General features: G+C 48.4%; 6 protein-coding genes, 1 long non-coding RNA gene, 1 other non-coding gene and 2 pseudogenes across 16 annotated transcripts; 6 read left to right on the top strand and 4 right to left on the bottom strand.

Annotated features, from left to right (window-relative positions):
• Positions 1-28,606: 28,606 nt before the first annotated feature.
• CORO1C (coronin 1C) lies at positions 28,607-103,681 on the top strand. Of its 2 annotated transcripts, none has more exons than XM_025267452.3 (11): positions 28,607-28,756; positions 55,841-56,040; positions 75,926-76,048; positions 90,730-90,859; positions 94,497-94,678; positions 96,368-96,487; positions 97,399-97,503; positions 98,869-99,014; positions 101,253-101,310; positions 101,412-101,657; positions 102,725-103,681. In XM_025267452.3, exons 2-11 carry the CDS (start codon positions 55,846-55,848, stop codon positions 102,842-102,844), a joined length of 1,425 nt encoding a protein of 474 aa, XP_025123237.1. In that variant the 5' UTR covers positions 28,607-28,756; positions 55,841-55,845; the 3' UTR covers positions 102,845-103,681. The 2 variants fall into 2 exon arrangements, with proteins under 2 accessions (XP_025123237.1, XP_044785966.1); XM_044930031.2 differs by having other exon boundaries at positions 28,674-28,774.
• On the top strand, positions 37,470-44,381 carry LOC112579911 (annotated as a pseudogene).
• LOC102392126 lies at positions 80,999-81,492 on the bottom strand (annotated as a pseudogene).
• Positions 103,682-118,210: 14,529 nt separating the features above from the next.
• Positions 118,211-136,431, top strand: SELPLG (selectin P ligand). Of its 6 annotated transcripts, XM_006045031.3 has the most exons (4): positions 118,319-118,472; positions 119,999-120,076; positions 132,409-132,520; positions 132,700-136,431. In XM_006045031.3, exon 4 carries the CDS (start codon positions 132,705-132,707, stop codon positions 134,031-134,033), a length of 1,329 nt encoding a protein of 442 aa, XP_006045093.2. In that variant the 5' UTR covers positions 118,319-118,472; positions 119,999-120,076; positions 132,409-132,520; positions 132,700-132,704; the 3' UTR covers positions 134,034-136,431. The 6 variants fall into 6 exon arrangements, 5 of the variants coding, with proteins under 5 accessions (XP_006045091.2, XP_006045093.2, XP_006045092.2 ...); XR_003104196.2 differs by lacking the exons at positions 132,409-132,520; positions 132,700-136,431 and adding an exon at positions 120,339-122,401 and having other exon boundaries at positions 118,211-118,472; XM_006045030.3 differs by lacking the exon at positions 132,409-132,520.
• Positions 136,432-148,332: 11,901 nt separating this feature from the next.
• TMEM119 (transmembrane protein 119) lies at positions 148,333-154,790 on the top strand. The gene is made up of 2 exons (XM_006045033.3): positions 148,333-148,441; positions 152,674-154,790. Exon 2 carries the CDS (start codon positions 152,686-152,688, stop codon positions 153,547-153,549), a length of 864 nt encoding a protein of 287 aa, XP_006045095.2. The 5' UTR covers positions 148,333-148,441; positions 152,674-152,685; the 3' UTR covers positions 153,550-154,790.
• A 19,933-nt stretch (positions 154,791-174,723) lies between these two features.
• Positions 174,724-177,441, bottom strand: LOC123329907. The gene is made up of 2 exons (XR_006545489.1): positions 176,159-177,441; positions 174,724-175,038 (listed from the first exon to the last, which is right to left on the bottom strand). It is a non-coding gene; the product is annotated as an uncharacterized LOC123329907 (long non-coding RNA).
• A 711-nt stretch (positions 177,442-178,152) lies between these two features.
• Positions 178,153-184,301, bottom strand: ISCU (iron-sulfur cluster assembly enzyme). The gene is made up of 5 exons (XM_006045034.3): positions 184,140-184,301; positions 182,566-182,679; positions 181,653-181,763; positions 180,142-180,220; positions 178,153-178,707 (listed from the first exon to the last, which is right to left on the bottom strand). The coding sequence occupies exons 1-5, from the start codon at positions 184,251-184,253 to the stop codon at positions 178,622-178,624; spliced, it is 504 nt and encodes a 167-aa protein (XP_006045096.2). The 5' UTR covers positions 184,254-184,301; the 3' UTR covers positions 178,153-178,621.
• Positions 184,302-184,459: 158 nt separating this feature from the next.
• SART3 (spliceosome associated factor 3, U4/U6 recycling protein) lies at positions 184,460-226,323 on the top strand. 2 transcript variants are annotated; one of them, XM_025267449.2, is made up of 19 exons: positions 184,460-185,957; positions 196,563-196,689; positions 197,881-197,985; positions 200,142-200,326; positions 201,557-201,662; positions 202,884-203,008; positions 209,785-209,940; positions 210,623-210,761; positions 211,241-211,348; positions 212,046-212,123; positions 212,471-212,529; positions 213,439-213,548; positions 219,309-219,421; positions 220,342-220,418; positions 221,025-221,193; positions 222,723-223,177; positions 223,680-223,832; positions 224,561-224,751; positions 225,368-226,323. In XM_025267449.2, the coding sequence occupies exons 1-19, from the start codon at positions 185,646-185,648 to the stop codon at positions 225,543-225,545; spliced, it is 2,946 nt and encodes a 981-aa protein (XP_025123234.2). In that variant the 5' UTR covers positions 184,460-185,645; the 3' UTR covers positions 225,546-226,323. The 2 variants fall into 2 exon arrangements, with proteins under 2 accessions (XP_025123234.2, XP_006045099.3); XM_006045037.3 differs by having other exon boundaries at positions 184,463-185,957; positions 201,611-201,662.
• A 1,315-nt stretch (positions 226,324-227,638) lies between these two features.
• On the bottom strand, positions 227,639-232,899 carry FICD (FIC domain protein adenylyltransferase). Of its 2 annotated transcripts, none has more exons than XM_006045035.3 (3): positions 232,751-232,899; positions 231,027-231,385; positions 227,639-230,213 (listed from the first exon to the last, which is right to left on the bottom strand). In XM_006045035.3, exons 2-3 carry the CDS (start codon positions 231,325-231,327, stop codon positions 229,138-229,140), a joined length of 1,377 nt encoding a protein of 458 aa, XP_006045097.2. In that variant the 5' UTR covers positions 231,328-231,385; positions 232,751-232,899; the 3' UTR covers positions 227,639-229,137. The 2 variants fall into 2 exon arrangements, with proteins under 2 accessions (XP_006045097.2, XP_044785965.1); XM_044930030.1 differs by having other exon boundaries at positions 227,639-230,210.
• Positions 232,900-250,903: 18,004 nt separating this feature from the next.
• TRNAW-CCA lies at positions 250,904-250,975 on the top strand. Its single transcript has one exon. It is a non-coding gene; the product is annotated as a tRNA-Trp (tRNA).
• The last annotated feature ends 2,774 nt before the right edge of the window (positions 250,976-253,749 follow it).

The raw sequence follows: 253,749 nt of genomic DNA, 5'->3' as shown, positions 1-253,749 counted from the left end.
TGTGTCGCCATTTTCTCCTCCAGGGGATCTTCCTGACCCAGGGATTGTACTCACCTCTCCTGCATTGGCAGGCAGATTCTTTACCACTGAGCCACCTAGGATGTCCAAATCATGGTTAGGAAATGCTTATTCAGTAGAAAATTAAAGCAGAAGGTGAGTGGGGTGACTGCTGACTGGTCCCATCAAGCTGTAATGTAGCCCCTCTGTATATATGAGGTTTTTGGAACTGAACCACAAGGGTCATGATTCAGGACACTCCTAGGCAAGGTGGAGACCCCTAACACATTCTATGCAGGCTCCCAAGGTGAATCTGAGCCGGAGCAAGGGGTCCAGCACTCCTTGCGATTCCCGTGGATTCCCTGGGAATTGTGATGGCCACGTATAGAAAACCATTGCAATAGGAATGCGGTGCAGTTGAGTAGGTTTTCCCTCCACCAGTTACAATCACATTCCACACATGTTTTCTGCAGACAACACCCACCCTTCCACATGGCCCTTCCAGAATGTGGGTGTTCTCAGATTACCAGATACTCTCTTCACTCAGGTCCCTGGAGAACCTTCTTGTGACTGACAACCTCATCTTGTCCTCAGAGTAGCAAGCCTGAGGTTGCGTGGGGCCCCAGATCTCGCCTCCAGGGGCTGTGGGCAGGCAGGGGAGCAGCCGCATGCTCGTGGAAGCCCTTCCTGGCTAGACCTCAAGAAGCTCCAGGAGGCAGAGCGTGGAGGAGTTCCCGGCATTTCAGAAGGATTCACTGCATCGAAGGGAAGCCCTGTCCAAAGGTGTCTGGCAGCGGTGCATCAGGTCAGCCCTGCCCAGGACAGGCCATCCACCCACCCCAATGCCCTCACATGAGGAAGCAGAACTATATTCCTGAGACTTCCGCGCACCCAGCACTTTAATGAACCCCGTGGAACTCTCCAAAGGCCCTTTGATGTTACCCTCAGTTTTCAGTCGAAGAATCAGGCCTTCAGGGTGTAAGTCATTTGGCCACAGTGACCTCTAAAAGGGGGTGAAGCCAGGAGGTACTACTGTTCCTTCTCCACCCAAAACCAGAGCTGTTGCCCCCACCGCAGAAGTAGAAAGCAGCAAGCTTGAAGCAGCATCTGATCTCCCTGTAGGTACCAGCAGGAAAACATCGAGTCAGAAATGAAGCCTCCAGCCCCGGAGAAATCTGACCCACTTCAAAGACTACCTTGGCTGGTGGTACAAGGTGTGTTTCCCGCCCCCAGATCAAATTCTCTGTATTTGACCTTTAAAGGGAAGCTGCTCACACACCCTGAAGTATTCTGGCAAAGGGTCCGGTGTCGGCCCCAAATTCCTCTTTGCTGCTGTTAACTGTTTCTGCAAGTCAAGTGTCAGCAGAAGCCCTAGCACAGGAAAGGATGCTTGGGAATTGGATGCTAAGAGACAGATTCTCCCACAGGCAGCTGGAGGCGCAGAGCTCCCTCTGGTTTTGAAATTGGATCTCACAACAGGTGAAGGACAGTGCTACCGACCTCGTGGGGCCAATAATTTGAGAATTAGCTGAGAATGTATGCAAACCTCTCCTCTGCTGGCACACCACTTGCTGAGTCAGTGGCTGCTACTGCTGGCACTGGCGGGAGGGGAGAAGGAAGTCAAGTGCACCCAGCACCTGCGTGCAGATGTTTCATGTCTGTTACTGAGACGATCCTCAGGGTAGCGGTGACTGTTTTGCAAATGAAGAGGTGGAAGCTCCAGAGAGGTTAGGTCACCCGGATTAAGGCCACACATCCAGGAAGGGACAGAAGCTCAGGGTACCTGACTCCAAATTCATACACTTTCTACCTCCGCATCTTCTCTCCAAAAGAGCCAGCCCCTCGTGGGCTTTGTACATAGTACGTGCGTGCTCAGTTGCTTCAGTTGTGTCCGACTCTTTGCAACCCCATGGGCAGACTCTTTGCAACTGCCCGGCTCCTCTGTCCATGGGGATTCTCCAGGCAAGAATACTGGAGCGGGTTGCCATGCCCTCCTCCAGGGGATCTTCCCAACCCAGGGACCGAAATCTGCATCGCCTGCATTGTTGGCGGGTTCTTTAACGGTGAGCCACCGGGGAAGCCCAGTGCATAACAAGCACTCAGTCGGTATCAAATGAGCATAAATGAATGAAATATGCTGTGAAAATGAGTGCCAAGTGTCATTCACCATGGCTGGGAAAGCTTGGGGGCACCCACGACTGCCTAAACCAACACACACACACACCCCACAGCTGGGAAAGCTTGGGGGCACTCACAACTGCCTAAACCACATCCTTGCAGGACTGGGCCCAGAATCGACCACCTCAGGGCCCCAGCACACTGGGCTTGGCTCACTGGACTCGGCCCCTCCACCCCACCCCACACTGCCCACCCCCCTCCTCCCCTCAACGAATCCGGAGTTTAGTTAGAGTCCAGAAGAATCTGAAAGGTCATCCAGACCAGACTCCTTTGTAACATCCATCCATTCATCATTCTCCCCCATTCATATGCTCCTGCCTGAGGCAGAGAGGAGCCTCTGTTTCACCCCCGGGGGTCCTGAGAGAAAGCCTGCCTGTGAAAGTCAGGAAGAAAATACACAACCTGCCAATGGCAGTGTGGCTAGGTGGTTAGGAGTCCAGGTCGATGTTTTCCCCTCCCTTTATCAATCCCAGAATCTCTCCAATAGGATTGTTGTTACTCTCATACTTTAAAAGGAAAATGTAAAGATTTCATAAAACAATGGGCTTCCCTGGTAGCTCAGCCTGGTCAAGAATCCACCTGCAATGCAGGAGACCCTGGTTCAATTCCTGGATCGGGAAGATTCCCTGGAGAAGGAATAGGCTACCCTCTCCAGTATTCATGGGCTTCCTTGGTGGCTCAGACAGTAAAGAATCTGCCTACAGTGTGGGAGACCTGGGTTTGATCTCTGGGTTGGGAAGATCCCCTGGAGGAGGGCATGGCAACCTACTCCACTATTCTTGCCTGGAGAATCCCCAAGGACAGAGGAACTTTAGCACTGAGCTAAGATTTGGCCTCCAATCTCCCAGGCTTCTGGTTCTAGGGAATTCAGCACAGCATTTGGGCGGGGTGGGTGGTCCTTTCTCCCCTCTGATGGGGAAACATGGGCTGCCTGGAGCAGAGATCACACTCAGATCACTGCAGCTCGGAGGGGCCAGGCTGGGGCTCACTATCCTGGTCTGATGCTTCTCCAAGCCACTTGTGCCCACCCTCCGAGCCCTTGGGGCCTGGCTTCCTGGGCAGCTGCATAGAACCCTGCACTTACAAGGGCCCCGCGACTGGTCTGGTCTGATGCTCTCGCCGTCTTTAACTCTTTAATGAGGGCCAGGCCTTTTCATTTCCCACTGGGCCCCGCAGAGGATGTGGCCGGTCCCGGCAGCGTCACCACACTTAAGGGCTTGGGAGCAAGACAGCCCGAGGTCTTGCCCCCTAATTCACCCACTCTGTGACCCAGAGCGCTGGCTTTCCCCTCTCCGTGCCCCCTTTTCCTCATTTGAAGAACAGGGATGACCTCACAGGGCTGTCACAAAGATGTACGCTGCGTCATCGGCGCACAGCAGAGACCCGTGAACCTAGATATTTGCTAGACGAAGTACTGAGCACATGTCCTGGCACAAAGCCCTCCCTCCGTGAGGAGCCACTGTAATCGTGGGAAAGACAGCGATCAGCCGCCCGCAGACCAGCCCTGTTGACGGCAGCTCCTCTTCCCACGCTGTTTCCTTAGCATCCTCTGTCGGGCAGAGGGAAGCCGCTGCGAGCTCCCAGAGGAGGGCCTCGGCTGGGCTGTGCACACGTGTGTCTTCCTCCTCCTCCCCTCTCCCCTCCCCACCGCTGACCCCATGGAGGATGCCATCTCTGCCTCCCTCCGGACACAAGTACCATTTGTCCCCAACCTGGACCCAAGCGGTTCTTCTCCGCAGCAGGCCTTTGGGGAGGGGAACGGTGTGGGCGGCCTGTGAGCTTGGGCTTGTCCCTGCTGCAATCCAGAGGTACATCCTGTTCCGGCGTTGCCATGGCACAGCCAAACATCTGCCACAACAGACGGTGGGGCTGGCGGCTGGCAGCGAGGCCGCGGAGGGTGAGGGCCGGGACGTCCCCCCCCAACCCCCACCCCGACACACACGCACGCACAGACTCACATCCATGTGCAGACGCACACACCAACACACATGCACGCACAGACTCACATCCATGTGCAGACGCATGCACGCACGCACGCACGCAAGTTGGCTTTCCAGGACAGGCCGATTTCCCTTAGAGAAGGGTTCCCAGTTCTCTTCCTGGAGAGCAGCCCTGGCAGGGACCGGGCTGTCCTGAATTCTCGTCCTGGTCCAGCCCACAGCCAGCCTCCCAGGTCCCGGTCTGCTCCCGAAATGGAATTCACTTTCCTGGCTGTTAACTGCTTTTCCTGATTCGAAAATAAAATCCGGTCGTTGTAACACCATCACATGATGTAGCCGCTGCCCTCGTGGTGTAGGAGCACGTACCTCTCATTAAAAATACACAGGCAGGGACTTTTCCCTGGTGGTCCAGTGGCTAAGACTTTGCACTCCCGATGCAGGGGCCCGGGGTTTGATCCCTTCTCGGGGAACTAGATCCCACATGCCTCAACCAAGAGTTTTCCTGCCGAAACAAGAAGATCCTGCAGGTAGCAACGCAGATCCTGTATGCCACAACTAAGACCCGGCACAGCCAAAGAAATAAAACAGGTATACTTAAAAATACCCGGGCAGAAGGTCCATGGAGCGGCACCTGACCCACAGCACACACTATACACGTGTCTGTTAAATAAAACAATTTGTTAGCATGATCTGATTCCATCTTGCCATGCAGGTGTCAGGAACACATTTTCTAGAGGAGGAAACTGAGGCCTAGAGGTGCCCAGTGGAATCTGAACCCAAGTTATGCCAGCCCTAGTGCTCCAAGCCCAGATTCCTCCACCCTCTCAAACCCCCACCCTTTGCTGCTTCCTGAACACCTCGCAGGCTCCCTTCCACCCCTCTGATCACAGGCCCCAGCCCTGACCTCATTCCTGCTGGAGGCCCCAGGGGTCCAGCCAAGGCCACAGACCTGGCCCTAGGCTCTCTGCAGCCACCCCAGGTCTGAGGCCTTTGGGGATTTGTTTCACAGGTTTGTGGCCACGTTCTCAGGATGCTGGCGCTCTCTGCCTCTCCCCAAGGCCTAGACACTGGTGGCTCACACCCCTTTCCTCTGCCCACTTGCTGTGCCCTGCCGTGGGGGCTTGGTTGAGACTATAATATTAGTAATAACAGTGACATTTCTTGAGCCATACTGGACAAGGTGGACTTTGTTATCACCATTTTTCAGATGAGACTCAGAAGGTAAATGACTCTGGGGCCAGGTGGCCCAGCCAGAAGGTAGACAATTCCAGAGTCAACTCCAGGAAGCCGTCCCCAGCAGCACCTCCTCCCACCCCAATTCTAGAAGAAATGGCTGTTCTGTCCCAGCACCCCATGGGCACGCTCAAGACCAGGATCCTGGAACTTCCCCGGCTGTCCAGTGGCTAAGACTCCATGCTCCCAATGCAGGGGGCCTGGTTCGATCCCTGGTCATGGAACTGGAGGAGGAAATGGCCACGTACTCCAGTATTCTTGCCAGGATAATCCCATGGACAGAGGAACCTGGCGAACTACAGTCCATGGGGTTGCAGAGTTGGACACAACTGAGTGACTGAGCATGCTCTCAGGGAACTGATCCCACATGCCACCACTAAAGATCCTGCATGCCACAGCCAAGACCTGGTGCAGCCAAAGTAAAATAAATATTAAAAAAGACCATGAACCCCCTGAGGACAGAGGCTGGCTCAAGTTTTTGTGGTCCACCCTGTCCCTGTACCTGACAGAGGAGGTGCTCAATAAACATTTGTTGAATGAATAAACAATTAAATGAGTGAATGGTGCAGCTGTTCTCTTTTCCCCACTTGGGCCAGGAGAAATTTGGGAGAATCAGGCCCTAGTTTGATTCATTCCTCTGCCACTTCCTGGCCGTGTGACCTTGACCAGTTACCTAACCTCTCTGAGCTTGTTTCCTTCTAGGGGGAGAGTCGGAGATGGCGTACCATGACTACACATATTAATAGTAGATGCTCAGTAAACAGCCCCATAGAGAGACAATTCAGGCCCAATGTCAAGCTCCAACACAGACTAGCTGTGTGACCCTGGACAAATCACTGTCCTTCTCTGGGCTTCATTTTCCAGACACGCTCCTTGGGGGTGATGACAGCAGCCGTAGCTTCGAGGTGGTGAGAGTGACGGGACACGGTGAGCGGCCTGTGTAAGTGATGCTTCGGGGGGCTCGTGTGATGGAGCGTGAGCTCTCTGGCGGCGGGGACGGCTCCTAACTCTCCCACCCACCCTCTGGCCCCGCTCAGTGCCAGGCACACAGTAGGTCCTCACACGCTCAAAGGAATGGAATCTTGTTTCAGCTGTTTGCGCTGCAGCCCCAGAGAGCCAGCGCCGGCTTCTGAGCACCCTCCCCTCCCAGGCCAACTCTCCTGTGTTTTTCCATCTCATTTCCGATGAGCTGGAGTCGGAGCACCAGCTCTGCCCCTGCTTTGTGCTGAGCCTGGTGGAGGCAGGGTGGTGGCTGCTCCTCCAGGGTGCAGCTCCCAGTGGGTGCTGGGAAGGAGGGCAAGACGAAGCCCCTCCAGAGTTAGCCCTGCTTTCCCAGGGGCCCAAGCTCCTCACAGAGGAAAGTGTGGGGCTTCAAGCCCAGCACCCCTACTCCGGGCTGTGGGATTGTGGACACATCACCCCACCTCTCTGAGCCTCTCTTCCTGTACAATGCGGCTGCTGCTGCTGCTGGCAAGCCCCCTAGGGTTGCTGGGATGCAGGTGAAGTGTGGAGCACACGGTTGGCACGTCACAGATGCACCGGGCACAGCTGTCTCTCACTTTTTAAGTACAGCTCTTGTCTTCCATAGATGGAGAAGCTGAGACCCAGAGAGGGCCAGTGTCTTGTTCAAGGTCACAGAGACTATATCTTGCTGGTTTCAGCTGTGGCTTTAGCCATTCTCCCTGCACAACCCCAAACAAACAACAGGGCTGGGCCTCTGAGTGGACAGACAGGGGGTCTCCTGGGCTGAGTTGATGGGGAGAGGGTGGAATGGAGCACAGTGTCAACAGGAATAGCCTCCCTCATTGCAGGCCTTACTCGTTTTCTCAATAAATCCTGAAAAAGCTATGATTTTACAGATGAGGAGACTGAGGCTCAGCGAGGTGAAGTTAATTACTTGCTCCAGTCACACAGTGGTGGGAAGAAGGGTCTTGATCGCAGCCCCATATCTGTTTGTTGAATAAAGAAGGAGACATTGGACAATGGAGGAACCCTGAGTTATGTGGGTTGGGCCGGTTGCCTCCCCAACCCTGGGATGAGAGGTGGGGGTGGTGGACACCATATCAGCAGCATCTAGGGTAGAGGTATTGTTAGTAGCTCCCAACGTACGGGAAGGGGGAAACTGTCATCCTTATCGACCACCCCTGAGTCAAGAAGCCTCTCTGCTGCTGCGGCTAAGTCGCTTCAGTCATGTCCGACTCTGTGCGACCCCATAGACAGCAGCCCACCAGGCTCCCCAGTCCCTGGGATTCTCAAGGCAAGAACACTGGAGTGGGTTGCCATTTCCTTCTCCAATGCATGAGAGTGAAAAATGAAAATGAAGTCACTCAGTCGTGTATGACTCTTAGCGACCCCGTGGACTGTAGCCCACCAGGCTCCTCCATCCATGGGATTTTCCAGGCAAGAGTACTGGAGTGGGGTGCCATTGCCTTCTCTCTCAGGGGTGGCAAATGAGCCTCCAGCTGTCTTCTGCAGCCTCAGGGGGTGGGGCGGGGCGGGGCGGGGAAGGGCGTTACCTCCTGCAGCCCCGCCCATAGGGTGCGGCCAGAGCAGCACCGCCCAGGCCCAAGCAGACGCTCACTCGGCCGCCTCCCTGGGACTACCCCGCCCCGGACACACTGGGTCAGTCGTGTGCAATCTGGAGGAGAGAGCACTTTCAGTGCGCCTCCCGAACTCCTGGCATCCAGGTACACCGTCTCCAGGGAGCCCACCAGGGTACAGCGGGAGCCGTCTCGGTCTCCCCACGCGAGGACCCACTAGTTTCGAGGTCCGAAAGGTAGAAGGCAGAACCCTCCACTCGAAAAGGTGAGCCCTTTGGGGAGTGTCCCTTCCCTCCATTGGACCTACAGGCCGCTTGGGCAGTTAATCCTATGGGGTATCTGGGCACCTGCGTTCTCAGTACCAATGCCCATTTGTCCGTGACTTCAGGTCCTCTCTGACCCTCAGTTTCCTTTTCTCTGCTACCATGGCTTGGAGCTAGGCCTTCCACCTTAAAACTCAAAGAGGTGACTTCATTTTGTGAAAGGCTCTACCTGTAGGATTATATCAGTGCCTGATCCATTCGAACCTCCTTTCCCTTATTGAATTCTCACAGTAACCCTCCTGAGAGGTGCTGTTACCCATTTTACTGATACGGAAATGAGATCATGGGACTTCCCTGCTGGTCTAATGCTTAAGTCTCTGCACTTCTACTGGAGGGGCCATGGGTTTGATCCCTGGTGGAGGAACTAGATCCCACATGCCATTTGGCATGCCTCCCCCCACCAAAAGAGGGTCGTGAGTGGATGGATGTTGTTGTTCAGTCGCTCAGTCCTGTCCGACTCTTTGCAACCACATGGACTGCAGCACACCAGGCTTCCCTGTCTTTCACCATCTCCTGGAGCTTGCTCAAACTCGTGTCCATTGAATCAGTGATGCCATCTAACCATCTTGTCCTCTGTCATCCCCTTCTCCTCCTGCCTTCAATCTTTCACAGCATCAGGGTCTTTTCCAATGAGTCAGTTCTTTGCATTATGTGACCAAACTATTGGAGCTTCAGCATCAGTCCTTCCAATGAATATTCAGGGTTTATTTCCTTTAGGATTGAGTGGGTGGATGAGCGGTGCAGAAATGGGGCCCAGAAACCCCCACCCTCGAGGCCTGACTTCAAAGCCCCATGCTCATCCCACTGAAACACTTCCTCCTCAGATCATCTGCTTGAACCCCACAAGGGCTGGCTTCCCAGAGGAAAGATCAAGGGGTCCTTGCTCCTGTTTCCGGTCAGCACCCTCAGGTCCCTGAGACCACCTTCCTGCCTTATGCCTGGGGAACATCCTTGGGAGGAGGGACCACGGATGTGAACATTGTGTCACTGGCCCAGCCTGTCCCTGCTGCTCACAGCTTCCACACACAAAGGAGGAGGGCCCCTCACAGATGTCTAAGGGGGATCCCTGACTCGGGAATCAGAGTGAGGTGAAGAAGTGGGTTGTGTGGGGAGTGGGAGGTGAAACATGTTCTGGGCGGAGGAGGTTTCTGGTGTAGAGGCCCAGCGATGGGGGCCAGCGCTCTCTCTGGCTTCTACAGACTCTCAGCAGTCAAGACAGCAAGTAGAGGCTAGAGCAGCGCTCCCCAACCTTTTTGGCACCAGGGACCAAGTTTCGTGGAAGACAGTGTTTCTGCAGACAGGGATGGGGGGGATGATTTGGGGATGATTCAGGCGCATTGCAATTATTGTGTACTGTATTTCTATTATTAGTACATCACTTCCGCCTCAGAGCATTAGGCATTAGATCCCCGAGGTTGGGGACCCCTGGGCTAGAATGATGATCCAGGTGCAGACTCTGCAGGGCCTTGTAGGCCATTGTCCGGGGTCTGGCCTTGATCCTGAGGGCGCTGAGGAGCTGAGAAGGATGCGGACTCTGGAAGGACATGATTGACTTTCCCTCCTGAGCCCCATTGTTCAGTGTGGTTGCCCCCAGCCCCACTATCATGGACTCCCCCAAAGTCATGTTGAAGCCAGGTCCATGTATGGGACCTGTGAGGGTGATAAAGAGTAAATCTGGTCATAAGGGTATGAGGTGCCAGGGTCCAGCCCCGGCTGATCCAGGGTATTCGAAGGAGAGACGGCGTAGGCGAGGATCAGGAAACAACTGCTTAATTAAACGTTAATTAAGGATATAAAGAGTAATAGAATGAGGATAGCTCAGTGAGGAAATTCAGTGGAGAAAAGAGGCTGAGTAGCTTGGTTTATGCGGGAGACCAATAAAACTTCAAGACAAGAAGTTTGCACCACTTACGTAGGCCGCAGGTTCCTTCCGTTCTCCCAAAGGAGAGGAGACACTGAGGCCTCCCCGGTTGGATCTTAGAAGCCCAGGCATAATTAGTAAGCATGGCAGGTTCCGCGCTCCAGATGGAGACTCAGCCAGAATTTGAGAGAGAGCGACATGGGGAGACCAAGTTTCTGTGAATAAGGCCCGCACTTTATTTTCCAAAGTAGTTTTTATACCTTAAGTTATGCACAGAGGATAATGGGGGAAGGGGTAGAGTCATGCAGTAAGCCAGGCTTTCTTCCTGCAAACTTATCATATGCAAAAGTTTAGGTGATTTGCATCATCTTCTGGCCTGGAGGCCTGTTAACATTTTAAAAAACTTATTTTTCTCTAAAGGTGATTATTCTAAAGTCAGGCGCCAGCCTCCAAAAAGCACTGGGTAAAGTTGCATTCCTATAGGGCAAAGGTGAGGTGGGCTCAATCAAGAAAAGAATTAACTCAAGGGTCCAAGGTTACAAACATTGAGGCTACTACTTACATTTCTATACACCCATTATATCAATCAATACACTGCCAAGGACACAGTAGGTAAAGGATATAGAGACTTAGCAGCAAACATTGGCCCAACAAGTGAAAAACCCTTCACCAATACAATTTCTAATCAATCTTTTAACTACTCAAAAGAATCTGTGTTTAGACAGTTTAGAACATCTCCTGCCTCTCACAGTTGGGAGGCTCTGAACAATCACATGTGGCTGGAAAAACCTATTCAGGCAGGCTAGAGGATTTCCAAAGGAGTTTGTAGGTTGAAACACTGTCACACCCAGGAATTATTAACTGGAGCTGTAAGCTAACTCTTTTTTCAGAGAGAGGTAGTGGGGGGCAGCCCCCTGTAAAGTCAGAGGTGTAGGTGAAAGCACAAAGCAGAAAGTAGGCAGACTCTGGTTTTGGGGGTAGATGCTCGAGAATTTCCAGGGGGACTCCTGAGGCTCGAGCCCGCCTTTGCGTATGCCGAGCCCCCTTCCTCATGACCTTTGCCACGGGCGGAGTTCCTCACGCTAGCTCCCGGCAGTGATAGAATTCTAGTTGAGCTATTCCAGATCCTGAAAGATGATGCTGTGGAAAGTGCTGCACTCAATATGCAATATGCAATATGCACTCAATATGCAATATGCCGGCTCCCGGCAATGAGGCCCTGGAACTTCCCTGGTGGCTCAGTGGTAAAGAATCCAGGAGACCTGGGTTCAATCCCAGGATTGGGAAGATCCCCTGGAGAAGGAGATGGCAACCCGCTCAAGTATTCTTGCCTGGGAAACCCCACGAACAGGTGAGCCTGGCGGGCTACAGCCCATGGGGTTGCAAAAGAGTCGGCCATGACTTAGCAACTAAACAACAACACGTGTGAACCCCTAACTGTATAGGGCTGGTGCCCTTATAAGAACTGGAAGAGACTCAGAGCTTTCTATCATGTGAGAATATTGTTTATAAGCCAGGAAAACAGGTCAAACCAGGAACTGAATTGGCACCTTAAATTTGGACTCCCCAGCTTTTGGAACTCTAAGACAAAAAGTTTCTTTCCTTTTTTTTTGGCTCTACCGTGCAGCATGATACCTTCCCCAGCCAGGGATTGAACCTGCGCCCCCTGTATTGAAAATGTGGAGTCTTAACCACTGAGCCATCAGGGAAGTTCCAATAAACTTCTTTTGTTTAAGTCTCCCAGTGTGATATTTTTTTATGACTGTATTATTCATAAGTCAGCCCAAGATGACTAATACACACATGGTTCACTAAAGTAAAAATTCAGTTCCTTGGGACTTCGCTGGTGGTCCAGCGGCTAAGACTCTGAGCTCCCAATACAAGGGACCCGGGTTCCATCCCTGGTCAGGGAATTAGATCCCACATGCTGCAGCTAAGAGTTTGATTGCCACAACTGAACTGTCTCAGCTAAAACCTGGAGCAGCCAAATAATGAGTATTTGTTTTAGTGATTCAGTCCCTCACTGCACTAGACACATTTCAGGCGCTCAGTGCCTACATTGGTCACCATATTGGACAGTACAGATACAGAATATTTTCATCGCTGCAGGAAGTTCTGTGGACAGCGCTGTGCTGGAGAGGTCACTCAGGGTTCTGGGAGGAAAATGTTATCGGAGGAGGAGACCAGTGAAGATGGGGTACCAGGAATCCAGTGAGGGGTGCCGGTGACAGGCGCCTCCCATGCTGCTGGAAGCACAGCAGACGCTCAGTAAATGATCACTGAATGGACAAATGGGCTGGATTTGAGTGAGGTCACGGGGATGAAGATGAGACGATGACCTCGGGAGGCCTTCAGGAGGCTGAACTGATAGAGTGAGGTGACTGGTTCAAGAGCCAAGGATGGCACCTTGGTTCTGGCTCAGGCAGCTGAGTGGACGGTGGGGCTGTTGCCTAAGGTGGGGACCTGGGAGGGAGGCAGGTGGGTGGCGGGGGACAAGGATGAGCTCATGTCTGGGTGCTGGTGCCGTGGCCACGTGGAGATGTCCGAGAGCCCATTGGATTTTGGTGCCCAGAGGCTGGCAGTGAGGTGTGGGCCAGGTAGAGGTTTGAGAAGAGACGCCCTGCCCCCATCCCAGGAGAGGACGCAGATAAAGAAGAAGGGGCTTGGGGGTGGGGGTGCCCGGGAGATGATATAGCCAGAGCAGCAGCAGCAGCAAAGCCAGGGGCAAGCAGTGCTTGAAGGGCCAGGATCACTAGGCACCTGTCAACTGGGACCAGCCAGCCCTGGGTGCAGCCAGGTTTCTGGTGACTTTGTAAAGAGATGATTCGGGGTCGGGGAGGGAGAGAGAGAGAGAAGAGGACAGTGACAGCTGGCCTGGCCAACTGGAATTGAAGAAATGGCTGCAAGTCTCGAGAAGCTTATTGGTGAAAGAGTTAAGGCTGTTACTGAAGGCGATGCTGGGTGGAGGAAGGGAATTTTTTTCTTGGAGATGGGAAAAACCCAAGCTTGGTCACAGGTCACGGGAAACGGGGTGGGGTGTGTTAAAGACTAGGGGGAGGAACAGGTGCAGTTAATTCAGTGAGGTCTGGTAAGTGGGGTTTGAACCCTGCTTGACCATCTATAAGCGATCTAGTGGCTGACCTCGACATCCCAGCCAAGTGGCTGTGTCTTATTTATCCCCACTGCAGAAATGAAGAAACTGAGGTCAGGGGCATTCAACAATCTGCCCCCGTCACTCTGGTCACCTTCTCCTGATTCTGCAGAGGCTCCGTCTAGGCCAGCAGGGCCTGGTCTTGAATACGGCCCCTCCGGCCCTGACTCCAGGATGCGTCCCAGACTCTTCCTCCTTTGGGGCTCAACAAACCATAAAGTGATAAAGGAGCACCACGATTCCCAAGTGGGAATCATTTACCCAGAGAGAAAGAACAAGAGATGCATTCATTTGGTGCTGGTATTTCCAGACTTACAACACATGTATGCTGTCGGCACCGTTCCCGAGTCTGGTGTCCCGTGGGTCTGAAGTGAAAGTCGCTCAGTCATGCCTGACTCTTTGCGACCCCATGGACTGTATAGTCCATGGAATTCTCCAGGCCAGAATACTGGAGTGGGTAGCCGTTCCCTTCTCTAGGGGATCTTCCCAACCCAGGGATCAAACCCAGGTCTCCCGCATTGCAGGTGGATTCTGTACCAGCTGAGCCACAAGGGAAGCCCTTCTTTCCTGGGACTGCCCCATTTTAATCCCGAGGACCATTCACCATGCTCACGTTTTGTGCCATACACTTTGCTGAGCCTTTAAATGAGATCTCGTTACACCTCACAGCACCGTGAGAGGTAGACTCTCTTCAGCACGTGTGCATGTGTGCTCAGTCGTGTCAGAATCTCTGAGACTCCACAGACTGCAGCCCACCAGGCTCCTCTGTCCATGGGGATTCCCCAGGCAAGAATACTGAAGTGGGTTGCCATGCCCTCCTCCAGGGGATCTTCCCAACCCAGGGATCAAACCCACGTCTCCTGCATTGGCAGGCGGATTCTTTACCGCTGAACCACCAGGGAAGCCCATGTAGACCCTCTTACTCTGCCCTTTTTAAAGAGAGGCAAGGGAGGCACAGAGAGACAAAGCAACCTGCCCAAGGCCACTCAGCATGTCTTTGGCAGAGACGGAAATCAAAATGAGGTCCGTTTGCTGCCCAAACCTGTGCTCATGTGCCAACCCGCTTCATCTCTGTTCAGATTATAGCAGGAAGGCTTCTTCTTTTTCTCTCTCACCTCTGGTTTGCTGACTGAGGCAAAGAGTTGGCATCCAGCTCTCTCAGGCTCTCATTCTCTTCTCCCTTAGGGGTGGAATTCTCCCAGGCTTTGGGGGTAGGACTCAGTTTTATCTGCAGGGAGACTGCAGCAGTCTGGTTGCACAAACCCGTGTTTGCATCCACTGAAAGCTTTTTGAGATCTGGAAGCCGTAGGGAAATAGGGACAGATGGAGCCATAGATTTCTTCCAGAAATGGTCTCATTTTCTTTGCAACCTCTGATAATTACTGTGTTGGAGGCAGGGGTAGGGAGGGAGGTCAGAAAAATGGCTGGTCATTTTCCACTGGACTGGTGGAGGGAGAGGGAGTAAGGGATAAGTGTCTGTTGGTAATTAACAGGAGAAGGCATCTCCCGTGGCCCTTCCAGCCCTGGATACCGGAGAGAACCCTTGGTGTCTTAGTCAGCATAGGTGACAGAGAAGATTGGAGAAGTGGATGAGAGCCGACCCCTGACATTGAGCTGGGCAGTCTGCTTCTTGGGATCAAACCCTATAGCAGGCTGCTAAGCCCCTGGAAAGATAGACTGGTTAAGGGGGTGTTTCAGCCATACAGGTGCTCAGAAGCTGAAGTGCTCGGTTTCAGTTTCCTGGGGGTATTATGGAGAAAGAACCTAGCAGGATGGATTTGTCAATGAAGAGCTGTCCTCCTTCCTACTTCATTCAGTCCCACATCGGGGCACTCTGAACCTCAGTTTCTTACCTATGTGACTCAGTCCCACGCCCACTTGCAGAAATAGCCATTGCTCAAAATGAGATAATGTCCTCCCAGTTCCTCTCTGGGTATCTGTGCTGAAGCCAACTCAGCCTGCCTTAATGTAGAAGAACATGTAGATTGTTTACAATCGCTTACTATTGTAAACAATGCTGTGATAAACAACTCTGTGCCTAAAATCCTTTGTAGCACTTGCCATCTTTCCTTAGACCTGGTTCTCAGAAATGGCAACCTACCTCCAAGGGGGCCCCCCCAGCCATCTACACCTCCTAATAGTCCCAGCCTTTATGTCGTCTTCCATACTGAATTATGCTGACCTGAGTGGACAGCGTGACTTTCTTTTTCACATTGTTATTTAATCTATTTGGCTGCACCAGGTCTTAGCTGGAGCACGTGGGATCTTAGTTTTGGCTTGTGAGATCTAGTTCCCTGACCAGGAATCAAACCCAGGCCCTCTGCTTTGGGAGGGAGGAGTCTTAGTCACTGGACCACCAGGGAAGTCCCAACAGCGTGTGACTTTCAAGGCTAAGTTACAAAACGCATTGTAGCCTCTGCCTTGGTTTCTTGAATCGCTCAATGTGGGGAAGCCAACCACCATGTCCCGAGGGCACTCAATCAGACCTGAGGAGGAACTGAGGCCTCACACCAACAGCCTCCCTGTTTGTCAACCATGCATGTGGACCAATTTGGAAATGGAAGTGGGGTCTCAGGCAAGCCTTCCACTGACTGCAGCCCTGGCTTTCACCCGACTTCAAACTCATGAGAAGCCCTGAGCCAGAACCACGCAGTGAAGGCTTCTTTCAGATCTCCAGTCCACCAGACATGATAAATGATATTTCTGTTTTAAGCCAACCTGTTTTGGGTGATTTGTTTCACAGCCATAGGTAAATAATATGCTGAACCGAAGACCAGAGCATTCTTTAGACGCATGATGGAGAGTGCCAGTTTTTTCCTTCCCTTTTTATATTGCCAGATTGTCAGCACTGACTTTGAAATGTAATTGACCTAATGATTGAAAGTGGCCTCTTGATAGGAGTTCCCATTAGCTCTGGAAATGCGGAGTGAGTGAGTGAAGTTGCTCAGTCATGTCCGACTCTTTGCAATCCCATGGACTGTAGCCTACCAGGCTCCTCTGTCCATGGAATTTTCCAGGCAAGCATACTGGAGTGGGTTGCCATTTCCTTCTCCAGTGGATCTTCCCAACCCAGGGATTGAACCCAGGTCTCCTGCATTGCATGCAGACGCTTTACCATCTGAGCCACCTGGAAATGCGGAGTGTATTGGAAAGCCCCATATGTGACCAAAGCTTCCCAGGTGGCGCTAGTGGTAAAGAATCCACCTGCCAATGCAGGAGAATCAAGAGATGCTGGTTTGATCCCTGGGTCAGGAATATTCCTTGGAGGAGGAAGTGGCAACCCACTCCAGTATTCTTGCCTGGAGAATCCTCATGGACAAAGGATCCTGGTGGGCTACAGTCCGTGGGGTCACAAAGAGTCAGACATGACTGAAATGACTGAACATGCATACACGCATGTATGTGACCAACAGCCCTTTCCAGGCTGTTCCCATATGCAGATTGGTTTTTGATTTGTGGCCTTGAGCCCTTCCAAGGAAAGATGTTCACAATTTGCTTCTGTGCCCGGCTAAAACTTCTAAACACCTGAGTTGGACGGCAGAGAAAGCCCAGTCTGTTGTCAGTTAATTGCTCCTTGCTTTCTCTGGATTCTCAAAACCTTTTGAAAGCGTCAAAGATAAAAACATCTGGCTCACGAGGACTATTTCACCAGAGGACATACAACTCGAATAAGGGTTATCATGAGCAAAGCGGCTTCCATGTCTCTGATTCATGTGCTCTGAAGATTCCCCACGTGATGTACAGACCTGGGGAACCTGCCTGAGCACTTGGAGAAATACCAAGGGCTCCATTCATTCGATCATTAATATGCTCAGTAAATATTTATTCAGCATCTCAGACACTGTTGAGATGATTCAGAGGCGTGTAAGTCATGGTTTTTGCGCTTCAAGTCATTCACAGAGGCAGCAAATGGTGTAAAAAGTCCATAGTTGTAACAGTATGTACTGGGTTCAAATCCCAGCTAGCCTATCTAACAAACGGTGTGACCCTGGACTGCTTTCTGCCCTTTTTTGAGCTTCGGTTGCCTCTTCCAAAAGGAAAAGATGACAGTAGTATCTGTTGCAATGGTTTGAGGTTTACATGAGCTATGCCTATGAAACGAGTGGTTCCGGACCTAGAACCTGGCATGAATTAACAAGTACTGAGTTTCTTACGGTTGGTAGTAAAAGGTCCCACAGGGCCTCGAATGAGCTCACATCAGGAAACACGACAGATTCATATATGTATATTTTTAATTTTATTGAAGTATAGTTGATTTACAATGTTGTGTTAATTTCTGCAGTATAGTAAAGCGATTTGGTTATATATCTCTATATAATATATATTCTTTTTCATATTCTTTTCCATTATGGCTTATCACAGGGTATTGAATATAGTTCCCTGTGCTATACAGTACAGTACAGTATAGAACCTTGTTGTTCATTCATACTATATATAATAGTTTGCATCTCCTAATCCCAAACTCTTTATTCATCCCTCCCCCTACCCCGTGGCAATCACAAATCTGTTCCCTGGGTCTGTGAGTCTGTTTCTAACGAGTACTGACTTTGTTACTATTGGTAATATAGCAATACAATGCCTCGAATGAGTCCGCATCACAAAACAAGACAGATTCCTATTTGAATCCTGACTGTGTGACTGCACACGCAAGCCTGCAGCAGTCAGAGCCTCTATTCTTGATCTGTAGACTAGGTCTAATCAATGCACCTTCCCAGCTTATTGTGCAGATCAAATAAGACAGTGTCTGCCTATGGACACTCAGCACACAAACCTGTAATGGTCAGTAGCTATTTCTGTGAGGGAAGATGATCAGAAAAGCAAATTATTGCAATGCAGTTTTATAATTGCTATAACCAGGTCTTTCCCATGGGTTTTGAGACTGGGCATGGATTTCTGAGGAATCATTCTGTAATCCTTTTGTGTAGCTAGGAACTGACAGAGCAAGTCCTCACTTGACTCTGGGGCTGGAACTCTGGCTGCAGAGGCAGGACTCTGGGTGGTGGGCAGATGGTCCTGGAACTTCCAGGAATGATGGAGCTGTTACAAGAGTTTGTCAGACCAGGGTCCACGATTCTGCTCACCATCAACTAGCTAAGTGGAATTAATCAATGCAGTCACGACTTTGAGCCTCAGTGTCTTCATCGGTGAAGTCGTGTTAATGACGACAGTTGGCATGCACTGAGGGCCAGCTACGCGCCGGACCTTGTTTTCAGTGTTTATATTCCTTCACTCACTTAATCTTCATAAGAGCTCTATGAAGCTGCTGCTAATATCACATTCCCATTTTGCAGATGAAGAAGGCGTGGCCCAGGGAGGTTAGCTCTTTCACTGGTAAATGGCCTGGCCAGGATATAAACCCAGGCAGTCTGAGTCCTCAGCCAGCATTCTTTTAACTCTGTGTGTGCGCGTGTGCTCAGTTGCTCAGTTGTGTCCAGCTCTCTGTGACCCCATTGACTGTAGCCCACCAGGCTCCTCCGTCCATGGGACTTCCCAGGCAAGAATATTGGAGTGGGTTGCCATTCCCTTCTCTAGGGAATCTTCCCTACCCAGGGATTGAACCTGCATCTCTTGCGTCTCCTGCACTGGCAGGCACATTCTTTACCACTGTGCTACCTGGGAAGCCCTTTTAACTCTGCAGCTTTATTTTTTTTTAATAGTATTTAATATAACGTCCATATTCCAGCTACTTCTCACACTACTGGGCTTCCCTGTTAGCTCAGCTGGTAAAGAATCCACCTGCAATGCAGGAGACCCTGGTTTGATTCCTGCGTCGGGAAGATCCACTGGAGAAGGGATAGGCTGCCCACTCCAGTATTCTTGGGCTTCCCTGGTGGCTCAAATGGTAAAGAATCTGCCTGCAATGCAGGAGACCTGGGTTGGGAAGATCCCCTGGAGAAGGGAAAGGCTACCCACTCCAGTATTCTGGCCTGGAGAATCCATGGGGTCTCAAAGAGTCAGACACGACTGAGTGACTTTCATTTCATGGGGTTTAGGGAAGGATTAAATGAGGCAAAGCATGAAGAGAGCTGTACCTAAAGTCTGTGGCATGGCGTGTGCCCTGTAAAGGAAGTTGCTGTGTACTTTTTTTTTTTTGCTGTTTTATTCCACCTTCTACAAGGAAAGTATTTTTTCATTGATCCATATTTCAGAAAGGTCCTACATTCCTCCATTGCTGGCCATGAGATACACAGAGCAGGTGACTAGGACACAGAGGGGACTGGTCAATATTTGAGGGTCCCCCAGTGAAATGGTACCATGCCTGGGTTGGGAAGATCTACTGGAGAAGGGAATAGCTACCCACTCTAGTATTATTGCCTGAAGAATTCCATAGGCAGAGAAGCCTGGCAGGCTACCGTCCATGGGGTCACAAAGAGTCGGACACAACTGAACAACGAACACAGTACTATTGCCAGGCACTGTTCTAGGCACCGGGAATACATCAGCTGGAAGAATTTCTGCATCCTGCAGACACGGAGGGAGAACTCCCTAGACCCCCACATCACATGGTTCCTTCCTGCTACTAGCAGTTTGGGAGGCAAAAGCGTCTGTGTCTCAGAGCATTTGTTCTCCCATCTCAGCCTCCCTTTGGGAAAAGCCATTTTTCTCGCCTCTCAGAAATGGAGGTACACTTCCTTGGGGAAGAGAGATGATCCTCCATCCAGCTCTTCTGCTGGGAAAGGTAGCCACTGATGGGGACTAACATCAAAACCTGTAAAGAAAAAGGGAACAAATCCAAACCACTCGACAGGGGCTCCCGTGGCCCCGAGAACCACAGGCTGATATGGTGTCCCTCTGCGTGTTCAGGGAGTTCTGATTCTGCACGAGAGCACAGCACCCATTAAGTTCCAAATGCAGCCTGAGACAACAGTGTCTCAGCAGTTTGGGTATAGGGTGTGGGGAGAGAAGAGTGCAGGTGCTGAGTTAGGAAATTTTTTTTTTTTTAGCTGCCACAGCCACGCTGTGTGGCACGTGGGATCTTAGTTCCCCGACCAGGGAGCGAACCTCATCCTTGCCAGTGAAAGCACTGGACCCAACCAGGTCCCATCCAGGACCCATGGTCCCTGGTCCCAATCATTGGACTGCCCACGAATTCCTGCAACATGATTCTTGTTTTGTTTTTGACTGCACCTCGCAGCATGTGGGATCTTAGTTCCCCGGCCAGGGATCAAACCTGCATATCCTGCATTGGAAGTGTGGAATCTTAACCACTGGACCACCCAGGGAAGTCCCCTTCCTTCAACACAATTCCTGATTCTGCAAGATGGAGTCATAATCTCAGGTTTCCTGCCGAGCAGATGCCTCAGTTTCTTCTTCTGTAAAATGGGCAAATAATGGGCCCTATCTCCTAGGTAGGATTGCTATGAGGATTAAATGGGATCTTTCCTGTAAATCCCCTGGCCCAGCCAGACTTAATAAGGTTCTGTGTTGGCTTCCCTGGTGACTCAGATGGTAGAGAATCCACTGCAATATGGGAGATCTGGGTTTGATCCCTAGGTTGGGAAGATCCCCTGGAGGAGGGCATGGCAACCCTTTCCAGTATTCTTGCCTGGAGAATCCCCATGGACAGAGGATCCTGGTGGGCTACAGTCCATGGGGTCGCCAAGAGTCGGACAACGACTGAGCGACTAAGCACAGCACAGTACATGTTTGACCCAGGGTTTCTCAATCTCACCACCACTGACTCCTGGGACCTAAGCCTTTTTTGTTGTGGGCTGGGATGGGGCCTGTTCTATGCACTGCAGGATATCAAGCGCATCTCTCATCTATACACATTAGATGCCAGCAGCGCCCTCCTAGCTGTGACAACCAAAAATGTCTCCAGACAATGCCAAATGTCCCCGGGCAGGAAGTGGGGAGCAAAACTGCCCCCCGCCTGGTTGAGAACCTCTGGTCTAAGCCTTTCTTGTTGCTATTATGAACAAGAGTTCCCTTCTCACGTGAGGCTGAGGCACCTGGTTTGCAAGGGGAGGCCAGGTTGAGCTTTGGAAGCTGCAGCTCTTACTGCTGCAGACTGCCTGGGCAGTTTGCAAGGTTTGTAATAAACCTCAATTTCAGTAATGAGATTGACGTGGTTGAGTGATTTCTTTCTTTCTTTTTTTTTTTTTTTGCCAAAATTCATGTTTAAATTTTGGAAACTCTTTACAGGAGCATTGTGTGGAGAAATTGTTCCAGCTGGAGTTCTGCTGAGGTTGTCAGAGGGTGACACTGGGCTTGGAGTCTGGAGAGAACACCTTGAATTTATAGAATTTCTCCTTTCCCTTTAAAAAGATAATGTTTTTCAAAATTTATATCATTGAATGAACTTTGCAAAAGAAGTAGAAAACACAAAACAGGAAGTGTAAAATGGAAACTCACCCATAACTGGGATCTTGTCACTCAGAGATCATTTCTATTATAGTATGTGTAAAGAAAATTACTGGCCAGTATCACTGATGAGCATAGATGCAAAAATACTATTACAAAATGTGTGTCTTATAGAAATAGGACATACTGTTTTCTGATCTGCCTTTTTCATCTAACAGCGTCTGGAATATTTTTATGTATCATTAAACAACAAATATTCTTCCATAAAATTTTTTTATTTTTACTGCTTAAAAACCTCCTGTGCTCCTGGCAGCCTGGAAATAGTCAGGATTCACAGAGGGAAAAGGATGAAGCCATACTCCTTGACTCATGTTGTCCAGGTGTTACCTGGACACATGGAGGCAGAGACCATGGACCCCATGAAAGGAGAGGGCAGTGGTTGGGTTCTGGGAAGTCATTTTTGCCTCCAGGGTGAGGTGCAGACATTTCTGGCTGCTCTGTATTGTCTCCAGTGCCTAGCCCTATCTGTCTTTCTGATTGTGTCCCTCATTTATAGCCTTCTGTCCAGTTCCTACCCTGGAGTGTATTGATATTAATCCATCTCGTCTCACTGTTTCCCTTGAGGGCTGTTTCCCTAGCAGATAGTGGTGTGATAAGCATTCTTCCACATATAAACAGTTAATCCTCATTATTTGTGGACTCTATATTTTCAAATTCAGCTACTCGTTAAAATTTGTGACCTCCCACAAAACCAAACTCACTGTCCTTTATTAGTCATTCGTGGGCATGTGCGCATTCAGAGTGGAGAAAAATTTGAGTTACTCAATGCACAGGTTGCCAGCTGAGGTTGAAGGAGGTAAAGCTCTGTCTTCTTGTTTCAGTTTGTACTGTAAACAAGTATCCTTTCCCTATAAATCGAGTACCACATTTTTAGCATTTGTGTGTTTTGGCATGATTTTGCTATTTATATGGCACCCAAGTATAGTGATAAAGTGTTGTTTAGAGTAACTGAGGACAAGAAGGCTGTATGGTGCCTTGTGGAGAAAATACATGTGTTAGTTTCATTCGGGCATGAGCTGTGCTGTTACTGGCTGTCAGTTCAGCGTTGGTGAATCAACTCCGTGCGTGTGTGTGCTCAGTTGCTCAGTCGTGTCCAACTCTTTGAGACCCCATGGACTGTAGCCCGCCAGGGACCTTTGTCCATGGAATTTCCCAGGCAAGAAGTGGGTTGTCATTTCCTTCTCCAGGGATGATTCTTTCCAACCCAGGGATCAAACCCGCATCTCCTGCATTGGCAGGCAGATTCTTTACCACCACCTGGGAAGTTGAATCAACTACACACACACACACACACACACACACACACACACTCACATATATATATCTCAACAATGTACATTTTAAATAAGATGTCTTCAAACAGAAGCACACATAAAACCATGTTATATATTGATTGGCTGGCAAACTTGTGACCAGAAGCCTGTAGGAACCTAATTTTATATTTCTCCCAGAATTAATGATTCAATATTCACTCATTTAGTGTGTGTGGTGACTTTATAGAATATATCTCTTGAGTAATGAGAGTTGATTGTGTTTTTGCACGTCACCATGATTATTGCCTTAGGTTAAATTTCTGAGAATGGAATTACTGAGCCCACATAGAATGCCTCTACTGAGGTCTTTTCAGTTTGTATCAGTTAGTTCTTACTGCGTAACAAACCTGTTTCCACCTCTGTAAAACACTGATTTTTTTTTCTTTTTTTTAAATTTTATTTTATTTTTAAACTTTACATAATTGTATTAGTTTTGCCAAATATCAAAATGAATCCGCCACAGGTATACATGTGTTCCCCATCCTGAACCCTCCTCCCTCCTCCCTCCCCATTCCATCCCTCTGGGTCGTCCCAGTGCACCAGCCCCAAGCATCCAGTATCGTGCATCGAACCTGGACTGGCAACTCGTTTCATACATGATATTTTACATGTTTCAATGCCATTCTCCCAAATCTTCCCACCCTCTCCCTCTCTCACAGAGTCCATAAGACTGTTCTATACATCAGAAAACACTGATTTTTAAAAAGCCATATTATTTCCCGTCAACTTACGAGGAGTCAAAAAGTTAGTGTCTGGCAAGTTGGTTAACTCTAGGCCTGGTGAGCAGTATGTGGTTAATAAGTACAAGCTCCATCATAGCATTTACTTGTATTGAAGATCTGTAGCAGGTATGCTCACAAACATAATCATAGGTTAATGTTATTTCTCCCCATTGAAGAGATAAGGAAGCAGAAGCCCAGGGAGGTAACACTACTTGTCTAAGATGTCAGAGCCAGGAAATGGCAGTACCAGTCATTACATCAGAGTTTCTACCGTCAGCTCAGTCCAATAGGGCTGTTGTGCATGGACTCATTATGATGGTCTAAGACTGAACCCACAGTATCTCTGAGGTCTGCCTGTACCATATGACCCAGCAACTAAACTCCTGGACATTTTTCCAGGAGAAATGAGGACCTGTGTTCACACAAAAACCTGTACATGAATGTGTATAGTGTTCATAGCAGCTTTATTCATAACAAATGATCCCAAACAGGAAACAGCCCAGATGTTCTTCAATGGATAAAGGGTTAAACAAATTCTGCTCTCTATGGAATATTACTTAGTCATAATAAGGGACAAAAGAAAAATGAAAAACTAACAACAAAAAGAAATAAGGAACAAACATGTAACAATCTAGGTGCCATCTCCAGAGAGTTATACTGAGTGAGAAAAAGCCAGCCCTCTGCTGCTGCTGCTGCTGCTGTTAAATCACTTTAGTCGTGTCTGACTCTGTGCAACCCCATAGATGGCAACCCACTAGGCTCCTCTGTCCCTGGGATACTCCAGGCAAGAAAACTGGAGTGGGTTGCCATTTCCTTCCCCAGTGCATGAAAGTGAAAAGTGAAAGTTAAGTTGCTCAGTCGTGCCCGACTCTTAGTGACCCCATGGACTGCAGCCTACCAGGCTCCTCCGTCCATGGGATTTTCCAGGCAAGAGTACTGGAGTGTTCATACAATATATGAATTCATTTGTCATTCTTTTTTTTTTTTAAACATTTATGTACTTTTTAAGGGCTTCCCTGGTAGCTCAGAGGATAAAGCATCTGCCTATAATGCAGGAGACCCGGGTTCTATCCCTGGGTTGGGAAGATCCCCTGGAGAAGGAAATGGCAACCCATTTCAGTATTCTTGCCTGAAGAATCCCATGGATAGAGCAGCCTGGCGGGCTACAGTCCACAGGGTCGCAAAGAGTCGGACACGACTGAGCTACTTCACACACACACACACGTACTTTTTGGCTGCACTGGGTCTTTCATTGCTGTGAGTGGGTGTTCTCTAGCTGTAGCAAGCGGGGCTACCCTTCATTGTGGTGCACAGGTTTTCCATTGCAATGACTTCTCTTGTTGCAGAGCATGGGCTCTAGGGCCCAGAGGCTCAGTAGCTGTGGGACTTGGGCCTAGTTGCCCCTCAGCATATGGGATCTTCTTGGACCAAGGATCAAAGCTGGGTCCCCCACATTGACAGGTGGATTCTTAATCAGGGGAATACCAGGGAAGTCCCATTTGTCATTCTTAAAATCACAAAGATTATAGAAATTGAGAACAGATGAGCTGTTGCCCGAGGTTAGGAGGGAATGGGGGCAGGAGGGAAGTGGGGGTGGCTGTAAAAGGGCAATGTCAGGGATCTTCCTGGTGGTGGAAATATTCTGTCTTGTATCAAGATATAAATATCCAGAGTGTGAGATTATACTCCAGTTTTGCAAGATGTTACCACTGGGGGAGAGCTTCCCAGGTTGTGCTAGTGATTAAAGAACCTACCTGCCAATGCAGGAGATGTAAGAGACACTGGTTCAATCCCTGGGTCAGAAAGATCCTCTGGAGGAGGAAATAGTAACCCACTCCAGTAGTCTTGCCTGTAGAATCCCATGGACTCAGGACCCTGGCAGGCTAGAGTCCATGGTTTGCAAAGAATTGGACACAACTGAAGCGACTTAGCAAAGCACACACCATTGGGGTAAAAAGCACATGATCTCTTTGTATTATTTCTTATATTTACATGTGTACCTACGATTATCTCAAAATCAAACATTTAAATTAAGAAAGGCATTCCAGACTATTATATATAGAATGGATAAACAATAAGATCTATTGTATAGCACAGGGAACTATATTCAATGCCCTATGATAAGCTGTAATGGAAAAGAATATGAAAAAGAATGTATATGCATGTGTAACTGAATCACTATACAGTAGAAATTAACACATTATAAATCAACTATACTTCAGTAAAATAAATTTTTGAAAAAGACATCCTATCCATTGCCAATCAATGATTTCTAGCTCTATTTTGCAGAGAGAAGCACTCCAAGCAGTGAGAATCAAAATTGATCAATGGAGGGTGAATTTTAATATTCCCCAAGTTTTGTCCCCTTCTGTCACTCAAGCAGGGGTCTTGCCTACTGAGATTATTCCAGTAATCTGAGATTACTTCCAGTCTTTCATTTAATTGTTTTATCATTTGTTAATGCTTCCATAGGGCTAATCCAGCTGAGCTTCCATGTTGCCCTGGCAACCTAAGACTAAGGTCCCCATTTGCTACTAAGAGAAACTAGAAAAAAAGATTTTCTTAGGAGCTTCCAAATGCAGGTTTCACAGTTCTTTCTTCTTCATACATGAGCTGGCATGTGTATCATGTAGGATATGGGACCATTCTTCTTTTTCCTGATCACTAAATTCACCTTCATTTAGCGTCTATCTTTTAAGGCTACTTCAGAAATCAGCAGCTTTTGAGAGCAGAAGACTTACAAATCACGCATCTTACCTGCACCTAAATCTCCCCATTTGGGGCCAACTTGGACAGACCCAAGGTTTCCTTTTGGACCCATGAAGAGGTTGCTATGGATTCAAGAACAATGGGATGATATTTTGTTTTTTTCCTCAGAGAGTTATGCAATTTTCCAGCTGCTTCTGGAAGTAGCAGCTCTCCACTGAGCACATTTGGGTCAGGTGTGGGGTGAGCTGGGGACGTGGCATTGCTTCTGGCTTTGGATCCTTTCTGTGCAAGAATCATCTTCCTCACCCTAAGGATAAAACTGGAAGACAGATGCCTTGGGATCCTTCTCAGTATATTTCATGGTTGTGGTATGGTGGTGTCATCTGTGGGGAATTGATGTCCTGGGAAATTTTGCTTTAATTTTATCATTTATAGAACTGGAAGATGGGAATCAACACATTTTAAATAGCTTCTGAATGCCAGGCACTATGCTGGATGCTTTGCCATGCCTTAATTCATTGACTCTAAACTCCTGAATCTTCAAAACCATTCCCTGAGGTAAGCACTTGGATGAATCCCAGTATATAAAGGCTGAGAGCTGGGTGCAGAGAGGGGAAGTGACTTGCCCGAGGTCACACAACTGGTAAGAAGTAGAGCCTGGATTTAGAGCCAAGTCTGTCAGAATCTAAAGTCCATGTTTTTTCTATTCTGTCATATTGCCAGAGAGGCGTTTTAATGTTTAGCGTAATGACTAACTGAGGGCTTATGCCAAGTCAGGCTGCTTGATAAGTGTATTACTAACTGGGACCTCATGGAATCCTTCCTAAGGTGCGTCTATTATCTATCTCTATTTTACTGAGGCTTAGGTGGGCCAGTGATTAGGGCTGTGGGTCCAATGTAGGGGGTGCTGGTTTGATCCCTGGGGAACTAAGATTCCATATACTGTACAGTGCACACTGCCCACCCCCCAAAACCCTGAGGCTTAGAGAGGAAACATAATTTGCTTTGATAGCTGTTTTGGTTCAGGTGGACCCTGCTTTACATAACACACACTTCTGTGGCTGATGCTGAAAATGAAAAATTCCTCACTGTTAACTGCAAAGGTGTTTTGCTTTGGGAAGTAAATAGCCTACCCCATCAGAAGATCTGCTTTGTCAGTTCAGTTTACCAGGCCTGAAGATTAGCTTCCCCAAATCTTGACATTTCAGAGCTTGGTATTTGAGAAAGGGACTCTGGCTATCAAGAGGACAGCTTCACGCTACAGATCAGGAAATTCAGGTCCAGAGAGATGAAGGCAACTGCCCCAGGACACACAGTCTGACGGCAGCAGAGATGGACTCGAAGCCCCGCGGGTCGCCCAGTTATTAAGTGAGGGACTTCGGCCAGGAAAAGAAAGGGAGAGACCCTGTAATCCTTCATTTCCCCACCTGCGAAATTGGGTCAAGATAGGCCCTCCTGTGTAGTGGTGGGGGATACGCGGGTGTGGGAGTCCAGGGGCCGCCACCTTGTGCCAGCAAAGTGACAAGGTGTAGTGGAATCAAGATCAGCCTCAGGAGTTCCAGAGCGGTGGGAGGGTGTGCTGGCTGCAGAGGCGGAGCTTCGGGAGCCAGAGGCGGGGATTCGAGGGTTCTGGGCGGAGCTTGATATTTAAAACAGTTAGATGGGCCCTGGGCGGGAATTCAGTCCTGTCCGACTCTTTGCGACCCCATGGGCCTCAGCACGCCAGGCCTCCCTGTCCATCACCAACTCTCGGGCGGGAATTGCGATGCCACAAATAAGGGTTGTTCGCCCGTGGGCGGGGCTTCTAGAAGTTGGGACTGGGTTTGTGACGCAGAAGGGACAGTTCTGAAGGAATGGGAGGGGAGATGGGCTTAAGAACCCAAGAAGCCGGCGAAGGGTTCGGATGGGGCAGTGGGCGGAGCTTAGAAGAGCTGATGTTCCGGTTTTAAGGGACTCTGGGGGAATTTTTGAGGAGCCAGGGAATGTGGCTCGGCCGAACCAAGCAGGTCAGTGGGCGGGCTCTAAGGTCGCCGCTCCCTGTTCTGAGGGAGCAGTGGGCGTGGCTCTCCGGTCACTCCGAGGGCTAGTGGGCGGTGCTTGCGCTTGGGCACCGCCTTCTTCCAAGGCCCACCTGCATCCCTCGGCGCGACCAGAGGAGGCGCTAGGGAGAGAGGCGTGGAACGCGGGGTGGGAAGCGGGCTTCCCCTCCCGGAAGTGGGCGTGGCGTGCCGCAGCGCGGCGGCCCTGGTTGGGCGCGGCACGGCGCGGGGGCGGGGCCTGCGTGCGGCGGCGGGGGCGGTGGCGGCTGTCCGCGCCCCTCCCCCGCGCTGCGCTCAGTGCCAGGCGGGAGGCGGTAGCGGTTGGAGGCTTTGCCGGGCTTTGCAGTGGGGACTTCGGCAGCGGCGCCTCAGGCACCTCGGCCCTGGTGAGCTGCGCGCGCCCGGTAGGGCCGCTTGGGAGCAAGCGGGGCGGGTGGACGGATCTGTCCTCTCAGCATGTGCGGGCGCCGGCTGACAGGAGCCGGCGGGGCGTAGGGCAGGGCCCGGTGGAACGGACAGGGCTGGGTGGGCGCGCGCAGCGCGGGTCCCTGGGTCGGGGGCCCGCCCTGGCTGGTGTGCAGGAGGCAGGGGTCGGGGCTGCTTCGGGAGACTTGGGGTCCGGCTGGGTGGGGAGTTGAGGACCGAACCGCTCGGCCTGAGGAGAGTGAACCCAGGTCGCCTGTGGGGAGGAGGCTGCTCAGGGGAGACTTTTAGGGGTCCAGAACCCTCCTGGACGGGTGAGGAGCCGCGTGGGAATGGGGCTACCCCGGGAAGGATTGTAGGGGTCAGGGCTCCGCCGGGTTGGGTGGGGTCTTGGGTGGGGTGGGGCTGCGAGAGGCCAAGGCGCTGAGCCCGGGGGCGCCAGGCCTGGGGGCGGGGCTTGAGCCGCCCTGGGAAGCGAGTTGGGGGGGTTCCAGGGGCCGGGCTCGCGTGGGGTCTGGGGGAGCTGGGTTCTGCTTGGGAGAGGTGAGGGCGGTGGTCTGGCTTCGGGGTGCCTGCTTTGGGGTGAGAGGCCGGCTCTGGACCCTGAAGAGCTCTGGGTAGGGGGTCGGGAAGGGCGGGGCAGGGCTGGGGCTGGACTGATGTGGGTGGGGGCTGTTTGAGAGGAGGCTGAGCCGGGCGGTGGGAGCCGAGATCTGGGACTGGCGGGGGAGGGGCGAGGGGGCAGGTTGGGAGAGGAAGAATGGGGCAGGAAGGCGGCAGGGTCGGGGGCCTGGAGCGTCCGCGTGCGCTGGGTCATTCAGAGTTAGGCTCGGGTGAGAGCGGAGCAGCTGGCGAGGGACGCAGTTAAGACGGAGCGCGGTGCAGGTGGGGCTCCGCTGCGCCTAAATGACTGAGGATGAGCTCAGATGTAGAGGCTGGAAATACGGGAACCGAGCCCTCCCGCCTGTCCACATAGGCGCGCACACGCTGCCCTCCGTCTCTCGAATGATATGAATGTGTTGGGGGCAAGTGGCCGGCTGCGGGGAGAGCCGAGAAGAAAGGGGCTTCCTCTTGCAGGAGAGGCGCTGGCCCTCCCGTCCTTTTTTGGGAGTGTTCAAAGGGTTTTGATGGCTGGAAAAGGAAACGTAGGCTTTTCTTCATCGCGGTTTAGAATCACATCCTATATTTGGCTTTAATGTAGGCTGTCCTTGTTTTGTGGTGTCTGAAGTCCTTGCTCTACATGTTGCAAACGTGGGATTCAGGGTACGAAGCAAATTGCAAGTCGCTCATCTTCCCCAGGGGAGCAAGATACAGAGGCCTTTCTTTCCTATAAGACATTTAAGCAGAATTGAATATAGTGCGCGTTTGTAAACTGGTTCTGGGTAACGAATGTATTTACTTTTGGAAATGGTTACAACAAAATAGTAGGCCCTCTCACTTCAGCCTTCCTGCCCCGGGTTCCATCCTCAAACAGCACTTGTAGGGCTGGTAGTCACTCTATAATAATACATTTCATTGTCCTTATCTGGCAGAACTCTCTCCTGACACCAGCCTGCTAGAATAGACAGAAACATGATTAAGTATAAGCAGTTGCTTTGTACCGTCTGCTGTTCAATTGTGAAGGCAAATAGATATCTGTTTATAGGACTGCACTTTCTGCACTGCCTGTAAAACTGAAGACATGGGAAGACTCTATTTTGCACTTGATTCTATGTATCTCAGAAAATTAATTTAAAGGAAACTTTTTTTTTTTTTTTTTCTTTTGCCTTGGAGGTACATTTCAGAGTCACAGCACCATGTTTGGATATGAAGCCTAACAGTAACTCTTGAATCTGGGAGTTTGCATAAATAAATAGGGGGAGAAAGTGAAATAAAACTGGGAATTGTGTTGTATATTAGGCCTCCAGGTGCCATGTTCTGTGGTAGATGTTTGTCGCGTGTGATGGGGATTGAACAAAGATTAGTATAAAGGTTGGGTGCACACCTTTTTGACCAGTCAGGAATGTGCCCTGTCTGTGTTTGTTTTCAGTTATTTGTGGAAGGTGCATTAAAGCCTGATGGATTCTGACAGACACACACTAATGAGAGATCACTGCACAAAGTATTACATTTTTCATGATCATTTGTTTCTTTGCATGCAGATTGTGCTAATCAAAAGTTATGTCTATTACTTTATATATAGTTTGGGATCAGATTCAGGGTTGACAGACAAGACTTTTGATGTGTATGCTGCTTCATTATTTTTTTTTAAAAATTAAGGTGTAATTGACATGTAACATTGTTAGTTTCATGTGTACAGCATAATGATTTGATATTTGTATACACTGAAATGATCACCACAATAAACCTAGTTACCATTCGTCACCATACAAAGTTACATTTCTGTTTTCTTTGTGATGAGAACTTTTAAGATTTAGTCTCTTGACAACTTTCAAATATGCGCTAGGTTATTGACTGTAGTCACTGTTGTCTGTAAAATCCCATGACTTACGCATGTTGTTACTAGAAATTTGTACTTCTTGACTCCGTTCACCCCTGACATATAGCCCTTTTTAAATACTTGGATTTTTTTATTTAAGTTTTATGCTTACCACAGCTGTCGCTGTTGAGATTCACTCCACCCATGAAGAGAGTCACCCAGATACCTACGAAATGGAATGTACAAAAGGAGAAGCTATCAGTTCTTATGTTATGTCACTGGGGGTGTGGAAATTCATTTCTGTAAGATGGCAGATTATTTCTTAATACTGTGTTTTGTCGCAAACAGTATTTTAGAAATATTATATTTTGGAACCAAGTTGTTTTACCTTTGATTTCTTTTTCAGAGGTGGAACAATAATAAATTTTGGGTGGTATTTTCAGATGCAGGGTACAAATCCAGGTTTGTTTTCCTTTGGATGCATCCTGTTCCTGAGTTATAAGAACTCTTTTCTGACACGTGTATATCTTTTTAAACATAAGATGCCTTTTCTCTATTAAAACATGGAAATACTCATGAATATTTTAGTATGACCTAGTACCCAGAATGTTAAGTAATAGAATCTCTCTGGGTTTTCATTGCCCTAGTTCAGATCCTTTAAAATGAGTGAATAAGATTCTACGCTCCTTTTGAGAGCTTATTTTGTATTTCAGTGGCACAAAATGCAATCCTTTTTGTTTTATAACTACTGTATGGAGCTATAATCCACATATCATACAATTCACCCATTTAAAGTGTAGAATCCAGTGATTTTTATCTATCCATAGAGTTGTACAGTCATCATAACAATTTTAGAATATTTTCATCAACCCAAAAGAAACCCTGTACCCATTAACAGTCATTCTTACCCCATCCCTCAATTCTTCTCCCCACCCCCCTCCCCGCTCCAGACAACTACATATCTACTTTTTGTCTCTATGGATTTCCCTTGTTTTGGACATTTTCTATAAATAGAATCATATAATATGTGGTCTTTTGTGTCTTTTATTAAGCATAGTGTATGGAAGGTTTATCTCTGCTGCAGAATGTGTAAGTACTTCATTCTTTTTCTAATAGTTGAAAAATACTCAGTTCCATTGTTTATCCATTCATCAGTTGATGGACATTTGGGTGTTTCTCCTTTTTGACTATTATGAATAATGCTCTGTGAACATTTGTGTACAAGTTTCTGTATGGACATATGTTTTCCTTTCTCTTGGGAATTACTGGGTCATATTGGTTACTCTGTGTTTAACTGTTAGAAGAACTGCCAGATTTTTCCAAAGCGCTTGCACCATTTTACAATCCCACCCGCAGCGTATAAAGGTTTTGGTTTCTCTGCATCTTTGCCAACACTTGTTATCCTCTGACTGTTTGATACTAGGCGTCCTAGTGGGTGTGAAGTGGTATCTCATTGTGGTTTTGATTTGCATTTCCCTCTTGTCTTTTGGGATCCTCCGTGAAACCTTCCTTAGTCCTCGCAGGCAGACATTGTCCCTGTCCTCATGCCTCAGACATTCATCACTCCCATCTGCTACAAGGAACTGTATCTGAACTTGAGCTCACTGTCTGAAAGGCGCCTTCCTATAGAAGGCAGAATGTGAGAGAGAAATGGACACAGAAGGCAGATCGGGATTCGCTTGCTCACAGCGTGGTCTCTAGTGCTGAATGATTATTTTTATTGAAGTTAGCTGGAAAGATCCTGAGGTCAGTGGTTTGTTTCTTTGGTTATTATTTACACCTTTGTTGCCTATGTTAAAATAACATGAAGTACAGAGGTAATTCCCCTCTGCCTTTCTGGCACCCGAGTCCAGCTCTTACCAAAAAATTGCTCAGATGTAAACTGAGTGTCTGAAACATTTTCCTGAGGGCAGAATATTCTCATGCAGGCTCTTTCCCCCTAATAAACAGTGATGACTGGCTCACAGCCTTCTCAGCAGGGCAGATGGCCAGGGAACACATTTGGTTGGTATGATTTAGCCCCACCAAGTGCAAGCAGGCGTACCCTGATGGTGTTGAGTCAGTCAGTCAGTGCTGGAACTGCTCGTGTGCACCCCTGATGGTGGGTGTAGATTGAGTTTTAAAGGTGCATACTGCCTTCCTTTTCACTTGCTCTTGCTTCTCTCAGAGCATCCGATTAACACTTTAATTAAAAATACTCCATTTAGCATCTTCCTAAGAATTAGAAAAAAACCAGTTGGCCATTTGAGGTTATGTTTTCTTTTTTGTGTGGTCACTGAAGTGATTGGAGTGGGGTGAGGTAAATTTCTAGGACTGCCTTGGTGGTCCAGTGGTTAAGAATCTGCCTTGCAGTGCAGGGGTCATGGGTTTGATCCCTGGTTGGGAAACTATTAATAAGATCCCACACGCCAAGGGGCACCTAAGCCGGGGTGCCTCGACTACTGAGCCTGTGCTCCACAACTAGAGAGTCTGGAGTGGATCCCTCATGCCGCAACAAAGATCCTGTGTGCTGCAGCTAAGACCTGATGCAGCCAAATAAATAAATAAATGCTTTAAAAACTAATAATAATAAATTTCACATTTGTTCTTTGTCTCATCAGGCTCAGTGAGCTATCTGTTCTTACATTGTTTCTTGCTCTGAGAGTTTTGTCTTTAGAGAAATTGAAGCAACGAAGAATGCAGACCTTCAGAGCCAGACTGAGGGGGTTTCACTGTCTACTCCTGTTTTTAATAGCTGTGATTTTGTCAATTACCTGACCTCCCTGAGCCTTAGTTTCCTCTTCTGTGATACAGAGATGCTAACGGTACCTTGCTAGGTTTTGAGTAGACTCCAAATAAATTTGTGTTCCTTCTGTCTTCACTCTTAAATGTCTATTAATGAATGGAATTGGGGAGAATCAACGAGGGGAAGTTTAACACATTTTATTTTTGATGTTAAGCTCTTAGTGTATGGATTCTCACTCCTACCTCTGCATTTTAGACTTCATATCAAACTTGAATCTCTGGAGAGGAAAAAAGTGTTTAATTTTAGGATAGGAAGGTAGTGTTAAAAATGAGACAGTTTTTGGCCATCGATCTGAATTGGAACTGTCTATACAGACGAGCTTCTCTTATGCAGGCCTTAGGCTGTATTCGGTCTGTGTATTTTAAGGAGAAAGGTTTAGCTACTGGCAAAAAGATTGATCTTTTTAGGCTTTGGAAGGAGATTGTGCCGCAGTGTGTGAGATGCTCACGGGATGGAGTACGCTGTGAGTGGCAGTGTTGTGATCCGGTGTAACGTTCTGTGTGGGAATAGAGCCTCTGTTGTCTCATGGGATGTTAAATTAGGCCTGTCACTGGAATCTTACGTTGATGACAAAACTCGTTCCTTCGGTTTGTCATAGTCAAGAGAAATCAAATTAACGCAGAGGTTGGGGTGAAGGTGTACTAAGTGGGAGTAGAAACGCTTGTGTTTTGCATGACTGAAGGTGGGAATTTCACAATACATATTTTTCCCCCTTTGGTCATGCAATTATCTACATTAAAAAAAATTATGAATAATGGATCGTAATTTTAACACTGGTAGGTCACTGTCTTTTGACGGACGAATGTATCGTTTTAGTGGGTTTGGGAGATTATTTCTCAGGCCCAGAGGTCCTCAACTTGATGCCCATGAGGTTCAGCTTGGTCAGTCCAGTTGCCTGGGCTCCAGCTCCCTGGTGACTCTGAATCACAGCTCAAGCGGAAAGTACCTCGCTGGCTTGTTCCTCATCTGACGACCAGGGCACTGTGGTCACAGGCGCTTGAGAGACTTCCCAGGACCAGGAGCTTGACTGTCCCTCCCTTTTGCCTCCACCTCCCTTCATGGATGGCGTAAGTTCATTTTTGTAATTGGTGGTGTTGATTTATACTATAGTGTGGATTTTTTTTTTTTTACAGTGTGAACCCTGATGGGCTTTCCTTAATTTTTAGTCCTTGACACAATGCAGCGATTCCCTCTTAAGCTTCCACCATGGTCTTTTGCCAGATTTACACAGTGAGCCCACTCACTGTCGTTCGCTTCAGTTCATCATCCAGATTGGTAGTTAGCACCAATTTCTTTTTTCCGCTTCTCATCTTCAGATTGTACACGTATTAAACTAGGAAACTTGGTCCAGATTTTCAGGGTTTCTTTTTAGGTGTAGTTTGGGGAAACTTGAAAATACATGGAATCTCTCGGGTAAGCCTTTGGTAGATGTCCCAGTTTTCATGTAAAGCTCCTTGACAGTATTTTATTGACCCCTTTTTGTGTCCTCAATCTTGTAATCTGACCGTTATAGTATGTAGTTATGGTAAGGATTTATCTTGGATGTTTCAAAGACCAATTAATACTGCAAAGGTCAGCCCCATTAGGCCATCCATACATGAAAAGGCTCATTTTGACAGGAACAAGATCTGACGGGTACTGGGACTACAGACAGGTGTAATGAAAACCCCACAGGGTTGGCAGAAGTTGATCACTGCTCCCCAGAGTGGTCATTATGTCTCTGGGGAGCCAGGATGCCTGGGAGCCTGGGCAGGTGGCCATTCGGCGTAGGAGCCTTTTTTGCCCCATTGTGAACTCAGTGTGTCCCTGTGTTCTGACAGCCGCTGAGGTCTTCATCCTGTGTGAACAAAGCCATAGTTTTTTCACTTTTGTAAATGGCCATAAACACACGTGGGAAAGGAAGTATTGGGAGAGTGAAGCCTTTGGGGGTGTATTTTCCACTCTTGACATTATCAGGGTTCTTGACAAAATTCACAGGCTCCCCCTCTGTAGGATGAATGTTTACTCACCATTATTTGCTTACTTCACATGAAAGATACTTAAATTCCTTTTCATAATGGTCAAGCATTCTTTTCTAGTTAAAGACTCTAATTCCTTTCATTCTTGGGAACTTAAAGAATTGAGGCTGATTTATTAATATAAGAACTCAAGCGCTGCCTGAGCGGTGACTGAGAAACACATGTAAACTTGAGCTATCATCTCCGTTAAGCAGAAGGATTTATTAGGAGACTAGTCACTTTACAAGCTAGATGGTAAATTAATTTTGCGGTTAGTAGTGTCTTTAGTTTAACATTGTCATCCTAGTTTTTCTTGGCAAGCAGGTGAGAGGCCAGAGCCAACAAGTGTTGGCCATCGCTCTTTGGGGTGACACTTAATAAGCTGCGTGTTGTCTGGTTTAGAAATAAAGTAACTGTCCCCTTAGGCTCCCTGTCTTTTATGTGAACCGCTCTTGCTTTACAGTGTTACAGAGGAAAAGGGAAACTGGAAGTGTGTTTGTTTGTTTATTTTTAACCCTAAGATGTCCTTGATCTTATGTAGTATAGAGCTATCTTGCATGCCCTGGGCTGAATTACAATGTCAAGTGGAACAAGTGATATGTCTTACCTGCAAAGGATAGTTGTGAGTCACGTGGTTCCCTGACCCTGAAGGGTTTAGCTGCAGCTTCTGTTCTGGAGGCAGCATGTCCATTCAGTCCCCAACCCAGGATTGGGTTGCATTCCCAAGTCTAACTCAGTTATTTGGAACCGAGAAGGCATGTTTTTGGTATAGATTCAGTGTTGTAGTGGTGGGTAAGTTCCCAGCCTAGACTGAAGAAATCTGTTTAAGTCTCAGCACAACTTTTTAAAGTGTTAGTGATGATAGCTGAATTCCGGGTCTTGGGAGCTGGGAGTCGAGTAAGGAAGGAACCCAGCTCTCCCCGGTGCCCAGCCCATGCCTGTCTGTGCAGGGACATCCTGCAGCCTCAGGCCACAGCAGGCCTCCAAGTTCAGCTTCCTTCTCTCTTGACTTGAAGCTTCCACTCCCCTGTTCAACTGATCTCCTTTAAATAGTAGTTGCAAAGCAGGTGGTTCAAGTGTGTTTCTACTCACTAATGTGCTTCTGGAGGGCCACAGTTCCTACAAGACTGCTGTTACTCAGTGCTAGAACAACTGTGGCCTTAATTGTCTTAGCTTATTTTGCTCATGTCTCTTGCCCCTCTTAGAGATACAGTATTACTATTTTTACAAAGGAGATTCCTTACGGATAAACATCATCTCTGTGAAATGTTGGCCTGTAGTCAGTGTAACAGAGTTTCAAGGGAAAGGTTGAGGGAATTTGAGCGGGCTCAGGCAGAGCCCATGTAGGAGGCAGCCCTGGTTCCTGGAATTGGGAAGAAGCCTTGTCTGCTTTAGAAAGGTTGCTTCTGGAGAGCAGATGATGACATACTCTCCCACATCCACAAGACCTGGGAGGTTGTGGACGGGCTGCGTCTGGAGGTGGAGGGAATATGGTCAGTAGGACAGAGGGGAACGCTGATGACTCGCTCCTTGGTGGCTGTGCCTCTGCTGAAGTCCCCAAGGGCAAAGGTGCTGAAAGCGCAGTAATCACTGGTGTTGATATTGTCTGGAACCATCACTTGCAGGAAACCAGCTTCACAAAAGAAGCCTACAAAAAGTACATCAAAGGTGATGTAAAGTCAATCAAAGGGAAACTTGAAGAACAGAGACCAGAAAGAGTAAAACCTTTTATCATAGGGGCTGCAGAACACATCAAGCACATCCTTGCTAATTTAAAAACTGTCGGTTCTTTATTGATGAAAACATGAATATGGCAGGTTGCTCTGCCGGACTGCCGTGAGCATGGTGTGACCCCGTGTATGATTTTCTTTAGGGATGGTTTAGAGATGGAATATGTTGATACAGTTGGCAGTCACTGTGGGTCTGTCACCTGTCGTCATAACTGGCTGGCTGCTGCTTTTCATCCACGCAGCACCAGGGCTTAGACAAATGGGACTGATGTCATCTCAAGCTCTTCATTTGTTCTGAACGGTGATTTATTTGGTGCAAAGGCATTGTTTTTAAGCAAACATGTCATGTACGTAGTCTAAAAATAAAATGCATTTAAACTCAAGAAAAAGAAAAGTTCCTCATTGGGAACAGTGAATCTGTTCAGCGTTTTTTCAAAACACTCATGATCCTTTTTTTTTTTTTCTCTTTTCATTTGGGAACTGCGGCTTGAAAGGGTTTTAAGTTTTAGCAGTGACTTGGTTTCTGGAATCTTGGAGTAGTGGTAGATCAGGTCAGGGTACTGGCTGTAAGTTGGGGTGACTTGTGCTGGCCAGAGCTGTGTGCTCGTCTCCACCTGTATTTCTAATCCTTTATAAACTCATCACAAAGCCCCTTCTTTCCTCAAACAAAGGGAAATAATTGATCTTACCTTTTTGTTATTACCTCTTTAAAGGGTTTGGAAAACATCTTCAACATTTTATGAAACTATAATAAGGATTAGGGACTTGATTTTTCTGGTGCAGGTAGAAAAGACTTCTTCACAAAGTGTTAATGGCAGGCTTAATGTTTTGATTTACTTTTAAAATGTGTAATAGTTGTAAAAATACAAGCTTCCTCTAGCCCCCAAGTATACAGTTCTTGATGCTGAATTCTCTGTGTGGGGCCTGAGCCCTGTGGGGGTTGAAAGGACAGGGCGGTGGAGAGTCAGTGTCTCTGGGACACTGGGTTGAGGCCCTGCCCTCGGGTTTACGAAAAAGCACTGTGCTAACTCAGGGCAGGTGTAACAGGGGAAGAGTAATGTCAATGGACAAGGCAGATGACCCAGATTGTCCGAGGTCATGAGAACAGAATACACGTTCATACGGTGCGTTTGAGTAAAATGGAAGTGTGGTTTAGCTATGGAGTTATAAAGGCAGAGGGAAATTAATTTATGGGTGTCACTAACGGTACTGATTTCTGTGCTAATAGCAATTACATTTTGAGCTAAACGAGTAGAAAGTTTAAAACAAGTGTGGAATTATTATTTTCCAGTTTGTGAAAGTGAACACTGGCACCACTATATGCCATGTTCCTCAAAGGCAGGGACGTCGCAGGTTTTTTGGGCCTTCATTTCCCAGTCCACTGCCATGTGCCTGGCATACAGTAGATGTTCAGTAAATGCTAGTCAAATAATTGAACTTCAGTTTTGCATGTTATACTTGTGCTAGGGATTGTTAGTCTTCCTATTTTGCTAGAAGATGAATAGAGGAAATTTTCTGTGGTGTAGAAGGACTGCTGATTGTAAACATTTGCTGGTTAAATTATCTTATGATAAGCTAGTCATCATTTTCATTTAAATAAATGTGTTAGCATATATATTACATATTTACTTACTGAAACATGTTTTATCTGTGAAGCAGATTTTGTAGTTCCAGTTATTTAAAGCATGAATTCTGATGAACTAATTTATTGAGTAAATTGAAAGTACTGGTAGCATGGAGTTCTTAGGGCTTTGATTTGTGGTTTGGTTGGCAACTCGGGGCTTCCCAGGTGGCACTAGTGGTAAAGAAGCTGCCTGCCAATGCAGGAGACACAAGAGCTGCAGGTTTGATCCCTGGGTTGGGAAGCTCTCCTGGAGTAGGAAATGGCACCCCACTCCTGTATTCTTGCAACTCTGACTTCAGAAAGAATCTGAAGAAACGTCCTAGTGGAAGTGTGCCTTCGGCTGGAGAGTTTCTGTCAAAACAGGTATGGGAAGAAACCTGATCTGTACCAAGGTGAGGATTTGTAGTTAAGGTAGCCCTTGAAGAAATGGAGTTTCCCTTTCTTGTCTTTCTCCTTCTGTCCAGTTTCCTGTCCTTTAATATACTCTCTGTAAAGTGCCCAGAGTGGACGCTGCAGGGCCCCCAGGCCCGCCCCGGGGAGTCACAGGGCAGGTCTCAGCTCATTTCAGTGGCTCCTAGATCTCCAAGAATTTAATGTGCTTGGGTTCATTTCACTTGAAAAATTGACAAGAACCAAGTACATTAATGTAGGGTGAATTGGGCACCCTTCCAGCTGTTGAATCATTTAGGAGTTCATTTGTGCAGTATTAAAATTTGAAAATCCGTAGGCTTTGGTTTATATCCTGTTATAACATGCGATCACAAAAAAAGAATCATTTTGTAGCTGCATTTTTGTGTGTGTTATTTTTGGCCATTTTTAGAGGTTCCTGCAAACTATACATGTAAGTTTGTTATAAATGTAGTTTTTTAGACAAGTAGTGTTAGGGGGTGGGGCACCTCTGACCTTTCTGCTGGCCTTCTACTCAAAATGCTTAAAGGATTCTTCCTGGTTTCATTTGAGGCATTTGAAAATTCTCTTTTAGTTACTATTATGTAGTCCAATTAATTTAACATAAAGGATTAAGGGCTATGATTTTCTTTTCAAATCTTTATCTAGTTTGGAGGGAAATTGGATTTGGAATGGATGAGGTTACAGTTTTACCAGCTAAGTCTGGTAAAAGCTTCTAGTAATAGAATTCACTCCCAAAATACTTAGCCCAAATGAAAGCTCATTTTGCTTCTGAAAGTGAGCTTTATTTGTCTCTACTTCCCCGGAGGTATTTTCATTTTATTAGTAAAAGAAGATGTGTGACATTTCCCACTTAAAGAACTGAGACCTTCTGTAGGTTTTGAGTGGTGGTAAAGTATTTATTTGATAGTAATTATGTTTTCCCTAGTGATGTTACATTTTACAGTTTCTTGGTTGTAGACACTGATATTCTGATTTTTTTGTGTTTCCCCCCTTTAGAAGAGACATATGCTGATGAGGAAGTGGTTTGTAATTTTACCAAAAAGGATTAGACAAAATGATCTGTCCAAAGGTGCAGTAAGACTTCAAGAGGTACAGGCATGCTCACGCTCAGTTGCTCAGTTGTGTCCAATTCTCTGCGACCGCATGGGCCATCGCCCACCAGGCTCCTCTGACCATGGGATTTTCCAGGCAGGGATATAGAGTGGGTTGTCATTTCCTTATCGCACTTCACAGATACAGCTTTTTCACAAAGTGGAAGGTTTGTGGAAGCCTTGCATCCAGAAAGTCTGTCAGCACCGTTTTTCCAACAGCGTTTGCGCACTTCACGTATGCGCTCACAGTTTGGTGATTCTTGCAGTATTTCAGACTTCTTCATTGTTATACTCGGTATGACGCTCTGTGATCAGTGGTCTTTGATGGTCCTGTTGCAGTTGTTGTGGAGCATCACGAACCACGCCCATGTAAGTGGTGAACTTAGTCAAGGGGTTTTCTGGCTGCGCCACTACCTGGCTGCTGCCTCGTCCCCCTCTCCGTGCGCCGCCCTATTCCCTGAGACACAGCAGTGTTGAAATTAGGCCCGTTAATAACCTTGCAGTGGCTTCTAAGTGTCCACGTGAGAGGAAGAGTGTTAGGTCTCTCACTTTAAATCAAAAGTTAGAAATAATTAAGCTCAGTGAAGGAGGCTAACAGACCTCTTGGGCCGGTTAGTCCAGTTGTGAATGCAAAGGAAACGTTCTTGATGCTCGCTCGTGAACCTGGAATGATAAGAAAGGAAAGCAGTCTTACTGCTGATATGGAGACAGTTCTGGTGGTCTGGAGAGAATACCAAACCAGCCACAGCATTCCCTTAAGCTGGAGCCTAATCTCGAGCAAGGCCCTAAGTTTCTTCAGTTCTGTGAAGGCTTGAAGTGCAGAAACTGCAGAAGAAAAATTTGAAGCAGCAGAGGTTTCTTCATGAAGTTTAAGGAAAGAAACTGTCACTGTACCATCCGAGTGCAGGGTGAGGCAGCAAGTGCTGATGTGGGGCTGGAGCAGGTTATCCCGAAGAGCGAGCTCAGGTTATTAACGAAGGTGGCGACACTAGACAACAGATTTTCAGCACAGATGAAGTGCTCTTCTAATGGGAGAAGGGGCCACCTAGCACTGGCGTAGCAAGAGAGGAGAAGTCAGCGCCTAGCTTCAGAGCTTCAAAGGACAGGCTGACTCCCAGTGGCTACTGCAGCTCGTGACCTAAGGTGAAGGCAGCGCTCGTTTACCGTCCTGAGTATCTAGGGCTGTGAAGAATCACTCTAAATCTACTCCGCCTGTGCTCTATAAATGGAGCAACAAAGCCTGGATGACAGCACAGCTGTTTACAACGTGGTTTCCTGAACATTTTAAGGCTACTGTTGAGACCAACTGTGCAGAAAAACATTCCTTTCAAAATATTACTGCTTGTTGCCGACATACTTGGTCACTCCAGAGCTCTGGTGGAGAGGTAGAATGAGGTGAATGTTGTTTTCCTGCCTGCCAACACAGCTTCAGCTCTCTAGCCCAAGGATCAAGGCGTAGTTTTGACTTTCAGATCTTACTATTGAAGACATGTGTTTTTGTAAGGCTATAGCTGCCATAGATGGTGAGTCCTCTGATGGATTGTGGCAAAGTCAATTGAGAACTTTCTGGAAAGGACTCACCATTCTAGATGCCACTTAGATCATTCATGATTCATGGGAAGAGGTCAGAATACCAACATTAACAAGAGTTTGGAAGAAGTTAATTCCAGTCGTCATGGATGACTTCAGTGGAGGAAGTAACTGCAGATGTGATGGAAATAGCAAGAAAGCTAGAACTGGAGCCTTAAGATGGGCCTGGATTACTGTCGTCTCATGATGGGACCTGGACAGATGAAGAGGGGCTTCTCACGGGGGAGCAAAGAAAATGGTTTCTTGAGGTGGATTCTGTTCCTGGTAAAGATGTGAAGATTGTTGATATGACAACAAAGGTTTTATTTAGAATATTACATAAATTTAGATGATAAGGCAGCAGCTGGGTTTGAGAGGATTGACCCCAATTTTGAAAACAGTTCTATCGTGGGTAAGATGCTATCAAACAGCTTCGTGTGCTACAGAGAAATCTGTCGTGAAAGGAAGAATCAGCTGATGCGGCAGGCTGTTGTCTTAAGAAATTGCCACAGCCGCCCAGCCTTTCGCAGCTACCACCCTGACCTGTCAGCCATCAACCAGAAAGGGTTATCACTCACTACAGGCCCAGATGATAGCTAGTTTTTCAAAAAGGCAATTAGATATTTTTAAATAAAGATGTATACATTGTTCTCAGACATTATGCTGTTGTGCGCTCAATAGACTGTGTGCACGCTAAGTCGCTTCAGTCGTGTCTGACTCTGTGACCCTGTGGACTGTAGCCTGCCAGGCTCCTTTGTCCTACGGATGACGTGAACAGAACTGTTACATGCACTGGGAAACCCGAAAATTCTTGTGACTCACTTTACTTTGAGATGTGCTTTGTTGCAGTGGTTTGAAACTGAACCTGCATTATCTTTGAGCTGTGTACACCTGTGCACTTTCCTGTCTCTATAAAATGGCTGAAAATTCTGGAAACAGGGAGATTTTTTATTTTAAACAATGTTAGTTTTGTTTTCAAATAGCTTGTTCTGTACGTTTACCTTCAAGCTCTGGGGCACCTCTGTGGGCAAACTACCTTAGTTTGTTAGCCACAGATTGTTACTAATCTGAAAAGTCACAATAAGTAATTTACATATTTTCCCCTAGTTTTTGCTATTTTCAGATACCCTGCTTATAAAGAGAAGGCTCTTGGGAACTCCTCCTAAAAAGGTGGTTCACCCTGAATTGACTCCCTGCCCCATGTACTTTGCGTCCCAGCAGCACAGTGACTTTGGTGTGAATATTCTATTGCAGTGTCTCCTCTTGGAGACTGTCAGCTCCATGAGAGCCTGGCCCCTCTTCTTAGCATCATGCCAGGCACATGGTCAGAGCTCAGTAAATAGTTGGTGAATAAATGCATGATGAATGACTGGGATTAAAGACCTCTTCAGCATTCACAGTCGAGCATGTGTGTTATGAGTATAACCGTATGGTTGCTGGTAACTCCATTCTCCTTGAATTGTGTGTGTTTTATGGGGGGATGTAGATTGCATCCCAGTGAAAGAAATGTTCCGTATAGACTTGTAGGCTTTAGATTAATACATTTAATAATAATTGTATTAATAATAGCACCCTAGAAATAATTTATTTTAGTTCTCCCACTTTTAGATGAAGAAACAACCAACCATAGGACTGAATTGATTTAGTGGTTAGGTGACTGTGTCAGGAGAAGTTTATCTTGCATCAGGCCAGAGTTATTCCTACTCTACCTCCCTTGAAACAGGTTCAGGAGTGTGTTTATTTGATCCCTGTTTGCCCAGGGTATATGGTATTAAAAAGGGAAGATGGCAGTTCTTCAGTTGAAGGAGATTAGTGTGTTTTTTTTGACATTGCTACTTTTTCCTATGGCTAGCCTTAATGAGGGAGAAGGCAATGGCACCCCACTGTAGTACTCTTGCCTGGAAAATCCCATGGGCGGAGGAGCCTGGTAGGCTGCAGTCCATGGGGTTACGAAGAGTTGGGCACGACTGAGCGACCTCACTTTCACTTTTCACTTTCACGCATTGGAGAAGGAAATGGCAACCCACTCCAGTGTTCTTGCCTGGAGAATCCCAGGGACGGGGGAGCCTGGTGGGCTGCCGTCTATGGGGTCGCACAGAGTCGGACATGACTAAAACGACTTAGCAGCAGCAGCCTTATGAGGGTCTTCATAAAAATGCCTTTAAAAACCCACAGAAAGATCTGGGAGTCTGATACTTTCATATCCTGCTCTAAGTATATAGCTAAAGAATTATTAAAATTTTATTCCAAGAGAAACTCCATCTCAGTAGTTGAAACAGACTCAGCAAGTTTGAACAGTCATACACAATATGCTTTCCCCCAGCTGTTGATAAGAAAAGTAGGTCATCAGTATAGAAAGCATTTCAAAACACACTTGTCATTAATTTTTAAGTGAGAGTGCTGGGTCAGTCATGTCAGTAAAGGTTCTGCAATTGGGATGAGCACTCTTGGGATTAATTTGGCTCTTTGAAGAGGGACGCAGAACCAAGCTTCTGAGCCTGGTCTCCTGTGGGGCACTTCAGGGAGATGCTTCAGCTCAGAGGATTTTATTTGGTTCCATCGTGTTGTCTGGGCAGGCGGCGCCTGTCTCTTCGATGGGGGATTATTCAGCGATCCTTTCTTAGAGCTCCAGGGAAGCATAGCATGGTGTGTTTATAAAGATGCTGCTGCTGCTAAGTCACTTCAGTCGTGTCTGACTCTGTGCGACCCCACAGACTGCAGCCCACCAGGCTCCCCTGTCCCTGGGATTCTCCAGGCAAGAACACCGGAGTGGGTTGCCATTTCCTTCTCCAATGCATGAAAGTGAAAAGTGAAAGTGAAGTCGCTCAGTCGTGTCCGACCCTCAGGGACCCCATGGACTTCAGCCTTCCAGGCTCCTCCATCCATGGGATTTTCCAGGCAAGAGTACTGGAGTGGGGTGCCATTGCCTTCTCCATATAGATGCTGGTGATAGCAAAAAGCTGGGAGATACAAGGGACTGTAAACATGTCATCCTTATATGTAATCTTGGGGGAAACCTGCCCTTCCTTTGATAAAGTAATAAAAAAAATTCTGTCATTGAAGAGCTAGAAATGACCCTTGCGACCTTTTAAAAAGTTCTTGATTTAGTAACTAAAATTCATGGCATGTCATTCTTCTTCATTTTAAGGGAGTTCCAGCACAGACACAGACCTCTTTGGTTGATGAAGGGTCTTTCTTTAAGACGAGCATGCAAGAGCTGAAGTGGGATTTCGAGTTTTTGTATTTAGGATCTTTTTCTGTTGCTCTGTTGCTGTTCACGTCATGTTCATTTCTTTTTTAAAAATTACAGCCTTGTTGAGTGTGTTGACAGTTACTTGTAAGGTGTCTGAAGCCTGCCTCGTGGTGATCTGGTGCAGGTGACGGCTTGCTTGGTGCCTTGCCACTGCATTTTTTGCTGGCACTCTGAGCTGCACATTGTGCTCTGTGTCATCGGGGAGCGCCTACTGATTTCATTTTAGAGACTCTGTAACCAGGTCCTGTGAGTACAAAGTTGTAAACTGTAAAAGCAGGAGTTCTTTTCTTAGAAAGCTTTAAAAAGAGTAAACCTGTTCTCCGTACCTCACCTTTTAGAAAGTATTCTTTTTAAAAAACTAATTTATCTTATGTTCAACCGTGCCAGATCTTGGTTGCTGTGCAGGCTTTTCTCTAGCCGGGGCGCGCAGGGGCTGCTCCCTAGTTGCGGTATATGGGCTTTTCACCGCGGTGGCTTCTCTTGAGGAGCCCGTGGCTTCAGTAGCTGAGGCACTTGGGCTTAGCTGCCCCAAGGCATGTGGGATCTTCCAGGATCAGGGATCGAACCCATGTCTCCTGCAACTGAGCAGCTCCCAGGGAAGCTCAGAAACTATTCTTTACATGTAGATCTCCAGCTTTTTATACATGCCCAGCTCTTCTCTTGGACAGTTGAGCACAGAGTCCCTTGACTTAAACCTAAGGGTTTCCAATCAGAAGCAAAGATGGGTTTCCTTCGGCATACCTGATGTGCTCTGTTGTTCGTCTCAGTGTATTTGAATGCCAGCAGCCAGCTTCTGTAGTTTATAAAGTGCGAGCCCAGTGTCGTTTCCTATTTAAAAATGGCACCAGCAGGCCAAGTGGAACTGTGGACTGTGGAGGCACCGCGTGAAGGAGTTCCTAGAGGCGTTGTTGACTGATGTGGGAAACCCAAACTGTATGTGTGTGTGGAGTTTATCACTGAAAAAGTATGAAAGTTCAGAGGGTGAAAAGTTGAACTGCCCTGTACTTTGTGGTTCGAGGTCATCCTGTCTCTCTGGAGTCCTTTATCTTTGGGCGAGTCACGCAGTGTCTCTGGACTAAAAATGAAGGGCCTGGAACAGATGACCCTTTTTACTCCAGGCTTCTTCTGTGGGGCCTGGTCTTGATACTTCTTGGTAAATCCTACTTGCATTTCTTTGTATTTTCTTTCCAAGAAGCATTTAAAAACCAAAATGTTGTAGGATTCTTGGGTCAAAGCCAAGTGCGCTTATTGTCGGTATGCCTCATTTGTGGCATTTGACCTAGAACCTGAGTGGATAAGGGACGTCAGGGTTTGGAAAGCTATAATGAGTGATTTTTCACCCATTACTTTTGCCATTTTTTTTTAAGTCTTTTATTGAATTTGTTACAATATTGCCTCTGTCTTATGTTTTTTGGCAAAGAGGCCTGTGGGATCTTAGCTCTCTGACCAGAGATGGAACCCACACCCCTGCACTGGAAGGCAGAGCCCCGACCACTGGACCACCAGGGAAGCCCTGTCACCGTTCCTGGGGTCATGATGGATTGACCAACATCAAGGCTGTGCCATAGTTGCAGTCAGTTGTCTTAAGTGGTCAGCAGTTTTTCTAAAAAAAATTTCCAACATCTCTGGAGTGCAAACTTCACCCTTAGCTGCTGTGTGTGAGGAATGTTGTGTGTCTATCTGACTTTCTGCTGTGCTTTACATAAAGCAGATTGTTGCATGTGGTCTTTTTTTTCTTCCTTTGTAAAACAGCTTCTATTAAAGTAAGTAAATTTGGCTTTTTTTTTTTTTTTTTTTTTTGAGGATCTCATATATGGATCTATTAAGGGATTGGATGCAATAAAAGTAATTTGTTAGGTGAACTTTTCAAGTATCACTGGTGGGTTTGGTTTAAGGCAATTCAAAAAAGCCGAGCCATCTCATATCCAAAAATGATGAACCTTGAATTTTTGTATTTAATCAGAGTACCTCCCGTATTTGCTCCTGGTGTCTGCTGTCTTAGGAATGTGCATCCTACATAGGCTTGCGTGATACCTTTACAGCTTCTCACAAAGACTTTTTAACTGTTGGCGCTGCCATTTAAATAGCGGATTTGGGGACCCTTATTTCCTCCCCCGCTGTCCTGCTTGCCACTTTCTATTAAATAACGTGTCTGATCTCTCCCCACATCTAAAAGGGCCAGAAAAACAGCAGCTCAGGGAACATGCCCTTTCCCTGTTGGGACACTCTGGAGTCTTCCTGTGGTTGCTGCTGCTCAGCCTCCTGAGCCTGTGAGCGGTCTGGCCTCTGGAATGGTCTCTGCACATGTGCCGAGCAGGATTTTGCTGCTAGTAGGGGTTTTCCTGTATGTGTTCCTAGCAGGATGTGCTTCCTTTCATACACACCACAGAAGTGCATCTGCTGGAATCTTTAAACAGATAACTTCTCAATAAACAGGAAAATGTCAAAATTGTGGTCCCTTTTTTATGAGATTGATGGAAGCAGAGAGAATGGAGAAAAAACGTAGTAACATTTACTCAGGTGTTTGAGTGTGTTTTATTTGGTGCCATTATAAACACCCTGTTTTGTCTATGTTTCCCCCTGTAAACACCCAACACATTTCTTTTATGGCCTTTGAAATAAATTTTCTCTGTTAACTTGACTAGGCATTACCATAAGAAGCATGCCTTTACACTCTCGACTTGGTTGATGATGATCAGCTGACTGTGAGGTGGAAGTTTTCTTCTGAGAATGATTTTTAGCAAACTTTGCTCTGATGCCTATAAAATAGGTCCTTAACACATGGACCTTATTTTTCACAGTTTGTTCTTGGTTAAAATGTTTACCCAACATGTAAAGAAAATTTTAATAATTTTTTGTTTGTTTAGATGAACTTTTAAGTATTGTGGGCATTAATAGCTTGTAGGTTTTCTTTCTTTTTTCTAAGGGTCTTTCTTTACAGATCAGCTTTATTTATTTCTGGCTGTGCCGGCCTTAGTTGCTACACTTGGGCTTTCTCTAGTTGTGGGGAGTGGGGGCACTTTTGGTGGTGCTTCTCTTTGTGGTGGCTTCTCTTGTTGCGGCTCCCAGGCTCTAGCACACTTGGGCTTCAGCAGTTGAGGCGCATGGGCTTAGTTGCCCCACAGCATGTGGGGTCTTACCAGAGCAGGAATCAAAAACCCGTGTCCCCAGCATTGGCAGGTGGATTCTTAACCATTGGACCATCAGGGAAGCCCTAGATTTTCTTCATGAAGCTGAAAACAGGGACATATTATCTACTGATTAGAAATTTGTGCGGGAATGTAAATTGGTGTAATCACTATGGAAGATGGTATGGACGTTCCTCAAAAAGGTAAAAATCGAACTACCGTATGATCCAGCAATTCTGCTTCTGAGTATTTATCCAGAGGAAACTAAATCATTATCTTGAAAAGATATTGCAGTGTTCATTGCAGTATTATTTACAATAGCCAAGATAATGGAAACAACGCAGATGTCTGACAGATAAATGGATGAGAAAGTGTAGTATTGTTCATTGCAGTATTATTTACAATAGCCAAGATAATGGAAACAACGCAGATGTCTGACAGATAAATGGATGAGAAAGTGTAGTATTGTGGAATATTATCCAGCCATTAAAAAGAAGGAAATTCTGCCATTTGTGACAAGATGGATGGATCTTAAGGGCATTATTCTAAGTGAAGTAAATCAGACAGAGAGAGACAAATACTCTGTCACTTACATGCTGAATCTTATAAACGAAAGCCAACACAAAACCCAAACTCTCTAAGAAAATAGCACATTTGGGGGCTACCAGAGGTGGTGGGCTAGGTGGGCGGGTGAAACGGGTGAAGGGGTCTAAAGGCACAAGCTTCTGGTTGTAATAAAAACAAGTCCTAATATACAGCCTGTCGGCTACAAAAAGGATAAATGAATTAAAAAGAGGCTTGCCATGATGGCTGCTAAACGGTCAAGACTTAACTTTTAATCTGCTTGCTTGGCTTTCAGTATTATCTAGAGACTCGGGCAGAGGAGATGTGTCTGTGAGAGTGCTTTATAGTTGAACCTGTGCTCTCAGCCTGTTCTTACAGTCTTTGTCTTTCAGAGATTCATCAGTTTTTATTATAATGAAAATCATTCTAGAACAGTCCCAGTCTTACTAGAAATTTGGACAGAATGATCAATTGCTTATTATAAGGCCTTGGGTAAGGTTCATAATTCCCAACATTTTGTGGAAATTAAAAAAACACATTGCAAACAGAACAAAAACCACATTGCATTTTTTCTATCTAAAATCAGTTTATTTTGAAATTTGTAAACATTGATTTGCTTAATGATTGCTACGTTGTCTCCCTCTTTATTACCAGGAGGATCCTTAATTACTGTGACAATTGGAAAGAAAAGGCCCTGTGCAGTTCAAAGAACTTACACTTGAAAGACTAATGGGCAGACAACCTCTCCAAGAGTGAACTCTGATAAGATATTTGAAATTGAATGTATTCTGTCCTTGGGCTTCGTGTCTGTGTATTTGTTCAGCATTGTTTCATCTATTCTTTTTAATATAACTGAAAATTAAATTTACTTATAAAATGCCTTCATTTGGGGAATGCTTTAGTTGTGTAATTTGGGATACGATATTTAATAAAAGAACACAAGTTTGATGGTATGACACTTCGGAAATTTATAGCTGAACATTTAAGAAATTGGTGAAACCCTAATGTATACTACAGGCTTCTTTCTCAAGAAGAGGTTTGTTTTTCCGTAGTAAACACCATGCTGCTGTGGGAGAATATAGAATTTTGTAAAGGTTCGTTGATAACTGATGCTAGCTCATTAATGTGAAATCATACTTTTGGCTCATAAATTGGCAGGAAGTTGACTTGGTTTTTTTCCCTTGGGGTAGGGAAACCTATTAGCAGGCTCTGAAATAACAGTTGCAGACATTTATCGGACAGTGCTTACTATGCTTCAGATTCTATGCTAGGCACATTGCATATTTTTAAAAAACATTTTTATTGAGAGATAATTCACATATACAATTCTCCCTACTTAAAGTATACAGTTCAGTGGTTTTTAATATATTCACAAATATGCACAGCTGTCACCACAAATCGTAGAATATTTTCATCACTTCAGAAAGAAAGGCTGTACTCTTTAGCTATAACCTCCTATTCTGTGATACCCCTTCCTCCCCATAGGCAATCACTAATTTGCTTTCTGTGTCCATGGGTTCGCCTATTCTGGGCCTTTGTGTGAATAGGAATCATAATATGTAAGCTTTTGTATTTGGCTTCTTAGCATAATAAGGTTTATTTAAGTTGTAGCATGTATTAGTATTTTTTAAATTGCCAAATAATATCCCTTTGTGTGGATATATGCCATTTTGTTTGTCCATTCATTGTCCAGTGGGGATCGAGCATTTGAATTGTTTTCACCCTTTGGCTGTTGTGAATGTGCTGCTCTTAAAATTCTTGTACAAGTATTTTTCTGACTACCTGTTTGTAGCTCTTTGAGGTAAGTTCCTAGTTGTGGAATTTCAGGGTCATAGAGTAACTCTGTTGAATCATTTCAGAACTGCCAGACTGCCCTCCCAAGCAGCCCACTACCTGTGTCTGAGGGTTCAGATTTCTCTGCGTCCTCATTGACACTTATTCTCTGGCCTGATTCTAGCCATCCTGGTGGGTGTGAAGTGGTATTTCAATGTGATTTTGATTTACATTTCCCCAGTGACCAAAAATATCCAGCATCTTTTCTTGTGTTTATTGAACATTTCTCTTTTGGAAAGACCTATTCAAGTCCTTTGCTCATTTTGAAATTAGATTATTTGTCTTTTTTATTACTGAGTTTTAGGAACTCTTTATACTAGAGACAAGTGCTTTATCAGATATATTATTTCCAAAAATTTTCTCCCATTCTGTGAGTTGTCTTTTTACGTTCTTGATGGTGACTTTGAAGCATAAAGGTTTTTAGTTTCGACGCAGTCCATTTTGTCTACTTTTTATTTTTGTTGCTTGTGTTTTTGGTGTCATATCTAAGAATCCTTTGCCAGATCCAAGGTCATGAAGATTTACTCCTGTGTTTTCTTCGAAGAGTTTTAAAATTTTAGCTCTTAGAGTTATATCTTTGATCCATTTTGAGTGAATTATTTTATATTATGTGAGGTCAGGGTCCAGCCTTTTTTAAAAAATCATGCGTTTGTTATGAAAATATGATAACACATTTACAAAAGACTTGGAAAATACAGAACAAAGTTACATAGAGTTCCGCTTATAGCTTCTTTTGTGCCTGTTGTGCGGTCTCAGCACCAGTTGTTGAAAAAAAGTCTTATTCCCCACATTGAATCATCTTGGTACCCTTGTTGAAATCGCTTGATCAAAGATGTAGGAAGAACTGTCAGTTCTATTCCATTAACTTATATGTCTGTCCTTGTTTTGATTTTGTCAGATACTTTTTCTGTGAGATGGTCTTGTGATTTTTGTTTTTTATTTGATTGACACATGTTACATTAATTGATTTTCAGATGTCACACCAACCTTGCATTGTGGGAAAAGTCCCACTTGGTCACGGTGTAGAATCCTTTTCACATGTTGCTAGATTTGGTCTGCTAGTATTCAGTTGAGGATTTTTGCATCCATATTTATAAAAGATATTAGTCTAATTTTCTTGGGATGTCTTTGTCTGATTTTGGTATCAGAGTAATACTGGCCTTATAAAATTAGTTTGAAAGTAATTGGTGAAGAACTGCTATTGATTCTTTAACATTTGATAGACTTCAGCATTGAAGTCATCTGGACCCGGTATGTCAAATATCGTTTTTAGTTCTTATTATAAGGTATCATCCTCTTTCATAGGTGAGGAAACTGAGGCTCAGAAAGGTTAGTGGCAGGAGTGGAACTTGAATCCGGATTACCTTATGTCAAGGACCAGGATGATAAAGATAGCTGTGTGTCTCTGACTGTATAGTGCACTGTAATAAAATGCGCTCCTGCTGCAGTCCCGGTAGCAGGGGCTCGTTTAATGGTCACTGTGACTTTATGTGTATTGTGCCCGTTTCCAGGCAGAGACTCTGACCCTGAAGGAGGTTATGACTTGCCCTGCTGAACCCCGGCCAGGAGGTAAACGGAGTGCTTCGCACTCACACGGCTGCCCGACTCACGAGCCCGCCCTGTTCACTGCTCTTCTCTGTTGTGTGCAGTGTGAGCAGCCGTGCCACACGTGGGCAGCTGAGCCCAGATGAGGTTCGACCTTTGGTGTGGATGGCCTGGCCCAGACAGCGCAGTACGGCCAAAGCCCTGGCCTTCCCCCGTCTGCTCTGTCGCTAACACTCTGCTCCGTGGTTGTAGCAAAAGAACCTCTCACTCTGACTTCGTGTACTTGGGATGGAAATTTGTGTAACATATGTCACTCTGTGTAATACAGACGTGACTTTTAAAGGTATTTTAGTACGTCAGACAGCCAGCAGCTTTGTGAGATGTTTTCCAGTGAAGACATTCAAAGCATATTTATATTAATATTCACATTGTTGGTGAGATTAGATGGTATCCTGGCCTGTTTGACTGAAGAGGAAAAACTGTCTCCATTTTTCAAGTTAGAGGGCTTCCTCATGCGTCTGTTCACACTGACTGAATGGTGGCCCGAAAAGCTGACCCAGTGCCCATGTGGGTGGAGGGGCTGGGTGGGTGGAGGACTTCCCAGAGGGCGGTGAGAGCTGATCTGGGGGGCAGGGCAAGCGCTGTCTCGGCCTAGCAGCCAGTGTTCCAGGACCTGCTGGGACACTGGGGCTGGAGCCTCCACTGTACCGACTCAGGCTGTCTGGGTGGCACCTGCTGGTACCTCTGCTCACTTGTGCTGTGTTGTCCTGTCCAGGGCTCCCGTGTGGCTTCTGGGGCGTGTGGGGGCAGCGCCTGACTGTGCCACACGGGAGGAGCAGAGCTGGGTGTCTGGCTGCTCCTAAGTAGGCTGTCGGTCAGTTTTCCCTGCAGCCCGCCCCCCGCCCCCCCCCCCGCTGCAGGCCCCGCACCAACATCAGTTTCCCTTCTAAGCACTGGGCCTGGCGTCCTTCTGTGAGCTGCTCCTCCGAGACCTCTGCTGTGGGGAGAGCACTCACTTCTGTCAGCTCCACGGGCTCGACAGCATTCCTCTTGCACAGGCTCATGGTCCCGCTTGCTCTCTGTAGGCTCCTTTCCAGTGTCTTTGCTTCTCTTTTGGCGTTTATACCTGTGTTTATTCCTTTACTGTCATTTTATTAGGATTTCGGGAAGGAGTGGAGAGAAATGGCATTTGTGAATTTCTTTTGTAAATTACCTCATCGTGTCCTTTGTGTGATTTCCCATTGGGATTTTCATGTTTGAAATCTGTAAAATCGTTACTTAAGCGGGATCAACTCTTTGGCACATAGTGCAGGTCTCCCTTCCTCTGTGTTAACTGCACTTTTGAAACGCCTGCTGGAAGGTCATGGCAGGGATTCGGGCTTCTGCGACTTGTGTAGGTGGTCAGGGAGGGAAGTGGACCCTGAGACCAGCTGACTGTACGTTGCTTTTTGTATGGACGTGCTTTTCTTTAGGTTTCACCACCTTGTGGAAGCTGTCTTGTCTTCTCCAGCTTGAGACGAATTCATTCTGTTGCACGGATGGAGGGCCCTGGCCAAGTGGGAGGAAATAATTTACCGTCTCCTCACCGAGGGCTTTCTGCATCTGCTCTTCCTGGTCAGCTGGGAAGGTCTGGCAGCAGCTGCACTGAGGAACACGGGTGCTCAGCAGCCTGCCAAGGCTTTGCTGCCTCAGCCCAGCCACATGCCCTGGGCTTCTGCACTTAGCAGTGGGCCCAGAGCCATGAGGAAGGGGATTCAAGGGTGGGGGCTGGTGGTAATTAGCGCCCCCCGCCCAACGTATGTCCCATTTGGCATGAGTGGACAGGTATTATGTGCCCTCCTCTGTCCTTGGGGACAGGGGGACTAGTTTGCAGCTGAGTTATGAAGGTTTGCCTGTGTTCCATCGTCACGTGTTTTCCGGGGGCTCCTTCCTCCTTGGCCAGCATGAATGGAATGTCCTGTGTTAGTGGACAGGAAGATGACACTGCGGTGCAGCCCAGGAGACCTCAGTCAGGTGGGGCCTGCTGCTCCTAAAGCCTGACTGCTTTCAGTGTTGGACAACCCAGTGGAATTTGGGGTCTGAAATGACCCCCGAGGAAGCCCGGCAACACCGGCTTGGTGTCCCTTCCTGTCCCCAGGTCCCCTGGGCCCCTTGGGAAGTGGCTGTGCTGAGTGATCAGCTCTGACATACTGGTTTCCTTTCCCCTCCTTGAGTTTTTCTTTTCCTCTGCTCACGGCTGCTGCCGTGATGACCCCAGGCCCCTCCATCACAGCAGCTTCTTAGCCCGGCCCCTTTCTGCCTGATCAGTCCAGTGTGCTAGCGGCACCCCTCTTATCATCCAGTTCATCTCCACTTTTCATGAAAACTTTTGCCTTGCTTTTTCTCTTCCTCAACCTGGCTTTGGCCCCATGATAGCAGAAATAGTCAGACTCCAGGTAACAGCACCAGAGATGTGGTTCTCAGTTGCTCTGATTGTTCTGCTTGTGTTGGAAGCCTCTTGAAGGCAAGGGCGGTTTGTTTGTGTTGAATTCTCCACTGCTTGTAGCTGGTCTTGTGGAAATACTCGTGAGCAGACGCTGCTCTCAGATGGCAGAGTGCTGATGTCTGGGGAAAATGCTTAAAAATGGAAAAATTACCTTGGCAGACTGAGGAAAAAGGCACAGTATCATAATTTGGGGGTGGAGGGGATTCCTCAGCTTCAAATCAACCAAATGACTTCACTTTGGAGTTTTTCTTATCTATAAAGGGGTGGGGGTCATAGTGGATTGTCTTTCCAGTCCCACCCAGCTCTGAAAGGCTAATTTCTTTCATTCTTTACCTTGATCTTTCTCTTAAAATTAAAACTAATGAGCTGTTTCTGGATCTCGAATTTGGAATTTTTCATTTCTTTGTAATTCTTTCCCTGACGCATTTTGCAGTTCTCTCTGAGTACGTGCTGCTAAAGGAAATTTGGATTTGCCATTTGGCCACCATTTAAGAGAGCAGACTTACTATGCTATACTGTTCTGTTTTTTTTTCCCTGAATTGGAGCTCTTCATTTGTGAAAGTAAACTTTCTCTCAGAGGCATGATTTTAACTTACTTTTTGTCCTCCCACAGACACGATGAGGCGAGTGGTACGACAGAGCAAGTTTCGGCATGTATTTGGACAAGCAGTGAAAAATGACCAGTGTTACGACGACATCCGGGTTTCTCGAGTGACCTGGGACAGTTCCTTTTGCGCTGTCAATCCCAGATTCGTTGCCATAATCATAGAAGCGAGCGGGGGAGGAGCGTTCCTTGTACTCCCTTTGCACAAGGTAAGTCATCTGACTTTCCATCCTGTGAGATGACACCCTCCAGTAATCTCTGCTTAGCCTGTAATGGATTGATTTTGGAGATTGATAGTTCACTAAGCATTGTGTGATTTCTGGGACCATTAGACTCTGCTGTAATTGAGGTTAAGTTCCACACGCTTTACTAACCACATCAGTTTTTCTCTGACAGAGAACCATTAAACAGAATGGTGAACTCTGTTCTGGACATGCCCTCTATGGATAGGAAAGATTCTTACAGTGATGCTGTGAGTGTGGCCAGGCACAGGGACTTAATGATTTGGTTAGTAACCATCCGCTTGCCTTAAAAGATTCCCACCCAAAGTGCAACTTTAAAAGCAGTAATGTTTTTAAATGGGCAGAAATTGTAAAAGATATATAAGAAACTCGTGTGTATGTGTGTATGTGTGAGTGATCATGAGGACTGAGACTTCTTGGTTTTGTTTTGTTTTTGAATGGTAAGTGGGATGAGAGCCCAAGAAAATGTCCCCAAACAATGCAAATTGCAAGTCTGTGCGGCAGTAAGTTTCAGCATAGGATCTAAACAGCGTTCACAAGTGGTAGAAATAAAGGCTATCTACTGAAAGTGGTTCCATGTGATTTTCAGCCTTGCTGGACTTCCTAGTTCTCCCTTCTGACTTCATCCTTCCAGAGAACCCTCTCTGATATAGGGGAGCAGATAGGCGGTTTGTAACTTTGTGACCGTTCTTGAAAATTGTAGATGAGGTCTGTGCGAGCTTTAACAGGAAATCCCAGAATTGCAAATAATGGAGGGGTGGGTGGGCGGGAAACACTGTGAAGAGAGAACCTGGAAAGAGTCATTTTCTGATTAGCTTTTGGGAGGAAAATAGGTTTGGTGAGTCCTGAGCCCTCATGATAAGGATGCAGAGGCTGGGTCACGTCACAGCTGTTTCCACTCTGCTGGGAACAGTGGGTCTCCCTGAGCCCGAGCCATGCCTGTTAGGGGCGTGTCTCCTCATGATGGGCCGTGTGATCCTGAAATGGTTACGGTCTGTGAATTTCTGTCAAAGTTTGTTTCCCATTGTATTTTGGTGTTTTTTTCTTAGGAAGACTCTTGCTGGGAAAGCTTCCAGTTTTTTTTCTTTTCATTCTCTCAGATGCTCGTGACCAAACTTGTTTTATTTTAGCATCTGATCTGCACCTCGGTGACTGGATTGATGTGGTATTATACAACAGAACCATCTCACTACAGAAACAGGACATGAATGCCTTTGGGGAACAAATCTGATATAAGTCTCCAAATGTACTTTCTTATTGGCAAAGTTGTCTGTCATTTTTTAAAGAAGACTCTCTTCATTAAATTGAAATTAAATTTTGTACTCAGATACTTTCGCTTTTGTGGAGAAAACGTCTGCTTTGGTGGTGAATAATACATTAAGTTCAGTTCAGCCGCTCAGTCATGTCCAACTCTTTGCGAGCCCATCGACTGCAGCATATCAGGCTCCCCAGTCCATCACCAACTCCCATAGCTTGCTCAAACTCATGTCCATTGAAATCGTTGATGCCATCCAACCATCTCATCCTCTGTCATCCCCTTCTCCTTCTGCCTTCAATCTTTCCCAGCAGAATAATACATTACACTGTTACATCTGTACTTACCTGATTTTGGAGTGGGATTTGGAATCTAATGCCAGTTTTGCATTTGATCACCGCGACTTTTTAGTTGATTTTCCACCAAGAGCAAGGAGCACTTGAAAACTTGACTTTCAGTGGTGTCTTAATGGTGGCTAGCTGAGAAGATAGCTCAGCTTGTTGACCAAGATCAGGCTCTGAGGCACCGTAATCTCTCTTGAGTTCAAGAGGATAAATTTAAGACTTTTGGGTTGTTTTTTTTTTTTTTTGCTTCAAAGAAATGGAACAAGCCAATTAAGAAGCCCAAAATAAACTTCCAAGTGGCTAATCTTCCTCTGAGTTCAGACAGTTCTCTTCAAGTCCCACATCCACAGAAGGCTTTGTGAGTCCACTTTAGCTTTCACTAACCATGGGAAGCTTAGGGTTCTGCTTATACCATGTAAGGGAGACTCGTGTGCAGGTCCAAAGCCAGCTGGATCCTGTGCTTTGGTTTTTAACATGAAGTGGTCAATAAGTAGATTTTAGCATTTTGTTCTTTAAGCAACTGTGTAGGAATTAGGATAGAATGAGTTGCTTCAGAAATTATCATGTTTGAGCAAAGTGGTGGTTTTGGAGGAGCCTCCAGGGCCTGTCTTTCCCAGGCTTATAAATAGCATTCTGTGTGGCTTTGCTCCTTAAATATTCATTTGTGTTGGAGGAGGTGACATTGGCATGAACTAAGCCCAGTGACACCCATTGGAAATAAAGCCAGTACTTGGGGTTACCAAATTTTATAATCAATGGGTTCACACATACTCTGGGATTTTTGTGTATTAAAGCATGTGTGTTGCGCCCTTAGGATCAGTGTGGTGTTGAGTAAGGAACATGGGCCCGGGAGTCAGGGAGCCGGCCGCTCAGTGCTGCCTCGGTCACTGACTTCTGGTAGGGTGTGGATTCCTCCCTCTGTCCTTCTCTCTATTTCTCTATCTGGAACGTGAAAGGCTCTGTATTATATGAAAGTGATTTTCTGCTTTGGCAGTTCCAGATGATCTTGGAAGTATTTCTCGTCTCCTGTGGCACTCAATGTTAATATGATTTCTCATTTTGCTACCCAGAAGTCAGCAAGGGAAATGCTGTTGTTCCTTTTTTTCCCTCCTTAGTGCCAACACGTAACTTTGCGAAGTAGATGCCTGTTTGCTCCTGGTTGCCTTTCTACCAAAGGCAAGGCTGAGCCAAGCAAAGAAAAGTAATCCTTGGCCTCTGTAGACAGTCCTGTGTCTCAGCAGCTCTTGAAAGGCTCTGCTAGCATGGCAGGGCCTAGCCCAGAGCCCTGGAGTGTCAGGTAACACTCCCCTTTCTTTTCTTCCTAAGACCCTGTCCCTTAACTACTTACTACCTGTGCTTTTAGAAAATAGAACTCTGTTCCACATTGTCAGGAAACCTACATTTCTGCCTGCTTTGTAGGGCCGACTGCCCCTGGATATCTATTTCCTTTTAATTTTGGTTTAATAGTATATATTTGAATGAGGATCATAAGTTTTACGTTTTCACAAGTGATAGTTCATTGTTAGATGTGCACAGTTGGTTAGATGTGCATGTGATCAGTTGGTTTGATCGTCTGTAATCTCTGTCCTCCAGGAGTGCTGTGTCTACCTTTTATTGTGGTCAGTTTCCTGACACCCTCCCCCACCCCCTGAAGATTGCTGGTACTGAGATGTTTGTCTCCCCTTTAGAAGTGCAGTCTTGAAGGAGGAAAACACTAGGGACCCCGAGTGCATGTTGAACCCTTGATCCTGAACAGGATTCTGACCTGGAAAAGAGATCCTGCAACTTCAGTGTCTTGGCAACTTTGAAATAGTTTTATAATGAGGTGCTGCTTTTGTTTAAAGGGAAGGGAAAACCAAATTCCCACATGTAATATGAAGTGATGCTTGAAATGAAGATTGCAGGAAATGATGCTCTGGGTGTGTGTTGGACTCCTGTGTGTGAGGATGGCAGTCTAGGATTTCTCTAAACATGAACTTAAGGAGATGCGTATGGTTTTCAATACATATTTCAGAGACTTCTGGTAATGTGCGTCGCCCCCTGCTCCCCACCCCCCACGTCCTCCCCCCATGCCCTCTGCGGCTGCAGTTTTTACCCCTGGTTATAGTCAGCCAGGCTGGTTTTGGTGGTGCTTTGGAGGTTTTCTGTCCATATTAATATTGAATAAGTGTGTATTGATCTTAAGATGTATTGTGACTCTTTCTGAAAGGCTCCCCATTTTAAAACATGGCCTCTGTGAGTTTTTCTTCAGAGTTAGTGTCAGCAGTAAATACGACTTACTGCAGCCTCATGAGGCTTGTGGTTAGATTCTAGGAGAATCATGGTCTCTGTCTTCCAGGACTTGAGAAATGGAAAGAGTATTAGAGACAAATAATTGACATGTACACAGCAAGAGATAAGCTTAGGAATGAATATGTTTGTTTAAGTGTATTGGTTTATGAGGTTTTTGTCCAGAAGGTTTTATAGGATTTTAAAGGGTCACTGCTGGGGGAATGTGGAAAGTACTGAGCCCCGAGGTGGGGCAATTTAGATTAGCACGCATGATTCAGGGTTTCTTCCTTAATGCTTCCATCAAGCTGCGGCATGCTGTCCTGTCATGACTTCTCGAGGTGTGGCCTAGTACATTTTCTGGTTCTTTGGTCTTTCAGGGGATGAATAATAGCAGTCTTGCTGAACAGAAGTTGGCTCTGTGGTTTTGGCCGTGGAGTTTTTTCCCCACAACTGCACAAGCTGCCATGTCAGAAGCATACAGGTTTTGGCCCCCTGTGCGCTCTACCACATGGGCCTGAACAAGCCTTCCTGAGTATGGGAGCCACACTCATGATGTGGGACTGAGGCACTCCCATCCCTGTTGTGAGCCACTGTGGCTTACACGAACACGGCAGTGTTTGTGGGTAGGTGTGTGCGTGCACGTGTGTACACACACACACACTAAAGCTGCTGATCACAGAGAACCTGGAAATCCTAACCTAAACAGGGGTTGAGGAAGTTGGTTAGAATTCTTTGCTCGCGATCTCTTATCCACTCGGGTGTAGGATGCAAAGTGGAGGGCTCCTGTCTTCCTTCCTCCCTTGACGGTCTTACTTCAGAGGATTGGCGTGATTGCTGATTTCTTCTTCCCAGCAATTGCCTTGGAGAGCAGGTCTGCTCTTGGCCATGCTGGGGTGGATGTGGCTCAGTCTTTGCTAACCTTCTGGGCCTCTGTCTCCCCTCTGCTCTTGTTCCTCTGGTGTAGCTGTGTTTGCCTTCTTATACATCGTTATGTTTCTCCCATATATTTTGTGGGAGTATTTGGGATCTTGCTTTATTTATGTCCGTGAACTATCTTTTCAACTCATTTGTAGCCCTTTACAACTAGAGTTTTGTGAAAGAATTCGGCCCTACAGAAATCATCTCCGTGAATATTTTCTTAGTTCTCTCAAGGAATGGACATTGCTAAGCCTTGTAGATGCATAGGAAAGAAATTAATCCACTACATAAGTAGCTGCCTCAGGGCGTTAGGACTTAATTCTTCCATGGACTCAGGTTGGCAAGGGCTGCTTTAGAGTACTTTTCTGTCATATTTATTGAAGAAGAAATTTATTGAGGAAGAAATCTTGATTCATTGTAGTCAGTATTCTAAGTGCTGCTGCTTGATATTTAGTATCCAACTCAGTTTACCTCTGATTCACTGAGACAGTGGAAATCAGACTTTGGATTTCCTGAGCTGCTTGTCTCAGGCTGCATCCTCACGCTGTCAGGTAATTATGCTTTTAGCCACCTGACAGATAGAGGGAGGGTGGTTGGGGTGGTGTGCAGGCTGGCTGGCCGGCTGTGCGGCAGGGCTCTCCGTCGTCTTGCCTCACTCCCTGTGGCGGCAGCCTCCAGAGTGGCCTCCAGTGGGCCTCGCCTCCTCATGTCTCGCCGTCAGGCGGTTTCCTCCCACATTAAATGGAAGTGACCTTTGTCGCCGCTGGGATATGGAGGAACTGATGGAGTGTGGCTTCCGAGACTAGGTCTTAAAAGCATATTGACCTCCACTTTGTTTCTTTTGGAGCGGCCATGTTGTAAAGACCCTCAGTTGGCCTTATGGAGAGGTCCTCGGGACCGCCTGCCAGTGGCCAGCACCAACTGACCAACCTCGTGAGTGTGCCGTCTTGAAGGTGGATCCCTGCAGCCCTGGCTGACACCTTGACTTATGAAAACCCTCAGCTGGAACCACCCAGATAAGCTGCTTTTGCACTCCTGACCCCACAGAAACTTTGTGAGATGAGAAATATTTATTGTTTTAAGTAGCTAAATTTTAGGATGACTCATTAAGCAGTCCAAGACACTTGGCCAGCAAGATCAAACCAGACAATCATAAAGGAAATAAACCCAGAATATTCATTGGAAGGACTGATGCTGAAACTGAAGCTCCAATACTTTGGCCACTTAATATGAAGAGCCAACTCATTGGAAAAGACCTAATGCTTGGAAAGATTGAGGGCAGGAGGAGGAGGGAGCGGCAGAGGATGAGATGGTTGGATGGCATTGTCGACTCAATGGACATGAGTTTGAACAAACTCCGGGAGGTAGTGAAGGACAGGGAAACCTAACATGCTGCAGTCCATGGGGTCGCAAAGACTTGGACACAACTGAGTGACTGAGCAACAACAGTTAAGCAGTAATGATAACTGAAACATTGTACAGTTGACGCTTGAACAACTAGGGTTACAGGCACAGACCCCCCCCAGGCAGTTGAAAATAAGGTTACAGTTGGTCCTTTGTATTCATGGTTCTGCATCTGTGGATTCAACCAACTGTGGATCTTGTAGTACGTATTCATTGAAAAAAATCTGCATCCTAAGTGGACCTGCCTACTTTAAACCCGTGTAGTTCAAGGATCAGGTGTATTCTCAGAATATGATGCTTACTTGACTCATAATGTTAGATCACACAGTGCGTAAATAAATAACTCAAAATAGCCTAAATGTCCTTGGCGTGCATGCTCAGTCACTTTGGTTGTGTCTGACTCTGTGACTCTATGGCCTGTAGCCTGCCAGGCTCCTCTGTCATGGGCTTTCTCCAAGCAGGAATAATGGTGGGGGTTGCCATGCCCTCCTCCGGGGATCTTCCCAACCCAGCCATTGAACCCATGTCTCTTACGAGGCTCAAAGGCCTTTTGGGTAATTTTAGATACTCTTTCCACCTCTCCTTTTAAAAAAATCTATGTAGATAAATACATATAGATATATAGCATTCTTTAATAAATCTTAAATGAATATTGAGGGATTATGTGCAGTAGCAAGAGAAATTTATGTTACATGGCAAGGTACTTTTATCCTATGTTCTGTGATTTTGTCATACAGCCTAAAAATGTGTTATAAGGTTATAGTCTGCCTTATGTGTAACTTCAAATGATACTATTAATTTTGGGGGAAAACTGTAATGTTAACATAGATGGTGGGACTAAAGGTGATTTTTATTTTCTTCTTTATAATTATCTGTACTTCTTTCCAAATGTTTTATAATGAATTTATTACATGTAAATATTATTTTTAAAAAGCATTCTCAATATTACCAAAGTGTATATGAAGAGCTAATTGTTGTTTAAACTTTAATGAAAGCTAAATCAGTACTTTAGAAAAATTACATTAATTCATTCACATGCTTATTTATGAGACATTTGAGCACCTGCTCTGCCAGAATGTGTGTTGGATTCTTGCTCTTAAAAAGGCTTTGCCAGCAGTTGATGCTGATCCCTGCAGTGGGGAGATATGTTTGTGCCTAAAGGGCTCTTGACACAGCGATGGGAAATGAGTTCTCACCGAGCCTCAGAAGTCAAGGAAGATGTCACAGAGAATATGTATAGTCTGTGAAAATAAAGTCTTCTAGGATACAATACTGCAAGTTGGGTTTCTCCTGAGCGTGGGAGCCAGAGGTGAAACAGAAGAGGAGCGCAGCCAACTCACTAAACTCATGGGTGAGAAGAGGGGCCCTGTTCCCAGGAGGGCAGAGAACCAGGGAGAGCCCTGTCCCTCCTCCCTGCGTCGGGAGGACCTTTTCTAGTGTTGGAGAAATGGAATGTGTGATTAGGGGGGAATTTTGAGGAGCTGTAGAACAGCCTTTTGGTAGAAAAATCTCACACTTTTGGGCCGTTTTTCCCTTCACTTCCAGTGTAAATAGTGCAGAAGTGGAATTTTCCTTCACCATTATATGGAGGAAAACCAGAATAAGCATTGCTCTGCATTTTAGGATTATTGTTAAAAGTGGATCCATATAGCATCTTTGCACTGTTTCAGCTTCAGAAAGCGGTGGTGACTTCATGTCATATTCACGACATCAAGAATGTGCTTGGCGGGTCCCATTCATGCATCATGTCTTGGTTTTTGCATACAGTGGGGTTGTTGTCATACACCTGTTCTACAGCTGCAAAAATTGAAACTCAGACCGAGTGACTGCCCAGAGCTCTGAGTTCTTCCGTGGATTAGAACTTTGAGTCTCTATTTGATTTGTACATGTATATATTTGATTAACATTTATTTTTCCACTGAGGGTGAAAGATTTAAAAAAAAAATAGAAACCATGGCCTAATTGACACTTAATCCTTTGCGTTGTTTCTCTGGGGTTGGAAGGCTTAATAACAAAAAACACTAGCCTGTCAGGGCTCCGATGCTGGCAGCTTGAGAATTGTCTCGAGGTTCGGCAAGTGCTTGGTCTCCGCCATGCTCGGGCGCAGACAGTGGCTGTGATGGAGTCGCAGCAGCTCACATCGTTGAAGGCTTCCTCTAAGTGCCAGGCGTCGTGCTGATAAGTGCCTTCTTTCATGGACTAGTTCAAAAGGAACGGCAGTCTCCCGATGGCGCTTTTCTCTGTGACCCCCAGTCACTGCCAGCACCTGCTGGATTTGCATTGGCTGCGACTCCCCCTGACTGTACGCCGCTGACAGGCAATTTCCATTCCCACAAATAGCGGTGCCCCGTTTTGGAGAGGGCTGGCGATGCTGGTAGCCCTTTGTACGGATGTGGACGTTTGGCACAGGGTAGCTTTGGTGTGACAGGCCAGAGCTTTTACGCAGGGCCAGTGTCTGATGTGTCCTGGGATGCCCATTCACTGCCTCCTGAAGTAGATGCTGTCTGCTGCCCGGAGCACCTTAACTGTCGGTTGTACGGACAACTGTGAAGGGCCGGGGGTGGGGCTGGGGGTGGCGGTGGCGGGCACCAGGTGCAGAACAATGACTTCCAAATTGTGTCCCGAGCTGCCAGCCCCATGAGCGCCACACAGCCTCATTACCACATGAAGCGCCACAGAAGGACCTTTTCATTTTCTCCCAGTGACTGTTCTCCACAGTCGTGCTGGGGGTGGGGGGCCAGGGGGGACACCCTCCTCACCCCCAGTTATTAACAGCGGAGCACAAAGTCCTGGCAGAAGGAACCTCACCGTGTACCCGGGGGCTATTTTTGATTACAGCGAGTGGCTGTGTCTCAGAGTATGCCCTGGCAGATGACGCCGCCCACCCCCCCACTCCCCACCCCTCATCCTCCGCCCTCCCCTGGAGATGAGCAGGCAGCCTGTCCTTTGTGCGTTTCCTTGGCTGGCCTCTGGCGCTGCTGCAGTTCACTGATATGTCCACAGCAGCCGGCCCGCAGGCCTGACAGGCTCTGACAGTGGTTTTTACCATATATGGCCATCAGAGCTCTGGGGCTGTCAGCCGGCCAGCAGCGTTTCCTTCCTTTGCTTTGATTGGCTGTGCAGCGGGCTTGGAGAATGGTGGGATCTGGGAGTCTGTGGTGAGGGGAAGCCACTGAGTCAAGTGCAAAGAACGTTTAACTCTTTCCTGGTTTTCTGGAGCGTGTGAGCCTGGGCTGAGCACACAGGCAGTGCTGCTGGCAGAGGCTCTGTGTATAAACGTGACGATGACCCCACGTTGGGCAGGCAGCGAGGAGCAGGTTTCTACATACTGATTACGCTACTAAGATAGACTCCAGGTGCCGTAGACAGATTGCTGCCGTCCCTGCTTGTCCAGAAGCCTCTTTGTAACCATATGTAGTAGATGTTCTGCTCTCGCCAAGTTGAATTCCGCGCTGACTGGGGGTGGGACCTGAGCTGAGTCCAGGCTGAGCCGGAGGGCAGTGATGAGCACGTGTTGGCCTTCTCAGAGGAGCGGGGACTTGGGTTTCCTTTCTGGCTGAGCTATAAGTCGGGAGTAAATGATACAGGCTACTGAATTGGGTCTCTGCTCTGGTGTTCCTGCTTGTTTACAACCACTGCAAGATGTCAGCTGCCTTGGCCATGCAGCCCAAAGCATTTGCCTAAAGAAAGAAAGAAAAAAAAAAGAGCCGTGATATTTTTCTGGTTTTCATCCCCACTTCAAGGAAGGGTGGGTTTCTGCTCTGAGGCTTGTGGGTAAACCAGTGCAGAGCTGGGATTGGAAGGGGTGGTTCTGGGGCTTTTCCCCATTCATGGAGGGTCCTGTGGGAGGAACCCCTAGGGTCAGGGAGATGACACTCAGGACAGGGGTTCGGCAACCAGTTCCCCTCCTTTCTGAGTGGGTGTCGAATACTTTGTTTTAGGTTCCTGTAGTTGCTCTTACATGGATAGTTCTTTTGCTCTCCAGCTTTTCCTTTCAAGCTGAACTGTGTTTTGACTCATTTCTACCTCGTCATGGGTTCCTAGTTTTTCTTTGTTCTCAGACCAGAGGTGGTATATGGAATTATTTGTCTGCAGTGATGAAGTTTTTGCTTTATAAATTTTCTGTTAAGTCAAGAAGTTAGGAGATAGAGCCTCTCCGTTTGCTGTTGTATATTTAGGCGTGGCTGAGCCAGAAAATGCCAACTCTTCTACCTTTCTGCTTTCTGATGATAAAATATCCATAGTTTTACAGTAGCTGCCCCCAGATTCTTCATGGACTTTTAAAATGGTCTCCTCATTCTTCAACCCAGTTTTTAAAGAGGACCTGCAGTGCCAGAATGGTTTGCTTGGCATTTTCACTTGTGCCCATAGAGACTATTCCTTTTTGCTCACAGGCAGGTGTGGGCTCCCACACCGTGCCTGGCGGCTGTGGTGGCCGGCTTACTTTCCAGCACCCGGTAACCCAATCTGTGTGTGCTCTTCCTGAGCCCCTCCTCTCACCTCCACCTAAGGCTGGCGTTTCTGGTTCCCTTAAGGTAAAACCTCCTCAGAATGTTCCATTCCTGGGCCATGTATGAGCTGTCACTCTTGGTGACCGCCTGTCTGCAGGCCCTGTGTCGTGTGCATTGGTCTTCCTGGCCAGCTACTGGGCGCCTAGCCTTGCCCTGTGGACCACTCTCCCTGCACCACCCCCCGCCCCCCACCAGTCACTGTAGCTCCTTCCTGTGGAGGAGCAGGGCCTGAAGAGATTTCAATAGAACGCATATCCACATAAATAATACTGCTCGAAGAAAAAGGAAGTTGGAAAAAAAAAAAGAAAAACCCACTTCAATAGTTACCCTTTTTTGACTCCTTTGAACTCTGCACAGTGTGAATGGAGGCCTTATGCCCAGGCTCTGCAAACTTTTCCTTTGCGTCTGAGCACGTTTGACTTACCATTCTCCTTGTGGAGAATGAGATTTCAGGGAATTATTCCAAGGCTGGTGGTGAGAGATGATCCGTGCCTCTGAAAGGATCTTCTCTTCTGATGTATCAACAGTATGATAGTTACTGAACTTTGGACACGTCAAGTGATTTTGATCAGCATTTTTCCCTAAAATGAAAACCTGTATGAATATAAAGTAGGGATGAACCATTTGGGAAAATCTTTGTTCCTTGAGCCAGGGTATGGGGGGAAGCTGTTTGGGCCTTACATCTGAGGATGGTGTAACCAGTCTGGATAATAAACTCAGATTATCATAATGGATTATAAAATGGCTGAATTATAAGAAGACTGCAGATGAGAAGTTTGGAGGGCAGTCGTGGGAGCTGCCTGTACTGGACTGACTGAGGGAGACTGCCGAGGAAACAGGCAGAACCCACCGCCCTGGAACAGCCTGCATGTCTGACTGAATCTAGAGTGTAGACCAGAAGGACATAGTGTGTGGAATACCCTCAGCATCTTAAAAGGGAATATCTGATTTGAATGATAGAACTAACGTGTCACTTTTTGACACCATGGGAGTTTTGTTTTTTTAAAACTTTACAGAAACATGTTAGTTGTGAGAAAGAATAAGCCTGCCGGGTAAAGTGTTGTATGGCTTTTACCAAAAGTCACTTTTGGAAGTAACCCGTAATTATCAGATTGAGCCTCCTTGGCACCAGTTTGGTAGCATCTTCAATTTAATATTAAGCGAGCTAATGTGTGGATTGAAAGCAGTTACCATGTCAGGCGGTCCGTCTTAAATGAAGAAACAGTCATCCTAAATGATTAATGCAAAGGTCTTATGGAAGTGTTCCAGAGTTGTATTTTGAGACTTTGGGAGGGTGAAATGTCTGCACCTGTAAAATACACCGTTAGCTTCCTTGAAAATACATCCCAGAGTGGAACTCCTTTATAGAAACGTCTGTGACAAGATTTTTGCGTGTGTCTGTTTTGTATGTATCCAAAGGGCTTTGATTGCATGGTAGTGTCTTCAGTGACTGCGATGAGTGCGCTTCCTAAACGTGGATTCTTTTTTGAAAGAAGATACGAGAGGTAAGGTCGGGAAGAGCCTCTGGAGAAGGGAATGGCAATCCATTCCAGTATTTTTGCCTGGGGAATCCCATGAACGGAGGAGCCTGGCAGGCTATGGTCCGTGGGGTTGCAAAGAGTTAGACATGACTGAGCAACTAACACTCCACTCTGTGACACATAAGTAAGATACTCTTAGATGTAAGTGGAAGCAGTTGTGGTTTCCTATTCAAGCTAATGGGAAATACCTTTGCAATTAGGAATATTTAGTTATGTTGAACTTTCTATGCCTAAGGAGGAATGTTTTTGCCAGCTTATTTAAAATTGCAAGCATTCCTTCCTAGAGCAGTTTTACAAAGATGTATTTACTAATGCTTAAATTTTGATTTTTCACCACCCCCCAAAAAGAGAAAAGAAAGCCTATGGGAGGAAAGTGTTCCCAAACTCTGTGGGTTTAGTGAAGCGTCAGTCTCCAGGAGCTGTGCTGAGGCTTGTAGCCACTTTTAAATATTTGAGAACTTTTCCCAAACCCAGAGTAAATGACAGCACCAGTGTCCTGGTGGTTCTCAGCTGCAGGAGTGCTGGCTGGGGCCTGTCAGAACCGCGCGCCTCAGCCGGGGCTGCCACGTGGGACTGCTGTCACGGCTGTCCCTGGTGCCAGCCACACGTGCACTCTGGAGCTACATTCTACCCGGGGCTCATACTGCTGGATCTCCGGCGGGCCACTGAGTCCTTTAGATAATAATAGTCTGTAAGCCAGTGCTCTGACCTATTTCACTGATATGTCCCACAAGTGTATGCAGTGGGGTCTGAGCCAGAGCCTTTGGGGACCTTGGTGTTGGTCATTTTCGCCACTTGAGTTGACTTGCTGGTAATTCTCATCACTTGGAGTTTTAGCTGGAGAGGTACAGTAGAAGTTGTCCTATGGCATGTGATGGGGATAACTAGTAAATAATCAATATATTTAAACAATTATTTAAAGCAGGAAATTTACATCTAACTGGCTAGTCTCAGCTAAGCTTTGAATTCCATGCTAGCAAAGCAGTAATATTCTAGATGATGTAACTGAGGTGACGCATCCTTAATGAAACAGTGGACTGATTTGTTAGTAAATGAAATTATTCTATATATAAGCCTTAGGAAATTGATGAGTAGTTCTTAAATCACTGTTTAGCCAGAGACGATACTTTGAAAGCTGTTATTAAGTTCTTGTCAGTCTTCCTTCCATCCTCTGCATTCATTTAAATTTGCTGCTTAGATGTGCAGGTAAGCCATGTTGTCACCATGACTTGTAGTCATGTCTTTCTGAATGGCCCTTCACAATCTAGAGTTAGACATGGATTCCTCAGTTTATTCACTGGATGATAAATGAGGATGTGTCATGATTATGAATGAGAAGTGCATTCTCATTAGGTCCCAGTGCAGGACTTTCAGAAATGATATGCCCTCATCTTTACCATATAAGGCCGTTATTGTATGGTTTCCTTCGGTTTCCAGGGACTTGAGCTCTCAGCAATTTGTACTTGCCCAGCTCCGCCCTTTTAAAGATACATACTCATGGGTGAAATATGTTGTTGTGCTTTGGGTTTAATTTTATTGCGGGTAAGAAACTATTTGGATGTGCAAGCCCTTAGAATCAAGGGCTGATGCTTGGCCGCGTGTGGAGTGCGTCCTGTGTGTGAAACCACCAGTGCACACTGAAGATGGCAGTGTTCCTCATACGCTGTGCCTTGTGTTCCTTTATCACTACCAGACTTTGCGTCGATTCCCTTCCTGCCATGCTGTAGAAGGATGTGACTTTCCCTGCTTTATTTGTTGTAAGGATTTAGGGCCATGTTATAACCAGAGGAAGCAGCTGTTTGCAGGGTATCAGTTTTGATTAACTTTGGGCTTCTGATGACCAGCTGCCAATAATTTCCACTTTACTCTCGTGCCTTTTTCACAGCCTCATGGCATAGTGGAAATTATCTTTCCCTGTAGAAACCTTGTAGGATTGTCAGTGATATTTTCGATCTGTGCTTCTTGCCTTTCTCTGTTGGTATTTTTTTATCTAGAAACTGGGAATAATAGACTTGCTCTATCATGCAGGAAGTTGTGCTAATGCAGATAAAAGATCTTCATACAGTTCTTAGCATGTAATGTAAGTCCTCTGAAAGCACTAGTGATTTTTATTACTGATTTTTTTAATAGAAAGGAGGGAAATAAGTGGCACGTGTCCTTTAAATGACATCCAAGTCCCTGTGAAAATGTTGGGCCCTTTAGTACTTTTATCCTGTAGACTTGTTGGGGCTGAGCTGAGAATGCAGAAATGCGTCTTACTATTCTCAGGTACCTTACTTAACTGAAGAATACTGGTAAGTAGCTATTAACTTTTGGCCAGGGTTGTGTAGTTTTAACCTAAAAAAGAAAAGTCATTTAGTAAGCTTCTGAGTATATAAGAACAATTAGTTCCCTGGTGGCTCAGCCAGTAAAGAGTTAGCCTGCAATGCGGGAAACCTGGGTTCAGTCCCTGGGTCAGGAAGATCCCCTGGAGGAGGGCGTGACAACCCACTCCAGTATTCTTGCCTGGAGAATCCCCATGGACAGAGGAGCCTGGTGGGCTGCAGTCCATGGGGTCGCAAAGAGTTGGACAGGACTGAGCAACTGAGCACGCACAGCACAGCGTTAATGTACTCCCAGATTCCCCTCAAGATTGCTGTATACCTAAGCAAAAGCTCTTCTTAGCCCAGATTGAAAAAAATTATTTGGTGTCCTTAGCTTTTGAGAGCTTAGTGACTGTACTCTACCATTAAGAATGCCACAAGTGGTTTGGTAGGGAAAGTGGTTTGCTAGGGAGAGCCCCAGAATGCAGAGACCCTGAGATCAAATAAAACAATTCAGGTAGAAAAATTTTCTAAAGTTAAACATTTAAAAAAAATGTAAATTAGTAGCAATGCATTAGTGTGTTTCTCAACCTTATTATATTTTAATTATTTTTAAAAGTAGGAAACAAGTCATACATTAATAGAACACTCCTGTGCTCACCCACAAGATTAAACAGATGTTAAAATTTTGCCATGTTTGTTTCATTTCTGTTTTTGAAAAACAGTAAAGCATAACAGATGTAGCTAAAACACCATTCCCCTTTTCATCTTTTTTCCTTCCCCAGAGGTAATCATCTTCTCAAAGTTGCTGTGTATCATATGTTTGTACTTTTATTACATGTACATATACCTATAACACAGACTGTTATTTTCTATGTGTTAAACTTTTATGTTAGTGATGTTTATTCTTATACCAAAGGACAGTTAAATTGCTTCTGCTTTTTTCACTATTTCCAACAGTGCTGCCATGAATACCCTTCTTGTGCAAAATATGGGACAGACCATGTAGAAATGGTATTGATGAGGGGTGGGCATCTTCCACTCCAGTTGTTTCCAGACTGCTCTCAAAGGAATTGTGGCAGAATACTCTCCTGGGCACAGTTTTTATGAGTTCCCCTTTCCCAACATCTTTGCTAGCACTTGTATTTAGATATCTAAATTCTTGCCAGTTTTAATAGGGGTCAAATATTATTACCTTATTGTTTTAATTTGCAGTCCCCTGATTACCAGTGAGATGGAGTGCTTTCCATACATCTATTGGCTCTTCAGACTTCCTTCCCTGTGGATCCCTGTTCCTGTCATTTGCCCCTTATTCTATTAAAGTGTTGTTGATTTTGTCAGATATACATTTTATGTATACATGCATATAAGAGTGTACAAATACAGATGTAAATATTAAATCTTCTCCCATTCTGCAACATATCTTTTTACTTATGTTTTTTAGAACAACCCACACTGCTTAGTTTACATTTTTCCCCCATTTTGAGGGATGTTTGCATCAATATTTATGTCTTGTAGGTTTCCTTCATGTCAGGTGGTACATTCCTTAGGTTATGGCTTCAGCAGTGTGTCTTGATTTTCTGTTCTCTGGGAATGTTGGTTGGAGATGTGTTCTTCCTTGAATGTTGGGTTAAACTCATCTGTACAACCATCCAGCTCTGTTACATTTGGAATTTGCTAACTGATTGGTTTTGAGTGGGCAGTGAAATATGGAGTTTACAGTACTGGTTCTTTTATGGTTCTGGGTCTCTCTAGGTTTCCTGTTTATTGAAAAACTTTTGATACATCACATATTTTCTAGGAGATGGCTTATTTTGTCTGGAATTTTAAGATTTGTTTTAGCTATATTCTACAAGTTTTGATACAGCATGTATTTACTGACCAATTTTAACCATTTTCTTACACTTTCACTTTTCTTTTTTTAACCTTTTTCTATTGGCTGTTGGCCAGTTTTGATTCCATGTGAATTATTGAGTAATTCAGATGCATTGGAGATTTTTGGTTTATATTTTTCTGTTAATTTTTAATTGTATTGCATTGTACTCAGAACATGCACTTTAGAATCTTGATTCCTTGGTATATTTGGAGATTTACTTTGTGGTATCCTAATTGGTTATTTTAAAAATAAATATTTAATGTGTGTTTGGAAACGATGTTAATATGTGCCTTGCCTTACCTCTATTGCAGTTACTCATAATTACTACTGTTCTATACAGTCAGTGCTCATTTACACTGATCACATTTACCAGGTTTTTTGCTCACTGCTTAATTTGGGATCCCAGCTCTTTCTTTTGGTTAACTTTTTTTCCCCTGAAATAACCCCTTGAACTTAATTCTTTGAAATTATTTTTGAAATAAGTCCAAGAACTTAATTCTTTGCATAAGAGTCTTTAAATGCTAAGTTTTCAGTATCTTTTTGTTTAAAATGTCCCATTTTTTTGGCCGTCCATCACTTATAATGCACAGGTGGTTGTTTTTCTTAGCATTTCCAAGATATTCCCCCACATCTGTGTTTCTGTACTTGCTTTTGAGAAGTCTGCCCACAGTTGACCTAGGCACGCTCTCTCCAAGTAATTTGTCTTCTCTCTCTGGCTGCTTTTGTCTGAGATTTTGTCTTTGTGTTAGGTGTTTTGGAGTTGCACTAGGATGTGAATAGATGTGGATTTGTTTTTATTCTCCTTGGGACTTGTGCCTCTTCAATCTGAAGACTTGACCTTCAGTTAAACCGGGAAAATCCTCCGCTCTCATCTCTTCAGTTTTTGCCTTTCTTGCGTCCTGTCCTTTTGCGATGTCTGTTGCAATGTGTATCAGGTCCCACCTTGGGCTTCCTGTCTCAGAATGTTTTAAATTACAAAATATCACACATTCAAGAGAGTAACTACTATATAGTTTAAATAATGATAATAATGCATAATATGATGATAATATTAGAAAACAAAGACGTGTGAGTTCACCGCCAGCACCTTGAGCAGTAGACTGGTACCTGGGCAGGAGCTCCAGGGAGGAGTGCTCACAGGGAGAGTCAGGCTGAGAACTCCTGGCCTAGGTGCTTAGTGACAGTTCCTTCTTTACGGAAGGGTGTGGTCAGGGATGCTGATAAGTGGGTTCCAGCATTTGAATTCTGGCAACATTTTCTGAGCGTTGGAAGTGTTGGGACAGTACCATGTGCTTTCCCTTGATTGTGTCAGTCCGTCTCACATCAGTTCTGGAAGAAAGAAGTCTAGGGTTCTCGTTTTACAGGTGAGGAACTGAGGCTTGGCCAGAGCTTCAGGGAGAAAACAGCAATGCCACACCCCAGCCCTGGCACCTGGTCCCTGACTTTGTGGCCTGTCAGTGACCCACATGGCTTCTCATATATGACCCAGCTTCTCTATAATACTAATTCAGGACCCACACAAACTCTGGGTTGAATTAGTTTTGCAAGAGAAAGGGAGAGTATGTGAAAAAACCCAGGCCTCAATTCTGTAGGCTGGTCCATCTTCACCCCTCAACTGAGAACTCATGTTTCTCAGCAGAAAACCCTCCCAGAGACTAAGCCCGACACCTCTGGCTGCCCGTCCTCCTGTGTCCCCGCCGCCCGGGGCCTCTCCTGCTGCCACACGTCTTGTGCTGCGCTGTAACTGGAGCTTTAGATGGACTCCATGCTCGGCCAGGCCAGGCCTCCCTGCTTACCTCTGTGTCTCCAACACTCAGCTCAGTATCTGGCCCAAAGTTCACAGATAACACACATTTGTAACTCTTAATGATGGAGTGAGTTAATATGTTTTGCAGGAAAAACTAGTAATAAGTGCCAGTTTTTCATTGAGTGTTTACTGTATTCCAGGTACTATAATTTTTTTATAGATCTTATATAGATCATTGTAATGCTGGGCTGTGATTTACCTCATTTCTCATTTCCTCTTCATGGTAATCCTAGGAGGTAAGTATTATTATTACTCATTTCATAGATGATGAGCTGAAGCTTACAGAAATTACTTGTCTGAGATCATATGCTGTTTAACCAAGAAAGCCTGGGTTTGAACCCATATCTCTCTGACTCTGAGCCTGTGATCTCTGTTTTAGCACACTGCTTCCCTGGAGATTTCCATAGTCAGTGGAGAAATCCAAATTCACTGATCTTAAACATTTTCCAAAAAGCCTGCCCCTGTGTTGTGACAATTGGCCATAACAGGAGAGGTTTGGTTTTACACTGTGGTGATCCCTTTCTGTCCACCTGTGTTTAGCACATGTAGAAGAACCTCAGAAAGGACTGGCATTAACCTTTTAAAAAGGAAGTAGCTTTTATACACCTGTTGTTGTAATAGCATTTGTCTTGGTTAACACTGAATTGGTCCAATAAGCCACTTTGGCTTGTTAGGTTCAAGTGTGTAACATGAGCACATTGTGATGGTCACTATGACCCATCTTAAAAGTGGTGTTCTTAATGAGGTGTGGATCTGGGTAGTGACTGAGTGCTAAAGTGGTCTTCTGTTGGTTGAAGACAGCAGAGCCCTGGGCACATCCTATGTCCTTCAGCCCCTGAGCAGTGGTGAAGGCTTTTCTTTGTATTACCTTCACCTGCTTGCTCACAGTGCCATCCACTTCCAGAGCTGTTAATTTGTATATATTCAAGGGTATTAGCTTATTATAGTAAAGGTTATAATTTACACTTTGAGTAATACTAGGGTTTTGTTTTTTTTTTAAACAGTAGAAACACCTATAATTTACAATTCAGCTATTTGTTAGAATTGTATTTTGGTAAAAAGACTTTTTCTTTTTTGCTATGTCTCTTAATGCCATTGATTAATTAAATCTCTGGTTCTGGAAATATAGCTCCTTTGTTTGATAGAGTGTCCCCAGTAGTAACTCAGAGAAGGCAATGGCACCCCAACTCCAGTCTGGAAAATCCCATGGACAGAGGAGCCTGGTAGGCTGCAGTCAATGGGGTCGCTAAGAGTCGGAACCGACTGAGTGACTTCACTTTCGCTTTTCACTTTCATGCATTGGAGAAGGAAATGGCAACCCACGCCAGTGTTCTTGCCTGGAGAATCCCAGGGACCGCGGAGCCTGGTGGGCTGTCGTCTATGGGGTTGCACAGAGTCGGACACGACTGAAGTGACTTAGTAGCAGCAGCAGTAGTAACTATTTCTAGAAATGTAAGTTGACAGTTCTTATTGGTTGATGTTGGCTGATCTGAATGAACATTATCATTGGTAGAGTGTTGAGAGTTCAGGGTAGAGGTAATAAAGGAAAAATGGATCTGAGAAAACATACAGACTCTGTGGCCTTGATGATACCTAATAGGTATGTTTCTCTCTCCTTTCAGACTGGTCGAATTGACAAATCCTACCCAACAGTATGTGGCCACACAGGACCAGTGCTGGACATAGACTGGTGCCCACACAACGACCAGGTCATTGCCAGCGGCTCGGAGGACTGCACTGTTATGGTAAGTCCCCGTGGTGTGGTGGGCACGCCGGCCAGCGCAGCTCACATGCTGCCTTCCAAGAGTGTGTGTGAGGAGGTTTGAAATGCAGAAAATCGTGGTAGCTTTGATTGTCCATTGTATTATGTAAGAATTTAACAACATCAAAGTTTAACTTTGATAAATCATTTTACAAGCCCTTATATCGAGGAGTTGTACACTGTTGTCTTTTTTTCTTCTTTTGTGTGAGTGTGTGTGTCTGTGTGTGTGTGTGTGTCTGTGTGTGTGTGTGTTCTTCCTTGTTAACAGTTGACACATCTGCTTGGTTGGGAAGATTTTAGAAAAGATAAAGTGACTTTCAAATATTTCCGTGAATGCCATTGGACAGCATAACCTTCCTCCCCACCAAAAAGGCAGAGAAAATTGTTCGCATGAATTGCATATTCCAGTGAAATATGATGCCAGAGGTTATACAGATAAATGGGACATGAAACAGATACTGAGAGATAGTAATGAATTTTTTGCAAGTGCTTATTTCCAAGCTAATGTTTGTGGACCCTGATTAAGAAAGTCCTTTCTCTGCAGGTGTACAGACATCCAACTTGAAAGATTTTTAAAGTAAGTTCTTTATGTTCCCTAGGTTCTGAAAGTAGGTTATGTGTGAAACCAGGCTTTGGTTGAAGGAAGGAGTACTTTTGAAAGTGAAGCTTCTTGTTCTTGATTATGTTCTTCTTAGCCTTCAAGTGTAATTATGGGTTTGAATGCATTTTTAACCCTATCCCAACATCTGCTGGAAAGGTTGAGCCTGAGCGCGGAAGGGGAGTCCTGAAGTCAGGTCTGGATGGGAGCAGGTCTTCCCTAAGGCAGCCTCTCACTTGGCAGTGGAGAGCTGCAAGAACCGCGCTCAGGTAGCTCCCTCTTGGTTTTCTGTGCACTGAACCAGACCTAGAAACATTGTTTGGAAGGCTTTGTTAATTATAATTATTTTACATAAACACAAATTAATTCCTGAACTGTGCCATTTAAACATTTACCAATTTTTCTCATGGACTTTTGGCTGAGGATAATTCCTCCTGTGATCTCATGATTTTGGCAGCCAAAGCATATTAAAGAAATATGCTGCTATTAAAAGGAATTGTTCCATTTAACATGCCTTGCTAAACTGATCATTTGAATAGCTACAGACACATTTTGCTAAGGGAGAGGAACAGTGTTCAGACCCAATGCCAAATCTTAATCTAAGAAACCTTAACCTTTCTTAGAGAAGGGTGTTTGACACATCTCTCCTCATCTCCAGCATGATTGTTTATGTTGCCCTTAAAAAAAATACAAAAAACAAAAACCACCTTTGTGTTATAAAACACACTAAACAGTTAAGTGAAAAAGTGAATTGAGAGATTTATGACAGAGTGAACATCCTGTGACCACCACCCAAGTCAAGAAGTGGGATTCTCCCAGCCCTCTCAGACTCTTCCTATGCCCACCCCAATCCTGAGCCACCCCTCCCTCCACAAGTAACCAGTAAATTCACCTCCTTGCCTCTCTTTGTGGTTTTATCATGTAAACGTGCATCTCTGGATGATGCTAGAGCTCAGCCTTCCAAGTTTTAAGAGCTTTATAGGTCTTTTAAGTCTTTCCTAGTCTACAGGAGGAGTTCCTCCTCCATCCTTTCCTTGTTGAAGACGCCTGACCTTCGACCTGAAGCTTCCAGCAGTCCAGATTCTGCTGATTGCACCCTCATGGTCCAGTTCAACCTGCTTCTCTCTCTTTCAGATTCCCTTCGCGTTGGCAGCTGCATCCTAGAGTGTGATTAGATTCAGATTCCAACCCTTTGACAAGCCTAGAGCTCCAGCTGTGGTCTCCTTCAAGGCACGAGGTCTCAAGATGCCTGTTTTTTTTGTTTTTTTTCTCTTTTTTTTAATTTGCACAGTTACTGAATATCAGTTGTTCTCCGTTTTCAGCTGGTAGAAGTTGTAAGCTGGTCCTCGCTCTTATCTATTTAGTTACCCAGGAGTACAGTTCATACAGGAAAGCAGGGTAAACATTTGATTCTTTCCTTTTATTTACCCAGTTTTCAAGATAATGAATTGGTTCTCGGTCTTCCTCAGAAGGTGACCAATTAGTTTTTCCTTTGGAGGTTTTCTTCCCCTTTCGTTTCATATGGAACTCATGGATTTGAACTTACTTCACAGTTTTTGATCCATTACAGTTCTACTTTCAAAGCTCAGCTCATTCAGTCTCTGTTAATGGAAACCCGTCTGCAGTTCCCCAGTCCTTCTGACATGACCCTACTTGTTTCTGTGGCTTCCTTACTCTTTGGTATGTCGAAGTGTCCAAGGCCCATCCTGGACATCTCTAGCCCCACACCTCGAATCGGCCTTTCTCTCAGAAGCCCTGGTTTCTTTGAATGGAAAATGGAATTTCTCGGTCACTGTCCGGGTGCTTAGGGATGCTCATTGTTACTGTGGTGATCATTGTTTATAGGACCGTGTGGTAAATTTGTTCAGAATATACATATATATTTAAAGATACGATACCTTGTGACTTAGTTTTAATCTTTCTAGTTCAAAGTCAGGACTATAGAGTTTTTATCTGACTTCTTTAATAATGCATCTGTCTCCTTTCTTTCACACCCAGAATCCTGGTTTTCAGGGAGTCAAGATGAATTAAAATATTCTAATCTATCTCATTTGCTGTTTCACAGTATACACACAGTAATCTCACACTAAAAATACCAATAGTATCACCACTGTCATGATTGCTGAAAGCAATTAAAAAAAAAAAATAGTCATTTGGATCATCTGACACTCCTCCTCTGGTCGATTATAGACCCCAGTTCTCTGGAAACCAACCTGAGAGGGCTCCCTCCTGGGATGGGCTGGATCCATATTGAGGAGCAGTTCCAAGGGACAGAATCAACTAGGAAAGGCTCATGGGAACACGCGCTCTAAGCTCTTCTATACTGACAGCAGCTTGTTGTGACCTTTATTATTTATTAGTTCAGTTCAGTCGCTCAGTCATGTCCGACTCTCTGTGACCCCATGAATCGCAGCACGCCAGGCCTCCCTGTCCATCACCAACTCCACGTCCATCGAGTTGGTGATGCCATCCAGCCATCTCATCCTCTGTCGTCCCCTTCTCCTCCTGCCCCCAATCCCTCCCAGCATCAGGGTCTTTTCCAGTGAGTCAACTCTTCGCATGAGGTGGCCAAAATATTGGAGTTTCAGCTTTAGCATCAGTCTTTCCAATGAACACTCAGGACTGATCTCCTTTAGGATGGACTGGTTGGATCTCCTTGCAGTCCAAGGGACTCTCAAGAGTCTTCTCCAACACCACAGTTCAAAAGCGTCGATTCTTCGGCGCTCAGCTTTCTTCACAGTCCAACTCTCACATCCATACATGACCACTGGAAGAACCATAGCCTTGACTAGATGGACCTTTGTTGGCAAAGTAATGTCTCTGCTTTTGAATATGCTATCTAGGTTGGTCATAACTTTTCCAAGGAGTAAGCGTCTTTTAATTTCATGGCTGCAGTCACCATCTGCAGTGATTTTGGAGCCCCCCAAAATGAAGTCTGACACTGTTTCCCCATCTATGTCCCATGAAGTGATGGGACCAGATGCCATGATCTTAGTTTTCTGACCTTTATACTTGAAGGTAAATTTTTCTGGATATAAAATGCTCGCAGCATTTCCTTGAGTATTTAAATATCTTATTTTGGCATAAAGTGTTGCTATAAAAAAACCAGATGATGGTGTAATTTTCTTTTCCTTATAGAGTATGTTCTTGTTGCCTAGATGTTCATAAGATTTTTGTTTTTTTCTTAAAATGTAGTAAATTTCGCTAGATTATTTTTGGTTATTCTGAGTTGGTGTTTCTGAGTATGTGATGTGCTCTTTCAGTGTAGCTTCAGGTCTTCTTCTTTTTTTTTCCTTCCCTCCAGGAAAGTTTTCTTGACTTAGAAGTCTTCAAAGTTTGTTCTTTTGCTTTGGTTTTTTCCTTCAGGGACTCCTGTTATCCAAGTGCTTTATCGTCTTTCTTTGATGTTTGATATTATCTATCTAGCTTTGATATTTATCAGTTTCTCTCCAAACCTTTCTTCTTCTTCTTCTTCTTCTAGCATTTACAAAGATGTTTAATAGCACTCCTGTCTATTAAAGAAAATACAAAGTTCAAATGCCCAACAGTAATTATGTTTAACACTTGGTATATACATTTGGATAAAGAGAAACGCTGCTGAGTAGGCATTGGATTTAAATAAAGGTGTTGTAGGTATAATTCATTACAATTTATATTATGAATAAATTAGAGAAAAGGGCTGAAAAAGACAGTAGAGGTTTATTTTTCATTATTCTTTTATTTGGACCCAGCACACCACGCCCCCGCCCCACCAAGAACTTATTACTTCCCGCCATTGAACCATCATGATGACTCTCCACCAGGCAGTCACAGCACAGAGCCAGCCCCTGGTTCAGTGGAAGCATGTTTGGCTCTACAGTTCATATCCTAACTCCGCCCCAGCTTCAGGAGCGCAAGCTCATGCCTTTGGTCACTTGAGACTTTTTAAAAAGCACCAACTGATGGTGTTAGCTGATTTGGACCCGAAATGCCACTGTGCACCAGAGAAGAGGCTCTCACCAGATTCCGAATCTGTGATTTATTTTTCAGAAATCAGAACAAGAAGAAACTTAAGAGAACAAGGCCATCCTAGGAATGTTCGTAAAATCTCTCTTCAGCTTGTGACTGAAGATGAAATTACAGATAAATAAATATCCCCTCCTTAACCAGGTGTGAGGCTTAACCAGCAGCTTCAGAGGCCTGGTCTGTCTATCGTTTTCAGAAAGAAACTTTGCCTTAAAAGGTCAGACCAGTAACACTGCAGCCCCAGCAGCCTCTGCAAAGAGGCCTTGCCAGCACCAACAGTCGGACACAACAGTGCCCAGCACCAGTCCCCAGGCCTCCGTCCCTGGAGTTTCACAGGCAGGATCCATGTGAGGGGAGCAGCCCGTACTGCTGGAGGATGGCCCAATACTCCCCAGGGCACACCTGGGCAAAGGATGCCAGACTTTCCAGGCACAGGCAAGTCGACCACAGTTGAACCTAACACCTCAGGGCTCTGGTTGTCCCCAGTGGGTCCCTAATCACCAGTGACAGACAAGGCCCGAGGTCCTGGAATTCCTCGACTTCAGAGAGCTGGCCTGAGGGCTGAGGTTGGCGCTGGTGAAAGCAAGTGGTCCCCCAAACGCCTGGGCCGAGTCCTGCCTGAAAGGCGTGGTCAGGAACCCGGATGCCTACAAGAGGAGTGGAGAGGTTCGGATCCTCCGAGGGCTCCATCCCAGGGTCACTGGACCTGGTGGCAGCGGGTGGCTCAGGAGCCCCTCGGGTGCGCTCACATGGCGGGACCTGTAGACTTCAGCCACACTGGGGTCTGCGGGCCTTGGCCCCCTGCATGGGCGTACCAGAGACATCCCTCTTACTCATTTCTTGTAGGCTAAAATTTTTCTGCTTTTTACCTTTTATTTCTTTGGGGTTGTTATTTGTGTCTGTTTGCTCTTAGTTTTGGAGAAGGCAACGGCACCCCACTCCAGCAGTCTTGCCTGGAAAATCCCATGGACGGAAGAGCCTGGAAGGCTGCAGTCCATGGGGTCACGAAGAGTCGGACACGACTAAGCGACTTCACTTTCACTTTTCACTTTCATGCATTGGAGAAGGAAATGGCAACCCACTCCAGTGTTCTTGCCTGGAGAATCTCAGGGACGGGGGAGCCTGGTGGGCTGCCGTCTAGGGGGTCGCACAGAGTCGTACACGACTGAAGTAACTTAGGAGCAGCAGCAGCTCTTAGTTTCTTTGTTAGCCTTTGTTTCTAAAGTACTTTTACTTTGAGATCTAATTTTTTCTTGATTTCCACCACCTGTTCTTGAATTTTTCAAGTTCAGACTTATAATGTTTCCTGTCTTGTTCTTTTAATAATGTCTTTTGAAGCGTGTGTGGTAGTATTTAAATCGTTTTTTGGCACGGATCTTGTTAGTGTTCTGTATTGTCTGTCGGGGTGCTATTTCTGTACCTTATTCTCTTTTTTTCTCGTAGTAGTTTTGAAGCCTTTATTTATTTATTTATTTTTGCCTGCTCTCTTATTTTTATGTGAATTTAATTTTTCCAAAGCTTTCGAAAGCTGGCTTGCTTTATAAAGCTGTTCAAACTCTGCAGAGCGCCCTCTTCTGTCGTTTTCGGGTAGTGTTGAGGAACACCGCGGCTTGCTCTGTATTTCCTGACCTGCTTTTAATTTGACCTTTCGGATTCCTTTGTCCATCTTACTTTGGTTCTGCTCAGCTTTGCTTCCATTCCTTGGAATTGCCTCTCGGTGTGGGCCTGTCTCAGAAGGGAGTCCTCTCTGCTGGCTTCGAGAATATTGGGGTCTAGATTTCTCAGCCCCTTCAGACCTTTGCTGTTTCGGGCCCCCGTTCTCGTCCACTGTTGGGGAAGGCAGAGCCCCTCCTGTTTCCGTTGTGGTCTCGTAACGGCCTGCTGTGCTCAGGTCTGTGGGGCCCCTGTTGCTGCCACAGGAGTTTTTCACACAGAGGCCAACAGCACACGGGTCGTGTGGCTGTTGGTGATTTTCCTCCACCCACTTGCATCTGGTGGTTGCCTCGTTTTCTGTAAGTGTGGTCCCTGTGTTTTGTTTTGTAATCTGGGTGCTCTGTGTTTTTCTTCAGGGACCTGGGGAGATCTGCCGCTGATACCACCGTCTTCCCGGAATCCTCCCATGTTGCCCCTTTATTGGTTTTGCCAGAGTGAACATTTTGTAAATTTGGGATAAATCTTCCTCCAGCTTTTTTTTAGTCCCTTAAGTATGGGGCTGCTATTTTAATCGCTTAATTTGCCTCAAATCATCTGATATTATCGGGCTAATTGCAAAATGCTTTAATAATTCAGCAATTGAAAAAAAAGTTTTTAAGAAGTATTTGATCTCCTACCTCACCTGCTTCTTAATACCTCATTTTCCACTTGTTCTGAAGATAAAAACACCGTACAATAGATCAAATAATTTTAAACAGCAGCTTTTATTAATTAAAAAAAGAAGAAGAAGAAGAGAAGTTAGCTGTAGTTTCCTCCTGGTGATAGCCCAGGAGCTGCAAATGTAGATTGCTATCAGGGCCCAGCTCTTGTAGAGAAAGGATGCTGAGAAGGTCCCAGGCCACATATATCTATCTATCTATATCTATGTTCTCAGCCTTAGTTACCTTACTTGTTTCAAAAACTAAATTAAATAAATAAATACACAAATATGCCAATTGAGAGGATCAAGGAAGGTATAAATATATAAATGAGTTATTTTTCTTACAGTGAGTTTTGATGTATACTTATAGCGGATTCATGGCAGTAAGAATATGTTCAGTAGATAATTCAGTAGAAAAAAATACAACAAAACCAGTTTACCAAATGAACAGTAAATGATTAATTTTTAAAACTGCTTTTTGTATTTATGGTGTAATTCTATGATGTCCTCCGCATTTAAGTGGTGGTTAATTCATGGTGTGAGCATTGATTCTGTGGCAGTGATACTAGCTAGTGTTGATCACAGTTTTAGAGAAGGAATGCCAGCCTTATGGTACATCCCTTCATCATTTAGAGATGGCTTCTTGAAGCCACCTGAGGTAAATTTTGCAGGCATAGTTTGCTTTTGATGTCCTGCTTGTTTTTTTCTTCTCATTTTTTGGCTACTCCTTTGGCATGTGGTGTGGGATCTTAGTTCTCTAACCAGGGATGGACGCTGTGTTCCCTGCAGTGGGAGCGCGCAGTCTTAACCACTGGACCTCCAGGGAAGTCCTGGTGCACTGCTTCTTGAAGTGATGTTTTGTACAAGCAAATAGTAATGATATAAACCCTGCTCCGGGAAACTATACTCTGCTCCTAGGTTTTCCAGATTTTTTGATACTGTGAGTTCTTTTCTCTAACAAAATCTCCTCACGGAGAGTTTAAAAGATTGCAGCTGTTGAGTATTTTATTTGGGAAAATTTTAGCTCCAAGAAAATAACAACACCTTATATAATACAAAGAGCAGCCAAGGTAGGTTTAGTGAATGGTGTCAATTCAACACTGTCCCTTATCTGCAAACACAGATGCAAAGACCAGCTGTCCAGACAGTGGGGCCACCTGGTTGGCTCTTTCGGAGTCTGGGAGAGGGGATGTTCCTGCAGGAGGAGCACTCTTACTTGTCTTCACCTGGAGGTTCTGATGGTCCCAGATGATGAGGCTTAAATGGCCACTGTTCCCTTTTCCCAAATCAGTCTTAACATTCCTGTGGACATCAACAGTGATCAGCTCCCTAGTTTAGCCAGTTTTGCGTCTGTTGTAAATTTTCCTGTTGTGGGTTTTGCCTTGAAATAACGATGGAAGTGATGTGGTTGGTGATGAGAGCGCATTCCCCAGGGCTCCAGCCCCTCTCAGTCATCCAGCAGGACTTGTTATTTCCATTCTGTCCAGATTGCATCTGGGCCGTCGGCCAAGTGGCTATTCCTTGGCACATTGGAACCCCTCTCTCGGTGCTTGGTTTTCTCAAGACCAGCGTTGTTCTCGGTGTCATGGTTCGTGAGGGGTGTCCTGACTCTGCATCCTGCCCGCGGGGGTGGTTGGACGGCAGCTTCTGCGGGGGGTTTGCTGCTGTGCAGCGGCTGCAGTCTCAGCCTCTCCCCGTCCCTTCAGATCAGCGCTTTCCTTCAGTCTGCCTTTGGAGATGATTTCTTCTGCATTTAAAAAACATGGCCTTTGAGGGGAATCCTTTTTGTGGCCCTAACTCCAGTAGCTGGCCCAGTAGCAAGTTCATGACGGATAATTAAAGCAGGGAAGCGGTGTCTGGAAACACTTTGTGTTTGCTTTAAATTTGCACTGTGTTTGAGAAATAAAACCGTCAAACAGATACACTTTAAAATGACTGCTTTGAGGGAAATCCGCTTTTCTTAATTTTCCTCACTTTTTTCCTGTTAGAACTGTTAGAACTGTGGGAAGAGGAGGCCAGTGATACAGTCATTCCTGAACAGGGGCTTAAAGTTGTTTTTTTCCAGAACCATGTTGGCTTTTCACCCACTGATTCACTTTTTCGTCTGGAAGCCCTAAAGACTGATGGCATTTCCCCCCCTCTTTCTTTCAAAATGAAACAAGATAAAACATTGCCTTAGTAATGTATCATCCACACAGAAAATGCCAGGAATACACAGTATTATTTTAAAAAAAGAAAAAGTCAGGAGGTGAGGGGATAGCTTGTAGTGGCTGCCAGGCTGAACGCCCGCTGAGGGTTCAGCAGAGGGTGTCTGATGCCTCTCTTCCTCTCTGCTCCCCGAGTATGTGTCTGGAAGAGCGAGTGGTATTAGAGTCCTTGCCGTGGCCACAGAACACAGAGAAGCTAACGGACCAGCCTGGAGATCAGAGCTGATCTCATTTGTGCTAATTGGCCCAGGCATGAACTAGAGCTTTCACACATGTGATATCTTGGACATAAATTAGGCAGTTAGGTACAGGGCTGAATTAATTTGAAGACAAATTAATTTCATTGCCAAGAATCCTGCTGTTGAGACTTAAAATTACATATTGGGGTCATAGGGGTCACAGTTCCAACAAGAAAAATAATCATGAACATAGATCCTTTTTTTTATGCCAGGCACTGTTTTAAGCCTTCATGTGGTGATTATATTTAATCACTGTTAACAGCACAGTGAGGCAGGAGCGTGTCCCATTTTACCACTCAGGAAACACAGGCCCAAGAGAGCTGACAGTTCTGTCAAAGGTCACTCCGTTTGCAGTAGTTCACCTTTGGGTGGTGCTTGGGGGTGCAGAATGTTTCGACGTGTTGGCCTTTCCAGTTACCCTGAGAGGGTAGAGCTGCTGCTGTCCCTTGAATCGAACAAGGAAATCGAGGCTCCAGGAAGTGAAGCCCCTTCTTCATGCTGACGTGGCCAGTTAGCGTCCCAGCTCTGGCGGAGACCTGGTCTCTGACATCCTGGCCCACGTCCACACCAGGCTGCATCCCAGGTCGTGCGCAGGAAAACTAAACATAGGCTGAATGGGACTCCCGCGACCTCTCCAGTCCAAACTGGAAGGCCGTTGTGGCTGCAGCAGGGAGCCCAGCAAAGGGCAGAGAGCCACGTGCCAGTGGGCCTGCGAGCCAGCTCAGCGGGCACCGAGCAGGGCTGTGTCCACTTCATGTGGAAGGACCTATAGGTGTGCCAGGCCTTTCCCGAGTCCACCTTCCTCCCTGCAGAGGCTGGAGGGCTGCTGTCTTCGCATCTCCTCGCACAGGAGTTCCCGTCACTGTCCCCTCCTGCTGGGGCTCTCCTGCCAGTGTTATCTTCTTACTCTGCTGTCTCTCAGCCCCTCAGCCAGCCTCTTTGGAGCATCTGCTCTTTAGAAAATTGCTCCCTACAGCTGTTTTCTTTTGAAACTAGATCCTTGATTTCCTTCCTTCCCTCTCCCCTTCCTTCTTTCCTGCTTCCGCCTGTCACCTAACTCCTAATTCATCCTTAGAGGTGTCTCCTCAAGGAATCTTCCTGGATGTACCAGACTCAGGTGGCAGGAAGGCAACCTCGTGACACTTAATTTTCACTCCACTTAGCTTACACCAGTGTCGTGTTGGTAATATAGGCTCTGTGGTTTCCTAGTGAAAAAGACAAGTAATAAGTACAGCTAACACTTACCCAGAGCCTGCCTTAGGCCAGGCATTGTTCTGAGTGCTTTAGATTGCTGTTGTCGTATTGGTCTCCAGACAACCCCAGTGAGAGCAAATTCCTTATTATTCCCATTTTATAGGCGAGGAAGCTTGAGGTCCAGATAGGTTAGGGGACAGGTGAATGTCCCCAAGGTCATACAGCTGATATGTAGAATTAGGATATTCCACATCCCTGCACTGTACTGGGGGCACTGACTGTGTGTCAGGCACTGTTCCAGGACTTTCTTAATTAGTTTAGTCCTCACGGCACTAAATGAAGTCTGACGCTTCCCTGTGCTGAGGCCTTTGACCATCAACGTAAGAGGCCTGGGCTGGAGTGGAACCAAGATCTGTTTGGTTCCTGAGCCCATGCTCCAGCTGTCTGCTTGACTTTGCTGTCTTTTGCTTTCAGTCTCATAGACCGACCACTCTGCTTTGTTAAGACTGTAAACCCCTTGAGAGCAAGATCTAAGCTTAGTTGTCCTTCCCCTCCTTGCCTGATAATGGGCCTGTATTATGGTGGCTCCTCAAGGAAAATGCTCTTGAGTGAGTGACCGAGATACTAAGATGGGTTAGGTGTCTGCGTGCAATGCATAAGCCTTGTTGACGGAACTGTGAGGTCTGCCAAAAGTGAGATAAAGAAGGGACAAAGAATTTCCTCATTTTTAAAAGTATATAATAAATATTATGCTCCATCACTAAAATCTCCTTGCCATCCAAAGAAAAGATGGATGAAGAAGCTGAGAAAGAAGAGATGAAGTCCTGTTATGAGCTCTCATGTTTAAGACAGGAAATGCTGATTATATCCAAAGCCACCCATCACTCCACGCCTCATTAGGGATTTTGAAAATGCAGTATTTAATCGGGGTCAGTCAGGCACTGAAGGTTTTACGATCCTTGTGGGAAAACCCGGCAGCCCGCTGTCACAGTGCCACCTGGAGACAGCATGTGGAATTACATGCTTTCTGTCCCAAGCCTGGTCACAATTCATTTTGCAAAATGCATTTCCTGTTGAGTCATTGAAGTCCCACTTCCTAATTGTTTCTGTGCTGACTTCGTGCTTTGATTAAATCAGTACTTGTTTTCTGTTCAAAGTTTCTGTCCTGCTTTACATTCAAATAGCCAAGTTCAATGTGGAGCCGTTTTACTGATCATAAACCCTTGAATAAAAACAGGGGAAAGCAAACAGATAACACTAGAGGGTAGCAGACACCCACACTCCAGGAGAGGGGGCCACAGGCCAGAGTCTGTTCTGTTCGGAGGAGAGAAGCCTGGTCTGGGTGAGGAGTGGGAAGGAGCAAGGTCGGTTCCCCTTGTCTTCCCATGCTGGTTCACATCTGCCTTAAAACCCGCTGAATGATGGAGCATTCAGGGGAAATTAGGTGGTTTCTTAGGCCATCAGAAGGCAGGTTTATGAATAATCCCATAATTCACGACTTGCCTACAGTCCTCAGACTGGCACCCTTTTTGTTCTGATTCTTTGCAGGACAACAGAGCCGAGCTGAACCTTAACCACTCCTAATCCAGACTCTGCCTCCACTAAGCAATTGAAAACAGACAGTTGTTTGTCTCCTCCTTAAAAATCCCCAACAAAGGAAAATTCTATTTCTCACTTGTTCCACTGTTGAGCATGCTTTTTTCCACTGGCAAGTTCTAAATTTGTTATGAACTAGTTGCATAAACTCTTTTATGGTAGAAGATTTACTTAATCTTAATACAGAAGAAAATAATTGTTTTAATCTTTAACCTTTTCAAAAGCTTAAATGTTACTTAATATCTGGTTTTAACAGCTTTATTGAGATTTAATTTACGTATAGCTCACCCATTTAAAGTGTACAATTCAGCGGTCTTTAGTATATTCGCAGATATGTGCCACTTATCACCACAGACAATTTTAGAATGTTTCCACCATCTCAGAAGGAAAGCCCATGTTCTAAGCTGTTGCACATGCACACATACACCCCCAGCACTAAGCAACCACTAATATACTTTCTGCCTGGGGAATTCCGTGGACAGAGCAGCCTGGTGGGCTGCTGTCCATGGGGTTGCACAGAGTCAGACACGACTGAAGCAATTTAGCAATATACTTCTGCCTCTATAGATTTTCCTTTCTGGATATCTCATATGCATGAATCCTACAGTATGTGGGTTGTCATCACTGGCTTCTTTTACTTAGCCTGACATTGTCAAGCTTCCTCCACATTGCAGCATCTGTCAATGCGTGCGTGCTCAGTTGTGTCCGACTCTGCAATCCCATGGACTGAAAAGCCTGGCAGGTTCCTCTGTCCATGGGATTTTTCCAGGCAAAAATACTGGAGTGAATTGCCATTTCCTCCTCCAGGGAATCTTCCCCACCCAGGGATCAAACCTGCATCGACAGGCGAATTCTTTACCACCGAACCCGCAGGGAAGCCCAGTGTGTCAGAAGTTCATCCTTTCTTTGGTCATATATTCCTTTGTGTTTCGCATTTCTTGTATTCATTTGTCAGTTGCTGGACATTTGGGTTGTTTCCAGCTTTTGGCTGTGATGAATAATAATAGGTTTATGGTGCAAAACATATATTTTCCTTTCTCTTGGGTATATACCTAGAAGTGGAATTGCTGGGTCATAGAGTAACTTTGTGCTTAATCTTTTGGTGAATTTCTAATCTGTTGCCCAAAGCAGCTGCACTATTTTTCATTCTAGCCAGCAGTGTATGAGGGCTCTGAATTCTCTACATCCTCCCCAGTACTTGTTGGTATATGTCTTTTTTTTTTTTTTTTTTTTTCCCGTGGGCTTGACCCACCGAGTCTCAAGTACAAGACAAGAGACTCGGTGGGACCACGGTAAACAAGACTGGTATATGTCTTTTTAATTCCAAACTTCTAGTGGGTATGAAGTGATATGTTACTGTGGTTTTGATTTGTGTTTCCCTGGTGGCTGATAACGTTGAGCAGCTCTTCATGTGCTTTTTTGCCGTCTGTATATCTTCCTTGAAGAAATATCTAGATTTCTTGCTCATTTAAAAAATGGGATTATTTTTCTTTTCTTATTGTGTTCTTTTGGAGAAGGCAATGGCACCCCACTCCAGTACTCTTGCCTGGAAAATCCCATGGGTGGAGGAGCCTGGTGGGCTGCAGTTCATGGGGTTGCTGATGGTCGGACACGACTGAGCGACTTCACTTTCACTTTTCACTTTCATGCATTGGAGAAGAAAATGGCAACCCACTCCAGTGTTCTTGCCTGGAGAATCCCAGGGGCGGGGGAGCCTGGTGGGCTGCCATCTCTGGGGTCGCACAGAGTCGGACACGACTGAAGCGACTTAGCAGCAGCAGCATTGTGTTCTTTATATGGTCTAGATAAAAGTTGTTTTTCAGATATATGACATAAATTATTTTCTCTCATTCTGTGGGTTGTCTTGTCCCTTTCTTGATAGTATCCTTTGAAACACAAAAGTTTTTAATTTTGATGAAGTCCAATTAAGGTTTTTCTTTTGTAAGAACATTTCTTCAGTACATGTTACAAAACTATGAGGTATCTTTTTATTTTCCCAATGTAAAATTATAGAAAATATGATGTTTGAAAAACTATGCCGCCGCTCAAGAACCTTTGGTGGATAGAGTTTGCTTTCCCCTCAAGACCATGGGCTTACCGAGGGGTTTTCACCCCAGTGCTGCTTTTTGTGGGTGCTTGCTTCAGTCATTTTTTATTTTTCTTTCAATTTTTTGGTATGCTTCTAACTGGAGAGTTTTTAACTTAACAGTGAATGTAAAATAAAATCTCCACTAATAGTAAATAAAAGCCAGAGAGGTGTAACATTTTTAGAGCTTATGGATATTTTGCTCTTTGTTATCCTACTCCATTTGAAGAACAGCTGTTCGTGTTTCACCACATTCTACCTTTCATCCAGAGACCACTTTGCGTTCTGTTTACTCACAGCGAGGCTTCCCACAGGATGCTCACAGTAAATGTGATAACAAAAGCCGACCACTTTCATGTGGATCACCTTTCTTCCTCTTCCAACAGGTATGGCAGATCCCAGAAAATGGACTCACCCTTTCCCTGACCGAGCCCGTGGTCATCTTAGAAGGCCACTCAAAGAGAGTTGGCATCGTAGCCTGGCACCCGACGGCCCGCAACGTGCTTCTCAGCGCAGGTAGGAGCTGAGCGGCCTCTGCTTCCCCCCCCCCTCCGTCACTCCCCACGGCCCCGTGTGGAGGGAACAACAGATACATTCCAACTGTGCTGGCGGCCGTGAAATCAGAAGAGCCCAGAGTGGGGTGCAGGTGTCCCCCGGCCCGTGTGTGCACACGCGCGCCCGTGTGTGTGTGTCTGTGTGTCCCCCGGCCCGTGTGTGCACACGCGCGCCCGTGTGTGTCTGTTAAGGCCACTTGGGCAGATCCAGTGGAAGCTGTGGACTTCTTGTCTAGAAGCAGGAACGGACACGTGCTTACTTAGTGTGTCTAGCACTTTGTGACTCTAGTGAATCTCAGCAGAGTCACGGTTCCTGCTGGGGCTCCCACAGCCCTCGGTTGTAGTTACTCCTGATGTGCTAGAAGGAGCCCAAGTAGGAGTCAGGAGCTCTGCTATTGCTGCCGATGTTGGGGTGATCTTGTTAGTTAAATATGCTCTCTCCTTTTAAAAATACTTCCATGTTTTTCCTTGTAGTCTGTGTATATTATAGAGAATATATATAAACAAAAAGGAGGAAATAAAAATCACTTATAACCCCATCACCCAGAGGAAACATCATTATTGCCCCATTTTGATGTTTCCAGAAGATACTTCTGTGTGCATCAGTGATTTCACACACAAAGAAGGGCTCAGACTCCTTCACGCGACCTGCTTTCTGCACTTGCTGGTGCACTGGCCCTTCTCATACATACTGCGTGATGCTTTTAATGACTCCATTAATAGTCCATGGTCTGGACGCCTCTGTTTGTTTAGTTAGTCCTCTGTTTTTGGACATGGAGGTGGTTTCTGCTTTTTCACTGCTCAACAGCACTGCAGTGAATCTTGTGACCAAGTCCTAGTTGTTCCCTATTGCTTTCCCACTTGTATACTTTCCAAGTTTCATCTTAAAGAAATCTTTTTCTTTGTTCAAAAATATGAGCGTTTATCTACTATCATATAAGCAATACAAAGGACAGGAAGGAGCTTTGTTGGGTGATGGAAATGTTCTAGATCTCGACTGTGATAGTAGCTAGATGAGTATATATGTCTGTCAAAACTTAACCAATGTATACTTAAAATGAGTGCCTTGTATGCAAACTGTACCTTAAAAAAATTGGCTTATTAAAAATGCAGTGTTAATGTTAGTGGTAGAACTTTAAAGTCTTTCACTTTACCAGTAAAAAGGAGGGGAGAAGTCCAGTTTTTAACTAGGAATGAAAGGTATTTATAATTTATAATATAGTGAGTTAATTTAAAAATCTAATGCCTGGTGCCTATTGAAACCAAGAACTACTTTAAAAAAAAAAATAAAAGGTTCTGTTTTTTAAAATCACAATTGACTATAACTGGGAACCCTTCCAGTGTTTCACTCAGAACCTCAGTCTGATAAGGAGAGAAAACAATTTCAAAGGTGGAATTCCATCATGGAAAATACCCTTCTGCCTGCCTCATCGAGGTCAGACCTAGGGTGTCATCGGCAGACCAAGCCCAGTCTCCTTGCACAAGCTGAGGAGAGTGGCTGATTGCAGCGTTGTGCATGCTTTACAACTATATGATCCATCCACAGTGGCTGGAGTTGCTTATTTGCCTGTGATGAAGGAGGAAGAGGACAGGTCAAGTCTCCATCCCAGAATTTAGTTCCAACTCTTCATACTGTTGTGCAGCTTTTTCACCCATTTCCTACTTCTAAAGAGATGGGAATAGCAGACCACCTGACCTGCCTCTTGAGAAACCTGTATGCATGTCAGGAAGCAACAGTTAGAACTGGACATGGAACAACAGACTGGTTCCAAATAGGAAGAGGAGTACATCAAGGCTGTATATTGTCACCCTGCTTATTCAACTTATGTGCAGAGTACATCATGAGAAACACTGGGCTGGAGGAAGCACAAGCTGGAATCAAGATTGTTGGGAGAAATATCAGTAACCTCAGATATGCAGATGACACCACGCTTATGGCAGAAAGTGAAGAACTAAAGAGCCTCTTGATGAAAATGAAAGAGGAGAGTGAAAAAGTTGGCTTAAAGCTCAACATTCAGAAAACTAAGATCATGGCATCCGGTCCGATCACTTCATGGCAAATAGATGGGGAAACAGTGAAAACAGTGGCTGACTTTATTTTTTGGGGCTTCAAAATCACTGCAGATGGTGACTGCAGCCATGAAATTAAAAGACACTTACTACTTGGAGGGAAAATTATGACCACTCTAGACAGCATATTAAAAAGCAGAGACATTACTTTGTCATAAAGGTCCATCTAGTCAAGACTATGGTTTTTCCAGTAGTCATGTATGGATGTGAGAGTTGGACTATAAAGAAAGCTGAGCACCAAAGAATTGATGCTTTTGAACTGTGATGTTGGAGAAGACTCTTGAGAGTCCCTTGGATGGCAAGGAGATCCAACCAGTCCTAAAGGAGATCAATCCTGGGTGTTCATTGGAAGGACTGATGTTGAAGCTGAAACTCCAATATTTTGGCCACCTGATGCGAAGAGCTGACTCATTTGAAAAGACCCTGATGCTGGGAAAGATTGAGGGCAGGAGGAGAAGGGGATGACAGAGGATGAGATGGTTGGATGGCATCACCGACTCAATGGACATGAGTTTGGGTAGACTCCGGGAGTTGGTGATGGACAGGGAGGCCTGGCGTGCTGTGATTCATGGGGTCGCCAAGAGTCAGACACAACTGAGTGACTGAACTGACTGAACCCTTAGGTAACTTATCTGTCCTGGTTATCAGTAGCTAATTTTTCTAAGTGTTTGCAGAACTGGCTTACTGACAAGAGTTTTGCCTTCAGGATGTCCATCCTTTATGTTGCTTCCTCCTTGTGTTAATGTCCTGGAAGTAGCAAATGGTGCCTCTTTTTAAAGGGGCTTCGGGGACAGGGGGCTGACCATGGAGGGAAGATGGGTTGATGAGCTGAGGGGCTGTGGCTCAGTTGACCTATGGCCTCTTCGGGGATCAGGTTCTGAATTTACATGCCTATTTGATGGCAGTTTGTGCTTCTCAAACCAGGCCAGTCTTGGCCTATTTTTCTCTCCTTTTTGAAGATAAAAATCTGCTATGAGCAGATGGCTGGGCATTTCCGTTCACTTATTGTAATTTACATGCTTTGGTCCAAGACCGTGTCTTACAGCACCATTGATTGCAGTAACCTCCTATCCAGTCTTTGTCTTGAGCCTCCTAAACCATTATTTAAACCCTTTATTTTTAGTTTCTCCGGAAAAGAAAGAAGCTATATTCGTTCTGATGCATGTTTTACTAGAAAAGGAAACTTACAGTCACTCAGGGTCCACCAGCCCAGTTAACTCTATTTTAAAAAAAAATAGGATTCTATTTTCCTGCAGTTCTTTGTTTTTGTTTGCTTGGTATTCTTGTTTGTTTCACATGAACTCAGACTTAACAAGCTGTATTTTTCCTTTACCATGTTTCTTTTTACACAAATCTCTTTTTTCTTTGGTCATTTCAGGTTTTGACTCCTGGCAAGTGGGGCTTCTTATAATTAGCATCTTCATTTCAATACATATGTGTGTTTATCCTCCCTGTGCTTATGGTTTTCACAGATGTGTTGTCGTGCAGGCGTTTCTCATCCCTGAGGGTGTGGTTGTGCTTGCTTGCAGGCTGTGATAATGCCATCATTATCTGGAACGTGGGCACGGGGGAAGCCCTGATAAACTTGGACGACATGCATTCAGACATGATTTACAATGTCAGCTGGAACCGGAACGGCAGTCTGATCTGCACAGCCTCCAAAGACAAGAAAGTGAGAGTAATCGATCCGAGGAAACAGGAGATTGTTGCTGTAAGTATTCTTAGGGCAACAGCCCCTGTATTTGTAGTGCTCCAGTGGGTGAGAGCTTTCTGCTTTTTAACACAGACCAGAGAGGCTGGGCTGCCAGTGCATGGGCCCTTGCTGTATACAGAGACCCAACTGTGAATCAGAAAGGGCTTGTCTGGGCTTCTGTCTCCCAGGCGCCCTTCTCTTCAGAGCTGTGCATGTGCGGCTTTTACCCAGGCCTTCCTGGTAAGACTTCCCTGGTGGCTTAGATGGTAAAGCGTCTGCCTACAATGTGGGAGACCTGGGTTCAATCCCTAGGTCGGGAAGATCTCCTGGAAAAAGAAATGGCAACCCACTCCAGAATTCTTGCCTGGAAAATTCCATGGATGGAGGAGCTTCGTAGGCTGCAGTCCATGGGGTCACAAGGAGTCGGATACGACTGAGCAACTTCACTTTCTTTCTTTCACTTTCTCCCTCTCAGTTGGCAACCATTTCTCACAGAGAGACGATTGAGAATTTGCAAGTCTAGGGCTTCCTTGGTGGCTCAGTGGTGAAGAACCCACCTGCCAATGCAGGAGACATGGGCTCAATCCCGGATCTGGGAAGAGCCCACGTGCTTTGGGGTCATAAGCCCACACACAACAACTGTGCAGCCTGTGCTGTAGAGCCCGAGACCACAGTGCTGAAGCCCAAGCACCCACAAGCCCAAGCTCCTCAACAAGGGAAGCCGCCGCAGTGAGAAGCCTGCGCAGCGCAACTGGAGAGTAGCCTCCACTCCCCACAACCAGAGAACGCCCACACGCAACAACAGAGACCTAGCCTGACCCAAAATAATAAGTAATAAGTAAATAAAATGAAAAGAAATTAAGTTGAAGATACAGTATCACCCTTAAAAAAACAGACTTGGCAAGTCTAGATGAGCTAACCCACAGAGTTTTAACTGCATGCTGGCCTGGGACTGCAGGTAGCTCAGTGGGTTCCCTCCCCTGCTCCTCAGTTGGTTGGTAAAGGGCCTGATGATGCCGAGTGTTCTTCCCACAGCACAGCATCCTCGGTCCTGCCCTCTGAGCCAGGCCTCCACAATATCACACATTATGACAGAGATGGACAGTCAGGCCTTCAGTCACTTCTCCCCTACTCTGTGCCCCATCACAGCCCTGTTCTGAAAAGGTAGCTCTTGCCCAGCATTGCTTTTTGTGAGTCAGGCGACAGGCGTGGCCAGTGCTTATCAAGGCCCTGTGCGTGTGGTTTCTCCACTAGAACCTTCCATAGGGCAGAGCTGGTGGGCTCCCATTGAACAGATGAGGCCAAGGAAGGGGTTAACCAGACTCGACTTCCTGTCCCATGAAATTGCTGGACGCCATAGCGTATATCCACCTTTAGGTTATTATCATACTTTTGAGAAAAAAATGTTTGGCAGAACCCTTTCACGTGTTTTTACGGAGGCTGGACTGGAGTTGGTGGCAGGGACTGGTGGAAGGGCTGAGGCCTTTCTCGGCCAGCTCCCTCGGTGTCTCTGTTTCCTCCTCCTTTAGGGAGGGGAGGTGGTCAGTACTGACGTGCACATGTGCACACACAGGTGCGCACACACAGTCACACCTTTGATGTGAGTGGCATGTGGGGTGTAGCTAGGTTCACTGAGCCCCACTCTCCCTCACTTTTCCTTCCTGCAGTCTGACTATGTGTAAAGTGCCTCTTTGCTTTCTCACCCAGGAGAAGGAGAAAGCACATGAAGGAGCCCGACCCATGAGAGCCATCTTCCTGGCTGACGGCAATGTCTTCACCACTGGCTTCAGTCGCATGAGTGAGCGGCAGCTGGCTCTCTGGAACCCGGTATGTACCGTCGCAGCCCTGCCGCCCCTTCGCAGCCTCGAGCTCTCCCTTTTCTGAGCGCGCCTTGAGGTGGGTCAGTAGATGATAGGGTTCTTGGTGTCATATGCTGAACTCCCGCTCATCTTAAATTGGATGTGAAGTTCTCATCCTCACTGGAGACTTACTGCTGAGTGTGTTTTAAACGTACCTTCTTGATGCTCCAAGGAGTCCGTGTTTACTGTTGTTTTTCGAGAGAATGCATGAAGAATCCAGGGTTTTAGACTTGGGAAATGAGTTCTAAACTTAGTTAAAATGTTTCCTAAAGAACGTGATCAAACGTGTAAATCAAAATAGTCATGCTTGGGAAAATGTTCACGGCAGCACAAGTGGGAAGAGAGTACTGAACTGCATGTATGGTCTGACCCCACTGCGTGTGCTTGTGTGCTGGAGGGGAGCAGCCAAAGCAGTCGTCGCCCCGCACCAGACCGTGGGATTACGGCGTATGCAATGATTTTTCCTGTACCTTTTAGCTTTCTAAAGAATATGAGTTTTTTTTTTTTAACTAGAAAAAAGTACTTTAAAAAGAAAGTAGTCACAGAAGAGATGGACTCTCTCATCTCTCATGGGATCACTCTGATGGGCGCAGTAATTATGCAGTCAAGTCAGCACACCTCAGTGAGCCGGATCTCATAGGGCATTCTCACTGCTAATTACACATACGGATATTACACGTGTGTCCTTAAACTTTCATTACTATAGGGAAATGGCTAACTTAGAGATGCAAGAATGTACCATCTTATGAAAATTCATCTTTTAAAATGTGTGTGTATGTACGTGTGTTTGTGTGTGTATACATATATGTGAGTGTGTGTGTGTGTATATATATATATATATATATATATATATATATACACACATACTTTTTCTTCCAGAAAAATATGGAGGAACCAATTGCTCTTCATGAAATGGACACTAGCAATGGGGTTTTGCTACCTTTCTATGACCCTGACACCAGTATCATTTACTTATGTGGCAAGGTAAGCAGTAATTTTCCTGTTTGATCTTAAATTTAATCCTGTAAGAAGAAAAGTTTATCCTTCAAAGCTTTAGTAGATGGGCAATTGTATAGAGCGCTTTGTAGATGCGTGCTTTTGATGGCCTCAGAGACTCTCCAGAGGGTTCTCACTCCTGGAGTTCTGTGTTAAGAGCCAGGCCTTGGATTATGTGGCCCGACTCAAGTGTCAGAGGTGACAGTCATTACAGGAAGACCCCACACAAAACTCGGAACCCCTTTCTGCTGCCTGATGATCTCTGCCTAACTATAAAGTGTTGGTAGCTTTATCTTCATTACCGTTACATCATTTTAGAAAGTGGTGACCTCAGCATCCCTTCTTTTTTTGTAGGCTCAATAATCATGTAGAATTTTTGTAGTTGAAGTAATTGAATTAATAAAAATAAATCTGTTGATGTGTTCCCTTCCCCAAACCTGTCAGATAGTCCCTCGCTGGGTGAAGCTGGGGGTGTCTTATTATTACGTCTGGTTCACAACTGATGGAGTGAGCTGCAGACTTGCTTGACATTTTTATAGGTCAGTTAGAAACTGACATCTTGTCTGTTTCCTTGAAAGTTGTATTTGCAATGTTAACAGCAGCCATAGACCTCATCGTCAGCCAGATGTTACTAGCATGGGGTGGAAAGTTATTGTGAGTATGTAAAAGCAGCGTGTGCTTAGCTTGTCTTCATCGCTTTAGATTGTTACGTCATTGAAACAGATGGAGATCATGGGAAAGGAGAGGAGGGTGGAGTACTGCCCAGCTCTTTATCTCTTCTTCCACAGACCTCTTCTCTCCCCTCTGCCAGGCAGGAGTGCCTTCATTCTCAGTTTCATGTAACTGCATGATAGTTATTTATACTCAGGCTAGTGTACTCAGGTCTTCAAAAAACTCTGGACCAGCTACGCAAAATGATCACAGAACCTGACAGATTGCAGTGAGATAGCATTCCAATCTGAAGTTAAAGGGTGCTCACTGAAACTAATGTTTCTTCAGTAGAGAAATCTTACTTCTTCTCCTGTTGTCTGGTGTTAGTGCCCTCAGACCTGTGCCATGAAGGAATGTTAAAATCATTCCTTTGGGCGATGAACTTTCCTCCCCGACTCTGCCTTGGTGTCAGACGCAGCGCAGGACAGTCAGAGCCCTCAAGAAAAGGCCGTTTCGAGGGCATGCTAGCCTTGCACGAGTGAGGGCTTGCCCTGCCAGAAAGCGAAACCATCTGAGGCCAAGCCTCCTACGGGGAGGAAGAGGTCAGCGCTGTAGCGGAGTCCCAGCCAGCGCTGAGTTCAGGGAGGAGTGAGACGCCCACCTAAGCCAGGTGTTTTGGCTCACGTCTCCTGTTTCTTGTAGGGCGACAGCAGTATCCGCTACTTCGAGATCACGGACGAATCCCCTTATGTCCACTACCTCAACACATTCAGCAGCAAGGAGCCTCAGAGGGGGATGGGCTACATGCCTAAGAGGGGACTCGATGTCAACAAATGTGAGATTGCCAGGTAAAAGAATCGGTATCGGAGAGCATTTAGAAGGCTTACACCATCCGTGTTCTGGGAGAGCTTGTGATCCTGCTGTGCCCAGTCTTTCTGCCTGTGTGTGTGCAGTAGAATCGTAGAACTAGTGTCTCATTTCCTTCTTAGAAACATGGGATTTGAGAGCAAGAAGGAACCATTCAAAATCATTTAATCCAACTGTGCCCTCCCCATCCTCCAGATTATAAACTTGAAATACAGCAGTTAAGTGGCTTTGCTGGGGTGACTCACACCCTGATTTAGTGAAATCTTTGTCTGTCGTCTTCAGGCTGCAGCTGCGGCCAGTGTCCCCTGGCAGGCAACCAGGGAGCCTGTCCCCAGGATGGAACTGAGGGATGATTTTCCTACCCTGTGAGGGGACCTGCCAGGTTCCTAACTGGCTCGTGGACCTCATGGATCTGAAACTAGACAAGCAGAGATCCATAGCGGGCGTTAGGTTAGTTGACTTAGGAAGCTCATCTGTGTTGTGTAACATCTGCCTCTCTTTACTACTCTGTGGAGTTTTTAAAAATGCATATTCCACGATGCTAGTGACTTTCCTAAGGGGCAGGCTTTTTTTCTCAGTACCAACCGACTGCTGGCCATTTTAAACAACAGAATAACTAGCACAACATTATCAGGCATATGATCATACCACACATCTTTATAACACCGCCTTTACATGGACATTTTTCTAAGTGTGCTAAGCTGGTCACACAGATAACTGACACATCTTTAAAAATAAAAGAAATTTTTATGAGCCTATTTTTATATAATCACCGCACAGTTGTTTTTTTTTTTTAATATTTCAACTATACTACTAAAATACTTCAATTATAGCTAGAATAATGAAGCTGTCACAAATACTTCTAAATTGCGGTTTTATTAAAGTAATCAAAATGTGGTTCAAGGACTTCCCCAGTGGCCCAGTGGTTAAAATTCTGTGCTTCCACTGCAGGAACCACGAGTTCGATCCCTGGCCAGGGAAGCAGGCATGCTGTCCAGGGCAGCCAGAAGCAAAACGTGGTTCAAAACAGACTGAATCTGAACTTTAAATTTACATTCAGGATTTGGAAACGGGTTTACCCTACTGTCGTCTAAAAGTTTGAAGAGACCATAGTCAGCCCTTGGAATTTGCACATTCTGAATCTGTGGATTAAAAATACTGAGGGGGAAAAAGTTCCAGAGAGTTGCAGAAAGCAAAACTTGAATCTGCGGCATGTGGGACACGATTTATGTAGCATTTACGCTGTGTTCACAACTGTTTACCCAGCGTTTACGTCACCCTAGGTGTCATAAGTCATCTAGAATGATTTAGACTGTAAAGCGATGTGCCATTTTGTGTAAAGGACTTCAGAGCATCCTTGGATTCCCGTGTTTTGGGGCGTCCTGGACCCATCCCCCGTGGATACCGAGGAGCGACCGTTTAAGTGGGTCAGTCAGGACGCCTCCTGTTTACTGTTTCTGGGGTGTTGGTTGCGTGTGGGGCATTGTGTTAACCACACGGCCCAGGTCCCCTTTCCACACGGTGAGGTGGGTGCTGGTGTACCCCCTTCATGAATGAGGAGCTCAAGGCCGGCTGAGATGGACACAAGCCCTGGGCTGGGAGTGGAGCTGGCCGTCCAGCTCAGGCCCGTCTTCCCACCGCTGAGCTGACTGCACAGGTTTGGGGCTTGGTGTTCCTGCTCTTCTCACGCTCTGAATAATTCCAGATTTTTCTTGAGTGTTACCCCTGATGTGGTTTGCTCAGATGCCAACATTTAATTCCTAGGATTGTTTTCATTTCCTTTTTAAAAACCCTGTTGATACTTACGAATGTTCAACCACCTTATGTTGGCGGAAGACCTGGCATCCAGGTCGTGGAGACTCTGAGTGGTGGGTGTCCATTGTCTTCTGGCTGTCGACCCGGTGGCTTTCTCACAGGCGGTCCCTCATTGGTGATGTTTTCCATTTCCCCACAGCTCGTCCGCCCCCGATAAGTGGCACTTGACTGTCGCCGTAGCGCGCGGCCTCTGCCCCTGGTTCACGGCCCTGTCTGCCATTCCCTGACATAGCTCCTCCCACTTCCCCTTCCTCCTCTGTGGATGGGAACGCTGAGTTCTCCCTGCTCACCAGGATTTGTCAGATGAGGCGATGGGCAAACGCAGCATGTACAAGAATGCTTACTAAGCCTGTTACTTGGCCTGTTTCACTTAATACAACTTTGCCTTTATCTCTCTTTTGAAGATTCTTCAAACTTCACGAGAGAAAGTGTGAGCCTATTATCATGACTGTCCCCAGAAAGGTAAGTGCCCAGTTGTCTACGTGATCTGTGTTTAAAAAGAATTTTAAGCATTCCACACCTTTCTTCCTCACCTTTGAGTTTCTCTTCTGTGTGTCATGTAGTCTGACCTTTTCCAAGATGACCTGTACCCCGACACGGCAGGGCCTGAGGCGGCCCTCGAGGCAGAAGAGTGGTTCGAGGGGAAGAACGCCGATCCAATCCTCATCTCTCTGAAGCATGGATACATCCCTGGAAAAAACAGGGACCTCAAGGTGGTCAAGAAGAACATTCTGGACAGCAAGCCCACGGCAAACAAGAAGTGCGACCTGATCAGCATCCCCAAGAAGACCGCAGATGCGGCCAGTGGGGTAAGGTCCGCCAGGCCTGGGGGAGTGGGCTGTCCGGGCCTGGTCCTTCCAGAGGCGCCTGCCAGCCCTGGGCCTCTGCAAGTACTGTCCCCACTGGACAGGCAGGGTTCAGCTGTGATAACAGGCACTATCTGTAGGAACTACCTTGACCACATGGCATTTATGGGTTTGATTCTTTTAGTTCTTTTTTTATGATGACTGGGATAGAAGTCAGCCTGTTACTGATGCTGGGGAGAGGAGGTCCCAGAAGAAAGGAGGTCCCTGAAGGAAGAAGTGGTGAGAGAGTATAGGAGTTGCTGGGTGTTCAAGTGATGGAGTGAGTGGGACTTAGAGGCTGAGATGACCCTGGGTGTCTTAGCAAGAGTCATGTCAGGGAGCAGAGACTGGCAGTGAAGACCCGTGTGGCCCTGGGGAGGGCAGGGGCGAGCCAGGGAGGGGAGGGGATGGGGCGTCGGCAGGCTGTGGAAGGGAGTTCTGGGGGCCAGGAGGGCCAGGCGTTGTTGACGACGAGAGGAGTGGCAAGCAGGGGACAGGTGCCCTCAGGCTGTGGCCAAGGACGCTGCTGGAGGCACCGTGACTTCGGAGACAGCAGAGTTTCCTCTCGAAGAATCAGCTCTACGAGGGAGAAGCTCAGGCTCTTAGAGGAGCCACAGGGCAGGGGATGTCATTCCCAGGAAGGACCTTCTGCAGGAGCTGATGGGTGCTCGGCAGCCTCTAGAAGGTCACCCTCACCCTGGCCACATAGAGGGTGTTCTGCTTGAGGAGGGTGATGGGGGTGTCTAGAATGTGGGGCAGCCTTGCAGGGTTCAGTCTCTTCCGACAGCTTACCTGTATCCCAAGAGTCCATCCAGGCAGGTGCACAGGTGAGGGGCCAGGAGCCGTGATGCACAGTTGCTTTGCTGTGGGGTCAGGGGAACTGGCCAGCGCTCATTGCGTTCCTACGAGGCCCAGCCTGCGACCTGCTACTTCCAAGTAGAACATCCCGTTTATGCCCCATACGTGCTACCTGTGCTGGACTTCGCTGCCTTTAGTCACCCTCTTCCCTCCCCCCTTTTTTGTTTCCTTAGCAAAATGAAGCCAAGTTGGATGAGATTTTAAAAGAGATCAAATCTATAAAAGACACAATCTGCAATCAAGACGAGCGTATTTCCAAGTTAGAACAGCAGATGGCGAAGATAGCAGCTTGAAGGTCCACCCCACCCCCCAGATGGGAGCAGGAAGGCGTGGTCCCGGGGAGGGCGAAGGGAGGCACTGCCTTTGGAGACATTCTATTTCAGATCTGTTGACCAGCGACAGGCCACGTTCCAGTAAGAACTCAATTCGTCTCCCAAATTTGCAGAAACAAAATGTGATTTAAAAGCTGAGCTTTTTACCAGAAAACTTTTTTTGATGTTTTAAGTGTTATGTGACTTGTGAACTTCTAAAAGACAAAAGTGCTACTTTGAAAATCCCAGATATTCTGAATTTTAGAAACCCAACCAATTCTGATTCAGTGTCCTGCCCAAGTACCTTTTTTTTCCTTTCTTTATATTTTTTTTTTACAAACAGGGACCAATGCCACATTGCTTTTTATATTTCTTTTTTTTTTTAATGTTGCCAAAACCAAAAGTAGCTTTTTTTTTCTTTATATTTTGCTACTTTGCAGTATTTGTGTGTGGGTTTTTTTTTTTTTTTCCTTTAATTTGAAAGGGACAGCACTGTGTATGTTTATAAACTAAATGAAGATAAGATATTATTTTGTATAAACATTCATCTGAGAACAGAGCCGTAGCCACACGGTGCTGACTTCTCTGCAGCACAAACCTGGTCATCTTAATGACTGTACAAAAGGAAGACTTGAAAAATCACGTGGATTCGTATTCCCACCCTTCCCCTCCCATTGAGTCTTCTGATCAAAAAAAAAAAAAAAGGCTCATATTGAATCATTTTCTTTCTCTTTTCTAGAAATTGGGTGGTTGTACCAGAATGGAATTTTGCTTCTTGGTTATCCTGTGCTTCAGATGATTATAATCTAACCTAAACTAGCATGTGTTTCTGCGGTTTTGTTACACACATAGAATCTATTGCCTTCATCCCTTTTGATGTCATATTTCAGGTTTTGGTCAATACTTGACAAGGGTGTCCAGGACAAGGAGCCACACATGCTGTGGAGTGTTCCTTCTTGTCAAGTTCGGCAGCTTACCCAAGGTTAGACGGGACACAGACTAGGGAACCCAGAGGGGAGTGTGCGCCCTGCGTGTCGCCTTGTGTGATCCTCTGTTTTCCCGCTTGTCCTGTGCTGGACAGCTTACCATCCCCACCCCCACCCCCACCCCCACCCCCCCGGCCAGCATCCCTGAAGCTCCTGCCCTTCCTTTCTCCCTTCTTCTTCTGTATGTAGCTCTCCCTCTCAGAGCTTCCCTCCTCTTGCGTTTCGGTCCTAACTGCATTCTGCTGAGCTGCGGCCAGAGGGTGCTGTTGAATACTGAGACTGAGAAGGGCCAAGAAGGAAGCAGACATCTGCTGTAGCTTTGATGGTGTCGCTTGTCCCTGTGCGCCCTCTACACAAACTCACCCACGCCCCCTGCAGCGGCTCCAAGGCTGCGTCCAGACCCAGAGGCTGCCTAGTCCCGGGCCAGACACTGAGCTTCCAGGCCTGCCCCTCTCCTGGGTTAGCAGGAACCCCTCTCCATTTCTGTTTTCTCAGAGCACATGCCTGAGAAAAAAAAGGTGTAAGGAGCCCTTTTAGAAGAGCTGAGCGATGGAATAGGAATTGTGTCATGCCTTTGGGACCACGGTGGGGACGCTTGCATGTGTGCCTGTGGGCGTGGGGCCGGGACGGGACTGGCTGGAATAATTTGTGAGCAGGGGGCCAGGCTGAGGCAGAGTGTGGCGTTGGTGGGTTGGGCCACGTGTGCAAGCTGTCCATGTGTCCACGTAGAAAAGGTACCATGTTCTTAGCCAACCCTGGGATTGCTGTCTCCACAGTTTCAGGGTATTTGAATGTTTGGTGTGGTTTTGTGTGTACGTGTGTGCTTTAAATACTCAAGTGGATAATGAGATATAAAGAAAACAATAATTACAGTGGTTTATATTCAAGCCTGTATGTGTTTCTTTATCAACACAATCTGCTGAAGACCTTCATTATTAAGATTCAGAAATGTTCTAAGGTTCTGATACCCAATTAATTAAGTGAGCAAAATTGTTGTTGGTGGTGAAACACCATAGGAAATATGGCTTGGAGACATAAGGAGGCAGGAGCCGGTTATTCTGACCTGAGTGTGTAGCTTATGGCTTATTTAATGAACGGATTCCCCGCCAGGCTCAGAGTTGGTGTTTGACGCTCTGTGGGTTATTTTTCTTGTTTTGTCTTTTTTCTTTTTTTAAATCCGAGCTATCTGAGAGAAGACCCAGTGAATTACTCCTAGATCGGCTCTTATAGAGCAGCCATCGTATTCTGTCGAAACACTTGCTTCCATTTTAAAAGATAAAAGAAAAAAAATTGATTACAAAACGGTGTCCGTGTTTATTTCACACGTCCGCTGTCTTTGAGGCAGCGAGTGCCTTGCTGCCTGACACAGTGTCTCTGACTCAGCGGAACCGTCCGCCCCTTTCTCGGAGGGTAAGTACGGGGCATGTATGAGTGGGCCCCCTGGCTCTGGAGGTGGAGTGGGCCCCCTGCACAGCTCCCACAGTCCTGTGACGAGCTGATTCCCTGGGAATCAGGGCTTAGGAAAGTGTCTCTTCCTTGCAGAAGCCCAGTTCCCTTGGTTTGACTGTGATTTTTATTCCAACAAAAGGTTTTCAAGGTCATTTGAATTTCGTGGCCCTCTCTTAGCTCCCCTTTCTACACTGAAAGCATTATCCCGTGACATTTCAGTGATCATAGCAAAGAATTTCCCACTGTTTGGTTTCTCTAAATGTCTGTGACTACGATGACCCATTGGCACGAAGCCTCCCCTCCTCAATTTCCCTCTCCCAAAGTTGCTGTAGTCTGTGGGGAGAACAGAGGCCAGAGCCGTGGTCTGCCCATCCGTCTGTGTCTGCAGGAAGTGGAAGTCGGCCACGTCCGTCTGCAGCCCCTCAGCGCCCCCGGTCAGGGTGCAGACTTGTGGTGCAGGGTGTTTACGACTGACTGGTTTTCTCCCCTTGGCCGCCTTGCTTCATTGCCAGAAGACCCAGGGTGTTAGCCCCAGACAGTCAGCCAGGCCCCATCAAGGGAGAACTTCTGTTTTTCGAAAGGCTACTTCCCTTGCCGCCGTTCTTGGTGTTCTGTGTCCAGAGGAACTTCTGTTGGCGCTTCAGACTTTCTTAACCCTGAGTGGCCCTTCTCTTTGCGCCAGTACATCCCCAGGTCCTCAAGCCATCATGAGGTCACAGACATGAGTCATGGTCAGGGACACCCACTTTTCCTTGTGTGAATGGGCTGAGAAGTTTTTCCTCCACTCCTGGAGAGAGTGTATGTAAATTGGTACCTTTGCCGAGCGTAGGTTGATAGGGTATATCAGAAGCTTTAGGTGTTTTCACCTCTGGAAATTCTATCCTAAGGAGGCTAGCGGGAGCCATGTTTGGGAATTAGAGGTGTAGGAGTTAGTTGAGCAGCTTGGGTTCATTATTAACCACCCCAGAATAGGTTGTTTTTGACAAACCCTTTTAAGGATATGGGGGCTTCCCTGGTAGCTCAGCTGGTAGAGAATCTGCCTGCAATGTAGGAGACCCCAGTTTGATTCCTGGGACAGAAGGTCCTGGAGAAGGGAATGGCTACCCACTCCAATATTCTTGCATAGAGAATCCAATGGACAGAGGAGCCTGATGGGCTACAGTCCATGGGGTCCCAAAGAGTTGTGGACACGACTGAGCGACTAAGCACACAGCTTCGGGATACATGTATATGTAATGAATATTTATATGTAGGATAAAGACCTCTTGAGAAACCTATATGCAGGTCAGGAGGCAACAGTTAGAACTGGACATGGAACAACAGTCTGGTTCCAAATAGGAAAAGGAGTACGTCAAGGCTGTATATTGTCACCCTGCTTATTTAACTTATATGCAGAGTACATCATGAGAAACGCTGGGCTGGAAGAAGCACAAGCTAGAATCAAGATTGTCGGGAGAAATATCAATAACCTCAGATACTCAGATGACACCACCCTTATGGCAGAAAGTGAAGAGGAACTCAAAAGCCTCTTGATAAAAGTGAAAGAGGAGAGTGAAAAAGTTGGCTTAAAGCTCAACATTCAGAAAACGAAGATCATGGCATCTGGTCCCATCATTTCATGGGACATAGATGGGGAAACAGTGGAAACAGTGTCAGACATTATTTTTTGGGGCTCCAAAATCACTGCAGATGGTGATTGCAGCCATGAAATTAAAAGACGCTTCCTCCTTGGAAGGAAAGTTATGACCAACCTAGATAGCATATTCAAAAGCAGAGACATTACTTTGCCAACAAAGGTCTGTCTAGTCAGGGCTATGGTTTTTCCTGTGGTCATGTATGGATGTGAGAGTTGGACTGTGAAGAAGGGTGAGTGCCGAAGAATTGATGCTTTTGAGCTGTGGTGTTGGAGAAGACTCTTGAGAGTCCCTTGGACTGCAAGGAGATCCAACCAGTCATTCTAAAGGAGATCAGCCCTGGGTGTTCTTTGGAAGGAATGATGCTAAAGCTGAAACTCCAATACTTTGGCCACCTGATGTGAAGAATTGACTCATTGGAAAAGACTCTGATGCTGGGAGGTATTGGGGGCAGGAGGAGAAGGGGACGGGAGAGGATGAGATGGCTGGATGGCATCACCGACTCGATGGACGTGAGTCTGAGTGAACTCCGGGAGTTGGTGATGGACAGGGAGGCCTGGCGTGCTGCGATTCATGGGGTCACAAAGAGTCGGACGTGACTGAACTGAACTGAAAGACTACAAATGTTGCCATGTAGGGTAGCAGTTGTGGGTAATTTTTCATTAACTGGATTTTTTTTTTTCTGAATTTCTCAATTTCCTATAAATGTCTTAATTCCCAGGAAGAAGTTAATAATGTACAAATGATAAATTAATAGTTCGTTAAAGCAGGAGGCGTCGTCACTCAGTGATGGGACATTAAAGTCACACTAGGGGCAGGGACTCCATAGGGCCTCCCAGCAACACCAGTGTCCATGCTTCACGGGGTCAGTAGTTAAACAAAAGGAAACTTTTTTGAAAATTGGATAATTGCTTTACAATGTTAAGTTGGTTTCTGCTGTTTAACAATGCAAACCAGTCATAACTATAGATACAGATATAGATATACTGGAGTGGGTAGCCATTTCCTTCTCCAGGGGATGTTCCCAACCCAGGGATCGAACCTGGGTCTCCTGCATTGAGAATACAGGCAGATTCTTTTCTGTCTGAGCCAACAGGGAAGCCCAGATAGAGGTCTATATATATTCCTTCCCTAGTGAGCCTCCCTCCCCGACATTCCACCCCTCTAGGTCATCACAGAGCACCAGGCTGCTCTGCCAGGGCAACACAGCAGTTTCCCACCAGCTGTCTATCTCACACGCAGTAAGTATGTATATGCCAGTGCTATTCTCGCTTCGTCCTACCCTCTCCTTCCCCCACTATGTCCGTGAGATACTTCTCTACATCTCGGTCTCAGGAAACTTTTCTCTTTTCAAATTTAGAAGGAAAAATAAAAGTCCCTTCTTATCTAGACTTAAGAGTGGGTAAAAGATTTTAAATCCTAAAGCAATTGAATGCATCACAGAGGAAAAGACAGATTGGCTGCATAAAATGCAAATTATGTATTCAATATTTGGCATAAAAAATGAAGGCCACAGAAAGTGGGAAATATGTTTTCAACCAACACGATATGGGGTAACATTTTAATGTGCTTAATCTCAGTCCCAGCTGCCACCTCTGTTTGAACAGGGATGGTTCCACCTCCCCAGTGGGGCATGTCCAATTTTATTAATAAGTCCAAGAGGGTTTTGATGTGCAGGTAGCAACAGTCTTCGTCCCATCCCCTGGAATTTAGTCCACCACCTACTGGTTTAACACAGACCTAGAAGTGGAAGGGGTTTGTTAGGAGACACTAGTCATAGAACACTTGATTGAAGTTTCCGAAAGAGAAAAGTGGAAAGAGAGAAATTACTCCAGATATAAAGATCTCTGGGGGTCAGATGGCTGCCAAGTTTGGTAGTTGGGTTGCACGTTGAGGAAGGTGAGTTGAGAGAAGCTGGTGGCCTCTGTGAGATTCAGTGTAGTTTCATGTTACTGCATGGAAATGAAAATGAGAAAGCTGATTTTCAGAGCCTGGGTTCATGAATGGAGGGTGGCAAGTGCTGAGTGGAAGAACCCAGCTCCCCTAAGCAGAGAGCAGTGCCTGGAGCTGGGGTCAGACCAGATGTTAATCCATTGATGCAGTCAGCTCAGGAGATTGAAAAGCAAGCGGACAGATTGTTACCGAAACCACTAGATGCTTAGGGTTGGGTTTTTTGTTTTTTTTTTAATGGAGGCTTCCTCATGGTGATCTGAAAGATTCAATATTTTTGGAAAATATGACATGGTGGGTTTGGAGCAGCACCGGGGAGAAATGATTCAGACAAAGGCCTTGATTCAGACAAAGGCCTGCAGACAGTTTCGGGTGTAGGAAAAGCTTTGGGTTGAAAGAGGCGAGGGGGGTCATCCGTGTCTTAAAGGGGAAGAGCAAGTAACTGGTCTGGTGTCGGGTGCTGTGTGCGAAGGCTTTAAACACCAAGTACCATCCCACCTTCACGACTGGCTAGTCCGGGGGGTATGGACAGATCACAGTGTGAAGGGGTCACACACAGTCCTGGGGAGCCCTGAGGTGCTGCAGCAGCTGGAGAGGGGCAGGGCGGCCCTCACCTTCTTTACAGCCCTGCTATCTTCTTATTACTCATTTCTAAACCACCCCTCCCCACCATGGTTCCATTCATCTTGCCATTCACTGAGGAAATACTTATTTTTATAGTGAGAGATTTTTTAAAGGGCCTGTAGAAAAATTGGAGTAGAGCCAATGACCAAGCGGCCCAGCCAGGAAAAGCTGTTTGAATCAAAGCTCAGTGCCCCGTGGGTCAAGAAGTCAACCTTCAGGGTTTTAGCAACAAAATCCCAGCTCTGGGGGCTCTAGTGAGGCCTGAGAGCTGGGAAGTTGCCCCATAGATAACAGGAAGTTGCTGCAGATTCATTTCTGTGCCAAGATGCTATTTGGATTCTAAAAGGTAAGACAAAGCACTTCTGGCCAACACATCGCCATCCTCAACTGCAGTTTCCCAAAGTGACGAGCCAGTTCTTAACAGCCTGGCCAGCTTCTACCAGGGCAGCAGGTTCAAACGTCCCCAAAGACCGCAAGGTAAGAGATCCACATGTAGGCCCTGAGCACCTGATTTCTCACCCCTCTTACAGGGCGACCAGCCGTTTGAACAGCCTTGTAACTGGTTCCTCTACCTCTGCCCCTACCCGCCTCTTCCCTTTTTTGCTTCCAGAGTGACATTTCCCAGAATAGAGTCTGTCAAGGTCTCGGGGGGAGACACAAATGGTTCCCCTCTTGTCTCCAGCTCTTCAGAGAGAGCCCCTTGGACTCACCCCTGCCTCCCACCCACCCCACCTGGCTCCTGGCTCCTGTCTCACAGCCCATAAATCACTCATGTCAGCTCCAGCCTGAAAACAACGTCCATATTCTAGCTACTTCTCACACCGCCCCTGTAACCCTGGTAGTTCATGCCCCCTTCCTCTCTGAAACAAACTGACCTGTATTATGTTTTCCCAAGAACGAGAACTAACGAGACGTGTTCATATATGTATATAGTGAGAGATTTATCAAAAATGGGCTCACATGATTGCAGAGGACAAAATCCCCATATCTCCAGTCAGCTGACTGGAGACCCAGTGTTTCAGTTTTGAGTCCAAAGGCAGCAAAACAGTGCTCAAAGTCAGGCAAGGAGTTCGGTCTTACTCAGCCTTTTCGATTCTAGTCTGATCTTCAACTGATTGGATGAGGCCCACCCACACTGGGGAGGGCAGTCTGCTTTCCTCAGTCCAACGATTGAAATGTGCATCTCACCCAGAAACACCTGCACAGACACACCCAGGATAACACTTGACCAAATATCTAGGTACCCTGGGACCCAGTCAAGCTGACACATAAAAATTAACCATCGTGTCTTCCTCACCAAGCTTCCTGTTGTCCCCCACTTTAGTCTGTTCTTGGCACCGCAGCCAGAGTAACCTTTTAAGATATTAAGGCAGGGTTGGGTAAACAAAAGCCCACAGACCATATCCTGCCTGTTGGAAGTTTCTGTATAATCCACAAACTAAGAAGTGTTGGGGGGTTTTTTTGCATTTTTAAATGGCTGTAAGAAAACAGCAAACACACAGAAAAGAACAGTGACAAGTAAAAATTGTATCCAATTCAAGTTTTAGTGTCCCTAAATTTTATTGGAACACGACCACACCCATTTGAGCAGCATCTGTGGCTGCTTTCACTCTATATCCTTAGTGTTGAGTAGGTACTAGGAGACCCAGTGGCCACAAAGCCTGAAATTTGCAATCCAGCCCTTTTAGAAAATGTAGACTGACTCCTGTTTGTAGGCTCCAAACCTTCCATGGCTTTTCATCCCACTCAGAATAAAACGCTGGAAGATCCTCAAGGCTGGCCCTTGGCTTCCTGACCTCCTCTCCTAATGTTCTGTTTGTCAGAGGCCCCCTACCTCTGAGTTTCCACCTGTGCTGTTCTCAGGACCACCCATCCTTCCCCCACCCCCGGTATCTGCAGAGCTCCTAACACCTGTTACCACCAGGTCTATCAACTCTTTAAGTTTCTGTCTCTCCTAAATGGAATGAGGACAGGACCAGTACTTGACGCTAGTATCTCTAGAATCTGGCATATGCAGTTAATAAACATTTGTTGAATGAGTGAATTGAAAATACAGACATTATCGGAGGTGAAGGTACCTAGTGGAATATCTGGGCAACAGTACTTAGCTTCCAGAATATGACCTTCCCCTGACCACAGTCCACCCCAGGCTGGACCAATGAACCTGCCACCTTGAGTGGCAGCAAGTCCTTTACAAAGGAGTTGGATTAGGGGTTCGGGGAGCAAGCAGGCAGGGCAGATGTGCAGTGATAGAGAAAGCATCCTGGTTTCCTTCTGCTCCCTGAGTCCATGCCTGAGATCCAGCTTTCCGAAACACACTAGGAATCCTGCTGCCTAAGCCAGTCTGAGTTGAGTATGTCTGCAGCCAAGACCGCTTCCTCATACGGCTCTGTCTCTCCCATTAGAGCCCCTTGAGTTCCGAGGGCCAGAGTTCTTCATCTTCGTGCCTTTAGGGCCAACGAAAGCCCAGGGCTTAGGGTGGCTTGTTGGAGGTATTGATTTCTTCAACTGCTATGTTCCTTGGAAAAATCACTGAGTCTGGAGCACCTTTTTAAGATTTGATTGCTGTCTGGCCTTCTGGTCTGGGACCAGCCCCTGTGCCAGCCACTGTCCACCCTAAGCTGATCCAGTGAGCCCTAGAGACTCCCTCTTCACTCTGAAGGACTGGCTTACCCTGTAGGCTTCCATCGAAAGCAGCCAGCTCCTAGGGCTGCCCAGAGATGGAGCCAGAATTGGGCTGAAGGTCAACTCCCGGAAGTTCTGTTCTCATTGAGAAGGGGAATTGTTGCAGGAAGAGACCCCTTCCAGGGCCCAAGGGTCAGCTCTTGTCTAGCACTCAGTAGTGAATTGTCCTAGGAGACACAGGTGCTGATGAAGCAAGAGACTTTATTGGGAAGGGGATCCCGTTCCCCGGGTGGAGAGCAGCAGGGTAAGGGAACCCAGGAGAACTGTTCTGCTAGGTAGCTGACAGTCTCAGGTTTTATGGTGATGGGGTTAGTTTCTGGGTTGTCTCTGGCCAATCATTCTGACTCAGGGTCCTTCTTGGTGGTAGAAGGACCACCAAGATGTAGTCCTTCTTGGTGTGGACCTAGAAGCCAAGGTGGATTCCAGCAAGGATGCTGGGAGGTTCATAGGAAATATGGACTGGTGTCTCCTCTCTCCTGTTCACCCTTCCCAAATTCTCACAGGTGGTGGCTTGGTAGTTCTGTGTTCATTACCAGAACCTCCTGTTGTAAGATAATTCATGCAAGTGGTTACTATCAGGCCTGGCCAGGGTGGGCAGTTTCCGTCAGTGTTTCCCCTAACAGAATGACATCCTTTCTCTGCTGGGCCTTAAAGTGGCCATTTTCCCCTTCAGACATTTAAATCAGCAAATGGCATTCTGTGAACCCTCCTTTTGTGTCCACGAGGGTGTTGGGGAAAGGGGAAGGGCAGGGCAGGCATTTGGGTGTAGTCCCCTCTGCCTCTCCAGGGCAGGACCTTTTATTACAATATCTCTGTTCTCTATTTTAGAAGACCTTTGTTTTCACTTGAACCAAGGGTCCCGTGGCAGGTAAATTTGAAAACTGCTGCGTCTCCAGCTGTGCCATGCTCAGTCACTCAGCCGTGTCTGATTCTTTGCGGCCCCGTGGACTGTAGCCTGTCAAGCTCCTCTGTCCATGGGATTCTCCAGGCAAGAATACTGGAGTGGGTTGCCATTTCCTATTCCAGGGAATCTTCCTGACCCCGGGGTTGAACCTACATCTCTTATGTCTCCTGCATTGGCAGGCGGGTTCTTTACCACTAGTGCCACCTGGGAAGCCAGACCCCTCTTTGTCTGAGAGGAAGCCAGAGGCTTTGCTATCTGGCCTACCTGGGCTCCGATCCCCTGGGCCCTTCCCTGAGCCCATTTCCTCAGTGGCACAATGGCCACTTAGGAAGGCAGGCATGATTCTATGAGACACCACCCCCATTTTCCTGCAGTTTCCTCCGTTTTTAGGGAAATGGATGTAGGGTCACGCAGGAAGTGGATATCTTGTGGGGGAGGGGCCCCAGCGAGTCCCCATCAAATTGCGAAGATGATCAGATCTCAGCTACTCCTGGCCTTTCAGATACAGTCCCTGCTTCTCCACATATTTCCAGAATTCCACAAGTTTTGTCTGTTTTTTCTTTTCTCATTTTCTTCAATAAGTGACCAGCTTATATGTCTGGTAAATACCAGGTTGAGGCTAAATTCTGCTGACTTTGGCCACCTAATGCTTCCTCTCTTTGTCTCTGTGGTATTGTTTCATAAGAACAGTGTTCCCCACCTCAGTCCCCACCCAGAAAAAACTAAGGAACCAAATGCAATCACAGATAGTCCTTGCCACAAGCAGAGCCGTATAGGTGGCGGTGAGGCTGCTGGGACTGGGTGCCCACCATGTGACTGCGGCCATCGCACCCATCACCCAGCGGCAACACGACCGCATTTGGCCCCCAGATGAGTATTTAGGAATGTCCGAGTGTGAGAAGGTTGCGGGCTCTTTGGATAGCAAATCCTTAGTTGTTCAGCTGGGGACCCAAGGAGCCACACCATTCACTTTAAGACAAGGCTGCTCCAAGCTTTAGTTAATGTTCAGGGACACATGTTCCCCAGAAGAGTCCTAAATGGCCCTCAGTTCCCAGTCTAGCTTACCCCCGAACTCTGAGAGGAAATTAACGCTCCGTGGCTTTGCTGATAGCAATTCCTGCCCCACACCCCAGCCACTCGTGTCTTGGTGAAGAGTGCTGGGAAGTACTGCATATCCTTGCCTCTGCCTACATCGGTGGCCCTACCTGCTGTCAGGCCTTGACTGAGTCTTTCCGTTGTTTGGCACTAAGCATTCAAGTCTCTGTTTTGCAGATGAGTCAGCCTCAGAAAGCTCACGTGAATTCCTTAACACCACACAGCAAATGTGAAGCAAGGACCCAGTTCTCCTGATCCTTAGGCCTGTGTTCTCTTCCTGGCCACATTTAGTGCCCCTGCCTAGTGGCTTTTGGCCTGACCACTAACCCGAAGGCCCCAAGAGGACAAGGACAAGAATGTTCCCTGCTTGTGGCTCATCCCAGTGCCTGGCGCTTGTCAGGGCTCAATAAATGTGTCCAGTACTGAGAGAGCCAGAAGCGTAGACTTAAGTGGACCAATGTTTCATTCTGCCCATGGGTGGGGACCAGGTGGGGCCCTTCTCCAATCTGGTTCTTATAGCCAGTGACTTCTATTTTTCTAGATCAGGGATCAGCAAACTGCAGCCTGTGTGACAAATCTGGCCCTGCATCTGTGTTTGTAAATAAAGTTTTATTGACACAGAGCCATCCTCATTTGTTTACATATGGACCATGGCTGTTTCCGTGTTACAACTGCAGAGTTGAATAGTGTTGACAGATCCACAAAGCTGAAAAGCTTTGCTTTCTAGAATTTTATAGAAAAAGCTCCCTGATCCTATTCTAGGGAATGAATTGTTCTCTGAGAGTTTAGTCTGTGATGTGAGTAGGTCCCTAAATCCCCTCCAGAGAATCTTCCATGGAGATCTTCCATAGTCCAGCTGAGGAACATTTTGAGAATGCCATTGGCCCCATTGCTGCAGCCAGGGGGACATTGGGGAACCTGACAAACAAGGTTGAGGGGTGGGAGGAACTGACCCCCAAAACCCCACAAGGATAGAAACAGTCAAAAACTGCAGCTTGTCTAGCCATCCTGAAATACAGGGTGTCTGTAAAGTCCTTGTACCGTTTAGAGCCTATTTCCTGATAATAAAGCTGACATATACATCATTATATACCCTTTTCTATTTAAAAATACAGAAAAAGAAAATATTCAGAAAGAAAGGGCCACTGCTATGCTTACAGGGCACTGTAAGCTTCTCTTTCAGTCCATCCACTAAGCAACCACATCCAGTTGAAAGTATGCTGTTTGTACACTTTTTACACCCCGTCCTTTTCACCTAAAACAAGGTACAAGTGCGTTTACACACATTTAGCATAAACGTGACTTCAACGCCTGCATCTTTATCCCGTCAAAGGACAGGTTTCCATACTGTGGGACTTGTGTGTTTCTTACCGATATTTCTCTTAGGCGAAATGTCATTGCTTCCATCCCCAAAGACATCTGCAGTGCTTTTCTGGTTCCATCTGTAGAAGTGGAAACCCACTCACTGCATGCTTGCATCTTCCTGGGTTTAGGTGCTGTAAGGTATGCTTTTATGGTTTTCGCACAGACGCCGAGAACCAGCACCCCTTAGTACTGTTTGCTCCTCTACCGGGCAGATGTAGCAGCACAAGTCTTAACCTTGACATAGCTTACCTGCTGCTAAGTTACTACCTTCCTCCTTATGTAGAGCACTTGCTGGTTATAAAGAAGATTCACCAGCACTCTAATACTCTAAGCCGGCACGAACACGAGCCAGGGGTGTAGACTGGGGGCTTTTTTCTGGCTGCCTGGACTCTGCCACTGACTCTGTGTGACCTTGAACAAGGCACAGCTTCGCTCTGAGCCTCAGCATCCTAACCTCCAAAGGCTGCTGTGAGCCTACAAGCAGATAGATGCACAGAGTCTGGTGCTTAGCAGAAGCCAAGGTAATGTTAAACTTCTGTATTTTAAGGCTTTGCAGGAGAGGAAACCGAGGCTCCAGAGAAGTGACTTGCCTGGGTCACTCAGCTTGTAAAAGGCCAGTTGCCAGGCCCCTGGTCTTGTGAGTGGTCCCCTCTGGGTGACTGCTCCTGGATGGTTTTTCAAAGTTCACAGGGGCATAAGGGCCCGGGGCCGGCCTGTGGAAGAATTAACTTTCCTTTCAGCTGTGCCAGAATCTTCTGAGAAGCAGCTTGAAGCTGCACAGGGGCCAGAAGGAAAGGAGGTGTCTGGGGGACGTGGGGCCCTGCCTCTGCTTCCTCTGGACCCCCTAGCCAGTACCCCCACCCCAATTCCGCAGGTGGGGCCAACAGCCTCAGGCACCCCACTCACAATTGAACAAATGACCAAGGCTTCTGGCCCTGTGGCTTGGGAGGGGCTGCTCCCTGCTCTAGAATGATCAACTTATCCTGGTTTGCCTGGGACTGACCCAGTTTTAACACTAAAAGTCCCACATCCCAGGAGCTCCTTCAGTTCCAGCAGGCCTGCCTCGTTGATCACCCTCTGTGTAGACTGTCATCCCTGAATCAGACTCTCACGGGGTCTTTCCTGCAGCAAAGTCAGGGCTGCTCCCCTCTCCACCCCGGCAGGTGGGCGATTGCCCCATTGTTCGTTCCCATCAGAGTCTTCCTCCTGTCTCTCTGACTTGGCCATTAGCATCTGCCCCTAGTTCTTGGACAACCTTCCATCTTTGGAGGGCTTCCTGTTTTATGGATCAAGCACTGGGACCTGGATGAGGTCACACAGGTCTCTGACTCCCGGCCAGCGCTGTTCCCTTGACCTCTGCGTCTTGAGGACCTCGTCATTGACTTCACACCTGTGGGCCAGGTGATGGGCTCTGGTTCGGGATGACCTGGGGTTTGAGGTGGACATCTGGGGCAGAGCCTAGCAGAGGGACTGTCCCGCCTCCGATGGGCTTGTGAACCCGGGCCAGAAGAGATGTATTAATGTCTGAAATGCTTATGATCGGGGCATGGCCTTCCTCCCCTGGGTGAGGCGTTCAGAGTTTCTCGGCCCCTGCCTGTGAGGGCTGGCTGTTCCCACACCTGCTGAGGAGGAGCAGGAATCTCTGAGTGTCTCCCTTCCTCTTTGGGGGCTTCAGGTTCCCTGCCTGTACAGACTGAGTGTTTGGGTCCCCTTCTGGCTGTAGCTTCCTCAAGTGATCAAGATTCTGTCATGTGAACACCCACTGGGGCTCTGATTTTCAGTTTAAGACAACAAGCCAGGATGTGGTGCTCTCTGTGCATGTGTCCTGAGCCCCACCTTGTATTAATACAAAGGCGCTGGCCAGACCCTGGAAGGCAGCCCTCCCTGTTCCTTGCCTTCCTTGAGAGTCTGTGCATTCTCAGGCCTCCCAGCCTGGGCTCCCAGCTCTGCGCTCTCCTTGGGCTGTTGCCTTCTCCCTGGGCTACTTGTCATCTCAGTGGCCACTTCTCCTTGGAAGAGTCTCATGTCAACTCCCTCCCCTGCCCAGGGTAGGTTTGGGGCCCCTCCCTGGCTCATCCAGGAGTGACATGACCACACCACTCTGTCCTAATGATCTGTTTACTTGTTTACTTGCTGGCTTCCTCATCAGATGAACAGCCGCAAGAAGGCCAGAGCCCAGAATTACTTGCCTTAGGGTCTCAGAGCAAAGATGGTGGGGTGTCAGAGTTGGCTAAAGAACCAAAACAGGAAAGAGAAATAAAACAGGCAGAACCTGCCCTCATGGATTTTGCAGTCTGTCTCCCCAGAGAGGTTCTTGATTGCAGCTAAAAGGAGCACTCGGGCACCTTCGAGAGATTCTTGGATCTCCAAAGCATGGTTACATTTGATTTGCAAAGCTCAGGAAGATCTGTGATTTGAATCTCCCCCGCCCCCAATTCTTTTCTTGGCCAAGAATCGAGAACCATCCTCCTTTGCATCTGGTCAATCCCTCCCTTCCAGGGCAGGGTGCCTTCTCACCCCACCCTCCATCCTTGTGGTAATACTGTGGCCTTTCTCAACTTGAGCCTCCTCCCAACTACTCCCCCACGAGTTCCCATGTGGTTCTAGGTGTTTTTCACGGTCAGGAACCTGAGAGTGACCTCAGGCTCCGCGGGGCCCTGTCTCTCACTCCCCACCAAGCTTGATTAACGTCCCCGAAGCTGTCACAAACAAGGGGCTGTGGGCGGTCACGTGGCCCTGAGCAACCACACTCTCGCTTCCTTCTTTTACGCACAGCCGTTGGGGGTTGGTGCGATCCGAGACCACGGCAAGGGTGCCACAGCTGTGCTCGGCAGCACAGGCTGAGTCCTTGTCGCTAAAGCAGAGGAACCACTTCTCCTGGGCCCACGAGGTGGCTGTCCCATGGTCTGCTGAGCACGGTAAGTGCCAGCTTGCAAAACCACGGGGAGTGGCTGGGTGGTAGAGTCCCCAAGGGCTGGCAGGCCTGCCTGACAGACAAGGGCAGACTGGCGGCCAGCCCCAGGCAGGACCTGAGCTGCAGCCCCTGGAAAGAGCATCCCAACACTCTGAGCACTCGGGATTGAGGTGTGCCTGGAGTTCATAGCTTTATTCTGCCATCTCTTCTGGGTCCTAACCCCCTCAACTTTCATCTGTTCCTTCCCACGAGTTTTGCCAGTAGCTGCTGGCTTGGGGGTTACTGTGAATTCTCTTTTTTAATGGAGAAATCAGGAATGTTTCCCTAAAAATCATCCTACCCCTTCATGGGTGGGAAACCAAGGCCCAGAGAAGAGATTTGCTCAGGCTGTGGATCCATTTAAAATAGCATTTTTCAAACCTGTGTTCTTCACATTTTTATAGGACTGAGGAAGGGATGCGTGTGCACAGCAAATTATTAAAATATTAGAATTCAGAAACTACTGCTAGCAAAAGAGAAAGTCAGAATAATGATGAGAATATTCCTGTTTTGTGTCTGGAGTGCTTTAGGGGCATATAAGGGCATGGTGGGGGGCTGGTGGCTCAAGCAGTGTCCCCCTATACACACACATACACAGAGACAAGGAAAGGATCAGGGCCGGTAGGCTCTGGTTGCCTGGAATTCTTTTTTTCTTGGAATGTGGCTCCCCTTGCCTCAGGCAGGCCACACCCTGCATGGTAGACTTCTTCCTTACCGGGCTTGGCCGGCAGACCCGGCAGACTGAAACTGAACAGAATGGGCTGGGCTGCAGGGTGAGCACCACCTGGGAACCTCAGCCTTCAGAGGGGTCAGGGAGTCATCAGAGAACTCTGTGCCCCCTTTTAACAGATGAAGAAACCAAGGCTTTAGAGGGGTGAAGCAGCTGCCCTCAGCGGTACGGCTGGGAGGCGGGCAGGCTTCACTTGTGGTGGCCCCATCTGGTCACCGGACCCTCACGGAGCCCACAGAGATTCCAGGTTTGGGTCTCCCGGCCTCTTTTTGCTGAGCTGGAGAAGGCAGAGGGTGGGGGTGGCCTCTGGCTAGAAGGAAATAGGATTGTTACTGGTTGTGCTGCTCACTGCAGGACAGGACATTCCATCGAGAGACAAGGTGTTGGTATAAGGAAGAGCAACTTTATCCAGAAAGCCAGTTGACTGAGAAGATGGCCCACAAAGAACCATCTTACTTGAGTTAGGATCCAGGCTTCTTTTATACTAAAAGGGAGGGGTGGGGTGGCTGGTTGCTGCAAACTTCTTGGAGTTGGAATCCTTTGTTCTTGCAGCTGTCCACAGTAGTTCTGGTCACGGTGCTCCTATAAACCTCTACCAAGACAATTGTTATTTTTTGTTCGGCAACTTTCTAATCTCTATATGAATGGAAAACTGTTATACCTTTAAAGGTCAAGTCTGGGAGGCAGAGCCTTGAGAAACAAAACAGTATGTGTATTTCTGGCTATAGGTGACTCATTTGTTTTTTTTTTCTTTACAAAAGTGCAGAGCCAGAAGACCTAACCAGAGGCAACAGAATACAAGGGTTAGAGCTAAAGGAATAGATCTAACGTGGAGCCAGGTCTGTTCTTCTCTGTTACAGTTCCCTACTGTCCATGTCCATTCCACAATGTTGGCAGCAGTGGGGGTGGGGAGGGTGGGGGGAGGGTGGGGGTTGGGGGAGGGTTGGGTCAATGATCACCCTGGCTACTTCTTGCTGAACAAGGGCGAGGAAGGGGTGATGGGGGAATGGAATTTATCAACTTGAAACTGGAAGTATTCCGAAGTCCTAGGCTGAGCATAAGCCGTTTGCATTATGAGGACATTGCCCCGCCTTTTTGCAGCTCTGTCACACTTAGACAAGAAGACTTCCCAGGTGGCTCAGCCGGCCAATGCAGAACCTGAAGGAGACGTGGGTTTGATTTCTGGGTTGGGAAGATCCCTTGGAGGAGGAAATGGCAACCTACTCCAATTCTCTCACCTGGAGAATCCCATGGACAGAGGAACCTGGCAGGTTACAGTCCATAGGGTCACAAAGAGTTGGACACCACTGAGTGAGCACATATGCACACTTAGACAAGCACTTGCACACACACACGTGTGTGTGTATATATATAATTCCCCTTTACCTATATATAAACTCTAGCACTTGAGGGCACCGAGGCTGCTCTGCCATGTGCTATCTTTGTATATTTCCCCTGTTGGCCACACTTGGACAGAGCTTGATTAAAGCATTTCCTTTCCAGCAAGTACCAGTGAAATGAGAGAGTGAAGTCCTCATTACTTATATGGTAGGGGCTGACTTGAAACAGCAACTTACGATCTAATGGATTGCAACGCCGAGTCTGTCGACCTATTGGCTACAGGTTCTCCTGGTCAGGCGGACACCAGGAATCCAATATTTCAAAAGGGCTTAATTTAAGCTTGCTTCTGGGAACCACTCTAATCCTTTGCAGGGCAACTGGCAAGGCCTTATCCTCAGGTACATGAGTAGTTTCCAGTCAATATGATACTTGGCTGATATTTGTAGATAAAAGCAAGCACGTTGTCACTAATGTTAGGCAATACAGATTGGGGGATAATTTGCCTTTCTTGGGATGCCATTGGCCCATACTTCTGGTCTTACCTTTCTGTAGACCTCAGGGAGATCATCTAAGTTTTGTCCATTTTTCTGAGTTTTCTAGGAGAGCCCTCTGTAGGTTTCAAAGCAGGTTTCGGTGGGACTCTGATATCTAGTGGTCCCGTTGGAAAACGTCACTTGAGCATTTAGTTTACAGAGGTGATCTTGGCCTAGGATGAGGATAGGGAATTCAGGCATGTACAAGAAACTATATTTTAATATCAAATTTCCTAGTTGGCATTCCAGTGGTTGTGAAAATGATCACCTCTGTACTTCCCCTGACAGCCCAGTGACTGGGGTAGACTGGGAGGTTCTCTGTGCAAACTGAGGGTTTCAGTTCAGTTCAGTTGCTCAATCGTGTCCAACTCTTTGCGACCCCATGGACTGCAGCATGCCAGGCCTCCCTGTCCATCACCACCTCCCGGAGTTTACTCAAACTCACATCCATTGAGTTGGTGATGCCATCCAGCCATCTCACCCTCTGTCGTCCCCCTTCTCCTCCCGCCTTCAGTCTTTCCCAGCATCAGGGTCTTTTCAACGACGGAACTGAGGGTCTAGTATGGAGTTTGTTCCCCCGTGTCTACCAGAAAATCAACCAGTTTGCTACTCATTGTCAGTTTTACCCAGGGCTCCTGTGGGATATTTGAATTGAGTGTCGTACATCCAGAGGAGCCCCAGGCCTCTTCATTCATCATCTGAACATTCTCCCCTCTCTATGGTCTGATAGGCCCCACTCCTATCCTATCCTATAGGAAATATCCATTTCTAGCCCTCTTTTAAAAACTTATTTTTATTGAAGTATAGTTGGTTTACAATGTTGTGTTGTTTTCAAGTATATAATACACTGATTCAGTTATACATATATTTGTCTCTATCCTTTTTCAGATTCTTTTCCTGTATAGGTTGTTACAAAATACTCAGTATAGCTCTCTGTACTATATGGTAGGTTCTTGTTGTTTATTTTATATATAGCAGTATATAAAAATGTTAATTGCATATTCTTATTCCTTCCCAACCCCCTTTCCCTTTAGTAACCATAGATTTGTTTTCTATATCTGTAGGTCTATTTCTGTTTTATAAAAAGGTGATTTTGTATTTTTTTTTTGAGATTCCACAAATAAATGATATATTTTTCTTTCTCTATATAGCTTATTTCACTCAGTGTGATAATCTCTAGCTTCATGCATATTGTTACAACTGGCATTATTTTGTTCTTTTTTAATGGCTGAGTAGTATCCCATTGTTTATGTGTGTATGTAATACACATGTACACACCATATCTTTTTTTTTAAGTAATTTATTTTTTATTGAAGGATAATTGCTTTACAGAATTTTGCTGTTTTCTGTCAAACCTCAGCATGAGTCAGCCATAGGTATACATATATCCCTTCCCTTTTGAAACTCCCTCCCATCTCCCTCCCCATCCCACCCTTCTAGGTTGATACAGAGCTCCTGTTTGAGTTTCCTTAGCCAGACAGCAAATTCCCGTTGGCTATTAATTTTACATATGGTAATGAGAGTCCCTTGGACTGCAAGGAGGTCCAACCAGTCCCTTCTAAAGATCAGTCCTGGGTGTTCTTTGGAAGGACTGATGCTAAAGCTGAAACTCCAATACTTTGGCCACTTCATGCGAAGAGTTGGCTCATTGGCAAAGACTCTGATGCTGGGAGGGATTGGGGGCAGGAGGAGAAGGGGATGACAGAGGATGAGATGGCTGGATGGCATCACTGACTCCACGCACATGAGTTTGGGTGAACTCCAGGAGTTGGTGATGGACAGGGAGGCCTGGTGTGCTGCAGTTTATGGGGTCGCAAAGAGTCAGACACGACTGAGCGACTGAACTGAATATAAGTTTCCATGTTACTCTTTCCATACATCTCACCCTCTCTTCCCCTCTTCCTAGGTTCATAAGTCTATTCTCTATGTCTCTCCACTGTTGTCCTGTAAATAAATTCTTCAGTACCATTTTTCTAGATTCCGTATATATGTGTTAAAATACGGTATTTATCTTTCTCTTTCTGACTCACTTCACTCTGTATAATAGGTTCTAGGTTCATCCACCTCATTAAAACTGACTCAAATGCATTCCTTTTTATGTGTGTATGTATATATACACATATACACACCACATCTTTATCCATTCATTTGTCAATGAACATTTAGCTTGCTTCCATGTCTTTAGCCCTCTTTTCCTTTAATTTCAGGCGTTCTCTTCCCCAGCATCCTTTCTCTTTACAATAAGTCCACTGTTTCGTACATAGAGCTGGCTTACCTTTCATAGAATCTCCTGTCTTCCAGGAATCCAACACAGCCGTTAGAAAAATAGCATTTCACCTTGGTCTTCTTTTGTCTGTGTCTGTTCTCTCCTGTTGAATACCTCAAAAGCAATGTCTCCCAACTGAGAAGGATTCATTCGAAAGGCACCGTCTAATTTTTACAACTTTCTCCTGCTATCTGGGGCACTTTGCCCCATAAAGTTTGCATTTTCCTTTCTAGTATTTTCAGGGCCCTCAGGATCTGCATCTTTATAGAGTCTGATAAATTCTTCCACCAAATTTAGAGAGGTCTTCATTTGATTTGTGCTGAATTTCTTGAACCTTTTCAAACTCTTGTTTTGGGACCCCTTTTTGAAGCCCTGCCAAGATGCACTTACGGTAGTGCTCTAAAAAGGGCACTGGGAATTCCTGGGGGTTCAGTGGTTAGGACTCAGCGTTTCACTTCTGTGGCTCTGGGTTTGATCTCTGGTTGGGGAACTAAGATCCGCATGCTGTGCGGCATGGCCAAAACCAAGCAAAAACGGACATTGCTCCCCGACTAAAGCTCCCAGTTTGGTTCAGCTGTGGGTGCTGCCAAGTGGGCTTTGGGTCCATTAGGTGGAGCTGGTATGCTTCTTCCCTGGCCTGATCAGTGACTATTCTCCTTTCATCTCCTATGAAGATCATATTGAGAAGACTTTGTATGTCTGTTCAAGTAGGGTGGTTCAGTTCCGTCGCTCAGTCATGTCCGACTCTTTGCGACCCCATGAATTGCAGCACGCCAGGCCTCCCTGTCCATCACCAACTCCTGGAGTTCACTCAAACTCACGTCCATCAAGTCGGTGATGCCATCCAGCCATCTCATCCTCTGTCTTCCCCTTCTCCTCCTGCCCCCAGTTCCTCCCAGCATCAGAGTCTTTTCCAATGAGTCAGCCCTTCACATGAGGTGGCCAAAGTACTGGGTAGCAAAACAATTCTGTCCTTCAGAAAGAATCATCCCTATAAGGAGGGTTGTCCAATTAAATAAATCCAAGGTTGAGAAGGGTCTGTGCATCCATAGAAACCCAGCCAGCTGACCTTTTTCATTTATGCCCTCTATGGGGTAATTGCCCTGCTCTGGGAGTGGCTCCCGGTCCAAATTGGGTGCCATGTTGAGTCTTGGAGAGTGACACCAGACCAGGTTCCAGTGCCCAGGAAGATAACTGATCCTTTTAAGGGGAGGGAACCAGTCCAACCACTTCCCGAGCCCCAGTGTTGGGAAGTAGGGCTGGAGAAAGAAGAATGGGAGGCAGTGGGAGGAATGGATATGTTGGCATAGTGGCTGGAGTGGCTGGGACAGCCAGCTCTGCCAGAGGAGCACTTCAGGTCTGGAGCAACGTGGCTTCAATCTCCTTCCTTTCCTTTTCTTCCTGTGTGACAGGTTTTCCCTTGAGCTTCTTTTCAAGCCTTTGAAAAGCCTGTATAAAGCAACAACTGTAGGACTTTTCTCATCCCGATGTAATTGTTTGCACAGAGGGGATTTTATCATTCTTCCCCACTTCTTCACAGAATGGCTCTAATTTCACGATTGTATTGTAATTTAGAGAGCCATTCAAAGGCCAGGGTTTCTCAGATCCTAACAGGTACAGTGGCCCCCACATCATTACAGTAAAATGTCCTCTTCCTGTTCGTCAAGGGTTCATAGCTGTAATCCAGAGAAGGCGATGGCGCCCCACTCCAGTACTCTTGCCTGGAAAATCCCATGGACAGAGGAGCCTGGTGGGCTGCAGTCCATGAGGTCGCTAAGAGTAGGACACGACTGCGTGACTTCACTTTCCCTTTTCACTTTCATGCATTGGAGAAGGAAATGGCAACCCACTGCAGTGTTCTTGCCTTGAAAATCCCAGGGACAGGGGAGCCTGGTGGGCTTCCGTCTATGGGGTCGCACAGAGTCGGACACGACTGACGCGACTTAGCAGCAGCAGCAGCAGCGTAGCTGTAATCAGACCACTCACTTACCCAAAACGCACCCCCAGAAGACTATTTTTGGGGATATTTGAAACATCCCCCGTCTTTTAAAGGCAGACAAGGTGGAGCCAGGCTTGTTCTGTTACAGGATGGCTGGTGTGTGTGTGTGTCCGTGTGTCTGTCCGTCTGTCTGTCTACAGATAGCCTCTGAAAATTGTCAGTTCTTAAGCTAAAACCAAGTGTGGGTCTCAGTGAATTCATTTGTGGAAGGACCTCACCTCCTCTGTTACCAGACCAGCAAATTTGGGTACGACAGTTGAGACTTGGGTTTTTTTCCCTATTTTTTGTCCACACTGGAGGGGCATGTGGGATCTTAGTTCCCCAACCAGGATTGAACCCATGCTGCTTGTACTGGGTTGGAGTCTTTGCCACTAAAACCACTGGGGAAGTTCCAAGAGTTGGGTTTTTTGGAGGATGAGAGAAAGGCAAAAAAAAAAAAAATCTTAGATGTCACTATGGTTTGTGTCCCTGTAAAGGTCCACATAACATTCACCAGGTATGAAAAAAAATGAAAGTGTTAGTCGCTCAGTCGCGTTGGACTCTTTGTGACCCCATGGATTGTAGCCAGCCAAGCTCCTCTGTCCATGGAATTCTGCAGGGGAATCTTCCTGATCCAGGGATCGAATCTGGGTCTCCTGCATTGCAGGCAGATTCTTTACTGTCTGAGCCACCATCAAAGCCCTGCTACCTACTCCAGTATTCTCACCTGGAGAATCCCATGGACAGAGGAGCCTGATGGGCTGCAGTGCACGGGGTCGCAGAGAGTCTTACTACACATGAAGCAACTGAACACACGTGCGTAATGTCTGGAAAGGCTCCTTGACGGCTCTGGGGTAATTGATAAGAAAAGGTTGGGAAGTGCAGGATGACACATGCGAGGCTGAAAGCCTGCAGATTGCACACCCTGGGCAGCTGAGAGCCTGTTGCCAGGTCCCAGTTTGGTGTCCACTCCTGAAACACATCTTTAATGAGCCCCCAGGATGCCAGGCCCGTGGGGACTGGGCATCCACTGGAGACTCGTGGTCTGAAGTAGGTGGCCGGCCATGCTGCCTGCACTCCAAGGTACCAATATCAGAGCACCTACCAAGCACCTGTCTGTCTGCTAAGCCCTGGGCATGTAGCATGAGTCATAAGAGTCTCTGGTTCCTATTTAGCATTTATGGACTGATGGGAATGAATGTTTTGAAAGTAAACAAGCATTTTTTTTTTTAAAGGTTTAAACAACCGGACTAATCATTCCTGGGCAATCTGGGAGGGCTTCTTGGAGGAAGCAGCATTTATTCTGGCTCCAGAGAACGTCCAGGCCTGGTTCACAGGTGGTACGGAGCTGTGCCTATGAGGTGGGCTCTGGAGCAAGACCACTCAGGTTCAAATTCCTGCTCCTTCTCTTACTGGCCATGTGGTTCTAAGCACCAAGTGAGCCTCAGTTTCCCCATATTTCACATGGGGTTAATATGAGGAGGCTGTGGGGCCTGAGTGAGCTGATAATTCATGCATAGCTCTTAGAACAGTGCCCAGGGCGTTGTCTACACTAGATACATGTGATTCACAAACCACAGGAGACTGAGGCTGTGTGTGGTACCCAGGCTTCTGGGGCTCCTGGCCCTGGCTCTTTCTCACTAACAAGGTCAGAAGTGCGTCACAGTATCCCAGGGTTGCAGAGTTTTCAGGGATATGACCTTCTGTGCAGAATGACGATGACCGCAGCTTGCCTTTAATGAGCGCCTGCTGCTGCTGCTGCTGCTGCTAAGTCACTTCAGTCATGTCCGACTCTGTGCGACCCCATAGACGGCAGCCCACCTAAATGTCCAACCTGGACCAGCTCACTTCAACCCGTACCAACCCCACAAAGCATACATAGGCGCTACTGGAATCTTGTATTCCAGATAAGGAACTCACGGCTCAGAGAGCTGGGTTCAGTGGCCCAAGGTCACACAGCTTGTACGTGACAGAGGTGGGACTGGATCTGGTTTGATACTGGATTTGATCCTGAGCGGGGCCAGGGCCTGTCCGTTACCAAAACTGGGGTCCGCTCTCGTGTGTGCAGTCAAGCCAATCTACTGACACCATGTTGTGGGGGAGGAAAAGGCAGTGTTTACTGCAGGGTAACAGACAAGGGGTCTAGGACAGCTAGGGCTCAAAAAGTCAGAACTCCCCTATGAGCCTTTGCAAAGCACTTTTATTTTTTTAAAGATATTTTTTGATGTGGACCATGTTTAAAGTCTTTATTGAATTTGTTACAGTGTATGCTTCTATTTTCTTTTTTTTTTTTTGGCTGCAAGGCATGTGGGATCTTAGCTCTCCAAGGATCGAACCCACAGCCTCTGCTTTGAAAGGAGAAGTCTTAACCACGGGACCACCTGGGAAGTCCTGCAAGGCATTTTTCAAGGCCAGATGAGGGAAGGAGGAGAGTTGCACAGTTCTGACTGGTTGATGGTTAGGTAACAGGGCAGCATCACAAAGGTTAACATCATCAATCCTCGGGTGCCAGGTCTGGGGGCTATGTGTTCATCCACCTGGTGGGAGAAGGGCTAGCATCTGTAAAACAACTCAGGAAATGTGCATCAGGTAGTTATCTAGGTACTTCAGGGAAGAGCTAAAGCAGAGAATATGCGGGGGAGGGGGGGTGAGGTGTCTGTCCTAAGAAGGCCCCACAGGGTCCTCCTTGGTCACACGTCCAGTCCAGCAGGACTCAGACCTGAGCTGGGATCTTAGGTGGAGGGGACGCCTGGGCCTCCACTGGATCCTCTCTCTTGAGGCTCCTCAACCACACCCTGAGATGCTCCATCCTTCGGATCCTCAGATTTCAAGCTTTTGAATGCTGGGATTCAGGATTCCAGCTGGGAGGTCCCAAATTTCTTGAGTCCCATGAGTGTCTTTCCTGAGTGGTCCAGGGCAGCCGTGCAGAGCTTGGGGCTGGGGTGGGTGTGGGAGGTGGCCCCTGGCAGCTCGCCAGTCTACACTGCCTGAGTGCGGAAGTACCCCAGTTCAGGGTGGAAGGAAACAGGTAGTGTCTGACCGCCTCCATTGGGCAAGTGATGAAACAAATAGGATGTGGCATCTCTCTGCCCTTCTCTGTGCCCTGCCCACCCCTCCCGGTGATAAGTGACTGTTTTCCTGCCATCAGAGGACAGAAGAGGCAAAAGGCGGGGGCTGAAGGAAATAGCTTCACTGCCCTTAGCCTCGCTTCCCTAATCTGTGTAACAGGAACCAGAGCGGCCAGTGCCGGGGGGGTAGGCGAACGGGTCCCCCACATGATGAGGTAGTGAAACGATCCATCCACAGTGGGGGTTTATGCCACGTTGTTTCGTTAGGGTACACGTGTCCTAGCAAAGATGAAAGTCATTATCCTACCTGCCAGACATGCTGCTTGTACTCTGCTCCTCTCCTTGTTACCTGCGAGGCTCTTTGCAGTCACAGAGCCTCTGGGAACTGTGCGGGTTTCAGTCCTATGGGTGAGGCCTGCCCAGCTGCAGCCTGGCTCCAGGGTGCTGTATCCCCGGTAACCTTCCTCTTGAAGCCCACAGTAGGGCAGGTCCCAGGGTCGTGGTTGCCTGAGACTGGTGGGGACGAGGGATGGTCAATGCTAACACTGGGAACATTTGGGATGCGCTGGTCGGCTTAGGCCCAGGCAGGGAGATACTGGCTTTTCCCAGTGCTCCCTGTTGCATCCCGAACAGGCAGGGAAGTCTCTGCTCTCACATAGGTCTTTGCAGCTTCCCTAACGTACGGAGGTAGGGAGGTCGCCACCTCCGTACCCTCCCGGAGTCAAGAGGCCCGCCCCCCATCTCCTCTGCTCCTCTGTCCGTAGCCCCCTGCCAGATGCCAGCATCAGGGGACCTTCCTGCAGCATCTCATTCTGTTCTCATCTTTGAGACAATACCACCCATCTTACAGATGAGGAAACTGAGGCTCAGACTTGGTAAAGCGATCTGCTCAGGTTATACAGCAGCTCAGTGGTCTCTCTTCCACCCCAGGCTGCCTCCGTGTGAAGGGATGGGTGCAGGGGGACAGCCCACCTTGGAGACCACAACCTGGCCCCTTCCACAGTACCCTCCCAACCTCCCTGACTCACCCAGGTACCTCCCTAACCCAGGAGCCAGTGGGTTGGGTCTTCTGTTTTTGTTCTCCCTTTCTGCTTCCAGGAAATGGCTAAGCGCTCTGCCTTCCAGGAACCGAGAACTGCCCAAGTGGGGGTAGTGCGCAAGCTCATAGTTACAAAATATGTCCTAAATATGGCTTCTTCTTAAAGTCCCCTGCCGTCAGGAAAGTGGGGCCAAGATTAGGCCATATACTCTTTCCCAAGGTGCAAAGAATGTCTGCCTCCCAAAGGCAAATTCAGAGGCAAAGAATGTGTGTGTGTGCGCACACGTGTATGACACATTTATTAAGCACGAGCTGCAAGTTGGCACTTTTGAATTCATTATGTCATTGCATTCTCCCCAAAACCCTATGAGATGGGTGGCGTTTGTTGTTCCCATTTTACAGATGATGAAACTGAGGCTCAGAAAGGCAAAGATCTGAGTCAGGGTGATTTCACTTGTAAGGGACAGAGCTGAGACTTGACCATCCTTTTGTCGGACCTGAAAATCTGTGCTCTCAACCTTGTGCCCTGCATAGTACCCAGTACAGAGAGCACCAACCTTTCTGGGTGTTACAGCCTTCAGGGTCCTCCTGATTCCTTCTTTGCCCTCCCTCTCCTAACTGGGTCCCCAGTGGCAGGCACAAACCCACCAAGCTAAGCTGTGTTCCAAGGCTTTGCGCCTTCTGCCCTCTCAGCTAGGTTAGGTCTCTCCACAAAGCCTTCCTGAGTTCTCGCTAGCTTTGAATCTGGTCTCCGCGACTTGGCAGCTGTGTGTCTTTGTGCAAGTCGCTCTACCTCTCTGAGCTTCATCCCTCCTCAGTAAAATGAGGATATCTGTGAAAGCCAGATGTGTCTGGTGCAAATATCATTGTTTAGTTTAAGAAATTATTTTAAGGTAAGATCAGACTGGTATTTTAGAAACCATCGTAATTTTAACTAACATGTGAGAGGTGGAATTGAGTCTAGAAGCAGAGGGTCTATGAATGAGTTACAGATATTCAACAAATGATGAACAACTGCTCTCTGCTCTGAATTACGTGAAGTACAAGGAAAGGTATCGAATAAATGAGAAAATGCTTTGAAAAAGTAGATATATGTATCAACAAATGTATACTGGAATCACTTTGCCGTACACCTGAAACTAACCCGACATTGTAAAATCAATTATACTCCAACTGAAAAAAAAACCAGGAAAAGTTTTGGAAATTATCCAGGCGCTGCTCCACTCTGGCATGAGCTGGTCGGCTTAGTCCCAGGAAGGGAGATACTGGCTTTTCCCAGTGCTCCCTGTTGCATCCCGAACAGGCAGGGAGGTCTCTGCTCTCACACAGGTCTTTGCAGCTTCCCTAACGTGGGGAGGTAGGGAAGTCGCCACTTCCATACCCTCCTGAGTCAGAGGCACCCCTCATCTCCTATGCTCCTCTGTCCACAGCCTCCTGCTGGATGCCAGCATCATGGGACCTTCCTGCAGCATTTCATTCTGTTCTCATCTTTGAGACAATACCGCCCATCTTACAGATAAGGAAACTGAGGCTCAGACTTGGTGAAGCAATCTGCTCAGTTTACACAGCAGCTCAGTGTTCCCTCCTCTGCCCTGGGCTGCCTCTGTGTGCTGGGGTGGGCTGGGGGGAAAGCCCACCTTGGGGACCACAACCTGGCCCCTTCCACCTTGGATTGCATATTGCTGAAGGGTACTATGTCAGGGAATCAAGGAATCTCAGCCCAAAACACAGCTGTTGGTCACCACAGGATTCTCAGCTGCAAGATTTTGAATCCCACAAACACCAGCCATTGCCAGGGGGAGAATAAGGGGAGAGAGAGAAACCCAGGAGGCATGAGTGTTCACAAGGCCAAGAAGAAAGACCAATCATATGGCCAAAGGGAGAGGCACTGCCCTTTCTGGCTCCCTGGTCAGGAGGCTGAGGGGTAATACAAAGACAGACAGTCACTTTTGCTACCCACAGGCAAACGAGACGACTGTCAGATCCCTGAGGACAGGCTGTTCACAACAGATTTGAGTCATTCTCCTGGCCCCAGATACAGCAGTTGATGGCTCTGGGCCCTCAAGGACTTACAGGATAGATTTACTGAAAGAACCGAAGTAGCTGCTATTTGTAGGAGCTGGAGATAGGAGCAAAATGCTAAGGGCTTTGTAGGTATCACCTCATTTTATCCTCACAGTAGTCTACAGGTAGGTGCTATCATCCCCATCATATAAGCAAGGACCTAGCCAAAGGGAACTGGATCAAGCCAACACATGGAGAAAGGATGAGAAGACTGAGAATCTGAGGGACAGGCCAGGGTTGTGTGGGATGGGAGCCAAGATAAGGGAAACTGGAACAGAGGGATGCAGAGAGAGGAGTCAGCGTCACACTTCAAGAGGCCTCAGAGGGCCAAACGAGCATCTTTATCCTGTAGTCCCATGGTCACCAAACTCTTGCTCATGGACCCCATTGGTGGACAAGATAGGTACATTGATATATTTACAAATTGTGTACAGGTACCACTGTGCTCATGAGACATTGTAAATGTGTACACAAATAGAAGTTAAGTGACACAGAAGTTCATATAAGTAGAAGATCTAATGTAATCTTTCCACACCCCAGTAGACTGTCTTGTCCACACTGTACTGGGTCTTCGCTGCTGCACATGGACTTTCTCTAGTTTTGACGAAACTAGTCTCTAGTTTGGACTTTCTCTAGTTTTTTGCGGGAGGGGCTGCTCTCCAGGTGCGATGTGCAGGCTTCTCGTTGTGGCAGCTTCTTCTGTCGCAGAGCACAGGCTCTACGGCATGCAGGCTTCCGCAGATGTGGAGTGTGGGCTCCGCAGCGGTCACTCAGGGGCTCTGCAGCACAGCTTCAGCAGATGTGGTGCACGGGCTTAGCTGCCCAGTGGCACGTGGAATCTTCCCAGACCAGGGATTGACCCTGTGTCTCCTGCACTGGCAGGTGAATTCTTAACCACTGGACCACCAGGGAGGTCTGAGGCAAATATTAATACATTTCTGTGCACTGGGTCAAGGGAGTTGAAGAGCGCCCCCAGATGGATTCACTGATGCTGGTAAGTAGTAACAGCTGCTATTTGTGGAAAGCTTCTGTGCACCAGGCGTGTGCGGGGTGCTGAGGATGCTCCAGACCAGAAGTGTTACCATGTGGATGTCCAGGGTCGCGGTCAAGGGCGTTTGGTGGGCCCAGGAGTGCAGCTATCCTGACGCCCCATTGTCCACGTCCCCCCTCCAGGTGCCATGTTTCTGCAACTCCTGCTGCTTCTGGCCCTGCTGGGCCCTGGCAGCAGCCACCAGCTGGGGAACACCAGTAAGTATGAACCTGTGAAGGTCCCAGGTGAGGAGAGAGTCCCAGAAGACGATGAAGACTATGACTATATAGGACAAACGGACCCTCCAGAGATGCTTGACAATATCACTGAGGTCCCCAAGTTTCTGCTTATGGTGGCAACGCTGGGGCAGAGAGAGTCTGCAGGGCCTGTGACTCCTGAGTCATTCATTCTGGAGGTGTCCACAAGGGACTCTGCTGTCCTGAGTGCCACAGGGGCAACCACTGAGAAACTGAGCCCAAAACTGGTCACACTGGTCCCGCTGACCAGAGAACTGGTCACTGAAATCCCTCCCAAAGTGACGGATCCATCCACAGAGCTGGCTGCAGCCACAGAGGCCCTGTCCACGGACCCCGTGACCACAGAGGCCCTGTCCACAGAACCCAGGCTCACAGAGGCCCTGTCCACAGAACCCATGGCCACAGAGGCCCTGTCCACGGAACCCAGGCTTACAGAAGCCCTGTCCACAGAACCTGCGGCCACAGAGGCCCTGTCCACGGAACCCAGGCTTACAGAGGCCCTGTCCACAGAACCCAGGCTTACAGAAGCCCTGTCCACAGAACCTGCGGCTACAGAGGCCCTGTCCACGGAACCCAGGCTTACAGAAGCCCTGTCCACAGAACCTGCAGCCACAGAGTCCCTGTCCACAGAACCCAAAATCAGAGAGACTCTGCCCACGGAACCAGCCACCACAGAAGCCCCTTTCAGGGAGCCCACTACCATACCAGCCCTGCCCACAGATCCAACCACTGTGGAGGCCCTGCCCACGAGACATGCTACCACAAGGGGCCTAACCACAGCCCTTCCTGTGGCCTCTGATACTCCTAAGGGCACCACTGTGGCAGCTGGCGACTTGTCTGATGACTTCACTGGGAACAAAGATCAGAGCCTTTTTCCCTGGAGCTCTGTGGCCCCGATCCCTGCAGAGGGCGTGTCAGACCCGGGCCCCGTGAAGCAGTGTCTGCTGGCCATCCTCATCCTGGCCCTGCTGGCCACCATCTTCCTCGTGTGCACCGTGGTGCTGGCCATCCGCCTCTCCCGCAAGAACCACCTGTACCCTGTGCGTGATTACTCCCCCAGCGAGATGGTCTGCATCTCGTCTCTGCTGCCCGAGCGGGGGGAGGGGCCTGCTCCCATGCCCAATGGGGACCTGCCCAAGGCCAAGGACCAGGGCCGGAAGACGGGGCCGGGGGAGGACCGTGAAGGGGATGACCTCACCCTGCGCAGCTTCCTCCCTTAGCTCCCGAGCTGCTGAGCCAAGGCCCATGCCGAGGCTCTAAGCCGGGGGTCGGGCTGCCTTGGATCCCCCTGGAGACGGGAATCTTCAGGGCGCGGACTTGGGCTGCCACACACAAGACTGAGAGCAGCCAGGCTCCAGGCACCGAAGCAGGCCTGGCAAACAGAACCTCCGGTAGAGGCTGCAGATGACTCCCCCAGCTCCCTGCCCAGCCGCCGTGTGTCCTGGGCTCCCTCTAATGCCTCTGTTCCCTGGCCACTGGAGTCTCATCCTCACGCACCCAGGAGGACTCAGAGTTCGTCCCCACTGCCATGCCCACTACTGTTTCCTTCTACGGTCACTGCACAGAAAGGGGGCACTCTGAACTGGATTCCTTAGTTCACTTCCTATAACCCCCCCTCCTCATTTGGGCTATCTCTCAGGGAACCCACGGTGAGTTGTGGGGGCTGGGCAGGTTCCTTAGGGGACTCTGTGGACCTACAAGCTACTGTCTAGTGACAGCCTAACCCCATCCTGCCCTCCCTCGCCTCCCCCCCGGGGCCTTGATTGAGGTGCTCACAGAGGTCTCCCGGCGCCCAGCTCAGAGCCCAGGATGGCACACACACACACACACACACACACACACGTACGTCGCTCAGTCATGTTGAGGTGCTCACAGAGGTCTCTCGGGGCCCAGCTCAGGGCCCAGGATCACACACACACACACACACACACACGTACGTCGCTCAGTTGTGTCCGACTCTTTGTGACCCCGTGACGGTCAGTAAATGTTTGGGGCTGAACAAGTGATGGCTGAGTGAATGCTTCAAGCTGCCTCCTTCAGGTGGGGAGCGGGTCCTTTTGCTGTTCCCCCAACCCCAGGGCCCTTAGGAAGCCCCCTGCACAGGCTATTAAGGTTACTTCAGGGGGCACCTTGGTGTATCCTTGGGCGCTGCGGGAGGGGTTCAGGCTGTCGAGGGGCAGAGAATGCTGGCCCCAGGAACCACTTTGTCCAGTGCCACCCATGACACAGTTCAAGCCTGCAGAATTTGGTCCCCCCGCACCCTAAATCTCTGCCAGATACCCCCTCTAAACATCAATGCCATGCACCCCAGAAGCCCACCCTGACCTCTCTCTGTTCTGCATGAGGCTCATGTCCCCAGTGGCCCCCTCCTCACAGGGGGAGCCTGGCTACACTCCACAAGGCCTTCCTACAACTGACTGGTTGTCTTACAGAGTTTGAAGAAGTGAAGTCGCTTCAGTCATGTCCGACTCTTTGTGACCCCCTGGACTGTAGCCTGCCAGGCTCCTCTGCCCATGGGATTCTCCAGGCAAGGATACTGGAGTGGGCTGCCATTTCCTTCTCCAGCATAGAGAGTCTGGGGCCTGGTAAACTTTTTCTTAAAGGGCAAGATCATAAATATCTTAGGTTTGGCAGCTCACGTGGTCTCTGTCGTATCTTCTCAACTCTGGCATCCTGGCATGAAGGCCACGATTGACTCTGCGTCATGGATGAAGGGGTTTAGCTGAATTTTGTTGAAACTTTAAGGCAGCAGGCTGGGTCAGGCTCTATAAGCTTGTCCCTACTTCAGTTTAGGGTGACCAGATGTCCTGAGACTTTCCTGGTTTCAGCACTGAAAGTACTATATCAATGGGATATAAGGCTTTCGGCTCCAGCAGATTAGAACAGCGAGTGGCCCTGTTTAAGCACTGAAACCCACGTGGACCCCGAGGGTCAGATCAGGAAGCCAAAGGCTTAGAGATGAGAAGGGTGTGGTTTACTTCCTGACATGGCTGAGCCAGGGTTTCAGACTTTTGATCTTTGCTTCCTAATGCCTTTTAGTCATTTCTGTACACGGGGAAGGAAACACACACACACACACACACACACACACACACACACTTCTGCCTTCTAGAACATTCATCTCAGGGGACTTTTTCTCTTCTAAAAAAATGCCTCCAAGGGCCTCATTGGGAATTCAGGACCCCCTCCACTCCGTGGCATAACCTGCAGAGAAAGAATTCAAAGAAAAAGTCGAGTTGGGGCAGGGGAAGGGTGGGTGTTGGTTGCAACTCAGAGAGAGGGATGGGGGGAACGGGAGGAGGAACACAAAAAGCAACAGGGCCGTCGGGGACAGAGTCAGGGATAAGTGGAGAACTGCCTGGTTCTGTCCTCCCCTGCCCCCTTGCCCTTGAACCTCCACAACAGCTGTGATACACAGGAAGGTGTGTTCAAGGTGCTCTGGTCGGGCGCTGGTGGAGCTGGGTATCCGCCATGGGCGGGACAGCCAACCCTGGAGAAGGTGGAGTCCTAAGACAGCAACAGGATTTCACTTCCCCTTTATCAGGGATCAGAAAACTCAGCTGGTGGATTCCACATCACTGGGGTGGGGCCCCAGAGGCTGGAGGACTTGGGGGACATTTGAGCAGTTCCTCTGGGACTTTGCTACCCCGTCCGTCTGGGCAGAGAGCAGGTCTCCGGGCCCCCCTAAGGGCCCCGGGGAGCGCCCCTGCTCCCGCACGTTGGTTTTCCGTCTCTACCGGAAGAAGAGCGTTTCTCTGCAGCCCTCCCTTCAAGGTGCAGGATTCGTCAGCAGCGGAGATGGCGAATGCTTGAAGATGCCACCAGGGGGCGCCCACCACCAGCTAGTGGAGCCAAGGGCAGCCTGGCGCTTCGCTTGGTCCAGTCTCGGAGGATGAAGGAAGGATGGAGCCAGATCAGAGCTCCAAACCCAGTGGGGTGCTGGTATATATTTATCAACTGGCTTCTCAGGTGGATTGGTGCCCAAAGCACGATTTGCAGTGCTTGCCAATTTCTTTGCTGTAAATACTCCCATGGCTGATTTTGAGCAACCAGCCATTTATACACTAGATCATACAAAAAATGTAAATAATGCCAATGACGTAGATGTAGGATGTAGTAAGATCATGCGGAAGTGATGAGTTTTAAGTATTGAAGACCTTGGCTTTTAACATAATTTAATTTTATGTAACAACTGGTTCAAATAATTCTGAAAATTTGACAACTGGATCTGAGACTGATATAGGCTGGCTCCTGCATCCTAGTGTGCCCTTCCACTTGTCTGGACCTCCCTTGCCCTTGAACATCACCCCAGGAATTGCCCCATCCATCCACTGAACACAAATATCTGCTATGTCTCCATGGATCCCCTTATACAGCCTATGAAGGAACTAGGAGTCTCCCCATTTTACAGAAGAGGAAACTGAGGCTCAGAGAAGTGCAGTCACATGTCCCAGATCGTACATAAGTATCTGAGATTGGAATCTAGGCTTGAATCAGAAAGACACATTCTTACCACTGAGTCATGAGGTCCTTGAGATCATAGCGGGGTTCTGGGGGAATCCCGTGCCCTAAACTCCCACTCCTGCTGACCTGTCCTGGGGTCTGGAAGTCCCCTCAGTCACCCTTTGTGGCTCCCAGTTGCTGAGAGAAGGCGCTGGGACTTGTTAGTTGCTCAGTCATGTCCAGTTCTTTGCAACCCCATGGACTGCAGCCTGCCAGGCTCTCCTCTGTCCCTGGGATTCTCCAGGCAAGAATACTGGAGTGGGTAGCCAATCCCTTCCCCAGGGGATCTTCCTGACCCAGGGATCAAACCTGGGTCTCCTTCATTCAGGCAGATTCTTTACTGTCTGAGCCACTAGGGAAGCCCCAGGATGACGAAGTTGAACCCAGCTTGCAGAGAGCAGGCACACAAGCAGACCTGGGATGCAAGACTGAGAGAGGGGGCTGCAACAAGGTGTGGGCGTTTCCTGGGCACTCAGTCTATGCCCAGCCCCACGGCAAATGCTTTATCTGCCTGATCGCATTCAGGTCTCACAACAACCCGTGAGATGAGGACAATTATTATCCCACTTCTCTGCTAGAGAAACTGAGGTTCAGAAAGCTGAGCCACTGACTTCAGCAAGTTGCACTGCTGAGAAACCAGACTCCACTGACTTCAGCTCTGGCAGTAGGGAAGGAAGGAGGGTAGACAGGAAATGGGGGACAGGGGGTGGCATGCTAAATTTACTCTTGTCCCTTTGGAGGGGGGTTGCTGCCAGCCCTGCGGGTGCTTCATCTGGCTGTCAATCTGGACAAAGGCTCCCCAAACCCTCCTCCATACCCCACCCCTGCCTGCCACTCAACCAAGTCTTACCTGATGCCTAAACACAAGATACGTCCTCCATAAACCATAGTTTTTAGGATTATCAGATAGAGAAAAATGACTGGAGGGATGTACACCAAATCGTTAAGAGAGATTAGCCACCAGGCATGGGATTATAAGTGAATTTTATTTGGTTCTTTTGACTTTCCTGTGTTTTCCTAATATTTTTCAATGGGGCAGAACAAAATCATAAGTGTTTAGGAAGTCTGGGGGTCCCAGGTCTCCCCAGCTGGTGAGTAAAACCATCCACTCTTTAGCTATGAATGCCCACACAGGAAGGCTCTGAGCTGGTGGTCCTAACCCGGGGGCAACTTTGCCCCCCCTCCAGGGGACATCTGGCAATGTCTGGAGATAAGCTGGTTGTCATGACTTGGGAGGTGGTCAGGGACTCCGACAAACATCCCACAGTGCACAGGCCAGTCCCCCGAGGCCAAGAAGGGTCTGGTCCAAATGTCAGCGGTCCTGAGGTGGAGAAATTCTGCTCTCCCCACTTGGCAGTGAGGGCCCCTTGGAGTTCCCCTTCTCAAAAGTGTTTGGAAACCCGAACTGTGTGGTCATGAGCTTGATTGCTGAGTCTCCTCTTGGTGGCTGGAAGCCTGTAGCCATAATTGCTCAGGCTTTTGCCCCCTGGGGTCCCACAGGGCCAGTGCCCATGCCTAAGCCTGGCACAATAAGGATGCTGCTGCTGAACCTGGCAGGGTGGCAGCCTTGGAGCTGCTTTTCCGAGGAAAGGAGCCTAAAGGAATGGGCCCAGGGCAGGAGACAGGAGCACCAAAGGGGTGAAGATGCAGTCCCTTGCCCGGGCACGTGAACCCTGCCAGGGGCGAAGCATGGTCCCCTCCGGTCCCAGCACTGCTTCCGGGCTGCCCCCTCCCTTGGGGCAGTCCTTCCGGGAGACTGATCGTTCTCCCTTGTGTCTGGCCTCCAGACCCGTCCGGCCTTCAGGGGATTTCCCCCAGAGCTTCAGTGGCCCCCTCAGCAAATCACTGGCTATAAATGAATCTGTAGGACGGTACGGTGCCTTAATCCCGCCAGCAGCTGAAGCTTCTGGAAGCCAACCCCTGCCTGTTTGGACCCCCATCTCACCCACTGGCAGACATGTTGGCTGGATGAGGGCAGGAAGGCTGTCATCTCTCCCTGTCACTTGGCTCCGGCCCCAAGAGCCTGCTGGTTCTTTCTCCTTGCACTCTCCTGCCCCAGGTCCTTTGCACCTGCTGCCCCTCTGCCTAGTGCCCTCTTGCCAGAGGTCTGTGGAACCAGCATCTTCTCATCCTTTGTGTCTCAGCGTGAATGTCGCCTCTTCAGAGGGGCCTTCTCTGCGGCCCTGCCCCACTTTTGTTTAGGACAACCCCGTGCTCCCCTTCAGGGTGGTGGTGGTGGAGCTCATGCTGTCGTGTTCGACTCTTTGTGACCCCGTGGACTGCAGCCCACCAGGGTGCTCTGTCCATGGGATTCTTCAGGCAAGAATACTGGAGTGGGTAGCCATGCCCTTCTCCAGGGGATCTTCCTGACCCAGGGACTGAATTGCATCTCTCACGTCTCCGGCATTGGCAGGCGGGGGTCTTTACCGTTAGTGCCACCTGGGAAGCCAGATGACCGTGTGGATGTACGGAGTTTTGCTGTGCAAGAGCGGGGCCTCTGTCCCTCACATTCACTCTCTGTATGTCTGCACAGTGCCTGGCAGTCCGCAGGGGTTTAGAAGACATGGACCGCATTGACAAATGGGCAAGGGAGTTTGGCAAGAGGGTGAAGATGCAGAGACAGCTGTGGGACTAGCAAACATCTAAGCACCAGAGGCAGAAATCAAAAGAGCCTTAGCTTTAAGGCTTAGGGTCAGGCCTGGGTTTCAATCCCTGCTCTGCTGCTTATTTCTGGATGTCGGGCAAGGCTAACCTCTGGGAGCCTCAGCTTCCATACCTGTGAAGTGGGGAGAAAAGCCCTTGCTATTCATACAGCTGTGACATGGCTGGCACACTTCAGGTGACCAACTAGGTCCCACGTTAGGCAGTCCCTGGCTATGGGAGCAGGCGTAGACCCTCTGAGGGGCACCATGGGGCCTCCACATCCCCCCATGCCTGGAAGTCCAGCCCCCCTGTGGTTTGGGGAGCAAGCCCCCGCCCTGCTAAGCACGCCGTCTTTTGGCCTAAAATTAGCTCACAAATTCCATGGCTGCCTGGTCGGTGCTTCCAACCGACAATTCAAACCAGATGTTTCCAGCTGTTGGGGCCCTTCCCCCCTGGCCAGCGCCTGCATGTGCCCCGGGGAGGTCGGACTCTACCCAGGGGAGATGGATCGGAGCACGCACTCGGGGGCCCTGGCAGGAGCGGGAGCCAGCCTGGGCCTCTGGGCTCACCCCTCTAAGGATGGGGGCCCCCTTGCCAGCTGACCTGCCAGCGAGTGGGGGCTGGGGTGGGTGACCGCTCTGCCTTTTTCCATTCAGGAGCCTTGTGGAGCGCCTGCTGTATGCCAAGCCTCTGTTTTTGCTGCTGTCCAGATACTGTGAGAAAGAGGCTCAGTCCGAGGTGCCACTTGCGTTGCTGTTGTTATAATTAGCGTGTGTATTTAGTGCCAGGTGGCGCTACTGGTAACCCTCCTGCCAATGCAGGAAATTTGAGAGACACAGGTTCGATCCCTGAGTTGGGAAGATCCCCTGGAGAAGGGTAGGGCAACCCACTTCAATATTCTTGCCCGGAGAATCCCATGGGCCGAGGAGCCCGGTGGGCTACAGTCCATAGGGTCGCACAGAGTTGGACACAACCGAAGTGACTTAGCACACACATACGCACCAAGCTTATACGGGCTTCCCTGGTGGCTCAGTGGTAAAGATTCCTTCCACCTGCCAATGCAGGAGATCCAGGCTCGATCCTACAGTTGGGAAGACGTCCTGGAGAAGGAAATGGCAACCTGCTCCAGCATTCTTGCCTGGAAAATCCCATGGACGGACGAGCCTGGTGGGCTACAGTCCATGGAGCCACAAAGGAGTTGGATGTGACTTAGCGACTAAACAACAACCGTAACAGATAACCAGGGCTCGTTACATTCGCACGATAACCCAGGGAAATGCTACTATTGCTCCCATTTTACAGATGAGGGGACTAAGGGCCAGAGTGGTGGAGGAACTTAGCCCAAGGTCGCTCGGCTCTGAAGCAGCAGAACCCAGAGGCCCTGAAGGGTAGGTGGTCTCAGCCCAGCCTGGATGAGTTTCCCTCCTTGCTGTCACCCCCACGGGGCCCTTTCCCTCCTGGTGGATGGATCTGGGGGTTGTGGAAGACCCTCTCCGTGAGGCTGTCCCTGGGCTCGGGTGCAGAAGGTGGCTCACAGCAGCTGCCAGGAGAGGAGGCTCATTAGGAGACCCCGGAGCCAAGTGTTGGGTCCCAGCTGAGTCAGAAGCCGGTGGCTGGGGGAGGGGCTGTGGGGCTCTGCGTGGGCTTCACGGGGGCCTTACATGGAGCCCCTTCCCCATCCCCAGAGGTGGGACCCAGAGCCCTTTCTGAGGGTCCTCGAGAGAAAAGGTAAGTCTGTGCATGCCTGCATGTGTGTGTGCACGTGCGTGTGTGTGCGTGTGTGTGGCATCGTGCGTAAAGAGGAAAGGGGCTTGATGCAGGGAGGAGAGGGCTTCACGCATGTGGGGGGACCGTGCTTGGCCTTCACTCATAGTAAGAGCCAAAGCCCCCTGCAGATGCCCGCAGAGACCTGGCAAGATCTGGCGCCAGTGCCCTCTGACCTCACTTCCTCCCACCCTCCCCCTCACTCCCTCGGCTCCAGCTTCACTGGACACTTTTCTTTTCCAGGCCTTGAAAACACCAGGCAGGGACTTCCCTAGTGGTCCAGCCTCTGAGACTCTGCACTCTCAGTGCAGGGGGCCCGGGTTCCATCCCTGGTCAGGGAGCTAGATCCCCCAGCTAAATGCTGCAATGAAAACTCCTGCATGCTGCAAGGAAGATTGAAGATCCTGGGTGCCTCAACCCAGACCCAGTGCAGCCAAAAAAAAAAAGAAAAGATTCTCTCTGATAGCTCTTGCAAGCCTCTCACTGACTGAAGATAAATTGAAAAAAAACAAACAAACAAAAAAACGCCCAGCACCTGCTACCTCAGGACCTTTAAACGTGTTCTTGCCTCTGCCTGGACCACTCTTCCTCTGATCATCTCCCTGACTCACTCCACCACGTCCTTCAGGTCTTTGCTTGAATATCACCGTTTCCCTGCTTTGTCTTCCTCAGTACCCCTTATCACCATCTATCATTCTGTATGTAATTACTTAATTACTAAGCTATCTTCTTTTTTGGCTGTGCTGGGCAGCATGTGGGATCTTAGTTTCCTGACCAGGAATGGAACCTCTGCCCCGCCGCCCCCGAAATGGAAGTGCAAGTGTCTTAACCACTGGACCACCAGAGAAGTCCCAGCGTTATCTTTTCATGTATTTATTTGGCTGTTCTTAGTTGCGGCACTCGGGTTCTTCGTTGCAATCTTTCCCTGAGGCGCGGAGACTCTTGAGGGCATGTCGGATCATAGTTCCCCATCAGGGATCGGACCTGCGTCCCCTGCGTTGCAAGGTGGATTCTCAACCACTGGACCACCAGAGAAGAAGTCCCAGAGTTATCTTTTGAATGGCCTTCTGCTCCCACCAGAAGGCAAGCTCCCTGAGGACAGAGACTTTTCGTCTGTATTGCTCTCTGCTGTAGCCCCAGCAGTGGGAAGTGTCCGACACACACTCAATAAGGACTGAGAGAGAGAGAACAAGAAGGAAGAAATGCAAGGGAAGGATAGGGAAGAGGAAAGCAAGGAGAAGGAAGGAGGAAGAAGGAGAAGGAAGGAGGAAGAAGGAAGGAAGGAGAAGAGGAAAGAAGGGAGAGAGAGGGAAGATGGGACAGACGGTCTTAGTGTAAAGGGAGGGGTCGCAGAGCAGGAGACACACAGGATGATGTACTGTTTGGGTGACTTCAGGGCCCCGAAGTCAGCTCCGAGCCTTCCCCACTCTGCCCCTCTGCTCAAAGACGGGCAGCACCCCTCTCCCCCCACCCCGCCCCTCGATTTCCAACAGAGCTGCCAAGGCGGTTCAGGAGCACCATCTCAATTCCCCTTCCTGGTGGAGGGTGGGGCAGGGCAGTGGGGGGCTCCTGCAGAACGGCCTGCCGGAGGACACCTCACCGAGGGCACCCCGTGGGCAGCTGGCACAGCGGGAGAGCCAGGCCAGGTCTGCACATCTACACCCCTACCCTCTGACACTTGGGCTCCCACGTGGGCTGCACGGAGCTGCTGCTTGCACCGGGCTTGGGGAATGTAAATGTTTACAAGGCTGTGCGCAGCTGGCCAGGTCGCCAGGGACACAGGAAGCCAGAGATCCTACCGGCTCTGGTGCCCCCACCCCACCAAAAAAGAAAAATAATAATAATGAAAGGGAGGCAGGGCTCTTAATTTTTAAAGACAACTTTGAGTCATAACCTACGTAAAGCATAACCATCTGAAGTGTGAGGCTTGATTTTCCCATACACACATGCCCACATAACCACCACCCAGACATTGTCCAGCTCCAGCCCCAGAAGTTTCTTTGTGTCTCTTTCCAGTCAATACCGCCTCCAAGGGTAACTGCCTTCTTCTTCTTCTTTTTTTAAAATGTATCTTTATTTATTCAGCTTCACCAGGTCTTAGTTTCAGCATGTGGGATCTAGTTCCCTGACCAGGGATCGAACTCTGGCCCCCGGCATTGTGAGTGTGAAGCCTGAGCCACTGGACCACCAGGGAAGTTCTGGGTAACCGCTCTTCTGACTTCTGTCTCCATAGCCTGGTTTAGCCTTTGTTCTAGAACTTGTAAATGGAATCACCCAGTCTGTGTTCTGTGGAGTCCCTTTCTTTTGCTCCTTGTGTCTATGAGATTCGTCCAAACTGTCTGCCTGCCATCTCATCCTCCCACTGCGGGGGAGTGTCACTTCACGGACCACAGCCTATGCATCCATCGTCCTGTTGGTGGATATCTGGGTAGTTGCCAGGTTTGGTATTTTTTCGGCTGTTATGGATAAACCGACTTTCTTGTCTGCATGTGGACGTGTGTTGTCATTTCTCTTGGGGAAATACCCAGAGAAGAGCTTGCTGGGTCATTGAGAAGCATATCTTTAACTTGATAAAACCTACCAGACTGTTTTTCAAAGTGGCTACGGTATTTTTCTCCCTACTGCGGTGGTGGGTTGTTTGCTGGAGTGGGAAATTCATTTAGAATCACACAGCAAAAAGAGTTCAGAGGAAACTCCGCTGACTCCTCCTGGTGTGGGAAGGGAAACTGAGGCTTGGCTCACACAGCAGTGCATGTGGGAGGGGCAGAGCTGGGAGTGAAGAAGGCAGGTCTCTCGGTTTCTGAGCTTGAATGACTCCTGGGCGAGAACCGATTCAGCACCTGCTCTGGTTTCCCTATAAGACGCTTGGTGCCAAGCCCTTTTCCACCGCAGAGCCTTTGAACTTGCTGTTGGCTTTCTTGGCCATGGAAGCTGTTCCTCCTGCTCCTGGAGTGCCTGGTTCCTCTTATCTGCACATGTCAGTGCTGACACCTCTTCCAGGAAGCCAGCCCTGACCACAATCACTAGAATAGATGACCGGACACCTGCCCCCGCCCCTTTCCAAGCTACTTCCTGTCTCCTCGGCCTTTTTATCTCCTTGATAGCATTTTGCAGTGTTAGGGTGTCTTCTTGAACTGCCAGTTGACTTGCTTCTCAACCAGTTCCCCTGAGAGGGGCTCCTTGAGGCAGAGCAATATTATGTCAGTGAATCCCCTCTCTGGGCCTCAGTTTCCCCGTCTGGAACACGGGCAGGTTGGACGAGAGTCATTCAGCTGGTGAAGGGCATTTACTGAGCACCTACTGTGTTCCAGGCACTGGTGCCAGGGATATGGCGACAGAAGAAGCCCTTATTCTGGACCCGAGAAGCTGACAGTCTAGAGACACATAGAAACAAGTCCTTACAGGGCACCAGGGGTGCAGGAACATAGAAGGAGCTGCTCATCTCCCTCCCCAGAGGCTGGGGTTCAGGGAGGGCTTCCTGGAGGTGGTGATAACAGAGATGCAAGGCCGGGGGGGCGCATGGAGGGCAGTGCTTCAGGCAGAGGGAACAGCCGGAGGCAAGTCGCTTCAGCATCTGTCTCATTCACAGTTCTCTCCAGGCCCTGGGAAGCTCCTGGCTCACAGAGACACTCGGTAAAGAGCTGTGGAATGAGTGAACGTCTCTAGTTTACAGATGGGGGAGCTGAGGCATGGGGAGGTTTCACAGCACACCCGGGCCCTGGCCACTCTACCTCCTTGGAGCCCCCGACTAGGGGCCACTCCACGGGTGTCCACCCACAGGCCAGGCCCGTGCTGTGATGGGGCCGCAGCCCAGGTCTCTCCAGACACATGAAAATCTTGCGATATTTTTGCCCAGAAGGCAGGCCCCGGTGGCTTCGGGGGCTGTGTAATTAGAAGCGGCTCTGAGCCCGCGAGAGGCTGGAGCTGGGGGCTGCGGTGGGCCAAGCAGCTTGCCCAGGCTCAACCGGGGAGCACTCTGGCAGAGACTCAAGCCTGGGTGAGGCTTTCCCTCCTCCTCCTCCTCCCTGCCTCCTCAGTCCTGGTTGTTCAGCAGGGCGAGGGTGGGGGTGGTCACAGCTGCTAATTGCAGGCTAGGCACAGGGTGGGGGCTCTGAATTGCTTCCAGGCTGGGCAGAGGACCCGTTGCTCTGTTTCTGAAATTGTGGGTTGTGAGTGAGCGGCCTGGCCCCCTCCAAGCCACAGGCCTGCCCGCCCCCGACCCTTGGAGCCATGCGTGGCGCTGTGGGCCGTGGGATCACCCGGGCCAGGCCCTACCATGGGTCCTGGAGCTGGAGAATGTGGACTGTGAGTCCTTCAGGATGGATGAGGAGTGGCTAGATCCTAGGAACGTGAGAGTGGAGAGCAGAGTGGTCACTGACATGGTCACAAGCATTTATTAAGCACCTACTGTGTTCCAGGGACCGCCCTAGATGCTGGAGTTACGGCCACTCACAAAACAAGTAGAGTTCCTGGTCCCCCCGCAGGCCTAGTTCATGGACTTTTGCTTGATGATGATCAGGAACTGCTCTGAAGGTGCTGGCTTCCTGTCTACCCCAGGGCCTTTGCACATGCTATCCTCTTGCATTCTTGCCTTCCTAAATACCTCCACCAGTAGCTCTACTTCCACCTCCTCATGGAGGCTCCCATGAGCCCCAGGGCCAGACTAATGCCCCCCAGATTGGCTTCTCACAGCCTTGGAAATGCCCCATTCCAACTCTTAGCACACTTTGCAGTTAGATATTCATTGCTTTGTTTACTTGCTTATTGCAAGTCTCCTCTCTCTGAGCCTGTGTCTGCTCATTACTGTCTTCCAGGGCCTGACAGTGGCTGGGTGTAAACTCGATGCTCAAGAAATATTTGTAGACTGAATACAATTTAGAATGTCACAGCGTTGGAACTTCAGAGCTGGCAGGCTTGCAGTGGGCATCGAGAACAACCCCACACTTAGCTGCAGCCCAGAGAGGGACAGAGATTTGCCCAGGCACTCACAGCTGATGAGTGAGCCGGGGCTGGAACTCAGGGGTCTTTTTCTCTCCCATTGGTGACTGACGTTTTTGTCATTCTCTCCTCAGATTGTGGGTCGGGATATTTGGCTTAAGGGGTGTGTGTGTGTGTATGTGTGTGTGTGTGTGAGAGAGAGAGAGAGAGAGAGATGGTCTGATAGCTGTCTAATGGGGTCACTGGCCTGGTAATTTCCCTGGTTTTATTTTCTAAACAGCTGGCTCCTCTTTGGGGAGGCGAGTTGGGGCTGCTGGGACCATCAAAGGGAGTAGCTACAATCTAGGGCCCTGGTTCCTAAAAGGTGGGCATGATCTGTTGATTCTTGTACTCCCCATGCTCCAGACCTTCCCTGGCTCCCTGTTGCCCCTGATGAATGCTGTTCTGAGCCTTTAGCTCTGCTCTTCCCTCGCCCTCCTCATTCGCTCCTCCCTTTCATCCACTTCGTGCTCCAGCACAGTTTCATCACAGCCCCCTGTCCGAGTGCGGCATTCTCAGCCACCTGCCTTCATCCACGCTGGTCTTTCCTCCGGGAATGACCTTCCTGGGTCTCTGCTCATTCACAGTCACAACCTCTAGGACAACTCCCCTGCTTCTTTCAGTGGACCTCTCTCTGTTCTGGGGTTCCCTGAGCTCTTGGTTTCTCTCCTGCCATGGACCCATTTCTGTTTCTTAAAAAAAAGCAATTAATGTATGTATGCTTCTGCTTGGAAGTCTGTGAGCTTCTTGAAGGCTGGTCTGATTCACGTCTGAAACCTGCTTAGCACCGGGTCTGGTGCACATAGGTGTTCATTAAGCATTTGATGGACGAATGAATGAATGAGTGCAGGAATAGATGAGTGCAAGGACTGCTGACTCACTGGATTCCTCAGATCAGCCAAAGGGCCTAGTTCCAGTGCCCACAACTGACTTATCTCAGTTTCCTGGAGGAGCCTCTTGAATGCACCTTGCCTCATTTTCTCAGTCTGTGAAATGGGGCCATGAAAACCCGTGTTCTGGATGCTTCATTTTGGGGTATCGCGAGGCCATGGATCTGAGGATGTTAGGGGGAACCCACAGAGCTTCCCACCCATCCCTGTAAATGGGGAAACGGAGGCCTGCGGAAGAAAAGGCTCTGACTTCGGGTGTCTGAATTCCCTCCCTGCCTCAGGCCTGACCCTCCACGAATCCTTTAAGCACAGCCCAGCTCCCACTCTGTGCCCTGAGCTTCGGAAAACCTGAGTCACAGCTGGAACCAAGCACAGGGAATTTTCCTCCTCACTTCCAGGGGCCTCGGAGCCTCCCTGACCTCGTCCCCTTGGGCTGGGAGGCAGGATCCCTGCTTGCTGGCCCAGGGGTGCTCGGCAGGACGGCCCTGCTGTGTGTGTCTGTCGGCCTCAGTCTGCCCTGGGGACCCGTGGTCAGGGAGGAAATGCTGCATCTGGTGTCCCGGGCTGTGGAGGGGGCACCCATGGAGGAGGGGGTGTCCGCGAGTGTGAGCGGGGAGGGGGACTGCGTGTGGCCGGGCTCGGCCCCGCCCCTCCCCTTGTCCCCACCCCAAACCCACTTAATGAAATCAAGCTGGACGGAGGGAGGGAGTGAGGGAGGGAGGGAGGGAAGGAGGAGGCTGGGAGGGCGGGGGAGGGCGGGCGGCAGCCCAGAGCCGCGGCCACTGGGCACCGCCACGGACTCTGACTCGCTCTGCTCCACCTGGCGGGACACCCCGTGTGCAGAGGAACTGGTGAGTCCTGGGGCCCCCGCCTCTCTCGGGGAGCCCGGGGTGTCTTGGAGTTTAGGGGGCCGGCATGAGTGCTTTAGAGGGCTTCTCTAAGTATGTGCGAGCCTTGAGTGTGTGTCGGATGTTGAGTACGTGTATGACCTGTGTTAACAGGACGGGTGGCCAGCTGTGTGTGCCCTGGGATGATGCGTCCTGAGCGTGGTGCTGTGTTGGCCAGAGAGGGGCATGTGTGTGCAGTTGGGGCCTTGCTGTAGGGGGTGTGCTGGAAAGTGGGTGCCGGGGTGGGTATTCCTGGGGTCCTCAGGAGGGTGGTGTGTACGAGGGTGGTCCCACCTGTGGGGATCCCCAGCGGGTCAGGGGGTACATGTGTTGCGTGTGTCTGTGTGTGTTCTCTGTGTGTCTGGGCTGGGGGTCCGTGTAGCCATCCGGGGTGTCGAGACACTGTGCATCTGTGTCTTTTGTGCCTGTTTTGTGTCTGTGTATTGTGTGTACGTGTGTGGGTTTCAAGACTTCAGGGAAAGACTCCTGTCCTTCCCCAGGCCTCCCCTCCAAGGGGCCCAGGGCCCTGTCCTTGGCTGCCCTGGAGCAGGGGCTTCAGAGCTTCAGCCAGAACCCCTCCCCCCAAGGCCACTAATTGAAGCCAGGTTTCTGTGGGCTCCCCTCCCCCTCTGGCCATCAGTCCCTGAATGGGGGCAGGGCAGCCCCGGCCCCTCAGCCTCAGGTCTTGGCAGGGTACCTTGGCATAAGGGATGGATTTGAAGTATCTGCCTATTCCTGACCTCAAGTGGGGGCATCACATTTGAAAACAATGAACTGTGAGTGAGATGGGCTCTGGAGAGGGGCCCTGCTCCCAGCTTGGAGTCCTGGATAATCACGTGGTACTACTAATTGACATCTCCGCTGTGCCAGCCACCGCTATTTCTTGTCCTAACAATAGTCCAGGAAGGTGACCTTATCCCCATCGTACAGATATGGAAACTGAGGCTCAGAGAGGTGCCATGCCTGACCTCAGGACACACAGCTGGGAAATGACCTCCATCCGGGTGTTCAGAGCCGCCTCTCCAGTCAGGCTCCGTCCTGACCGACTGTGTGACCCTGGGCAGGCCTTTCCCAGTGTCAGGCCTGGGTTTCCTCCTGGATGAAATGAGAGGGGTTGGCCTGACCCCACCTCCTCATGGCCCGTGAATTTCTGCGTCCTGGAAAAAAAAATGAGGAGCAGGGAGGAGCTGGGGGCAGCTGATGGGCAGCCCAGGTCAGCGTGCCCATTCTACAGACTGGAAACTGAGGCCCAGAGAGGTCAGGGGGCTCGTCCAGCAGGGTCACACAGTCATGTCCTGTGAAGCCCCACCGGCTCCCCGCACTCAGCCTGCACATTTCCCAGGGAGCCCCGGGGAGAGGAGTCGTGGGGGCATATGAATGGACTCGGAGAGTCAAGATTTCAGTCTTTAAGAGCCAGAAGTAGTTTGCGTGGCCTCTTTCGGTATCCTCTGCCCCAGCCCCCAAGGCTCTTGGGGAAAGGAACACTTCACTCTGTCTGACTCATTGCTGTGCATGTGTATGTGTGTGTGCGTGTGTGTGTGTGTGTGTGTGTGTGTGTGTCTGGTCCTGGATTCCTCGTTGGCTACAGCTTGGGGAGATTTCACTCAACGAGGTATTAATACAAATTTGGTCTTTCCTGGAGGATGGGGGGAAAGAGTGAGCACATTTACACGTCAGGTGAGGATAATCATCATTTGTCCACGGAGAGGGGTGGGGGTGGGAGAGTGCCCGCTGGTCTTGGATCTCCGCTGGGGTAGAAATTCGGCTGCTTCTGAATTCCATCTCCTCCCACCCCCACGCCCCCCCCGCCCCCCCCTCCCCCGCCCTTGCCACCGGGGAGCAGCAGCTCCGTACCAGGCACTTTCTGAACTTGTGGTCTCATCTGATCCTAACAGCTCTGAGAGGCAAGCCCTGTGCTCACCTCCTTGCCCCGCCCCCAGTTTACAGATGGGGAAAGTGAGGCCCAGAGGAGCCAGGCAGCAGAGCCAGACCCAGATGGAACCAGGATTCTAATACCGGCCTAACTGGCCTCCTCAGTCCAGTGACTGCAGAGCTTCAGGGCGGAACCTTGACGGCCGCCGCCGCAGGGAAGACCCCTGGTCTTCAGGCCCCACCCGGCCGGCAGTCTACAGTGAGAAGTTTCAGCTGCCACCATGAGAGGTCATTCCAGGGCTTGACTTGAAGCAGCAGGCAGGGAGGTGACTGCTGAGGGAGGGGCAAAACCGCCAAAGATCAAGACTGTCTGTAGGAACCTAGGCTAACAAGTACCAGGGGAAGGCTCCTGAAGCTCATGGACCTGCTCAAATCCTGGTCCCAGCTGACAAGTGATGTCAACCAGGGAGTGTGAGCCCATTCCTGGGTCAGCCGGGGGCACATCTGAGTGTGAGTGTGTATGTGTGTGAGTGACTGTATGTGTGGATTCTCAGAATCACAGAAAAGGAAGGTTCAAATCCCAGCTCTAACACTTAGCATCTGTGTGTCCTTGGGCAGGTCACTGTCTGTCTCTGGACCTCCAATTCCTCATTTGAAAAATGGAGACAATACTAGTGTTCTGGGCTTCTTTGGAATTGCACCCACAAAAGGGGCTCATATGAGCAAACTGTGGTAAATGTACACGGTGACCTACTCATTTAAAATGAATCTCTTGACTTCCCTGATGGTCCAGTGGTTAAGACTCTTGCTTCCAATGCGGGTTTGATCCTTGATCAGGGAAATAGGATCCCACATGCCATGGAGAGTCCCCCGCAATTTTTTTTAAAAGAGCCTCTGGGTGAGTGTTGCCTTGTCTGATGTCCTGGGAATTTCTTTTGTTTTTTGCTGTCTGAGCCAGTTTGTCTATATTCGTGTCATATTGGGAGGCACCAGGTCACTTGGAACAAGCCAGTCAATGGCCCCATGTCATTCCTACATCACTTCCTGTATCCCCAAGTCACCACGAGTTGGTACCGTCACCTGCTTTGCAGAGCGAGGCCTGAGACCTGGGCTTTCATGGGGACCTGCTGCAAGATGTCGGGCACCTGACTCCTTCAGCCCAGGAACTCGCTGTGTGGCCTGAGGCCTGCCCCTTGCCTTCTCTGGGCTTCTGTCTCTCCCATCTGCATCCCCGAGAGGGGGCACCACAGTCAGGGGCGTGTGAGGCTTTCCCATCCTAGCACATACAGCCTCATCCGGCATCAGGGTACTGGGCCCTCTGCTGGGCCAGGCAGCGGCTCTCAGGGGGCGGCCTGGGGGGGTCCCTGGGTTTGTCTGAGAGGCCAGGCCAACTCACACCAGCTGGGAGAGTTAATGCTTTAGAAGCCAGGCTCCTCCATAAAGCTGGGCCATAAGGAATTTATTAGTCATCCAGGCTGTCTGGGCCAGGGAGGGTCTGGGGGTTCAAATAGGGAGCAGCCTTCCCGTGGGGGAGGGAGGTGCGGAGTTCATCTGGATCCCATTTGGTGGTGGCCACAGGACTCCGGCTCCAGCTTTGTTTTAGGCACAAGGGTTCCCCCGGGGGGCCTTGAGGTGGGGGTTAGCCGTGGGGGCACATGCTCACTCAGGCCCCTGCCGAGCTCAGAATCTGGATGCTTCAAAACTTATGAATCTTTTGGTGACAGGACCGCAGATAGGCCAGGGGCAGTGGGGAGGGCTTCCTGGAGGAGGGGGTCAACTTGCTCAGTCACTCACTGGGCCCTCCCTCGGTGCCTGCATCCAAACTCCAGCTCTTCCTTAGCAAGTCTTTGAATCCCTCTGAGCCTCAATTTCCTCACCTGGAAAATGGTGAGAATGTAGTACTACCCCCAGAAGGCGGTTCCCAGGAGTCAAGAGAAATTTCATCTAAAATAAAATAGGGCCTGGCACATGGCAAGCAATGAAAGAATAAGTTCTTCTTATTCATTGAGCCAAGTCCATCAAGATGCATTTATTGGGTGCTTACTGTGGCGTCCAGGACCCAGATATAATGCAAAACCCTGAAGTTGCCCAGATGACTAAGATTCAGCCTGTGCCCTCTAGAAGCTCAGATTGAAGTGAGTCGTTGGGGGCAGGGGAGAACCTACGTGAACCCCAGGATGGGGTCCATTGCACAGTGGGGAGGCTCAGGCCCAGGGAAGGGAAGCGATTGGCTAGAAGAGGTTCTGTGTCCCCTGCACCTCCTCGGGGTCCCCTGAGGCCCCGGGGTCCCACCCTGATGTCTCTCCTGCCTCCCTTCCCCACAGGTCCCCGGCAACATGGTTTCCGCAGTGGCGCCCAGCCTCGCCGTGTCTCTGCTGCTGCTGCTGCGGGTCCTGCCCACGGCATCCTACTCCGTGTCCCTGCAGGCCGGCTTCCTTGAGGACACGGGGGGCAGCGGGGAGGCCGAGGGCTCGTCGGCCTCCTCCCCGAGCCTCCCGCCGCCGCAGACCCCGGCCCTCAGCCCCACGTCGGTGGGGCCCGAGCCCACGCCCCTGGCGGGCCCTAAGCCCCCCACCAACTTCCTGGACGGCATCGTGGATTTCTTCCGCCAGTACGTGATGCTCATCGCCGTGGTGGGCTCCTTGGTCTTCCTGCTGATGTTCATCGTCTGTGCGGCTCTCATCACCCGCCAGAAGCACAAGGCCTCTGCCTACTACCCCTCGTCCTTCCCCAAGAAGAAGTACGTAGACCAGAGCGACCGCGCGGGGGGCCCCCGGGCCTTCAGCGAGGTCCCCGACCGGGCTCCCGACGGCCGGCCTGAGGAGACCCTGGATTCCTCCCAGCAGCTCCAGGCTCACATCCTCGCCGCCACCCAGAACCTCAAGTCTCCCTCCAGGGCCGCCCCAAGCAGTGGAGACGTAGCCAGGGCACCAGAGGGCAGATCAGAGGAAGAGGAGAAAGGCCCCCGGGAGGTGGACCTGGAAGCCCAGGGACGTGCGCTTCTGGCGGATAAACCCGAGGTGCCTCCTCTGCCGGAGGAGCCCTGCTCAGTGGAGGCGGATGCAGCTGTAGGCGCCGCGGCAGCCGCTGAAGGTCAAGGAGAGCCAGAGGTGGCTCCCTTACTCGCCCAGGAAGCCGGGGGCCCAGCTGGTCCCCCCGAAAACCCCTGTGCTTGCGGCAGTGTCCCCCCCAGCATCTAACTGCCCCCTCTCGAACTGCGGGCCCTGACTGTTGGACCCCTAGCGGTCACCTTGGGCATAGAAAGGCCCTTGGTCCCTACCGCGCTCTGACCTCCCTGCTTCCCCGGCCACTCCCCGCTGCAGATCCCAGCGTGTCTGACCCTACTACAGTGGGCGGAGATGCTGGTCTCTGTCCCACCTCAGGAATCTCACAGACTTCCAGAACATCTGTCCCCGCAGCCCCAAGGGGCTCATCCGAAAGGCACAGCTCCTCTAGGGGCTGGGACTGGGAGGGGGGTGTCCCAGTCACAGACGCATCCGCTGGGAAACAGAAGTCTCAGGTCCCTTGTGACAGCGCCGACTCCGCTGCTTTCCATCAAGGCAGAAAAGAGGAACAGAATAGACATTTTGGAAGAGGTTGAATGAATGGGGAGACGCACAGGGGCCTGGAGGTACCACAGAAGATCCATCAGGAGGTTTCTGTGAGGGGCCCCTGCGCACAGCACGGGCATTTCCCAAACTGGCTTCCCTGGAAGAAGGACTTTGAGGGCCAATGAACGAGTCGAGGAAACATTGCTTCTCTGCTCTGCGCACCGCCTCTCCCCTCACCCGCCCAACGGAAGTCCTCCAAGGCTCTGACAAGTCCTGCAGTAAAGGCACCCATGGAATCCGGTTTCGCTTAGCCTTTCCCAAACTGCTTTTGACCGTGGAATACTTTTGTTTTTGTTTTACAGCTACAGAGTAAAATCCTGCAGAGAACACTCTGGAAGTTACTGCTCTAAATGTTCCACAGGGTGCCCCCTCCCCAGTTCCAGGGTGAGGGTGGTGGGGTTTGGGGTCTCAGCCTCTCATCCTGCTACTTACTGCTGTGGGGATGGGGCAAGTGAAGTTCACCTTTCTTGCCAGGGACTCCAAGCGACCTAGAAGCCGGCTGGGAGGTGCTGTGTGTGAGGGGACCCCATTCTAGGAGGGGTCTGAAGGTATGGGGGAGGGCTTCCGACACCCAGGCTGGAAGCAGGGGTCCATGGCCCCCCACCCTTCACACACACACACACACACACACACACACACACACCTGGCAGCCTGTGCCCACAGCATTCTTTAGTCTTCAACAAGGGAGCCTGAGCTTCATCCAGGATTTGGGGAGGCCCTGTGAGGGGGTTCTTGTTTCTATTCCTCCGTCCAGGCTCCACCACCTCTGCACAGCTGTCCAGGTGCTGGAATATAATAAACCAGCACAATAAACCTTTATTCAGGCCTGAGCATGCTGGTTTTCTGGGGGTGGGGAGAAGGAGTCTGCTGGGAAGTTGGGGGGCATTTCCTCTGGGCTTTTCTGTAGGGATGGGGCAACTTTTGGAGGGGTGGGACACATCAACCTGGCCTCGGGGGCTGGATGGGTGTGGGAAATGGAGGGAGGGATGGATGCCCCAGGGGAACAGGGGCCAGAGTCTGCCCCAGAAGCCCTGGGCTCATGGCCACCGAGGCAGCATCCATTCGCGCCTCTGCTGCTTACGGTGTTTGCAGGAGAACCACCCACCTCTCTGTTTCCCCCAGGAGACAGGGGCCGTGGAGGGGCTTGGGGCCAAAGTTTTAGTTCCCCCCTCCCTGCAGAATGGCTGAGGGCCGGTCTGGGTCTCAGGGGCAGCACCATACTGGCCGCACCCTTGGCCTGTGGTGCCTGGGGTGGAAGGCCGTCCCTGCCTTTTGTCTCCTCGCCCACCAGGCTCCTCCTTGCCTTTGATGGTGATTCCTGTGGCCACTGCTACTCCAGCTGCCAGCTGGAATCCAGACATGGCTGGGCTGGGAGCACGTGCTGGATCCCTGGGGTGATGGGGGCGGGAGGCTATCCCCACCCCCACCCCCTGCAGCCCCTCTCCTCCTCCGACCCCGCTTCCATCCGGAGAGGGCCAGGGTTTGGGTTTCAAAACACACAATGGCCACTGTCTGGCTCAGTGGGGAAGGGCTCTCCCTCTCAGCCCAGACAGGCGACCGCCCAAGGACGTAGGGAGAATTGAAATACAAATACTGAATACCAGGATGCTGTGTGGCTCGGACCAAGTCACTCCACCTCTCTGGGTGTGACGAGCCCTCTGCTTGTTCCTGAGCTCCTGCGGGGTCCTAGGTGCAGGGGTGTGGCTAGGAAGTGCATGAAGCTTCCCCAAGTCAGGCAAAACCCAGGTAAGACAGCAGCAGACATTGGAGATCCCTGGGGAGCAGGCAGGGCTGGGTCTCCGATCAGCAGTTGCCTGGCCAGTGGCTCCCCGTTAGTGTCCACTGGGCCCTCCAGAGGACGTGGGGTGTGTGGTTTTAGCCACAGCCTGTTTCCCCAGGGACTGGGGAGGAGACTAAGGAGAGGGTCTGAGCCACAGTGCAGGAATTGACCTCTCTCTCACTGCTAAGCTTTTACAGCTACTATTCCCTCTGCCAAAGACACCCTTCCACCCCCTCCCTTGCTTTACTAACTCTAATTTTCTTTTTGGCCATGCAGTGCGGCATGTGGAATCTTAGTTCCCTGACCATGCATTGAACCTGTGCGCCCTGCAGTGGAATCTCGGAGACCTAATCACCGGACCACCAGAGAATTCCCGTTAACTCTCATCTTTTAGCTTCTGGCTTAGATATCCCCTCCTCCCCCCTCCCCCCTTCCCAGTCTCTCTTCTACAGTCCTGTGGGCTCAAGGATGACAATAGTTGCTTAGTTAAGGAGTATCTGTTACGTGTCAGGTACCGCTCTAAGCAGCGGACATCATCAACTCATGGCAACCCAGGCACTATCATCATCCCCATGTCACAGTTGGGGAAACTGAGGTCCAGAGAGAGGAAGTCAGTTGCCCAGATCACAGAGCCAGGATTCCAGCCCTGCGGTCTGATTCCAGAGGCTGAGTTCTCGGCTGGGCTCCACTGCTTTTTCAGTGAATGAACGAGCGATTGAATGAAGGGCGCCCTTGGGGAGAACAGAATGGCCACACGACCTCTAAGGCTTGAAGCCCCCTCCACCCTGCCCCCCGCATCTGTGATGGAGTCACCCAGGAGGGGCCTTTGATGGGCTCACATCTGGCCGGCATCAGCGGGGAGTGAGCCGCGGAGGGAGACCACGGTGGGGGTGTGTGTGGCGAGTCCAAGGGAGGCGGAAACAGCCCGACTTAAGGGAGTGGGTGGGGGTGAGGGGTTCCAGCGTTACCAGGGATCCCGGTGTCTGCCAGGGCAGGAACAGGCCCCCACTGTCCCGGGCCTTGTAAAACCCCACAGCTGCCCCCAGTCGGGGAGTCTGCCGTGGGGCCAGCCCACGGCCGCCTTCGAGGGGGAGGGGGAGGGCCAGCAAAACCACCCTGAGACGTGAACCCCAGCTGGTGTGGGAATGGGGCTTCAGGTGACGTGAGATGGGGGTGGGGTGCTGAAGAGCCCCTTCCCTGTGTCCTGCCCTGCTCTGATCATCTGCCAGGCTGGGCATACTCTGGCTGGCGTTTTGTTGAGAACAGGAGGGACAGAACCCACACCTGCCGGGCTGCTCTGTGCTGGACTCATCATCTTTACCCCTTGGGGTGCTCACAGTGGCCTGGGCCCTCCGGTGAGACCACCTGAGTCAGTGCCAGCTCCACCTTTGCTTTCCTGGCTGTGTGGCCTTGGGGGAGTCCCCTCGCCTCTCTGGGCCTCTGTGGATAAAGAGAAAATGAACCCACTCCAGCCCGCAGTGTTCTCCACCTGCCCAGCGGGATTACCTGGGAGCTTTGAAACTCCTTTCTACCTGGCCCCCACCCAGACCAATGAAATCAGAGTGTCTGAGGGTTCAGCCAGGCAGTTGTCACAGCCAAGATGCAAAGTCCACCAGGAGAGGGGCCGGGGGTCTGAACACCATTGTCCCCCCAGCACTCAACACTGCCCCTGGAACATAGCAAGTGCTCTGCGTGTACGCATGCGTGTAAGGCAAAGGAGGGATGGTGCCCGCACATCCGTAACCACATCTAATCCTTCCTACACTCTCCACGGAGAGAGGAGCAATATCATTACCCTCCCCCCATTTTGCAGATGAGAAAACTGAGGCTCAGAGGGGCGTAGTGACTTACCTAAAGTCACACAGCAGGGCATAGCTGGTCTTCGAACCCAGGTCTGTCTGGCTTCTCAGCCTGGACTTTTCAGTGATAAGCCTCCCACCTCATTTTAGAACTTCGTGGCCCAAAGGCAGAGCCCCTTCCCTGATGGTAGGGTGGGCACGAGCATTTTGCATCTATTGCATTTCATCTTGGGTCCCCCTTCCTTGTTCTGACCCCACCCTGCTTCCCGGGGCGATGACAGTGACTGCCCACTGCCTGTCTTTGTTTTCATTCATAGATTCTTGGAATCATCCAGTTTTTTTCCTTGCCTGGGATGATGTAACCCTCTGAGTTCCAAGGTACCCCAGAAGTGTGTAGCAGGGTCATAGATCTTTTGTTTCCCAAATACAGTTCTTTATGAGCACCTACTCTGTGCCATGTATTGGGGAGGAACTGTTAGCAAAACAGATCTGAGACTACATTCTAGCAGAGGAAATGAAACTTCATCAAAGAATCATCCAGATGCAACCACAATGATTAATAACGGAAATAGCCACCATTTATAAGTGGACTGTTATGCACGTGTCTGGCATTTTACCCATATTACTTTTTACAGCTTTACCGAGGTGTTATTGACACACAATAAAATGCGCATATTCAAGGGTGAAATTTGATAATTTTGACACGTGTTTAAAGCCATCACCACAATGAATATAATGGATATACCCATCACCCTTTGTAATCTCTCCTTACTGCTCCCCCACCCCCACCCCAGTCCCCAGGCAACTATTGCTCTGCTTTCCGTCACTGTGAATCACTTTTATCTTCTGGAGTTTTAGGTAAGTGGAACCTCCAGTGTGTACTCTGTTTTTCTGTATGGCTTCTTTCACTCAACATAAATATTTTGATATTTATTCGTGTTATTATATCTACCAATATTTCACACTTTTCTATTGCTGAGCAGTATTCCCTTGTGGGCGTCCCATGTGACGCAGTGATAAAGAATTCACCTGCCAGTGCAGGAGATGCAAGAGACGTGGCTTTGATCCCTGGGTCGGGAAGATCCCCTCGAGTAGGAAATAGCAACCCACTCCAGTATTCTTGCCTGGAAAGTTTCATGGACAGAGGAGCCTGGGAGGCTACACTCCATGGGGTTGCAACAAGTTGGACACAACTGAATACACACACACACACACACACAGAGTATTCCCTTGTATATGCATATGAAAACTTATCCATTTTCCTGTTGATGGATGTTTGTGTGGTTTCCAGCTTTGGCTATTACAAAAAAAACCATGAACTACTGGATGTTATTTTATCCCGCCCTCCCAACCTTACTAAAGAGATGATTGTCAGTGCTCCCCATTTTACAGATGAGACACCGGGAGACTCTGAGAGGTCAAGTGTCCAAGGTCACACAGCCAGTAGTTGGAGCATAGAATCTTAAAGAGTGAGAATTTTTGAGCTAAGTGACTTTAGGGAACCTCTAAAGTTGAGAGAGACTCAGACCAGGCCCTCATTTTATACTTGGGCATTTGAGGACCAGACAGGCTGGGTCTCGTCTAGAGCTGGGTGAGAATTCGGGGTTCTGCTGGGCAGTCTTGCACTGTATCCAGCTCCACTCTGCTTTATCCTGCCTCTTCATCTGGTTTGGGGGAAGGATCTGTCTGGAGTGGGACAGGGATTTGTCATTTTTTCAGGAGGTTTTAATTTCGGGATTCCTCTGGCTGCTCAGAAATAGCAGGAAGGATTTGGTGCTGGCTCCAGGGCCCGGGAGATGCCCCGCAGCTGCTCCCCCTTCCCAGGCGGGTGCAAGGTTCATGGTGGCAGCTGCAGAGTATAAAATAGCTCTGCTCGCAAATCCGCCCTTGCCAGGGTCCCTGCTGCCAGAGGCCTCTGCAGTGCTCAGCACGGCGTCCCCCCCACCCTCTGGGGCCCTGCAGTGATGCTAACGATGCTTCGGAAGGCTGGAGGGTCCAGGTCTAGGGTGGTCACCTGTGGCCTCTCCCTTAGGGTTTGGAGAGTTGGTCTCAGCTGGAGGGCCTGGAGAGGGAAAGGACTAGGATTGCACAGGCCGGACTGGGGACAATGAGGGGAGAAGGTTGTAGTGGACATGGAAATAAGGAACCAAGAGACCTAGTTAGGGTCCTCTTAGCTGTGTGACTTGGGCATGTCAAGTTTTTGAACTGTAGGTTCCTTGCTTGTAAAGCTGGGGCCCTATCTCCCCAGAATGGATGTGAACGCACTTTACAATGTGCAGGGCAGGGTAGTCTGGTGGTTAGGGGTTCAGATGACCTGGGTTGGAATCTCAGTTCTGCCACTTCTCAGCTGTGTGACCTTGGGCAAGTCACTTAACCTCTCTGGGCCTGAGTGAGTTTCCTCGTTTGTGAAACAGAACCTCGGAGGGTTGAGGTGGGAGTTGCATTCATTCTCGTAGAGCAAATCCCCCACAAGTGCTCATTGAATGTGAGCTCCTGTTTGCTGTAAACTGTGAAGTGCCATTCCTCAGGAAAAGAGGGAAACTTCTGTCTCTAAATGTCTGGTTGTTCTGGGAGTCACTTCTTTCCAGGTCTAGGTTTAGAAGCTTCAGTATCCTAAGATCAGTGATTTTAGAGGCTTGGAACTCACATTTTAAACATCTATTCTTGAGGGGCAGGGCAGAGGGTGCTAGAAGGATTGGTGGACTCAGAGCACCACCAGCAGCCAGGAAAGTCCTGTGAACTCCGGGGAGAGGGTGACAGATGCAGCCAGAGACAGAAACAGGGTGCTGTGGCCTTTTGGGGGTGAAAAGTCGCCCCCATCCCATGTGCCCCTCTGCAGGGGCTTGGCGCCCAGTGGGGGCCAGGGGTCATGTGGCAGCTGTTCCCTGTCTCCCTCTGGGGTGTGGTGTCCCCAGCCAGGGTTTGGATACTGTCTGGTGGGTACAGCTGGAGACGTGGCTGTCTACATGGGCTGGGGAGCCCAGGGAATCAGGCGGGGCAGGTGCTGGGGCTATTTCTGGGGGGTTGGAAAGGTGAGGGGGACCCAGTGGGATTAATTGCCAGGTGGCCTGGAATGTCTCTCCTTCCCTCTCTGCTGTGTATCCAGTATGAAAGTGAAAGTGAAAGTGAAGTCACTCAGTCTCTTTGTGACCCCATGGACTGCCATGGACTGCAGCCTACCAGGCTCCTCCGTCCATGGGATTTTCCAGGCAATAGTACTGGAGTGGGTTGCCATTTCCTTCTCCAGGGGATCTTCCCGACCCAGGGATCGAACCCGGGTCTCCTGCATTGCAGACAGATGCTTTACCCTCTGAGCCACCAGGGAAGTCTCCAGTATAAAACAAACCAAATGCTTAGACTGGCCAGAAATTTCTCTAGGCGCGGTGGGGGAAGGGCGGAAGGTGTCTGCATCCCAGAAAGACTGGGGTGCAGATCCCAGCGTTCGAATCCCACCTCCAGGCTGCTCAACCCTGGGCAGTTTCTGCTCTCTCTCAGCACTTCACCTGTGAAACTACAGATCCTGCCCTGTTGTGAGGCTTAGATGAGAACAATGCTCCTTGAGCACATGGCCCACTTGGGAGACCCCCCAAGTCCCCCACCTGTGCCTTCCTCAGAATTTAAATCCTACCATGAGGGTGTTTCCATCACTTCTTCAGCACCTACTGTGTAGCAAGCGTGGCACCGAGGACTTTCTACACACTGGGTTCTCACAAAGCTGAGGGTGGCACGGGTATGATCCACCTTTTACAGAGGGAGGCATGGAAGCTCAGAGAAGCCAAGTGGAGGCAGGTCACACAGCCAGAAAGAACATGAGCCCGGCTTTGAATCTCCTGGGCTTGTTGATGTCCCATGCGTGCCTGCTAAGTTGGTTCAGTCGTACCCGACTCTTTGAGTCCCCTGTGGACTGTAGCCTGCCAGGCTCCTCTGTCTATGGGATTCTCCAGGCAAGAACACTGGAGTGGGTTGCCATGCCTTTCTCCAGGGGATCTTCTCGACCCAGGGATCGATCCCGTGTCTCTTATATCTCCTGCAATGGCAGGCAGGCTCTTAACCACTAGCTCTACCTGGGAAGACACCGAGATCCCGTAAGTAGGGCTCTAACCACAGCTCCATGCTGCCTGCAAGCTTACTCGTGAACGAACGAGTGCATGAATGCAGGACAACGGGGTTGATGGGGCCCTAGGCCAAAGTGTCCAGACTTCCATGTGACCGCCACAGCTCAGCTGGTGGCAGGAGCGTCATCCCAGTTGTTGGTACTGCATCCTTGTGGTTCTACGAGGTGGAAAGGCAGCAAAGAGTGCTTTGTAACTGGCCACGAGGTCGGGCCCCACCTATGCACCAACAGAGGATGAGATGGTTGGGTGGCATCATCGATTCGATGGACATGAGTTTGAGCAAGCTCCGGGAGTTGGTGATGGACAGGGAAGCCTGGCGTGCTGCAGTCCATGAGGTCGCAAGGAGTCGGAAACAGCAGTGCGACTGAATTGATCAACAACTGCGCCTGCGTACATCCTGCCTGGGGGGCAGGGTCTGGATAGGGGGCGGAGCTTGGCGTCCCTGCACCTCCCACCACCACCTGGGGCCGGTCTCGAGGTGTTACGAAGTGTACTGGAGTGGCCTTCCAATCCACGTGGCCGGGGAATGACCAAGCTAGTCTGCTGGGCTCCAACCAATGCTTTGACCCTGCCCAGGATGCAGCATGTGGTCGACGCCGAGAGTCCACCAGGTCTCTGGGGCCTAGCCCACGGGCCCTGGGCTCTCCGGAGACGTGAACTTGGAGGTGGGGGGCCCAAGGCTGGCACTAACCCTGGGTCTGGGGCCCCGGGGTGAAGGTCTGGCTCTGCCTCTTTCCTGGTTGTGCTTTCTGAGGGAAGTCACTCACTCCTTCTAGCCCTCAGCTGCTTCTCCCACAAAGGAAAGAAGGAGGCAACATCTAGATTTCAGGCAGCTGGTGGGCCTCAAACTGTTCTCGTGTGAGGCAGCGATTGTCAGCAGCTGAGACAAGGGCTGCAGGAAGCCATTTTCCCTGAAGTAAAAAGAGTCACTTGATTCTTGGATGAGAAGATCTTGGGAGAACCTGGCGTTTTTTTACCCCCTTGAATTCATTGTGGGGAGAGCACCCCCCCCACAAGAGACCCCTGGAAGAGGTGTCTCAGCTTCTCGGACTGCCTCTCCAGCATCTGAACAAACCCTCTCAGAAGCCACTTTCCACCTAAGGGAAGTCGAACTGGCTTGGCCCGAGGGCCAGTTTCCCCAGCGGAGCCCCCAGCACAAGCTCTGGCTGGGAGGACAGGGCCAGCCATGGGCGAGCCAGTTAGAAACTCTTCTGAATTTTTCCCCTGGCCTCTCACGAGACTTTGTCCGGATCTGATCCCTGCACTGTCTGGTTTTGAGTAGACTTCAGAAAGAGATAGAAGGAGGCTTTTGGAAGGTGGTGGGGCCACATCCACCAAGCTTGTCCATGTGTTTGCCCCTGAGATTCTTTTCCAGAAGGTGCTATGGAAATACTTCTGCATGGGCCCTGAGGTGGGCCTACAAAGATGGCTGGTGCTAGCGCTGATGCAAATAAATGAGAAAAGGGGAAATGACTTAAGTGCCCATCGCTGTGGGAGGGTTAGGGAGATGGCGGTCCTGTCGAGTTCAAGAGGACATTTAGAGAGAATTTGCTTCTGGGAGAAGGGTCTGGACATATGGACTGTCGTCAACATGTCCTAATTTGTTTTCACGTGAATGATTTCATGTTGAAAGATCACGGTGAAGCCGATTCCATCAGCTTCATTGAGCTAATGAGGAAAGCACCCATGCTCAGAGAATTGTTGACGGATGTGGTAACCCCAGGGGCGAGAGGACTTGTCACACGGTGGGTGAGCTGGGGAGAGGGCTCAGGTCCTGGGTCTGGTCTGGCAGCTCATTGCTCCTGGGGTCTGTGGTCTGTCTTATGTGAGGGAAAGGGCAGCCCTAGAGTGGTGGATTCATGCCCGGGAGTCACTTGTTGGAAGTGTGAGCCCAGACTTCCGCCACCAGGGCTTTGGGCACCCCGACAATGGAACCAGTTCAGGGTGCCTCCAGGTCAGGCATGGGGGCAGAGCAGGCCATGGGTGAGCTCACAAGGGGAGACCACAGGCGGCAGAGCCGGAGGGCCCTGTGTCACCAGGCCATCCTGCATGTGCGTGTCTTTGCAGACACCAGGTCCTGCTGGAGGGGCCTCGCCAAGGCCAGGGATAGAGGCATCACGGTTTCAGCAGTGCTGCCAGACAACTTTTCCAAAATGCGTCACCAGTTTCCACCACCATCTAGGTCTAAGAGTGGTTCAGGTGCCCCACACCCTTGCCAGCAGTGTGAGTTCCAATCAGAGAGATGAGGAGTGGTATTTCATTATTTTCATTTTGGTTCTCTGATTATCTGTGAGAGAGAGGGGCTTTTAACCCCATGGAGTTCCTCTCCTACAAATGACCTGTTTCTGGCCTTAGTTTCCACTTGTTGATTGATTAGGTACACACTAGTTTTCAACATTTTTTGAACCATAAAATCCTTCGTTAGAATAAACTTCCTAGGAATCCTAACATCAGAGAAGGCAATGGCACCCCACTCCAGTACTCTTGCCTGGAAAATCCCATGGATGGAGGAGCCTGGTGGGCTGCAGTCCATGGGGTCGCTAAGAGTCAGACTTGACTGGGAGACTTCACTTTCACTTTTCAGTTTCATGCATTGGAGAAGGAAATGGCAACCCACTCCAGTGTTCTTGCCTGGAGATTCCCAGGGATGGGGGATCCTGGTGGGAGGCCATCTATGGGGTCGCACAGAGTCGGACATGACTGAAGCGACTTAGCAGCAGCAGCAGGAATCCTAACATAAATTGAATGAAAGCAAAGCTGCCTCCTGGAGGAGGGGTGGGATTCCCAGAGGTAACTGTTTGCCCCTCTTCCCCCTCTTCAGGGGCTCCTAGGGCTTATAGTTTGCAAACAATTGGTATAGTCCCACTACTCCAGCTCTAAGTGGGGAAACTGAGACCCAAAGTTGCCCAGAAAAGATCAAGGCAGGTCCCCAGGTAGGCTGACCATCAGTGGTCATTCAAGAAGGATCTCTAGGGAGATGGTCCATCCATCAGTGGCAGGTTCGTCACGTCCAGTCTGTGCCCTGCGTGCCATTTGTTTTCTGTGTGATGGTGGTGGGGGTGGGTGATGGATGGTGCCGGAGGTGGTGACGTCAGTGTGGAGGTGGCTATGGTGGTGAACATCTTTGCTTTGTTCCTGATCCTCATGGGAGTGTTTCCAAAGTTTTCCTGTGATGTTTGCTGTAGTTTTCTGGTAAATGTCTTTTCTTCAAGTTAAGGAAATTCCTTTCTATTCTTAGATTGCCAAGATTTTTGAGTTGCAGATGGACAGTGAAGTTTACCAAATGCTTTCCAGTATCTACGAAGATGATGTTGTTGTTGAGTCGTCGTGTCCAACTCTTTGCAACCCCCATGGACTGTAGCCCGCCAGGCTCCTCTATCCATGGGATTTCCCAGGCAAGAATACTGGAGTGGGTTGCCATTTCCTTCTCCAGGGAATCCTCCTGACCCAGGGATTGAACCTGTATCTCCTGCATTGGCAGGGGGGGTTCTTTACTACTGAGCCAGCAGGTGAGATGGTTCTTTTTTCTCACTGTGGGGCACTGTATGAAGACCTCCCTGGGAAAGTCCAAATGAACTGATTTTGTCTCAAGCATGGAAACTCGCTCGCTCTCTCTCTCATCCACTTTCTCTGTCCCTTCTTTCTCTTTACCTAAACACAGACACTTTTCCAGGCCCAGGGAGCTGGACAGTAGAGGAGGGCGAGGCATCAGAATAGAAATGATCTCCCGTGCTGGGTCAGCGCTTTCCGCCTGCCTGACTTCTGCTGCCGTTTCCTGTACTAATCCCGGGGGGACCAGCTCCCCCCATCTGGTTCCAGACATAGCCCGAGACATTCTGAGGTTGCGTTAAAATGCTGGTGGCAGACAGGGGAGGATCTTGAAGCCTGGCATTCCTCCCCAGGATGCCGGAGGAGGGGGAAGCTCAGCGGGTGTGTGGTGGGGGAGGAATTTGTCTTGAAACGGGGGGCGGGTTGGCTCGGGATGTGGGGAGAAGGGCTGGTTGCTAGGCAGAATCGGCAGAGATGAATCATGTCCTGGCGGGAGCTGGTTATGGGCTAAAATGAGAAGTTATCCAAGGATGTGGAATCTTGTTGTTTGAGCTGGAAGGGAGTATGGATTCATCGGGTCCAGTCCCCTCATTTTGCAGACAGAGGAACTGCAAATACACAGAGAGGGAAAGTTTTGCCCAGAAGTAAGGAACGGATCTCTTGCCTCGTAGCTTTTTCCAGGGACGGTGGCCAAAATAAGCCTTTGGCACCGCCTCCTGTATTGTACGCAGTTACTGTTCTAGGTAACTGAGATTTCATGGTGAATCCTCCGACTCGCTTTCCCCGAGCAAGAGAAATTCAGAGTGTTATGCTGTGAGACAAATATATGGACAGTGTGATGTTGGGGTGGATGGGGGAGGCCTGTCTGGGGAGATGGCATTTGAAGTGAGCTGCAGATGCGGGAGGAGAAGCTCTGGGAAGAGGGCTACAGGCAGTGGGAGAAGCTCTGGGAAGAGGGCTGCAGGCAGTGGGGCCAGTCTGTGCAAAGGTCCTGTGGTGGGGATGAGTTCGGTGAGTTTGAGACACAGCAGGGAGGCTAGGGGGCTGAGGGAGGCATAAGGGGGACAGGCAGGGCCTTGGAGACCAGAGAGAGGTTCAGTGGGAAGCTGTTGCCTGCCCTGCATCAGGGGCGTGATCCCTGTTGTGACCCCTTCTCCTGCCCCGTGTTGCCTGCTAAGGGCCTTTCCTGTGCGTGAATGAGCATTTAGTAAGCCCCTACTGTGTGCTGAGCTGTCCTGGGCCCTTCGTCCACATGGTCTCGTTTCATCATGCAGCAGTGTCTCCCAGGCTGACCGTTGGAGAAGGACAGATGGGAGAGGCCCACGCTTGCTCATGGTCACTCTCCGCAGGCATCCCTGGCCCAGGCTCTGTCCCTCATTGAGACCCTCTGCTTGGTTAGCTCAGCCGGGAAAGGACCAGCCTGCATGAACAGCTTGCCCTTTGGTTCAGCTCCTGAAGAAAAAGAGTGGGAAAGGTTGAGAGGAGACTCTGATCCCGGCTGCCGCCCAAGAAGACTTGCCAGGAAGCAGGGCCATGCTGGCCCGAGCCTTTGGGGTTGGAATGGATGAGCACCCACTGGAAGGGAGGTGGTCCCCAGGGGCTCTGCTGTGGTGGGAAAGTGAGCAAGAATCTGGGGCTGGAGGGCAAATGGGACAGTGTGAGAAACTCCCAAAGGGCTCTTTGCCCCAGGATAGTAAGCCCAGCAGATGCCTGGAATTCCACCAGTGATTTACTTGGTGGTGTTATCAAGCCTTCCTTTTGGCTTCTCTTTTGTAAGATGAAAATCCCCTTTGGAGAAAAGTGAGAAGATGATATCGCAAACCCAATACTGTGATAAAATTTAGAGATTGTAAGTGATAGGGGCCCAGATGCTGAACAACTCTGAGGGGCCATCAGAGTTTTGTTTTGTTTTTCTCCATGGGGTCACTGGAGACTTTGTTGGGGCTACCCTGCCACCCATCTTCTCCCTCTGCTCAGTCCTGCTTGCTTAACCAGCCTTCCACAGGTGTCAATCCCAGGAACACTCCTAGATCAACGCCCTGCTTGTTAACTCCACCTGAGGGTCAACTCTCTGGGGAATCTGACCTAGCATACTGAAGGTGGTGATGATGATGGTTATAAAGTTGATGAAGAAGGTGATAATGTTGATACCGATGATAGTTATAATGATGGTACTGATGATGGTGGTAACGTTGATACTGATGATGACACTGATGCTGATGGTGTGATGCTGATTGTGATAATGTTGATACTGGTGATGACAATGATAATGATGCTGTTGGTGGTGGTAATGTTGATACTGATGATAACACTGATGATGATGCTGATGGTGATAATGTTGATACTGGTGATGACAATGATAATGATGATGATAATGTTGGTACTGATGATAACACTGATGATGATGCTGATGGTGATAATGTTGATACTGGTGATGACAATGAAATGAGGCTGTTGGTGGTGGTGGTAATGTTCATACTGATGATAACACTGATGATGATGCTGATGGTGATAATGTTGATACTGGTGATGACAATGATAATGATGATGATAATGTTGGTACTGATGATAACACTGATGATGATGCTGATGGTGATAATGTTGATACTGGTGATGACAATGATAATGATGATGATAATGTTGGTACTGATGATAACACTGATGATGATGCTGATGGTGATAATGTTGATACTGGTGATGACAATGATAATGATGATAATGTTGATACTGATGATAACACTGATGATGATGCTGATGGTGATAATGTTGATACTGGTGATGACAATGATAATGATGATGATAATGTTGGTACTGATGATAACACTGATGATGATGCTGATGGTGATAATGATACTGGTGATGACAATGAAATGAGGCTGTTGGTGGTGGTGGTAATGTTCATACTGATGATGATGACACCAATCATAATTATATTGATGATGGTGATAACGTTGATACTAATGATGATGGTATAATGTTGGTGATGGTGATAATGTTGATACTGATAATGACAATGATAATGATGATGATAATGTTGGTACTGATGATGACAGTGATGATGAAGGTATTGAAGACGGTGGTAATGTTGATACTGCTGATGATGACAATGGTAATGATGGTGTGATGTCCATGATGGTGAAAACGTTGATACTGATGATGGCAGTGATGATGATGGTTGATGTGGCAGTCTGCTCAGGCTGCCATAACAAGATACCACAGATGTCGTGGCTTAAACAATAGAAATTTCTTTTCTCACAGTTCTAGAGGCTGGAAGGTCCAAGATCAAATTTCCAATAGGGCTCAATTTCTGTGGGAGCTTTCTGGCTATTAGATGGTTACTTTGTCCTCACACAGGACTTCTCTGGTGGCTTAGATGGTAAAGCGTCTGCCTGCAATGTGGGAGACCCGAGTTTAATCCCTGGGTTGGAAAGATTCTCTGGAGAAGGAAATGGCACCCCACTCCAGTACTCTTGCTTGGAGAATCCCATGGACGGAGGAGCCTGGCAGGCTACAGTCCACGGGGTCGCAAAGAGTTGGACACGACTGAGCGACTTCACTTTCACTTTTCTTTTGTCCTCACATGGCCTATCCTCTGAGCATGAGTGAGGAGACCTCTGTACCCTTATGACCTTTTTTAACCTTAATTACCTCTGAAAGACCCTATCTTCAAATATAGTCACAGTGAGGTTAGGGCTTCAACATATGCGTTTTGGGAGAGGGGACACAGTATAGTCCATAGCAATGATCATGGTAACAATAACAATGGCAGTGACCATGATGGTGGCATCTGTCACTACTGCTAATGGTGGTGACGATGTTGCTAATGATGGTGGTGACCGTGGTGATGATAATGACAAGAATAACTGTGATAGTATAGAGGATGATTATGGTGATGATGATGGAAGGTGATGATGATGGGGTTGATGGGGATGATGATGGTGATGACAGGGATGATGGGGATGGTGATTGAGAGAGTCATTTCCTAGGTAGGTTGATAAGAAGTCTAGGGGTCCCCAAGGAGAGAGGGGTCTGGAATTCTCAAGGAGGAATTTCCCTCTGCATTCCTTAGGATTATGTATCCTGCCTGAGGACAGTCTCTGGATTAAATCTTGTGGCTAATCCTGTTATCTTAAAATGTAAATTATGGGAGTAGGTCTGGTCTTTACAAGGATTATGTAACAATAATGTATCCTGCCTGAAGGCAGTCTCTGGACTAAGTCAGTTCAGTTCAGTCGCTCAGTTGTGTCCAACTCTTTGCGACCCCATGAATTGCAGCAGGCCAGGCCTCCCTGTCAATCACCAACTCCCGGAGTTCACTCAGACCCACATCCATCGAGTCGGTGATGCCATCCAGCCATCTCATCCTCTGTCGTCCCCTTCTCCTCCTGCCCCCAATCCCTCCCAGCATCAGAGTCTTTTCCAATGAGTCAACTCTTCACATGAGGTGGCCAAAGTACTGGAGTTTCAGCTTTAGCATCATTCCTTCCAAAGAAATCCTAGGGCTGATCTCCTTCAGAATGGACTGGTTGCAACTCCTTGCAGTCCAAGGGACTCTCAAGAGTCTTATCCAACACCAGTTCAAAATCATCAATTCTTCGGTGCTCAGCTTTCTTCACAGTCCAACTCTCACATCCATATATGACCACTGGAAAAACCATAGCCTTGACTAGATGGACCTTTGTTGGCAAAGTGATGTCTCTGCTTTTCAATATGCTATCTAGGTTGGTCATAAATTTCCTTCCAAGGAGTAAGTGTCTTTTAATTTCATGGCTGCAGTCACCATCTGCAGTGATTTTGGAGCCCCGAAAAATAAAGTCTGACAGTGTTTCCACTGTTTCCCCATCTATTTCCCATGAAGTGGTGGGACCAGATGCCATGATCTTTGTTTTCTGAATGTTGAGCTTTAAGCCAACTTTTTCACTCCCCACTTTCACTTTCATCAAGAGGGTTTTGAGTTCCTCTTCACTTTCTGCCATAAGGGTGGTGTCATCTGCATATCTGAGGTGATTGATATTTCTCCCGGCAATCTTGATTCCAGCTTGTGCTTCTTCCAGTCCAGCGTTTCTCCTGATGTACTCTGAATAGAAGTTAAATAAGCAGGGTGACAATATACAGCCTTGACGTACTCCTTTTCCTATTTGGAACCAGTCTGTTGTTCCATGTCCAGTTCTAACTGTTGCTTCCTGACCTGTATACAGGTTTCTCAAGAGGCAGGTCAGGTGGTCCGGTATTCCCATCTCTTTCAGAATTTTCCACAGTTTATTGTGATCCACACAGTCAAAGGCTTTGGCATAGTCAATAAAGCAGAAATAGATGTTTTTCTGGAGCTGTCTTGCTTTTTTGATGATCCAGCGGATGTTGGCAATTTGATCTCTGGTTCCTCTGCCTTTTCTAAAACCAGCTTGAACATCTGGAAGTTCACAGTTCACGTATTGCTGAAGCCTGGCTTGGAGAATTTTGAGCATTACTTTACTAGCGTGTGAGATGAGTGCAATTGTGCGGTAGTTTGAGCATTCTTTGAGCATTCTCTGGACTAAGCCTTCTAGCTAATCCTGTTATCTTAAAATGTAAATTATGGCAGTAGGTCTGGTGAGATCTTTACAACCTCCAGATATTCTTTGGATTCATTGGAGAGTATATAACTCCATTGCTAACACTAGCAAGGGGGTACTTTTTCTACCTCCTTCTGATGTCTATGTCAGAAACTTTCTCTATCTCCTTTATACTTTAATAAAACTTTATTACACAAAAGCTTTAAGTGATCAAGCCTCGTCTCTGGCCGTGGATTGAATTCTTCTCTGGAGGCCCAAGAATCCCAGCGTCTTTGCGTGATTCAGCAATAACCTTTCATAATGCTGGGGATGATGGTGATGGTGATGTTGGGGTTGATGGGATGATGATGGGGATGATGGGATGATGATGGTGATGATGAGATTATGATGGGGATGGTGGTGATGGTGATGATGATGGTGATGATGGGGGTGATGGTGTTGATGATGGGGGTGATGATAATAGTGATGGGGATGATGATGGTGGTGTTGATGGGGGTGATGATGATGGCTAACATTCATTGAGTGCTTATTGAGTTCTTGGTAATGTGCTTTTTTTTTTTTCCACTTGTGATTATTCTTTTAATCCTTACAACAAATCTATCACTTAGGAGCTAGTATTCTGCTGATTTTTCAGGAAGGGAAATCAAAGTTCAGAGAGGTTAAGTACCTGCTTAAGGTCACATAGAGAGATCATGACAGAGCTGGGATTAGAACCCAAATCCCCAGATCCCCATCCAAGGTTAGTCCCTCATATCCTGTGGTCCTGCTCAAAGGGGCTGTGCATGGTGGAGAGATGTTTAGTGGGGAGGGGGTCCAGCCTGACTTCCCCACTGGGGCTTCCTCTGCTCCAGCAGCCTGAGGCCCCAGCGGTGGGGCGGGGGGATGTAGGCCCCTGGGACCTCTTTTGCACCAGCAGCTCCAGGGCATCAAGCGTTGTCCTCACCCGGGGGGCCTCCAGGAGTTATTCTGGGATGTGGGCTTCTCCGAGGTGAGGCCACAGGCTGGAGTGCCCAACAGGACATTTCTAAAGATAGCTGGGCAGGGAGGGTGCTGGTGGTATTTGAGGCCGGGCCTTGGGAGTAGCTGTGCTCTGTGGCTGACCAAGTACAGTGGCGTGAGCTTGCCTGTCAAGCCACGTGGGACAGAAGTCACGTCTGTGTGTTCCCTGCACAGGGGCAGGCAGACTACAACTTGTGCCACTTTGGAGGCCGTGCTGTGAGGGCTCATCCCAAGGACCGTAGGTTGGAAGCCTGAAGCTATAGTATTTTATTTTACTTTATTAATTTTTATTTCATGTCACTCTAGTTTTTTTGCCATGGCTTGCGGGATCATAATACCCTGACCAGGGATCAAACCTGGGCCCCGGCAGTGAAAGTGCTGAGTCCTAACCACTGAATCGCAGGGAATTCCTTATAGTATTTAAAAATTGTAATAACAGCAGTGATAGTAACAATGGTCGTAATAGTAACCGTTGCTACGAGTCATGGTAATGAGACCGATGTTAACAGGAATAATAACGGCTGTAAGAGAGAATAGGCCAGTCATGGGCTGAGATCTCGGGCTGGAGCCCCGCTGCGGCCACGTCCTGGCTATGTGACCTTGGACACATGCCTTTACCTTCTAGTTTCTTCATCTGTAAAATGGGATGATCATAGAATTTTAAGATTTCTGCACAGAGTAAATGAGCTCATCTATATAAAACACCCACTAACTGTGCCGGGTGTGTCTCTGGGGCTAAAGAGCTGTGCGACCGTAACAACAATGAGCATTATATGCCACGCGCTTCACATGCTTCATCTCATTTAATGGTCACGTCAACCAGACCAGGTAGTTCACACTGTCATCCCATTTTGCAGATGAATGAATGGAGACTTGGGATGGTTGAGGTCTCTTGTTCAGGGTCACACAGGGCTAGGCAGCATTTGAACCCACTGTTTCTGACTCCAAGGCTCTGAGCTTACTCTGCTCTGTCCTGCTGCTGCTCCCTGGGTGGAGAAGGTCTTCTCTGGGGAGCCCTCCTTGAGGGCTTAGCTGATGTCATCTTGAGGGATGGAGGAAGCAAGCAGACAGGCCACAAATCCACCAATGAGAGAGGTACTCACATCCATCTTCTGGTTGGGGCTGGAGCTCATCCGCAGGGTCCCCCTAACTCTGCCAAGATTCAGTGGGACCCGGAAATCTTCTGTCCTATCACGAAGATGGACACAGAGTCTGCTCTCTTCTTGTCTCAAGTTCAAGGGGCCTTGATCACCTCTCATTGCTTGGCTTTTTAAGAAGACTCCATGATACAGATAGCCAGTTTTGGCAGGACAGTGCTTAATGGGAAGTTGTAAAAGTGCATTTTGATGTGGTCCCAAGTGGCTGGAATCCAGGAACAACATCTAGGAAAGGTTAGACTATAGATGTGGTCATAGCCATGGTGTGGTGCTTTGAAGGGGGTGGGAGGTGGGCAGAGGACCACAGCTGGAGCTCTAACCTACCACTTCCTCACTGTGCTATCTGAGGAAAGTCATTTCAGCTTTCTGAGCCTCTGTTTCTCCATCTGTCCTTCATCCATCCACCCATCTATCTATCCACTCACACACCCTCCACCCATCCCTTCCATCTACCCGTCCATCCACTCACACACCCTTCCTCTCTCTATCTGTTCACTAAATAAGCGTTCATGAAGCCCCTAGTAAGACAAGAGCTGGGCCAGAGGCTGGGTCCCATGATTGACATTTGTTGTTTGGTTGCTAAGTTGTGTTAGACTCTTTGCAACCCCATGGCCCGTAGCCCGCCAGGCTCCTCTGTCCATGGGATTTCTACTGGAGCGGGTTGCCATTTTCTTCTCCAGGGGATCTTCCCGACACAAGGATTGAACTTCCATCTCCTGCATCTCCCGCATTGGCAGGGGGATTCTTTACCACTAAGCCACCAGTTCAGTTTAGTCTCTTAGTCGTGTCTGACTCTTTGCGACCCCATGAACCGCAGCACGCCAGGCCTCCCTGTCCATCACCAACTGCCGGAGTCTACACAAACTTATGTCCATCCAGTCGGTGATGCCATCCAACCATCTCACCCTTTGTCGTCCCCTTCTCCTCCTGCCCTAAATCTTTCCCAGCATCAGGGTCTTTTCAAATGAGTCAGCTCTTCGCATGAGGTGGCCAAAGTATTGGAGTTTCAGCTTCAGCATCAGTCCTTCCAATGAACACCCAGGACTGATCTCCTTCAGAATGGACTGGTTCGCTCTCCTTGCAGTCCAAGGGACTCTCAAGAGTCTTCTCCAACACCACAGTTCAAAAGCATCAATCCTTCAGTGCTCAGCTTTCTTTATAGTCCAACTCTCACATCCATACATGACCACTGGAAAAACCATAGCCTTGACTAGATGGACCTTTGTTGGCAAAATAATGTCTCTGCTTTTTAATATGCTATCTAGGTTGGTCATAACTTTCCTTCCAAGGAGTAAGCGTCTTTTAATTTCATGGCTGCAGTCACCATCTGCAGTGATTTTGGAGCCCCCAAAAATAAAGTCTGACACTGTTTCCACTGTTTCCCCATCTATTTCCCATGAAGTGATGGGACCAGATGCCATGATCTTGGTTTTCTCAATGTTGAGCTTTAAGCCAACCTTTTCACTCTCCTCTTTCACTTTCGGGAAAGCCATAAATTGATATTACTGTCATCAATAGAAGGCTAAATTATGAACCGTCCTACACGGAATGCTGGGTAGCTGTTAATGAGGTCAGTCTACAGGAATTGAAATGGAGAAATATGGTTAAGAGGAAAATAGAAAGATACAGAAGTATGTGTAGTATACCACATAAACATGTGGTAGCATATCCACATGTTTATGTGGATATGCTTTGGAAATTTCTGGAAAGACAGCTAAGAAACAAATACCAGAGATTGCCTATGAGGAGGGAGACTGGGGAATTCGTAGGGGTGGTAAGGAAGCTTATATATTGTTCTGTTCCTTTTCAGGCTGTTTGAATTAATTATATTTATTATTATTATTTTTTACATTTTTATTTGTTTCTTCTCTGCTGCGCTGGCCGCTCTCCAGCCGCAGGGAGCTGGGCCGCTCTCCAGCCGTGGTGTAGGGCTTCTCATCGCAGTGGCTCCTCTTGGTGCGGAGCACAGGCTCTGGAGTGCTCAGGCTCAGTAGTTGTGTGGCTCATGGGCTCTAGAGCTCGGGCTTGGTTGCCCCACGGCATGTAGGATTTTCCCAGACGGGGGATTGAACAGATGTCCCCTGCTTTAGCAGGCGGATTCTTAACCATTGGATTCACAGGAAAGTCCTGAATTTAAAAAAAAAGTATATTACCTATTTAAATATGAAAAAAATTCTTTAAAAAAGACTCAAGTTTCTGAGTAATGATACAGAAAGACAAGGCAAGAGCAGAGTACAAAAACCATCCGTAATATGCATGGGACCAGGGAAGGATCAGGGAAGGATGAGGGAAGGGCAGGCGCTCTGGGAGCAGCGATGGTGCCTAGCTCAGCCTGGGGGAGTTGGGATCGGCTTCCCTGCGGAGGCAGTGTCTGAGATGAGGCTCCCAGGCTGAGTGGAAGTTAAGGGAGGGTGCCTGGCTGGGGCCTTCCTAGTCGGGGGAGCAGCACAGGGCTGAAAGGAAGGTTTGGTGGGCCCGGAGCAAAGAGATGGATTGGTGTAGTAGGAAGTTTGGATGTGTTTGAAGGGCGATAGGGAGCCAGGGACAGGTTTCAAGAGGAGGGACAGGGTCAGAGTGGGGACTGGATTCCAGCAGTGAGGCTGGAGGCAGGGAGGCCTGTGGGGAGGCCAGGAGAGAGATGATAGAGTCCCAGACCAAGGCAGATGCATGAGGTGGGAGGGGCAGAGAGAAAGTTGGAAAGGGACCCCTTCTCATAGGAGCGTCAGCCTCCACGGAAATGATTTCAGCAAACTGCTTGGCAAAGTGCAGAGCACTCCACAGTGGCTCTCTCTCAGGGCTGCATTCTGCGAAACTCCCAGGGAGCTTTGGGAAAACGTCTGTGCCCAGGCCCTACCCGCAAAGCATCAGATTTAATCAGATGTTGGGGTTAAATTGGGCTCCCGGATGACTGAGGCACGGCTGGGGCCAGGCACAGTGCTTGGCGGCAAGTTGGCCAAATGAATGGATTAGGGCTCACTTTGTGTTGGGGGTCACCTCCTGCTGATGCTCAAGGCATAGGGGAGCCTCTGGTGGTGTCGAGTTCTGCGGGGAGCAAGCAGGGCAGGAGAATCATGGCCTCTGAGGTCGCCCAGCCCACGCCCCACCTTGTGGCCTGGGAGTAGCTGACCTCCCTGGCCAGTTTGCTTGTTTGAAACAATGTCCGCCCCAGAGGGCTGTCCTGAGGATGGAAGGATTACAAATGTGAGGGCCTGGCCCGACGCAGGAGTACACGGAGCTTGTCACTTACACGTTGGGATCTCCTGTGGAAGAGTTTACGTGGAGACGCGAAGATTCTTGGGATGTCAAGATCTCTAGACTTGAGTTCACCCACGGGGACATGGTGCCCCCTTGTGGTTCAGACTAGCTGTGTCTGGGCCAAGGACAATTTCTCATGGAAGTTCAACCCAAATGTTCTTCTTTCAGCTACATGACCACATATTTTGAGGTTTGGGCTATCGCCGTGGCTGTTTACGAACAGCTTCTGATGTGTAGAATTTAGGCTCGGCTCTCAAAGGGTGTAACTGGGACAAAAATGTCTCGTTTTAAAAAAGTCACAAACAACAGTGGTGGGGAATTGCAGGGTGGCCACATATAATGAAGAGACAAGTGCAGTCTAGAGGGACCATGAATTAAACCATAGAACATGCCACATGGGACAACGTGACATGGTTCCACCCGGCTGCTCTAATTTGAGGTTCTGATGAAGGCCTTGCTCTGTGGCCTTCCCCACCGGGTGCGGGGGAAGGGCCTTTGAAGTTCCATGCCCTTCCCCAGAACCCAGAGGAGTTTCATTTCATTTTTTTTTTTTTAAACAAAGGAGGTATATTTAAGAGAAGACAGAGTCAGCCTATGCCTGAACGTCAGGACATCTTACTTTTGAAGTTGGAGATCTGAGTCTTAGCTGGCATTTTGAGGTCATGTTTTCACTAGACCATTTTTTCTCCTTTAGTGGGGCTTTGAGCTGCTGTGTGACCGAGGGCATCTCTGCATGACCCCCCACCCACCGCCTGTCTACCCTGGGGGCAGATGGGATAGGCAGAGATGAGGTGCCTGTTATTTGTCCCCGAGTCAGAGGTGGATGTTTTAAAACTTTAGATCACTGTACACATACAGACTGTTCAGAATGAACTACTTAAGTATCACAGCTGTGCAGTGTGGACTGAAGAGGTTTCTTCCTGATGGCTTGGTTCATTGCCTCCACACAAAACCACCCATGAGATTCTCAAGAGTCAGGTATTGGAACAAACTTATGGCTGCTGGTAGGGGGAAGGATGGGGAAAGGGACAAGTAAGGAGTTTGGGATGGACATGTACACATGTACACATTAAATTGGATAACCAATGAGGGCCTGCTGTACAGCACAGGGAACTCTGCTCAACGTTGTGTGGCAACCTGGACAGGAGAGGGGCGTGGGGGAGAATGGATACATATATTTATATGGCTGAGGGCCTCTGCTGTCCACCTGAAGCTATCACATTGTTAATTGGCTGCTGCTAAGCTGCTAAGTCGTTTCAGTCGTGTCTGACTCTATGCAACCCCATAGATGGAAGCCCACCAGGCTCCCCCGACCCTGGGATTCTCCAGGCAAGAGTACTGGAGTGGGTTGCCATTTCCTTCTCCAATAAATGAAGTGAAAAGTGAAAGGGAAGTTGCTCAGTGGTGTCCAACTCTTAGCGACCCCATGGACTGCAGCCTACCAGGCTCCACCATCCATGGGATTTTCCAGGCAGGAGTACTGGAGTGGGATGCCATTGCCTTCTCCAGTTAATTGGCTATACTCCATTAAATACAAAGTTAAAAAAAAAAGTCAGATATTGGAACTGCCTGGCCAGACCTGGAGCAGAACCTGGGCCTAGAAACTGATATTTAAAGCTCATTCCTCAGGCCTCTATCTGTTTTCGGTCCATAGCTTTAGGGTAGAGTCCAAGCCAGAGTTTCTCAGATTTCAGAAACCAGGGAAGTTACAAAAGAATCTCTTGGAGTCACTTTGAGTTGTCAACCTGTTGTTTTGTAAAGAACAATGAAGAGTGATGGCCATGTCCTTTCTCCTCCCCCTTGTTTCAGAAGGCATTACGGACATTGGCTTTGTGAAGACCGCCATGCGTGGTCTTTGCCACCCAGCTTGCTTGGAGAGGAGCCTCGGTCGTCACCCCATCCAGCATCTGCGAACGAACCCCGTGGGGCTGAAGGCAGTCCTGTGAAGGGAGGGAGGGGCCCCAGCGACAAGGCTTACCAGAGAGACACTGTCTTACAACATTCCTTTATTTATTATATAGATGCAAAATCTGTTTTATGTACAATACTTGTACGTTATTTGGTCCTACCAAATAATCTTACCAAGGCTTTCTACTGGTAATCTTCCCCCAAAAGATTCAGGTAGAATTAGATATTGTGCACTTCACGACTACCCAAACCTGAGACTTCGCTACTGATTTCAGTTTTGGGGTCATACACACAAATCGAAATAGACACACGCGAGGTATAGACACACACGAGGTTAAGGCGATGAAAGTGAGCTGCAGGAAACCCCAGGGTTCAGAACAACTAGGCTGTGTATTTTGCTTGAGTTAGACTCGCAACGTGAGCAGCAAAGGTTGTGCGATCTCAGAGCGCTTTTATTGTAGTGCGAGGGCTTCTGAACACCCATGTGACTGCGTGGCTGGGAATGCTGGCAGCCTGTGGGCCCTTTGAGGCATCCATCACCAGGGACTCACTTCTTCTCGGCCTCTCCTGTTTTGGGTTCTTGTTTCAGTTTGTAATCAGCCAGGGCGGCCTTGATGGCATCTTCAGCCAGCACTGCAGGTAACGGAACAAAACACAGCCTGTAAGTTTCTACATATTTAAGAGCCGAGACAGTGGTGCTGGGACGGGCTTGACAGTCACCTCGCCAGGGTGCAGGGTCAGGAGCAAGCTGCCATTTCCTGAGCCACTCCCTTGGGGCGGCTCTGGGGACAGACTGGGGGCACAAACCTGGGATTCTACGTTACTCAGCCTCTCGCCGGGATAGGGTGAGGGCTGTATACGTAAAGTGTCTGGAGCACTGGGGGAGGGGTGGGTGGGGAACGACACAACAGATGTTAGTTCTCAGCTGCTCACATGGAAGTTGGGAAAGCACGGTGGATGTCGGTGATTGTGGCTGGCATAACTTGGGTCGCGTCAGTCTAGGGGTGGGATGGCATTTGCCAGCTCACTCTAGTGATCCCAAGTTCAGCAGCTTTTATTTTGGAGTTGGTATTAAAAGGGAGGCTTTGGGGGAAACAAACATTGAGAGAGCTGGAGTGACGGCTGAGAGCGCTGGCTCAAGTTCCAGCGCCCATGAAGGCCTGATGAAAAGGCAGGGGTTTCTCTGCAACCACATGAAAATGTTTATAAGCTACGGCCTTTATTCTTGGGTATTTGAGACTCCAGCTCAAGTGGAAAGAACTCGGGTCTCAGCAGACCTCCGTCCCGGCCCCGGCACGCACGTCTTGCCCTGTGAGTCCTGCCCTGGCAGGAGGCCTGGCTCTCTGCTGATTTTTAACTAATTTGGTCAGTAAACCTCCATCACTTAGTTAAGGCTACTGTGTCTCATTCCCTCCTTCCACTAGAAGGGTGAGATTTTTAAGGCTTTAGACTGAATGGGAAAGCCAAGTAAAAGCCTTCGGCATCTGGGCTTTCTCTCAGGACAGTGAAGAGGGGGCTACTGCACAGCTGGGCTGAGTCATCCCATATACACAGATGCAGACCCTGAGAGTAACGGCCTCTGGAAAGGAAGCGATAAAATGCACGGCAGACGGGATTATGGTAGAAGTCGCATTTTCTCCTTCACTGGTGCCAACTTCACCACGGTGGGGTGGGAACAGCACAGATTCGGAATCAAAGTCTGGGCTTTAGACTCTGGCCCTTCCCTGAGGAGCTGTGAGGCTGGGCGGCTTGAACCTGAGCCCTCATTTGCTGCTCTGTGAGGGGGAGGTGATGACATGACTGGAGGATATTCTGAAAGGTCAGAAGTGAGGTTGCGACCAGCTCAGCGTGATGCCCAACCCACAGCACCCGCCTGGGGCCCCGACCTTCTGGAGGCTGTGAAGACAACCCGAGCTCTAACCCTCAGAGGTTATAAAGGTGGATTCCACGACCCCAAAGGACTCACCATTCCCCTGTCCAAATGCACGTGGATACCATTACGGAAAACCCCCAATACCACCCCCACCCCCAGTCCAAGCCTGTTGGCATGCTGGAGGCGACACGTACTGGAGCAGTGCAGTTTCACAGGCGGGAGGCACAGCTCCTTGGCGATGTCCGTGTTTTTGATGGTCAAGGCTTCCTCCACCTGAGGCAGACAGGACAGATGGGCAGTTTTAGTGATGCTCTGTCTGGTGGGTCCGAAGAGCAAACATTGCTGAGCTGGGGGAGCCCAGCCTGCAGAGACACTGTCTCAGCCAGTAGCAGAGCCTGGGGAGTCTCAGAGGGATCTGCTTGAGGCCAGGAACTCCAGCCTTTTTTTTTTCTTGGCCAAATGGCACGAGGGAGCATAGTTCCCAATCAGGGATTGAACCTGCGTTCTCTATAGTGGAAGCACCGAGTCTTGACCGCTTGACCACCAGGAAGTCCCCTCGAGCCTGTTTGCTGAAAGGCAGTGATTTCCTGCGTTGGTTGTGTGACTATGAGCTTCTCTGATGTCCATCGATTCTATGAGCTGGATGGTGTCAGGGAGGTGGGCGGGGCCAGGGCCAGCAGCATAGACAGCTCCTGGGAGGAGACCTTGGGGCTCATCCCCTGCCTGTAGGAGGACTTTTCACCTCCAGGTGGACTGAAAGGATGCCTGGAGTTTGTCTCAAGCCGAGGGCAGAGCAGGAGGCAGGCCTCTGTGGAAGAGGACCTGCTGCCTTAAGGAAAGCATTTTCCCAGCCTGTCCCCCAGTCTCCCAAGTCCGCTAACTCTACTGAATTAAGCTTCAAGTTCTGTTCCTGCAAACTCAGATGGGAGGTTCTCAAGGTCAGAGAAAGGCCCTCTCCCCACTTTCTGAGGTGTCCTGTCTCCTCATGCCCTCCTCCCCTGAGGATCGTTCCGGACAGATCGGCCGGCACAAGCTAGGTCTTTGCTTCCTGGCTCTGAGGAGCCTGCTGGCCACGAGGCCCTGAGTCACAGGGGGCTGGTGGCACGTGGCCTGGCAGGCGGCCTGGCTGCAGAGCTGCCTGGCACAGGCCTCCGTGACTCAGCTTGCTAAACTCGGGCTGTTGGGGCTGCAAGGACGAGCACCTACAGTCTGGCTTTACTGAGAGGTTTTAACGAGGACGGGACTTTCGAAAGGCTAGTCTGTTATCTCATGAATCCTTGTAAGCCACCTGCAATCCTTCCTCAAACCAGATGGGAAGAAATAAACAAAACAAACCATGGTATACCCACCCCCGGGCAGACTTAGACTTCTAAGAAATGGTAACATCTGTGACCTTGGAGAAAGCCAAAGATTTCTCTCCACTTCTGTTGTGTTCAAGGGGTAGGTGGGGACCTTTTTTTGATTTAGTTAAAATACCACCAAAACCCCCAAACAAATAAAAATGGTCAACAACAACAGAAAACCCCAAACTAAAAAAACAGTTAAGATTATCCATAATTCCCAATGTGGAGAAGAATTTGATAAAAATCTGGGTAAGCAAAATTAAAAAGAAAATCCTTGGAATATTTAGAAAAAAATTATAGTGTTTGTTTGTTTAAACCCTTCCCTTAACCAAGAGGCAGGTTCTAGTTTTCAGGAGCCTTACCGTCTTCCCCTTTACCCATTCGGTGGCCAACGAGCTGGAGGCGATGGCAGAGCCACAGCCAAATGTTTTAAACCTGGCGTCCACGATCTTCCCCTTTTCATCCACCTGAATCTAGAAAAGAGGCAGGAGTTAGCAGGCTTCTGGCGCTGCCTGCATAACCTGGCACTCAGGGAGGCCCACAGGGCACCTCCTAAGAGCTTTGGTCCTGCTTTCCATACTTAAAAGTTTGGGCATTGATTACGGAGGCCCCTCTGTTTCAGAGAGTTCAGCAATGAAAAGCTGCAAGCAGGAACAACTATACAGAATTATATGGGCCTTGCTGGCAAAGATCAGCCAAAAAGTATGCCTCCTGCCCAGTCTCCTCCCACTCCCAAGCCTGACTTCTGGCTTCCCCGCTGCTGGGCCAGTGTGCATCTTTAAACACTTTGAGAGTTGGCAGTAAAGGCCACCGGTTAGTGCTTTTTCCTTTGACGTCAAACCGCATGTAGTGCGTTCCCTCCTGCCTTGTTTCTGTTTTCCAAGATAGGCATGAAGCCATCTGGCCAGCTTCCCACCACAGTGACGAAGGAGATGTGGAGAAAGCTATGGTACCAGAGTGCCAGGCGCTTCCAACATGGGGGCAGGCAGAGTTTGATTTATTGCATTTCCTATCCCTCTGGGGATTGCTAACTGATACAGTGAGTATGAACGTGAGATCTGTTTATTCTGTCAGAAGGGGTCAGCACAGTTTAACCAGGAGGACTAGGATTCAGCCCCTGCTGGAATCATTTGTAACACTGACTTATCCCACCTCACAGGAATCAAGATGGGGACCAGAGGCAATGCTGGACGTGTAAATGCTCTTTCAAATACAGAGCACTGTACAAGCAAAGGGGTCACCGTTACCACCAGTAAAGATGGAAACCAGGGGTACCTGTAATTTCATGACATCACCACACGCTGGAGCCCCCACCAATCCAGTCCCAACATTTTTAGATGTCTTGTCAAGGGACCCCACGTTTCGGGGATTTTCATAATGATCAACAACCTGAAATGAGGGTGAAGAGAAATCACAGTCACTCTTTTTTGCTGTTCATCTCCCCGACTTTGATCAAGCTCCTTCAAGTCAGCAAGCTGGACCTGGCAGGCCATCACCTAATACCAAATTTCACTTGGGCAGGATTTAAGAGATATGGGGATCCTGGAGAAAAATCAGCAAAATCATGTCTTAATTCTGTGGGGTTTTGAACCACAAATAATTACTTGACCTCTAACCACCCAAGTCACCGAGTTGGGCTCAAACAGCACTTTTATAATTTCGGAAGAAAATCCATTCTCAATAGAATGATTACTATTCAAAAACCTATACGTATGTATGGTCCAGAAAGGGAAGGACTTTCCAGAAGCCTCAAGGAGATTGTTAAGGGACTAACAAGGCTATGGAATACGGCCATCTGTGTGCGCTGATAAATAGTAACCATGACTGTATTTCGGGGCCCTGAAATCTGCGGTGCCGCAGCGCGCCCTGGTGGCGGAAAGGCTGCGCGCGCCAGGTCATTCCGCGTGTACTGTCAACAACACACAGCCCTGGGTCCACGGGGAGTGAGGTCTGTGCGCAAACGCGTGGAAGCCAGAACAGAGTAGACATCTATTCAAACTGGCACACGCGAGGCTTTAAAAACCTTGCGTTTGTTTCCCAGTTAGTCGTTAAGTATTCCGAGCTTCCAGTCCCCTTCCCCCGACCTATCCGACTACGGATTTTGACTTCCAAGTCCAAGGATCTGTAAGATAATATCCAATCTGGACTTTCTGCCCCGGGGTTGATTTACCGCATTCTTTTTTTAGTTAACCGGTTCCCGAGTGAGACGTCTCATGTGGCTGCCGACTACCCAACCTCTTAACTCACAGCATCCCACCACCCCCAAACCAAAACAAACACAAAAACGTGACGACTGTTGGTTACACGTCCATGTCCACTCGGAGGCTCTGAGCTCCTGCAACAGTAACATCAATTCTCAGTGGCCTCCCTGTGCCAAGCGTCCTGCCCAGGACTCCGCAGGCAATGGTCTCGCGTACGGGGGCGCTGCCCAGACCCCATCTGACGAGCGCGGGTCAGTGACTTGCCCAAGGTCACTCGGCCGCTGTGTGTCCGGCTAGCCCGGACAGAGCAGGACCCTGCTTCCCGGGCAGTCGGGAGGTTTAAAGGCTGGATGGATGTTGTAGATTGAGGGCAGCTGCCGCTAGGCTAGTGGAGCTGTCCTTCTTGTTTCAGGCGCGGTTAGCTGCCCCAGCGCAGCGAGGGAGTCATTCGAGGCGGCATCTTGAGAGGAAGGCCCCTCCATCCAGGGCTGGGGGCGGCCAGGGCCCTGGGCTGCAGTCGGGGTTCCAGGGCCGCGCAGAGCCGGGACGGCCACTAGGCTGGGCCTCCGCTAGGACCCCTAAGTCCTCTGGGTAATCGTCGCACTCCCGCCCCGTCCCGCCCGGTGCGGACCCCCCGGCCGCTCTTACCTTCTTGTGATAGAGCCGAGCGGGAGCTGAGAGCTCCCGGGCGGGCAGGCGCGGGGTGCGGAGCAGCAGGGCCGACGCCGCCCGCCTCAGATGGCCTGATCCAGCCGCCGCCATCTTGCGGGCTTGCGCCTGCGCAGGTGGAGCGCGCGGCCGAGGGGAGGGGCGCGTGCCCGAGTCGGCTCCCAGCTGGGAGCGCGCACCCTCTAACGTCCGGGCGACCTTGCGCCTGCGCCCTCCCGCTGCGTTCACGTGTCCCCGTTTTGTTCCCGGGGCGCGGAGCCTAAAGGTTTGAAATCGCTCGAGGGCTGGTCCACCGAGCTGGGTTCTGAATCTTGAGGACCCTTGAGCTGGAAATTGGGACCCAGCTTTGCGTTCACAAAGTCCCCCCTCCTAATTCGGCGCAGAGGATCAATCAGTCCACCCTTCTTGGCTCTATTTTGCAGCTTAGGAATTTGAGGATCAGAACGGTTTAGTAACTTGCCCTAGGTTGCCCAGAGGGGCCCAGTTGGGATTCTGACTTGATCAGTCCTGAGTTAGAATCTCGTTTCTGCTCCTAACTGGCTGTGTGCTCCTAGGCGAAAGATAGCGTCTTTGTAAACCTCGATCTTTTTTGTACTAATTCAAGGACAGTTCTTCATGCATTGAGCAAATCTTGTGTTGAGTATCTACTTAGGGTGCTTTGGGAAAACAACCCAAAACGATACGATTAAGCTCGCTAATGAGGGAGCAAGGCAATAAATAGACCCACCAAGGCTTTTCTACCTCTAAAGTGAGAAGCTTAACTAAAGGAAAGAATACTTTGCTCTGATTTTAAAAAGTATATATGTTTATGTCTCTATTAAAAAGCAAAGTGGCACAGATTAAATCACAAGATATAGCAATGAAGAGATTCTAAGTAAATGTTTATTAATGTAATTTATTGATACTGGTTTGCAGAATATGATCCTATAAAATCAAAACTCACACGTGTATTTAAGTGCTAGGCGCCAGGCATTAAATAAAAAGGAATCTCTGGGAAATGAGTTATTCTCATGAATGGTGCAATCGATCCTTCCCTGAGGACTTAAGACTTTTCCGCGCGTTTGAGGCTCAGTTGCTGGGGAGACTGAATCACGCGCCATGTCAGACTAGGTGGTAAGGTATTTATTCCAAGAATCATTTTTGACCTTCTCAAGATGGCGCCAAACCCTTAACTACAACCATCACGCTCACTCCGTGGCTGCCTCTATGGCTTCCACTTCCTGCCTAAGGACCCAACTGTTGTCCGACGTTGTGCCGGAATGCATGCCCTGTTGGTGAGCTTTCTTTTCCGAACAAGAGCTACTGAAAGTATATAAAATAACATGAATCTCGTGTATTTCGAGATTTCCATGTCATCCGAGGCGCATAGTTTCTCTTCAGGTGGCAGACGAGCGTGATTTTGACCAGGCGCGTGCAGCGGGCAGCGCCTACTACTGCGGGTCTTTGGCGGCCCAGTGAGGACCCGGGAGTCTCTGGAAGTCCAAGATGGCGACGGCGGCCGCAGCATCGGCTTCTGAAGCGGAGGCTGAGCCCAAGGCCGGGCCCGAGGCCGAGGGAGAGGAGGATGAGGCTAAGGCGGCTCGGGCGAGGCGGAAGGTGTTATCGCGGGCCGTGGCCGCCGCGACGTACAAGACCATGGGGCCAGAGTGGGACCAGCAGGAGGAAGGCGTGAGTGAGAGCGATGGAGATGAGGAGTACGCCATGGCTTCCTCGGCCGAGAGCTCCCCCGGGGAGTACGAGTGGGGGTACGACGAAGAGGAGAAGAACCAGCTGGAGATAGAGCGGCTGGAGGAGCAGGTGGGCGCGGGCGTGGGCGGGGGCGGCGGGCTCTCTCCCTCGGGTTCCCAGCCCCCAGCCCACCTCCTCGGTCCTCGGAGGTAATAAAAAGCGCCAAGGCCTCCAAACCTCAGTTTCCCAGCGCGTCTCCGGTTCTCGGAGCGCTTACTGCTCGCCAGGTGCTTCGCAAGCGTTATCCTATTGAACCCTCGCCAGAACCCGGCGAGGGAATTGCTGTATTTCCCGTTTTGTGGGAGGACCCTGAGGCTCCCGGTGGAGGGAATTCTCTTGCTCACCGTTACACTTCTGCAAGTGGCGAGTCAGGCTTTGAACTTTGAATCGACTTCGCAACTCCCGCTCTTAGCCATACCGGTCAACTGTGTCCAGGCCTAGAAATAAGATTCTTTTCCTCCAAGAAGAGTTGTTTGCCTGTAGGAATGACGAAGATAAGGAGCTCTGGCGTGGTAGGGAAAATAGTGACCGTGACGGTGATAATAGAAACGGAATATCGTCTGGAGGCTAAGGCCCCAGTTCTAGCTCTTCCACACCTGCGTGCGCTGGGGCCGATATTTTAACGTCTCTCATCCGCCACTCTGTAAACTGGGACAAACGGTTCCCGCCCAGAGAATAGTTGTAACGGTAATCAGGGCTCGGGGCCTGGCAATAGTAGCTATGTGATTTCTAATCTGTAACCTTAGGAGGTACAGGTTGTGGTGTGTCCTATGTAATCCAGGATCCCAGCAGGAAATAGGTGGCACATTCAAGTCAGGAAAGTTTGGAGTAAAGGTCCGTAAAGAGACTGGGCCTTCCAGGTGGCTCAGTGGTGAAGAATCTGCCTGCCAATGCAGGAGATGTGGATTCGATCCTTGGGTCACGGGGATTCCCTGGAGAAGGAAATGGCAACCCATTCCAGTATTATTGGCTGAGAAATCCTATAGACAGAGGAGCCTGGCAGGCTACTGTCCGTGGGGTCACAAAGAATCGGACAAGACTGGGCACAGCACAGCAATGGAGAGGCTACTGAGTCTAGGGCAGGGAAGTCAGGAGCAAAGGTTTGGTCCCCCAGGGCTAGTAGTAGCAGGACCTTTAGGTGTCCACCTTTAGTCCTGTAGAGGTGATGGAGTGACTGGTTTTCTAGATAGTTCGTGGAGAGGATCCCTGAGAGGAGTTGAGACGTTTGTTCCAGGGAGGTAGCCCCCGTTTCCCATCAGGGAGTGGGGTGGGCAAGAAGTACCCTGACCTACCTCTGCCTCACATCCACATGGCCTACTGGACAAATCCTGCTGGAAGCCCGAGACCCAGAGCCCCCATGGATGTGGTCCACACGGTGGGTCCCAGGACAGGGAGGGGAGAGAGTGGAGTAGTCTTGGAGGGGAAGAGACGGAGCTCCGTCTTGTTTCACAGACGAGGACACGGAGACTCAAAAGGACTGATGAAATGTTTTGGTCAGAGTTAGGCCTAAGAGCATTTGAACTTTTCAAGGTTGTCTGTAGACCGAATGCCACAGTGGCTATGAAATCACTTAGTGATGTGGGGTTGGTAGCCTGGGTTTCTCAGTTAACTTGGCTGGGTGTGAGATTCCTTATAATGTCCTCTCTGGTGGTGACTTTCCTGTTAAGTTGCGAAGTAGTTATATCTTCTCTTGGTATATCTGTCTCGTTTGTCATCCCATCTGAACCAACCAGGGTAGGCAGGTGGTTACTGTTTCTGCCTTTCATAAACAAGCATGCTGAAGTCCATTCATTCTCTGACTCGTTCAGCAGTTGCAGCGTAATGTGAGGTGGCAGGCCGCCTGTGACTGTGTCCTGGTGGCAGTCTGTTGCCCTGGCCTTTGGCCTTTCAGTGAGCCCTTAGCTTGCTTAATCAGGGAAATAGAATTACCTGTTGAGGGGAAGGGGAGGCTTGGAAGTGGAGGGATTAAACCCTCAATGAGGGTATTTTGCTTACTAGAGTGGAGGACGGGTCAGGGCAGAGGTCTCCTTGCCACTGGTGGTGTGTACTTGCCAACCCTACCTCAGGCCACCACACAGGATGGGATCCGGCAGGTGATGGTGAACTGAAGAGGCTTTGGCTTTATCCTCTTCCTGGGGTCCAGAAATGGACTTTCCCAGTGTTTCCAAAACTCCCTCCCACGTCCTCTTAATCCCAGCCTCTAGTTCTTGCTGTAACGACTCTCCTGGTGGAGCGTGATGGTCAGTAACTTCCAGAGAGGCCCGTGAAGTGCTCGGCCTTGTCGTGTTTGAATTCCGCTTCTCACCCCAAGTGTTTTTATGAAAGCACACAGTCAGCTGTGAAATATGTCCAGATAACAGAAGCGAAGACGTCCCACTGTGTGTGTGGTCGTGGCTGAAACTAGAAGCGGCACCTCGTGGTCCCTTCCCGTGATTGGGCTGAGCGCGGTCCCCAAGAGGCGCCTCTGTCACCTCTCCATCCTGCCCTCCCCCAGTCCAGTCCAGGTCGTGGGCGCCTGTCACCTCTCTGTCCCGCCCTCCCCAGTCCAGTCCAGGCTGTGCTGTCAGGGCATGAGGAGACCTGTCGCAGAGCGTTTGCGCGATGGCCAGGCCACCTCTCTCTTTGAAGTGTCCCTTGTCCTTGGCGATGTTCTGAGACGGGACTAGATCGGCACGTGTGTGCATTTGTCAGCTCTGGTCGAACTCTGAAAGGTCTCTACAATGCATGTCCTTGTGTATTAAAGTACATACTCCCAGAATGCCTCTCCATATACAGTATCTTCATCATTTGGGCCTAAAAATCAGAAATTTAGACCAAAAACCATCCTAGAGACATTGCTTCAGTGGGTTTTGTACATTTCAATGCTGACCTCCCTGTGGTGGTCACAGGAGGGCTTGCGTAGATGTTACTCCCAGGACTCCCCAGCCCTTCGTGCTCAGAGAACACATTCAGACCCAGGTGAGTTGGAGTGATGGGGTGACGTGGAGAGCCATGCCTATGCCTTCATGAGGACAGTGCGCCTCTCACCATCTTCTCTTCTTTCACTGTTGTTACTTGTTGACACGCTTGAATGTGGATTTTGAGACATCGCTGTGTCACAGGAGCCCACTTGAGATCCAGAGGTGCACTCTAGTGCCTTCCAGTATAGGTAGGGAAACAGAACTGGGGGGCGTTAGCACACTTGTGTCCTGACCGCATTCTGACCTTTTTCAGCCCATCACGTAATCATGGGGTGGGTTCAGCCTGTCAAGTTTTATCAGTCATGAGCAGTTGCTTAAAGGTTTTTTAAAAAATTATGGGTCGTGGGTTTATGTGTTATTGATTATTATCTGTTTGCATGTAATTTATTTATGTGGTTGTGTGGGTCTTAGTTGCAGCACACAGGATCCGTGGCATCTTTTGTTTTAGTTCCCGCCTGTGAGGTCCAGTTCCCTGACCAGGGGTTGAACCTGGGCTCCCTGCACCCGGAGTGAGGAGGCTTAGCCACCGGGCCACGAAGTCCCTGTTTACGTGTGATTTGATGTATACAGATCAGTTCACGTCTGTAAATTGTGAGGGTGGTAAAGAGATGCATGCCCTTGCTCTGCCCTTCACGCTCAGGGGGGCTTCCTCAGTGATGCTGCCTGTCCAGACGGCTGCTCCCGTTCCCACTGCCCTGCCTCGATGCTCACCGCTGCCCCACACCCCCAAACCCGGGTGACTGCTTTCTTGAACCTGATGGACTTCTGCTTCCTTCTCTTTTAAAGTGTATAATTTTATCCACTAAGTATGCAGGCCTGAGCAGATACTTTTGTTTGTTTCTGAGCTTTTAAGAAAGCGTATCATGCAGTATGTAATCTGGGAGTGCTTTCCACTCAGAGGTGTTTCTGAGGTTCCGCCACCTCCTAGTGGCGGAGTAACCTTCTAGTTACTCGTTTTGACTGCTGTGTATTCAGCACACCAGGGTGTGAGTAGCACACAGCTTCTCAGTTGTTCTGGCGTTTGAATTGCCTGCAGTTTTCCCCCTAATACAGACTAGCTACAAGGAACATTGTTACTGATAAACTGCCACTCTTGAAGCTGTGTGAGAGCCAGTATTGTTCACACTGGGCTCATGGTCACGGGTCGTGAATCCGTTTCGGTGGCTGCCCCAGTGTCCCTCTGTGATGCGCTTTCTGTGTGCGGGGGGGGGGGGGGGTGGTCTGTTTCTGGGCACTCCAGTGATCTGTTGGTCAGTGTGTCCTGTGTCTGTTCCACGGTTTCACTCATCATCTGCTGAGACAGAGCCTCTTCTGTGCAGGTTAATGCAGCAGCTAGTGTCTGGATTACTAAGAGTGTATTGTCAGATGGCAGTGTTAGTTGAATGAATTATCATTCATCTGTCATCTCTGGAGAGGGAAATATTTATTGCTGAAATGTGGCAGATGTTGGAAGAGTAGATACTAACCTAGTCTCAGTGTGTAGACTTTTAAAAATACTTACTTATTTGGCTGTGCTGGGTCTTCGTTGCTGCGAGCAGCTTTTCTCTGGTTGCGGGAACTAGTCTGGTTGCGGTGCACGGCCTTCCCGCGGTGGCTTTTTTGTTGCAGGTTGTGGGCTCAGTAGTTGTGGTGCGTGGTTAGTTGCCCCTCCATGTGTGGTACCTTCCTGGACCAGGGATCACACCCGTGTCCCCTGCATTGGCAGGCAGATTCTTACCCACTGAACCTCCAGGGAAGTCCCTAGACTTTTTTTTTTTAAATTATTTATCTGGCTGCCCTGGGTCTTAGTTGAGGCCTGTGGGATCTAGTTCCCTGACCAGGGATCACACCTGAGCCCCCTGCATTGGGAGTGCAGTCTTTGCCGCTGGACCATCAAGGAAGTCCTTTGTTGTATAGACCTAATGTAACTCATACCCTAACTCATTTGAAAGCTTTTTTTAAAAAATGAAACTTCGTTTTGAGGTAATTGTAGGTTTCCTTGCAGTTCCAAGAAATAATATAGACAGCTCCTGTGTGCCCTTTATCCGGGTTCCCCCAGTGGTACACTGGAGTGCAGTTTCCCAGCCCTCGTATTAACGTTGCCAGAGTCACTACACGGATGGGCTCTGCCACCTCAGGCCCCTCCTGCAACCCAGATGGAGCCACAGCCTGACCTCTGACGCCCCTCCTGCAACCCAGATGGAGCCACAGCCTGACCTCTGATGCCCACTAAGCTGATCCCTACTCCTCTTGTTTTATTACTGAAGAATATTACATAAGTGGAGTCATATAGTATGTAACCTTTGGGGAGGAGCTTTTTTCACTTAGCACAGTTCCCTCAAGATTCATCCAAGGTGTGTGTGTATATTACTTTGTTCCTTTTCATGGCTGAGTAGTTTTCCATAGCGTGGGTGTTCGATGGTTTGTTTACCCACTCACCCATTGAAGGACCTCTGACTTCTTTCTGGATGTGGGTTAGGAGCACAGCCGTTATGCACAGTCCTATACAGGTGTTTGCGTGAACCCAGGTTTTACTGCTCTGGAAAAATGCCCAAGGGTGCACTTGTTGGGTGGTACAGCAGTTGTATGTTGAATTTTAAAGGGAACTGGTATTTTTTAACCTCTTCTCAAGCACTTGGTGGTGCCCTCGTTTTCCCTTCTGGCCACTCTTGGTTTTGTTTCTGTTTTTTTTTTCCTTTCTTTAAAAACATGTAGTCTTGGCCGTGCTGGGACCCCTTGCTTTCTCTAGTTGTGGCAGGGGGGCCACTCTCTAGCCGTGGTGTGTGGGCTCCTTGTGGTGGCTTCACTGGAGGAGCTTGGGCTCTAGGCGTGCAGGCCTCAGTGGTTGTGGCAGCCGGTCCCAGTTGACCCGAGGCACGTGGAATCTTCCTGGATCAGGGGTCCAACCTGTGTCCCCTGCGTTGGCAGGTGGATTTTATCACTGGACCGCCAGGAAGGCCCCCTTCGGCCATTCTGCTAGGTGTGTAACGACAGCTCATCACGGTGTCGGTCTGTGTATTCCTTATAGCTGCTGACATTGACCACTACTCACGTGCACTCCCTGGCCATCTGTGTCTTCTCTGGATATACATTTTCGGTTCATGTCTTTTGCCAGTTTTTATTTGGATTGTTTGTTTTTTAACTCAAGTTTGGAGTTATATCTTTTAGATGTTAACTTCGTCAGATACTTGGTTTATACATCCGCCGCCCCCTCCCCCCCCCCCCCCCCCCCCCCCACCCCCACCCCGGCCTATAGCTTGTCTTTGCAGCCTCTTAACAGTCTTTTACGGGGCTTTCTAGGTGGTGCAGTGGTAAAGAATCTGTCTGTCAGAGCAGCAGACACAATTCTTGCCTAGCAAACCCGATGGACAGAGGAGCCTGGCGGGCTCTACAGTCCATGAGGTTGAAAGAATCGGACACAACCAGGAGCTGAGCACGCATGAGCACGACAGCCTTTTACAGAGCCAAAGGTTGAGAGTGTTTATTGTGAATGCTTGTTTTCAGTATTAATCGCTATCATGAATTTTGTTTTTTACTTTGTTATACAGTGGAATACAGTGATTTAATTTTTACAGATTGAACTTGCCTTGTATACCTGGAATGACTCCCACTTAGTCATGGTGTGTAATTCTTTTTGTACATTGGCTTTAGTTCTGTAAGTTTCCTCTCCACACAGTGCTAGCGCAGTCTACTTATTTTGATTTGTTGTGTTTTCATTTTCATTCAGTTCTGTGTATTTTAAATTGTCTTTGAGATTTCCTCCTTGATCGATAGATTATTTAGAAGTGTATTGCTTGGGACTTCCCGGCGGTCCAGTGGTCAAGATTCTGCCTTCCAGTGCCGGGTTTGTGAGTTCAATCCCTGGTCGGGAACTAGGATCCCATGTGCTGCAGAATGTGGCCACAGGAAAAAAAAAAATTTTTTTTTATTGCTGAATTTCCAAGTGTTTAGAGAGATTGATTCCTACAGTAATTGATTTCTAGTTTGCTTCTCTTCTTACCAGAAAACATACCCTTGGTGATTAAGTGTTTTAAAAATTTGTTGAGGTTTGTTTTATGGCCCAGGATATGGTCCCAGTGAATGTTCCTTGGTCACTGGAGAAGACTGTGTTACTCTGTTATTGTTGGGTAGGGTGTTCTTTATATAGCAATTAGATCATGTTGGTTAGTGGTGGTGTTGAGTTCTTTTATATCCTTGCTGATAATCTGATAGTTCTTTTAGTTTCTGAGTGGGGGCTTTTGAAATTCCCAGTGTAATTCTGGCTATGTCTGTTTCGTCTTTTAGCTGTATCAGTTTTTGCTTCCTCTATTTTGAGATTCTGTTGTTTGGTGCCTGCATGTTTGGGATTGTTTTGTCTTCCTGGTGGGTTGATCCTTTTATCATTATGTAATGTCCTGTTTTATCTCTGATCATTTTCTTTGCTCTAACATCTACTTTATGTGATATTAGTATAGCCACTTCTGCTCCTTTTTGTTTGTTGCATGCTAGATCTTTCCCCATCCTTCTACCTTGTATACTTTTATTTGCTTATTTATTTCTGGCTGTGCTGGGTCTTTGTTGCTGTACAGGCTTTTCTCCAGTTGTGGCGAGTGGAGGCTGCTCTCTAATTGTGGTGTGTGGGCTTCTCATTGCGGTGGCTTCTCTGGTTGTGGACACAGGCCCTGGGGCACGTGGGTTTCAGTCATTGCGGCAGGAGCACTCAGCAGTTGCGGCTGCCCGGGCTCTAGAGCACAGGCTCAGCAATGGGCTTGGTTGTGCAGTGTGTGGGATCTTCCTGGGTCAGGGCTCAAAGTCACGTCTCCTGTGTTGGCACGTGGACTTTTTTTTCTTTCTTTTTTTTTTTTTTTAAACCACTGAGCTACCAGGGAAGCTCCCCATCCTTTTACTTGAATTTGAAATGAGTTTCTTGTAATCAGCATTCAGGTAGGTTGTGTTTTTGTTCACTCTGCTACTCTCTGCCTTTTAATTAGCATGTTTAGACCAGGTCCTTTAAAGATAATTACTGATACATTATCAAAGAATAGCAAGAGGAGATAAGAAAGCCTTCCTCAGCGATCAGTGCAAAGAAATAGAGGAAAACAACAGAATGGGAAAGACTAGAGATCTTTTCAAGAAAATTAGAGATACTAAGGGAACATTTCATGCGAAGATGGGCTCAGTAAAGAAAAGGCAGAGGAACCAGAGATCAAATTACCAACATCGGCTGGATCATCGAAAAAGCAAGAGAGTTCCAGAAAAACATCTATTTCTGCTTTATTGACTATGCCAAAGCCTTTGACTGTGTGGATCACAATAAACTGTGGAAAATTCTGAAAGAGATGGGAATACCAGACCACCTGACCTGCAAATTACTGAAACATCAGAGGGCAGACACACTGAAACCATAATCACAAAAAACTAGTCAATTTAATCAAACTAGGACCACAGCCTTGTCTAACTCAATGAAACTAAGCCATGCCCGTGGGGCCACCCAAGACGGGCGGGTCATGGTGGAGAGATCTGACAGAATGTGGTCCACTGGAGAAGGGAATGGCAAACCACTTCAGTATTCTTGGCTTGACAACCCCATGAACAGTATGAAAAGGCAAAATGATAGGGTACTGAAAGAGGAACTCCCCAGGTCAGTAGGTGCCCAGTATACTACTGGAGATCAGTGGAGAAATAACTCCAGAAAGAATGAAGGGATGGAGCCAAAGCAAAAACAATACCCAGTTGTAGATGTGACTGTTGACAGAAGCAAGGTCCGATGCTATAAAGAGCAATATTGCATAGGAACCTGGAATGTCAGGTCCATGAATCAAGTCAAATTGAAAGTGGTCAAACGGGAGATGGCAAGAGTGAACGTCGACATTCACTCTTGCCTCCAAAATCACTGCAGATGATGACTGCAGCCATGAAATTAAAAGACGCTTACTCCTTGGAAGGAAAGTTATGACCAACCTAGATAGCATATTCAAAAGCAGAGACATTATTTTGCCAACAAAGGTCCATCTAGTCAAGGCTATGGTTTTTCCAGTGGTCATGTATGGATGTGAGAGTTGGACTGTGAAGAAGGCTGAGCGCCGAAGAATTGATGCTTTTGAACTGTGGTGTTGGAGAAGACTCTTGAGAGTCCCTTGGACTGCAAGGAGATCAACCAGTCCATTCTGAAGGAGATCAGCCCTAGGATTTCTTTGGAAGGAATGATGCTGAAGCTGAAACTCTAGTACTTTGGCCACCTCATGTGAAAAGTTAACTCATTGGAAAAGACTCTGATGCTGGGAGGGATTGGGGGCAGGAGGAGAAGGGGACGACAGAGGATGAGATGGCTGGATGGCATCACTGACTCGATGGACGTGAGTCTGAGTGAACTCTGGGAGATGGTGATGGACAGGAAGGCCTGGCGTGCTGTGATTCATGGGGTCACAGAGTGGGACACGACTGAGCGACTGAACTGATATATTAGGTCTAAAGCCTGACATTTTATTCTTTTCTGTTTATTTCCTGTGTTTCTTGTTCTCAGGGTTCTCTCTTCTCGCCTTTGTATGGGTTACCTGAACATTCTTTGGATTCCAGCTTGGTTACTCATACCAGTTTTTAGAGTCTTGGTCTATATAGTTTCTTAGTAGTTGCTTTGAGTATTTCAGTGTATTTGATTTACATGGTATCTGTGTTTTATCCCTGAGTCAAGTGTTGAAATGTTCCTCCCATTTAGGTCTCTTTACCATTTTTCCTTTGTCATTGTTTTGGGTATCAGATAGTCTTAAAATTATTTCCGTTATCGCATATAATTTAGAAGAGTCGAGAAGGTTCACTTGTTGTGCTTACCTGTATTTCTGCTCTTTCTTCCTTCCTGATGCTCCAAGATTTCTCTTACCATTTTCCTTCTCTTTGAAGAGGTTCCTTTAGCTGTTTAAGAGTAAAAGCCTGCTAGTGACAGATTCCTTTAGTTTTCCTTTGTTTCAGATGTCCAGTATCTTTGGAAGCAGTGATCTTAATTTATTAACTTTTAGTTTGAAAAGTTAGAAATGAATCATTTTGTGCCTGTCACTCAGCTTCATCTGGTACCAGTCTGTCATCGTTCTTGTTTCTCCTGGTAGGATTTTCATTTGTTTGTTCAGTAAAAGGAAAGCGCTCTTAATTACATGTCCCTGGCATGTGCTGTGGTGTGATACTGAATTACCTTTCAGAATTCTCACCATCTGGCGGGGTATCCCATTTTACAGATGAGAGAATGGAAGCTTAGAAAAGTGAGTGACTTGCCTCAGGTCACACTGTGTTTGTTTCATTAGACGGTTTCCTGTATTTCTGGGAGAACCAAGTGTGTTCTGGGGCCTGTAACAGATTTGAAGGAGCGTTGCTGCTGCTGCTGCTGCTAAGTCGCTTCAGTCATGTCCGACTCTGTGCGACCCCATAGACGGCAGCCCACTAGGCTCCGAGTGTTACATTTATTTTAAAAAGTCTCTCAGAATTCCCTGGCGGTCCAGTGGTTAGGACTCTGCCAGGGGCCCAGGTTCAATCCCTGGTCAGGGAAGTAAGATCACACATGCCGAGTGGTGTGGTAAGAAAAAAAAAAGTCTCTTGTATGTTTTTCTCCATCTTCCTGAGGGAAGTGTTGCCTTGCTGTTTTTGTGTCTCTTCCAGAAAACACATATTTTGTGCTTATAGCAGGCGTGCGCTTTCGCCAGTGGTGACAGAAGCTGAGTTATTTGATGATCGCATTCTGAATTTCCACCTGTGTTCCTTTTCCTTCCAGCTGTCTATCAACATCTATGACTACAACTGCCACGTGGACCTGATCCGGTTGCTCCGGCTGGAAGGGGAGCTGACCAAAGTGAGGATGGCACGCCAGAAGATGAGCGAGATCTTCCCTTTGACCGAAGGTAGCGCTTTTGCAGTCGAGCCACTTTCATAAACACAGAGAATTGAAGGGTCTTTTTTCCCGTGCTGAAAGTGGGACATGCTACTTATAAAAAATTTGGGATAAGTGTAGTGGAAGGAAGAAAATCCATCCAAAGTCAGCGACTTTTAGTTTATCATCTTCTAGGATTTTGCTAAATATAGTTGTGGTCATGCAATACCGAGTCCACGTTTCAAATCTTGATTTCTTTATCATAATGTTATGATAAAATATTTCTATATAATTAAAATTTCCCCATTCCCTTTCTGCTTCCCATTCTGGTATTTATGTATTTAATCTGTTCTCTCAGAAACGGATAATTGTAACTATAGTATAGTTACACTTTCATAAGCAGGTTTAATTTAAATGTTTCATACCTTATTTGTTCCACAGTAGTTAGGCATTTAAGTTATTTCTTCTTAACTTGCTTATGAAATGTGATTATGCCAAGCATCTTTGTAGTTAAATCTCCATGAGTATATGTAATCGATCTTTTAGGGACAAGTGAGTTAACACAGATCCTAGATCCAGCTCTGTCCCCCTTTCCCTCCCACAAAGCATGACTGTGGAGTGTAGAAGCTGAAATCTGATTGCCTTTCAGATGTCTTTCTAGCTGTGTGACATTAAGAACATTATATAAGTGTTCTGAGACTCAGTTTTCCCAACAGTTTGATGGGGTTAACAGTAGTTTCTGCGCACAAGGCATTCTGTGTGCCTCACTTAACACGTGCTCAGCGTGTCATAAATGCTTGGATAGATGCCATTGTTACTGATGTTACTGTTGCTTGCCTCACAGGATTTTGATAGATATTGAAAGAGAAAGTGTGTAAGTACTTTGCAGAATATAAACTGCCCCATAGCTGGAGGGGTATTATGACTTCAGTGATCTGCTCTTACTTGGCAGCGTCAGCCTCGTGTGTGCCTAGTGCAGGTTGTAAGAACTGAATTTCTGTGAACTGGGCCAGGGTGTATGGGGCAGATGAAACCTTTGTGTGTCAGCCTCGTGTGGGCCTAGTGCAGGTTGTAAGAACTGAATTTCTGTGAACTGGGCCAGGGCGTATGGGGCAGACGGAACCTTTGTGTGCTGATGCCTGGAGGTGCGGGCCCTGCTCTCAGCCTGCCTTTGGGCGGGACCGGGGGATGGGCAGTGACGCAGGGCGCGGGTGTCTTGCAGAGCTCTGGCTGGAGTGGCTGCACGACGAGATCAGCATGGCCATGGACGGCCTGGACCGGGAGCACGTGTACGACCTCTTCGAGAGAGCGGTGAAGGATTATATCTGTGAGTCCCCTGCGGGCCGGCCCAGGCGTGTCTGGCAGGCTCCTCGCGCGTCCCTCTCGGTTGCTGGGACCACACTGTGAGGCGCTGCCCCCAGGAAGGTCCTTCAAAAAGCAGTTGGTTTTCAGTTGAGGCTTTTGGTTTCACAATACATGTGGAAGAAACAGATGAAGGGAGGAGGTGAATAGACTTGCCCCCAGCATTTATCTCCAGGGAGAACTTAGCTGCTATTTCCAGGTGACTCTGGCAACCCACTCCAGTACTCTTGCCTGGCAAATCCCATGGAGAGAGGAGCCTGGTAGGCTGCAGTCCATGGGGTCGCTGAGAGTCGGATACGACTGAGCATCGTCACTTTCATTTTCATGCATTGGAGAAGGAAATGGCAACCCACTCCAGTGTTCTTGCCTGGAGGATCCCAGGGACGGGGGAGCCTGGTGGGCTGCTGTCTCTGGGGTCGCACAGAGTTGGACACGACTGAAGCGACTTAGCAGCAGCAGCAGCAGCAAAGGTTACCTTTTATGTATTGAATGGAATTTTAGAAGCTTTGGACAGGATGCTTGATTTTCCCCAATACTAATAAACTTTAAAATTTTTGAAATTATTATGGATTTATAGGAGTTTGCGAAGATGGTACAGAGAGGTCTTATGTAGTTTCTTGATCCAGTATCCCCCAGTATCTTATGGCTGTAGTACATGCGTGCTCAGTCACTTCGGTCGTGTCCCACCCTTTGCGACCCCATGGACTGTAGCCCACCAGGCTCCTCTGTCCATGGGATTCTCCAGTCAAGAATACTAGAGTGGGTTGTTATGCCCTCCTCCAGGGGATCTTCCCAACCCAGGTATCGAACCTGTGTCTCCCGCACTGTAGGCAGATTCTTTTCCACTGAGCCACCAGGGAAGCCCCATGACTGTAGTACAAACTCAAGGAAATGGACCTTGGTACATACAATGTGTGCGAATAGTTTTGTGATATTTTATTTCACCACTGCCTCGAGCTACAGAATCTTCTATCACCATGGAGATCTGCCTTGTCTGTTGGTCTTAACAGTGAAAGTGAAGTGTGAACGCTTTCTCTCTCTTTAAATCCAGTTTGATGGTATATAAGTCTCTAAAATATTTTCTCGGCAGACACTGAGAACTGTATCAGACAATGCTGTGGACAAAATGTTTTTAAAAAAGTGTTTAAAAAAGTCCCCATTGTTAATTAAATACCCCTTTTCCCTGTCTAATTGTCCTCACTCCCCGTGTGGGCATTTCCCCTTGTGAGAGGTGTAGACCCCCCTGTAAACCCAACTAACCCTCAGGGAGGATTCTGCTTCACAGAGCTCGTTCATTTCATTTCGTATTCCACAGCCCATGTGGCAGCTCTGTGCTGGTGAGGGAAAACAGAGTAGCTGACAAACTTCAGCTAAGTTCTTTGAAATAGATTTATTTCATTGAAAAAGCAAGCCTCAGGAAAACATGCAGGAATTCTCATGTTAGCTTTATCTTTTTAGAATTTTTATTTTCCAAGATTAGTGTATAAGCATCAACTTATTTTCAGATCTCTGAAAAGTGACTTAACAGGCAAAATGTGTTTAGTAAAAAACAATGCATTTATCAAGAGTTTAATTCATTAGTTTTAAAGCTGCAGAAGTGAGCATATAGAAAGTTTATTAAAGAGGGAAAGAAACAAGGCAGCCAGGTCTCTTGTGTTTTAGAGATTTAGAATCTTTGGTAACAGGATTGGTATTTAAAAATTTTTTTTTTTCATTTCAATCAGAAGGCTTAAAAATGAATCAAGATTTAAAAGTTGGAACAGTCTAGGCTTTGCAGTCTTTCTGAAAAATCATTCAGATTTCTAATTATTTTCATTGAAATCTCTTAAGGGTTCCTTCAATTTTAATAAATCCGCTTTATAACCAGTCTTAAGATTACATATTGCCACCTGGCATGTAGTGTTTACATAGTCAGATCTCACTGATGATACTTCGTAGGAACGTTAGTAGACTTTCTCCTCAGGCTGCAGTGTTGATACAGGTAACCTGGGATGCCTGTCAGTGATGCTGTTCTCTTTATGAATGAGCACTTTTTCAGTGGGCTCATTTATTCTGTTTGCATCAGAACAAAAGTTTTGACATTTGGGTATTTCCTATCCTGAATATACTTCTCATTTTTAGGTCCTAACATTTGGCTAGAGTACGGCCAGTACTCAGTTGGCGGGATTGGTCAGAAAGGTGGTCTCGAGAAAGTCCGCTCTGTGTTTGAAAGGGCCCTCTCGTCCGTCGGGTTACACATGACCAAGGGACTTGCCATCTGGGAGGCATACCGGGAGTTTGAAAGCGCCATCGTGGAAGCTGCCCGGGTGAGTGCCCAGTGCTTGCCTTCGATCAGCCGCTTACCAGTCTTTGTTAGTGGTCTTGGAAGAACACAGTTAACAAAACGGTCTTTGCCCATCCCTTGGTGGGTGGGCAGTAAAGTAAATAAAATCAAGTATCTTTGTGGAATAGCAGGAATGTCTTCCTTGACTAAAAAGCAGATGCCCTACAGGCTTTTTGTAGTGTTTAAAAATACTGCTGTTTTAGTTATGGTTCCAGGTGAATGTACAAGGATAACCAAGTCACCCCCCCAAATTACGTATTAATATTATATTAGTATAATATATAAATATAGATTGTTAATATATATGTTATCTATTAATGTAATATAAAAATATAATTTGTATTAAAATATAAATATGTTAATATAAATATAAATTATATGTAATATATATAATTTTGAAGGGGTGACTTGGTTATCTTCGTACACTGTATATATAGAGCATGTCCCATAGTAACTATGAGAGATTTGACCTCATCATAATTGCATTTTTTAGACTAGACTATGATTTGTAGAATTTTTGAGCCCACGCCCCAGTGTCTCTCCCACTACGTGTGTGACCACACTGTCGTTGGTACGCGGTGGAGCCCTGTATTACTTGGATCATCATGATTACAAGAGCCCAAGCCCTTCTGGACTGAGTCCCTGTTGAAGAATGTGCAGTGGTGCCTGCCCCCCACCCTCCCTGAGGCGCCGGGGCAGAGTCTCTGGCTGATGCGTGTCAGTCGTGACCCCATGTGGACTCTGGTCCTGCGATCCCCTCAGTATTCCTGCAGTTTCTGCCTCTGTGCTTTGATTCATGCTGTTCATTCATCCGGGAGTCTGTTTCTGTCTCATTAGTTCCGAGAGCTTGCAGACGTGTCCCAATGCCAGCTCCTCCAGGAGTCTTTCCTGACTTCCTCCCTGGATAGCTGACAGCCCCCAGACAGCCCTAAAAACCAGCCTGAAGCAAGCCACGAGCCTTTGATACTTGAGATGCCTCTGTCCTATCTCATGATAGTCATTTGGGTCCATTTCTTAGATTCGTTCTTGCTCTCCCCATCACCATCGCTTGGTAGAGATAACATTGACATTTGAGCCTCTTACAACGTTTGGCATAATACTTCATGTATGAGGGGTCCTATGAATTTTTTTTAGTGTGAGCTAAAAATGTGCTGAAAAGTTTTGAAGTAGGCAGAACCAAAGTTTGTCATTTACTACGGGTTTGCTTCTTTAGCCCATGGCTGGCTTCCTTTCCCCTTCTGACTGGGAACAAACCTTTGATTCACAGCTGGAGAAAGTCCACAGTCTCTTCCGGCGACAGCTGGCGATCCCACTCTACGGTAAGAGAAACTGCCCCGTCAGCAGTCAGTGCTTTGGGGCGTGTTCTGATTAGGCCTTTCCCAGCATCTCGTGAGGCAGACGTGGCTGGCGTTTGTTTTCTCATTGGACAGCGTCACTGTTGACAAGGCCCTGGGTGAAAATGTACCTTGGATTGTTAACACTCAGGAGAGTTGTGAGGGTCAGAGGCGGGACTCCCAGTTTCCTATGTTAAGACATGGTGCGGGGGTGGGCAGAGACAGGGTCTCTGAGAGGACTAGGGAAGCTGACCCCCTGTGTTTTCTGGGGGAATGAGAGCTCTGTCATAAGCATCTTCTCTTCAGAAGAAACCTCCATTACAGGGTGGATATTTGACGTGGGCTTAAGTTACGTCTTCTGTGGAGGTGATTTGGTTCGTGAGCACAGTTGATTGGAGTAGCTCTGTCTGAATTTTTGGGGGTTGGGAAAGATTCTTTTTCGTGTGAACATACTTTGGCAAGCCAAACCTCCTTTTTTGAACTCAAGAAGCGCTGGGAGGACTTTCCCAAGCGTGGGAGGAGCTCGAGGCCACCGTCTTGTGTGTTCCCTGGATGCGGTTATGCACCGCACACCTTCGGAACCTCTGAACCCAGGTGTTACTTCTCTTTTTACTTCCTGGTTTATTTGGGTTTGATTTGACAAATTATAAAGTGGCTCTCCAGTTGAATCCTTGGGTGACAAGCAGAAAAGGCCAGACTGGAGCTGGCTTGTACATTTCACCTCACATACCAGTGTGAGAGATGCAGCATGGTGAGTGAGTGTGAACTTGAGCCAGAAGACTGCCTGGGTTCAGAGCCTCGCTCTGCCATTGACTGTGGCTGGGTGATGTGACCCTCTGCTTGTGTTTCCTCAACCGCAATGTGGGAATCACGGTAGAACCTCCCTTGCAGAATTGTGAGGATTGAATGAGATAATGGATGTGAAGTATTAGAACATAGGAAGCAGTAGGTAAGTGTGGTTATAGCCTTGCTGTTAGTTTCATTTACTGATGGTTGGATTAGCTGGTAGGGCTGCCCAGGATGGTTCTTCAGGACAGAGTCTGGGGCCAATTCAGGGCTCAGCAGAAGAGCTCAGGGTTCAGTCAGTAAGAGCCCATGGCCAGAGATGCGGGAGGGGCCCGGGGCACCTGTCTCAGAGTTTACTCTGTGTTTGAGTTGATAAAACCCAACAGCCAGACCCACAAGACTGACTCCATCTCTCAATAGATATGGAAGCAACGTTTGCAGAGTATGAGGAATGGTCTGAAGACCCTATTCCAGAGTCAGTAATTCAGAGCTACAACAAAGCGCTGCAGCAGCTGGAGAAATACAAACCCTACGAGGAAGCCCTGGTGAGTGTGGCCCCTTTTACATTAAATGTCTCTCTCCCAACTTTCCCTAAATCGACAGTTGCGAGTAAAACAGGATTTTGTTTGTCATGAAATGTGTAGAGTGGATAAATGTGTACGTTCAGTTTACATCCTGATAATAGGGTGAACGTCCGTGTGCCCGCCACCCAGGTTAAGAAACAGCACATTGCCAGTCCCTTAGGAGTCTCCTCTGTGCCCTCTCCAGTTGCTTCCCCCTCCCTCTCCCGAGAGGCAACCACTTTCCTGACTTGTGATCATCATCCCCTTGCTTTACACCCTATGAACGTATCCTTAATGTATAGTTTAATCTTGCTTGTTTTTGAGCTTTTGTATAATGGAATCAGGCTGTACATTTTCTTTGATTCAAGATGTCTTTGAGTTTTACTCATATTGATAAGTATAGTTACAGTCTGTTTGTTTTCACTGCTGTAAAGTTGTCTGTGTATAAACTGTCCTGTTCATAGGTAGCTGGGTTGTATCCAGTGTTTTGCTAGGAGGAGAATTGTTATGATGATTCTCAGACGTATCTCTTGGTACACGTGAAAAAGAGTCTTTAGGCACATATGTAGGAGTTGTTGAGGAACATGTATCACAGTGGAAGGAAGTGCTGGGTCCTGAGGCAGAGCTGAGCTGTTTCCACGCTGTCAGTCGCTGCTTCTGCCGGCGGTGTCTTAGCGTTCTCATTGCCTGCCAGCTGGGATGTTGACATACTTACATTTTAGCCAGTCTCAGGGATTTGAAAGTACAGTTTTAATTTGCATTTCCCTTTCATTATTAATGAAGTTGAGTGTCTTTTCACACCTCAGATTTCCTTTTTTAAAAAAATCTTTGAAGTAGCTGTTAAAATCTTTGACTCATTTTTCTTTTGGTTTGTCAAATTTTTTCTAACTGATACCTGGGTGTCCTGGGTCTTAATGCATACTTCTGGTTGCATGTATTGCAATTTCTTCCTCCCAAGTTGGTGGCTTATTGTTGCCATCCCCTGCCCCCCTTCCCTGAAGTGGCATGTTTTGATGACTAGTTTTTTTTTTTTTAAGTAATTTTACTTATTTTTGGCTGTGCTGGGTCTTTGTTGCTGCATGGGCTTTTCTCTGGTTGCGGTGCGTGGGCTTCTCTCGTTGCGGGCACAGGCTCTAGGGCACGTGGCTCCCAGCTCGAGGGCGCAGGCTCAGTGGTAGCGTCTCGCAGGCTTAGTTGCTCCTGGGCATGTGGGATCTTTCCGGACCAGGGATCCAGCCCACACCTCCCGCACTGGCAGGCGGATTCTTTACCACACAGCCACCAGGGAAGCCCAGTGAGCTGTTCTTAATTTTAATGTAATTGGATTTATCATTCTTTCCCTTAGAATTTGTGATTAAGAATTCTCTCCGTATTCTGGGGATACTAATCGACTTAGCTCTTGTTTTTCTTCTGAAAATTTATAGTTGTTTGTTTTTCAGCTTTCATCTGGAATGGATCTTTGGGCATGGTCTGAGGTGGGGGCTAACTTTGTTTTTTATGTAGCAAAACAGTTGTTCGTTGCTGACTTGGATAATTCTCCCCGGCCCTCACTCATGTGTTGCCCCGTGCCTGTCAGGGATTAGCTGTGCATTTCTCTGTGGGTCTATTTCTGGGCTCTTTGTTCCACCCCACTGGTTTATGTTACACTGTTGTGATGATGTGACGGTTTTACAATTAAGTTTTGGTCTTCGGTAGCATGAGTCCCATTCATGCTGCTCCTCTTCTAGAGGGCCTTGGTTTTCTTGAGCTGTTAATGCTTCCGTTAAGAATGAGAATCGGTTTTTCAGGTTCTACTTAATGATAGTATAGTTACTATTTTTTTTTTTTTTTTGGCCACACTATGTGGCATGTAGGATCTCAGTTCCCTGACCAGGGATGGAACTTGGACCTTTAGCAGTGAGAGCATAGAGTCCTAACCGTTGGACCACCAGGGGATTCCTTTGAATTTTTGATTGGAATTGCATTGAATCTGTAGATGAATTTGGGGAAGAATTTGCATCTTTTAAATATTGAATCTTCCAATCTATGAACATGTATGTTGTTGTTGTTTAGTCACTCAGTCGTGTCTGACTCTTTGTGACCCCATGGACTGCAGCACACCAGGCTTCCCTGTCCTTCACTATCCCCTGGGATTTGTGTAGACTTATGTCCATTGAGTTGATGGTGCCATCCAACCATCTCATCCTCTGTCGCCTGCTTCTCCTCCCGTCTTCAGTCTTTCCCATCATCAGGATTATTTCCAATGAGTTGGCTCTTCGCATCAGGTGGCCAAAGTATTGGAGCTTCAGCATCAGTCCTTCCATTGAATATTCAAGGTTGATTTCTATTAGGATAGACTGCTTTGATCTTCTTGCTGTCCAGGGGACTCGCAAGAGTGTTCTCCAGCATCACAGTTTGAAAGTGTCAATTCTTTGGTGCTCAGCCTTCTTTCTGGTCCAGCTATCACATCTGTATATAGCTATTGAAAAAGCCATAGTTTAACTATAAGGACCTTTGTCAGCAAAGTGGTATCTCTGCTCTTTAATATGCTGTCTAGGTTTGTCATAGCTTTTCTTTAAAGGAGCAAGTGTGTCTTAATTTCATGGCTGTAGTCACCATCTTCAGTGATTTTGGAGCCCAAGAAAATAAAGTATGTCACTGTTTCCATTGTTTCTCCATCTATTTGACATGAAGTGATGGGACTGGATGCCATGGTCTTAGTTTTTTGAATGTTGAGCCTTAAGCCAGCTTTTTCACTCTCCTTTTCACCTTCATTAAGGCTCTTTAGTCCCTCTTCACTTTCTGCCATTAGGGTGGTGTTTTCTGCAGATCTGAGGTTACTGATATTTCTCCTGGCAGTCTTGATTCCAGCTTGCGTTTTCTCCAGGCCAGCATTCTGCATGATGTACTCTGCATATACATTAAATAAACAAGGTGACAATATACAACCTTGACGTACTCCTTTCCCAATTTTGAACCAGTCTGTTGTTCTATGTCTGATTCTGACTGTTGCTTCTTGACCTGCATCCAGGTTTCTCAGGAGGCAGGTAAGGTAGTCTGGTATTCCCATCTCTTGATTTTCCACAGTTTGTTGTGGTTCACACAGTCAAAGGCTTTAGCATAGTCATCGAAACAGAAGTAGATGTTTCTCTGGAATTCCCTTGTTTTTTCTATGATCCAGCAGATGTTGGCAATTTGATCTCTGGCTCCTCTGCCTTTTCTAAATCCAGCTTGAACATCTGAAAGCTCTCAGTTCACGTTCTGTTGAAGCCTAGCGTGAAGGATTTTTAGCATTACCTTGCTAGCATGTGAAATGAGTGCAGTGGTAGTTGGAACATTCTTTGGCATTGCTCTTTGAGATTGAAATGAAAACTGACCTTTTCCAGTCCCGTGGCTACTGCTGAGTTTTTCAAATTTGTTGGGTATATTGAGTGCAACACTTCAACAGCATCATCTTTTAGGAGTTTAAGTAGCTCAGCTGGAATTCCATCACTTCCACTAGCTTTGTTTGCAGTAATACTTCCTAAGGCCTACTTGACTTCACACCCTAGGATATCTTGCTCTAGGTGAGTGATCATAGCATTGTGGTTATCTGGGTCATTAAGACCTATTTGTGCAGTTCTTGCCACCTCTTCTTAGTATCTTCTGCTTTTGTCCGGTCCATACTGTTTTTTATTGTGCCCATCTTTGCATGAAATGTTCCTTTGGTATCTGATTTTCTTGAAGAGATCTCTAGTCTTTCCCTTTTGTTTTCTCTCTTTCTTTGCATTATTCACTTAGGAAGGGTTTCTGCTGTCCTTGCTGTTCTTTGGAACGCTGCATTCAGATGGATTTATCTTTTCTCCTTTGCCTTTTCCTCTCTTCTTTTTTCTGCTATTTGTAAGACTTCTTCAGAGAACCATTTTGCCTTTCTTTTTCTTGGGGATGGTTTTGATCACTGCCTCCTGTACAATTTTACGAACCTCTGTCCATAGTTCTTCAGGCATTCTGTCTATCAGATCTGATCCCTTGAACCTATTTGTCACTTCTTGTGTATAGAGGTTTGATTTAGTTTATACCTAAATGGCCTAGTGGTTTTTCCTACTTTCTTCAATTTAAGTCTGAATTTGGCAATAAGGAGCTCATGGTCTGAGCCATAGTCAGCTCCAGGTCTTGTTTTTGCTGATTGTATGGAGCTTCTCCATCTTCAGCTGCAAATATAATCAACCTGATTTTGGTATTGACCATCTGGTGAATTCACGTGTAGAATCATCTCTTGTGTTGTTGGAAGAGTGTGTTTGCTATGACTGGTGCATTCTCTTGGCAAAACTGTGTTAACCTTTGCCCTGCTTCATTTTGTACTTCAAGGCCAAACTTGCCTGTTACTCCAGGTGTCTCTTGACATCTTACTTTTGCATCCCAGGCCCCTGTGATGAAAAGGACATCTTTTTTTGGTGTTAGTTCATGAACATGGTATAGGCCTCTGCTGTTTAGGTCTTATCTTTCTGTGAGGTCTTATAAATTTATCCAGTGCCTTGAACACATTTTTAGATGTATTTCTAAGTGTTTTTGATACTGTTGTAATGAGTATCTTTTAAAAGATTTTCTGTTCTAGCTGTTTGTTCCAGGTATATAAAATGAAATTTTTTAGTGATATTTTAATCAAACTTGTTCAGTCCTTATCAATACTGGTAATGTATAGATTTGGGGGAATTTTCTGTGTTGACAATAATACACACACAGTATTAATTATAAATGGCCTTTATTCCCTTTTCTTGGCCTTAGAATATTTTTTATTTCATTGACCACGCCTCAGACCTGTGCTTTTGTTTTCTCGTGTTTCTTATCTTGCAGTTGACCCACAAGTCACTGTTAACGCTGCATTTTGCAGCGCCTGTGGTCACATGTGCTACACACATTGCCCACTGTCTTTGCTTCCTCCTGTCACATCCTAGGTCTTTCGCTTGGAGTCATTTTTCCTTTGCTTCAGGTCCACCCTTTAGTGTCATGTGCTTGGATATTTGCTTGTAACACATTTTCTGTTTTTATTTAAGAGGTGTTTGTTCTCCTTGAGAATTTCTCAGGATATAGAATTCTAGGCTGACAGTTCTGTTCTCTGAGCAGTTAAATATGTCTTTCTGGCTTCTGTTGTGTTGCTGAGAAGTCAGCTGTCTTAACTCTTGCTTCTTGAAAGGAAATTCTTGTTTGTTCTCTGGCCAGCTTTAAGATGTCATTGTCTTTTGTTTGTTTTTGTTTTATTTCTCTGTTTTTTGGCTGCACATATAGGATTCTAGTTCCCTGACCAGAGATCAAACCCTCTTTCCCCACGTTTGAAGAGCAGTGTCCTAACCACTGAACCACCCGTGAAGTCCCAAGATGTCTTTGGTTTGGTTTGATGTCCAGCAATTTGGTTACAGTAGGGCCAGGTGTGTGGGTTTCTTTGCGTTTATCCTGCTTAAGGTTTGTTGGACTTCTTGGCTCTGCTTTTGGTATCTTTAATGGGCTGAGGAGTGAGAACACAGCTTTTAGCTCTGGGCTAGGACTTTACTCCTGTGACTTGGTTTCCTCAAATGTCAGATGGGATTGAAATGATAACTGCCTCCTGGGATTGTTGTAAAGATCAAATTCTTAAAATTATCTCTTAAACTGGCAAAAGCTTAGCCTTCCCTTAGCTTAACCACCTTCATTTAGATTTTGTTTGTGGTATTTCTTATTTCTTTTCCAGTTGGTTGATTTGCAAGATTTTTTTTTTTTCTTTCAATATTCAGTCTAGTGTTTTCTGCCATTTTCAGTGGCACAATGTGTCTGGGTAACTGATTTTCGTCATTCTTTAGTAGAAACTGAGCCTCTGCAGTATCATCTTTCTAAGGTCAGAGCATGTGTGTGCTCTTGCTGGCCCACATGAGCACTTTCTTTTTCACATGTGGATGATTGGCATTTAGTTGTCTTTCACTGGGGGCTTCTCTGGTGGCTCAGATGGTAAAGAATCTTCCTGCAGTGCAGGAGACCTGGGTTTGATCCCTGGGTCAGGAAGATTCCCAGGAGAAGGGAATGGCAACCCATTTTAGGATTCTTGCCTGGGGAATTCCATGGATAGAGGAGCCTGGTGGGCTACAGTCCATGGAGTTTACAAAGAGTTGGACATAAGTGAGTGACTAACACAGAGCCACTGTATTTCACAAAGAGCCTCATTCATGAATGCCTTGGCCAGCTGAGTTTTGTTTTGACCATCAGCAGAGTGGCTGAGGAGAGAATAAATTGAATAAGAGGATTTTGTCTAAAAAGAATTTGACTGTATGTCTTTGGATCAGTACACATTGATCACATATAGCCTCTTCTTTCTCCTGCTTGTACCTGTACTCTGGTAGGAGCTGATACTTGGGACGACAAATGTGAAATGATGCAGGGAACCAAGTCACTCTGGTGTGGTTGCATTCACCCCCTCAGTAGGCCAAGAAAGTGGTATCTGTTTCGGAAGATGGCTAGCAGTGGTCATTGGCCATGTATTTCTCTTTCATGCAATTCCTGGTTGAAGGGTGGTTTCAATTCTCTGTGATCTAGGAGTAGACTTAGAAAAGGAATTATGGAGCCTCTGTAACTCTTGCCACGAGGTGGCACTTTGGACTCAAATTCTGTCCGTCAGACTTGTAGATCTGATGTGCAGAGGTTCCGAGAGTGGGGATTGGTGATCCTTACCTTGCTGTGGCCATTCTCGCCATGGTTTACTGTGGACGTGTGTGTGCTCTCTGACAGTGTCACGTAGCCCATTGCAACTTCACTGCCATTCTCATTTGCCCCAGCTGCAAGCTGAAGCGCCCAGGCTGGCCGAGTATCAAGCGTACATCGATTTTGAGATGAAAATTGGCGACCCCGCCCGCATTCAGTTGATCTTTGAGCGCGCCCTGGTTGAGAACTGCCTTGTTCCAGACTTATGGATCCGTTACAGTCAGTACCTAGTAAGATAACCTACCTGTTCTAATCTCACTTTACTTTTACCGATTTAGGTTCTACTTAAAATCAGAACGAGTGCCAGGAGTTGGCGGCGTGCTGCCCCTCTCTGCTGGATTCACTAAGGATGTGTTCTCGTGTTTTATTTTATACTCATCACTAACTGTGAAAAAAAGTTGGCATAGTCTTACTATCGAGGACTTTATAACAATTTTTCTTTTAATGTGTTATTATGGAAAAATTAAATACATATAGACAGATTAGTACAATGAAATGACAAGTACGCATCACCCATCTTCAACACTTAACTAATGGCACTAGTCTAATTTGATCTGTAATCTTAACTAGTCTTATCTGTTTCCTTACCTATTCCCCCCTTCCATGTTATTCTGAAGCAAATCTAGAGATCCCATTTTGATGGTAACTGTTTCAGTACATGTGTATTAAGAGGTTTGACTCGGGATCTCAACTAAGTCCATACGTTAGGACTGGTTGATGTCTCTTAAAGCTCTTTGATCTGTAGGTTTTTCTCTACCTCTGTTCTCCCCTCGAACCCCTGGCGGTTTCTTTGTTGAAGACACCAGTCATGTTAAGGAAATTTCTTTTGTTGGTTGGTTTTCCTGAGAGTGTCTCTGAATGGTGACGTCTGAATGAAACTTCCTCTGCTGACCCTGGCGTTCTTTATCATAGGACCGGCAGCTGAAAGTAAAGGACTTGGTTTTGTCTGCGCACAGTCGAGCTGTTCGAAACTGCCCGTGGACGGTTGCCCTGTGGAGTCGGTACCTCCTGGCCCTGGAGAGACATGGAGTTGAACACCGAGTGATTTCAGGTGCGGATTGTTTTTGTGGGAAGACCCTAAGCTTTTTGTCCCAAGTCAGGAACGCTGGGCTGTGAAAGAGTCATTAAATCAGCCTTCCCCGGGGGTTTATTTGGGAATATTTGGTGTTAGTGACAAAAAGGGCTCTAAGTGAGAGATAAACTAGTTGTATTTTTGACTTCTTAAAACCTTTTAATGTTTTACTAGTCATGATTTTCCTGGGAGTCGTCGGATTTTCTCAAGCCCATTTGACCTGGAGCACTTTCATGCAGGGCCCCCTGTGGGACTTGCCCTTTCTACAGAGCACCGTTTGTGCGCTGCTGTGGTAGCCTTTCCTCTGAATGTTTCTCTAGCTCATTTTACTTGGTTGCATCCCATTATTACTGTTAGCCATATAGTATTTTATAAGAGGTTTTTATAATGATCTCGATAATTTTATATTAGCTTCTTTTTGAATTGACAATAAATCCTGGCTTTTTCTTCAACTCTAGTGACCTTTGAGAAAGCCCTCAGCGCTGGCTTCATTCAGGCCACTGACTATGTAGAGATCTGGCAGGCATACCTTGATTACCTGAGGAGAAGGGTTGACTTCAAACAAGGTATTAAAGTTCCTGTGTTTCCTATCAGAACTGAGCTGTTTCTTCGCTTGTCTTTTGGTGGGATGAGGCAGTGGCCCAGATACCTCACGACGGGGCAAGTGGTGCAGAGCGGCCACTGGTGGACGTTGTAGCCGTTTCAGTCTGTAGGGAGTCACGCCGCAGACGCTAAAGGGAGAGAGGAACGGTCCCTACCTTTTACGCTGGCCCCTGCCAACCTCTTCAGCCTCATTTCTCCCTTCTGTGCGCCCTGAATAGTTCTTTACGTGGGACAGCTGTGTTCCCTTTAAGTCATTGAACCTCCACCTCATGGGCTCCCTTGCCTTCCCCCCTCCTGAAAAAAAAAAAATAATAAAGAGCAACCAGAGCCCCGCCGTGCTCCCACCCTCCGCCCCACTGGTGCTTATTACGCATGCAGGTGGATTTTGGCTCTTCTGCCGGCTCGTGGAAGACCCTTCCGCTCTGGCCCCACGTGGCCCTCTGGCCCCTTTGTCTTTGCACCGTCTGTGACGTGCTCTGTCCTGGGTCTGCCCGCCCCCCCTACCCCCCACCCCCCGTGTGTGATCAGGGCAGGAACGGGCAGTGTTATATTCGGCGTCTCCGGCGTGAGCCCAGGGGGTGTCAGTGTGGGATTGGAGAGCACTTAGAAGACGTGGTATGTGGTGTCCGAGAGTCGAACCTGCCCTGCGCTTTCTCACAGACTCGAGTAAAGAACTGGAGGAGCTGCGATCCGCGTTCGCCCGTGCCCTGGAGTACCTGAAGCAGGAGGTGGAAGAGCGTAAGTGCATCCTCCTGCCCCGCCCGTCTGTGCTTCCTCTTTTGGTCATGGGGCCTTTTCATACCAAAGCGGTTTGCCTCTCCACTATTCTCTTTGCTTTTAATGTTCATTCATTTGCCTGTGTTGGATCTTAGTTGTAACATGTTGTGTTGTGTGACATGTTGAGTCCACAACAGACTCTGGTTGTGGACCTCGGGCTTAGATGCCCTGAAGCATGTGGGATCTTAGTTCCGCATCCAGGGATCGAACCCATGTCCGCTGTGTTGCAAGGTGGATTCATAACCACTGGACCAGCAGGGAGAAGTCCCTCGGTTACTTTCTAATTTTGTCTACTACTCTTCTTCAAGGTTTCAGTGAAAGTGGAGATCCGAGCTGCCTCATCATGCAGAACTGGGCTCGGATCGAGGTAAATATTTTCACAGACCTGTCAGTTTCACCCACCTTTGCGGGACCTTTGTCCAATGCGTGGCTGAAGCTGAGTCGGGGTCCCAGATGACCACCTAGGCTCTGCAGGGCTCTGCGTTGTTTACCTTGCTCGACACGTGTTTGTTGGTATCTGGGGGCATCCAGGCTCCCAGCCAGGTTGCGCAGCAGGTGTCTGCGTTCCAGGTGCTCACTCGTGTGTTACTTCTCTCCTGCTCCGGGGCCCAGTGATGAGCGTGTTCTAGGCATGAGCAGTTTGCCAGGCCTTTCACTGTGGGCTGGGGATGAGATAGACCCTGTCCCTGTGCTAGAAAGACTTGACACTAATGTGGAAGACAGATAGTTAGCGGATACGATGAGTTGAATATTATTGCTGGATCGTGGACCCCACGGTGAGTCAGACGTGGACTCTGCCCCTGTGTCCTCTTCTCTGAGGGGAGTCCGGTGTCGGGTTGTTGGTGGATGGGATGGTTGTGCTGAAACCATGTTAAGGATGCAGCAGCCGAGACGCAGAGGTTAAGGGCAGCGTTGGCTCCTGGTGGTCTCTCTGTCCCTGCCTTGGCCTTCGGATGAAACACTTAGAGTTAAGGCTTGATAAAAATAAAATCAGATGCCTGGCCAGCACTGTCCTCCGTGCCTGTGTGCTCACTCGTGTGTTTCTCGAGGTGAACGTGGGCAGACAGCCTGAGGCTTGACGCTGCAGAAAGGCCAGGTCCCTGGGCCAGGCTGTTACCCTGGGGGGCGGGCGGGGCGCCTGGCAGTGTCTGAGCAGCTGAGTAGCACGGATTTGGGGTGGGAGGTTTTCAGCACAGTGTCTGAAGTGTGTTTTGTAACGGGTGTTGACGTCGTCAGGCCCGAGTCCTTTCCTAACTCGGTCTGTTCATGCGTTCAGGCTCGACTCTGCAACAACATGCAGAAAGCGAGAGAGCTCTGGGACAGCATCATGACCAGAGGGAACGCCAAGTTCGCCAACATGTGGCTCGAGTATTACAACCTGGAGAGGTAACGGCCCGGGGTGAGGGGAGGCGCTTGTCAGGTGTGACCGGCCTCAGCGCTGGTGCCCCAACCCCGCCCATACAGCTCAGACTGCTGCTCATGGGGCGCTGCTCCCTTTATGGTCCTGTCTCTCTAGTGCCTCGGCTTATTGGTCAGGGCTCTAGAGAACCACACATGATATTCCGTGCCTGGGCTCTTCTTATGGCCATGTGTTACTTGCCACTTATTTTGGTTTGTTTTGATTTGGGGACATGAATATTTTATTTGACTTCTTGGGGAGCTGTATTTTTTTTTCATGTTTGCTTTGTCTATAATAGTTAAAAATACTGAAAAGCAAAGAGAAAAAAACCCCCAAATTTTCTGCAGTGACAGACCCACATAAAACACTGTTTGCTAATGGTTTGGGTATGTTCTTTGAGACTTTCCTGTGCTTAAATTTTTAAGAAATGGTGATGTAATTACAGTATACATATTCTAAATCTCTAAAATTATTTTAAATGATATTTATAACATGAGGGAAGATATAAAGAATATGATCAGCTTTTTAATTCAGTATATCTTGGATGGTGGTGGTGTTCAGTTGCCAAGTGTTCAGTTGTCCCACTCTTTGAGACCCCATGGACTTTAGCATGCCAGGCTTCCCTGTCCATGACCACCTCCCGCAGTTTGTCCAAGTTCATGTCCATTGAATCCGTGATGCCATCTAACCATCTCATTCTCTGTTGCCCCCTTCTCCTTCTGCTTTCAGTCTTTTCCAGCATCAGGGGCTTTTCCAATGAGTCAGCTGTTTGCATCAGGTACTCTAAAAGTATTGGAGCTTCAGCTTCAGCATCAGTCCTTCCAAAAAGAATTCAGTGTTGATATCCTTTAAGATTGACTGGTTTGATCTCTTTGCTTTCCAAGGGTCTCTCAAGAGTCTTCTCCAGCACCACAGTTCAAAAGCATCAATTTTTCAGTGCTCTGTCTTCTTTATTGTCCAGCTCTTACATCCATACATGACTATGAAAAGACCATAGTCTTGACTATTTTTAATTTTTTGGCAAAGTGATGTGTTTGCTTTGTAAGGGTTGTCATACCTTTCCTGCCAAGAAGCTGCTGCTTCTAATTTCATGGCTGTAGTCACCGTCTGCAGTGATTTTCTTTTAGAGCCCAAGAAGAGGAAATCTGTCACTGCTTCCCATTTCCCCCCTCTGTTTGCCATGAAGTGTTGGGACCAGATGCCATGACCTTAGTTTTTTTGAATAATTGAGTTTCAAGTCGGCCTTTTCACTCTCCTTCTTCACCCTTATCAAAAGGATCTTTAGTTCTTCCTCTTCACTTTCTGCCATTAGAATGGTATCATCTGCAGCTGAGGTTGTTGATATTTCTCCCAGCAGTCTTGCTTCCAGCTTGTAAGTCGGTCTGGGCTGGCGCTTACCATGATGTGCTCTATGTATAAGTTAGATAAACAGGGTGACAGTAAACTGTCCTGTACTCCTGTCTCAGTCCTGAACCAGTCAGTTGTTCCATAGAGGGTTCTAAATTCTAACTCTTTCTTCTTGACTTGTATACAGGTTTCTCAGGAGACAGGTAAGATGGTTTGGTATTCCCATCTCTTTAAGAGTTTTCCATAGTTTTTTATGATCCACAAGTCAAAGGCTTTAGCATAATCAGTGAAACAAGAGGTAGATGTTTTTCTGGAATTCCCTTGCTTTCTCTATGATCTTGTCAATGTTGACAATTTGATCTCTGGTTCCTCTGCCTTTTCTAAACCCAGCTTGAACATCTGAAAGTTTTCAGTTCACATAATGCTGAGGCGTAGCTTGGAGGATTTTGAGTGTAACCTTACTAGCATGGGAAGTGAGTACAATTGTCCGGTTTGAACATTCTTTAGTACTGCTCTGTTGGGAATTGAGATGAGGGTTGACCTTTTCCAGTCCTGAGGCCAGCTGGGTATTCCAAATTTGCTGATATATTGAGTGCAGCTAATAGAATCATCTCTTAGGATTCTAAATAGCTCTTCTGGAATTCCATCACCTCCTCTAGCTTTATTGACAGCAGTACTTCCCAAGGCGCACTTTGCTTCACACTCCAGAATGTCTGGCTCTACGTGAGAGACTGTACCATTGTGGTTATCTGGGTCATTAAGATCTTTTTTGTACAGTTCTTCTGTGTATTCTTTCCATCTCTTCTTCATCACTTCTACTTCTATTAGGTCTTCACCATTTCTGTCCTTCATTGTGTCCATCTTTGGATGAAATGGTCTTTTGATATTTCCAATTTTCTTGAAGAGATCTCTGGTCTTACCCTTTCTGTTTTCCTCTTTTTCTTTGCATTGTTCTCTCAGGAAGGCCTTCTTGTGTCTCCTTGCTATTCCCTGAAGCTCTGCATTTAGTTGGGTGTATATTTCCCTTTCTCCCTTGCTTTTCGCTTCTCTCCTTTCCTTGGCTACTTGTAAAGCCTCCTCAGACAACCACTTTGCCTTCTTGCCTTTCTTTTCTTTGGGATGGTCTTGTCCGCTGCCTCTGTACAGTATCGTGGGCCCCTGTCCATCGTTCTTCAGGCAGTCTGCTTGCTAGATCTGATTCCTCAACTCTGTTCATCACCTCCACTGTATATTCGTTTGTGTTTTATTGTTCAGTTGCTTAGTTGTGTCCAACTCTTTGTGACCCCCCGTGGACTGCAGCCCTCTAGGCTCCTCTGTCCATGGGCGTTTTCCAGGCAAGAATACTGGAGTGGGTTACCATGCCCTCCTCCAGGGGATCTTTCCAAACCAGGGATCGAACCCAGGTATCCAGCATTACAGGTGGATTCTTTACCACCTGAGCTACCAGGGAAGCTCAAGAGGTTCATAGGGGATTTGATTTAAGTCATACCTCACTGGCCTAGTGGTCTCCCCCGCTTTCTTTAGTTTAAGTTTGAGTTTTTCTCTGAGGAACTGATGATCTGAGTCAGCTCTAGGACTTGTCTTTGCTGACTATATACAGCTTTTACATCTTTGGCTACAAAGAATGTAATCAGTCTCATTTTGGTATTGACCATTTGGTGATGTCCGTGTGTAAAGTCATTTCTTGTGTTGCTGAAAAAGGGTGTTTGCTATGACCAATGCATTTTCTTGGTGGATTTCTGTTAATCTTTGCCCTGCTTCATTTTGTACTCCAAGGCCAAACTTGCCTATTACTCCAGGTATCTCTTGACTTCCTACTTTTTGCATTCCAATCCCATATGCCGAATAGGTCATCTTTTTTTGGTGTTAGTTCTAGGACATCTTCTAGGTCTTCATAGAACTGATCATCTTCAGCTTCCTTGGTATTGGTGGTTCAGACATAGACTTGGATTACTGTGATGTTGAATGGTTTGCCTTAGAAACAGACAGAGATCTGTCGCTTTTAAGGTTGCATCCAAGTATGGGATTTCAAACGCTTTTTGATTGTGAGAGCTACTCCATTTCTTCTATGTATTCTTGCCCACAGTAGTAGATATAATGGTCATCTGAGTTAAATTCACTCCTTTCCATTCATTTTAGTTCACTGATTCCTAAGATGTCGATGTTTACTCTTGCCATCTCCTGCTTGACCACGTCCAATTTACCTTGATGCACGGACCTAACATTCCAGGTTCACGCAGTATTGTTCTTTACAGCATCACCAGACACGTCCACAGCTGAGCGCCGTTTCTGCTTTGGCCCGGCCGCTTCATTCTTTCCGGAGCTGTTAGTAGCTGTCCTTCACTCTTCCCCAGTAGCATGTTGGACCCCTTCCGAGCTGGGGGGCTCATCTTTCCGTGTCGTGTCTTTTTCCCTTTTACGCCGTTCATGGGGTTCTCGTGGCAGGTATCCTGGGGTGGTTTGCAGCTCCCTCCTCCAGTGCATCACGCTTTGTCAGAACTCCCCACTATGATCCCCCTGTCTTGGGTGGTCCTGCATGTCATGGCTTGTAGCTTCACTGAGTTACACAAGCCCTTTGCCACAAGAAGGCAGGGGATCCATGAAGGGGTATCTTGGGTATTGCATGTCACTAAACTTATTTTTTTTCTGTTTTGAATATTTTGCCCCTCCCTGATTTAGAAAAATAATATGTGCTCAAGTTAAAATAGAACATTTACAGAATGTGAGATAGAAAGTTTCTTAAAATCCTTCCCCAGAGATGAGCACAGTTAAAGCTTGTTGAATATTCCACTAGATCAGTGGTTCTCAAATGTTTTGGTCTCAGGTCCACCTCAAGAGCTTTTGTTTATGTGAGGTATATTTATTAACATTTACCATATTAGAAAATGAAACTGAAAAATTAAAAAAAAACCTATTCATTTAAAATTCACTGTGAAGACATTTAACAAAAATAACGTATTTTTATAAGAAAGGACTGCTTTCCAGACTCCAAAGTAACATAGTGAGAAAGTGGCCTGGCTTTATACTTTTTACAAATTCTCTGATCTGGCTTAGTAGCAGACAGCTGGATTCCCCTGTCTGGTTCTGCACCCTCTCTGTGGCGACGTTTTCATTGGCGACTATGAGACTGTTCTGTTAACACCCACTGGTGTGTCTTGCACTGAGCAGACCTCTTTACCCACGCAGGATTCTGTGACATGCGTTGTGTGTGGGACATGCTGAGCCATCAAATACTGCAGGTCTTCTAAATACCGACGCATCTCATTATCCCATTTGTTCGTATCTGCACTGATCTTCACAGAAAGGGCTTTAAAGTAGGAGGCTGTTAGACTCACAGTGGCAGATACAGGTTTTCCAAGTTCTGATTTTCACTTGAAAGCCCCAGTTTTATCAGTCAACAAAAACTCTTAAGTGGTTTTTCTGGAAGTGACAGCCTCACTTCATTAATGTTTGAAAGCGTCTGCCACACGCGCACGTCTGAGTCACTGTGGTTTTTGTCACTCAGCTGTTCTCTCAAGTGAAAATGATGGTCCATGAAAAACAAAGGGAGCAGTCCAGCTTGCAGCTCAGACAGTAACCTGAGATTTCTTTGCTCCAAGCCCTGCACTTGAGTATGAAGAGGTGCTTGATGTGTGCTTTCTGTTTGTCACGCAGAATATCACCAAGATGGCACTGTCTTGATTTGTGCCAAGGGCCGCGGTAGCTGTGGCATCCTCAGTCCAAATGTCAGCACAGTGAAGAAGTCCAATAAGTATGTCGGTGTACAAATGAAAGTAGTTTTGACTTTGCAGACCTCCTGGAAGGGTCTTGGAGACCCTTAGCCGTCCATGGATCATACTTGGAGAACTGTTGCCCTAAATTTTTTCTTAGTGTCCTAATGTGTATTTACAATGTTTATGTATGTTTATAAAAACTTTTTAAACAGGAGAATATAGTGTCTTATAATGGTTGGGATGAACAGAATATTGGTTTGTAACTATTGTGTTGAGCAGCATCTCATTTCATGTCAGTGTGGGAAGACTTGTGTGACCCTGGGCACGAAACCTGCTAGTCGCTGTGTTGGTGGCTTTCCCCTCAAGGGGGTGACATCCTAGAATCTCTCTGGGGACTTGCCCCTGTCGCCCAGCTCTTGGGTCCTTGCACACACCTCGCACACGCAAAAGCAGAAGGCCTGGCTGTGGCTGGCTTCTGAGGGAAAGAGCGGTTTAGAAGGAAGCCTTCACTGGTGACGAGGGGGGCGCAGTAAAACCATTGGCACGAAGAGCGCAGTGTCTCCGCGGCGCTGAAGGTGACGCTAGGCTTTGCTGCTGTGGTGGTAGCTGTGTGAAGGTGCCCCCACCCCCCCCCCCCGTGTCTTCTGCTGGGTCCCTGTGGCCCCAACTCTGTGTTTTCTGCCCCAGGGCCCACGGGGACACGCAGCACTGCAGGAAGGCTCTGCACCGGGCCGTCCAGTGCACCAGTGACTACCCGGAGCACGTCTGTGAGGTGTTGCTCACCATGGAGAGGACAGAAGGTGGGGACCTCGGCACTGCCTCGGGCTCGGGGTTTGTCCCTGAGGCCAGTGTGGTCGCAGGGCTGTAGGCGTAAGGACACATGTGTTTACGGCCCCCCCCCCCCCCCCCCCCCCCGGGGCCTCTGCAATGAGAGCATCATGCGGTGCTCGCCAGTGAGAGGGGAGTCCTGCCGCCCTTCTCACACTGCACATGCAGAGGGACCCGTGGCGGGGCTCTGGCGCAGGCCTCTCGGGGCTCGGGGGCGCTGCTGCTGTGTGCAGCTTCGCTGGGCCCGCTCTTCTCGCTGGGTACCAGGAGCGCTCTTCCCACCCCCAGTCCAGACGAGCAGAGCCGTCTCTGGATGTTGCCAAGGGCTCCCTTGGATCAGCAGAGCCTGTGTTCCAGCAGAGCGCGGTGAGGCCCACGGCAAGACTGCTCTCTGATCACGTGTGCCTCCCTGGTGAATTTCAGAGCCTCCGTATACAGTTTTCACAGGCATTAGTCTGGATTTTGGGTACTAAGAGTCCCTTAGAACTGGAAATAGACACCTAAACAGCAGCATCAGTAAGAAAAACACCTCAGCATTTATCAGATTGAGCAGCTCTTAAAATCTTTTGATCTTAGTACAAATGTTTTGTACCTTTTGCATTAGAATGTTTTCAATAATCTTTGCCACAGAGAGCTTGTAATAGAATCTAGTCTGGTTTTCAAGTCTCTTTTCTAAAAGAGAAGAGGTGATCTAAACACACCTGGAAGAACTATTTGAGTTCTGAAACTTGAAACCTATACAAATGAAATCTTAAAATGGAAAACCGATTCTCCAGTTGTTACTGTTGATGAAGAGCTCTCTTCCAGAGGTGTGGGGAAATTAAGACAATTCTATGTTTTTATATCCTTCAAAATCCAGAGAAGTGAAACTTTGCTTCTCCTTCCTTTCAAGGTACTTTAGAAGACTGGGATATAGCTGTTCAGAAAACCGAAACGCGACTAGCTCGAGTCAACGAGCAGAGAATTAAGGTAATGATGCTCTTTGTTTCAAGTCTTTGAACCTCGGAAAGCTTTTTTTTTTTTAATTTCTTATTGGAGTATAGTGGATTTAAAATTCTTATAGTGATTCTGACTGTGTTTGGTATGAATGGTCCTTGTTAAAACCTTTGGGGTCATCCTCTAAGAAGTGTATTTTATTCAGTGTGTTAACTATGAGATCAGTGTTTAAGACTATGTTTTTTTTTAGATTGGCTTAAAATGTTAGCCCCAATAGTAAATCCTTTAGGTAGTGGAGTACTTAAAAATTACTGAAATAGACGAAGAAGATAATAAAGGAGCCTGACTGACGTAGCCTAGTGGTTGGCACGTGAGCACCCCCAGATGACTCAGGGCCCATTTTATAGATGTTTTCCTTTTTACTGGTGAGCCATTCCTGGGGATCTTGGGAGACATAATATAGACTTGAGATGCAGCTCCTTAAGGGCCTGAAAAGGTGGGACTTAGCACCCCCCCAGCCCACCCTTCCTGGTCTCCTGGGGGTGGCTGACCTCCTGGTGTGCTCACCTCTCCCGTCATAAGTCTGTGGACTTCGTGTAACGGCCACATCCAGTGACGCGTCGTGTCCCGACCTTCCAGGCAGCAGAGAAGGAAGCAGCTCTTGCCCAGCAAGAGGAAGAAAAGGTGGAGCAACGGAAGAGGGCCCGGGCCGAGAAGAAAGCATTGAAGAAGAAGAAAAAGACCAGAGGGGCGGACAAGCACAGAGCCGACGAGGACGATGAAAAGGAGTGGGGCGACGATGAGGAAGGTAACATCTGGCAGGACTTTCATACCTGGAACATCCTAGACTTCCAGACAGGGTGCCAAACAGCACAGAGAACTTCTTTCTGGAACCGTTTGAGGATAAGGTCCCGGAGGGCTTCCCTGGTGGCTCAGACCGTAAAGAATTCCCGTCAGTGCGGGAGGTGCTGGTTGGGTCCCTGGGTCGGGAAGATCCCTGGGGAAGGAAATGGCAACCTACTCCAATATCTTGCCTGGAGAACCCTGTGGACAGAGGAGCCTGGCAGGCTACAGTCCATGGGGTGGCACAGAGTGGGACACAGTAGAGCAAGTAACACACGCAAAGTGCCCGCCGCCTTCCCTGTCACTGCCACCCCTGCCGGCATGCCGTCCCCCGCTGTCCCCTTCCTGAGCGGCGCCTGCCTTCTCCCCCGCTGCGGACTTTCCCTCCCCACCTCACCAGTTGTGGATGTTTCTGTACCCCCAGGCCCTGGCACCTGGCTGCAGCCCTGCCCTGCACCTATACTGTACCCTCCCCCCCCCCACTTGACTCCCCCCTCGTGGTTTGAGTTGTAGAATTTTCCGGACTGTGTTTCTGTCACCCCTGCCATTTCACGTGTGGGCAGGTGTGGGTCAGATTTATTTCAGCAAACTCAGTCAAGGTAAAGAGTGGTGTCGAGATGCTAAAGGAGGCTCAGCATTTTCCAAGTGCAGAGCTATCAGCCGGAGTCAAAAGTGATGGAGTCATTGTTCATTTCTTGGGGCCTTCAGAAATGATCATGGGTAGCTCACTGCCCTTTGGAGGTCCTGGTGTAGCAGGGGAAGGCACAGGGGACCTGTGACCTCAGTGACGTGTCATGGGGACTCGGGGAGCTGTGGGTGAGAGTCATGGTGGAGGCTGGGGAAAGCACTGGGGGCCAGCGGGCTGCCCAAAACGGTGAGGTGGCGCCCCTGTGGGGCAGTGGCACTGCACCTGGGCATCAGGGGAGGGTGAGCGAGTGTCCAGGGAGAGGGGGAGAGGGGGCTGGGCCCGCAGAGCACAGCGTGGTTGATTGGAGTAGAGTGGTGTTGTGAAGCTCTGTGGAAAGACATGGGACAGTCATGAATGTGGGGAGGAGCTAGCTCTCTCTACCACTTCTAGGGCGGCCCAGGAAATATGCACTTCCGGGTCACTGAGGTGCTTGTTTACATGTGGCCCCTGGGCTCCATCCCCCTCTCTGCCCTGGGCTTTCCGGGAGGGGTCCTAGGGATTTGCCGGGACAGTGTGGAGACCCCCCAACCTCTATCTCTTGTATGGTTGAGCATGGACGATGAGCATTTAGGATGTCACTTGCACCTGAGTTGTCCCCTCCCCCGGATGTCACTAGGGCCTGGCAAGGAGTGGGATGTGCTGGGAGGGTCGGGAGAGACCTGCCAGAGGGTTGGGGGCGTGCACCCTGGCGTCCGCATGGGTCCAGGCGTCTGGTGGGGAGAGCTGTCTCCCTGCTTGGTGTGCCCTAGCTCAGCTCAGTGCCAGGAGACCGTTACCTAACCATCCTTTTCCCTGATGATCCGCAGAGCAGCCCTCCAAGCGCAGGAGGGTGGAGAATAGCGTTCCTCCTGCCGGGGAAGTGGAGCTGGGCTCCGAAGCTGACCTTTCCGGGAGCAGCGCCCCCGCGGCCACGGAGCCCCCCTCGGAGCTGAAGGAGGTGCGGGTGGGCACCCGGCGGAGGGACATGCCCAAGGTGCCGCACGACAGCAGCAAGGACGGCGTCACCGTCTTCGTCAGCAACCTGCCCTACGGGCTGGGGGAGCCGGCCGCCACGCTCCGGCCGCTCTTTGAGGCCTGCGGGGACGTGGTCGAGGTGCGCCCCATCTTCAGTAACCGCGGCGACTTCCGCGGCTACTGCTACGTGGAGTTCAGAGAGGAGGCGGCGGCCCTGCAGGCGCTCCAGCTGGACCGGCAGAGTGTCGAGGGCCGGCCCATGTTCGTCTCCCCCTGTGTGGACAAGAGCAAAAACCCTGACTTCAAGGTTGGTTTGGGGGGTAAGCCCGCCTTTCCATAGGTTGCAGGGGGACAGACTAAATGCCCTTTGCTGCAGCCTTCCGTCTTTAGGATCTAAGTGGAACGTTTGTTTGGAGTGAAATGCCTGAATTAACTGGGTCCGTTCAGAGCTGGTCCGCTGAGGTCTCTACGCGGGGCTGGTCACTGAGCTGCTGGTGTTGACGAGTGATGGTAGCAGTAGGCACCGTGTAACAGCTTCTCGCCGTGGGGTGGTTAGGAGTGACGGGGCTGCGCCCAGCGCCTGGTGTGTTACCTTTCGACCCTCACCCAGACTCGGAGAATGGTGGCCTTTATTCTGGCTGTTTTCCAGAGGAGGAAGTGAAGGCTTTGAGAAGTGAGGGACTTGCGCAGGGCGAGTGAGCAGTTCTTTGCACCCAGAGCCAGCTCTGGCCCAGCCTGTGGATGAGGCTTGACCCTGTGGTGTGGGGAGCTGGGCTGGGCCCGGGGTGAGTCCTCTCCCTCCTCCATAGGTGTTCAGGTACAGCACTGCCCTGGAGAAACACAAGCTGTTCGTGTCGGGCCTGCCCTTCTCCTGCACCAAAGAGGAACTCGAGGAGATCTGCAAGGCCCACGGCGCCGTGAAAGACATCCGGCTGGTCACCAACCGGGCTGGGAAACCCAAGGTCGGTGTCTGAGCCTGGAGCCCGGGGGAGCCTCTGTTCAGATTACTTGGTTCTAGAGTGGTTTCTGGTTTGTCTGCTAAGAAACAGACAAGAAGTTAACAGAAGGATAGGTGAACTAGGCTCTTTCCATTTGGAGTCAGGTTAACTTGTATGTAGATAACTACATTGAAAAGAAAAAGGCGTTGCAAGAAACGTTACCACGAATTAGCAGGGGCTCCAGTGTGGCCCCAGGCTGTGGGGCCTTGGGGTGCAGTGCCTCCCTTTGCAGTCTCCTCCCTCCCGCCCGGACCCCTCTTCACGAGGCCTCCGGCATCTCCTCGAATCCCTGCCCTGGTGTCCCCCTTATTGTGTTCTCCCCCTCTGGTTCCTCAGCCTCCTGTGAAATCCTTGACCACGTTTTGAGTAGTTGTTTAAGAAGAGTTTGGTTTAAGAGAGGCCCCTTCATGTTTGTCCAGGTTAATTGAGAGCTGACGAATATATAGGCATTACTGGGTTTATGCTGGCCCATCTCTGGCACATGGTGCATAGAACTTGAAGAGTTGTCTGAAGTTACAGTCAGTTGCAGAAATAGGGGAGACTGGGTCAGGGAAGGAATCTATAGGCCAAGGGAGGTGGCGGTGGGGCAGGGAAACCCAAGGGAGGGGCTCTCTGAACCGGTCCGGGGGCCTGAGTGGGGAGCCGCGTCCTGGCTTGCAGCGCTGACCTGGCCAGGCCTTCCTCATCCTCAGGGCCTGGCCTATGTGGAGTACGAGAACGAATCGCAGGCATCGCAGGCCGTCCTGAAGATGGACGGTATGACCATCAGAGAGAACGTCATCAAAGTGGCTATCAGCAACCCGCCGCAGAGGAAGGTTCCGGAGAAGCCTGAGGCGAGGAAGGCCCCAGGGAGTGCCCTGCTGCCGCGGCAGGTCTACGGGGCGTAAGTGTCGTGTGCACTGGTGCGGCCTTGTGGTGGCACCACGGTGACCTTGTTTCCCTCTAGGGCAGTGAGTTAGACGGAGGGTCAGGCCTGCCTGCTCTGTCCCGGGGCAGGGGTTCCCCAGCAAGTCCATGCCTAGGGCCAGCCCAGAAGTGGGCCCTCCCTCATCTACACTGGTTTACACCAGTGGTTTATTTAAGTGTTAAAAGGTTTTTAAAAGATGGTGGTCACTCTGAAGTCCCCTTTGGCAGGTGGATCCACGTGTGTGAGTCCCAAACCTGACAGCTGGGTGTTCGCCAACTGTAACCCCAGCAGAGCTGTGTCCTCAGCCCATGGGCACGAGGCAGCGAGGTCACAAGGTTGTCTGGTGAGGTCTGTACAGTCACAGCCGTTCTGTCCACCCTATGTGTGATGGTGTTGCACAGGCGTGGCCCTGGCTAAACAGTTGTGGAAAAGGCGGAGTTTGTTAAAGTCACTGTCACCTGATAACCAGGGTCGGGGAGCTCAGGGCTCGTCTCAGCCTTGTTTGTCACCTTTCACCTCTTGTGTTGGGGTGGTCCTGGCTCACGCCACCAGTTGTTGCTTTGGGAGGTCCATGCAGTGTTTGCTCTTCCAGGCGGGGGAAGGGGAGGACCCAGCTCTCTCTGCTGCCTCGTGCCCTGCAGCGCCCCAGTGCCGCCACCGCCCAGGCTGAGAATGGTCCCGCCACCCCGCCGGCAGGCGCCACCCCGGCCACCACTGAGGCTCCCAAGATGTCCAATGCCGACTTCGCCAAGTTGCTTCTGAGAAAGTGAGTGGGACGGTGCGAGAAGGGAAATGCCTTACTTCACGCTGGCCGGGAAGACGCCTGGTGCCCAGCAGGGCCCTGGCCATGCAGGGCCAGGTGCAGGGCGCGGCCACGCGCTTCCTCTGGTTTAGGCAGGACTGGAAAAGGGTGTCCAGGGAAAGAGGTTGTGAGTGCTCCCTCATATTGAGGGCAAAAGGACGAAAACCACCACTCCACAGGCTGGGTGCAGGGTGTAGTTTTCTGAGATACCTGTGTGTCTTGAAAGAGCTGAGAAACAGAAGTGAAACTCGAACACACTGTTCTGAGACCCACTTGTCTAAGTATTTTTGGCCAACTCTGGTCCCTTTTTATAAGACACTTCTGTACACCCTGCACAGCACATGTGCCCGTCACTCTTTTAATTTTTAAAAGACAAAATGGCAGATGCTAGTAATTCACCAGAATGGCCTATTTTAGTAAAGGGGTGGGGAGGGGACGTCACTTAAAAAACATCTGATGGAGTTTTGTTCACGGGGGCTGTGCGTTTTTATATTATGTATTTGTAAATGACTTGTCAACCCATTGTTTTGTTTGCCTCAAAGCAAAATATTTGTGACATTTGTTTTGTGTAGGAACTTTGCGTGCCATCTGCTGTGGCCCATTTTCTTTGCCTAGTGACTAGTGAACTGTGTTCTTTGTCTAAATACTGAGTTTCAGCCCTTTGGTTTTGTTTAAATACCATGTCAAGTGCAAACTTAAATTCTCTCCATTTAGCTTTGTTTATTAAACTCAAGTTCTCTTTAAAACGTCTTGCAGAAAGGTACTCAGATGTGTGTTCAAATATGTACTTTGAAATGGGTGTGCCTTGCTTTACCTGATAGATGTGTAAATAGACCTTTTGTAAGTCAGATCTGGTTCTGCTTTAAACCATTTCAGCTGTGAGACCTCCAGTTTGCAGCAGTTCAGCATCTACAGCTTTTCTACCCCTCATCTTTTATCCAGCATTTATTCCTTTGAAAGTGACGTTGCCAGTTCAGTAGGAAAACTGACTTTATAAAGGCACTTGGGGGGAAAATATTGGAATTCTTTCCTTGGTGATGAAAAATTGGCTCATTTATCTGTTTTTAAAGGTTTTATGCATCAGTCAGGCTTTACTGTACTTTTTAGTGTAACATTTTTAATGGACCATTTGAAACAGGTAAGTGGACAGAATAGTAAACTAAACCCCATACGCCTGTCATCGAGCTTCAGCCTTGCTCAGCCCGTCTTCGTCTCCACCTCTCTCCTGTACCCCCTGGGTCCCACAGGGAGACCCCATACATCACAGCGCCCCTACTATTGGAGCACCTGTCTCTACAGACTTAAAAACCATGGTTTTATTGTTATTTCTAGAAACATGAGTAGTGTTAATGTCAGCCATCCAGACAAACTGCCAATTTCCTATTGTTTCATAATAACCCTTTTAATCTGTAGGTTCTCTGTACCTCATCTTTTGCACAGAACGCTTGTTAGGTGTTTTTGAATTCAGGCAGCAGCTTTAAAGCTGTCGGAAGAGCCTGTGTTCTCTGGGGGTGGCTGGCCGTCCACTCTGTGCGGAGGCCTGTTCTTTGGGTGAGAGGCTGCGGGTCAGGTGGGACCAGGGGGCCGTGAACCTCCGCTCTCAGTCCAGGTCGCAGGGCGCTAGGTAACGGTGGTGTCCTCCTGCTGTTCCAGTCCTCTGACCTCACTTCGTCCTCAGGTGTACACAGAGCTTGTTAGAGGTGGGCCTTTCAGACTTGAGCGGGACCCCATTTAGGTGCAGGCTGTCGACTGTCCCAGAAATAGATTTTCAGGAACATAGGAGTGGGTTTGTGTTGTCCCTGGCTTGGCGGGGGCGGGGGCGGTGAGGAGGAACCGATGGTGAAGAGACACATGAAAAACCATTTCAGTCATTTCAGTCTTAGTGCAAGGTCAGTGGTTCATCCCCGTTGGCATACCAGCCAGTTCTGTCTCTCTCGCTTGTGACATTACCATCTTGGGTCTTTCTTGTTTTTCTCTCTCAACAATACAGGGCTAAAGAGTCCCTCCTTCATCCCTAGGACAGATGGGAACATCTCGAGGAAGGTAGCAAGGTCTTAGGCATTTATGTAACAAAATACTTTATTAGTAATTTCTTAAAATAACACCCTTCAAATATAGCTAAAGTGCAAATTTCTCCCTCTAGTACAAGGCAAGCCCTTCAGTCAGGCTTCCTTGGTGTGCCTACAAAAAGCAAAACGGTAGAAGAGTTAAGGTTTAAGAAATATCTTATGGCATACAAATAGAAAAATATCTTTATCAAGTTTTGAATAACTCATTTGGGGCCATTTCATACATCTTTTCACTTGTTACACAAGTAAATAACTGTAGAAACACTACATCAGAAGAGGGTCTTCATTACCGTCAGGATCTGAATTGTCTCCTCACACAACACTCGGTGGGCATTCACCGTCATTCAGACGCTGACAGTCCAGTGTTGGACATCACTGGCTCGGTCCCCAGAAAAGGGGCTCGATGGTGTCCAACCTCTGGACTGAACGGCAGCAGTTGTGTTGGCATCTGTGTCAGGTAATGACTGAAAAGACTCTGCCTCCGTAACGACAGTGTGGGTGTGTTACATGTAACATTTCATCTTTTTACAAGTTGCTAGAAAAATAAGGCCACGCCAAGGCAATCTATGCTGCTTCCCCCGAGGGGACAGGGGCCGTGGGGCCGGTAAGTGGACAAGAGGGACGCATCCTGGCTGTGGCTGAGGGTGTTTCTTGGTTCCCACAGAGCGGTGTCCTAACTCATCACAAACTCTTGTCTGGCACTGACTTGGCATCTGTCTTCTTTGATGTGTCGTAACACTTGATTTGCAGCAGGATTTAACTGTCGGGTGACAAACCCAGAGAACCTTTAGACTAAAACATCTGGTCTGAATTGGTGCAAATATGAGAAACATTACCAGGCTAGCCACACCTCTTCTTAGAGAAACAGCCACCTCTAGGACCAGTTTGGAAACTGTGGCTCAAAGCATGTTCCTAGAGACATGGTGAATGCTCACTTCCTGTCTCAGAAATCTGCTCTACCAGTAAGATTAGTCACAACACTAAGCTCTGTTGGGGAGCCAATGCCTGTAAGAAAGCAAGCTTTCAATCCTTTCTCAACTGCGACCAGGTCCTCCTCAGCCATGCTTACGTCTCAGGGAGGCACAGACCCTCTCAGCTGGTTCCAAAAAGTGCTGGAAGGAGTTACTCCTCCAGGGCTCAGCCCACACTCCTCACCTTAGTGCAAATTTTGCTCCAGAACCTGTGTTCTGGTCACACAAGCATGGATGCCCGCGAAGCCACTGGGACCACCCCAGGGGTCAGGGCCACCAGCAAACACCACACGTGTGCCAGGTCAAAGGAAAATAAATAACTTGGCTCAGATATAAGGTATCTTGGGGGCAAGGCTTAATAATTTAGTTTTCTTCTTTAAAGAGACATTTGGAGGTAAAGAATGTTTTCAGTTTCTTACCCATCTCCTCCTGCTCTAGGAGATGACTAGGTTTCTAGAAATGTGGAGTTTTTTTTCCCTCCACTGGGACATCCCTTGCCACCAAGGAGGGATTTATAGTGTTAGGGCTTCACCGGCAGCGTCTCCTTGAACCCAGAGTGGTTGGGTCTGGCCTCTGGCAGTGCCACCGGGTACTCCGTGGTGGCGAAGAGCAGGGTGTCCAGGGTGGTCTCCGTGCACTTGGCGATGAAGCGGATGAAGGGCCTTACATCGCCCTCGTTGGCGACCTCCAGCACGTGGTAGTACTCGGACCGCTGCTCCTTGCGGATGGTGATGGGCGGGTAGCCCGCCTGCATGAGGATGAGGTTCATGAGCAGGCGCGAGGTCCTGCCGTTGCCGTCAATGAAGGGGTGGATGTAGACGAGCTTGTAGTGGGCCAGGGCCGCAAACTCCACCGGGTGCAGGCTCATGGCGTCCTCAGAGTTGAGCCACTGCACAAACTCCTGCATCTGCTTCTCCACCTCCTGCGGGTGGGGCGGAATGTGGTGGCCCACCAGGACCTGCGTGGTGCGGAAGCGGCCGGCCTCCACGGGGTCCACGTAGCCCAGCACCCGCCGGTGGATCTCCAACACGTCGCCGATGCTGACGGAGCCCACGCGGGACAGCAGCGTCGTGTTCACGTATGTCATGGCCGCGTGCATGCCGATGACCTCGTTCTGCTCCTCCAGGCTCTTCCCCGGCACCGCGTAGCGCGTCTCCAGGATGTGCCTGATCTCTGAGAGCGTGAGGGTGTTGCCCTCGATGGCCACCGTGTGGTAGATGTGGTGGTAGTATGTCTCTTCCATCACCCGGCGCAGCGCGGAGTTGCCCTTGGGAATGGACATGACCTTCTTCACTTTGCTGTCGATGATGCTGAAGAAGCGCTGGTCGATCTCCTCCACCAGCGGCAGCGTGCGGTCGCGGTTGACCAGCGCCTTCTCATGGTGGGGCGCGATGGTCAGCGCGCGGGTGTACAGGTAGTCCGCATGGATGATGTCCTTGTCCTCCTCCGAGAAGATGCCGAACTCGTTGAGCGCGTCCACAAAGCCCGGGTCCATCTTGAGGGCGTGCAGGAAGAGCTTGTGGGCCTTCTGCCGCTTGCCCTGCCGTTTCATCTCCAGGGCCTGGTTCAGAGCTGCTTTGGCCTCCAACTTGCCTGCTAGAAAAGAGCCAGAGGCCCGGGTCAGGGAGGATGGGGGCAGGCAGAGGACGTTCAGGGGGGCCATCACCTGGGCTGTCTCCCCCACAGCCTCAGGGCCCCCTCCAGCCAGGCTGTACCTGCCCTTCCGTGTGCCTGTGCAGACAGGTTTGTTCTCTGCAGCCCCGTGGGGCCTTGGGCTGGTCATTGTCCACTCAGTCCCCGAGCCACTCCCTACCATGCGGGCATCAGCTGGGTGCCCTGGCCCACTCTGAGCAGTCATGTTCCTGGACGGCCGCAGTGCCCATCAGGAGGCCCTCCCCTACAGCTGCTCCAGCTCGAGGCCACTCTAGTGACTTCTGGAGGTGCGGGTCCCTTCTCCCTGCATCCACCCGGCCCCTTTAGACCCTGACTGTGAGGGGCTCCCCACTGCTGCTAGGCCCTGGGGGGCTTTCTCATCCCTGGACCTTTTGACCTAACGGTTTTCACCCAGACCCTCCATTACACCTGGCCCTTTGCTGCCCTCCCACCTTCAGTGCCAGCCACATCTACTGGCTGGCTTTTAGTTCAAGGGTGCAGCGCCCTCCTACCCTTTCCACCTGGATCACTCTCCTCTCATACCATCTTCCTCAGATCTCTGAAGGTGTCCCCTCCTTCAGGGAGCCTTCCTGGCGTGCTCCCTTGGCTCCCTGTGCTCCATAGCACCACCCAAATCTTGGCCACCTATCACCTTGTCTAGCTGGGAGCTCAGGGCAACCATGTGCCCTGCACACAGGACATAGCAGGCCCGCTGAACACCTGTGGGATCAACAGTGGTTGAATGGCCAGTCTTACCTGGAGAGGCCTTGGTCTTGACCGCCAGCAGCGCCGCACCCCTGGAGGTGAGACTGAGCTCCGTGGACGGCCTGGTGCTCTTGGTGACAGCGGGCTGTGCCCGCTCCAGCTTGCTCCTGAGCAGGTAGAAGCCCTTGAGCACAGTCAGACAGTGCTCTTCCACGGTCCCCAGCGGCAGCAGCAGGGCCAGCAGGGAGCCCAGCACCATGCTCAGCAGCATCGCCCACAGGAAGCGGCCCCAGACTGAGACCCACTTTGGTTCAGTCACTGCCATCACCGAAGCCATCGACATGAGGGTCATCTGGGCCCAGGGGCGGGCCCCTTGCACACATCCACAGGGGCCTGGGGGAGAGCGGGACCTGCAGGAGGTGAAGCAGGGGAACGACACCTTCAGGACACAGGTTTGGCTTCAGCAGAGTCTCAGAGACCTACCCCCTCACCCCCACGCCTCTTAACTGATGACCGGGGGTGGGGGCAAGGCAAAGATGGGTGCCACGTCCAGGGTGGTGCGACTGAAAAGGAACGCTGCTGCCGCTCAACACTTACTAAACACTTGCTGTGTGCCAGACCCCGTGCTGAACCCTGGTGGCAGCCTCATACAATCTCTCCTGTGGTCTTCAAGCAGGAGCCTGGCTCTGCAGCTGAGACAGGTTCAGGGAAGTGAAGGCCCTTGCCCAGAGGCACTTGGACAGCAAGTGGTGGCCTTGGGACCTGAGTGTGGAACCCATGGCTCTAGTCTCCCCACTTAGGCACAAATCTCTGTGGCCTCAGACCCGACACTGGGTGTTCTGGATACACAAGACACGTCCAAAACAACTAGGGCAGTTCTGAGACTCGTTTGAGGAGTACAACTGTTTGGGGGCCCGATTTATTGCCACCTGGGCAACCACCTCCCCCTGCCCTGGCCCTGACATTACCCACAATACTGTTTGCCGCTCTGGCCTTCCTTTTCTGGCCTGTCCAGCAGGCATCTGGCCTAGAGTTTGGGCAGTCTGAGTATCTTAAGAGGAACTCAGGTTCTGGGTCTGAGACCATGACTGCCCTCTGTGACAATGAGCAGGTGCTTGGGGCTGGCAGTGGGAGCGGAGGAGTCCAGTCTGCAAGCACCATCATGCTAACAATAAGCATTTATTAGGCAACTATGGTGTGCTGGGGACTGAGCTGAGTACCAGCTGCGCCTTATCTCCGCCCTCATCATCCCACGGAGGTAAGCTGCCCCAGGCATTACCTTTTCAGCTGAGGAAGACTAACACACTGATTAAGTCAATACCCAGACCACCCACAAGAAGTAAACAGGCATCAGGAACGAATCCCCAGTGCATCTGTGTCTAGAGTACCTAGGTCTTAACACAACCAGGGCCCAAGCACCTACTCCTGGTACTAGACCAAGACCCAGAACTGATGACGTTTCGGGGGGGGGGGGGCTGGCTGGTCGATACTGAACATCTGAAAGGCTTAGTACAAACTCTAATGGGGAGGTACAGAAGAGGGTGCGGGTCACTGCTCCGTCCAGGTGGTCGGGGCTCTCCGGCCGGGCTGCAGCTTGCCAGGGAGGAAGTGCGTTCCTGGCAGGCACGAAATCTCAATGCTCATTAGCTAGGAAGAGGGAAACTGAGGACCTGAGAGGACACTGAACTAAGGTCATCCTGGGGACCCGCCCCGTTCCGAATCCCACCCAGGGTTCACTGCCCCGCTGCTCCCTTCCCCGCCCACCCCCTCCTCACCTCGCGCCGCTGCGGGGCCCTGTTGCCGCCTTCTCAGCGCTCGCAGTCTTGGCCGGCGGCCGGCTCCCAGGACCTCCGCCGCCGGCCCGTAGCCCCGCCCTCGGCGACTCGCCATTGGTCGGCCCGCCAGCCTCTTCGCAGCCGATTGGCTTCCTCAACTTGTCGGCGTCTCGCACTTCCGGGTTCCTGCGTCGGCCTCCGCTTTCCCGGGAAAGACGCGCCGTGGGCCACTCCCATTGGCTGACTCCTGTATCGGTCTCGTGCTCGAAAGGGCCAATAAGCAATAGGGAGGGCGGGGCCAGGGCGACCAGCGGGACTACTGGGCACGGGGAAAACCCCCGCCTAGGAGGTTTTGGGGCCTTCTGGGTAGCGACTGGGAAACGAGGTTCCGATTGCCTTTCCCTTAGGCCCAGGGGAGGATGAAAAAGGGCCCGGGGAAGGAGGGAACCTCAGTTTCCTTAGGTGTAGAATGAGGAGGCTGATGGTTTAAACCTGTCTGACTTCCCAGCCCGCATTCACAGCCTGGTCTCTGCTACCAGGGCTGCCGGCTTCTCTCTGTCACCTTCTTTTCCTCCTAAGTTTTAAATTTACATACTCTTGAGAAGAGCCAGCCTGGTTCTCCTGCCTCCCGGTGTGGACAAAGAATGTTGCTTGCCATTTTAGTAAACAAAGAATGTTGCTGCCATTCCTGTAAACAACAGACTATGGCCATCCCAGAAGCCATCAACCGGCTGCCCAGAGGGTGTGTCCTGAGGAGAATTCAGGATGGGGAAAAATAGGATAGGGGGCCCAGACAGTTCAGATGCAATCAAAAGAATAATTTCAACGAGCCTAGATTCTTCCACCTTCTCATATATAGGAGAGCACTAAAGTCATTAACTTGAGGTGTCGGTTTTTGTGATTAACGGTCATGTTTGGATGTTCAACTGCATCCCTCCCCCACCACCCCCTCCACACGGCCCCAGCAAAAACTCATCCTAGCTCCTTCCTTACCTGTTTGGAACAGATCTTCAGAGCTGAGAGACTGTGCATTGGGCCATATAGTCCTCAGTAATGTGCCCGAAGAAAACAACTTTGAGGTTGTAATGGTGTCTGTCTTGTTTTTTTTTTTTTTTTCCTTCAGTTGACAGAAGTTTTCCTTGAAGCAGAGAGCTGAACCCTCCATCTTAATTCACAAATATTGACATTAAACATGCAGGATGTATCCAGAAATGCTAAGCTCTAAGTACATGAGGTTAAAAAAAATTGTTACTACTACAGATTCTGAAGTCAGAGAGACCTGGGCTTAAATTCAGACTTTGTCACCTCCACTCTGTGTGTTCTTGGGCAAGTCTCAGTTCCCCCATTTGTAAAATGGGGGCTAACAGCCTGCCTTGCTTTTGCCCTGAAGTTTGGGATTTGCAGAAGCCCTGACACCAAATCAGCTCCTCTTATCCCATGCACAGCACACCAAAATGCTGAGAAGCTGAGGTTTACAACTAACAGGATTTATTCAAAAGGCAGCCAAGTGAGGAGACAGGAGAACAAATCTCAGATCCTTCTCTCTGAAAGCCAGGGGCTCAGGGTATTTACTTGAGTTTCTCTTGGGTTTCCCTTGTGGCTCAGCTGGTAAAGAAACTGCCTGCAATGTGGGAGACCTGGGTCCAGCCTCTGGATTGGGAAGATCCCCTGGAAAAGGGAAAGGCTACTGACTCCAGTATTCTGGCCTGGAGAATTCCATGGACTGTATAGTCGATGGAGTTGCAAACACTGAGCGACTTTTATAACAGAAGGGAAAGGGGTAGGGCACAACTTTTGAAAGAATGACATAGCCCAAGGACACAAGATAAACCAATTAGAATCAAGGGGGACCAAGATGGCAGACTAAACTAGACCTTGATTCTCAATCAGCAAGTGAAATGACACACCCAGAGGTGCCATGACAGTTCCAAGGCACTGTCAAAAGACCAAGAAGTGGGCAGTGGCCCAAATCCTGGAAATCTCCGCCCCTTCTCAAAAATGGGTTAATAATCCTCCCACTCATTAGCATATTAAATTACCCAGCCTATAAAAACTAACCATGCCACATTTTGCGCCACACTCGCCCTTTGCAATGGCCTGCGCTCTATCGGTGCTGGGCTCTATCAGAGTGTGCTTATCTCTATATCTGAATAAATCCACTACTTACCTATCATTTTGTCTCTCACCAAATTCTTTCTGTGATGAGACATCAAGAACCCGAGCTTCATTAGGTCCTGAAACCAGGTACCATGGGTTTTGGCTGGGTTTGAGTCCCAGCCATGTGTGTTCAAGTTCCAAGCAGGGTTTTGGCTGCATTTGAGTCCCAAATATTGTTTCTTGGGCTCCAAAATCACTGCAGATGGTGACTTCAGCCATTAAATTAAAAGATGCTTGCTCCTTGGAAGAAAAATTATGACCAAACTAGACAGCATATTAAAAAGTAGAGACGTTACTTTGCCAACAAAGGTCTGTCTAGTCAAAGCTATGGTTTTTCCAGTAGTCATCTATGGATGTGAAAGTTGGACTATAAAGAAAGCTGAGCACCCAAGAGTTGTTGCTTTTGAACTGTGGTGTTGGAGAAGACTCTTGAGAGTCCTTTGGACTGCAAGGAGATCCAACCAGTCCATCCTAAAGGAAATCAGTCCTGAATATTCATTGGAAGGACTGATGCTGAAGCTGAAACTCCAATACTTTGGCCACCTCATGCGAAGAGCTGACTCATTTGAAAAGACCCTGATTCTGGGAAAGACTGAAGGCAGGAGGAGAAAGGGATGACAGAGGATGAGATGGTTGGATGGCATCACCGACTCAATGGACATGAGTTTGAGTAAACTCCGGGAGTTGGTGATGGAAAGGGAGGCTTGGAGTGCTGCAGTCCATGGCGTTGCAAAGAGTCAGACACGACTGAACAACTGAACTGAACTGAGTCCCAGTCATGTGGGTTCAAGTCCCAAGCAGGGTTTTGGCTGAGTTCAAGTCCCAGCCCCATGGGTTTGAGTCCCAAACTGGGTTTAGGCTGGGTTTGAGTCCCAGTACGTGGGTTTAAGTCCCAATCTGTAGTAAATGATTTCACTTTCACTTTCAGGGTATTTACAAGATGAATAAAGCTGCTGGGTGGTTGGAGGCATGGGGACCATGGGGCAGGTAACTGGAAGAAGGCGTGAAAATGATGGTTCTGTGCAGGCATAACTAAGCTACAGGCCTCCACGCATTCAAAAGGTCACAGAGGGACCCTCACCATGCCCAGGTGAAGGGTGGGTGATCCTAACCCATCTCAACCAGCTCAGTTCAATCTAGACACAACTGACTCCAGCTCTGGTAAACATCTTATTGTTTAGCTACGGGCGCTTGTGACACGTAGCAGGGGCCTATAGTAATTCTCCCTATGCCCCCTGCCTGCCTTTTGTCTGTGGAGAAACTTTCACCGAGAATGAGTGTAATCAGAGAAGTGAGAAAATGCAGACACAGAGGAAGAGAGTCCAACAAGATTAAATAATAGCTTTGTCATTATGTACAGTCAACGACCTTTTGTGGGCTATAGATAATATTCTAAGTCATATCTTGTGAGCTGTCTGATAGATACTGAAACCCCCACCAGTGGAAGAAGTTAACTACCTGATGGCCAGAATAGCCATGACATAAGCTGCCACAGTTCCAAGAACTGGCCTCAAGAAAATGGGAACAAACCAACCCTGGACCTGAAGATTAATTGTACTTAAAACAATCAAAATGATGCTGGTCAGACTGCCATACAACCAGTTTCAAGATGACTGTCGGAGCTGACCGTGCTGTTTGTACGTGCAGCCCCCTTCCTCCACCTGTAGAAGCTCTTTCCCACTGTTTGTGGTGGGTGGGGGTGAGAAGTCAGCCTATGGACTGAAATCCTTCCTCCACCACCCTGGTTGCGGGCAACAAAAATAAAGCAAACTTTTGTTCCATTAGTGTTGCTTCTTTATCAGCTGTTGAGCAGCGAACAGTCCATGCTGCACTTTGAGTTACGCTAGGGGGACACACAACTCTTAAAATGACCTTAGTGGAGGCAGATGAAATGGATTCGACCCACGGGTGCCCCTATTTTTGGATCATTCCTTTATCTTAATAAAGGCAACAACCGTTCTGACTCCTTCTTGCTGAGAAGGGGTGTAGCTTGATGAATCAAACCATTTAGCACCATTCATTTGAAAATATTCTCTTGTTCCCAGATTCGAGTCAACATTTTGATCCCAATAAACAATCACCACCTACATACCAGCTGTCAGCATTTATAGGCCCAAGACTGGTAACTAAAACTGCAAAGATGTAGCCTGAGGGGGAACACAGAATGCCAGACATTTGAAGCTCCAATACTTTGGCCACCTGATGCAAAGAACTGACTCATTGGAAAGGACCCTAATGCTGGGAAAGACTGAAGGCAGGAGGAGAAGGGGACGACAGAGGATGAGATGGTTGAATGGCATCACCGACTCAATGGACAGGAGTTTGAGTAAGCTCTGGAAGTTGGTGATGGACAGGGAAGCCTGGCGTGTTGCAGTCCATGTGATCGCAGAGTCAGACACGACTGAACGACTAAACTGAAGTTCTTATGGAAGGAACATAGCCTGGGAAAACTGAGTACAGTTTCTACAATATCTTGACCAAGTAGAACCTTGCTGGGGCCAGACACCAGGGTCTTAAAAAAAAAAAAAAAAATCCAAGCCGAGGGCCTTCCCTGGTGGCCCACTTGTTAAGACTTCACCTTCTAATGCACGAGGTGTGGGTGCGATCCCTGGTCAGGGAGCTAAGATCCTATATGCCTTGAAGCCAAAACACCTAAACAGAAACAATATTATAATAAATTCAATACAGACTTTAAAAAAAAGTCCACATTAAAAAAAAAAAATACATGACTTTAGAATCTAAGATCACAAGGAGAGGACCAAATTTCAGCTTAGTCAAGAAAAAACCAGGGGACAGGAAATTTTCTTATTAGCCCAATATATTGCTTGTGGAGGGAGAAGGAAATGGCAACTCCAGTATTCTTGCCTGGAGAATTCCATGGCCAAAGGAGCCTGGAGGGCTATAGTCCATGGGGGTCACAAGGAGTCCAACATGACTGAAGCAACTTAGCATAGCCTTGCTTGTTAAGACAAAGTGAAGTTAGGGAGAGTCAGAAAATTAATGAGAGGCACAATCAAGGAATCAGCATGATCCAATACAGAAAGATGATTTTGGATGACATGTCCAATAGCTAGAGAGATTAGCACTTTTCAAACTTTGGCCCAAGTAGGTAGTCGCTAAATTGTCCTTCCAGGCCTGGGAGGGTAGAAGCCAAGAGAAGGCATAACAAGAGAAGAATCATCCTGGTAACCTAATGAGAGAGTTAATTCTTCAGGTAGGTTGATAAGGAGTCCAGGGCCCTTGAGGAGGAGAAAGGGGTCTGGGGTTCTCAAAGAGGAGAAAAGGACATTTTTTTTTTCCCCTCCATTGCTTGGGCTACTTTGGTGGCTCAGCTGGTAAAGAATCTGCCTGCGATGTGGGAGACCTGGGTTCGATCCCTGGGTTGGGAAGATCCCCTGGAGAAGGGAAAGGCCACCCATTCCAGTATTCTGGCCTAGAGAATTCCATGGACTGTATAGTCCATGGGGTTGCAAAGAGTCAGACCCGACTGAGTGACTTTCACTTTCACTTCACTTTTGTCTTAGTCACATAAAGCGTTTTTTCTTAAACTCTGAGTTGTTATGACAATAGTCTTTAAGACTAACTTGCTTTAAGCCCAGAGCTCGTGATTACACAACAAAACAACTCATCTTGCTCAAGGGTATGTTTTTCCTTAAGCTCTGGACTAATGAAAGTTATGACCAACCTAGACAGCATATTGAAGAGCACAGACATTACTTTGCCAACAAAGGTCCGTCTAGTCAAGGCTATGGTTTTTCCAGTGGTCATGTATGGATGTGAGAGTTGGACTGTGAAGAAAGCTGAGCGCCGAAGAATTGATGCTTTTGCACTGTGGTGTTGGAGAAGACTCTTGAGAGTCCCTTGGACTGCAAGGAGATCCAACCAGTCCATTCTGAAGGAGATCAGTCCTGGGTGTTCATTGGAAGGACTGATGTTGAAGCTGAAACTCCAATACTGTGGCCACCTCATGTGAAGAGCTGACTCACTGGAAAAGAACCTGATGCTGGGAGGGATTGGGGGCAGGAGGAGAAGTGGACGACAGAGGATGAGATGGCTGGATGGCATCGTCGACTCGATGGACGTGAGTTTGAGTGAACTCCGGGAGTTGGTGATGGACAAGGAGGCCTGGCGTGCTGCAATTTATGGGGTCGCAAAAAGTCAGACGTGACTGAGCGACTGAACTGAACTGGACTAATGATTATGTAACAACAATGTATCTTGGTCAAGGACACATATCTCCTTCTTAACAAGAAACTTCTGACTAATACTGTTGTCTTAAGATGTCTGTTGTGGGAGTGGGTCTGGTGAAAGTATATCAGGCCTTGCTAAGACTGGCAAGCAGGGCACTGTCCTTCCCCCTTTTGCTGTCTGTGTCAGAAGATTTCTCTGTCCCTCTTTATAATTTAATAAAACTCTGCTACACCTCTTGAGTGATCAACTCTGGTCCCTCGTCCCGAAGTTAAATCTTTGGAGATAACGAATCTGACATCATTCACCGAAAGCTATCACTAACAAATTAATTAAACTGCGCTCTGGGACTTCCCTGGTGGTCCAGGGGTTAAGAATGCATCTGCTAACGCAGGGTACATGGGTTTGATCACTGCTTGGGGAAGATCCCACATGCCTCGGGGCAAGAAAGCCCATGTGCCAAAACTACTGAGCCTGTGCGCTCAGGAGCCTGTGCTCAGCAACAGGAGATATTAATGTTTGATAGAAACCAACACAATTCTGTAAAGTGATTAACATTAATTAAAAAACAAAAAGAGAGACGCCACTGCAGTGAGAAGCCCAGGCACTGTAATTAGAGAGTAGCCCCTGTTTGCAGCGACTAGCGAAAGCTGGTGCTCATCAACAGAGACAGTGCAGCCAATAAATGAAGAAATACAATTTAAAAATAATGATAAACAAAATCTATAAACAGAAAAAAAGAATCTGCCTTGTAATGCAGGGGACATGGGTTCAATTCCTGGTCGGGGGACTAAGATTCCACATGCTTAAGAGCAGCTAAGCCTGCGTACCACAGCTGCTGTGCCCGCGGGTCACAATGAAAGATCCTGAATGATATAACCGAGACCGGCGCAGCCAAATAAACAAACAGATAGTAAGGAAAAAAGCAACTTGCCTTCTGAGGATGACCAGAACGCAATTGCCACCTCTGCAGCAATTGCGCTCACCTCAACTTCTTTCTCTCAGCTTCTTTCTGAGAAGAAACTTGCGATTCCATAAGCAGCTCCCTGCCCCCTTGCAGAAGTCAGTGGAACTTCTGGAACCAGCTGAGGTTTGGATGATCTTGGTCCCGGTTTTTCTTCTGTGGCGAGCATGGTTTGTGTTTCCCCATCATGTTCCTCAGATCCAGAGAGGATGGAGCTGGTTTTCCGGATGTTTATCCTTTAAGATTTCAGTCTAGAGGTTCATTGTGTCCTCTTAAGAGCTTCCTAAACGAGTTTCGCTATGAGTCCAAAGTTGGGGATCTGAATGTGGCAGAACCCGGCCATCCCCCCAGGAATCCCTGCGGGTCTAGAGCTTTCTTTCTGTCAGGGAGCAAGTCTCTCTATCCCTGTGAGAGTTCAGAACCTAGTATTTCACAGAGGGCTGAGAACTCTGCCTTTCTCTTGGACCACCCCCCCACCCCCCAGCCTCTTTCAATCAAAAAAGTTCAAAATTGATACTCTATTCTGGTCTGAGGCGTTTGTTTTATTGGACATCAGAGGATTGTCCACAGCACTGGAGCAGGGCTCCCTCCTTTGGTGGAAGGCGCCTCAAATCTTTTGCCAGAATTTCTCCAAACTTCATGGGAGGAATTTTTAACCCCCTCAGGAAGCAGTGTCCTCGAGTAGCGTTATTTAACTCTTGCATCTAGACTTTCCTATCTGACAGCAAACAGAGAGTGGAAATCTCCATCTTAACTCACAAATATTAAAATCAAACCTCCAAGACATGCCCCAAAGTGCCAGGCATTAAGTAGTTGTTAGCAGTACAGATTCTGGAGTCAGGGAGACCTGGGCTCAAATTCAGACTGTGTTCTCTCCGCTCCATGTGAGCTTAGGCAAGTGACTTCAAGCCTCAGTGTCTCCATCTGCAAAATGGAGGCAACCTTCCTTACTTTCACCCTCGAGTTTGGGATGTGTAGAAGGCTGGACACTTTAAGCTCCGACCGCCTTCCTCTGTGACTCGCATTCCGCCCGGGAACCAGTTCCCAGCAGTCGCTGTGTCACCAGTGGGGTCAACAGCCCTGGGTTCAAATCCCAGCTCTACTCCTTGTGAACCGAGTTGCATTAAGCTACTGACTTGGCCCCATGGACTTCCCTTTTGGCCGCTCCAGTCAGTGGGGACAGGGCCCACTGTGCTTTGGTGGGTGTCAGCCTGTTTCTAGTTTAGGGAGGCCATTGATCCAGAGCACAGAGGGACGCGTCCAGGTCCCTGCCACAAAGCGGGCACACAGCAAGGTGAGGGACCCAACAGCTCTGACCCTGGCCCTCTGGGTCCCTGTTTGTATCTGCTAACTGGCCCCCATTTCCACCAACTCCCCACCCTTGGCATGGGGCGGACCACTTAGCAGAGGTTGAGAAATCTTGTGGACTTGAACAAGAAATATCGGAAGCAGGACAAACCATGGAGTGTTTAGGAAACACAATCAGGATGGTGGTTATTTCTTGTTTCTCTCTTTTGAACAAAGGCCATGAACATTATTACTTCCCCTTGAATCTCACTTTGGATGGTGCAGTGATGTCCTTGTAAGAAACCCTCCCCAGAGGAGGGCCTTCTCGGCCAGCTAATTATGGGGGACAGCGGATGGAGCGGAAAGCAGTGAGGCTCTGGGCTGGACAGATGTGTGTATTCACGTGCAGGGTCCTTCACGTCCTGGCTGGACGACCTTGAGCAGGACACTGACCCTGTCGCTGAGCTGGTATCATGGAGCTTGTGAACCCCATCCCCTGCCTGGCATAAGGGGATGTGATCACCTGCTTTTAAAGACATCATCCTCTCTCCCTTCCTTGGAACACCAAGTATAAACTCTTTAATGAGCTAGGACCATGGTAGCAAATCTGGAAGCCATACAAGAACCAATAATGAGAAATACTGCCTGGGAGTGAGACACGAGGAAGAGGTGGTGAGTGTGGAGAAAGTGAGAACAGTAGTCCAAAGTGGGCAGCGGTTCTCAGCTCTAGCCTTCTACTTCCCTGACCAGGGACTTAACCCCAGGCCCCTTGCGTTGGGAGTCTTAGCCACTAGGGAGATCCCATCTCGCCTACGTTGATTATGCTGGGTGCATCCCAAAAGTTGACAGATTTGCCTAGATTTTAAAGCAAAATGTCCTTATTTATTTTAAACAGTTGGCCTGTCTGCCCACTAGCTACAGAGGGCTGTCAGATTGTAATCCCTGTTGTAGGCTTTTAAAACGTATGCGGAGATAGTGGTAGAGAACACAGAATTACTGGTAACACTGCTGCTGCTGAGTCACTTCAGTCGTGTCCGACTCTGTGCGACCCCATAGATGGCAGCCCACTAGGCTTCCCCGTCCCTGGGATTCTCCAGGCAAGAACACTGGAGTGGGTTGCCATTTCCTTAACACACAAGACCTTTTTAGCAAATGGAGGCACTACTGTCTATGGACACCAGGGGGCAGCACCTCACTTGTCATCGCTTCTTCCATTCAATCCCCGGTCAGGAGATCCCATTCAATTTTCTGTCTACATTCAGCTGTGCACAAAATATGGTCCCAGAAGCGGTATTGAAAAGTGGGCTTTCTCCATCTTAAGCACTCTGTATTTGGTGGAAATTGCCTCCCCGTGGTCCACGGAGTGGTTTTCTAAACGCTTACCTTGACTCTTGACAAAGAACCTGGGAAGTGGCTGCCTGGGAGATGTGTCGATTATGCAAAACAAAACAAAACAGAAAGCCCTTATGCATCTTTAAGAAACAGCAGTCAAATGCTTCCCCCTGGCAGAGGTGAAATCCGAATGACTCGACTTCATTTAAAAGAAAATTCTCTTGTGCTGGGACTCTTTCCTCACTCTTACTCCTTTGCCTGGATTTCTTTTATTTCCCTGTGGCTCAGGTGGTAAAGACTCTTTGATGCAGGAGACTCGGGTTTGATCCCTGGGTCAGGAAGATCCCCTGGAAAAGGAAATGGCAACCCACTCCAGTATCCTTGCCTGGAGAATCCCATGGACAGAGGAGCCTGGCGAGCTACAGTCCATGGGATCGTAAAGAGTCGGACACGACTGAGTGATTAACACAACCTGAGGCTGAAGAGGCCCCAGCGGGTCTTCTCTCTGATTACTGATCAGTCCTTCTTATTAAGCTCAGTGCGGTCAGGCCCAGTTTCTGAGGCATTCCCCTCCTACCCCAGAGACAGGAGTTTGAAGACCCCGTGTAGGTGTCCCTGGGCTGATGGCTCATGCCCTGGATTTAGGACGCTTCTCATGTCATCCGGTGTTGGATTGATTTTCACCGTTGAATGGATCTCAGACACGCAAGGAAGTGTTCTCAGAGCAAGTCACTTGGGGAAGCCATAGGTCCTACTTTCAAAAAATTAAACTTATTTTTTCTTGTTAACAAATCAATGACACTATTTCTTAAAAGCAAGATGGGATTATTATAGATGTAACAGAAGGCACAAACAAACAACAATGAGGAGAGACTTCCCTGGTGGTCCAGTGGCTAAGACTCCATGCTTCCAGTGCAGGGGGCCCAGGTTTGATCCCTCGCTAAGGAACTAGATCCCACTTGTCATAATTAAAAGACCCCATATTCTGCAGTTAAGACCTGGTGCAGCCAAAATAAATAAATAAGCAAATAAATAAGCTTTAAAAAAATAAAGAAAGACAACCTAGATGTCCATCAGCAGATGAATGGATAAGAAAGCTATGGTACATATACACAATGGAGTATTACTCAGCCATTAAAAAGAATTCATTTGAATCAGTTCTAATGAGATGGATGAAACTGGAGCCTATTATACAGAGTGAAGTAAGCCAGAAAGAAAAACACCAATACAGTATACTAACACATATATATGGAATTTAGAAAGATGGTAACAATAACCCTGTATACGAGACAGCAAAAGAGACACTGATGTATAGAACAGTCTTATGGACTCTGGGAGAGGGAGAGGGTGGGAAGATTTGGGAGAATGGCATTGAAACATGTATACTATCATGTATGAAATGAGTCACCAGTCCAGGTTCGATGCACGATACTGGATGCTTGGGGCTGGTGCACTGGGACGACCCAGAGGGATGGTATGGGGAGGGAGGAGGGAGGAGGGTTCAGGATGGGGAACACATGTATACCTGTGGCGGATTCATTTCGATATTTGGCAAAACCAATACAATATTGTAAAGTTTAAAAATAAAATAAAATTAAAAAAAATAAAGAAAGGGAGGAAGACGGTAGGTAAGAAAATTGGTAAAGTTAAAAACAATAAGAAAATTACCCTTGATATTTTTCTAGGCACATCTATGTTTAAATTAAGAAAGATTTCAGGCACCCAGAACGCATGGATAACACAATGAGCACCTGCATACCTGCCACCCAGTTTAAGAAACACCATATCATATTACAAACGCACCGTGCAAAACCCCATGGAGGCCCTCCCCCACCACACACCCTTCCCCTCCCGGGGGAACTACTATCTTGAATTCAAAGCTTATTATACTCATGCATGGCCTCTTGCCTTCATTCATAGGTATGTATTTCTAAATAATATTCAGCAATTTTCCACTTACCTGTCCATGGGCACTTGGATTGCTTCTAATCTTTCGCTGTTACAAGTAATCTTTCCCTATTACAAGCGGCACTGTAGTGGAATTCTTGTACCACTTTCAGGGCACATGTGTTGAAGTTTCTCTCTGGCAGTTTCTCAAAGAATCACCTGGGGAGCTTTTAAAGACATACCCCTACTAGGACTGGACCCCTCTGTGGTCCAGTGGCTAAGACTCTGCACTCCCAGTGGAGGGGGCCTGGGTTCCATCCCTAGTCAGGGCACTAGATCCCACATGCTGCAGCTAAGACCTGGCACAGCCAGGTAAATAAATAAATAGCACCCCTACCTTGGCCTGCTCCAGATCAATCAGTTCAATTCAGCTGCTCAGTCGTGTCTGACTCTTTGTGACCCCATGGACTGCAGCATGCCAGGCCTCCCTGTCCATCACCAGCTCCTGGAGTTTACTCAAACTCACGTCCATTGAGTCGGTGATGCCATCCAATCACCTCATCCTCTGTTGACCCCTTCTCCTCCCACCGTCAATCTTTCCCAGCATCAGGGACTTTTCAAATGAGTCAGCTCTTTGCATCAGGTGGCCAAAGTATTGAAGTTTCAGCTTCAGCATCAGTCCTTCCAATGAATATTCAGGACTGATTTCCTTTAGGATGGACTGGTTGCATCTCCTTGCAGTCCAAGGGACTCTCAAGAGTCTTCTCCAACATCACAGTTCAAAAGCATCAATTCTTTGGTGGTCAGCTTTCTTTATAGCCCAACTCTCACATCCATACACGACTACTGGAAAAACCATAGCCTTGACTAGATAGACTTTTGTTGACAAAGTAATGTCTCTGCTTTTTAATATGCAGACCAATAAAGTCCTCCAAAACTCCCCTTAATTCTTAACAGATTTTTATTATTATCTGGGATTCAATATTTGCTTACTTAAAAAATCCAATAAAATTACAAATCTTTAGGCCTACCATTGATGATTTTGACTAATGTATTTACTAGTGTAATGCAAGATCCTTAAGAGAGAGAGATTACTGGAACTCCCTCTCAAGCTGCCAATCGCTGTACCTACCCATATCCCCCACCAGAAACAACCACTCAGACTCTCTGTATCTTAATTAGTCCAGTTCAGTCACTCAGTCATGTCCGACTCTTTGTGACCCCATGGACTGTAGCATGCCAGGCTTCCCTGTCCATCATCCACTCTCAGAGCTTGCTCAAACTCATGCCTGTCGAGTCGGTGATGCCATCCAACCATCTCATCAATCATCTCATCTTAACCAGAAGAGGAAATAATTGTAACTGTCGCATTATCTCATTGTTAGTAGTGGCAACTACCATTCATTAAGCACTGACTGTGCTAAGTGGTCTATATGTATTATTTTACTGGAGTTTTGTAATGATTCCATGAAGTAGATATCCTTAAACCCACTTTATAGAAGGAGAAACGGAGGCTCAGAGACAGGGCACTAGCCTGACGTCACACAGCAAGCACGTGGCAGAGTCAAGGTTTGCAAGCAGTCTTCCTGACTCAGAAGTTACAGTTTTAACCGCTAGTGAAAAGTGAAAGTGGCTCAGTCGTGTCTGCCTCTTTGGGACCCCACAGACTGTAGCCTGCCAAGCTCCTCTGTCCATGGAATTCTCCAAGCAAGAATACTGGACTGAGTGGCCCTTCCCTTCTCCAGGGGATCTTCCCAACCCATGGACTGAACCCAGGTATCCTGCATTGCAGGCGGATTCTTTACCATCTGAACCACCAGGGAGGCCCTTTAACCACTAGGAGAACCTACAATTTCAGAGCCAACAGGTTACACTTGAACTCCTCAATTTTATGGTGGAAGCTGAGGCTAATAGGAAAGACGGGGCCATGACACAAATCCAAGTCTCTAGATTCCTTATCCACCAACAAAACACCTTCTCAGGTAAAAGTACTTTGGGAAAAGGAGTGAGGAGCAAGGAGGGAAAACTCTTTAAAAGCCATCTTTTATTCTCAGGACAATTTCTGGCTATCCGAGGGGCATCTGGATCCGTTCCATCTCAGTTATCCATTGTCGTAACAAATAGCCCCTAAACTTAGCAGCTTAAGACAAGGGAAGTCACACACTGTCACTTCTGCCAAGCTCTACTGGTCACGACACAGACCAAACTTGGTAAACAGTATGGGAGGGGACTACCTAAGGTTAATGGAGAAGTGGAAATCACTGGGGACCATCTTGGAAGCTGCTGACCCTACACCCACGGCCCCTGCCCTTCCTCGGTCCCAAGAGGTCTGCCCAACAGCCCGACAGCTTGGACTGCAAGTTCCCCGGGCAGGGAGTCTTTGCAGGTCTGAGTTTCTCCACCTGTGAGAACAGTGGGCTCCCAGTTACCAACCGCCGTTCCTCCAGTTGTTTAATGAAAGCTTTCTAGCCATGTTACTCTCATTGGCCCCAGGAGCTGCCTTGCCTGCTCCTGCCTGAAAACATGGTCATGTTGATGTGGAGACCAGCTCTGATACTCGAGACCCTGCTTTAGATCACAGCTTCTAAAAGGTGTGGCTAACACGCGCTCCTCCTCCCACACGGTGATGGTGACTCAGGGTGACCACTAACCAGCATGGAGCGTGGACCCTGAGATGCCACCGCCTGCATCCTCAGATTTCCCTGCCTCACCTGATTCCAGGTTGCCCTTCCCGCCACGTCCATCAGCTAGGCATCTGGTGCCTGGGAGATGCCGGGTAGAAGGCTGCAGACCACCTGGGTGCAGAGAGCAGGCCTTTTGGGCGCATCCTAAAAACTCTCCGTGAAAGCTTCCTGTTGCCATAGTAATGTGTTGACATGGGAATTAACATGGGTCCCTTGCTAGCCAAGAAAGCCAAGCTTTTAAAACCCATTCCTCTCTTTCAAATAGATAAGAATTCCTAGGAGGCCTTTGGAGGGATATCAAAGCTTCTTTTTCAGGTCTTGAGGAAATGCTCGTTAAAAATTACTGTGAAATGAGTGCAGCCCTAATCAGGGAGATGGTGGAGGGTTTGGAGCTCTTAGAGGAATTAGAGGCATCAGCTTAGAGCCAAGGCAACTTAAAAAAAAAAAAAAAAAAGCTTTCTGAGATATAATTTGCACAGCACAGTCCACCCATTTAAAGGTATGCAATTCCATGGTTTTTTAATACACTTAGAATTGTAAAGCCATCCCCACAATGCAGAGACCTGGGTTCGATCCCTGGGTCAGGAAGATCCCCTGGAGGTAGGGCACGGCAACCCACTCCAGTATTCTTGCCTGGAGAATCCCCTAGGCAGAGGAGCCTGGCGGGTTATAGTCCATTAGGTTGCAGAGAGTCAGAGGTGACTGAGCACAGAATTGTAAAGCCATCCCCACAGTCAATTTTAGGACTTTTTATCACTCCTGAAAAGAAACCCCCATCCCTTCAGCAGTCACTCTCATTTCTCCCCCACTGTCCTTCCTCAGCCCCCAGTGATCTATTTTCTGTCTGTGTAAATTTCTCTATTCTGGACAATTCCTAGAAATGGAATCATACAATATGTGGTCTTTTGTGACTGGTTCCTTTCAGTGTTTTTATTCTTCTTTGCTTCCTTAAGCTTCTCCATGGTTTCTCTGACAAAGGCGTCTCCATTCTCTTTAAGAACAATTTGCTATGTCTGGAGGTACAGCTGCCAAATTAGCCACCGGGGTTGGAGATGGATGGAAGGAGGCAGGTTCTTCTGAGGCTGCAAACCCTGGCCCTTCATGTTCGTCCATGAGGTTTCCCTTTGAGAGATACAAGCCACGTGTGAAGGGAATTTTGGTCGCTGGCAGCAGGGAGCTGAGTGTCAGAATGACACAGGCCGCAGATGGATGGCCTTGGCCCAGCCTAGTGGATAAAACGCTGACTCTGAACACTGACTGGGTTCAAATCTGAACTCCACCATGTCCCAGCCATGCAACTTAGGCGACTGACTCCACCTGCCCGGGCCTCAGTTTCTCTAGCTGTAAAGTGGGGCTAACAATAACACCTATATCAGGACTGCATGCGAAAAGAATGGGCCTCCTAGGTGGCTGAGTGGTAAAGAATCTGTGTGCCCGTGCAGAAGATGCCGGAAACTCGGGTTCGATCCCTGGGTTGGGAAGACCCCCTGGAAGAGGAACTGCAACGAACTCCAGTATTCTTGCCTGGAGAATCCCATGGACAAGGAGCCTGGTGGGCTACAGTCCATGGGGTTACAAAAGTCAGACACGACTGAGCGACTAAGCACGCACACACGCACACACCGGAAAAGAAACCCCATCGTGCTTTTAGCCCATCTGTGAATCATCTGTTTTATGATTTTGTTGTTGTTGTTTAGTTACTAAGTCATGTCCAGCTCTTTGTGAACCCACGGACTGCAGCAGGCCAGGCTCCCCTGTCCTCCACTATCTCCTGGAGTTTGCTCAAATTCATGTCCATTGAGTCAGTGATGCCATCCAACCATCTCATCCTCTGCCGCTCCCTTCTCCTCCTGCCTTCCATCTTGAATCATCTATTCTATGATTTACTTTTTTCCCCTCCAGTTTTTGACCGTACCCCATGAAATGTGGGATCTTAGTTCCCTGACCAGGGATTGAACCCACAGCCCGTGCAGTGGAAGGCAGAGTATTAACCATGGACCTCTCCCAACATATCTCTTTAAATCATCCTTTAAACACAGAGTTTCATCCTAAGGCAATGATATTGGTGACATCATGGGGTTCAAAGGGGTTTTCCCTAATATACACTATAATGGTACTAAAAAGTGATTGTCCCAGAAATTAAACTTCTTAAACAAGGCCAGGAATTTTTGTGTATTTTGCTTTCTGACAGAGCTCCAGCCCAGTGCCTGGCACACTGCAGATGCTTAGCAAAGGTTTGTTGAATGAATAAATGAACAAATGACCTTAAATCATCCTCCATGCTTTGGGGAACATGGAGACCATGCATGGGAAGTGTGCTTGGCTTTTGGCCCGCAGTGAGCATTTGATAAATGTTGGCTATAATGATTATGAGCTGGGACAGCCAGAGGAACCGGGGTCCTTGGGCAGGAAGCCCACCTGCCCTGCCCCCAGCCCCCAGCAGCCATCTTCCTGCCCCTTTGGTGAGGTGGGGAAGATGGGACTCAAATCCACTGAACTCGAGACAACTTTTGTTTCCTCTGAGTCCTCAGTCTGGATGGCTGGACTGAGCTGAACCTTGACAACGGGAGAGCAGCCGTGACATCTCGATGGAGATGTTCACGGTCTACGAGGGCTCAGGGTACACAGCGGCCAGACCAGTCCTCGGCCACTATTTATTATCGTTGCAGGCACTTTTTTGAAAGAGACGGCAGGAGTTCGGGCACATCGCTGCTTCCAGCTGTCCCCCGTGAATGCTGTGTGCTCGCTTGGTTTCCAGGAACATAAAACCCGCTGTCAATGGACTTGCCCAAAGCCTGCATTCGTTGCGTTTTTGTTCTTGTTTAGTTATTACATTAAGTCTCCTGTGATTACAGAGCCGACAGCTGGTAAGGATTTGCATATGGCATGAAATTAAGTTAGTTCATTTTAATGTCTAAACTGAGCAGGGTGTGAATTTGTCTGATGGAAACTCTGTCTCCCTTATCTGTGTTTGCACATCTGCTTTGGGCACTAGCTTCTGAGGTCTTCAAGTCTCGTTTCTCCTCACTGTGCCCAGGCAGGACAGGGGGTTGGCTGCCCCTGCGAGAATTCCAGAAGGGATTTCTGCACTTGGGGCTTAGAACGTTCTCTTTTACGTTTCAGGAGGAATTAAGACTCGAGGGCTACTGGGAAGCGAGTCAGAGTTCTGGTTCCCCAGCTTTGCATCTTTTATGGCTGTGTGGCCTTGGGCAACTCACTGTCCCTCTCTGGGCCTCAGTTTCTCCACCTGTCAAATGAGGGGTTTGAAGTAAGTATGTGTTCATCTGTGAGGCTGAGCTTTGGAGTGAAATGACATTTCACTGTGTGGGACCAGGATGGATATTGTACAGCGTTTAGCATCCTTGGTCCTTGGGTGTCATAGGCCAACAGTGCCCCCCCACCCCCCCGCGACCAACCCCAATCACTGCCAACCCCAATCACTGCCAACCCCAAACCCCTGTGCACGTGTCCTGGTGCCTCCGCAGCCATCACAGTCAGTGCCTGTGCGCCTCCCTGGGCCCCCTTCCTGTTTTCACACGCACTGCCTTCCAAAAGTCTCCAACGACCAGCACCTGTGCTCTTTACCTGCATACTACCCTCATGCGGCCAGAATCCGTTCTGCTGGGAATTTAGGTTTCCCTAACCCCTGGGGCTTCCCTGGTGGCTCAGAGGTTAAAGTGTCTGCCTCCAATGCAGAAAACCCGGGTTCGATCCCTGGGTTGGGAAGATCCCCTAGGAGAAGGAAATGGTAACCCACTCCAGTATTCTTGCCTGGAGAATCCCATGGACAGAGAAGCCTGGTAGGCTACAGTCCACGGGGTCACAAAGAGTCGGACACGACTGAGAGACTTCACTTTCACTTTCAACCCCTGGGCAGCCCTTAGTCAATGACGCAGAGGTGTGGTGTCGGGGGTGGAGCGTAAATACTTCAGCTCCCTCGCCTCTGACCTGGTCAGCTCTAAGATGGGGCAGCTCCAGTGTCCCCAGACCTTCCTGGGGGATCGAGTGCAGGCTATCCTCCGTGTGACTGTGCCCAGAGATAAATCCATGCACCCACGGGCAGTTAATCTTTGACAAAGGCGGTAAGAATATGCAATGGAGAAGAGACAACCTCTTCAGCAAGTGGTGCTGGGAAAGCTACTGGAACACAGTGAAATGTGAAGATTCCCCTGCATTGTACACAAAAGCAAACTCAACATGGTTTAAAGACCTCAGTGTTGGACGACACCACAAAACTAGGAGAGAACAGAGGCAAGAATTCTTTTGACGTAAATAGTAGCAATATTTCCTTAGATCAGCCTCCCAAGGCAAAAGAAATAAAAACAAAAACGAACAAATGCAATCTAATTGGACTGGTTGGGGAACCAGATCCTGCATGCCACAACTAAGACCTGGCACAGCCAGATAAATAAATATTAAAGAAGAGACAATCAACAAAATGAAAAAAAAAACCCTACAGAATGGGAGAAAATATTTACAAACAACACAACTGAGAGGGTGTTAATTTCCAGAATACATTAATACAAACACTTCAGTATCAAAAATCTCAAACAACTCAATCAAGAAATGAGCAGACCTATACAGATAGTTTTCCAAGGAAATAATATATGTTGGAGAGGATGTGGAGGAAAGGGAACCCTTGTACATTGTCTTTGGGAATGTGAAGTGGTGCAGCCACCATGGAAAACAGTGTGGGGCTTCCTTAAAAAACTAAAAACAGAATTACCACATGAACCTGCAATTCCACTCCTGGATATGTATCCAGAAAAAAAATGAAAACGAATTTGAAAAGATACATGAAAGCAACCCAAGTGCTCATCAATAGACGACTGGCTTAAGAATATGTGACATATGTATGTTCAATGGACTATTACTCAGCCATAAAAAAGAACAGACTGTTGCCATTTGCAGCAACATGGATGGACCTAAAGGTTATTATTAGGCTGAGTGAAACAAGTCAGACAGAGACAAATACTCTATGATATCACCTACGTGTGGAATCTAAAAAAAAAATAATACAAATGAATCTATATACGAAACAATGACTGGGGCCAAAGCCGAGGTCTTTCACCCAAGTGGCAATCAAGCCAAGGGGACTTGGTCTTGGGCTGGGCTTTCCAGAAGGCCCAGAGACAAGGATCTGTGTGTTCCAGGGGAGTGAGCGAGGCAGGGCGGGGACAGGAAGGACACCAGACAAGGTATAACCTCAGCAAAGCCCCGGGGGGGGAGCCCGGGCGGGTGAGTGACATCCCAGGAAGAGAGCTGGGCTTCCACACTATGGCCCTGACATCAGCTAAGGGCTTCCTGGGAGAAGCGCTCAGGCAGTGCTGGCCCCTGCGAGCACCAAGGGAGAGCCTCCGGCAGCCAAGGGCAGGGCTGCAAAGAAGAGGCCCCGGGGCTGGCTGGTGGGTCTCACTGGATGGACGCAGGGCCCCCACCTCCTCGGGTACAGACAGGTTGAAGGTGGGAGATGCTGGGACAGACTGGAAAGGCTGCTCTCAAAAACCCCAGACTGACTTGGTGCTCTCTTGTCACTGTGTGACCTCGGGCAGGTCCCTGAGCCTCCCTGAGCCCCAGTCTTCTCATCTGAGAGATGGCGGCATCGTCTGTCCCTCTCCCCAGCCACCCAGGGCTTGGCAGATCGTAAAACACGACACACGTGCAGGTTGTTTGCCTTTCTCTATTTCATGCCTCTGTTCGATATTTTAAATCGAGTGGAATTGTGTATTATGTTAGTTTGCCAGGGCTGCCATGACAAAAGACACAGACTGCTGGGGGTGGGGGAGGTCAGGGGAGCTTAAACCACAGAAACGCATCTTACTCACGGTTCTGGAGGCTGGAAATCCAAGCTCCGGGTGCTGATAGGGCTGGCTCCTGGTGACAGCCCTCTCCTCCGTCTGTGGACGGTGTCCTCTAGCTCTGTTCTCCTTCCTCTGTGCACACAGGGCGGGATGGGGGCTTAGGATCAGTACAGTCTTGTTTTCTATTTGTTTTTTTTTCTATTTCTTAATGAGTGTAAGATCACTGAACGTGGGTGAGGTGGGGGTTGTGGGAATCAGGCATCGTTACTGAGGTAGGCTGGTTGCACTAATGGCCCCAGTTAATGTTCTACCTGTGCTTATGAAGTTCCTTTTCTAAAGCTCAGTCCCCTCCCACTCCGGGTCTGGACCATATGACTTTCTTTGGCCAGCAGCACATTAGCATTTGTTGCTGTGTAGTTGGTAAGTCGTGTCCCACACTTTGCGACCCTGCGTGGCCTGTAGCCCGCCAGGCTCCTCTGTCCATGGGATTTTCCGGGCAAGAATACTGGAGTGGGTTGCCATTTCTTTCTCCAGAGGAATCTTCCCTACCCAGGGATCGAACCTGTATCTCCTGCACTGGCAGGCATGTTAGCAAGCAGAATGCAAAAACAGACTGGAAAAAGTGCTTGCCTATTTCCATGGCTCTGATGGGCTCCTGTAGTCACCATGAGAACATGTCTGGGCTAGCTGGAAATGTGT

Source organism: Bubalus bubalis, chromosome 17, assembly GCF_019923935.1.
Source record: "Bubalus bubalis isolate 160015118507 breed Murrah chromosome 17, NDDB_SH_1, whole genome shotgun sequence".
Lineage (NCBI taxonomy): Eukaryota > Metazoa > Chordata > Mammalia > Artiodactyla > Bovidae > Bubalus > Bubalus bubalis.
This window is presented reverse-complemented; position numbering and strand designations above follow the sequence as displayed.

What these genes read in the sequence shown, in the direction of transcription:
- SART3 (XM_025267449.2), top strand. Translation starts at nt 185,646, where the DNA reads ATGGCGACGGCGGCCGCAGCATCGGCTTCTGAAGCGGAGGCTGAGCCC. An exon ending in AGCGGTGAAGGATTATATCT is followed by an intron (nt 197,986 to 200,141) that starts GTGAGTCCCCTG and finishes TCTCATTTTTAG; the next exon opens with GTCCTAACATTTGGCTAGAG. An exon ending in CACCATGGAGAGGACAGAAG is followed by an intron (nt 219,422 to 220,341) that starts GTGGGGACCTCG and finishes CTTCCTTTCAAG; the next exon opens with GTACTTTAGAAGACTGGGAT.
- CORO1C (XM_025267452.3), top strand. Translation starts at nt 55,846, where the DNA reads ATGAGGCGAGTGGTACGACAGAGCAAGTTTCGGCATGTATTTGGACAA. An exon ending in GGAAACAGGAGATTGTTGCT is followed by an intron (nt 94,679 to 96,367) that starts GTAAGTATTCTT and finishes TTTCTCACCCAG; the next exon opens with GAGAAGGAGAAAGCACATGA. An exon ending in TCATGACTGTCCCCAGAAAG is followed by an intron (nt 101,311 to 101,411) that starts GTAAGTGCCCAG and finishes TGTGTCATGTAG; the next exon opens with TCTGACCTTTTCCAAGATGA.
- FICD (XM_006045035.3), bottom strand. Translation starts at nt 231,327, where the DNA reads ATGACCCTCATGTCGATGGCTTCGGTGATGGCAGTGACTGAACCAAAG. An exon ending in CAAGACCAAGGCCTCTCCAG is followed by an intron (nt 230,214 to 231,026) that starts GTAAGACTGGCC and finishes GCTCTTTTCTAG; the next exon opens with CAGGCAAGTTGGAGGCCAAA.
- TMEM119 (XM_006045033.3), top strand. Translation starts at nt 152,686, where the DNA reads ATGGTTTCCGCAGTGGCGCCCAGCCTCGCCGTGTCTCTGCTGCTGCTG.
- SELPLG (XM_006045029.3), top strand. Translation starts at nt 132,705, where the DNA reads ATGTTTCTGCAACTCCTGCTGCTTCTGGCCCTGCTGGGCCCTGGCAGC.
- ISCU (XM_006045034.3), bottom strand. Translation starts at nt 184,253, where the DNA reads ATGGCGGCGGCTGGATCAGGCCATCTGAGGCGGGCGGCGTCGGCCCTG. An exon ending in GTGATGTCATGAAATTACAG is followed by an intron (nt 181,764 to 182,565) that starts GTACCCCTGGTT and finishes CCTCTTTTCTAG; the next exon opens with ATTCAGGTGGATGAAAAGGG. An exon ending in TGTGAAACTGCACTGCTCCA is followed by an intron (nt 178,708 to 180,141) that starts GTACGTGTCGCC and finishes CGTTACCTGCAG; the next exon opens with TGCTGGCTGAAGATGCCATC.